The sequence below is a fragment of the Eschscholzia californica genome, unplaced genomic scaffold (genome assembly GCF_041429995.1).
Source record: "Eschscholzia californica isolate CP2 unplaced genomic scaffold, dmEscCali1.0.p SCAF_3, whole genome shotgun sequence".
NCBI classification, from domain to species: Eukaryota; Viridiplantae; Streptophyta; class Magnoliopsida; order Ranunculales; family Papaveraceae; genus Eschscholzia; species Eschscholzia californica.
In genome coordinates, this window is record NW_028238420.1 from 56,308,519 (window position 1) to 56,585,748 (window position 277,230).

General features: G+C 36.2%; 35 protein-coding genes, 3 long non-coding RNA genes, 4 other non-coding genes and 2 pseudogenes across 60 annotated transcripts; 21 read left to right on the forward strand and 23 right to left on the reverse strand.

Moving 5' to 3' along the window:
* Window positions 1-1,635: 1,635 nt before the first annotated feature.
* On the reverse strand, window positions 1,636-7,145 carry GAUT12 (galacturonosyltransferase 12). The gene is made up of 6 exons (XM_086671447.1): window positions 6,278-7,145; window positions 5,617-5,672; window positions 4,671-4,826; window positions 3,083-3,673; window positions 2,697-2,999; window positions 1,636-2,199 (listed from the first exon to the last, which is right to left on the reverse strand). Exons 1-6 carry the CDS (start codon window positions 6,486-6,488, stop codon window positions 1,915-1,917), a joined length of 1,602 nt encoding a protein of 533 aa, XP_086527573.1. The 5' UTR covers window positions 6,489-7,145; the 3' UTR covers window positions 1,636-1,914.
* Window positions 7,146-8,414: 1,269 nt separating this feature from the next.
* Window positions 8,415-16,629, reverse strand: LOC147552163 (autophagy-related protein 18f-like). Of its 2 annotated transcripts, none has more exons than XR_015238016.1 (8): window positions 15,655-16,627; window positions 13,052-13,513; window positions 12,539-12,964; window positions 11,871-12,107; window positions 10,639-11,415; window positions 10,366-10,532; window positions 9,165-9,598; window positions 8,415-9,102 (listed from the first exon to the last, which is right to left on the reverse strand). XR_015238016.1 is itself a non-coding variant. In XM_086670307.1 (8 exons), exons 1-7 carry the CDS (start codon window positions 15,841-15,843, stop codon window positions 9,244-9,246), a joined length of 2,613 nt encoding a protein of 870 aa, XP_086526433.1. In that variant the 5' UTR covers window positions 15,844-16,629; the 3' UTR covers window positions 8,415-8,696; window positions 9,212-9,243. The 2 variants fall into 2 exon arrangements, 1 of the variants encoding a protein (XP_086526433.1); XM_086670307.1 differs by having other exon boundaries at window positions 8,415-8,696; window positions 9,212-9,598; window positions 15,655-16,629.
* A 3,628-nt stretch (window positions 16,630-20,257) lies between these two features.
* LOC147552164 (uncharacterized) lies at window positions 20,258-29,039 on the reverse strand. The gene is made up of 9 exons (XR_015238909.1): window positions 28,835-29,039; window positions 28,349-28,390; window positions 27,932-28,259; window positions 27,673-27,731; window positions 26,108-26,439; window positions 24,530-25,660; window positions 22,730-22,759; window positions 21,416-21,445; window positions 20,258-20,902 (listed from the first exon to the last, which is right to left on the reverse strand). It is a non-coding gene; the product is annotated as an uncharacterized LOC147552164 (long non-coding RNA).
* A 2,238-nt stretch (window positions 29,040-31,277) lies between these two features.
* Window positions 31,278-39,484, forward strand: LOC147552165 (amino-terminal region of chorein). Its single transcript, XM_086672397.1, has 20 exons — window positions 31,278-31,820; window positions 31,928-32,016; window positions 32,125-32,234; window positions 32,336-32,387; window positions 32,967-33,055; window positions 33,171-33,237; window positions 33,327-33,389; window positions 33,565-33,735; window positions 33,860-33,953; window positions 34,085-34,161; window positions 34,280-34,355; window positions 34,499-34,542; window positions 35,059-35,126; window positions 35,971-36,056; window positions 36,194-36,351; window positions 36,455-37,766; window positions 37,870-38,153; window positions 38,364-38,567; window positions 38,654-38,810; window positions 38,964-39,484. Exons 1-20 carry the CDS (start codon window positions 31,709-31,711, stop codon window positions 39,266-39,268), a joined length of 3,618 nt encoding a protein of 1,205 aa, XP_086528523.1. The 5' UTR covers window positions 31,278-31,708; the 3' UTR covers window positions 39,269-39,484.
* A 1,498-nt stretch (window positions 39,485-40,982) lies between these two features.
* Window positions 40,983-49,410, reverse strand: LOC147552166 (Zinc finger C-x8-C-x5-C-x3-H type family protein). 2 transcript variants are annotated; one of them, XM_086670308.1, is made up of 11 exons: window positions 49,019-49,410; window positions 46,754-46,981; window positions 46,454-46,487; window positions 45,364-45,502; window positions 45,189-45,245; window positions 44,684-44,781; window positions 44,498-44,569; window positions 44,162-44,376; window positions 41,850-42,055; window positions 41,435-41,647; window positions 40,983-41,283 (listed from the first exon to the last, which is right to left on the reverse strand). In XM_086670308.1, exons 1-11 carry the CDS (start codon window positions 49,140-49,142, stop codon window positions 41,191-41,193), a joined length of 1,479 nt encoding a protein of 492 aa, XP_086526434.1. In that variant the 5' UTR covers window positions 49,143-49,410; the 3' UTR covers window positions 40,983-41,190. The 2 variants fall into 2 exon arrangements, with proteins under 2 accessions (XP_086526434.1, XP_086526435.1); XM_086670309.1 differs by having other exon boundaries at window positions 44,180-44,376; window positions 49,019-49,386.
* On the forward strand, window positions 49,254-55,086 carry LOC147552167 (uncharacterized). The gene is made up of 9 exons (XM_086670310.1): window positions 49,254-50,038; window positions 50,536-50,583; window positions 50,731-50,790; window positions 51,536-51,622; window positions 51,836-51,940; window positions 52,746-52,859; window positions 52,989-53,089; window positions 53,506-53,617; window positions 54,775-55,086. Exons 1-9 carry the CDS (start codon window positions 49,646-49,648, stop codon window positions 54,898-54,900), a joined length of 1,146 nt encoding a protein of 381 aa, XP_086526436.1. The 5' UTR covers window positions 49,254-49,645; the 3' UTR covers window positions 54,901-55,086.
* Window positions 55,087-55,494: 408 nt separating this feature from the next.
* On the forward strand, window positions 55,495-61,540 carry LOC147552168 (glycerol-3-phosphate acyltransferase 9-like). 2 transcript variants are annotated; one of them, XR_015238018.1, is made up of 13 exons: window positions 55,495-56,115; window positions 56,367-56,424; window positions 56,738-56,856; window positions 57,362-57,461; window positions 57,930-58,025; window positions 58,408-58,504; window positions 59,332-59,419; window positions 59,504-59,600; window positions 60,276-60,361; window positions 60,472-60,591; window positions 60,709-60,807; window positions 61,169-61,441; window positions 61,503-61,540. XR_015238018.1 is itself a non-coding variant. In XM_086670311.1 (12 exons), exons 1-12 carry the CDS (start codon window positions 56,000-56,002, stop codon window positions 61,215-61,217), a joined length of 1,125 nt encoding a protein of 374 aa, XP_086526437.1. In that variant the 5' UTR covers window positions 55,495-55,999; the 3' UTR covers window positions 61,218-61,519. The 2 variants fall into 2 exon arrangements, 1 of the variants encoding a protein (XP_086526437.1); XM_086670311.1 differs by having other exon boundaries at window positions 61,169-61,519.
* A 3,513-nt stretch (window positions 61,541-65,053) lies between these two features.
* On the forward strand, window positions 65,054-69,511 carry LOC147552169 (uncharacterized). The gene is made up of 2 exons (XM_086669981.1): window positions 65,054-65,162; window positions 66,627-69,511. The coding sequence occupies exon 2, from the start codon at window positions 66,638-66,640 to the stop codon at window positions 69,308-69,310; it is 2,673 nt and encodes an 890-aa protein (XP_086526107.1). The 5' UTR covers window positions 65,054-65,162; window positions 66,627-66,637; the 3' UTR covers window positions 69,311-69,511.
* A 2,299-nt stretch (window positions 69,512-71,810) lies between these two features.
* On the reverse strand, window positions 71,811-79,966 carry LOC147552170 (uncharacterized). 2 transcript variants are annotated; one of them, XR_015238199.1, is made up of 6 exons: window positions 79,589-79,966; window positions 79,349-79,491; window positions 78,801-79,128; window positions 78,549-78,641; window positions 72,438-72,539; window positions 71,811-71,931 (listed from the first exon to the last, which is right to left on the reverse strand). It is a non-coding gene; the product is annotated as an uncharacterized LOC147552170 (long non-coding RNA). The 2 variants fall into 2 exon arrangements; XR_015238198.1 differs by lacking the exon at window positions 72,438-72,539 and having other exon boundaries at window positions 78,544-78,641.
* Window positions 79,967-80,003: 37 nt separating this feature from the next.
* On the reverse strand, window positions 80,004-84,108 carry LOC147552171 (uncharacterized). The gene is made up of 10 exons (XM_086669819.1): window positions 83,785-84,108; window positions 82,136-82,859; window positions 81,865-82,014; window positions 81,504-81,770; window positions 81,347-81,412; window positions 81,208-81,273; window positions 81,028-81,135; window positions 80,654-80,934; window positions 80,473-80,563; window positions 80,004-80,366 (listed from the first exon to the last, which is right to left on the reverse strand). The coding sequence occupies exons 2-10, from the start codon at window positions 82,856-82,858 to the stop codon at window positions 80,259-80,261; spliced, it is 1,860 nt and encodes a 619-aa protein (XP_086525945.1). The 5' UTR covers window position 82,859; window positions 83,785-84,108; the 3' UTR covers window positions 80,004-80,258.
* Window positions 84,109-84,315: 207 nt separating this feature from the next.
* LOC147552172 (small nucleolar RNA snoR14) lies at window positions 84,316-84,399 on the reverse strand. The gene has a single exon (XR_015239083.1). It is a non-coding gene; the product is annotated as a small nucleolar RNA snoR14 (small nucleolar RNA).
* Window positions 84,400-84,937: 538 nt separating this feature from the next.
* On the reverse strand, window positions 84,938-85,073 carry LOC147552173 (small nucleolar RNA snoR80). Its single transcript, XR_015239038.1, has one exon. It is a non-coding gene; the product is annotated as a small nucleolar RNA snoR80 (small nucleolar RNA).
* A 45-nt stretch (window positions 85,074-85,118) lies between these two features.
* On the reverse strand, window positions 85,119-85,215 carry LOC147552174 (small nucleolar RNA Z157/R69/R10). The gene has a single exon (XR_015239055.1). It is a non-coding gene; the product is annotated as a small nucleolar RNA Z157/R69/R10 (small nucleolar RNA).
* Window positions 85,216-89,947: 4,732 nt separating this feature from the next.
* LOC147552175 (putative FBD-associated F-box protein At5g50270) lies at window positions 89,948-92,010 on the reverse strand. The gene is made up of 4 exons (XM_086669424.1): window positions 91,911-92,010; window positions 90,824-91,732; window positions 90,583-90,735; window positions 89,948-90,463 (listed from the first exon to the last, which is right to left on the reverse strand). Exons 2-4 carry the CDS (start codon window positions 91,712-91,714, stop codon window positions 90,098-90,100), a joined length of 1,410 nt encoding a protein of 469 aa, XP_086525550.1. The 5' UTR covers window positions 91,715-91,732; window positions 91,911-92,010; the 3' UTR covers window positions 89,948-90,097.
* Window positions 92,011-92,688: 678 nt separating this feature from the next.
* LOC147552176 (peroxidase 39-like) lies at window positions 92,689-94,313 on the reverse strand (annotated as a pseudogene).
* Window positions 94,314-94,425: 112 nt separating this feature from the next.
* LOC147552177 (F-box/LRR-repeat protein At4g14103-like) lies at window positions 94,426-96,252 on the reverse strand. Its single transcript, XM_086670240.1, has 3 exons — window positions 95,302-96,252; window positions 95,062-95,214; window positions 94,426-94,939 (listed from the first exon to the last, which is right to left on the reverse strand). The coding sequence occupies exons 1-3, from the start codon at window positions 96,196-96,198 to the stop codon at window positions 94,574-94,576; spliced, it is 1,416 nt and encodes a 471-aa protein (XP_086526366.1). The 5' UTR covers window positions 96,199-96,252; the 3' UTR covers window positions 94,426-94,573.
* A 418-nt stretch (window positions 96,253-96,670) lies between these two features.
* On the reverse strand, window positions 96,671-98,582 carry LOC147552178 (peroxidase 3-like). Its single transcript, XM_086666714.1, has 4 exons — window positions 98,334-98,582; window positions 97,771-97,962; window positions 97,505-97,667; window positions 96,671-97,390 (listed from the first exon to the last, which is right to left on the reverse strand). Exons 1-4 carry the CDS (start codon window positions 98,538-98,540, stop codon window positions 96,975-96,977), a joined length of 978 nt encoding a protein of 325 aa, XP_086522840.1. The 5' UTR covers window positions 98,541-98,582; the 3' UTR covers window positions 96,671-96,974.
* An 889-nt stretch (window positions 98,583-99,471) lies between these two features.
* Window positions 99,472-101,622, reverse strand: LOC147552179 (uncharacterized). Its single transcript, XM_086666715.1, has 5 exons — window positions 101,468-101,622; window positions 101,278-101,375; window positions 100,449-100,548; window positions 100,181-100,363; window positions 99,472-99,739 (listed from the first exon to the last, which is right to left on the reverse strand). The coding sequence occupies exons 1-5, from the start codon at window positions 101,522-101,524 to the stop codon at window positions 99,617-99,619; spliced, it is 561 nt and encodes a 186-aa protein (XP_086522841.1). The 5' UTR covers window positions 101,525-101,622; the 3' UTR covers window positions 99,472-99,616.
* On the forward strand, window positions 101,549-107,587 carry TDP1 (tyrosyl-DNA phosphodiesterase-like protein). Its single transcript, XM_086666713.1, has 17 exons — window positions 101,549-101,788; window positions 101,831-102,050; window positions 102,172-102,357; window positions 102,453-102,728; window positions 103,185-103,424; window positions 103,773-103,833; window positions 103,976-104,052; window positions 104,141-104,398; window positions 104,628-104,717; window positions 105,212-105,346; window positions 105,532-105,681; window positions 105,813-105,916; window positions 106,014-106,067; window positions 106,204-106,294; window positions 106,547-106,624; window positions 106,947-107,103; window positions 107,181-107,587. Exons 2-17 carry the CDS (start codon window positions 102,036-102,038, stop codon window positions 107,246-107,248), a joined length of 2,040 nt encoding a protein of 679 aa, XP_086522839.1. The 5' UTR covers window positions 101,549-101,788; window positions 101,831-102,035; the 3' UTR covers window positions 107,249-107,587.
* A 4,721-nt stretch (window positions 107,588-112,308) lies between these two features.
* On the reverse strand, window positions 112,309-113,163 carry LOC147552181 (uncharacterized; the record flags this gene model as incomplete). Its single annotated transcript, XM_086668614.1, has 2 exons — window positions 112,309-112,491; window positions 112,599-113,163. Coding segments are annotated over 2 exons (594 nt in total), but the record flags the coding sequence as incomplete, so codon positions are not given.
* A 9,975-nt stretch (window positions 113,164-123,138) lies between these two features.
* Window positions 123,139-124,996, forward strand: LOC147552182 (thiamine thiazole synthase 2, chloroplastic-like). The gene is made up of 2 exons (XM_086665688.1): window positions 123,139-124,264; window positions 124,656-124,996. Exons 1-2 carry the CDS (start codon window positions 123,359-123,361, stop codon window positions 124,821-124,823), a joined length of 1,074 nt encoding a protein of 357 aa, XP_086521814.1. The 5' UTR covers window positions 123,139-123,358; the 3' UTR covers window positions 124,824-124,996.
* A 779-nt stretch (window positions 124,997-125,775) lies between these two features.
* On the reverse strand, window positions 125,776-125,847 carry TRNAW-CCA (transfer RNA tryptophan (anticodon CCA)). Its single transcript has one exon. It is a non-coding gene; the product is annotated as a tRNA-Trp (tRNA).
* Window positions 125,848-126,760: 913 nt separating this feature from the next.
* LOC147552184 (syntaxin-132-like) lies at window positions 126,761-130,696 on the reverse strand. Its single transcript, XM_086671147.1, has 13 exons — window positions 130,565-130,696; window positions 129,652-129,768; window positions 129,475-129,531; window positions 128,906-128,954; window positions 128,325-128,413; window positions 128,153-128,226; window positions 128,014-128,056; window positions 127,878-127,938; window positions 127,734-127,759; window positions 127,572-127,649; window positions 127,374-127,454; window positions 127,219-127,284; window positions 126,761-127,131 (listed from the first exon to the last, which is right to left on the reverse strand). Exons 1-13 carry the CDS (start codon window positions 130,580-130,582, stop codon window positions 126,961-126,963), a joined length of 930 nt encoding a protein of 309 aa, XP_086527273.1. The 5' UTR covers window positions 130,583-130,696; the 3' UTR covers window positions 126,761-126,960.
* A 4,005-nt stretch (window positions 130,697-134,701) lies between these two features.
* COBL10 (COBRA-like protein 10 precursor) lies at window positions 134,702-137,403 on the forward strand. Its single transcript, XM_086669863.1, has 2 exons — window positions 134,702-135,618; window positions 135,883-137,403. The coding sequence occupies exons 1-2, from the start codon at window positions 135,045-135,047 to the stop codon at window positions 137,292-137,294; spliced, it is 1,986 nt and encodes a 661-aa protein (XP_086525989.1). The 5' UTR covers window positions 134,702-135,044; the 3' UTR covers window positions 137,295-137,403.
* A 918-nt stretch (window positions 137,404-138,321) lies between these two features.
* On the forward strand, window positions 138,322-139,956 carry LOC147552186 (early nodulin-like protein 6). The gene is made up of 2 exons (XM_086671910.1): window positions 138,322-138,831; window positions 139,223-139,956. The coding sequence occupies exons 1-2, from the start codon at window positions 138,615-138,617 to the stop codon at window positions 139,741-139,743; spliced, it is 738 nt and encodes a 245-aa protein (XP_086528036.1). The 5' UTR covers window positions 138,322-138,614; the 3' UTR covers window positions 139,744-139,956.
* Window positions 139,957-140,506: 550 nt separating this feature from the next.
* On the reverse strand, window positions 140,507-141,433 carry LOC147552187 (vascular-related unknown protein 1-like). Its single transcript, XM_086668615.1, has 3 exons — window positions 141,071-141,433; window positions 140,803-140,886; window positions 140,507-140,674 (listed from the first exon to the last, which is right to left on the reverse strand). The coding sequence occupies exons 1-3, from the start codon at window positions 141,431-141,433 to the stop codon at window positions 140,507-140,509; spliced, it is 615 nt and encodes a 204-aa protein (XP_086524741.1).
* A 1,291-nt stretch (window positions 141,434-142,724) lies between these two features.
* Window positions 142,725-144,947, reverse strand: LOC147552188 (F-box/LRR-repeat protein At4g14103-like). Of its 3 annotated transcripts, none has more exons than XM_086665690.1 (4): window positions 144,658-144,947; window positions 143,592-144,511; window positions 143,333-143,485; window positions 142,725-143,214 (listed from the first exon to the last, which is right to left on the reverse strand). In XM_086665690.1, exons 2-4 carry the CDS (start codon window positions 144,498-144,500, stop codon window positions 142,873-142,875), a joined length of 1,404 nt encoding a protein of 467 aa, XP_086521816.1. In that variant the 5' UTR covers window positions 144,501-144,511; window positions 144,658-144,947; the 3' UTR covers window positions 142,725-142,872. The 3 variants fall into 3 exon arrangements, with proteins under 3 accessions (XP_086521816.1, XP_086521817.1, XP_086521815.1); XM_086665691.1 differs by having other exon boundaries at window positions 143,592-144,514; window positions 144,658-144,848; XM_086665689.1 differs by lacking the exon at window positions 144,658-144,947 and having other exon boundaries at window positions 143,592-144,599.
* Window positions 144,948-147,001: 2,054 nt separating this feature from the next.
* LOC147552189 (F-box/LRR-repeat protein At4g14103-like) lies at window positions 147,002-148,660 on the reverse strand. The gene is made up of 4 exons (XM_086668616.1): window positions 147,716-148,660; window positions 147,461-147,610; window positions 147,255-147,379; window positions 147,002-147,164 (listed from the first exon to the last, which is right to left on the reverse strand). The coding sequence occupies exons 1-4, from the start codon at window positions 148,658-148,660 to the stop codon at window positions 147,002-147,004; spliced, it is 1,383 nt and encodes a 460-aa protein (XP_086524742.1).
* Window positions 148,661-154,681: 6,021 nt separating this feature from the next.
* Window positions 154,682-157,430, forward strand: LOC147552190 (F-box/FBD/LRR-repeat protein At5g56420-like). Of its 3 annotated transcripts, XM_086665701.1 has the most exons (5): window positions 154,779-155,045; window positions 155,560-155,644; window positions 156,398-156,519; window positions 156,625-156,774; window positions 156,856-157,430. In XM_086665701.1, the coding sequence occupies exons 1-5, from the start codon at window positions 155,043-155,045 to the stop codon at window positions 157,228-157,230; spliced, it is 735 nt and encodes a 244-aa protein (XP_086521827.1). In that variant the 5' UTR covers window positions 154,779-155,042; the 3' UTR covers window positions 157,231-157,430. The 3 variants fall into 3 exon arrangements, with proteins under 3 accessions (XP_086521825.1, XP_086521827.1, XP_086521826.1); XM_086665699.1 differs by having other exon boundaries at window positions 154,682-155,045; window positions 155,560-156,519; XM_086665700.1 differs by having other exon boundaries at window positions 154,823-155,095; window positions 155,193-156,519.
* Window positions 157,431-157,995: 565 nt separating this feature from the next.
* LOC147552191 (F-box/FBD/LRR-repeat protein At5g56420-like) lies at window positions 157,996-170,420 on the forward strand. The gene is made up of 6 exons (XM_086668617.1): window positions 157,996-158,645; window positions 165,562-165,737; window positions 168,525-168,552; window positions 168,678-169,631; window positions 169,737-169,886; window positions 169,971-170,420. The coding sequence occupies exons 1-6, from the start codon at window positions 157,998-158,000 to the stop codon at window positions 170,349-170,351; spliced, it is 2,337 nt and encodes a 778-aa protein (XP_086524743.1). The 5' UTR covers window positions 157,996-157,997; the 3' UTR covers window positions 170,352-170,420.
* Window positions 170,421-172,972: 2,552 nt separating this feature from the next.
* On the forward strand, window positions 172,973-177,825 carry LOC147552192 (F-box/LRR-repeat protein At4g14103-like). The gene is made up of 5 exons (XM_086665704.1): window positions 172,973-173,305; window positions 173,441-174,388; window positions 174,495-174,644; window positions 174,774-175,412; window positions 177,744-177,825. The coding sequence occupies exons 2-4, from the start codon at window positions 173,447-173,449 to the stop codon at window positions 175,152-175,154; spliced, it is 1,473 nt and encodes a 490-aa protein (XP_086521830.1). The 5' UTR covers window positions 172,973-173,305; window positions 173,441-173,446; the 3' UTR covers window positions 175,155-175,412; window positions 177,744-177,825.
* Window positions 177,826-182,053: 4,228 nt separating this feature from the next.
* On the forward strand, window positions 182,054-185,101 carry LOC147552193 (F-box/LRR-repeat protein At3g59200-like). Of its 2 annotated transcripts, none has more exons than XM_086665702.1 (4): window positions 182,054-182,937; window positions 183,098-184,057; window positions 184,163-184,315; window positions 184,452-185,101. In XM_086665702.1, the coding sequence occupies exons 2-4, from the start codon at window positions 183,116-183,118 to the stop codon at window positions 184,833-184,835; spliced, it is 1,479 nt and encodes a 492-aa protein (XP_086521828.1). In that variant the 5' UTR covers window positions 182,054-182,937; window positions 183,098-183,115; the 3' UTR covers window positions 184,836-185,101. The 2 variants fall into 2 exon arrangements, with proteins under 2 accessions (XP_086521828.1, XP_086521829.1); XM_086665703.1 differs by having other exon boundaries at window positions 182,429-182,937; window positions 184,474-185,101.
* A 1,277-nt stretch (window positions 185,102-186,378) lies between these two features.
* LOC147552194 (F-box/LRR-repeat protein At4g14103-like) lies at window positions 186,379-194,301 on the forward strand. 6 transcript variants are annotated; one of them, XM_086665695.1, is made up of 5 exons: window positions 186,379-186,475; window positions 187,657-187,807; window positions 187,993-188,933; window positions 193,506-193,658; window positions 193,801-194,301. In XM_086665695.1, exons 3-5 carry the CDS (start codon window positions 187,995-187,997, stop codon window positions 194,182-194,184), a joined length of 1,476 nt encoding a protein of 491 aa, XP_086521821.1. In that variant the 5' UTR covers window positions 186,379-186,475; window positions 187,657-187,807; window positions 187,993-187,994; the 3' UTR covers window positions 194,185-194,301. The 6 variants fall into 6 exon arrangements, with proteins under 6 accessions (XP_086521821.1, XP_086521819.1, XP_086521818.1 ...); XM_086665693.1 differs by having other exon boundaries at window positions 186,409-186,475; window positions 187,989-188,933; XM_086665696.1 differs by lacking the exon at window positions 186,379-186,475 and having other exon boundaries at window positions 187,649-187,807; window positions 187,989-188,052; window positions 188,803-188,933.
* On the forward strand, window positions 188,992-193,489 carry LOC147552195 (uncharacterized). The gene is made up of 7 exons (XR_015236823.1): window positions 188,992-189,300; window positions 189,843-189,887; window positions 190,508-191,362; window positions 191,457-191,571; window positions 192,538-192,580; window positions 192,901-193,086; window positions 193,188-193,489. It is a non-coding gene; the product is annotated as an uncharacterized LOC147552195 (long non-coding RNA).
* Window positions 194,302-196,718: 2,417 nt separating the features above from the next.
* On the forward strand, window positions 196,719-198,934 carry LOC147552196 (F-box/LRR-repeat protein At4g14103-like). The gene is made up of 4 exons (XM_086670524.1): window positions 196,719-196,772; window positions 196,891-197,856; window positions 197,955-198,113; window positions 198,415-198,934. Exons 2-4 carry the CDS (start codon window positions 196,897-196,899, stop codon window positions 198,796-198,798), a joined length of 1,503 nt encoding a protein of 500 aa, XP_086526650.1. The 5' UTR covers window positions 196,719-196,772; window positions 196,891-196,896; the 3' UTR covers window positions 198,799-198,934.
* Window positions 198,935-201,384: 2,450 nt separating this feature from the next.
* LOC147552197 (uncharacterized) lies at window positions 201,385-207,537 on the forward strand. Its single transcript, XM_086668618.1, has 8 exons — window positions 201,385-201,853; window positions 202,105-203,070; window positions 203,169-203,327; window positions 203,627-203,718; window positions 203,836-203,977; window positions 205,767-206,702; window positions 206,804-206,953; window positions 207,092-207,537. Exons 2-8 carry the CDS (start codon window positions 202,111-202,113, stop codon window positions 207,473-207,475), a joined length of 2,823 nt encoding a protein of 940 aa, XP_086524744.1. The 5' UTR covers window positions 201,385-201,853; window positions 202,105-202,110; the 3' UTR covers window positions 207,476-207,537.
* A 16,932-nt stretch (window positions 207,538-224,469) lies between these two features.
* LOC147552198 (F-box/FBD/LRR-repeat protein At5g53840-like) lies at window positions 224,470-225,291 on the forward strand (the record flags this gene model as incomplete). The annotated part of the gene is made up of 1 exon (XM_086668619.1): window positions 224,470-225,291. A coding segment is annotated over one exon (822 nt), but the record flags the coding sequence as incomplete, so codon positions are not given.
* Window positions 225,292-227,286: 1,995 nt separating this feature from the next.
* Window positions 227,287-233,687, reverse strand: LOC147552199 (uncharacterized). The gene is made up of 2 exons (XM_086669945.1): window positions 232,600-233,687; window positions 227,287-232,430 (listed from the first exon to the last, which is right to left on the reverse strand). The coding sequence occupies exon 2, from the start codon at window positions 232,102-232,104 to the stop codon at window positions 230,641-230,643; it is 1,464 nt and encodes a 487-aa protein (XP_086526071.1). The 5' UTR covers window positions 232,105-232,430; window positions 232,600-233,687; the 3' UTR covers window positions 227,287-230,640.
* Window positions 233,688-237,129: 3,442 nt separating this feature from the next.
* On the forward strand, window positions 237,130-237,918 carry LOC147552200 (uncharacterized). Its single transcript, XM_086668620.1, has 3 exons — window positions 237,130-237,138; window positions 237,248-237,388; window positions 237,535-237,918. Exons 1-3 carry the CDS (start codon window positions 237,130-237,132, stop codon window positions 237,916-237,918), a joined length of 534 nt encoding a protein of 177 aa, XP_086524746.1.
* Window positions 237,919-242,984: 5,066 nt separating this feature from the next.
* LOC147552201 (glucose-6-phosphate/phosphate translocator 2, chloroplastic-like) lies at window positions 242,985-246,431 on the forward strand. Its single transcript, XM_086665009.1, has 5 exons — window positions 242,985-243,976; window positions 244,059-244,284; window positions 244,584-244,803; window positions 245,186-245,399; window positions 246,017-246,431. Exons 1-5 carry the CDS (start codon window positions 243,470-243,472, stop codon window positions 246,026-246,028), a joined length of 1,179 nt encoding a protein of 392 aa, XP_086521135.1. The 5' UTR covers window positions 242,985-243,469; the 3' UTR covers window positions 246,029-246,431.
* Window positions 246,432-247,452: 1,021 nt separating this feature from the next.
* Window positions 247,453-250,433, reverse strand: LOC147552202 (tryptophan synthase beta chain 1-like). Its single transcript, XM_086665003.1, has 5 exons — window positions 250,065-250,433; window positions 249,620-249,976; window positions 248,279-248,721; window positions 248,114-248,208; window positions 247,453-247,839 (listed from the first exon to the last, which is right to left on the reverse strand). The coding sequence occupies exons 1-5, from the start codon at window positions 250,386-250,388 to the stop codon at window positions 247,664-247,666; spliced, it is 1,395 nt and encodes a 464-aa protein (XP_086521129.1). The 5' UTR covers window positions 250,389-250,433; the 3' UTR covers window positions 247,453-247,663.
* A 95-nt stretch (window positions 250,434-250,528) lies between these two features.
* On the forward strand, window positions 250,529-256,056 carry DDL (SMAD/FHA domain-containing protein). Of its 4 annotated transcripts, none has more exons than XM_086665005.1 (11): window positions 250,529-250,671; window positions 251,130-251,774; window positions 252,686-252,717; window positions 253,656-253,713; window positions 253,974-254,031; window positions 254,195-254,287; window positions 254,721-254,835; window positions 254,918-254,965; window positions 255,057-255,102; window positions 255,253-255,323; window positions 255,800-256,056. In XM_086665005.1, the coding sequence occupies exons 2-11, from the start codon at window positions 251,130-251,132 to the stop codon at window positions 255,840-255,842; spliced, it is 1,209 nt and encodes a 402-aa protein (XP_086521131.1). In that variant the 5' UTR covers window positions 250,529-250,671; the 3' UTR covers window positions 255,843-256,056. The 4 variants fall into 4 exon arrangements, with proteins under 4 accessions (XP_086521131.1, XP_086521132.1, XP_086521133.1 ...); XM_086665006.1 differs by having other exon boundaries at window positions 250,554-250,671; window positions 251,130-251,781; window positions 253,653-253,713; XM_086665007.1 differs by having other exon boundaries at window positions 250,554-250,671; window positions 251,130-251,781.
* Window positions 256,057-256,342: 286 nt separating this feature from the next.
* LOC147552204 (uncharacterized) lies at window positions 256,343-258,232 on the reverse strand. Its single transcript, XM_086665010.1, has 2 exons — window positions 257,809-258,232; window positions 256,343-256,641 (listed from the first exon to the last, which is right to left on the reverse strand). Exons 1-2 carry the CDS (start codon window positions 258,127-258,129, stop codon window positions 256,465-256,467), a joined length of 498 nt encoding a protein of 165 aa, XP_086521136.1. The 5' UTR covers window positions 258,130-258,232; the 3' UTR covers window positions 256,343-256,464.
* Window positions 258,233-269,737: 11,505 nt separating this feature from the next.
* Window positions 269,738-272,836, forward strand: LOC147552205 (SNAP25 homologous protein SNAP33-like; annotated as a pseudogene). Its single transcript, XR_015237475.1, has 5 exons — window positions 269,738-270,205; window positions 270,685-270,778; window positions 270,861-270,985; window positions 271,358-271,455; window positions 272,734-272,836. The product of XR_015237475.1 is annotated as an SNAP25 homologous protein SNAP33-like (transcript).
* The last annotated feature ends 4,394 nt before the right edge of the window (window positions 272,837-277,230 follow it).

Genomic DNA, 277,230 nt, shown 5'->3' on the forward strand with positions numbered 1-277,230 from the left:
TTCTAGGATTCAAACTCATCGAGTTATGTCTGACCAATGTAACCGATCAACCCACATTTGTATGTGGTAAATTATAATAAAGAAGTTGTTCTCCGTGGATGTAGGTCTTGAGTATTCGACCGAACCACGTTAAATTATCGTGTCTTTATTTCATGTTTATATCTCCGATTATTATATAATCGTGATTTTAACAGACAATGAAGTCTAGTATTATATTTTGTTGAAAGAAGTCTACTTTGATTCTTTCAACAAAAAAAAAGGTCATTTCTCAAATAGCACCCAACTTTGTGACCAGCTTCTCGCCTGACCCCCTAAATTAGCAAAAATACCCATATGGCTCCCTATTTCCGTTATCTTTAACTTTCCGTTACTCTCTCTCCTCCATCTCATTTTCTTTCTCTGCCACATCATTTGACCACGCCACATCATCATCTTCACCGGCAGGTCGCCGGCCGGCCAAATTTCCTTTCGGCCACATCATTTGACCACGCCACATCATCATCTTCACCGGCAGGTCGCCGTTCGGCCAAATTTTCCTTCGCCGGAGTTTAGAAAGAGAGATGAGAGAATCTAAAAAAAAAAAAATTTTTTTTTTAGAGAGAGAGAGAAAAAAAAATTTTGAAGGTTGCCGGCCGGAAATTTGGCCGGTCGACAACCTGCCGGTGAAGATGATGATGTGGCGTGGTCAAATGATGTGGCAGAGAGAGAAAATGAGATGGAGGAGAGAGAGTAACGGAAAGTTAAAGATAACTGAAAAAGGGGGGCCATATGGATATTTTTGTTAATTTAGGGGGCCAGGCGGGAAGCTGATCACAAAGTTGGGGGCCATTAGGAAAATAACCCAAAAAAAAAAGTCTATTTTGATTGGATTATCATAAATTTATCTTTTCTTTTTTACTTTTATTTTTGTATTTTTTTTATTGGGTTTTTGAGTTTACCCCCTCAATACTAATTGGTAATTGAGTTTACACCCCTCAATAATTGATAATTGAGTTTACCCTCTTAAACTTACTATTTTAAGCAAAATACTAGGGTCATGTTTGACGTAAAGGAAATGAATTAAATAGTGTACAGACAAAATAAGTCTTTACGAATCATATTCTTGACTCAATCTAACATACTAAGGTATTACAATTACTAAAATCACATTACCCAATCACTACTTTTGATAGACATATTCTTCTTCCACACGCCATCAAACATTGTCGTAGTGTTTTTAATAAAAATAGTTAGTTGAGGAGGTAAACTCAATTATCAATTATTGAAGGGGTAAACTCAATTACCAATTAGTATTTAGGGGGTAAATTCAAAACACCCTTTTTTATTTACAAATAGGTACACTTAAGGGATTATATACCTGATTTCTAGCTAGAAAAAAAAAAAGGAACACGACACAGACTCAAGATGCTACTTTCTCTGCAATAACTTTGAAAAAATTCATGCTAAAGTCTTAATGAGGGAGCCCCAAGAGCAAAAATGATCATGTAAACTTCTATACTTAGTGAAATTCAAACACCTTCTTTTTAACAATATTATCATTAAATTTCAATTTATTGTGAACTTACTGAGTTTCTTAGTTTTACTAATACACTATGTGATCAAGAACATATCCGTTCGATTTTCTCGTGCATATTCTTTGTGGTCAAGGAAATATCAATTTGAATTTCTCTTACATACTCCGGAATCACAATTTGATGGCAACAAATGATGTGAATTCTTTCAAAAGAAATTTTGACAAACTCTACAATTTAATTTGCACATAATGTTGGTTGAAAAGAAACCTTGCTCTTTAGTGGAAAAACAAAAAAAAAACAAAAGAAGCTCATTCCCAATACCATCATAGCCTTGTATATATCTCTCTATATGTATATGAACATCTTCCATGACCATCAACAATGTTCTTTCTTCATATTTCTAAGAAGCCCTAATATGGCAGCTCTTGATAAACTTATCAGAAAAATCTATATACTTGGCCCATAACGGACGGAGTTGTGGGAACGCTATATCAAGCCAAGGCTTCGCTCGGCCATTAAAATGAATAACACCAGCTTTTTTAGCTTCTGCAGTAGTTGTATTTTCTTGATATCCAAGACCTAACATATGCCAAAAGGGATCAATGGTATGGACATGACCATGGAAAGCTATTAGACCTGGTGGCAATGTCCCTAATTGCCAAAGACTCAAGTCTGATTTCAAGTTCTGCAAGTTTAGCACATCAAACCATAAATTAGATTTTGTCAAATTTACATGGAATTGAAGCAAAATAAAAGAAAAGGTGTTATGTGAGACGACTTTGCCCCACGTTGTTTGAAAAGACTTTCTAGACACGAGTTATATGATATAACATCTTGTCTTACATATCGGTCAGGCTTTTTAGGAAGTGTATATGAGTAAACAGATTTGTCGTGCACGTACTAACAGAAAACCTTGAAAGAATTTTATAGGCACCCCTGAGTGCTTTTGTTTTCGAAGTCCAGGCTCTGTAATTTGTTCATTTGGATGGGCGTTGGTACAAATCCAGTAAAGTGAACGGTCACTTCTCGTGGGTGACTAGAATTTCTCGAAACATTTCATGTTGAACAAGACGAGTGGGACTGGGTGGTGCCCCAAATTAAGGACAATATTGCTGCTATCGAGACTAACGTTACATTAGTATGTACAAATATTTGAACTCTTAAGAAGTTAAATGAGGTTACCTGTTGAAGCCAATAATGGTAAGTGCTGCTTATGTTAGTGCTCCTCCAAGCCTCTAAATCAAAAATATTCATACCATAAGCCCAAGCACATTGGTTGGGATCGAAATTCTCCTTTATCAATGGATGTGAGAAGTTCAAATAGCTCTTGAATCTCTTCGACATGACGAATTTATCATCTCCCTTGCATGTTTCTACTGCTCCGTTTACTTTGCCTCTTAAATCAATGTCAAATAGAGGTGAAAGATCGGTTTGAATAACAATATCATCATCCAAGAACACAATCTTATTAAGGCTTGGAAATAACTGCAAAAAAGAAATCAAATTCAAAAGTCTGACTCGAACTACATTTCAAATTTTGGATCCAAAAAGGTAAATTATTGTATTACCTCGGGTAAATAAATGCGGATATGATTCATGGCTGAGTTATACTTTGGACTAAGCGCTTGCAATTTAGACGCGATTATATAAGGCTTTTCAGTATTATTTGCAATAATAGCGGAAGATCCACCTCTAAACTGCGACCGGACTCTTTGATCTTTTTCCATGGCTTCTAAAACAGGCACCTTCCCTTTAGTAAACCAATCAAAATGATGCAACCCTTTAACTTCAATTATAGATGGCGTTAAAGGGTGCAAAGAGAACCAAGCATGCATAGTTGAGTACGTCTTTCGATCGGTAATCATGTGAAGAACAATTTTTTCGGGACGTAATGCGTTACGAACAAGAGATGTTGCAACAACAGAGGCAGCGAGTACGTTATCGGAGGCGAGAACGAAGTGGAAGAAAGAGTTATCGACGAGGGACGGTACAGACTCTGGTGCAGGGAGTTGGAGCCTGGCCCGGGCATTTGAGGTGTGCTCATTTGCTAGTGTTAATGAGAGGCAGTGAAGTTGCTTGGGTATGCTACTTGATGCAACATGCCTATATAGGTACTCTTGGATTTTGGCAGTTCTAGTCCTTTGTTCCATAACTGTGACCTGCAAAACACCAAATGGTTAACTTGGTAGCTGAACGGTGAGGTGCGACAGATGTCGGCCCCTTCCTTAGGGCTCACTGCTCGAGTCTGTCATTTGGTCACTAGAAACTTTATTCGTAACTAACTTCAGCACGACAACACCGCTAGATTGAACTTTATCAGGATTAGATTTGGTTTCAAATTTGTCATAGTATTAACAGTTATAACAGGGCAAGACGATAAGTCAGTGTCGATCATTATTCATTATCAAACAATTAATATTAATCGTCGTATGAAATAACACATGATAAACTAGTCAAGTCTATTTCCACTTGAGCAAATAACATAAAAGGGTGACATAAACATTTTCCTAGAAGACTACTTATCTTACTTCCTTAGTTAACTACAAGTTGGTATACCAACTCTATATGGAGTGAACATCACCCCCTTTGTTAGGTAATACATGTCATCAAGATCATTACAGGCCGATTAAAAGCGATAAATGCCGATCTTGCTCAAATTAACAATTTCCTTTGTTAGAGTTTGACAATATATATGTTTTGTCAACTAAGTTTCAGTTGGGGACTTTCAACAAAAAAAAAAAAAAGTTTCAGTTGGGGAAGTTGACATCACAACCTAAATACATAATTATACCAAGGATAAATAGAGAATTAGAAATCAAGGAAACTATTTTTAAGTTACACATCTCAATGAGACAATGACTACTCTTTCTTTATGGAAATGGTCAAAGATTTCGCAAAAGAAATTGAGTTTTTAAGTCGAATATATTCTGATAATTTTCACATAGTCTTGGGAAGGCATTTGAATCCTATGTTGTATAGGAACAAATTTGAGGATAGTAAATGGAGATAGATAAAATGGACGAGTCTTCGCCAACCGAACAAAATCATGTATCTGTCGGATTTTGACGTAAACCAAACAATATCGGTAATTGTTAGAGATGAGAATGTGACCCATCTCAAGGGATATTTATATTGAAATGTTCAAATAATTCTTACCATGGTCTTAAGCCTCATAGCAAAAGTTTTGAGGTCGGACTTATTGGTCTTCATTTCTGCAACAAAGTCCTCTAAGGTTTGTGGGACTGGCTGATTATATGTCCCTTCTCCTTGATCCCCTTTTCCTTCTAAGATCTTATAAACCTCTTCTGGTACCTTTTGTAGCATAGCAAAAAAAGGGCCAAAAAGTTTTGGTTAATAATTAGGTAATTAAAAATATAACTATGAACTATTACTAATTTTTTACATGAATTTAGTAAAACAAATTTGGATTGTATGATATGGGGAGAGCTTATTTAGGTAATGTTGCATCAGCTCAATCGGAAAGACAATTAAGAGGCTTTCAGGATATGCTGATTTTACATGTCAAAGATATTATACTTCTTACAATATAAGATAAAGTCTCCATGCATATATGAGACATCAGACATGTAAATAGATTTGTCATGTACACACTCAAACCTACAAAATCATGTTTGTAAGAGGATTCAACTAAGTGGGGTCTTTCAACAAAAAAAAAAACTGTGTGGGGGAGTTCATTTACCGGTCCAATAGTTTAGCACAAATAACTCTATAGAAATCGTCTTTTTTTGAAGTATAATAAAATGAAATTAGGTCCACCACCTTTTGGCCCAGCGGTTAGACAACCCTCTTAAGCCCATGAGGTCGTGGGATCGAGTCTCGGTGAAAGCAGTTTGTCATCAAGATTTGTCCTATGTAATTTAGACTATAAATAATGTAATAATTTGTCGGACTTTAAGTCTCTTTGTTGTCGGGTTTTAGGTCTCTTTCATTCTTGATTTAAATTAGGCAGATAACTTGCTTAATACATCTTCATGATGCATCAATGTCTTGTAACGGCTAACGTATATCGTAGTCGAATTCTAAAAAAAAAGAAAAAAAAAAGTTGAAATTAGAAATAATGCGAGTTTTTCTTAGAAATTACCATCGAGTCTATACGTCTTCCGAAGATCCTCGGTCCCAGTCTCTTTCCCACACATCCTATGGAACAAATAACTCAGTCAAACTTTTATGGCATTTCTAATACTAAAAACAATATATGTTTCAATAGAAGCCTTAAATCCATGACTAAAAAATACTCCACAGTATGAAGGATGTTTAACTAAGTCAAGTATCTAAATGATTTACTATTAATTATGTTAACGATTAAATATTAGTGGTAAGAAATTGTTTAAGATTCCCATAAAATTCTTTTCCACAACTAGTTGGGTGTGTCTGCAGAGGACTTTGTACAGTGTCACGGGTGGCGCCTCCACCACCCGTCCCTAGGAGCAACTTAATGAGTTCTTTCAACATTTTTATCGTGTCCAAGTAGACCGATAAAATATAAATTTTAGTAAAGATTCCTAAGTTCTAAGTCGAGGAAAAGAATATATTCCCTGAAACTTAAACATTTAAAAAAACATATTGGAAACATAAAGTTTATCATTATATAGTACTAACACTACTACAAGATATACTTCTTGATTTTGATGCACATTATCCTTTGACAAAAACAAGATAAATTTTCTACTAATAGAAAAATATACTACATAAATTAAATTAAGAGTAAATATATAGATGAAGATGCGATTTTCTTAACGTACCCATAGTAGAACACTTGGTTTCTCCATCAATGGTATCCATGGCAGTCAAGACGAAAATGAATCGAAGCAAAAATGTTAATATCAAAAGGAAATAAAACATCATTCGATACGAAATCCGTCTTGATCCAACTTTAACCTTAATAAATTCTCTTACTCCTTTCCCTGGAAACACTGTTACATGTTTCAAACTAGGTGATATATGAAGCTGCATTTTTTTTTTACCAAATTTCAAAATATGATCAATGGAAGTCACCAAAAGTACCAAATAACACTACCCAATCGATCAAACGATCCTTTTCCGAATCTCGTCCTCTCTAAGACCTCTCTCTGTTTGTCTCTCTCTCACTAAATGATCATAAGATGAGATGTTGAGACAAGAATGGAGATTGAATTACAAGAACACATGAAAGGGATCCCAAGATGTTATTGTGAAGTAGAGTTGTTATCTCTCACCTAACCTTGCTTAGGATTTGGGTTAGATTTGCATATTTGAAATTTAAATAGGATAGTTGTTGTAAGGGGAGAAAAAGACTTGGGACTAAGAAGGTTGTGTATTTCTTAGGCTTTTCGGATTGGTGATTGCCTGATTGGTGAATTAGAGGAGTTAGTATTTTTTATATTATTTGGCTTGATTTTGAAGAAGAAGAAGATGGTGAACTGACAAGGAAGTCTTCATGTTGATTGGAGGTGTTATTGCTTCATATTGCCTCCAATGGTTTGGAGAAAAGGAAAGTTTTGGAGGGTGGTGAGTTTAGAATGGATGGGAACAGAATTTCTACATTGAAAAAGACACTCTCTTATCTCTCTTCTCTAACTAAAGGGTATAATATATTTGAGTTGTATAAAATCAATTTGGGAGAATGTCATCAGTTGGGATTGTTGGTGTTAAGGGATGAAAGAGGAGTGAGATTACAGGAAAACCAATACATTATGGCAGTTTGGTATAAAAATTATAAGAATTGAGTAAATTGACCATATTAAAGACATTCTTTAATGTCTGTCTGCCTCATTTTAGTTGTAATAGTTTGCTCATTTGTAATATTTGAAAGGGTTAATTTTGTTTTGGCCCCAAATTTGTGACCAACTCGTTGTTTTGACCCCATGAGTGTCAGGCAGTTCGTTTCGGTCCTCAAAGTCAGAAAATATCGATTTTTTCAGAAATAACCGTACGCACCAAAATGGAATTAATGGCAAAAAATGTTAAAAGGTTAATTCTACATCGTTTCTCCTTCCCCCTTCCACTTCATCTCGTCTTTCCTCCACTTCATCTCATGCATCTTTCCTTCTCTTTACCTCACCTTTCTTATCTGGCAGAAAGTCAACGACTAGCAATCTCCGGTCGGTGATCCTTAACCCAAGGAAAAAAAAATAATTCTTTATTGTTCTTCTCTTTTTTTCCTCCCCCCTCCTTCTCTTCTCCCTTCTCTCTTCACTCCCATTTCTCCAGAATATGGGAGTGGATCTACGATTTGAAACCCTAGATCTAGAAAGCAATCTCTTTCTGTGGAATCCCAGAGGAAGAACTTCGTCAAGAAAAACTAGACTACGTTTGGGAAACCAAACCAGAAGTCCGGATCGAGGGTTACAAACCTCAAATCCAGACCATATTTCAGTGAAGGGTGAACCCCCTTCGCTAGAATAGAGGGTGGGAGAAAAGAAGAGGATGAAGGAAGATGAGGAAGAGAAATGAGGTTGAGGAGTTGGTGGAGAGATGAGGTGGAAATAGATGTTTACAGATTGTTCGAAGGTTTTTCTGATCCCTAAGGGTATATTTGTAAAAGTTGAAAAGAAATGGGCCCTTCCAAGCCAAAACGAATCGTGGGACTCTTAGAGGGACCTAAACAACGAGTTGCTTACAAATTAGGAGCCAAAACAAAATTAATCCTATTTAAAAATACAATTATGTCCCGTGTTTCTCGACCTAAATAATAATTATGAAATGTTTACTATTTTTATTGTTTTTCTTACTTATTTTCAATGTTATTTCGACTTATTTGATTAAAACGCCTTTCATATACAAATGAAGAACCTCCCTAGGCAACAAGCTTTACCGACAAATTATGAGTTCAGCAGATTCATGTACACACAAAAGAACAGGGCTTTCAGTTCTCAATCTTATCATCATTTGAACAAAATATTTAGGAACATATTACAAATTTATTTAAACATAAATAGTCATGAATATTGTTATTTACAAACTGATGAACACAATGGAACCCGAATCTAAACCAACTCCATTATGATATCATTCTTAGTTTTAGGTCATAGTAAACCTTATCTTTTTCCCTTTTTTCTGTTTACATATATGCATAAATAGTAAAACAACAGTTAATGAGCCTCCCTGAAATAGATTGAAGTTAATTAGTGTGCATCCGAGGAGAAAACGAAACCACAAAGTTGATAATCAAGCCTTCGTTACCTGAGAAAAACATAGAACTCATCACAACTTATAATATTCCTATCCGAATTTAGGAATAAGATGATGTTTGTTTCTTTATAGTCTGGTTTTTTTCTCACTTGAGATTAACTTGTCTGGATATGAGTTGTCCGAGTCTAACTTGCTCTGAGCAGGGGCGTACAGTAGTCGTTTCAGAAATAGTTCAGACAATGGGCTCTCATCTTGGACTTGTTTTATGTCCGACTCAAATGGACCACGCCTTAGTCACAGCCAGTGAGACGAGACAAAGCACAAGACAGACGAAAAAAACAAACATTTTGAAGTCTGATCCAAGTCAATTCATTTCAGGTGAGATTTACTATCTGAATTTAAAATGAGAAAAACAAACACCATCTTGGTATGAAGAAACATAGCATGTAGATGTTTCCTACGTTAAGAACAAGAAAGACTTAAGGAGCACCGTCGACTCTAGTTTCTAATGTTGTTCACACACTTATTAGACCTGAAAAAGATGGATAGGAATCGAGAGAAAGTACCTTTTCCGTGCTTCTGTAAAGAACGATTCCTATTAATCCACCTCATGATAAGCATCCTCAAAATGATTATCCATTGTCAAGCTCTCTTGGTTATATACAGATTCAAGGTGGGTTTCCATTTTTGGGTTCTCTCTACTATTTACAAGCTCATGTTGACTCCTCATTTTAGGGCTGTCAATGTTATTCACAAAACCAGCATGTGTTTGTATTGACCTCGGATGACTGTTCAGACCAGTTTCTTCCATTTCATTCTGATGTCCAGGCAAAGCAGTTCCGCCATCATATTTACATTCAGGAGAGCTAGAGCTGCATCTGTACAATTGCCTTTCATCTTCGGACAGACCTGACTTCAGTATTCCACGTCGGTTGCTATCTAAAGTAGGTATGCTGAAGAAAAAAGTAATCATCATAACAACAGTTCAATGGTACTAAAGGGTAAAATATCTCAACTTAGATCCAACTAGAGAGGTGAGAGATTTTAGAAAAGAAACACTAGTGCCCTATGCGTAAAGAACATTACTTGAATTACGCTTCTAAGCAGTTCACTTTATTCTAGATATCACATTTCACATACAAATTCTACTTGTTTATATTAGTATATACCCACATTGATCATGGCAGGTACATGGTTAGTTCATAAGTGAGACTGTGAGAGGAAAGCTCGCCTCTTGAGATAGCATTTGGGGTGAGAGAGGCCCGAGACCACCCAAACGTTGGTATTACAGACCAAGATAAGTCACAGCCAATAGTCTATTGGATTTAAAACCCGATCTGTGTGAAAGAGATTGATAGGATAATCTCAAATTGGTTGTGGAAGGGGCAGGTGGTCAGTTAATAAGCGGAGCCTCAGGTTACTAGGTCTAAGACCACACAACAGTCTACTGCTTTACGATATCAGGTTAATAATTTAACTGTACTTTTTAAAAGATGTTGGTCAAATTATTTAGATCTTATTGTAGAAAGTGAGACACCTAGAAGAAATTCGCATCAGAACAAAAAATGAGTATTTCAGTGAATGAATCGAAACGTTCAATGTTGAATGAATTTAATAATTTTTGCTACACCATATATAGCCCATTTATTTGAAAGTTGGTATAGGATAACAACATAAGAGTGAATTATAAGATTGAATCTACATGGAGAAGTTAATGCACCTCGAATGTTGGAGTTTCTGAGTTTGAAGGTAATCATGGACAGGTATCAAGTCTTTTGACCTTGCTGCAATCATACGAGTTGGAATACTTTCTATTTCAGTCTCCCCTCCTAAAGCACTCTTGTCTTGCTTCTGGTGATCATCCGTCATTATCATGTGAAAGTATATCTACAGAAATTTTAAAAGGGATTACATATTAATCAAAACAACAATAAGCAGCAACAAAGATCTAGAAGGAACAAAAGAAAGTTCTCCCTGGGTTAAAGATTGGCACCTCACGCTTCGCCCATAATGGAACTGAAGGTTGATGCATCTGGAGTTCAGCTTCAGAAATACATAAATGGTGTTTCTCGTCAGCACTTATATTTGCTTTAGTGACATGAGTAGTACCATTAGTAGCTCCCTCTTCAGGGAAAACTTTGTTGCTGTCACCGTTACCATGTTCACCATAAATATCAATATTGTCTTCTCTCTCTTTACGATTACGCCTCCGGCGAATATCCCACTTCTGAAGTGCTTCAACAACTATTCTTCCATCACTATCTGGAGATTGTTCGACAGAAGTAGATAACCCAGAAGCAACTTTTCTCGAATCTGATCCAGATGGACGCAACAAATACTGTATCACTGAACCAGGAGAGAACACCAGAAGATGATACTTTGTTCTGAATGAGGAAGTTTCTTCATATATGTCTTTCGGTTTGCAGTTATGGAAGGAAGAAGCAATAGCACCGGAAAGTGAACCACCTCGACCTGTTACAGCAGCTGCAGCACCACTCACAGTGCCTACCCAACCATTACTCCCATTCCTGATTCGGCTAACGACAGACAAAGTAACCGGAGGACCAGACGGGCAGAAACCCTGTTCATTAAGCTTTGGTAGACCTGTTGTCATACCAGACCAATTGTTGGGCTTTACAAAACTGCCATCAGTAGAGTGAAGGTGCACATTTCCACCTGATGGAGAAATTGCAAATAAGTGATTTGTTCCCCTTGAGGAACTGATCATGATCCAGTTGCTGTCCTCACTGAAACTTATGTCCTGTATAACCTGATAAGTAGGAGGAAAAGAAAAATGAGACTATCATTAAACAACAAAAATCAATACATTCCGTGAACGAGTGTAACCTATGCATCATGAACAATCCTTCCTAATATATTTGTTGTCATTATGAGAAAGGATACTAGCAGACATTTTGAAGGGTATAATGTGATATTTGGATGTAGATCTTGCGTAAACGTGCAAAAAAACATGTTAGGTCCAAAGGAAGTCATTGTGCTGATGCCATTTATATATAATTTAACTATGATCAATCCAACGAGAAAGAATGATAAATATAGATAGGAGACCTCGTAACTATGACAAGAAAGATGTATTTATTGTTATGTCACCATACTGACTTTTTTAGGTTGTCATATCTAACACCTCGTACAGGTTCGACTTATAGATTCCCGTATTTTTGTCCATGTTAATACATATAGTTCAACGAAGATGATTTATTTTACCGCATTCGTAAAGCCGCGTTGCAGTTTGTAAAGATGTATGTAGGATCCACCAGAATCAGATCCTGAAGAACTTCCAGGGCATAAAGGCATTATTCTGAATACATTTATGTTATGACCCAGAACTGAAGCAGTCACTAATAGGGTTCCACTAGGATCAAAGCATAACGCTGAAATAGGACTTGTATGTGCTCTAAACTGCGCAATGACAGATTTGCATACGAGATCTCTTACAATGACCTGCAGAAAATTAATAATCACAATTAATCAAAACATTGATAGAGACACAATAATATCAGAATCCAGTTTTCTAATAACAAACAGCCATCAGGTAAACCGCAGTCTGAATAGTAGGAGTGTTTTAACTTGATGAGCAAAAATGGTCGGGGGGCAACCACATGTGGCTTATTAGCTCCTTGCATGGGCTTGACCATAGTAGCAACCAACCCGCCAAAACCAATGACAGGAGGGGCCTAGCTGAATGAACCTGTAGGTGTTCCCTCAAGCCGGTTCCAGATATAGTTTGATCCAACCCCAACCAAGCACTACTGACTACCCAATGGTGATCAGGGTCGGAATAATCTCAAACACTTTCAGTCATGAAACTCGGGCCTAAGACCTTATAGAGAACAAAAAAAAAATACAAGTTGAAGTTGAGAAAGCAACAATACCATGCCCGCATTTTCTGCATCAGGCAAGTGAGTGTTGGCGTCACCATTGATTCTCCAGCCGTTAGATCCTGGTTTCAGAGAGTTTTCAGGTAAGAGCTCAGAACAGTACCTGGATAGCTTCTTATATCCAATATCTCCCAGGGTAACTATTCCAGCAGCAAGATGCTTGCTTGATTCTCTTGCATAGTGTGCAACAAGACTGCTATTTGAAGGAGAACCAGATAAACTTGCTGAGTGCGTCAAATGTTGTGGACTAACACGACAAGTATCTGAAACTACAACGGGATTTCCACTGTAAGCTATCCACCTTGGACCCACTGCTAGTGGTCCATAGCCTATGCCTCCATAACCAAGACTATTTGAAGTTATTGGATGTGTGAGAATAGTGTATTCTCTCTCTAATGTTGCGGCATTAAAACAGTGTATCTGCAAGAACTAAATGAGTTAAGAGAATGTGTATATGAGCTGTAAGGAAGTTACTATCGCATCAAAATAGTGCACTAGTACACGAACCTGGGTTTCTTGAGAAATAGCAACAACTCGAGGACTGCACCTTACAGTGTAAACAACTGATCGGAACTTCAGGACATGTACATAAGACTGAGTCCTTAATGAATAGAACCTGACAACTGAAGGGAGAAAATTGGCATTTCCGTTCACATGGGTACCGTTGATATTTTTATTGTAAGGGCCTATTCCATCTTGTGTATTACCAACTCCAGATGAGGACCCGTCGCCAACAACCACCAGCAGTGGCCGAAATTCCGCAAACTTGTCTATTGTATTCTTAGGTGCTATTGGTTTTGGTTGCATATGAAGAAAAGAAACAGGACCATCATGCTTTGACGCTAATTCGCGTACATTTTCTGCTTCTTCGACATCCCAGACCTGAAAACCAGATTGATAACCCAGCAAAAGGACTTGACGAACATTATCAATCTTGGATTCTAGCTTGTCAAACCCAGACCAGAGCACCTGTTTCAAAGGCATGCAGAGAAAACCAAATAATTTTGTAATCACTTTTTAATTTCCAATATCGAGCAACTTTGCATGAAAAAAATGGTATCATGAAATGTCGGGTACCTACGAGATATGTTATAGCAGAACATACATGTGTGGACAGCTAAATTGTGCAATGACTATTAGATCATTACTAGAAACTTTTATTACACTTAAAGAGTATTGGAAAGCTGCACAACAAAAATTCCGTGCAAAAGATATTATAAATGCTATCACAGATCTTTCTTTCAAAGCATTCAACTGCAAAAAAAAAATTAACTAAATACTAAGGCTTGAAATAGTGAAGATACATCTTCACCCATTAAACAAGATTTTCAATAAACCTACCTCGTTCAAGCTAGCCGGAATATCCTCTCTCGCAGCTAACTCTACTTAGTGTAGATAGAAGCCTTTTTTCCATTAATAACTCTACTTAGTATTAGCTTCAGCTAAGAATATTTCACATAGGCACATTATCTTGTCCTAGTTAATATGCCCTTCATTTTACTCTAGTTTCTTTTTAATTTGGATCAAGCATTGTTAAATTACATAAAAGATATTAACGGAGACTAGTATATCATGGTCTTACCATAACTCTGTACAAGTACAAAGGTCCGTACATAATTATTACTATGTGGAAGTACGAATGGCCCACTTTAGTCTCGGTGCGTCTGAAAGACAAAAATTACCAAAAGTGTCCTTTTAATTTGTAGATTAAACCTTAAAGTTAGTTTGAGTAATAGAATCAAACTACAATTCTTGCAAAAAAAGAGGTTATTTTAAATGTTTATGTAAATTTTTCTTAAAATATCCATTTTGGAGTTCGTAACCTTTAAGTCAACGCCAACAAAATATTTAGATAAAAAGGGTGATTAGGAAAGAATAACCTAAAAAGAGAAAAGTTCTAAGTGTCAAATGCTCATTTAACCTACAGAATTAATGTAGGTCAACATCCTATTATACTTATTACTGAATCCAGAACAGAACTAAATCTAGAGTCTAGACGTACAAATAAACCATTCTTCCCTATTAATACATTTAGGTTAAGGTAATCTGATGAATCTGGTTAAGTCAATTCCATAGGTGACCATTACAGGTATATGTTTCTTTGACAGATACCTGAATCATTTCAGCCCAGCTTATTGACTAACTTCAATCAGCATCGTCAGTTTTAAAACACCACCACGTGCATAAAGAACAATAGTCCTATTTACATCTCCACTCATGACCGTTAACTTGTGAAATCTTACAAAAATCAGCCACGTGTATGCCCCGACAAACAGGCTGACTATGTTGTATTTGCATGGTACGTGCAGAACTACACTCCATACCATCATCTTTACTCATTTGAACACGTGACTGTGTTCGACAATTACTGTCCAAAATCGAAAGACTAGTCCTGTGGACCTAATCACCAAACTTCAAACACGACAATTAAAGCAATTCTTCAATATAAATCCAGAACCAGAGCGTAAAGGTTAAAACGTTTTAAATCATTCTCTCGACGAATAATCTCAGTAGCTGCGCTGGTCCAATAAAGCTTTACCCAGTGAACCTAACAAACATCACCGGTTTCCCACTAAAGGTTAAATTTCTTTTGTTCAAGAAACACAACGAAATTTTCCGGACTACTCGTCTTTCTAAAATAATTTGACACCGACAATGCAAAATAGGTATCTTCATTGATTCAACGAGTCAAATGAACACCAAAACTTGACAAGTACAGCAACCCTTGCATGAACATGCAGAAACAATTTGCTGACACTTAGCATGGTTTTGTTACTTTTTAACCAATGCGTACCCGAATCATCAAATTACGTTTCCTGATTCCTATCAGGTTTATCCAATCAACCTAATTAGAAGACAAAGTGGAACTTCAAGTGCTTATTTAGCCAAATAAATACAATACTAATAAGGTATGGATCACATTATATGTCACTTTTAGACTCAAACCATTTCCTGCCATTAAAGTGATGGGTCACATAAAGTTCCTTAAAACAGTCTTGATTCTAAAAAAAAAACTTAACAAAAAAACACTCCATCTAAGAACATTAAACAGATAATCAGGTCTTCCCTCATTAACCCGAAATCATAAAAATCAATATGATTGAAGTTACCTGGTCAAAATTGGTATCACCATCTCTATCAACAATTGAGGAAGCAACTGAAGCTCCAGCAGACCTAACAGTTGAGGCAACACTTGAAGCACCAGAGGATACAGTCCTCAAGTAACCTGAAAGTGTCCGGAAGGAAGTAGGAAGAAACCCATTTGTGGGTTTATGTAGTTTTTGCCCATTATTCCTCATCCCCAAAACTCAAGGCAGTAGGAAAAGAAACTTAAGCACAAATTTAAACCTAATAATTCGAATTCTCCTTCAATCATAACCACAGAAGTACAGAACTGTCTCTTTCTAGCTTCTGAAGAAACAGCCCTAATTCCTAAAATTTCAAGTTACCAGTTTCTCCATTTTCCCCCTTTAAAAGATTAAAACCGAACGAGAAATCCCTCAAATAAGTCCTTGAAATCAAAACAACACCTTTGAATCTTCTTCTCCCTCTTCGATTTTCAAACTTCGTAATCAAAACAAACAAATTCGCTTTTTCAAAACTTAAAATAACATGCGAATTTTGATTTCCTTATCTATATACAATCAAATTTTACGACTTTTTGATGAAATTTTGACCTAAACTGAAATTATTTACAAGAAAATAAAACAAATCGCTGTACAAAGCTTAAATCTTTTAATCAAAATCAAAACTGAAATAAAGAAAAAAACAAAGACTTGTTTTCTTTTTTTTTTTTTTGAAGGGGCAAAGTTATTTAAGCCATATTAAGGGTCTAAAATTGAAATTATCTGAAACTTGATTTGATCAATTTTGGGAGAAAATGGAGCTGAATTGGGAGAAAAACGAAGTCATTGAAGAAGTTAGGGTAAAGAAATAGAGGATGGATCGCTTGTGATTAGATAATGAAATGACGAAGACTCTCCTTCACGTCTCTTCTCTCTTTTTTTTCACTTTCTCTCTCTAAATAAATAAATAAATCATCTCTCTCTCTCTCTCTGTTAAATCAAACAACAAAATTTTCACACGTGGTTTCCGGCTTAGGTAACGTAAAAAACAGTACGACTTCCGGGTTATCGGGTTCTGAGTTAAGAACCGAGTAAGAAGCTGTTGATAATTTACTTGTGGAACAAAATTACAGACTTACAGTGTATCATAATGTATTAAATTAGACAAAATTCAAAGAACCCATACTAATTAGTATTCTCTCTTCAATAAAATTGTCGTTTGAGAGACTTTATGAGATGTTCCGATACCTTCTCATTAAAAAAGTTTAGGATTTTTACTTATTTTATATGAGATAGACCTGTCCAATATATTTTTTTACTTGACCCTATCGCCTACCAGTCCTTACTAATTGGGGTAACAAACCATGTTGCAATAACGCGCGAGTCTTATTTGGGATTGTTTGTTCTATTAGGAAGAAGTTGATTGTTTCCTATTTCATTTAGAACCACAATCTTTTTTACAGATGCATTTACAATTCATGTAAGGACAGTGATATTGTTGGAAGTATTTACTTTATTTGTCTTTCATGTGTAATTCTCCAAGAAAAAAAAAAGAGACAAAATGAATTTCGTTTACATTCCTTTCATGGAAGGCATGAAAAAGATGAGAGTCGGAGACGTCAAGTATTCGACTAAGATCATATCTTAATGTGTCAATAAATCATTGTCCGAGGTGTTAGTAAAACTGTGACTATGAAGTACCTTTTTATCGAACCCCCAACCACAAGAAGCCACCAATTCTTTTTATTATATGCACTCAATTTTCAACTGTTTCAACCTAATGTGTCCCCTCTAATTTTCTTTAAGCATAGCAAAACGTTTACCAGTACACACACACTCAAGTTGCACCTCAACGGCTAATGGTTAGTTTCCTGACTATATGTTTTTGTCGACACCAAACTTATTGTGTAATTTGATTTCTCATTTATTTCTTTAACTGTATCTTTCTTATTCTCTCTCTAATTGTATATTTTTCAGTTGTTTTTCAACAATATAAGTTTCTGATTCATTTTGCTTCATTATATTTTTACTTAAATTTTTATTTGATTCATCAGCCAAATTTTCAGTTCTAACACTATCATATAAAGAGTGCTTCTCAAATTTTGGCGCTAGGTTCAGAAATTATGGGCCACGACACTATCGAGTAGTCACATATATATATCTCCACTCGAATAACCATAGTTGGGATCTAACTACTAAGTATATTGCAAAAAGTAAAACTGGAAAGATAGATGACATTACTGCACACAACATCATTGAGACAATGGAAAAGTGTAGTTGAAACTTGAAAGTTCTAACATGTCCCGTAAAATGATTACAAAATAGAAAAACCTTGCATTAGCGTCACTTTAATGAAAATTCCGTAAAACACTTGACCTCATTATTTCATCTTTATATAATAATTTGGAGGAGAAGTATATTCTAGAAATGGAGAAACAAAATTGAGCAAATATGAACCTAAAGTAACAAAACCTACAAACTAAAGTGAAATTGGAGACAAAACAATAAAGAAAATGATCCTATTATGGGGAAGAACCAAAAAAGTACATGAAGGAGAAAGGAGGATACCTTACTCGTTAACATGATGGTATTTTTCTTAGCCCACGGCTTTGGGGAATAAAGAAAAATCTCTGGGGCATAAAGACTTTAGTCAAGAGGATTTGACCTAGGAGACATCTTCATCTTAAGTCCAAAAATTGAATTGCTCGTTGTTTGCCCCTAATTTCCATCTCCTTCTTTCCTTTTTAGTTCTTTTCTCTCTCTCTCTCTCTTCTCGATGTCTCACTAGAGATTGCAGTAAAACTAGGGTTTCCAACAAATTATTGGCAGATCCTATTATGAAAGACCAGGGAAAGTTTTTGTTTTAGCCTAAAGTCTTAATTTGTGAACTGAATCGATCAATGCAAATGAAAAAATCCGCTCCCACACAGTTAATACTTAAAACCCATTGATGCACCTACAGAATGGATGTTAAAGGTTTATGCTTGTTGACTGTGTAATAGTATTACTTTTGGAAGATGCTACGGCAGGAAGATCAATCTTGGTAGATAGGCAAAGAAAGGTGAGGTGGAATGAATTTTAATTGGCTCCTATTTTAGAAATGGAGTTTGTGAAAATGTTTAGTTATAACAATGAAAGCCAGTGGATTCTTCCTGCTACAATAACAAACTTGCAGAATAGATAAAGAGAGAGATAGACGAGCATAAGAAAGAGAGAGATAGAGAGACAGAAGATAGAGAAAATCACGAGATGAAGATTGGTGGGTCAAAAAAAACAAAAAATTCAATTTTTGGACTCAAGGTAAAGATTCCCCCTAGGTTAAATCTTTTTTACCAAATGCCCCGGAGATTTTAGTTTATTTCCGAAGTAGCGACCTTTTTCTTTTGGTAATTTGGTGGAGTATATTCTTACAATATTTCGGGAGGTGTTTATAGGCCACTCCCAAAACTACTATAGGGGCTTCCCGTCTCTAGGCGTCTGCTATAGGGCGTCCCGCACACCCCCCTTTTCTTTGTGTTCTTTCTTTCTCTACTTTTTCTATCAATTTTAATCTAAAAATCAATCAAAGATTGAATTAATAAAAAACCCATTAGTTTATCAGTAAATATTATCATTAAACATTATGAAGAAAATGAAAACTCTATTTTTTCAAAAACCAGACCTTAAGCAAATCAAAACCAGAATTCTCAAAAACCAGATCTCAAGTTTGAAGATTAAACCATTTCGAGCTTGAAGATCGATTAATGAATTAGGTTTGGTTTAATTTTCAAGCTTAAGGTCTCTAGGTTTTGCTGATTTCCTTAGGAGAGATTGAGAGATTGGATTCCCCGAACTTGAAAAGAGGTACGGAGAGAACTTGAAGGGTCGGATTGGACCAGTCCGACACATTAAGCAAGGCCCTACACTTGTCTTATATGAACATCTAATTATCTGGATGGAACCTATATCTGAATTTCCCTTATATTTACGTGGATGTTTGCCTATGGGTATGATTCTTGTTTAGCAGTAACACCAACAAAAAAAATTACTCAAAAAAAAAACAACAAAAATATTGATCTAACTGCATTGACCAATTTTTCAAAAATTATTCTTTCCATATAGTGTTGACCTTAATTATCCTATTTTATATTATACTAGGTATAACCCGTGTCTCCGGCACGACAATTTGTTGAACGCGTTATGTAGTTACCAAGTACTGAGGCACCGAACATACTCTCCAATATGATTTGAAGTATGCCGAATCAGCAGTGTAGGTAGCGTTCGTTTTTTATTGAATCGTCTTAAAACTGATTTTGCATCGACTCAAAATCAGATTTAGTATAACTTGATGGTTGAGTGCCTGTTTTTTTTTTCATTTCAAATGCAAGCCATTCCGAGTCACATTCATCAATTTTAGAAACAAATATCACCTTAGTGATTTACCAAGTAAACACATTAACTGACTAAACGTCAATTATGTGAAATCTTTTGCCAAGAATATATGTTTGATATTCACATGTCCAAATTACAAGAGGTGGCTTAGAAGCCACTCACAAATATTAAACCATGTAAAAGCTTAACAAAACTTACATTATTTCTTCTCAAGTTTATCGACTGTACATGACTAAAATAATGGTCTTTTTATTGAAAAATAAATGTAGGAGAAGATATAACTGGAGAACTTCAATAAATTCTAACCGAGTTGTAATTCTATGAACTTCGAGGAAGTAACAACAAAAGAAAAGAAAAGAAAAGAAAAGAAAGGATATATGTGATTGAAGGAACCTAATGAGATTAAGAAAAAAATTCACTATTCTAGCATCCTTTAACTTGTTAGTCAATCTGTAATTTCCTCGTCTTGTTGTTTCTTGAGATATTGCAGAGAAGAATATGTTATAATCGTACTGTAGAAGTATAAGAGAACGAGCCATCTAGTATTCCAGATTGTAGCTACTGACAACCACCTCTTCTCGTGTTTATAAACAGAATGAACAAAAATAGATAGACTGGTATAAGCAACAAATTAATCTGCCATCTAACATTTGATCACAATACGTAATTTGGCAATGTGGCCCAAAACCAAGTAACCAAAATTTCAACTCATTCTCAATTCTATTCAAGTAGTTGATTGTTGTAAACCAATGAGAAAAGTTGTTTGAAAAATTGAAATTCTGAATATTATGTAGCACGATTATTATAGCTTTTCAGGAACAAAATATGGAGAAAAAAGGACCTTGTTCCGGGAACTCCACGTTTTCCACCTTTTGCAGGTTTATGTTCCTTCCCCTAGTAGTCTTTCATGATTCTTTCAAACCTATAAAAACACATCATCAGTATAAGTACGAGTAAACTTAAAAAAACATATCAAACCTGTTTATATTATATAAAATGAACTACAATCTAATAATCAGAGTTCCCCTAAGATAAGCATAATGACAATAACAACCCTTAACATTCATGGATACCAATATCTTGAGGATCTACGTCCCGAAAACCCAATAACATAGTGTGCTTCACAGCAAACTACTGTCAGCATGCATAACGGCAACCAAGGGGGAGCAGAGAGGTAAGTTAAACAGTTAGAGCCGCGTGGTGTGGACACTTGCATGGATATTTCCATATCGATGACACTTCCAATATGGATATATAGAATTTCAAAAAGCATCAGCAAAATACCATTCCTAACGTTGTTCAACATAATGTTGGTTAAACTCCACGAGGTATGTGTAAAGCATTGGTAAATTCTTTAAATACAACATTCCCCATATTTACAACTCAATTAAGATTAGTACAATCCTAATAATCAGAGAGGAAGTGAGGTTCTCACCTTAAAATAGCAAGGTCTTCTTCTCCAAACCTATAAAAACACATGAACACTATAAGTAAACTAAAAAAAACATATCAAACCTATAAAAACACATCAACAGTATAAGTACAAGTAAACTTAAAAAAACATATCAAACCTGTTTATATTATATAAAATGAACTACAATCTAAATTAACATTGTTACATTATATAGACAGACCTTTGGCACTTTCCATTTTTTGTTCAAACACAATATACTTACAAACTCTCGTAAAAGCTAAAGTGACTGCTACGGTCCAAACCAAAGTATGTTACTGATTGTCAAACACGAATATCTGGGTATTCACAACTACCCGGATAACCGAGTACCTAACAGGGACAAAAAAAATACTAAAATGACTATCCATGTGGGGAACTAACCTATAGACTATATATATTTAAAACTAATTAGATTAGTCTTCTTCTTCTTTGCACATGATTATCTTTAATATATATACACACACATCTATCCGTGTCTCTTGTAATTGAAATGATATAGTGAGGAATTAACCTATAGCATGATTTTCATTAATGGTAATCATATTCACACATCCATCTGTCTCTGGTATACACATCTATAGTGAGGAATTAACATATGTATACACATCTATCTTTGTCTCTTGTATATACACATCTATATGATACATACATATTACAACTATTAATAAAAACAGGACAGAGAAGAAGAACAATAATCTAATTAGTTTTAAAAAGCATCTATCCGTGTCTCTTGTAATTGAAATGATATAGTGAGGAATTAGTCTATAGCATGATTTTCATTAATGGTAATCATATTCACACATCCATCTGTCTCTTGTATACACATCTATAGATAGTGAGGAATTAACATATGTATACACATCTATCTTTGTCTCTTGTATATACACATCTATATGATACATACATATTACAACTACTAATAAAAACAGGACATAGAGGAAGTCAGGAACTCTCTTGTAATCGAATTGATATACTATATATATTTACAACTAATTAGATCATTCTTCCTCCTCTTTGCACATGATTTTCAAACCTAACAATCTATATAATAGAGCCGCGTGGTGTGGACACTTGCATGGATATTTCCATATCGATGGCACTTCCAATATGGATATATAGAATTTTAAAAAGCATCAGCAAAATACCATTCCTAACGTTGTTCAACAGAATGTTGGTTAAACTCCACAAGGTATGTGTAAAGAATTGGTAAATTCTTTAAATACAACATTCCCCATAGTTACAACTCAATTAAGATTAGTACAATCCTAATAATCAGAGAGGAAGTGAGGTTCTCACCTTAAGATAGCAAGGTCTTCTTCTCCAAACCTATAAAAACACATGAACACTATAAGTAAACTAAAAAAAATATATCAAACCTATAAAAACACATCAACAGTATAAGTACAAGTAAACTTAAAAAAACATATCAAACTTGTTTATATTATATAAAATGAATTACAATCTAAATTAACATTGTTACATTATATAGACAGACCTTTGGCACTTTCCATTTTTTGTTCAAACACAATATACTTACAAAATCTCGTAAAAACTAAAGTGACTGCTACGATCTAAACCAAAGTATGTTACTGATTGTCAAACACGAATATCTGGGTATTTACAACTACCCGGATAACCGAATACCTAACAGGGAGAAAAAAATACTAAAATGACTATCCAGGTGAGGAACTAACCTATAGGCTATATATATTTAAAACTAATTAGATTAGTCTTCTTCTTCTTTGCACATGATTATCTTTAATATATATATATATATACACACATCTATCCGTGTCTCTTGTAATTGAAATGATATAGTGAGGAATTAACCTATAACATGATTTTCATTAATGGTAATCATATTCACACATCCATCTGTCTCTTGTATACACATCTATAGATAGTGAGGAATTAACATATGTATACACATCTATCTTTGACTCTTGTATATACACATCTATATGATACATACATATTACAACTACTAATAAAAACAGGATAGAGAAGAAGAACAATAATATAATTAGTTTTAAATATATCTATCCGTGTCTCTTGTAATTGAAATGATATAGTGAGGAATTAGTCTATAGCATGATTTTCATTAATGGTAATCATATTCACACATCCATCTGTCTCTTGTATACACATCTATAGATAGTGAGGAATTGACATATGTATACACATCTATCTTTGTCTCTTGTATATACACATCTATCTTTGTCTCTTGTATATACACATCTATATGATACATACATATTACAACTACTAATAAAAACAGGATAGAGAGGAAGTCAGGAACTCTCTTGCACATGATTTTCAGACCTAACAATCTATGTTATTCAGTTTGAGCGCAACTATGAAGATGTTTAGGACTTGTTGTGGATTCTCCTCTTATAATTTCAAAAACATTTCGATTATTATTTTCTTCTTCAAACATCTTAAGGAGTACCTATTTTTCACATTCTAGTTGAGGCATTTTGTCAAACACCATGATAACTATTCTGATTTTCTTGAGTGGGTTACTTATGGTTGTCATAAACATTTTATCATCAACAGACAGATGGAAATATATGGGTTGTAAATGAAAATATATGTAAGAAATGAAAAATTATTCACAAATAAATCATAAATCATTCATAAAGAAGGAAAAAACAACATAAAGCAATCTATATAATAGAGAAACCTTTCAATCTTAATAAAAAAAGGACAGAGAGGAATTGAGGAACTCACCTTAAGATAGCATGAGGTTCTTCTTCTCCAAACATATATAAAAAACATCAACAGTATAAGTTAACTAAAAAAACATATCAAACCTGTTTAAACAATACCATAAGAAAGCAAGTGGTGTATTCTTCAAACCTAACAATCTATATAATAGAAAAAACTACCAAAGAAAAAACTATCAAACCTATCTATGTCTCTTGCACTATACATATTGCCACTACTATAGTGAGGAACTAATTAGATCACTCTCCCTCCTCTTTATACAGGAAAAACAAACTCTAGAATCTATATACAGTTGTTAAAAACAAACTCTAGAATCTATATAATAGGAAAACCTTAAGAAAAAGAACAAAGAGGAAGTGAGGAACTCACCTTAACAAAGCAGCTCTGAATTAGATTATACCAATTAGATGATGAGTGAGTTATTTATAGGGACTTGGGTGATTGAATCAAGGGATGAATAATTCCTAAATATAATTTTGTAACGATCGGATGATTGAATTAAGGGATTACTAAATTTGTAACGATCGGATGATTGAATTAAGGGATTACTAAATTTGTAACGATCGGATGATTGAATTAAGGGATTACTGTAATTGAAGGAGATATACGTTATAGATTGAGAGGAGAAGGATCGGGGGAGATGAACAGACGAAGGAGATGGAATTTGTGAGATATGTGCGTGAGGGATTTGGAGGAAATGAACAAATTAGCTACATAGTACTTTGGGCGCCCTGAAATATTGCTCTGGGCATCGTCAAATTCCACTCAAGGCGCCCTGATATGATCCAACGGTTGTTTTAACGGTTGATTTAAAACGTGATATTAATACTAACAATTACGCTGAACGGCTAATCCAACGGTTGTTATAATGGTTGATCCAACGGTTTATTTGAAAAGTGATATTAATACTAACAATAACGTTCATTATAATGGAAGTTATCTAACGGTTGATATCGGTGTTGATATGGGACGGACGGACGGATTTATCTCCAATGTTTGTCCCAGTCAGCACTTTTCAACCTGTCGACTAACTTCAGTGCTAGTGTAAAGAAGAAAACTTACATGGTTCCATCTTGTCGACTAACTTCAGTGCTAGTGGGTTTGATAGGCCACTTCCATCTCTATAATGGAGCATTTCAATTTGCATTTCCTCAAGCTTATCAGCATCTATTAATTTATGACTGGCAAGATATACACTGTTCATGACTTGATTGGTCTCAACTTTTTCCCAACCTTGACCATAATAAATTGTCGGATTCAGATAATACGCAGCTCCATGCAGTGGATGATGAATTTGATCAACCCAAGGTTCTCCTTAAGTCTACAGATTCCCCCTGACAACTTCTTCTCACATAACTTACACCATACCAAATTTTTGTCATTAACATTCCTACATTCTCCCCATTCCCATGCTATGCCTGTGGAATTTCTTTTCACCGGAGCAACACTACTAGCACCAGCAGATCCAGTACTCGCAGAATTCATCGCTTAAGGACTTTACTGTTTCAAATTAACCAAAAAAGGAACAAAATTAATCCATTAAGAGTACAATATCACCAAAAATCATATCATAAACCACAAAATAAGTTAATTATGAGTATAATATCAACCTTACACCCTAAAATAACCTCATTATGAGTATAAAACAGTACAAATCATACCCTAAACCCTAAAATATCAACCTTAAACCCTAAAATAACCCCATTATAATTATAAAACACTAAAAATCAAACCCTAAACCCTAAAATCAATCCATATTATGAGTATAAATCACTATAAATTAACCATAACAAGCCAAACCTAATTGTTATAAACATTAATGAAGTATAACAACTCAAACTTAACATTAAAATCAGTTTATATAGAAAAAAAAACTCAATTAATGATTTCTAGAGAGAGAAAGAGTTGTAAAAAGAAAAAATGGAGAAGATAAAGAGAGAAACTTACTTGGAATCAAGTTTGGAGAAGAAGATAGCTTGAAAAAGTGCTTCAATGATGGTTGATTGGTGTTTGGAGAAGAGGGAAGAAGATAAGAGGGAAGGAACCCTAGACTTTCTCGGTTTGGAGAATGAAAAAGAAAAAAAAACAGACCTGCTACTATAAAGCCCGACTAGAATTTGCTCCATTTGTGAAATGCATATCATTTGGAAAAGCTGATTAATCAAACTTCCACTATTTGTAGTTTTTTGACGGAACCAAAATCTCCAATTATGGTCACTTCATCGATCTTATCGTCTCCGCTCTCAAAGTGTTTGGTGATGTTTGTGGACGCCCAAAATCTGCATCATAAGAAATTTGTGAGGAGGAGATCATTATGTGTCAGGCCTTGACGTGTCGATATTAGTATCAACCTGAAATTCAGTTGATGGTGAGAGATTACATTAACGGGTGATGACAAAGGCCGACACTCTTCTATAGCATAAATGAAACTTAGCATTAAACAGAAACTAATCTAATCAAATTAACAAACCCAACAAATAGACATTAACATCAAGAAAGAAACATGGAGGAACACTCTGCAAGCAAGATAACCAATTGGTAAACTGAATAAAGGAAAATAATATCAAATTTGAAGATCATTTCATAAAGTTAAATTAGATCAATGAATCAAAAATTCAACCATTCTGCAAATCCTATAATACATAGAACATAAATGTAAACAACACATAAAAAATGACCAATTTAAGGAGTTATGGTTTTAGGATAAAAACTGTGATGGAAAGACATGGAATATCGAGGGTAATTGAACCATAATTGAATCAAAAACATGTTTTATAATGGAGAAACTCATCACTCCAATTTTGAGTTCACTTGTAATGAAAATGTTGACTCTATTGGTGGCATAGCCTCCTCACCCGTCTGTTTACAACAATGAAAATTTCATAATCGATAATATGATCATAAGTTAAATATGAAAAAATATTTTCAAATTGAATGGCTTATAATTCAAATTGCAGGAATTATCTCATGATTATTTAAATAGGAAAACCTCAAGATTGAAGAGAGCTTGGTACTATAAAATCATGCACTTGTGGTAATGGATTCTCCATAATCAACTCTCTTATTACCATAGCTAAAAGACTGTCCAAACCAGTTTCATTGCATTGGGGACTCAAATATGTTCTAACAAATACTCACCAAATGTTCTATTTCAGATTTTGATCAGAATTTTCTATTTCTGAGTTATTGAAATTTGGTCAAGCAAGAGTTTAGCTTCGTATGTAGATCAAGAAATCGACAGAAAGAACATCCAAGTCAAACAGTACTCAAACATAGGATATTCATCTAAAAAGATCTAACTAAAAGAATCCTCAATGCTAAATTTTCACCAAAAAAATTCTAAATCCAGCGAAAGGGGAGGCTAAACCGAGTGATTGAACATAATAGCTAAAATCTGAAATCCTAAACTTCATTAAAAACCGAGATGAAGTGAAAATTATATGCTTATGATATCACAAATAAACTCAAAATCAAATGCAAAAGAAAAAGAAAACAGAGAAGAGAGGTAGTACCCGTCAAAGTTGTCAAGAAGAATTGATTTTTTAGGCTTCAAAGTTGTCAAGAAGATATTCTAAGAAGCTAGCAGTTCAAGAGATTCAATTGGTTAACTTAGTAAAATTATGAGAAGCTAGCAGTTTAAGAGATTGGATGAGAACAACCATTAATGATTCCAAAAATGGGTTAATTTAATAAATAAAATTAAGACAGACTACAAATTATAGAGATTGAAACGATTGAAATACACTTGAATCAAATCTGAACCCACTGTACCTGATTAAATAATTTGATTTAGCTTAGGATCTTTATGGGGAGTCCGACCATTTCGTTACTCCACTGGCCAGTGATTGAGGTTGAAGATAGAAATTGATGGTGGAAGATTTTGTTGAAGGAATTAAGGAAGATTTTGGTGAAGATTCAACTTCTCTTCTCTCACGACCCCGATTTATCGTCTTCTTTACTTTGTTTTGTATAATAGATTAGGAGGGAAAGTTACCATATATATTAAATATGAGGATTAAGTATTTCTTGAGACCTATCCTTCTTGAGACTCAAGAGGGACGGGAACCAGTCAACTAATCAAGTATTTCTTCAATCTCGACTACACTAACAAATACGTAGAGTATTATATCTCGGTAAAACACTTAAAACGTAACAAAGATAAAGAGAATAAATGATATAAGCTTATACCTTGTAAACTTCCCAGGGCCTATGATCTCCCTATTCCACAGCCTGTAACAACAAAAACTATGTCATTAACTTTAAAAACCATTTAAAACCAAAATCAAACTGAACCAGTAAACTAATTGCAAAAGATCACTAATATAGATTTTTAGATTATTAGGGAAAATCTGAAGCCATATAACTGTGAAGAGGAAAATGAACAACATTTTCCGGTTTAGCTTGAGAGATAGTATGTGAAGATGAAGAAATTCAAAAAGCTGTATTATTTAACATCTGTTGTACTGAAGCAATTCAATCGTGGAGATAACAATCTTTCAATAGCAAAATAATAAGAGGAATACCTAATTTACTGCAAGATACAAATCCAGAAAAACAAAATAAAAAAATTAGAGAATCAGGGAAAACTAATTCAGTAATCTATATCAATATCAATAGGTAATACAAAAAAAGAGTAGGTAATACAAAAGAAAAGTAAGTAATACAAGAACTTACTTTGGTGAGGAAATATCCCTAAGCACAGTTTCTGCCTTTCAGAAAATGGATCGATTTGGTAACGGAAAGGAAGTTAGAGAGAGAGAATGAAATCTCATTAAGGGGTTTGGGCGTTTCAGATACAGTTAATGGGGCATTTCAGAGAGAGTTCATGAAGAGAGAGCGAATGAGAACGAAATCTCATTAAGAGGTTTGGGCGTTTCAGAGATAACTAATTGAGTGTTTCAGAGAGAGTTCATGGAGAAAGAGAGTTATTCTAATCTGAACGTTGAACCAGCCCTAACCGGGAGTTTTAGACGGTCTAGATTCAGAGTCTTGTTTACTTTCTTGCATTTAGTGGGTAAATAAACTTATATCTTTTAGAGTGGGTAATAGATCATAGGATGAAGATGTTATCAAAATTGCAATGGACGACTGGATTTGTCTTTTGGCTAGTCCCAGTCAGCAAAAAACATTCTGTTTTATATAATAGATAGATGTGAAAAATGAATTATTCAACTGGTAAAGAAGGTATTCTCTTGTTATATAGATACACATTGAACATCTTGGGTGGAGGACACCATAATGAGTTGAATTCCATTACTTGACTAGTCCTTAGAGCATCTCTAATGAGACACTGAAACTCTAAAATTTATAGTGCTACAAGGAATTTTTAGAATTCTTGCTAAAAACCACTTTTAATGAGACACTCATTGGTGAGGCAAATTTGGTCAACGTTGACCAAGTCAATAAGTTAAGAGATTGACCAAAACAAAAGAAGGACGATCCTCATTAAGGGAGGTGGATCCGAGAGAACCATGTCGTTTGAACCTTTACATTGGGGGTCGCCATGAGTCTCTTAGGTGCCTTGAACCTGCTCTGACCTATAGACAAGACAAGAGGAGAAACCGAGCTAGCTTTAATAAGTAATAATCTACTTTGGTCTCAAAACTGTAAGGGAGGTCTGTAAAAATCAAGTCGACATCTTGAGCCCCACATTGCCTCGAGGCAAGTGAGAAACTGGATCCAAAACGAAATTTGCCTAACCTGAGCCCGGTCTAGCAAAGCCCCGGAGCAAAGAGAGTAACCGAAAGGAGCTCTGTCATCCCGATCTCAGATCAAACTAAACAAAACACCAATGACGTGGGATGCCAGGTAGAGTCAACGAACTACTTTTCATACGCAAGTTGTTTTGTGTCAAATAATTTATTAGTGTCAGAAGAAACACACCCATCAGATACTATCATGACCATCAACACTTGGCTATCATCGAGGCTGGTTCCTTACCACCGCATCATCTTAGTCGTACATTGTCGCATCTCATCCAACCTATGCAAGCATACCAAGGTTTGGCATAAACGATGGACCGTGTTGTAAACTTACACTTTGAATTCCTTCTTTAAACTGCAAAAAACAACTCACTGACTTGAGCATTCATGTGTTTTTATTTCACAGAGAATTTCATTAAGTTTTTAGGATAATTCATCACCTGGTTGTGGATCTCGATCATAAACAAGATAATCGAGAAAACCACACCTCGACATGATCAGTATTGGTAAGAGACATATTGTGGTGTCATTTATAAGGGGTTAACACTCTAATTGAAGCATTTAAAAACGCGGTCTTCACTATAGCAAAAATAACTTTTATGTTTTCATAAGCGACCGTATTACTAAAATATTAAAGTACCTCATAACGTTTCATAGTTAATGGTGGGTAACGAGCAAGGTGGATCCGAAAACGAACAGGTACAAACCACTAAGGTGGCGGGTCAATACTCGTGGCATGTCGTGTTCATTCGCCACGCATTTGGCGGGACAGGTGGGTCTGAGGTTGTGGGTTCTCTTTAACACCAACCCGTTAGATTTGACAACATGACCCACCACAAAACGTGTCGTTTCTGGCCTGCCATGGGCCACAGAAGACTCGTGAGAAACGATTAATACTGAATAAAAATGAACTAATTAACACTTAAGAGTTGCACTTGACAATAACGTTAAGTAAACCTGAATAGACTCTACTCGGTCATTACTAGTAGTTGAGAAAAGACACCAACCACTTCTCAACAGAGAAAACAACTCTTTCAACAAAAAAAAGAAACAGAGAAAACAACTAGCGTGTTATGCTTAAAACAGAAACACGCCACGTTACATATATTTTTACATAAAAAGCGAACTTGATCAAAGTCGTGTTTGCCGATGCCGTGGTATGTTAGACACGTCGGGCCTCGCTAGTGTGGCGGCCTCTACTATTTGTAGTAGTAATAAAGCAAGGGTAATATGGTCCACTAAATAGCATATTGGTCTATCTTTTTTTTTTTTTTTGGAAGTCGACTATGATCTACGTAAGTCGTTACATTTGCATTGATACATCAAAGATGTGATAAGTTTGATAATCGCCCACTCAAACTCTAACTTTTATATCTGTCTATCTTAAGTATTCCGTTATTTTACAGGTAACTGCCAGGCTATCCAACTTTTGTTGAAGTTCCCAAAGCACAAGAGTACCGACAAGTTATTTCTGGCCGGATTCTGACACACACCCGAGATCCAATACACGTTTGTCTCGCACGTGCCATATCTTCACACTCGGCTCACATTAGTGCGATCGCACCCAATTCTTCCTTCCCCACAGTTTAGTCCTAGGAGGATGCTTTTTTATTACTTTCCTAAGAAATAAAATAAACGCCGACGATGCCATTATCTGGTTTTCTGATTCTCACTTTCTCTCTCTAGATTTTCAAAAGTTTCTCTTCCTCAAAGTTGAGAAATGCTTCATTGTTTTTAGATCTAGAGAGAGAAAGAATGTTTCTAGTTTTCATCTGGAGTTAAAACGAATTTGGTGAGTAACTTTTTTTCTTTTAAGTTTCACAAGGGTTTTAGAAGGAAGAAGAAGATGGAGTCGATACTCGCTAGGGCATTAGAGTATACGCTAAAGTACTGGTTAAAGTCTTTCACCAGAGATCAGTTTAAGTTACAAGGTCGTACCGTTCAGCTCTCCAATTTAGGTGAGTTTGGATGGAAAAATGTTTCATTTTTGTTTGATTACGGGAACTAAATTAGGTTAATTGAAGGAATGTTTTGATTTGTTGTGTGGAATTGGGAATTGTGATAGATATAAATGGTGAAGCTTTACATGCTAGTGTTGGATTACCGCCGGCACTCAATGTTACAACGGCGAAGGTTGGGAAACTGGAAATAAAGGTAGATCGGTAGTTGTTTTATACTGATTTAATTAATTTTGGACTCAATTTTGGTTTTTGATGTGTTTCTGCTGTGTTTCTGATGTGTTTCTGATGTGTTTTATTGTAGCTTCCATCGGTTAGTAATGTTCAAGTTGAACCAATTGTTGTTCAAATTGATAGGCTAGATTTAGTTCTGGAGGAGAATTCTAACTCCGATACTTCTCGAAGCTCAACTAGGTAATGCAATTTTCATTTAGTTAGGGTTTAGACTGTAATTCAGATTAGTTAAAGAGAAAACTTGAAGACATTCTTATTGCTTCTGATGCTATTGTTAACAGTGCACAGTCTAGTACCCCTGGGAAGGGCAGCGGTTATGGATTTGCGGATAAGGTCAGATTCTACTTCATATGGGTCTTTTCTACAAGATTTATTATAAGTATAACTGCTTGCCAGCGTGGAAGCGAAATTCCTTGCCTCTGGTGTTTTAAAGTTCACGGTTTATGTGGTTTCGATATTGATTGTGAGAGAAGTGGGTAATGTCACTCTTCTTAGTGTTAGTACTATTTTTCGTTACCGTTATTAATTTAATCTAGATAAACTGTAAATGATATGGTATCGGGTAGGCTGGTATAAATAATAGGATTGAAAGATAATGCGCTTGATGATTTATAGTGGAAGATCCATTTAATCTTCGTATTTTCACGGAGACGATGTTTCCTAGTAATTGGCATTAAAGATAATTCCAATCTCGCCTTGCAATTTGAATATGAGTATCGTATATTGATTTTAAGTTGAAAAGATGGAAATAATAGTAGTTACAATTAATTTTTCTTTTTGACCACAGTAATTACTGCTTTGTTGAGCTAGGGATGTACTTGATTCTTGAGTCTTGACATCACGAACATTGAAATTTTAGAATGTCTTATCATTGGTTTTTATGTAAAATCATGAGATTCTGTATGTTCTCAGATTGCAGATGGCATGACATTGGAAGTGGGCACTGTCAATCTTCTTATTGAAACCCGTGCTGGAGCTCAAAACCAAGGAGGTGCTACATGGTAAATTTTCAGTTTCAGTAAATAAATGGTTAGACATTTGAAGTTTGTAATTGCAGCGCTCTTCTGTGGATAACCATTTCCTGTGTTCTTAATATTCATCCTTGTTAATAACCAGGGCGTCACCTTTAGCTTCTATCACTATTCGCAACCTTTTGCTGTACACAACAAATGAAAATTGGGAGGTACTTGAATAGCTTCCAGGTTATAGTTTCTCGTTTGATGTCATTATCATGCACAGGGACATCACTTTGTTAGCCTATTTTTTTGACAGGTTGTGAATCTTAAGGAAGCCAGAGACTTCTCCAATAATAAGAAGTGCATTTACGTTTTCAAAGTAATTATTTCCCTTGAATTTACTTCCTAACTCCTAGTTTCATCTACCTTACATGACGTTAAAGCTACAAAAACAAATAACTTTTCGTGTTATTTGTGAACTAAGTGTGCCTTTAGATTTTTTTACTGTTTTTGTGGATTTATTATTTGATGATATTAATTTCATCTGATTCCAGAAATTGGAATGGGGATCACTTTCAATTGACCTGCTACCTCATCCTGATATGTTCACTGACGACAATTTGACATGCTCTAGCAATGGAGGTAGTAAGCGGGATGATGACGGTGCAAAGCGAGTGTTCTTTGGAGGTGAAAGGTTACTGGAGGGAATATCAGGACAGGCTTATGTAATGCGAACCTTGACGTTTTAAAATAATCTGAGTACTTAATTTGTTTGCTTATCGGAGAATGTTCTTGTAATTTCCGGTTATATACACTTTTAATCTTTCCTTATTTTGTAATCATGATCAGGTCACAGTGCAGAGGACAGAACTAAACAGCCCACTTGGCCTTGAGGTTCAATTACATGTCCCAGAAGCCGTTTGTCCAGCTTTAAGTGAACCTGGTAAGTAGGATGTTTTCAGTTTGCTTCTTATATGATTGTATCTATGAGTTCTTTGCTTCTTGTCTTCTGTTGTTTACTTTTGTCTCGCTCAGATATTGCACATTTAGTAAAAGAGGTCACAATTTGTGCAGGTTTGCGTGCTGTTCTCCGTTTCATGACTGGATTATACATGTGCATTAATAGGGATGTGAACCCTAATGCTCAACAGGTTTTCTTTCTTATGTTTATTTTTGAAAAGATTTTGTCGAAGGGAAAAAATATCATGCCTTTAGAGAGGTAAACAGAATCCCGATTTATGTCTCACATTTGGATGGAACACTTGGCAGCGGAGTACGGAAGCAGCTGGACGTTCTCTTGTTTCCATTGTTGTAGACCATATATTTCTTTGCATTAAGGATGCTGGTTAGTATTTTTTGCTATTCCTAGTACCTTTCAGTAAAAGTTATTACAGCTGAGACTGAGAGACTTCTCATGCGGCATAACTCTACTGCTTTATTTGAATTTTGTTTTACTTTTATTGTCACTGATATCACTTTTATTAACAGATTTTCAGCTTGAGCTTTTGATGCAGTCACTATTCTTTTCTCGAGTATGCTTCCAAGACCTATTTTTCTTCTTGAGTTTATTGATGATTGAACATCTATTCTATTAACATGGAGGCATCATGGTTATAGGTATTCGACACTGGTATGAGGTGTCGGGTGAGTGGGAATAGGCCATAGATGGGGAGATGACCGAACAATGAATGTGCACTTTTTGAGTTATGAGGTCCTTTAAATTTGCTTGCAGTTTTTTCATTTTGATTATGGAAAGCCGTTGTTACACACTTACACTATACACGAAAGACATTGATTGATTGACATAGAGTCGTCGAGTGATATTTTATGGTCTTGACATGATTTTGTGCAAGTACACACGACACAGTGTACATACTAACTCTCACATTATACAATTGAAGTGTCTAACAAGAGCATCCGTGGGCTCGACATCGAAAAATACAAAAACGAGTATCCATGTTACAAGGAATTTTATGGTACAATGTTATTTATCTACATTCTATAGACTTGAATGAATTCCAACTTCATTGGTGTTGTCTTATTCGCAGGTGAGTGTATCCGAAGGAGGAAATACCAAAAACTTGTCCAAAATTATGGTTGCTGGACTTTTCTTGAGGTATCCTTCAGTGGCATTTGGTTATAATTGCTGCCTATTTGTCCCAACTCCCAAAACTCATCAAAAGTTATGGTTGAAAACTTAGTTAATGTGCTTGTTATATTTTTGATTAATTTGAATTAATGATTGGGGAAAAGAATTTACGAAGATTTCAAAATCTCGAGGGGGAAGGAAAAAAGAAAGGAAAAATTACATCATATACAAGAAAGTATCCCAGTTTTCCACCATATCAAAGAAAGTTTTAAGCTTGGCCCATTGGTACTTCCTGCTCCAATGGAAGATGACATTTAGAGGATTGTATCCTGATTGTCTCTCTTTCCTTTGAAAATGATATCATTTCTCGCCTTCCAGATAGCCCAGACCACTGCCTTGGGGATCAATTTCAACAATTGCTTTGTTTTTGTTGCCTCTAAGTTCTGTCCAGGCCACTAAGTAAGCTTCTTTGGACATTGGAAGAACCCATGCCACTTTCACACTATTGAGGAACGAGTACCACACAGAGGAGGCTACCTCGCAAGGAGTTAAAAGATGATTAGCTGATTCTTTGTCCCTCTTGCATAAAGGGCATTGTTTTCGACTAATGGTTCCTCTTTTTCTCAGCACAGCCTTTACTGGATGCTGCTCAACCAAATGATTTTCAAAATGATCCTGTTTAGTTCTATCATCTGGACATAAAGAGTTAATGTCTTGTAATTGCCTGGATTTTACAAACATTAGCCCTTCCTGTAACTTATGGGAAAGCAAATCTTTAAGCCTGTTATCTGTATTTATATGCAGAAAATGAATGTACTCCTATGATGCTTCTCATATAACATCAACTCATAAGCTGCATCTTGAAATGTAGGGACGCATTTTCACATCCTCCGTGCACCTTGATACAGCCGTCGATGCAAGCTGTTACTCAAGATTTACTGCATGTTCCTGACTTTGGTATAACTTATCAGACTAAACATCTTCTTTAAGATTTTTTGTGATGATGTATAACTTATTATGCTTCTGGTACTGTGTTCACTTTTCTTATATAATCTCATTTTGAGTTGATCGAGTTTCACCCTTTCTTGGAGTAGGTCAAAATTTTTGCCCGCCAATCTATCCACTAGGAACTATGCGATGGCAACTAAATGAGAGTGTTCCTCTAATATGCCTTCATTCTCTCCAGATCAAGCCTACACCAGCCCCTCCACAATTTGCCTCACAAACAGTCATTGATTGCCAACCTCTTATGGTATATCAGAACAATAACTTTATTATCAATTTCGATTGCTGATGAGCAACTTCACTATCATTTTCCCTTTCTTTCTCTTATTGCTCTCTTCTTTTTTTCATAGATTAATTTGCAAGAAGACTCTTGTTTGAGGATCGCTTCCTTCTTAGCTGATGGCATTGTGGTCAATCCTGGTGCTGTTTTACCAGAATTCTCAGTTAACTCTCTTATATTTAGTCTCAGAGAGATAGAGCTCACTGTTCCTCTTGATGCTGGAAAGCTGGATATTCGTTCTTCATTTGGGAGCAACGATTTCAGAAGCTCCTTTGCTGGCGCGAAGCTTCATGTTAAAGATTTGCTCTACTCAGAGTCTCCCATCGTTAAACTGAAGCTTCTTAATCTGGACAAAGATCCAGCTTGCTTCTCTCTCTGGGAGGATCAACCTATTGATGCCAGTCAACTTAAATGGAAAGCTCAAGCTTCTCAACTTAGTTTGTCGCTTGAAACTGGCATTAGTGATTTGTCTTCGGGTTTATGGAAATGTGTTGAGCTGCTTGAAGTATGTATTGAAGCAGCAATGGCAACTGCAGATGGTAGCCCTCTAGTTACTGTTCCTCCTCCTGGAGGTGTTGTTAGAATAGGTCTTTCTTGCCAACAATACTTATCCAACACTTCAGTTGAGCAGCTGTTTTTTGTTCTCGACTTGTATAGCTATTTCGGTAGAGTTGCCGAAAAGGTATCCAAAATTGGGAGAAGTAACAAAGAGAAAAGTAGTATAACAGAATCGCTGGGAGGAAAAGTTATTGAAAAGTTTCCTGGTGATACTGCTGTTGTTTTAGCCATGAATGGCCTGCAACTTAGATTTCTTGAATCTTCTTCGGTGAATATTGAGGGTATGCCTTTAGTTTTATTCAGTGGAGCGGATCTCTTTATCAAAGTTTCTCATAGAACCCTAGGTGGTGCTGTCGCAGTATCATCCAATATACGTTGGGAAAATATTCAAGTTGACTGTGTAGACGAAGATGGGGACTTGGTTCACGAGAATGGAACTGTAGGAATTTATAGTGAAGAAGCTTCATTGGTGAATGGAAATGGATACCCACCCATGAGAACTGTCTTTTGGATTGATAACAGAGGCAGGAGCAATCAAACTGGCATTTCAGTACCGATTCCATTTTTGGAGGTCACAATGGTGCAGGTAATTCCATACAATGCCCGAGACATGGAATGCCACAGTTTAACCATGTCAGCCAAAGTCGCAGGTGTTCGTCTCGGTGGTGGAATGAATTATACTGAAGCACTTCTTCATCGGTTTGGCATACTTGGGCCAGATGGAGGTCCTAGTGAACGTCTTTCGAAAGGGTTGAAGTACTTATCGACTGGTCCACTATCAAAGCTTTTGAGGGCATCACCTCTTGAAGATGATCAGGAAGAGAGTAAGAAACCAATCGGTTTTTTTATTTAACTATTCAATGAATTGTCATCTCTTTTGTGCTTTTCACCTTAAATCTAATTTTTAACTCTTTTTTTTGTATTCAGGTGGACACTTCGAAGACAAGGAAAATGGAGGGTACCTGGATGTGGGAATCCCTGATGATGTTGATGTGTCAGTCGAATTAAAGAATTGGTTGTTTGCTCTTGAAGGTGCACAGGAGAGGGCAGAAAGGTGGTGGTTTCATGATGGGGATGTTGGCCGAGAAGATAGATGCTGGCATACTATGTTTAAGAGTTTGCTCGTGAAGGCAAAGAGTAGTCCAAAAAATATCGGAAATGGTACAGGAATACCACACCAGTCACAGAAATATCCCGTTGAATTGGTCACGGTGAGCTTTGCTTTGGTTCCTTCTCTTGAGTTACTTCTGTGTAGCTTCTCTAAACCATAAACCCTAAAAAGAACTAACTAATTAGATGTTAGCTTTACTGTTTTCCCTTGAGCTACTAAGTTTAGGTGGCTTTTTTGAGCCTTTTACATCTCCTCGCGGGGCCGCTCTCACTTTCTCTTGCAACTTATTTTCCCCGTTAATGCTTTGTAGGTTGGCGTGGAGGGCTTGCAAGCCATAAAACCTCAAACCAAGAAAGACAAACTTAAGGATGGCGTCTCTCTAGGAGGAATCAAAGACACTGGGGATTGTGGTGGGGTAAATTTCGAAGTTCACATGGTGAGCCCTGAGAGCAATGAGAGTAACGAAATGCCCACGTGGATGGTGGACAATGTAAAGTTTTCAGTTAAACAGCCGGTATGAGATCTAATCTTCAGTCTGAAGAGAATGAACTGGATTAGGATGTCAATTTAAATGAGCTTGATCATTTTTTTCTTCCTTAGATTGAGGCTGTGGCAACCAAGGAAGAACTGGAATACCTTGTTGGACTATGCACGTCAGAAGTAGATTCAATGGGTCGAATTGCTGCTGGGATTTTGCGGTTACTAAAGCTGGATGGTTCCATTGGCCAAGCTGCTATAGATCAGCTTTCAAACCTAGGTAATTCTGCAAATCTAACCCCCTCATAAATCTAATAAGCCGCGAGTAACTTACGAACATCAGATTTGTATCATCGTCTCTCTTCAATTGCTGTTTTACTTCTACAATTTTTGTTAGAGGAACAGTGTCGAAATATAAGATATTGTTTTGCAGGAAGTGATGGTTTCGAAAAGATATTCACACCAGAAAAGCTCAGCAGACGAAATAGTACCTGTAGCACCGGGTTTACACCATCTCCACATGTTATTACCGAGAGTCCCAATCGTAGCTTTGAATCTACAGTGTCCTCACTTGAGTCGGCGGTTTCAGATTCTCAATCGAAGTGCTTGGAACTCATAGCTGAGTTAGATAATCCCGAACTTTTCATGAAACAGCAACATCTAGCCGATATAAAACAGTTGAATCAAAAGCTTGAGAGTATGCAGATTCTTTTAACTCGATTAAGGACTCAAATTTAGACATCTCAATTCTGGTTGCCACCCAACTGTATCTGGTACTAAAGTTTTCCGACTACATTTGGGGCTATTCTTTTCTGTATATATATCACATTACATTATATTATATATACTATACAAATATAGGTTGAGAGAGTTTGTATTGGAAGAGGTAGAAATAAGAAGAATTGGATTTTGTTTCAGAATACAATTTTAAAAGTCGGAACAACATTTTGATCACTTGTTTAGTTGGTGAACTATTTCTTGTTATTTTTTATCCAATCACTCACTTGTTGCTGTATCTAACTATTTGTGAGACAAGTCTCAAACACAAATCTACTTGACCTGGTCAATTGTTTTTGACAAGTAATTTGTAACTTCTTAGGTAATGGGAGTATTTTTACTGACAATTTTAGGGAAAATGGTGTCGTCCAGAAAAACTATTTGTTACGGCTCTGTTATAGACAAAGTGAAAACAGTCACTAATTTCTTTCACCATTCCGCTACCATCCCTTCTTTAATCGAAGCTGGTAGAATGCCTTGAAGAAATGCTGGATTATCATTGACGATGTTGTTAAAAAGTTAAAAAGTTCGGCCCGAAACGTTGCCATGGAGGACCAGGAAATATCATTCTAGATATGAAGGAAGACTAAATTCTCTTAGGAGATTGTCCATCTTCATGTTTGAAGAGATTTCAACAAGTAAGCTCATGTTTTAGCTTCTCAAGCTTTTGTTCATCACGTTAACGATATATGCATTAATACTGATTCGACCACTATAAGATAAACTCGATCTTAATCTTACAGCTGGTAGAGCAGAGGACTGAAAATCCTCGTGTCACCAGTTCAAATCTGGTTCCTGGTATGTGGTTAATATAATAATAGCTACTCATACAAATTCGATACGGATCAGTATACAAATTGGTTAATAATCTAGATCATGATACATACTTCTCCATCCGGGAGTTTAGAGATAGACGCCTACCATATATATTTAATAGCCGAAGTGCGGTCATAGATGTTATTTTGTACGTATATCGTATATTTCCAAGACTTGTGATAAGAGAAGAGAGAAGCATTTCTTCTCCGATCCATTTGTGAAAGAGTAGAGTGAATGGGAAGCATAGCGAATTTGAAGCGCTGAGTAAAAAAGACGCTATCCACTATAAGATAAACTCGATCTTAATCTTAATCTGAAAAAAAAGAAGCCTAAATACATCCTTCCCTTCAAACATATCAAATAGCCATCCTTTCAAATACTGATACTTCTGAAAACTAGTATTAAGGCTGTAAACCTAGAAACTGTATTTAAAGATATCAAACATGCAAGAATCTCCGCATCAGCACCTTATTCTTACAACTCCTATAGAAGCCTTAATACATCGGCTTACTACTATAGTAGTTAAAGTTAGTGTTATAGAGGGAAAAGTTCCGTAATTGGCTCTAACTTCCAACTGCAATTGTGATTCAATATGATGCGAATAGATGTTTGATTGCACAAAAAATGGAGGTGGTTGTGAAGGAACTTGAAGAACAAGCGAATGGTCATTATAAATGTGCGCAACCAATGCCGTTGTCGGTCTATCAAATATATCTTCTTGAACACATAATAAACCAATGTGGATGAATCTCATCACTTCGCTTCTTGAAACCACTAAAAGATAATCTTTAGTTGGAGTCCGGAAATTTCCATACAACACAAAGCATAGATAATAAGCTAAAAAGAATTACTTTTGTACTTGAGACGAAAGAATTACTTTTGTACTTGAGAAGAAAGAAAATCCAATCGAACAGAAATTTACATCAATCTAATTCTTGTTCAAAAAACAAACACAACTAGAGAACATTATAATATCCAAGTACCAACTACCTGCAAGTTAGGACTACTAATGTCATGTTATATCACAGAACACTGAATTATGGCGATAACTCAATACTTTGTTACAATTACTCGATATCTACCTCACAATTGATATCAGTGTCTCTTGGCTTCTCATCCATTTCTAGTGCATTTATGTCCTCATCCTTCTCACGCACAACCTGCAAAACCATAACAAACACAAGTCATTTGAAATTCTGAAGAATAAGTAGCTTTTAGAAAGACAGGGAGAAATCAGCATGCTTCTATACCATAGAGAGAGAGAGAGAGAGAGAGAGAGAGAGAGAGAGAGAGAGGTGAAGGTACACGAACCTTAGTGTAAACAGTATGACCAGGTGGAACTGGAGGTGGAGGTGGTAGATGTGTAAACCTCTCACTCTCTTCTTGATCTTCCTTACCGACAGTGTCAGGAGCTTCAACTACCTCAGTCTTCTCCTCTATCTCACCTGCTTCAATGAAGTCATCAACCGCGTGAGCAGCCATACTGGTTGAGGGCAACAAATATCCTGCTTCCAAACCTTTGGCCTGCACAATCAGGAAGGAACATGTTGAAGATTACTTTCCAATCAAACATAAGCCTCTGTACTTCAAAGGAGATAAAAATAATGAACAAGAAAAGATTGAAGTCCAACAGAAGACGTTCATATATTTGAATAGAATTTTATATTGTAAAATTATATTTGAATATAATTGTAGATTGTAAAATTAAGCGCATTGACTATCTTACCTTCTCTATGGAAGCCATACCGGAAGACCCGTTCTTCCTCCGCTTATTATTTTCTTTTGCTAGAGATATGTGACCATTGTTTCCTACCATGATTTTGTTCTCTGTATCAGCTTCATTGTAGTTGTTTTCTGGTTGGATGGACATTCCATCTCGACGAGTAAGCTTCTCTGATCCAACAGACCCGACTAAAGACTTCTTTGGATTTGCTGGGATAATACGATGTTAGCATAAGTCAATAACTGCGTAGAAAAAGAAGATATCTGTTCTTTATACAACTTACCTCTCTGATAAGTTGAAGTTAATGTTGGTGTTTAACAACTAACATCGCAATTTATAGTTATACTATTGTAACGTGTAGTAGTGATGATAGAGATGAATGGCAGCAACTGTTTAAGGCATATGAGAGACGTCAAAAGAAGGATTGTCAGACCCAAATTCTGATTTGGCGTGTCTTGCATGAATGGCCCACTTAGAACCTTGAATAATGCGGGCCTGATCCACATGTCTTTGTGGAGATTCTACTAGTTTCTAAGTATTAGGATGGTTAAGTGTCTTTAATGTCATTTAGTGTCTCTTTAATGTCTTTAATGTCTTATAGTGTCTCTTTAATGTCTTAAATGTCCTTTATAATGTTTTTTAGTGCTATAGGAGTTTAGAAGTTCAATAGTCTACAAGTAAAGATAACAAAGGTGGGTTTTAGGCCTATATAAGGCATGTAATTCTGCTGTTTGGAGGACAGACAGAGAGTATTCCAGCAGCTAGTTAAGCTTTATGTGTTTGTGTGATGCAAATACCCCAAAGGCGTGATGCCTAAGGGCTCTAGGAGTGATTCCTAGTTTGTACTGGTGTGATACTAGTGCGTTATTTCTTATATCTATAATATAATCAAGTTAGTTTCTTCCTTTATTCCAGTTTCCCATTTCTGTCCTACATCAGTTTGGTATCCGAGCGAGGTTACATGATGGCAACTAGATCCGGACTTAGGAGAAGATTAACTGAGAATGAACGAGACGATATCATTTTTGAAATTACAGAACGACTCAAAGACGTGCAAACCAGACTAGCTAAGATGGAAACTCGAACACACCATCTTGCTAAACATCCTGAAACGGCAAAAGGAGATGAGCAAGCCGGAAATAATGAAGAGAAAGCTCTAGAAAATGAAACTTTATTTGATTATGGAATCTATGAGTATAATGACCTAAAGGAGGAAGAAAATAGTTCCCATGTATCTGTTGTTGGACTCGTTACCACATCTCTAACAGTGGAAAACGAAGAAACTAAAGACATTGTTGTTCATCAAAGTGTTTCTATCGAGGTGGATTACCATCAAGGATATTGGATTAATTGGAAGGGGCACCCACTTACTGACTATACAAGGATTAGATATGATGAGTTCAAAGTACTTGACGAAGACCTTCATGCATTTAACTCGCCAGAGTCGAGCTTTCTCAAACCCGGGAGAATTGATAGAGATGATGAGTCCAAAGTACTTGACCAGGACCTTGATGAGAAATTTTATGCATTTAACTCGTCGGGGTCGAGTTTTCTCAAGCCCGGGAGAATTGATAGAGATGAATGGCAGCAACTGTTTAAGGCATATGAGAGACGTCAAAAGAAGGATTGTCAGACCCAAATTCTGATTTGGCGTGTCTTGCATGAATGGCCCACTTAGAACCTTGAATAATGCGGGCCTGATCCACATGTCTTTGTGGAGATTCTACTAGTTTCTAAGTATTAGGATGGTTAAGTGTCTTTAATGTCATTTAGTGTCTCTTTAATGTCTTTAATGTCTTATAGTGTCTCTTTAATGTCTTAAATGTCCTTTATAATGTTTTTTAGTGCTATAGGAGTTTAGAAGTTCAATAGTCTACAAGTAAAGATAACAAAGGTGGGTTTTAGGCCTATATAAGGCATGTAATTCTGCTGTTTGGAGGACAGACAGAGAGTATTCCAGCAGCTAGTTAAGCTTTATGTGTTTGTGTGATGCAAATACCCCAAAGGTGTGATGCCTAAGGGCTCTAGGAGTGATTCCTAGTTTGTACTGGTGTGATACTAGTGCGTTATTTCTTATATCTATAATATAATCAAGTTAGTTTCTTCCTTTATTCCAGTTTCCCATTTCTGTCCTACATCAAGTGAATAAAGACGCGACGTAGTACAAGAGATTGTATCGAACTCTATTAGATCTATATCAATCGAGAAATCAAACCGTCCTGCTCACTAAAATTATCACACTGCAGTCGATCCATATCCTATTCTACTTATTAAGGCAGTAAGAGTAACAAATGAAAATACTTTTTGGGGCTAACCTGCCCATTGTTCCTTACGTGCTCCCAGACTAATCCATGGCCTTTTCTTGCTTGAAGAAGCCCGTTTTTGCATTTCGTTGATTGGGCTCTGTTCAGTATCATGGTTAGGTTCTCCATCACTATCAGTATTGCCACTTGAATCTTCTTCATTAGCACCGAGTCTTGATGCATCAGAAAAAATCTGATCTCCCAACTCTTGAAGTCGAGCTTGTGACCTTCTCATTGACATCCAAACAAACAAATTAGTGACGAGAGAAGAGACTATTAAGAGAAGTACAGTTTTCATCTACATTAATAGGTATATTTACAGAGCCAACAAGCACATCTATGCCTTACCTCTTAAGTTCCTCTTGAGCCCTTGAAAAGCGACTATGTGCCTTAAGGAACTTGGTAAGTCCCGAAGTTATCCTTAAAACACATTTGACAGAAAGTTTTAGACAAGGAAACAGTGGTAGCATAAGTTATGCAGATATAGCAATAAGTTACTCATGACAAGCAAAGTATGATCTAAATCATAAAAACCTTTTATACTCCTTTTGCTCCTTGCTTAATTGGGCTTCAAGATCCTCATTTCTAGAAGCAAGGACGTCAGCCTCTTGGATTCTCTCTTCCACGTATATCTTTATATGAAAATTAAAAAGGAAGAAAGTAAGTAAGTTGTTAATGTATACAAATCGTCGACGCCCTAGTTCGGAAATGAACATAAACATTCCTGAGTGGTCGAGCATCATGTCTAGTTTCCACACTTATGCTCGTTACAGCATGTAGCCCTTCTCAGTATCCAAGTTTAATTGCATAATGCATATAAACGAATATGTTTTTGTTGGCATTGTAAAAGCAGGAAATAAACAAGGGTATCCTAGCATCTCATATCTTGCGACAGTAGGATCTTTTCTAATGATTCTACAAGTATTCTTTGCCTCGCGATCTAAATTAATAAAATTTAGCACCCCGGTCCTTTCGAGGAATTTAAATAAACTAGAGCTCCACAGCGATCTACCAAATTATACTCAGTTACTGTTCTCACTTGTAGTTTCTTTTTGTGATCACGAAGCATGTCAATATCCAACTGCACTTGTTTCACCTGTACCATATTTCCACAGTAAAAAGAAAATAGGGTGAGCAAACATATACAGATAAATTGATAATTAGTCTTTCCCCATTTAAGTATTTTGAAGGCAGAATTATAAATGAACTCAGACCTGGTCTTCAAGGTTATTGTCTCCATGGAGTCCAGCTTTACCTCCTTCAGCTCGATCAGAGATCTTCAGACTTCCAGATGCATCACTGTGCCCATCCAAATGCTGTTGCTTCCTCTCTATTCTCTCGCTATAAATTGAACTGTGTTCATTACCAGTAAGAAAGGTGAATTACTTGTAGAACATACAATCTGAGCAGAAATTCAGCTATTTACATGTGATGTGACTCATTATGTTTGCTGCATAAGTTACTCATGTAGGAAAAACAGAATCTCAGATACTCTCGGCGGATAATTAATCACTTCAATGTGTATGACTTGAGTTTTTTATTACACAGTTACTTCTTGTATATCTTAGACAATCATATACTACAAAATACAATGTTTTACTGGTATCCATGTTACTTAGAACTATCTAAATAGTTAACTGAAATGATTAATGAGATAGCAGAAACAGACTAAGTTAATAAGAAAAAAATGAAAACAGTAGTAGAAAACAAAAATAGTTTTTACAAGGCTGAGTATGGACAAATTGGTAAGTAATAAGTATGCTCATACATCCCTGCACCTTCTAAGTGATCAACTAACATTTCCTGTAATTACGAGATTCTGACATTAAAGCAAGGTATAGTAGTTCCTGAGGAAACTATTCTCTTCGACAATATGAGCATATAGTTTGGACCTTATCACAAGTGAGATAGATCAATGTAGGATCTGCGTTACGTACAAAGAGTGCAATGACATATGATAGACTGGTGGAGCTTGTAAAACACTGTCCTCCAGTAGGGGCACATCATAATACCCTAATTGGATAGTAGTAACTCATCCAAATACACTGGAAATCATGTTACCAACCACAAAGTAGGCACCAGATTACCAGTTGAAATTAACAAGGCCCACCTTAGAAACGATAAATGTCAATAACCAACTCGTGAATTGAAAAGAATACCTATGCAACCCAATGAACTAACTAATTATAACAGAATGTATGAATTCCCTCAAAACTATACAACGAACTTCAAAGTAATTCAAAAAAATGAAAGCAGAAAACAAAGCATATATTTGTGAGCCCTTAAGAATTCCCACTAGCTTACCTCCTTTTCCCTGGAGATCTCAAGGGACTATATCCTGCAAAGAAATTGTAGAAGAGAAAACTATCAAACAAGGGACCGATGATTAAGAGTATCGAATTCAGAACTCGGCTTTTTAATGTGGGATTCCGATAATAAGCTTTTTATTTGAATAATTTGATTTAATTGAAAGGGGAGAGGAGAATGTACAGACAGCCAGCCTAGAAGGCTAAAAAACCAAAACCAAAAGCAAAAACAAAAAGAACAACAAAATTCCGATAATAAGCTTCGAATTAGATTAAATTAATTCTACAAGGCATTTACCCCTTTCTTGATGAAGTAGTTTCTGTCCCTGAAATGCATTCCGGCCTCTTTGATCCCTTTCAGGGGAATACCTTCGCTGAGGAGAATATCTTCGCTGTGGAGAAAATCTTCGCTGAGGTGAAAATCTTCGCTGAGGTGAAAATCTTCGCTGCGGTGAAAATCTTCGTTGAGGAGAACCTCTTCTGTCGAGCTTATCCCTCAAATCGGTGCCTTGATGTTCCCGCCGGTCTGCGACGGAGAGACAAAATTTTCCATTAATAGGAGCAATTACAATTTCTTTTTCCCAACCCAAAATCGAGGGCAGGCCTACAAATAATATAAAAAGATAAGCTTACCATAACATGGAGAAACAAGAAATACAATAACGAACAGAAATAGTGTCTCGTTGCCAGTTCCAAAGAGTCATAGGAATCACATCCTCATAAAAATATACATATCAATGATTCAATAAACCCATGTTTGAGGTTACACAACCGATATACCCTTTGAGTATCAAGGAAGCAAGTCAAGCAACTAATAGAGGATAAGTGATACTTGATACAGCTTCTTGAGAATAATAACGACAATATAAAACCTCGAGTGAAGTAACTTCACCCAACTGCCATAATTTATGATAGTAAAATTCATCTCGTGCAATAAATTTGTCTTCTTTGATCAAATTGTCCAATATAGTTAGCACTGTTAATCCAGCCAAGAAATCCCATCATGAAGGAAGAACCTATAACTGGATACCAAGACTCCATGGCTTTGAGATGTAGAACTACCGTGAAAAGCATTAAGATGTTCACTACCTTCACGCGATCTAAAATGACATGTACCACCAACAGTTTTCAGGAAAAATCTAACTCCTATAATCTTTTAAATGACCCCTATCTGTTTTGTGAGACATTATTTCAGGAATCGGTCTGCAAGGGCATTGATACCCCCACGTATAATAAGAATTAGCAATCAAGACAGTCCTTTGAACTGCGGAAGATAATCAACCAATATACTTTTGCAAGTGATGTAAAGGATATCCATGCCGTTGAGAGTGTATTAACATTGAATGCTAAGAGAGAATTAAGGCTAAAACCATTGTTCTCCCAACATATTCATCTTCGAAGGCCTCCTTCTCTACTTAACAAGAAGAAACAACATATTCACATACTTATCTGCAGAAAATGGGGTCTCAGTAGCTTAGTTATCAGTAAGACGATGAAGAATACATACATAGAGACTAGAGAGTACAACATAAAAGCACGACACTTCTATGTGCATAATTCACTCCAACATTAACAAGCGAAGATGTTCGAACCAAGCACAACATAGCGTCCAGAAGTGGATGGACCACAAATATTCTACTAGGTCTGATCTAGCATTAGAACCAGTCCGTATATACATAAAGTGATCTGAAAAAGGTGTATGCATATTTGTATTTTCTACGAATTGAATACTAACTTAAAGACCTGAACTACAATATCAGGACATTTCGAAACTATCATTCCTACAGTTTCCTGCTCAAACGAAGTAGACGAACGTACTTATACCACACCTTTTATCACCATAATGAACTTATATCTCGTACAACGATGAAAGAGATGTTTCCTATAGGAAGAAATAGATTGAAAGAGGTAAATAAGAAAAACATCTAACTTCTACAAGAGACCTATGTATCTCCTCTAGCAAAACCTTTGCATTTACAATGGCAAGATAATACTGCACCAAAACAACCCTTTACAGGGTCCTTCTCTAGATTCAAGTTAAAATCACTGATTTAATATAAAACAACTGAAGTACTTTGAAGTCTAATTGGGGCATTTGAGTACCAATCTAAACTTGGGAATCCATTTCTACTAGAAGAAAAACACCCATGTTCTCTTCTCTTCCTTCACGATGACCCTTCTTTGCTAGTTCTATATTGAAATTTTGCAAAAATGGAACACAAAAATTGTTCAGTCGAGCCCTTAGTTCATACCCCACGTTAATTTCTAAGCTGCTTAGGATCTAAGCAATTTGCTCCAAACAAAACAATTCAAAACCAAATCCTGGAATGGAGTAATAATTGCCACTCACTAATCTTTGGAGCAACCCTAAATCGACAAGATCCATACCCAATTGAACCAAATTAAATAAACTTATTATCTTTTCTTTTTGTTCACAGTAAACAAGTAAGAGAACATGAAATATTCAACTCCTACTTTATTGTCTGAACTAACATAGCCAAATTCAAAGCAAACAATGAAAGATTTCATATTTCAATTCAAAGCAAACAATGAAGTTTCTTACCATTAAACGAACCAGAGAAACGCTGAAGCTCCGCTTGACCATGAGCAAACGAGCAACTCTGACGCGTACAATTCCCTCTCTGATAAAGTACACAAAGCTTTGTCTTGTACATCTTTCGCTCCATAAACTTTGATTAAATTCAATCTCTCAAAACGAACAAAACTGGATCGTTTCGTACAGATAAGTAACTTCACCTGACGCTTATGTAATCAATAGCGAAACCCTAGATTTTTTTGTAATCAAGAGGTAGAAATCCAAATTCCAACCTCCATTTACGATTTTTCTCTTCAGTTTGGAATAGCAGCGAAGATTGAAAGATCGATGTTGTCCCTTCCAGTCGAGAGGATCCAAATAAAACCCTAGTGTTCGAGAATTCTAGCAATGGTTCCCGCGCCAGAATATATACTACTCGTCACTCTTTTCAGCTCGCCCTTTGGTATTTGCGCACGTGTGCTTTTACACGAGGAACTTTCAACTCGGGGTTGAATCATTGTCAACTGGACGAGTCGAAGCGGTTTTTGTAGGTTACGATTTAAGACGAAAGTCCGAAGAAAGCTAGTCTCTCTCTCTCTCTCTCTACATCTGACCTCCACTTCTAGACTGGAAATTCAGCTATTGAACAAAGAAATGGAATCCGATAGAGGAATTTCGCCGGAATCTGACTCACTTCCGACCGAGGATTTCGTTCACGTTGACGCTGACATCGGCGATCTCAATCCTCCAGATGCAGTTGTTGTTGAAGAAGAAGAGATTTCCAGTTCCGACCTATCTCAGAATCCTAACCCTAATCCTGAATCTAACAATGGAGGTTCTGTTGATAGGATAAGAGATGCTTCTTCTAGTGAAGAGGAAAATGAAAATTCTGAAAGTGAAGGTATTGAATCTGCTTCCGTTGAACCTGATGTGAACAGAGTTCTTCCAGAGGAGCTCTCTAGAGGTGTTGTCATATTGGAATGTGAATCTTCAGCTGAAGGAGGTTCATGTACGGTTCACTTGGTTGGTACTGCTCATGTTTCACAGGTAGTTTTTGTTCATATCAGTTCGATTTCGATCTTTATTTGTTTAGTTCTGATTATGATATTTTTAGACTGGCAATGAGATTTAGGGTTTCTTGGGTTCAACACTAGAAAAAAACCTCTTTAGGTTTGATTAGTTGAAGAAAAATTTAATGTTTAATATTCTTGGACATCAAGAAAAGGATTTCATTCTTCATCTTTTTGGTTTTAGACTTTTAGATCCTCAAATCAGTGTAAATTGCATCATATCAATTCTAACATGTCCAATTTGTTGAATTGGAAATCAAGGACATCAGTGAGGGTTCATTTGATAAGGAACCTCCCTTTTTTCGACCTTCAATTGTTTATCATTTGGTCATGCTTCTTGTTTCGGCAAAAATTTGTTTTGATTACTATGTTCTAATGGAAAACTGAGACTGCAGCTGAAATAACAAGTATAAGAAGAACATGAGATTCAGAGAATGATATTAACAATACTTAGGTCTGTCTATTTGATTTCAGGAATCCTGCAAAGAAGTTCAAGCCGTCATCAGTTACTTGAAACCGCAGGTGCTTCCCTCTTGAAACTCAAAAACCCTAGATTGATGATTTGATGGATGGATCAGTAGCAGGTTAGCTGCCTGCTTTAAGTGTTTTCCTTTACTAAGTTTTTGCTTAAAACTTGTAATGCAACTAATATGAGACTCCTAATAACAGGTTGTTTTCTTGGAGCTATGCTCAAGTCGGGTGCCTATATTGAGCCCTCAAAAGATGGAGGTTTGTACTTTGTACCTTCTGAAGTAAAGGTTTTCTTTTTCCTATTTTTGCTTCTCCCTTCTTTAGAGACTTCTATTCAGAATTCGTAGATAGTTGTGAGTTTTTATATGATGCCAAACCTGATCCAACACAACCTTGTGATCTTACGGCTTGTGAAATAAAAATAAGAGGCTATATAGACATATGGATAACAAGGGGTTTTTAACTCTATGGAGAACACTCACTCTCTAGAAAAGTTTATCAGAATTCAGAACATGTTTCAAGCAACAAAATGATTGTTTTCTTTATTGCAGAATCCTTTGAAAATCATCATAATCGTAATGAAGTTTTAGTTAGGAACTGGCTTTTGTGCTTATATGAAACGGAACAAATTTTCTCCTCTTTCATTACTAACATATTCATATTTGATATTTGGGATTCTTTTTCTGTTAATGATGCATTAAGGGTCTAACTGTCTGCATGCCTCATGTGATGATGACAAGATTATGTTTATTGTCTTTGCTCGAGTCCCAGTTTTGCTAGTATGACATATTGAACTATTATTGTATTACCCTGCGAGTTATAGACAAAAATAATACCCCTAGTGACTTTTGTTGAATTTCAGACCTAATACTTAAGTCATAGTTATTCTGGCTTATGCTTGCTGTAAACAGTGGTAAAAAAAACATTTTTGGTGGTTATACTTCTCAATTTTTTTAATCTATTTTTCATCGGCAAATGTACTCTATGTCTATTACATTAACAGGTACCTACCATGAAAGAAATGATTGATATGTGGAAGAATAAGAAAATGAACACTTTTGGTATTTTGTACAGCTGGCTTCTCGCAAAGGTATGTAGCTTATTGGCTTCTTGTAGGTATAAAATTTTGAAACTTAATAGCATCTCGAGTGCTTTCGAAATGCACGGGTGTGACTAAATTAAAACATAAATTTTAGTTCTAATTTTAATATCTTGTGTTCTAGATTTCAAGAATTCAAGTTAATTAGAACCCCGTGGAAGTGTTGTACTCTATATGTTTTCTGATGTTTCACAATATCTTTAGGTTGGTAATAAACTTGAAGTTCTTCCTGGATCTGAGTTTCGTGTGGCGTTTGAAGAAGCAATGAAATATGGTGGAAAGGTTATTTTGGGTGATCGCCCTGTCCAGGTTAGCCTCCACTTCCCAATCTGAGATTATGAATTGTTCGAGGACTAACCAAGATGTAGAAAGACTAGTTGGGGAAGCCTGACTTATATGTTCTCAAAGATTAATCTCAGCCCTCCCCTTTCAAACTGTTTCCTGTGCTCCAACAGAGTATTAAACACCAATAAAATCCCGAATTTTAAACTTGTAACTCTCGTCCTGTTTTAAAGGTATCTTTGGCGACATTTTGAGCACTTCTTCAAGCTAATTGACATACTCTCTGTGTGACAGAGTATGGGCTTGTCGGTACTTGGTAGGGTAAACCACTTTTTTCTTTCATTACTAGATTCTGAGGCCCATAGGGAGACTGGCCTGAGGGATAAAATATGTATGGCCTCCAAATATGTAGGTCATACTTTAGAAAAGTTGGATATCTAAAACACAATCTCATGAAAAACTGGTGCTAATACTAATCAAGACAGTTTGGAAATCTTAAATTTTCAAGTAGTGTTTTCTGGGGTAACAATTGCAACATACAATATTTTCTAAAGACGATTTGTCTACTAAATGTTTCCGTTTGTTTACTCTTGCTTTATTTTTTATTAACAATAATTCTGCATATTACTTGATCTCGTTTGCCATTGATTTTTGGATACTTGTGAGACGGTATATGCTCCATAATGCGTCTTTTACTATCTTATTCATTATATATATGTTCAGGTTTCACAAAAAGAAAGTAAGTTAAAGTTTATTATCTTTAGGACCATCTTAATGATGATACCTTCACATATTATGATTCATAATCGTTGCATTCTGTTAAATGGGATAGATTACGCTAAGGAGGACTTGGGCGAAAATGAAAATGTGGCACAAGGTGAAATTTGTGTACAGCATGATTTTTCAAGCTATCTTTTTGCCAAGCCCCGAGGATCTCAACAAAATGGTACTAATCCCACTTTCTGATAAAATAGTCTATGCCTCTTATTATCTTTGTCAAGTTTACTTGTTGGATGGAGAAGAACAACACATTTTCTATCTGCATATTGAGATTATTAACTTATACTGATTTCAGCTGAAGGACATGGATGATGCTGACATGATAACTCTTGTGATTCAAGAGATGAGCAAGGAATTCCCTTCTCTGATGGAGACCCTTGTTTATGAAAGAGATCTGTTAGTATTCTTTCCTTGTTGTTTCTTAAACCTGTATCCTTTCCTTGCTAAACTGACTGGCTTGATTGGTTAATGCATATTTCTGTTACATATCACAATTTGTTTGGTACTATAATGAGTCATGAACCCACAGTGTACAAACCAAGGATCTCCCCTTTGTAATGTTACGATAATTTCAGAATCAAGTGTTAGTTTTATTTCAACATTTTAAGATAATAAACCCGACAAATTTTGGCCAAAATCTTGCAAAAAGGAAAAAGAGAACTTGCGAGTGCGATGTCGTTTTCATAGCTGTGGAAACCGAAAGTTTCAACCAAAATGGTCAAAAATTGAAACCTTGGGTACTTCACACCTCATTTTCTTGTTTCCATTGGATTGTCTTTCTCATTATTTCCATTTCACAATTCGATGTTCAGGTACATGTCATCCAGTTTACTTAGAGTTGCTAGTGAACATTCTTCAGTAGTTGCAGTTGTCGGCAAAGGTCATCTTCGAGGAATTAAAAAGCATTGGAAGGAACCTATTGAGGTAACCGCCATTTTGTTTAATAGAACTAGACCTGCTTGATAGATCTTGATGACAGCTTGCAAATAGTATATACTTTCAATAGGACAGAAGAAAGATTGAACTCGTTGAACATGCTATTCCCAGCCCACCGGATTCGAATCTTAAGTAAAGTTTGATTTGTATAAGATTACGTATGTACTGTGGTCGAATCATCAATCAGTATGGTCCTATGGTATGATCAGTGTTTCAAAAAATGAATTTCCGCCTTCTCTTAAAAAAAGAGGTGTTCCCTTGAGTCTTATGCCTCGAGGCATAATAGGTGTATATATTCCTTCGTACTTTACGGTAAGAATATAAAGTTAAGTGTCTGAAGTCTGAACAAACCAAAATTGTCGGTATTTTTTTATTGTATATATCAGAGCCTGAACTAATCAAAGAAGGATGCTTTACATCAGCCCATAAGGCCTACCTACCTATGCACACAGAATCCCAATATAAAATACCAGGAACTCTAACCCGCCCCACCCCTTTACAAAACACTTCTGCAGGGTTCACCTTGGTTTAACACATTACACACCACACCAGTTGAGAAGCAGTAACAATTCTTGCTCTAGTCCTGTTGTACTTCCCTGCAGCTCATGATAAAAAAATAGATATAGGAGGTATAGCACCTTTAGCTGCTGCCTGAACCTGCCCATTATGGTCCCTAAGACCACAACCAACCCAGCTAACTCACCTGCAGACACAATTGTCGGTGTTTTTAGTGTCTCATATACTCCAATTCATAACCGAAGTAACACATTAACAATCAAAAGTGAAACATAATGTTTCTACGTTCTCCTTTTTATATTTTTGCTTTAATTGTTTCTTAAATTCAGATGAAAATAATATTACTATGACACATATTGCACAATTGTGCCCCAATATGTGAGTATACCTCACAACTGAAATGCATATGCATTGTTTGAGGCTTTGAGCCTTCAGATGCGTTCAGCTTGAGGCAGAAAATGGCTGAATCGCCTTTAGGTGCATCAAATATTTAAATGTTATGTATGAATCATGGTCCCTCTAACCTTAATTTTACCTATTGGTTTTAATTTAGGAAAAGGGCCATCTATCCGCATCGTATCTTGTTTGGCTATGATACACGTATATTTATTCGTCAAAATGTTTTGCAGGTGCGGCAACTTCTTGAAATTCCAACAAAGAAGTCATGCCTCTCCGTCAAAAAGGTCCTTACCATTAGTGTTGCTGTTGTTGGTGCTGCCATTGTTTCTAGCATTTACTTTGGGAGCAAGAAGTAACTCCCCTACCAGTTCATACACTTCAAGATTAAATCAGCTTAACCAAGAATACTAGTGTTTGAATAAACTACTGCATTATTCTTCATCTTCAAATGTTTTGTTATAACCATAAGTCAGATTGTTTCCTTGCTAACGACAATTCTAAGAATTTATGATGAACATCAATAAATCTGGTCATTCAAAACATAGTCTCGTTTTTTGATCCCAGAACTCTTTTTTTTTTCTCATTATTCATAATTCACCTTGTTTAATACTCTATATTCAGCTTTCTGTTAACTGAGGTGAAGGGCAATTGGAAGTTGATATCATATCTTGAACATCAAATCAGTTGAATTGGAAAAGGAGGCGATATGATTTGCTGAATTCTTCTATTTAACATATCTTATGTGAATGAAAAATTGATTAACCAATTGCTACTGAGAAAGTACTTGTGGTTTGTTGGCGCGGCGCACAGGTACCCAACCCTGATAGAATGATCAGGGTTGAAACCTTAGGGAACACTGATATATTCAATTATCTCAACAAAAATGTTGTGTTTTCATAGAAAATTTTGAGTTCTCCATAAAAGATCCATTCGATAGAACTAAACAAAGCAAACTTTTTTTTTTTTGATGAAATCAAACTAAGCAAACTTCAGTCATATTTTCTTAAATTCTACAATAATGTTGATGTGAGATAAAAAAAATTTACCAATCAGATCAGATTTACTTGAAATAATGTGAGGCCAATATATACACACATTGGGATATTGAATCATGTTCAACAAAAAAAAAAGTTTGAATCAATCAATAAATGTTTAGAGACGGGCTTGTCAAATTGGGAAGGACTCTTGGTTGAGCCTCTCTATAAACAAAACTCCTTTCTGTTGGTCTAGACTTTCTCCATTTGGATCATTACAGCGGAGGAAAACGACACATTGGAGAAACACTTTGATGTGCGTGACTCCCCCATTAATTTCCCCCTCCATTGCCTGCACAAGTATAAGCCAGAAGGAGGAATCCTAGTGAGAGAAACTTCCCCTCTCTCTCTCTCTCTCTTTCTTTCCTTCTTCTTCTCTCTTTTCTGAGAGTGAGAAGATACGCCATTAGTACTTAACAAAATGACTCCCAAGCTTAATTCGTCAAACTCAGAGATGGACTTGGATCGACCAAACCTTGAAGAATATTTAACTACCGATTCCATCATCCATAAACCTCATGATGAGAAGCTCCGCCTGTAAATCCCCCTTCTCTCTCTCTCTATATGAATCACTCGTTTCAGTTTTTATTTTTTCTGATTTCTGTATATGATTGTCGTTGTTATTAAGAGTTCTTGTATAAGATCGTCATTTTGGCTTCTTTTTATTCTAATTGTTCTCACTGAAGAATTAATTGTGTATAATTGACACAAAATTATGATCCTAGATGTTCTAATTTTGAATCTGGGTTTATTAATTGAAATCTAATCTCTTTTCCGAATTTGATTAGGTCTGATTTGCTTGATATTTCTCCTACTCTAACTGAAGCTGCTGGTGCAATAGTTGATGTAAGATGCTACTAATTACTTTTTGGTTCTTATTTGAATTCATTGATTTATTTATTTTTAATTATGATTCCTTTGATTTTCTTAAATCCTAGCTCTTAAAAAGAACAAAATTTGATTTTTCATAAGTCACTGGCAATTATTCAACTGACATAACTTGATTATTTTCCTATTTAGAGGGTTGGTGGGATGATGTGATGTTTGGGTAATCATTTAGTTGCCAATTGATGTATATTATTGAAATTTTTAAAAATGTTTAAACTGTATGAACAGGAATTTAATGGATCATTTTGATTTTGGTGGTGTACATGAACAGGATTCTTTTACTCGATGTTTTAAATCGATTCCTTCTGAACCTTGGAACTGGAATGTGTACTTATTTCCTCTTTGGTGCTGTGGGGTGGTAGTTAGATATGGAATACTTTTCCCAGTAAGGTGAGACAATCGATTTGAGTTTTTATTTGGTTATATCTTTTGGAAATAGAAGTTAGTTTTGAAGATCAGTTATAGTTTAAACTCATCTGGTTTTCGATCTCTCTTGTCCAAAAAGTCGAGAACAATGAAACTCATGAGTCGTGACAGAGAATTGCTAGGAATAGCTTATTAAATGAGTTGATCTTTTTTTTAACATTTGCTTGATCTTGTGCTTGTGCAGCATTTGGTATCCCATTCTACTTATCACTACATATACTTTCGACAATCAATAAATTTTGTTCTGATTAACCATTGAGAAAAAAAATGCATAGTTTATTAGTAAGGTACGAACATTAAAAAAACAAGTTTTCGGCCAAGAGATGTAAGTCTGTGAGAGTGGCAGGACGCCATATACTCTCTCTCTCTCTATCTCTATGGGTTTAGCGGAGGTCATAGGAATTAAGATGCTTGTGCACTATGTTTTGAGCATCTCCGATAATGTTACTTATCCATGATCAAATTTCAGGGTACTGGTTCTCACAATAGGATGGATAATATTCCTATCTTCATTTATCTCAGTGCACTTCCTGTTAAAAGGGCATGATAGGTGGAGGAAAAAAATGGAGGTACTATTATACTACTCTTTAACGTTGACTATTTCTGCACCAGTTTTAGGTTACTTGGGAGTGCCCTTCAATCCTCGACAGCTAATGTTCTTGCGGATAAGATAATGTAATTCACCTCTGCACCATAATCAAGTCCTCAAAATGTCCACAAGTAGTACAATAGAGAGGAAGTTAGCGGGTAGAGAATTTTTCTTAAGGACAGTTGTATTCGTAATTAAGGTGACCGATTGTTTTGGCTCCAGTCGCGGAGTCCCGTCATAAGGTCCACTAACTTCCTTGACCTTCCTCTTCACCCCCCTTACATAGTTAATGTCAACTGAGGTTTGTTTGTACTGGAAAAACTCTTAGTGATTATTACGTCGATTACTCGTACTTTTCAATTTCAAAGTACGCTGTTTACATTTGTAGTCAGACTCTATTTAAACATTGTACCCTTTTCCTAATAATCTGTTGGTGAATGTTTTCCAGAGGTATTTGGTGGAGTTAATTTGCAGCTTTTTTGTTGCATCATGGACTGGGGTTGTTAAGTATCACGGACCACGACCTAGCATACGGCCCCGGCAGGTACTATTCGTTCTCATCCTATTTTTCAGAATATCTGTGTAACATTAGAAAAAGTAAGATGACATAACAAGCAGAGGAAAATGAAAGCAAACATCGAGGTACAACCATATGACGTAGATCTCCAAATAAGGACCACGACTGTTGAATAGAATAGAGAACACAATAAATAAGATCAAATAAAAAAATGGTCAAATAGGGGGAAACCAGTTCGAGTCAATAGAGAAATGGTAAATATTACTAAATGGCCTTTCGCTGTCTGAGGGTCTTATGACCAAATCAAATGTCATTAAATTTTTAGAAAAATCATTGTAAGAAGCGAAGCCCAAGGCTTTCGCGTTCTTTCCAATATTGATTTACTTGTGATGGTTCCAACTTCCAACAGGTATTTGTGGCGAATCATACGTCTATGATCGATTTCATTGTTTTAGAACAGATGACTGCATTTGCTGTTATCATGCAGAAGCATCCTGGATGGGTTGGTAAGTTCCGAAGATCAAATATTTATTTACATGATATATTTCATGTCCGTCGTTTTGGAAGCTGTTCTTTGCCTTGCTTATTCGTTAATCCACCGGTATATTTGTGCACTTTTGGTAATTTGTATAATACTTCATGACCTATAGAGCACATGATCAGACTCGGGATTCAGGTCCCACCTCGGCTGTGAGACAGACGGTTTGCAAGGGAGTCATTCAAGAGCCACCCCAGATGTTCAAGTATTGAGGAAAAACTAAACAAAATAAATAAAAATAAAGGGGTGAGCTTGACGCGAGTTGACCAAACTCCGCTCGTGCTTGGGCTACCAGCGGATTTCAATAAATGGGATTTACTTGGGAGTTTGACACTTTGACTACTTCGCTACAGAATGACATCCTTTGTGGTGTATGTGAATATGTGATTGTTCTGGCAGTCGCTGAATATTGGTTATATCTTCAAATGCTCCTATATCCTAAATAAGGATACTTTAATGAAAACAAGTGGATCAGTTACCTTGAGGTTCACCTAGGCAAAACTGAACTACTATAATTAAACCTGGACATGTAGTTGTTATTAGCTTGGTGGTGTGTGTGGTGAATTCTAGTCAAAGTTGATCCGTTGAATGATAAAATGATAGGATTAATTTTATAACACTTACTTTTATCAAGAATAATGTCTGGAAGACTAGTCTGGAGAAATATAATTTGTACATGTGCTTCAATAGAATCGGTATAGTGAAGGCTCTAAACATCAAAAATTGAACTACCTTGTTGTCTTAATATGTAGCGTACTTATTTGTTGTCTCTTTCTGTTTACCTTTTTCTTTCAGGGCTACTGCAAAGCACAATTCTAGAGAGTGTAGGCTGTATCTGGTTCAACCGCTCAGAAGCGAAGGATCGTGAAATTCTAGCAAGGAAGTAAGTTTCTAATCCTCACATGATAATTACTTCCACAGAGGCAACACGACCTCTATTGTAGTATACTAAGCTTTTCATATGTAGGTTAAGGGAACACATTCAAGGTGTTGACAACAACCCTCTTCTCATATTCCCAGAAGGGACCTGCGTCAATAACCACTACACTGTCATGTTCAAAAAGGTTTCTTTGTTTAACTATTCTTTCCAAATTTTGCTTCAGAGTTCTACTAATCTAGTGAAAAGATGATTATATGATGTTGTGTGTGGTGTTAGCCGTTGAAATTTTGGAATCATGTTACTTTTCCGGTTTGTTATATAACTTTGTATAGCATGCCCTTATCACTTTAATAGAAAGAAATACGGAGTAAAATTCCAGCACTACCCATGTTGGCCCTCGAGGAGCAGATGCAGTACAATTCAATCGGATGATTTAGATCTATGATGCAGATTCAAGTAGTACATGATATGCCCCTAGATGGGGGAAAATGGGGGACAATGATGAAACCTTGACTAGATCTTCATCTCTCTTTTGTACTGTATTCACTCCTCAGACCAAGAAGCCCGTGATCTAAGAGTTTCCAAACCAGCCACGTCGACCTGGATTCGGCAGGGCACATCACATCCTGTTTGTAACGGGTGTGGTTTGTCCGAAGGCTGGCTTTGAAGCAAATTGCAAACGGATATAATGATATATGAATATTATTTACCAACTTAATATGCAGGTGTAAGATATCTTCGCTATGTATGATACATGGATATTATCTACAAGATACTAATTGTTATATAACTACAGTATTTTTTATAGTTCTCCCTGCTGGTTTATCTCCAATTTTCTTGTTCCTTATGGTTTTCCTAGGGTGCTTTTGAACTCGGATGCACTGTCTGCCCAATTGCAATTAAGTACAACAAAATTTTTGTGGATGCTTTTTGGAACAGTAAGAAGTAAGTAACGCTTTAAATGTTACTAATTACTATATCTTTGTTTTCCGCCATCACTGACTCTGATAGTGTTAATACCAAATTTGGCGTGTTATATTATTTTTGTTTCACAGACAATCATTTACGATGCATTTGCTGCGCCTTATGACATCTTGGGCCGTTGTTTGTGATGTGTGGTACTTAGAACCCCAAACACTAAAACCTGGAGAGACATCAATTCAATTTGCAGAGAGGTAAGTTATATGGTTTCATTATCAGTTGATGGTAATTGAACAGTCCTCTTTCTTTGTTCTATTATCTTAAGTAAGGTAGGTGAACCCTCAAATCTTATAGCTAACTTCGGTTTGCAGGGTTAGAGATATAATTTCAACTCGAGCGGGTCTCAAAAAGGTGCCTTGGGATGGATATCTCAAACACTCTCGCCCTAGTCCCAAGCTTGTCGAGCAAAAGTATGGCCGAATAATCCCCATCTCATTTTTTTTTCAAGCGTAATTTATTGTTGGTTAATGGTATTCATCATCATCATCATCTAAATATAGTAGCAAGTTACGTTCAAAATTGGTCTTTTCACATCGAGTAGTTGTACCAAGAAAAGCTAGGTTGCTTGTTAAAACTTATTCAACCAAAACTTATGATTCTCAACTGTATCCTAATAAAATCAACATATCCATTTTGTGAATGTATCTAGTTCATCGCTCACCGCATATCTTGCTTATTAGTTTGTTCTTACGACAATGTCTATTATAAGAAAGTAACCAGTTGAAATATCATTATCATTGATAAATTCACCTCAATATTTTCAACTTGCAGGCAAAGGATTTTTGCTGAGTCAGTACTTCGCCGCCTAGAAGAAAAGTGAGCATAAAGGTCCTTATGAATTCGCCAAATCGCCCAAATACTCAGAAAGAAGTAGATGTTCTTTTCTGTTGTCCGAGAATTTCACCTTGTAACCAGCTAAATAACAGCATTAAGTTATGCATTTGAATTTGTCTGTAAGAGAGAGTAGGGTATTTTTAGTACATCAGTGATCAATTTTGTTCAGTCCAACCTTTGAGTAGTGGTATTTTTCAATAAAGAGTAGGGGTATTTTCTTTTTTTTCAGCTAAATTAATAAAGAGTAGTGGTATTTTTCAATGAAGAGTAGGGGTATTTTTCAATAAAGAGTAGGGGTATTTTCTTTGAGTAGTGGAATTTTGTTCAGCTAAATTAATCAAGGCTTTAATGTCAATGAAAGGCTTACTGAAATCAAGAAATGCTATGAATGCTTCTAATTCATCCTTAAAAAAAAGGCAAACATAGTAAGAAAACAAAGAAACCCTATTCTAAAATCAAATTTAAATCTAACTAAACTTCTTGATCTAATGATAAGGCCCATTTGATTCCTCAACAATTTCATTTTTTCCCCGTTGCTTAAGATTATTAAAGAAACCGTTTTCACAAGTGACACAAACAATCACCCTAAATCTCTGATTTTGAGTTTTTTAAGAGTTAATTCCTATTTGGCCCCCTACTTTGTGACCAGTTTCCTTTATGGCTCCCTTTTTTCGTAAATTCAAATATGACTCCCTTTTCTTAACACCGTCAATCAACTTTTATAGTTAATCTTTTTGTTTTCATTATTACTCTTGTTTATAAAAGAGATTTTAAAATTCAAATTTGACCCCCTTAAAAAATGGGTTGATTCCCAAAAAAACTTAAGTTGTTTAGAAAAAAATTAGGGGTCAAAACAGAATTTCTTTTAAAAATACCAAACACACTTCTCTCACCTCCATGTCATCACCAATCTGCCCACGTCATCAATCACCTGCCACCTCACCATCTTCTCCGGCAATAGTCGCCGGCCAGCGAAAATTCCGGCGACCATTTTTTTTTTCTTCTCTTCTTCTTCTTCTTCTTCTTCTTCTCTCTTCTTCTTCTCTCTTCTTCTTCATCTTTCTCTCTCTTCTTTCTCTTTCTTCTTTATTCTCTCTCTCTCCTTCCTTTCTACTCTCTTTCTCTCTCCTCTCTAATGCTCCGGCGATGGGGAGGACCCCTTCGCCGGAGCACTGGTTTCCAGACGAAACCGACCTGGTTTCGTCTGGAAACCAGGCAAGACCAGACGAGATCTCGTTACTACCTAAGGTACAAGTTTATTGGAGCAAATTCAGAACCATCTTCATTAGTGAGAGAAAGATGGTTACTACCTGAGGTACAAGTGGTGAGTATCATTTCCTAATCTTCCCTGAAATTGTTTGACATCCATGCATGTGTTAATTGATTCCAGAATCATAAAAAAACTTTGATTTTACATATTAATCTTGTTTTGATGGTTGTTTGTTGGTCATGATAATGCAGGTTCATGTTGTGATTTCTAATAAGAAAATTTAAGAAGGTAGTAGGGATCAGATCTAATAAGAAAAGTACAGCCAAAGAGAGTAGCCCATCAATTTTACTTTGTTAATTCTTAATGGTTTATCTAACATAAACAAATTTGTTCTTTGTTTTGCATTTTTATTTGTGTGTTTAGATGATTAGAATTTTTTGTTCAATTCAAATAGATAACTTCATTCTGAATTTTGGATGGTTCAAGTGTGAGGGCAATCAAGTTAAATATTGATTGGTGCGGGATAAGATCGATTTTAGATTAGTTGACTATGAATTTCTTTTCTGTCGTCTTTCTTTATTGTTGTTACGTTTCACTTACAGGGAAGTTTATGTGGTGTCAATAGTTGGGTCTTTTCCTGCTGTTGTAACCAATCTATTCGATCTCACAAGACTGTGAGTACGTTCTACAAAATTAGTGCTTTTTCTATTGTGTTGTGGCTTGTGCAAGTTATGTTCACAGGTTTTGGTCCATTAGTTTAATTCTATATGATTTATCAATAAAAGAAATTGTTGTTCGATTTGAAAGTTTCAATCTGAATCTGTAACCAGGCCTATCAAGATAATAAAGAAGTTGGTCGACAATAAATAGGGGTGGGAAAAAGATCCGGAAGACCGCTATCCGACCCGTTCAACCGAGATAAAAAGTGTCCATGGACACCCGATGGTCATAACGGTCAGTGTCTGACCGGCCCAAAAGAATTGGCGGACGATCACGGTCAAAATTCTATGTCGAAGGACCGACCACTGACCGACCGGTACGAGTGACCGAATAAGTTGACCGACTAAACTGTCCTCATTTTTAGAAGTTGACCGTTGAATTTTATAGACATGAATATATGATGATCGTTGGCTATAGTCATATAGTCATCTGGAAGACCAAACATTAGTGCATGGCTTAATTATATCTTGCCAAATGATGATCCACTGTGTTTTTTCTTTTTTATATTTACTTTTGATTTCTTGGCTAAACATCTTCATTTGTAAGTAATTTTGTTTGTGGTAATAAAAATAAAGTTCTGAATTGAGTAAATTTATTGGAAAGTCCGGACCGAGACCGTCCGGTGTCTGACTGGACCGGTAAAATAAACGGTCTTGGACGATCAATGGACAAAGAATTCTTGAGAGTGACCGTCCGAGTCCGCCCGAGTAAATAAGTGGTCACCAACAGTTTATGTCCGAGTCGACCGATTCGATGAAGTTAGAGTCCGATACCGACCGGTCCGGACCAATTCCCACCCCTAGCAATAAAAGATGTGATAGACAAAGTGGAAAGTTACTCCATTCATATAACAAGATATTTTACTTACCTTTGTTCTTTTTTTAAATGCTAGGGATCTTCATTATTACAAGTTGATTCGGCTAATCACCCCACAACCTGGCTAAGAGTGGTTGTAGACTTCTAAAGACTGAGGAGAGATGATTTTTTGAAACCTTAGATAGAAGATTCATTAACTAAATGTTAAGAAATTATGTTTCCCAACTCTCAGGGTGTCAAAGAGACTAAGGCTCGCATGGAGGAAAGGTTCAATACCGGCAGGAACATGAGGTTCTTCACCAAGCTTAGGTATTCTAAGAACAAATAGAGAAAAAAAACTTTTGCTGAACTAGATGTCTCTTTGTTTTCTGCTTTAAATGACACCAATGGCCTATAATAAACTTGATTCAACAATTATCGGGCTTATCACATCATCTTGATATAACAATGCCTTGTAACGACATGTTTGTAGTTTACATTATGCAAACACATGTTAGCAAAACAGATTGTTGCAAACAAATGTTTGTAGAACTTGTTTGCAAACACCTATTTGCAAAATAAATTGTTGAAAACACATGTTTGGAGAACATGTTGTTGCAAACACATGTTTACAGAAAAAAAAACGTAAAGGGAAACAACGACGTTTTTTTTCTAGGAAACACATTTGCAGAACAAATTGTTGTAAACACGTTTGCATAACGTGTATTTTAATATTTGCACACTTTCTACCTAAATAATAATTTTCGACCTTTCTAGAAATTACCCCGTTTAAATAATTAATTTTTAAGAAATTCAGTAAACCATAAATTTTCTACTGGCTCCAAAATAGAGCACCAAATTAATCCCTTTAAGATGTATGGAGATAATTTTGTGAAGCACGAAAGATTGTGGGAAATTAGGTCAAATGACCTTTGACTGGGTCAAATTTGTTAAAATGACCCTCATTTTGAAGTATTGGTCAAATGACCTAATTTTAGCCTTAAACTTCCGTATTTGCCCTCGTTATAAAAGGATGTCTAGATAATCTAGACAACCGAAAATAACAAGGATATCAGCCCGAGTAAAACTCTCTCTCTCTAGTAGAACGAAAATCTTCCCATAAACTTCTTCGTTTACTTCTCATTCTCGCGCCGTTTCTTTGGATCGATAGTTGGTCTCTCACACACACTAATATCTTTGATGCAGGTATGGCTATCTCTCTCTCTGGATGTTTTTTTTTCGGTTCAACTATAGGGTTTAATGGAGCATAAGACACATCTCCTGTTTGATCATAGATCTCATTTCATGAAATCCATGATTTTATTAGTATTATATCAGTGGCATTATTTAAGTTTTATCTTCAAACTACTTCAATTAGGGTTTAATGGAGTCTAACTAGGGTTCTTACCCACATAATAAATATAGCACATCTACTGTTTGTCAAAATGCCATAGTGAAGATAAAAGTGTCTCTCCACAAGTTTCCTCCCAGATTGTTGCAGCTGTTATTGTTTTGTTACTTGTCATGGTTTCTTATCAATCTAGCTTCCATGATAGTTGGTTTAATTGATGAAGAAATACAATTAAACCATCTCTATGGTTGGTTTAATTCCATGATAGGTAAGATAGTTGGTCTTTCATACCTAGTATTCTCTATGGTTGGTTTAATACAATTAAAACATAATGATTAATCTTGATTGTCAATGGCATTGAGGTCATCTCTATGGCCGACTTATTCGAACCTGCAGCTATGGTTGGATTTTCGGATCATTTGATCGATCCCCAAAATACCAATTTTCAGACTATGTATAGATTGAATGTTGGTGGACAGTATATACCACCAACTAATGATTCTGGACTTACTCGTACTTGGTACGATGATTCTCCTTACTTATATGGAGCTGCATTTGGTGTTACTAGTGATGATTCTAATAAAGTAAACGTTCGGTTCCCAGTGGATATGCCTAAGTATGTAGCTCCTTATGATGTTTATAGTACGGCGAGATCTATGGGTCCAGATTCTAAACTCAACCAGAACTTCAACCTAACTTGGGTTTTCCATGAAGAAATACTAGGTCTTTCTTTTGTATACTAGTAATTAGATCCTGAGTTCCTAATTAAGATGATTGTGTATATTTATGTTGTGATAAAATTATTACTTGGGAATAATATTTATGTGTTTATAGAGGTGTATATTAATGTACATATTAGAAATTTAAGCATGTTTAATATTGATTTGGGATTTATTGGCTAGTTTTGTGACTTAATCATTTGAGAAGCTAGAAAAGTCATCAAGGAAGGGAATTCAGTTCAGTTAGATAGTGAAAAGGAAGAAGAGTTAGAGAAGAAGAAGGATAGTTAAGTTGAAATGCTAACCCAAGGTAGAGTAGAATGAATGAATGAGAAACATGAGTGCCTAAAGTGTTGGTCCAATGAAGAGAAAAAGTGTGTATTTATTATGTTAATCTAATTAAGAAGATAAACTGAAAAATGTATAATATTACTTATGATATTATATGAAGTATGGGTTAAAAAGAAAAAGTGCAATCATATCGAATTCATGTTATGTGTTTTCAATTTACATGTTAAATTCATGTCATGTTTGTATGTATTTTAGAAGTTGGTATTAATTTTACTACGTATACATAATGAACTTATCTTTGTTTTGTAGGGTAATCCGTAATGGAATCCGTGAGCATTTGGTTATTTCATGGTGGTAAATTAGAAAATGTGAATAACGAAATAAAGTATATTGGTGGTAAACAAGCCGGAATAGTTGTATCAGGCGGGACTACACTTAGAGAATTTCGTGAAGTTGTTAAAGATATAGTATGTGAAGATAGCACGACAAGTTTGCCAAAATTGAGTTTTATGGTTCCGGGGACGATTCAGAGTCCTTCACCTATGGAAATTCAGGTTGAGCGTGACTTCACATTTTTCTGGACACTTGTCAAAGGTAATTTCCCGAAGTGTATTCCATTGTATGTTACTATGGAAGGTGGTTCACACTCTAAAAACGTAGAAAAGGAATACCTAATACCAGAGGAAGTTCCTCAAAGAGAACAAGTGTGCTCGATAGATTTGAACATTCCATTCACTAACTATCCGACCACCTCACCAAACAGAACAGTTACAGAAGAACCTATGATCAGAAAAAGTGTTGAGGTAGGTGGAGAAGAAGAACCCGGAGATTTTAGACATGACCATTATTCTCTCGATGAAGAAGATTATGTGGTAGATTTGAGTTCTTCGGGTGTAAAGGAAGAACTCGCAGAAGAGTTAAAACCAGACATTTGTTCTAGAGAACAAGAAGACTATTTGTTTGATTTGAGTTGTTCTGAGATTTGGGAATATTCCGATGAAGTTAATTTTGATGTAGGGGGTGGATCATCTGATGATGTTGAAGTACTTAGTGAAAATCCATTTGGTAGAAGTGGTTGCGAGCAGGAAAAAGTTAAAGGTAAGGAGCCTTTAGAAGACTTAGGTACGGAAGATGTTGATGTGCCTATAATTGTTCCTTCTTTACATGATCTACCACCACTTCCGAGTAGTTTTGAATCTATGTGTAACATTTATGAAGATGAAGACGAAGGGTCAGGTTCAGGAAAGAAAGACTTGGGTGTGAAAGTGTATGAGGTATTTAAATGCAAGAGTGCATTAAAAGATAAGATGAGTTTATGGGCTGTCAGTGAAAAATTTGAGTTTCGAGTAAAGAAATCAACAAAGAGTTTATGGTCAATAGCTTGTGCAGTTGAAGGTTGCAGGTGGAGTTTACGAGCAATTAAAATCGGCGAATCTAATTTCTTTAGGGTGTCTAAGTTTGAAGACACTCATACTTGCAGCAAGATTGGCAACCTCCACCGTGTGCATAGACAAGCTACTTCTAGAGTTATTGGAGAGTTAATAAGGCACAAGTTTGTAGGAGTGAAACGAAAACACAAACCGCATGACATAATCCAGGACATACAAAACGATATTGGTATCACTATTAGTTACGATGTTGCTTGGCGGTCAAAAGAACGTGCGATTGATTTGGTGAGGGGGTCTCCTGATGAAGCGTATGCTGTATTGAGTAACTACTCAAATGAGTTGTGTCGGAGTAATCCAGGTACCATATGCCACATTGAAAAAGGTAACTCAAATCACTTCAAATTTTATTTTATGGCACTTGGTTGTTGCATACGTGGGTTTAAGGAATGCATTCGACCTGTTATTGTGATTGATGGGACCTTTTTGAAAGCTAAGTATCTTGGTACTCTATTTGTTGCTGCTGGTCTTGATGGAAACAATAACATATACCCAATTGCATTCGGCATTGGTGATTCGGAAAATGATGAGTCTTGGCCTTGGTTTCTATCTCATATACGTCGAGTTATTGGCGATGTTAACGACTTAGTCATTGTTTCAGATCGACATAGGAGTATTTTGAAAGGAGTTCGAAATGTATTTCCTAATGCAATGCACGGTACATGCATTTACCACCTTAGTAATAATTTGAAGGCAAAGTTTAAAAAAGATGATTTCCTTTCGTTATTTTTTAGAGCAAGCAAGAGTTACAAACTTTCAGAGTTTGAACGGATATTCCTTGAGTTGGATCTTGCTTTTCCAAACGTTGGTCGTTATTTGCGTGATGTTGGAGTTGAGAGATGGGCTCGTGCTTATGGGAGTAAGAGGCGGTATGATATCATGACATCAAACATAGCTGAAAGTTTTAATGGTTTGATGCGTGAAGCAAGGGAACTTCCTATCACACATGTCGTTGAATACATTAGAGCAACCATACAACAATGGTTTTTTGAACGTCGGCAACAATCTAGTACGAGGGAAACAATTCTAACCCAATGGGCAGCAGACAAGGTAACTTCACGGATGGAACAGGCAGCCCCATATTTCGTTATACCAATCAGTTCAACCGAGTTCCAGGTAAACTATGATCGTACAAGTGAAACAGTTGACATGCTTAATAAAACTTGCAGTTGTAGGGTGTTTGATCTAGAGCAACTACCATGTATACATGCTATCGCGGTTATTAAACGCGAGGACTTACACATTTACGACTATTGCAACAAATATTACTATCTTGAAACAGTGCGCAAAGCTTATGCCGAATCTGTGTTCCCCGTCACATCTCAATCGGGTTGGTCATGCCCAGACCTTCGTGATGATTCATTTATTAGACCTCCAACTACCAGACGTCGAGGAGGTAGACCAAAGATAGCAAGAAGAGAATCGCGCGGGGAGTCTTTACCAAGACAAAAGAAGACATGCAGTCGATGTCATCAATTGGGACATAATCGGAAGACTTGCCGTTCGAATGAAGCAGTTCCATCTTTTTGTCAGACCCTTCCTCTTTGATGCAATTGTAAAAACAAAATATCTTTGCTTATTAAGTTTTTTACAACCTTAGTTGTGTATTTGTAGGTGTATAACACGAGTTATTTGAACAAAAGTATGCAGGTTCAACACTTAAAGGAACTTTGGTTAAATATTTTGGAGTGATTGTAGTACAATTTTGATGTATGCCACGATGAATGAATATGTATTTTTGATTTGCAATTATTATATAATTTGACTAGTTAAAATTTGTATACGAAAAGAGTCCACGAGAAAACGTGAATCACAGACTGAGTCTAGACTCCTGCAGTCTGAGTCTAGACTCCTGCAGTCTGAGTCTAGACTCCTGCAGTCTGAGTCTAGACTCCTGCAGTCTGAGTCTAGACTCCTGCAGTCTAAGTCTAGACTCATGCAGTCTGAGTCTAGACTGTTGCAGTCTGAGTCTAGACTCCTGCAATCGTCTTGTCATCATTTTTATCGTCTAAGTTACTTACAACCATGGAAAAACATTAATTTACGCCTTGGAATACCCACATACATATCAGTATTCAAAAGTGCAACAAGTAAAAATCACATACACACAACGAGAATTCAAAGATTATTTTTCTTCATCGACACAACAATTTTTGTCACAGTAGTTGTGATCTCTAAATCTTTTTTCTCAGCAATTTGAGCTAAATTTTCAAACATATTCTCCAGCTGGGCAATTTCGTCGTCCTTCAATTTCCCGTTAATTGAGATATTTTCATTAGTCTCAATTGTTCGTGATGTCTCGCCCTCATCCCACTTAAAATATTTGCAACGTGACGAGCAATTGAAAAAATACCTACCATGATTTTCATTGTTTTTGTTGACCCTTAACCATTGCATTACACCCTCTCCACACCTCGGACACATTTTTCTTGTAGGGCATTCAACCAATTTATGCCCAGCATCTCGACAACTGAAGCAAATGCCGTCGTTAAATCCTCCCATGACTAAGTAGAAGAAGATGATAAAGAAGTAGAATAAGAAGATTGATAGACTAGTAGTAATAACAACTTTGTAATAGATGCTATCACCCATTATTATAGTCAATTGGAAAATGAGATTTATGGATTCTCCAAGCTGCCATGTGAGTAAATAGTTGTTTGATTGACGTGTAAAAAGTTGATTGATTGAAAGGCTTTAGTTGTCTTATTACTTTAACATTTAGTGTATGAATCAGTCTAGACTCGTTCAGATGCAGTCTAGACTGAGTCATATAATAGTTTTTTTTATCAAAATCTCCATCATTTTTATTCTTCACAATTGAATATCTGATTCTTATATTTAGCTTGTCATTATTCTTTTTATAAACTTACCCAAAAAGTTGATTGATTGAAAGGCTTGAGTTGTCTTATTACTTTAACATTTAGTGTATGAATCAGTCTAGACTCGTTCAGATGCAGTCTAGACTGAGTCATATAATAGTTTTTTTTTCAAAATCTCCATCATTTTTATTCTTCATAATTGAATATCTGATTCTTAGATTTAGCTTGTCATTATTCTTTTTATAAACTTACCCAAAAAGTTGATTGATTGAAAGGCTTGAGTTGTCTTATTACTTTAACATTTAGTGTATGAATCAGTCTAGACTCGTTCAGATGCAGTCTAGACTGAGTCATATAATAGTTTTTTTTCAAAATCTCCATAATTTTTATTCCTGAGATTCATTTTAGAGTTCTATATATGTTGTAATTTCATTACCCAATTCCACACTTCATCTACTTAAGTACACACTAAAACAATTTAAGGAACCTAACAATTCAAATCCATAATGAATACAGGTAATAACAACTTAAACGATTCTACCGTGTTGAATAGACGAAGATTCCAATTACGACAAATGGCTCGAAGATTGCAAGAAGAAGAAGAATTTTTTCGGAATGGTAACGGACGAAGAAATAGATTGACGGTGTTAGATTTAGAGATTCGAACCAGGATTCACCTACATGAGCAATGCATTAATTTAGGAGTTAGGGTTCCAATTTTCCGTGAAGCTGTCCATCTTCGAGACAACGCTAGAGACTATAACCGGGCTTTACTATATGTAAGAGAAGACAATGATCGAATGAGACTAAGGCTACTTCGTCATAGTCATTTGCGTAATGGTTTAGATGTCGAGCATTTGTGTTCTCCGTACTCGATGCGCAACGAGACAGACAATTATTCGGATTATGTTCGAACTATGTTGGGAACCAATATGGATATTTATACCGTTGGTTCCGACAATGAAGACGATCCTAATCTCATCGAAAATTCGTCTGATAGTGATGCTTTCTAAACCCCTATGTACTAGTTAAATAATTGTTTCTCTGTTTGGAAAAGTGTTTGGTTCATTAGTACGATTAGTAGTAATAGCGATAGGCATATGTGCCAATATGTATCTTTGCTTATGTGATCAAATGAACTTTTATTTTCAATCTACTCCAGACAAAACGTTGTGAATAAATTGTACGTATATAAAATGCAACATCAAAACATAATAAATTCCTACAAGAACACTAAGCAACATCCTTGCCCTTGCATATCTCATCGCACGTGCATTCCCATGAAGCTAATCCCGACGGACAACTGTGTAGATTATGGCCGAACTCATAACATAAACAACATATTTCATCCTACATATCATAACATGTGAAAAATTAGTAATCTTGTAAGAATATAAATTCATGAATGAAATTAAACCAACTTACTGTTGTTTCTTTCAGCGTCGCATCACATAACCATTCGAAAGTCTTACACTTATTATTTCCGCATAATAGAAAGTAACCCTTTCCTCTAACGTCAGGAGTAAACATTAATAACATGAATCCGTTGCAACCGTATTGACATACAGAATAGTTCCATCGACAATCGGTCAATAAATGTCCTTCCATTTTACAAGCTGGACATATATCTACACTTGAATTAGCCATGAAATAATTGTTGAGTAGTTGTGTTATTAGTTCATACTATTATAGAAATAAGTTCCATTCACACCACACATATTTATATAGGTATATTCTTAACTTTTTAAAGAACAAATCGGGTTTTGTTTTTATGTACTGGCACAATATATTTTAGTGTTTTCTATAAAAAGTTTTTCATTATAAAAGGGGTACAGGACTACTTTAATTTTACAAACCTTTTATATTTCTATCAAGCTTTACTTTGTCTCAAATTGTACAAAGTATGAGTAGTTCAAGTTCGATGGAGGTTTGCCAACTATGCGAAGAAACCACACACACTGCAACAAAATGCCCATGGATGTATTCAAGGTGTTCTGTTAGTACATGTATCGGCATTCAAAAGTTACATGTACTCGAAGGCCATCCGTGTCCTGGAAGAAGATATTTAGCATGTCAATTTAGTTGGTGTGAAACATTCAAGTGGCTTGATCATGCCATACACGAGTCAAAAACAACGAGTGTTAAACAAATCATTCCAAAGACTTGTTACTACTGCGACGAGGATAACCACGACATAAAAGATTGTCCATGGGATGGTTATCCATGCACAAAGCCTAACTGCGGAGGTTGGATGCGTGTTCACTCATCAGAAGATCGTGGTAGTCGTGGTCGGAAATTCGTTAGGTGTTTCAAATGCAACCAATTCGAATGGACCGAAGATGCATTGGCAAAACATGATGCTATCATGAAGAAACGCGGAATTCTCAAAGACACCAAAAAATAGGTTTGAGTACAACGATTAGGTTTCATAAAAGTTATATTTTCTTTAAAAAAAAAAATTGTACACAAAAAAAATTAAATGATTTAGATTGTGAGAAGAGAATATATTCTCTTCTATATATACCACAACAACTCCCTCTTTGTTGACACAAGATAGTTACCACAAAATCTTAGACTAGTTACCATGTCCATTACTACTCATTGTCAAATATGTAAGAGTTTAGACCATTCCGTTAACGAATGTGGTTGGAACTTTTGCTATTGTGAAATGGGTTGTTTCAGTTATATGTCGTTGATGTATGCTACTGATGCTAATAATAATGGGATAGGTTATTTCCTTCTCTGTAAGAACAAGAATTGCAATAGGTTTGAGTGGGTTTCTGACGCTAGAGAACGTTACAGAGTAGTAAGTATATTTCTGTGTTTTGTTACCAGTTACTAGTTTAGTTTACAACATTCTAAAATGTGCATTTCGATTATCTTTTGAATCACACAGGAAGCTCAACATAAACCATGTCCTGCTTGGGACGGTGATTCACACGACAGTACAATATGGCCAGCTGTATTGAATGCAGACCCAACCTCACATGTTCGACAACTATTTTAGTGCATATTAGTATTACAATAATACTATTCAAGCGCTTTAAGAGTTCTGTTACTAAGTAATGTAATAGTTATGAAGTATAATAAATGTAAGGGAAATTTTAAAAGGCCCCCCCGTTTTTGTTAAAAGGCCTCCCCGCTAAAAGAGCCCCTCATTATAACCCATTTGGTTATAGGGCCCCCTCTGCAAAGGAGCACCCCCCTCTTCTATATTTGACCTAACGGCAAAGTTAACGCCGTTAGGTCAAACTTAACCCAAGACCAAAATTGACCCTAAAAGACCATCTCCTTCCCACAACCAGTTTCATCCCCTCTCTCTTTCTATCTCCCGCCTTCTCTCTCTCTCTCTCTCTCTCTCTCTCTCGTGCTCTAGGTCTCTCTCGTGCTCTAGGTCTCTCGCCCTCTCTCTCATTCTTCACCATTACCAACGGTTAGTATATCTCTCTCTCCTTATATCTTTCTCTCTCTCTCTCTCTGTATATATGTCTCTAGATTTGAGTTCTGATTTTAGGGTTTTTATTAAAAAGGGGTTTTCGGTTTGTTGAAGGAGGGATAGTTTCATAATACATAGGGTTCTGTTATTTCTGATGTTGATTTAGGGAAAGTTTGATTTTTACATACCCAATAGTATAGTTAGTTTATATTAGTAATAGGGTTTTGATTGGATTGATTTCTGGATTGGATTGTATTAGTTGTTATAATGTTCATGATTTTTGTTTAATTTAGTTTAAGTTGGTAAATTTAATGCTTAAAAATCATAATACGGTCGTACCAGACCGTAGAGATTGAAAACACCCAATTTTATCTTCACCAAGCATAACTTCGGTCGAACCAGACCGAAAATATGACAAGATACGGCTCCAGGTCACCGTAAAAATGCACAGTAGCTACTGTGCATTTTTACGGTGGGCTGGAGCCGAATTTTGTGCACATATTCGGTTCCAGCCCACCGAAAATATGCACAGTAGCTACTGTGCATATTTTCGGTGGGCTCGAGCCGAATTTTGTGCACATTTTCGGTTCGAGCCCACCGAAAATATGCGCAGTAGCTACTGTTCATATTTTCGGTGGGCTCGAACCGAATTTTAGGCATCTCACGGCTCGTGCCCACCGTATTTTGGCCAGTAGGTCAATTTTTTAGGCATCTCTCCTCTCTCTCTCTCTCTCTTTAAAATCTCCCACTCTCTCTATATGAATCATCAACCTTGCCTCCTCAGAATGAATGAATCATCTTTTTTCTTTTTTCCAAGTTGTTTGACTTTATTTATATATCCTATTTTATCTTTAGTCATGTCTCAACGTGTCGCACAAACTGTAAGTGCGAGAAAGAGGAAGGAGGATGCTAGGAAGCAGATTGTCGACGGTTCGACAGGTGAAGCAGGTGCGGATCCTTTTCCAGGAGGGCCGACGGACCGTAGCGTTCTCAAGAACTATGAGAACCATATTGCTTACCAAATTTGGAATGGCAAGGTACGTGTATGTTTTTCTATTTTTCGCACTTATGAATGTTTAATATAATAATATATTGTTAACTTTCAATAAACGTAACTTTTATGTTTGTTTACGTAGGATCGTCCTGTTTTGAAACTACATAATCACGCAAGTGGCGTGCAAGTGGGGGCCCTTGAAAGTAAAAGTATACGGGATTCAAAGAAGGATCATGTCTGGGACATAGAACTGGAGTGTAAAGTAGTTCGTCAGAAGGTGGAAGCATCAGGACTTCTGCAAATCGCCAAATACTCTTACCAGAAACTTGACCGGGTTCTTATCACGGCTTTCACGGAGAGGTGGCATGAAGATACTAACACCTTTCACATGCCATTTGGAGAAATGACGATCACACTAGAGGATGTGCATCGTATTACAGGACTTCAGATTACAGGTCACTCAGTTCATCTTGATAATGATCATGTAAATGAATGCAATCTTCTGGTGAAAGGTTTAGGGGTGACACCTGAGGCTGCGGAAGCAGAATTGAAGACGACTAAGTGCAAGAGTGTCCGAATGTTGTGGTTGAGGGAAATCTGTTCGGGTAGCTTAGACAAAGATGACGCACGGAAGAAAGACTTTTGCGTCAGAGGGTACCTTCTCCATCTTATGGGCTCGACTCTTTTTTGTGACAAGAGTGGTTCGAAGGTGCCTGTTTGCTACCTTACATATTTGATGGACTTGACGAAGGTCCCTGAATATTCGTGGGGCACGGCTGTGCTTTCTTATCTTTATAGGCAGCTCGGTCATGCTTCCACTAAGGGTGGACAAATGGCGGGTTATCTGCCCCTCCTCCAGGTATTTCTCACATTATTATAAGTTGATTAATTTAGGAGTCTATCTTCTTGGTTACTAATTGTTTTCTTGTTTAGGCATGGATTGACGAGCACTTTAAGCTTGGTCTGTCGGATTTGAAAAAGGATTTCGACATTAGGCCCGATTTGCCTCTGATGGGTAGATGGACGGAGCATGATGCACATGGAAATCTAGATGACAGACTGGTTAACCTCCGAGAGATGATCGACGATTTAGAGGAGCGAGAGGTAAAATTCTATATACTATGGTATTTTGCATGTTAATTTGACATTGAATGAGCATCTAGTATAATAATTGTGTTATTTAGGTTATTTGGGACCCATATAGACTCATGGGCATTGGTGAGTCATCTCCCCCACTATACGCCTTCTACAGCGGTTGTATCGTATTTGATGATATTGCCGAGCCGTATCAACCCGAAAGGGTGTTGAGGCAATTTGGTGTGGTTCAACATATTCCGTCTGCCCCCATGAGAGCAACAAAGAAGAGAAGGAGTGAAGCAAAGGATTATGGAGAACATACATGGTATTGGGAGAACTGGGAACATCATGTCCTCAACGAGAAAGATAGGTCGCAACGGGTTAGTTCGGCTTGGGAGGTCGATGATAGATATGCTGAGTGGTTTAGTCGAATTTCACACCCGAAGGTCCAAAACCCAAACCATCGGAAGACGAACCAAGCACAAAGCTCACTCGGTTCGATTGCTTACTACGTAAGTACACATAAAGCATGTAATCTACTTTATTTAGTATTGATGGAAATACATGTTAACAGACTTGATTTTTTTTTTCAGAGAGAGGGTATTCGGCATGCCCTTGCTGCACTAGATTTGTCTGGGGTGGATGCAGGAAAGGAAATACTTCACCAAGTATTGAGGGAGGAGCAACTTCCAGAGGCACCCCAGAGGGTTCAGGAAGAAAATACAAGGAAGAGGACAAAAACAAAGGCCGTGGGCAGGAGGAAGACCTAGAACGGCTTTAGATACTTTTATATTTTGAGACCTATGTCGGAAACTTTTGAATGATGTCGGATACTTTTATAATTTGAACGGCTTTAGATACTTTATCTTTTGATATGTTAAAACGGTTGGTTTTTTATATGGTTGAAATGTTATATTTTGATATGTGCCAAAAGAGAGAGAGATACAAAAGAGAGAGAGAGAGAGAGATACAAAACTCCGCAAAAGAGATACAAAAGAGAGAGAGAGAGAGAGAGATACAAAACTCCGAGAGAGAGATATGCGCCAAAAGAGAGAGAGATACAAAACTCCGAGAGAGATATGTGCCAAAAGAGAGAGAGATACAAAAGAGAGAGAGATACAAAAGAAGATACAACTTTTCGGTGGGCTAGAGCCGTTTATGTTGCTAAAAACGGCTCGAGCCCACCGAAAATATGCGCAGTACCTACTGTGCAAAAAAACGGTGGGCTCGAGCCGTTTGTAGCAACAAAAACGGCTCTAGCCCACCGTATTTTTGCACAGAACCTACTGTGCAAAATTACGGTGGGCTCGAGCCGTTTATGTTGCTATAATCGGCTCTAGCCCACCGTATTTTTGCACAGTACCTACTGTGCAAAAAAACGGTGGGCTCGAGGCTCGAGCCGTTTTTAGCAACAAAAACGGCTCGAGCCCACCGTAATTTTGCACAGTAGGTACTGAAATTATCGGCTCGAGCCGTTCTTATTTTAAAAAATAAAACTTTACCTTTGATCAAAAAACTTTACGTTTAAAAAAAAACAACTTCAACTAACAGTTAGTACTAAAAAAAAAACAACTTCAACTAACAATGTGAGATTGTTGCACAACTCCGATGAACTTTCCCCGTCGATGATGGTCGCCGGTGATGTTGACAATTCCGGTGGAAGAAGAGGGAAGAAGAATATAAGAGAGGAATTTCTAGGGATTTGGGATCTAGGGATTTGGGTTTTAGGAAGTTTAATAATTAACAACTAAAATGTTAATGTGGGTTAAATACACCCTTAAAGGGGGTTTTTTTCACCCATTCAAAGAGGGGGCCCTTTAACCAAGCCAAGTCAAACGTGTTTTACCAAGTCAACGATAACATGGGGAGGCCTTTTAACAAAAACGGGGAGGCCTTTTAAAATCTTCCTAAATGTAATTCGGTTTGTTTTAACGTAATAGGCAACATCGATACAAAGTGTCTAGACAGAGTCTAGACAGAGTCTAGACAGAGTCTAGACAGAGTCTAGACAGAGTCTAGACAGAGTCTAGACTCAGTCTACATTTGTGTAGACAGAGTCCAGACTTAAACGATTCATGAAATATTTGAATGCAGGAAGAAAAACTAATTGGAATATATGATTCATAACATATAAAAGACAAGAACCGAAATACAGACTTTTCCACAACCAAAGACTTGTCCACAAAAAGCACAAGAAACGAAATTCAAACAAAAAGGCCAACTGTCTAGTAATAGACTTTTTTAGTCATCGATAGCATATTTGCCAAAATCAAAGATAAATATCAACAATATGTGATGAAGCTGACAAGGAGACAAAAGACCTCTCTATTCATGAGAGAAGGGAATCTTCTAGCGAAAACCCCCATCGAACGAATATGCCAGAAAACATATGCCAAAGGGTACGCGAAGTCCGATCAGTTGTAGTTACTCTTTGGTGTAGCAGAAATCCACTTGCCTGACCTGGATATTGTGAGTAGACTGGAACCGCCAAATTGGTTGCTTCCCTCTCTGCACTAGAGCAACCTCTTCCCCTTTCTTTACCATCCCATGCTCCTGAACAAAAGACACCACATGTTTCAGACACACAAAATAATGAAATACTTCAACCTAAGAGATTTCACATTATATATGCAGAGAGAGAGAGAGAGATGCTACAAACTCTAATACTTCAAATTAAACTTCAACGATTTAAACATAAAAAACCAACTTGACCTTTGTTTGGATCGACTCAAGCACTCCAAAATGTAGCTCATCCACGTATCATTCAGGTGGATCGGCCAATCCCAACTCTTAGGACTTAGAGCTATAAGTAGAATAGGTGAAACTCAAAAAGATCCAGCAGCTCCGAAGCAAGGGAATTTATAGAGACAAAGTTATCGAGTTTCTCTTCTGTTTATCCCACAACAGATTTATTAGTTCAATACTAGGAGTCGTAGTCCACTACACAACTCGGTCAACAGGGGAACTTGCTTAGATCTCAAGAAGGTCATGTAGAGGATTAGTGCACCAAATTAGGGCTCAAACTCCTTCACTCCTGAAACTACACATATAAGCAACACAAACTATACAACATTCATCAAGGAGCTCGGGATTCGACAAAAAAATTTAACCAACATCGAGCAGTGAGTTACGACAAAAAGAGATGCATGATTATCATGGTTATGTACCTAGTTTTAGTAATTCATTTTTTTCATGATAATGTACCTAGTTTCAGTAATATATGAAGTAATATGCTAACACACTAAGATTCCAACTCGTACCTTATCTGAGACTGTGGTAATTAAACAACTTTAAGCATAGGTTGCGTCGATATTCGGTTATATCATTCAATGACCAATCAGCTAATGGTTCTCCAGATGTTAGACAATCGAGTATCTTGAGTAAATAAAGTCCGCAGTCATCCCTGTGGTACAAATATGACAGTCCTAATTAGTAATAATACAGTTGTTAAGTGGCCTAATATAAGTTATAATAATATCAATTTGTGAGATAAACATTACGAGTTTTTTTGTTGCGGAACAAATTCAGCGTGTTCGACTGCCCATGGATTCTTCTTCACGGTTTTCTTTTCTTCTTCGTTGTCCTCCAACATTTTCATTAAAAATGGCAACATAGACTTTAAAAAACTCATACCCCTGGTCTCCCGTCGTCCCTCTCCACGATTTGAGTCGTACATTAAGATCTTTCTTTCTTTAAGGTGAACAACACCTAGGACCCAATGATTACCTTTACAATTAACCGGGAAATATATTTGGTTTAGCATCTTCCATGATTTGCTTCCTAGTGGAAGTTCTCCATTCAAATATTTCAAACATCTGGCTTCTTCGCCCGACAATGGATCTTTCCGAAAACGGGGTTTCTCGTGACGAGTTTGTAGTAGTTGATTCGACAAAAAGAGGAGAAAACACAATATAAGTCATCAATATTAAATCATGTTTATAACCAAACTACTAAGAGTAGCAATGAAGATAACCAAAACACGAAAGGGGCACACAATGAGTCTAGACTAGTTACAAGCAATACTGCTAAACTAAATAAAAAAGTTCTAAGCATTAACACTTAGTCCCTAACGCGACTGAAATCTAGGATACAAGAGATTGACAAAAGGAATGAAACAAAGGGTTATAAAAGATGACACACATGATACAAACACTTCGTAATACATAATAATCACAAACTTACAGAAAATAAGCAGTCGGTCGTTGTCCAATCCAACCCGAATCTTGAAGGGTCACAGTTTCTTCTTGTACGGTAGTAATGCAACCCAACATCAATTTGCTGCAAGATATGAATGATAGTGATAATCAAGTCTTTCACTCTCTCATTAAATTAGACTACAAATTGTATAAATATAAACAAAAACATAACTCCAATAGTCCTATACCTCGCATGTCAACCAATGGTTCTGCATCCATAGCTCTTTAAACCATTTACCTTCTACGGTTGCAACGCCAACATTTATAAGTACGTTTGTTCTGTCAAAGGTACTCATGAGTCAAATATATAGCTATTATAATTATGAAGAGAAAATACATATTATAGTAAATTCTAAAATAGGTACTTACTCGTGCTTCTTCCATGCATGTACCCACGACATAAATCTAATAGTATCGTTGACGTCAAATGTTTCACGGACGTTACATTTTTTCCTTTTCATCCCTACGTAAGGTGATTTATTAATTTGAATGCTATCTCTGGGAGGTCTTAGGGCTACAGACAGATATTTTTTTAATAAATCGTCTACTTCCTTCACTCGAGCATCGTTAACACCATTTGCATCTTCATCTACCTTAAACACCTCACTAAACACGCTATATATCGTGTCTAATGACCCTTCGGTCGCATCCTAAAATATAAATAAATTAGGTAGAGGAATCAAAAAGAACCAATTATAATACTCTCATAACATAAACTTTTAGCGTTGCGTAAGTTTTATTACCTCCATCAAATCATTTTGCAATTGGGGGCCGGATTGACCTTCTCTCATCTCAGACAAAGGAAATTTCTTCACTCCATCAACATCATCTCCCACCACATCTGTCGCAACCTACAAATTTTGTTCAATAAATACCTTCTTTGTTCAAATGATTACAAATTCTAACACACGCATATATTTTACCTTTGTAGAACATTCATTTTCCATTTCATCAAGACGATCATCTACATCATTATCGCCTTTAGTATCCTGCAGTAAACCGATATGCAAACTCCTCAATATAATGAAATAGTTATGCAACTACACTACCAAATAACGTTACCTCCAGAGACAAACGGTCATGGAACTCTGAGAGGTTCTCCTCTGCATTGGTGTCTTCTACATCATCCTACGGTAAGCAATTTTATTGTATAAATACCTTGTATGATGTAATCTAAATATAGTTCAAACAAAAAAGGAAACTACTACTAATTAAGTACCTTTCTATCCATTTCGGACATAAGCTTCTGTGATTTCTCTTCCATATCTTCTTCAGATCTCTGTAATCCACCACAAACACATATTTTTTTTGATTCCCAATTTTTTATTATCTCGTCACGTCGACGAAGATCTTCTCTTAGGTCAAAAATCTCTTTCTTAAGTAGCTCGGTTTCGCTTCGTGGCCTCTCTAACTCTGAAGTCTCTTCTCTATCTTCTCCACCTTCTCTATCTTCTCCACCTTCTCTACTATAAGGTGTCACTTCCACCTAAAATCATTGGAAGATGAACATGTTAGTATAAGTAAATATAGGGTTACAAAGAATACGTGAATTATAAGAGGATTTGAGACAAACATCTTACATTTGGATCTACAAATTTTTTCCTTAATGATTCAAAAGTGGCAGGTTTGCATTTGGATTTCCACTTAACGATGGGAGGATCGCCATTCCCTCCAGCTTTTCGGTTTGCGCATTCTTCTGCAACGGTGGGTAGGCATTCGTATGCCCAAACCTGCAATCAATTAGAACAAACACAATTTCACAAAGCTATTCTTTAATTTTAAAAACTTATTTGATTTGAACTCATTGTGTAAAACTAATAAAACTTAGAAAATAAAATCAAATAACATTACCAGAAATCCAAATGGGCAGCCACTCAAATAATAAGTTATTCCATTTTCCTTCTTCTCTTTCTTTGATTCCATTGCACGAGGCAATGCCTTCTTCAGGCAAGATAAAGTGCGTTGGAAAACCTTAGGACCCCATGGAAATTTATTGAATTTCTCTATATTATCCACCAACTCTATATGTTCTGTATCCACACTCGTCCTACGAGCATCTTTACCTAACAAAAAATAGTCTAGACACAACAATAAACAAAGCTTAACCTTATCTACATCAACTTCACAGTCTTCAATACATCTCTTTAAGACTTCCTTGTTAATGCTTGACTCTTCAGAAAAGTATTTCTCTCTCAATGATACCTCGTCAAGATCTTCCTCCATGTCTTCTACAACCGTGTCTTCTTCATCTACTTTCTCATATTTCAACCCCATAATCTCAGAGAAGTCAACAACTGAAAACTTCAATTCCTTCTTACCCACGAAAAACTTCATCGAACCATCATCCATATCCGATGATTTAGTTTCACGCAGCAACATGTTATGCACAAGTACATAACAAAACTTGAGGTCATTTACATGTAAAAGATGTCCAAAACAACTTTCTTTGAACATTTGCATTTGTCTATCATTTGTCAAGTTATCTTTAACATATATCATATCCTCGATCCTTGAGATGCACGTCACTTTCGCACGAGGTGCTTCTTTAGTCTTTAACGGTAGGTTACGTGTCATCCTGCATAACAAATAAGAAATCATATTGTCAACCTCCAATTTTAGTACTAAATATAACTTACCCAAACAAAATTTAAACAAACACCATTTTACAATCACATATTGATGTGCATTCAAACACAATAGATTCCTATGAAGAAACATGTCTAAGTGAACAATATAATAAACATGTGTTTATGGCTCGGACGTCTCATATTTCCCACTTCACTAAGACAATATCAGTTTACCTAACAAACACAATAACACCAAACATGAAAATTTCAGTTGAAAGGTAATGGAATCATACCCTTGTTTGTATAAATAAATGATGAATAACTATGCCAAAACATGAACAAGTGACCAATTTGTGGGCACATTAAAAGGCAAAATAGATATCAAACACTTGCCACGAAATCCTCAGAAATTTTCCTAGTTGTTCAATTCACTTTTCTTTAACTCCGTTCCTCAAAATTGCCAGCAAATAACATTTCTTTGTAAGCCAAAGGCAAAAGCAATCAAATTCATAGTGTTTATATGCATAATATACTTATGAGCTGAAGTATTCAAGTTCTCACAGACATTTCATCAAGCACAATGAGTGCACATTATCTAATCTTCTACCCTTATGATCTAAACCCTAACTGAATTACCTAAATGTGAAAGAACGAGTAGTTCAGATCAAAATAAAGGTTTTTCACATCAAAATCGACGGGAGAAAAAACCCTAAGTCCCCCATGTAATCATCACAACGAGTGATACATACAAACAATTCAAATTTTGCCCTAGAAACCTCCATTAACACCCACAAACAACTTCTTCTATAGTAGAAAGCTTCACCCACAAACAACTTCTTCTATAGTAGAAAACTTCTTCAAAAAAAATCTAGGGTTTTAGGAAATAAAATTTGGGGGTTAGGGTTCCTATTTTTAAGAGAGATAGAGGAATACCTGAATGAAAGAGAGTGATCGATTGAGAGTGTTGCGTCAGAGAGAGAGTTCGATTCAAAGATATTGGCCGAGAATGAGAAAGATGAGAGAGCCTTGCCCCTTTACTTTTCCGGTCGACTAGAGAGAGAGAGAGAGAGAGTAAACTCTGATTTTTACAAAGATGAGAGATTGCCCGAGAATGAGAAAGATGAGAGAGAGAGAGAGTGATCGATTGAGAGAAAAAGATGAGAGATTGCCCGAGAATAATCGAACCAGAAGGAGAAAGATGATAGAGCCTTATCCCTTCACTTTTCCGTCGACTTGAGAGAGAGAGAGTAAACTCTGATTTTGGGGGAAATTAGATAGTCTAGATTATCTAGACAATCTTTTATATTGAGGGGCAAATACGGAAGAAACAGGCTAAAATAAGGTCATTTGACCAATACTTCAAAATGAGGGTCATTTTAACAAATTTGACCCAGTCAAAGGTCATTTGACCTAATTTCCCAAAGATTGTACTAATTTGGGGGGAACATAGATAGAAAGAGAGAAACGATCAGAACCTGTCGAGATTCAAGAGTAACATCAATTATTAATCAGTGGATTGACAGACCATGAATTTTATCATCATCTCGTTTCTCCTTTCCCCAAATATCTCCAAAACTAAAATCTCCAAACATCCTTCTTATTCTACTCTTCTTCCACCACAACTGTGATTTATCGCCAACGAGTATTAGAAAGGTTGAAAAAGTTGGGAATTAGAGATTGAACTTCTATGGTCGATCTCTATCGAGAACCTAAATTTTGTGTTGATTCAATTACTAGGTCAGATCAGCCAAACTACAAAACCTAAAAAATCTTTATTGTAATAATGAAAAGACATGTTTCAATCTCCCAAATTCTTAAGTTAAGATATAAACTTTCTAACGAAAGTATAGTGGAGAGATAGAATATATGATTAGTGTAGGAACTATATTCATCCCAATGGCACTTAAATAAGCCAAAGAGTCAAACTCAAGTCCCATTTTTAACTCCCTTTCTCTTCCAAACACCAATCCCATTTTTAACTCCCTTTCTCTTCCAATCCTTAACCCTAATTAACTTTGGGGAAAAAAATCTAAAAACAAGAAACAACCCACCTAATTCCCCAACCCTAACCTTCGTATATATAGCAAAATGTTTGTGGCGTTTCCACGATCAATGAAACAGATAAAAAAATCCATGGATCAGGATATTTTCCACAATATAATTTTAATCTAGCGCCCGAGCCATTACACCGTGAAGAACTGATTTAATCTTCCGGAATTGGTAAATGGGCGCACAAATTAGATTTGAAAATCAAATATTAACTAAATCGTAAAGCTCAGACAGCCAAGGGTTTGTCTTCAATTTCTAGGGTTTAATCCAGAAATCAGAAACTCTAGTCCACTTAAGCTTCATCACTGCAACCAATTTCAGCTAATACATGATGATAAAAGAAGAAACTAAGAAATTTAAAAATGAAGAAGAAACCAAGATATTATGTGCTTAACCATATGGAGAAGAAAAACCCTAGATGAACCATTCGGAGAGATGAGTGATAGATTAGTAATGTGGGCATGTATTTATAAAGATACAAAGTTTTGTTTAGGGTTTTGATATATGCATGATTTGGCTGGGCTTAGGGGCGCCTTTTAGAACTTTTCCTTTGATAAACTAGAAACAAGATTTGTCATAGCCTATTGGGGTGGGAATAGGGCGGGCAAAGGAACCCATTGGTAGATAATATGATATACTTGGGCAGACTGGTGTGGGCTTTTTTTTGTTAATATCTCGTTGTCAAAGCCTGCCTATGTATACATGTATATACACACACACATAAATACATGATTTATAATGAGAATTATTTGTGTTTCATTATAAGATAATTCTCACTATAAATCATGTATTTACGTGTGTGAGTATATACATGTATACATATGTATGATATATATATATATATATATATATATATATATGTATAATTGTATATATGTGTGTGTGTTTGTGAAGGCCTTGTACGACATATTCCAGGAGTACTTAAAGCGCGATAAAGATTTCGACTAATAATAGTTTATGCCCCAAGATTTCGACCTAAATAAGAATTAACTATCCACAAAAGAATAAAAATAAAAACATATCAAGAGAGATAAAGAGAATTGACTTGAATTGGAAATTGTTGATTTCATGTAATAGTCCTGCATGGGAGAATGGGTATCTAGCAACCAAGAAGATAAGGTCTAAGTCTTCTCCACTTATTGTCAATTGGTTTTGAGTTAGATGACCACAAACTTAACATGGTACCAGAGCTAGGCGCACACATAATAGACTTAAAAGCCACATGTGCTCCACGTCGTCCAAAAAAATACACGTGTTACGCTCAAAGAACGCCAAACGTGAGGGGGCCTGTGAGAATATTTCTACATGGGAGAATGGGTATATAGCAACCAAGAATATAAGGTCTAGGTCCTCTCCACTCATTGTCAATTGGTTTTGAGTTGGATGACTACAAATTTAACAAGATCAACTTTCTAAGCCTCTCTGGTTTCAACTTGGAGCCCATTTGATACGTACAAAAATAAAGTGGGAAGCGCTTTTTGAAACTCGCCCCTCTATCCTCTCTTGAACTTACTCTCAACTGATCAACTCTATCTTTAAAGCAACTCACCTCTCGTGTCTCTCTCACTCTTTCTATTTTTCGTCTATGTCTCTCTCTTTCTCGTTCGACATAAAGGGGCTGGATTTTGGCGTAGATTTTGGTGCTTTCTTCCCCAAATTTAGAATTTCAAATCATGTTTGCAAACGTACCCAAACCCAACGAACAATGCGAAAAAAATCCCATCAAATACACGTAATTTCACGTTAGAAAAAGTTATTTTCTTTTCCATCCTAAAAGTTAAAAGTTGATTTTCATATCTAAATACACAGAATCAATTTAAAGGAAACCTTATTTAGCAAAATTTTAGTTGTAGACGTAACTCTTAAAAAGATACTCTAGAACTTAAGAATCACCAATCAATCCCTAATTACTCTCTTATTTTGCTACACCAATGACGTATGATTTAGCTTGGTATTCACTCCATTCAACACATTCCCATCCAAAGAAACTGGAACAACACCATTAAAATTCATCCTATGACTCTTCGTCTTCCAAAAAAATATTTGATATCTCAACTCACACCCTAAACTCACCCTCAAATCCACTGTTAGGTTTAAACCCTCCCGGAAAACCGCTTTCCAAAACTTCTCTGGTAAACCTCTAACCCTAATTTCTCTTTCTGTACTCTTCATATGACCTTGATAAAACCCTTGTATAATACCACTTCCAATACTCCCATTACCATAAAATAATTTGACACTATTATCATTGTAATAAATACCCATCCCTTTATTAGGGTTTGAGATTTGGAACTTGGTTATAAGAGTGGTATTCCGATGACTGGTATTGTTGAAAGAAGTGGTATTCCGGTGACTGGTATTGTTGAAAGAAGTGGTATTCGGTTCATGAAGGTTGAATCCGACTATGGTGAAATTAGGGTTTTTGGGAATGAAACAGAGCCAAACTAATACAGAAGCTAACCCTAATACGATTATAACTTGAAGAAACCAAAAGAAGTAATCACAACGAACCATGATGATTTAGAAGCTAAAATTTTCTGATTGATTATCTCAATTTCTTTGATGGGGTTATATTAGTATTTATAGAAATCTATTTAAGATATTTTAGGAGAGAGAAAAAAACGGAATGAAGAAAGGAAACGAAGATTAAAAGACTCCTATAGTCCTATATATAACGTAGACTTCGATTTAGGGTTCTACTATATTTGTCTAATAGAACTCTTCTTCTACTAGGCTATAAAACAAAAGGTTAATTATGTTTTCACCCCCCAATTTATGATCAACTTACTGTTTTAGTCCCATAGGTGTCCGCCAATTCGTTTACTTCGCTAGGCCTGATTTTTTAAATAATTTCTTTATTTTATCCACATCATCTTTATCTCTTTCTTACATTTCACTGCCACTCACTCACTTCATCCCTCCACCTCCACATCTTCTCTTCAGTAACGTAGCCGACAGTAAGTTATTGGCGACCTTCAAATAAAAAGAAAAAAAAGTTCTGTTGGCAACAATGTCGTAGTTGTAAGAGAAGAAGAATTATTTTTGTGAAGTTCGCTGGAAGAAGTTACCGGGCAACGACTTTAGTGAAAAGAAAGAGATGAGGTGGAAATATAGAGAGATAAAGTGGAGGAGTTAGAGAGTAAAATATTGGAGACAAATACAGATGATGTAGATAAAAAAAAAAGAATTACTTACAGAAATGTCACATTTAAGGATAGTTTTAGGAAAAAACTAAAAATTTAGCCTTTGAGAGCAAATCAAACAACTGGTGACAAATTGGGGGCTAAAACAAAATAAACTCCAAATTATTTTTTTTATGATGGGTTGTGTTACTAGGGAACCAACTGTGGTTATGGCGGCCGGGAGTAATTTTGTTAAGTCACTGGTTGTGGGCCTCGTAGCATGTCAGTGCCAGTTCTTAACAGTGTGGGTGTGTGGGGCTAACTATGTAAGAGCATCTCCAACGCAAAATTCAAAAAAAAAAAAAAAATTCAATTAGTCCTACTTCTCAAGTTTTAATTGAAATTCTCATCCTTAGGTGACAAAAATAGAGATCTTCAAATCTTATATGTCTCCACTGCAAAACTCTAAACTTATATTTTCACTTATGTGACATTGTTATTTTTGTAAAGAAATAATTAGTTATTTTAGAAATATACGAAGACTTGATTTCTATTGGTTCAAATTCAAATAAAGAAAAGAGTATGGAAACTTCGCGTGTTTACGAAAGCTACACACTCCACATTTTTATTGCTTGCTGATAGGCATGTTGTTTCTTTCTCATCTAAATACTTATTCTGAGTCATCGGAAAAGATAACCTCCTCTTTATCATATTGGTGGATTTATATATTATACGTATGCATTTTTCTAAAATTTGACTAAAGTCTGAAATAAGATCTTACCCGAATAGAGAAAACTGTTGTAAATCTTGTGTATTGGTTTATCGTCATATTTTAAACAACGATAATTCCAAATAAGAATCGTATTTTAAATAATAAAATAAGAAAAGAGGTAGAGAACAGAGAATAGTTTAATTAGAACCGAGGCAAAGGATCTCTTTCCCTAAGATAATAATTCACCTGTTTAATGTACCAACAATATAGGCGATTTGTCTCCTATGATACAACAGAATTGCCTTTTCGGATCAGAGGTACTTGGATTTGAAAATCTTTCGAACGTCATTAAGTATTTAAAACTGAATGTCTTAAACTCTCTTAATTCGAAGAGAACCTTGAAGTCTTATTTCATGGCTTATTTAAAGGTGAGAGATGACCGTTAACAAACAGTCACATTTGGAGGGAACAGTCAGAACCCTCTTGAAGAGAGAAGGTACTGATCCACAAGTTTAATCTTGTCAGTCGGATTGACTTTGGTATAAAAATAAAAACAAAGGCTTTCTATGCTCCTAACAACGTTGCAAAGTGCGTGTGGGCGCCTCTAAAGCGCCCTAAACGCCCACACGCGTGCGCAGTGCAAACCACGCAAAAGCGTTGGACGTTTATTTCATTCATACTATAGTATGAGAGAGCAGCTTATTATAAACATTTCATCTTCCTTTAGTTACCCGATATGGGACTTTCCTTAAATATTTCACATCTTTGCATATTTAAACCCAAACTTCGAAAATTAATATCTTATTCACACAGAATGGGTTTTGAACAAACCAAAACTTGAAATTCAAGATCTCGACGAGAGGAGTGCAACAATACGTCGTTTGAGTTGTTTCGACAATGGAAACTTTATGAAAAAGACAAGCAACGCTCCTGCTGGAGTGTCGATTCTTACAAAAACAACAAACACCGTATTACTCCAACTCAATGGACATATCTACTTTTCCCTTTGCAATAAAATTTCTGCTGCTTAATTTGCTTCCACTTTACCACAAAGTGATCATATGTGAATGATAAACCCTACTCTTTTTAAATGAAGCATTTCTTCCCGTTCGTTCTACTAGTGTTACAACCATTTTACTACTTTAATACGAACAAGAATATTGTCATTTTCCATAATCAAACCCACAATGTTTGAATCTGAAAAAGAAGAATATGAAGAATGAGAACCAATATTATGACTTTATTCAACACGAAAAATTCATTCCTATATCCTCATTCACTCCTATAGGTATTTCTCAAAAAAAATAACCTTATAGGTCAACATGGACTTCCTCCACTTAAAGTACATAAAATTAAAAAAAATCTACCAAGTTCCTATATATTTAATCTTAATCACACAACTTGTTGAAGCTTTAGGGAACCGTAGTTTTTCATCCAGTATTTTCATTTTCTCCTCCATAATCTTCATTTTAGACTCCATTACTTCCATTGAACCCTTCATTACTTCTACTTCAGACGGCTTTCCTGACAAGACGTAAGGACTCATATAAATCGTCATAGTCTGCAGAACTGTTGCATTTTTCAGGAAAAAATCCACCACACACATCTCCCTTTTGTGCCCTTCAAAACTATGAAATTCAACGGATTTTAAACTTAGCAACAGAGAATTAGGCACCGTATCTAGTGTTGATTCTTCACCATCACCGTTAGATAAGTACTGGGGAAAGACCTAAATAATAACATAATCCAGCCTATAAATTTATGACAAATTAAACATAACTATAACAACGATACTTGTAACTGGTGCAAAATGAATAACAAGAAACAACTATTCGAGTCGTGACTTGCCTTTTGGAAAACAAGTGATTCTAGTTTCGGCAACTTTCCGAGCAAGTTGAGTAATGACTTGTTAGTAGAACAAAGGAATTCTGCATTCACTTCCAAATGGGTCAAATTGTCAAATGTAGGTAGATTGGTTGAGGCATCTGAAAGGCAGAAGTCCTAATCAACAGGAAAAAACCAAAGCTTGTAAGAATTACATAAACAGATGTATATATATATATATATATATCAAAAAAATTCGACATACCTTAGGAGTACATGAAAGCGATAGATGCTTCACATTACTAAGCTGTCCAAGAAGCTTGATTGCAGTTATTTTTTCCCTACTCGTAAACGGTTCTTTGTTTGGGAAAATGCATATATATGCGTCAACGAGTGATGAAGGACTAGAAAGAACATTTATATGTGCAGGAGAACCTTTATACGAGAGGTACACTAAATTTGGTGCCGAAATATTGATTAAACACTGTTCCCAACATAACAAATGTTTTAAAGTAGGAGATGAAATGGTTATCTCATTGTTCCACTTGCAGCCTTTCATAATCAATTCTTCTAGGGTTGGGAAGTTGGAAAAGAGTCGTTGACATACGTCAGAATTGGTCCAACGGAGTCCACGAAGCTTAAGAATCTTGAGCCTTGGAAAATAAACAGATTCGGGAAGATTGAAATCTTTGGCATTTGTTAATTCTAACCTAGTTAGCGACTCGGAAGTAATAAGACAGCAATTCAATAAATCATTCAATGGATTTTGAATAATGAGCTCTTTAACTTTGTGCATCAACACAATAGAGATCCAAGTTTCTATCTTAGAGAAATACCTGCTTAGTCCCTCACAATCTAGATAGAATTTTTGAATATTTGATATGTCATTAAAAAACAATGTTCTATCGACAAAGTTCACGAATTTAATGGCGTATAAAGGACGTTGTTTGAACGGAGCATGCCTAAGCCAATAGCGAAAATCAAGAAGATGGATAGAGGTCCACAATTGCATCCATCTTTTCGATAATACGCAAGTACTAGCAGCAATTCTGGTTGGAAGTAAAGAGAGGATATGATGAAGGATGTGGTCTGGTAAGTCACTAATCATATCATCATCATCATCATCATGTAGTAGCTTTTGTTTTTCCAAAACCATTATTTCCAAGATAACTTCCTAACATACAAAATTTTGTTGTTAAAATAAACCCAATTAACTACTACTACTACTACTTTTTGATTGACAAAAGATGAACGAAACCCTAGATATTGATATATTAATTGACATATTCTATTTGTCACAATTGACTTCTGAAAATCAAACCCAATCAACTAACAGGAGAAAGCATGATTACCTTCAACAATGAAGAATCTGGTTTGCTGTAGAGAGAGAACACCAGAGAAGGGTAGTTTGAGAAACCTAGCTAGTGAAAGATATTCTCCTCAAATACCGTCAAAACAGATTTTCAGAAATCAGTCCTCTTAAAAGTGAACAACTGTTCTTTCACCCCATAGAAAAATCTCGTGTACCTACTTGGCCACCCTCTATTTTCTTCTCTACATTTTTTTGGCTTTACCATCTCAACACTAATTAGTAATTGTGTTTATCCCTTTACTAATTGTTAATTAAATTTACTTCCTTAAATTTAGAATTTTTGTCAAAACTACCAAGGACATGCGTTGCACGTTATAATAAAAATCATATATTAAATAATATACAGGCTTTACTTATTATACCTTTTGACCAAATTAGACAATGAAGTAGGTGTAATAACTTCAATGAATCGTATTAAAAAATTAATGTTCTTGGTAGTCACATTTCTTTGTCACACACCAAACACGAGTACACGACCTTTGTGTTTGTGTCAGAAATAGTAAATCTAAGAGGATGGACTCAATTAAAGGAGTAAACTCAATTACCAAATAGTGATGGAGGGTAAGCTCATTAAGCCTTTTCTTCTAATCTCATCATGATGGACCTCTAATGACCTCTTTCTTGATAGGTTATATGTGGAGGTTTCAATTTTTTTAGGATACCTTTTTAGTGTTGTTTCTGTTTGAGAAAAAAAATTATCTATTGAATGTAAAGAAATAGAAAATCAATTAAGCATCTTACCAAGATGATGTGATTATTTAACTTGAAACCTGCAGAACGCATAACAAGAGATCAATGATTTTTGTCTCAATCACAATTGAGTTTTCGTAGAGTTTTCTTTTGAGGTATCTGAACATTTATTGTTGACACATCATATTCAGATTCTAATTGAGTGTTGCATTGGAGAGCTTTTTTTGTTAAAAACACAATTAATTCTATGTGTCAAATTGAGTTTTTCAAGTTGAGTGTTGCATTGGAGATGCTGTTAAACCTGAAAAAAAGAAACAAACTAAACAAGAGTTGAGGGATTACGCCAACGAAACAACCCAACTGATCAGTTACTCCTAGTTTACAACAGGGTTGCTTTCTAATCTCCCCCGACAATCATGTAAGAACTCCAATTCTACCCATCTTTCCCATAAGCACACCAAACTCTGCAAAAAAATCTGATAGACTTCCTTGTAGAAGTTGTGTTATAATTGATTTCGATGACGTATGTGTAATAAGGGATGCATCTGATACAAATAATCCTCGTGTTGTATTATCAGTTGGAATTCTGCATTTTCTTGCCTTTAAAATTGCAGCATATTCACTGTCAAGAGAAGGATCTTGATCTCGTTTACCCGTGAAATTGTATAATCGATTTGAAAATGCAGGGGCACAATGAGCTATATTGATCTTATGTCCACCTAAGATGTCGAATTTTGTAAAAAGAAAAGCAGAGTTAGAATTGTCGAAAATTTAATGTTTCTTAAACGAAAAATTGATCTCTATTCAAGGGGTAGTGATTTTCGTATTTTTACCCGACTACAAAACAAGATCTTTCACATTTAATCCTTTGTTTGCGAACATGGAACGAAAAGTCGTAAAATTGTTAAATGGAGAAGATATGTTTGTTAGGACTTCTGATGCATTTGAAACTCTACCATCTCTCCGCCCGGTTGGGACGTTCCACGAGGGCCCTCCCTAAGAAAAAGAGAAAAACCAGTCAAATTTCGGAACTAACACCTCTGTCTATATTTTCGAGTAGAAAAAAAGAGTTCCAACTTTCTAGTTATAAGTTCCTTACTATAATAATGACAGAATTCCTAGCGGCCAAAGTAACAATATCTGCACAAGAAACGATACCAGGGCACACTGCCTCAATCAAGCTTTTTATTCCGTCAATGAATCCAAAAGCTCGGAGTGTAAGATTAAGCTCGGAGGTTAATCTTTCTCAGCTTTGTTCTTTGAAGTTGAATTCAACAAAGACGCATCAGATCATAACTTATCACAGAAAACCACTTAGTAATAACTAGTCACACGAAAGAGCACAAACGCTTACGTGGTTCAGTCGTAAAGACCTACTTTCTGGTCGGGTTTGAGATTAACCCAGATTTGTATTAGGGGTTGTCGTCAAAAAATTTTAAATGTACAAAAATGATTAGAAATTTGGGTAATTTGAGTTTCTTACCCCCACAAAACAGTCATGAAAATGCATTCTTAGTCATGCTGCTGCCAATGATGGTGCATTTGGAATATGTTTCTTAACATAATCTTGGACAATCTTCTCAGCTTTAGGGCAGGTTTGTTCATAAAACCCCATCTTCAATTGAGCAAGAGATGAACCTAACAAACCAAAAAGTACAAAAACTACCATGACAGTATTAGTATAACCCCTTCTTCCTATTTTAGAAATGTAAATGTCTAATACGAAAGAATATTGTCATTTTTGATAATCAAACCCACAATGTTTGAATCTGACAAAGAAGAAGATGAAGAATGAGAATCAATAATTTCAGCAAAAAAATATTATGACTTTATTTAACATGAAAATCACTCCTATATCCTCATTTACCCAATAGTTGCACATAAAAGCTTATAGGTCAACATGGACTTCCTCAACACTGGAAGTTCATAAAATTAAAAAAATCTAACAAGTGTCTATTTAATCTTAATCACACAACTTGTTGAAGCTCTAGGAAACCCTAGTATTTCTTCCATTACTTTCATTTTCTCCTTCATAATCTTCATTTCAGACTCCATTACTTCCATTGAACCTTTCAGTACTTCTACTTCAGACATCTTTCCTGACAAGACGTACTTATATGTACCATTGATCTTTTTATAAATCGTCATGGTCTGCAGAACTGTTGCATTTTTCAGGAAAATTTTTACCACACACATGTCCCTTTTGTGCCCTTCAAAACTATGAAATTCAACGGATTTTAAATTTAGCAACAGAGCGTGCCGCATCGTATCTACTGTTGATTCTCCACCATCACCGTTAGATAAATACGGGGGAAAGGCCTGAAGAAGAACATAATCCAACCTATAAATTATGACAAATTTAAACATAACTATAACGACGATACTTGTAACCCTTGCAAAATAAAAATAATGAGAAACAAAATATTCGAGCCATGACTTGCCTTTTGAAAAACAAGTGATTCTAGTTTCGGCAACTTTCGGAGCAAGTTGAGTAGTGACTTGTTAGTAGAACAAAGAAGTTCTGGATTCACTTTCAAATGGGCCAAATTGTAAAATGTAGGTAGATTGGTTGAGGCATCTGAAAGGCAGAAGTCCTAATCAATAGGAAAAGCGAAAGCTTGTAAGAATTATATAAAAACGTGAATAAATATAAATATATATGTCAAAAAAATTCGACATACCTTAGGGGTACAGTAAAAAAGTGATAGATGCTTCACATTACTAAGCTGTCCAAGAAGCTTGATTGCAGTTACTTTTTCCCTACTCGTAAACAGATCTTTGTATGGGAAAATGTATATATTTGCGTGAACAAGTGATGAAGAATTACAAATAACATTTATATGAGTAGGAGAACCTCTATAGGAGAGGTACACTAAATTTGGTGCCGAAATCTTGATTAAACAATTCTTCCAACATAACAAATGTTTTAACGTAGGAGTTGAAATGGTTATCTCATTGTTCCACTTGCAGCCTTTCATAATCAATTCTTCTAGGGTTCGGAAGTTGGAAAAGAGTCGTTGACATATGTCAGAATCGGTCCAAAGGAGTCCAAGAAGCTTAAGAATCTTGAGCCTTGGAAAATAAACAGATTCTGGAAGATTGAAATCTTTGGCATTTGTTAATTCTAACCTAGTTAGTGACTCAGAAGTAACAAGACAGCAATTCAATAAATCATTCAATGGATTTTGAATAATGAGCTCTTTAACTTTGTGCATCAACACAATAGAGATCCAAGTTTCTATCTTAAAGAAATACCTGCTTAGTCCCTCACAATCTAGATAGAATTTTTGAATATTTGATATGTCATTAAAAAACACTGTTCTATCGACAAAATTCACGAATCTAATGACGTGTAAGGGACGTTGTTCCAGCGGAATATGCGCAAGCCAACAACGAAAATCAAGAACATGGATAGATGTCCACAATTGCATCCATCTTTTCGATAATACGCAAGTACTAGCAGCAATTCTGGTTGGAAGTAAAGAGAGGATATGATGAAGGATGTGGTTTGGTAAGTCACTAATCATATCACTATCATCATCATCATCATGTAGTAGCTTTTGTTTTTCCAAAACCATTATTTCCAAGATAACTTCCTAACATACAAAATTTTGTTGTTAAAATAACCCCATTAACTACTACTACTTTTAGATTGACAAAAGATGAATGAAACCCTAGATATTGATATATAAGTGGAAAGATGATTACCTTCAAGGCTTCAACAATGAAGAATCTGGTTTGCTATAGAGAAAGAACACCAGAGAAGGGTAGTTTGAGAAACCTAGCTAGTGAAAGTAACAGAGAAAACCTACCAAATAGTAGTAGTAGGATTTAAAACTTGGAGGGTTGAGATTTATGCCCAGGCAAAAAAATTTAACCGCAAGGACTCTTTGTAAAGATATTCTCCTCAAACACCATTAAAAATAGATTTTTCAGAAATCAGTCCTCTTAAAGTCAATAATTGTTCCCCCACCCCTGAGTATCTTATCAAGAATAATAATATTATTATTTAACTTGAAACAAGTAGAACACATAACAAGAAATCAATGATTTTTGTCTCAAACACAAGTTTTTGTTGCTCTATTTTAACCTTTATTTTTTCTATCAAGTACAAGTCCAAACATTTGTCACTCTTAAGCAATTCGGAAAGAACAAAAACAATCTTAAACATGAGAAAGGAAACAAGTCAAATACGAGTTTACGAAACCAAACCAACTAGGTGGTCTTAAACGCCTCTAACCCCTAATTCTCGCTAAAGAGCTGAGGTTTTCGCCAAACTTACAAATTGATAACCCACTACTTAACAAGTAATGTGGGATTACGACAACCAAACAACCCGACCGATTAGTTACTCCTAGTTTACAACAGAGCATTGCTTTCTAATCTCCCCTGACAATCCTGTTAGAACTCCAATTCTACCCATCTTTTCCATAGACACACCAAACTCTGCAAAAAAATCCGATAGACTTCCTTGCAGAAGTTGTGTTATAATTGATTTCGATGAAGAATGTGTGATAAGAGATGCATCTGATACAAATAATCCTCGTCGTTTGACTACGTTTTTATAGTAATTCATGTCGAAAGTTTTTGAACTCCCAGGGTCCATTTCAACAATAGTTGTATTATCAGTTGGAATTCTGCATTTTCTTGCCTTCAAATTTGCAGCATATTCACTATCAAGAGCAGGATCTTGATCTCGTTTACCCGTGAAATTGTACAATCGATTTGAAAATGCAGGGGCACAATGAGCTATACCGATCGTATGCCCACCTAAGATGTCGAATTTTATAAAAAGAAAAGCAGAGTTAGAATTGTCGAAAATTTAATGTTTCTTAAAAGAAAAATTGATCTCTATTCAAGGGGTAGTGATTTTCGTATTTTTACCCGACAACAAAACAAGATCTTTTACATTTAATCCTTTGTTTGCGAACGTCGATCGAAGAGTAGTAAAATTGTTAAATGGAGAAGGGATGTTTGTTAGGACTTCTGATGCATTTGAAACTCTACCATCTCTCCGCCCGGTTGGGACTTTCCATGAGGGCCCTCCCTAAGAAAAAGAAAAAAACAAGTCAAATTTCGAATCAAACACCTTTGTCTATATTTTCGAGTAGAAAAAAGGAGTTCCAACTTTCTAGTAATAAGTTCCTTACTGTAACAACGACAGAATCCCTAGCGGCCAATGTAACAATATCCGCACAAGAAACGATACCAGGGCACTCTGCCTCAATCAATCTTTTTATTCCATCAATGAATCCAAAAGCTCGGAGCGTAAGATTAGGAGGAGAATCTTTCTCAGCTTTGTTCTTTGAAGTTGAATTCAACAACAAAGACGCATCACATCCCTATATCGATCAGAAAATGTGTTTTATAACTCATCACAGAAAACCACATAATAGTAATAGCTAGTCACACGATAGAGCACAAGAGATTACATGGTCCAATCGTAAAGACCTACTTTTCGGTTGGGTTTGAGATTAACCCACATTTGTATTAGGCGTTATCGTCAAAATTTTTAAAATGTACAAAAATTTCAAATCAAAACAGAGGAAGTTAAATGACTTCACCCTCTAAAATTGTTGGACAAAATGGTTAAAAAAGGTGAAGAGTAAAACAGAGGGAACTAAAATAGGTTTGCAAATGAATCTTGTCAGTCAAAACATGAAGAACAAAACCCTAACATAAATTAGGAAATTGGGTAGTTTAAGATTCTTACCCTCACGAAACAGTCATGAAAATGCATTCTTAGTAATGCTGCTGCCACTGATGGTGCGTTTGGAATATGTTTCTTAACATAATCTTGGACAATCTTCTCAGCTTTAGGGCAGGTTTGTTCATAAAACCCCATCTTCAATTGAGCAAGAGATGAACCTAACAAACCAAAAAGTACAAAAACTACCATGACAGTATTATTATAACCCATTCTTCCTATTTTAGATACTCTATAGAATTGAAGCTTATCTGCAGTGATGAACCATGAACATCTAGGTTTGAGATTTATAGTCCATCAGTGCTACGAACGAGAGACAATGTTGATTAGATAATTCACCTAATTAACAATCAATATTTAATTCGAGATTTGGTATTCAAAGAATTGGTGTGGCAGGCTCTTTTCTAGAGGATAATGTATTAGGAGGTGGTATTAGTTATACTCTAACTTATACTAACATATTTGCTTATATCAACTCAATTTTTCAAGAGGTAAAGAACTCTTTAACTAAAATGATTAACCGTAAGTAATCACATTTGAATGCCAAGGGAGTATAAGAAATAAACAAAAAGTCAAATAGAAGGAAGAATAAGAGTTGTTAATTAGGTCAATAATTTGCATAACAACCAAAAAGTGTTGGAACATATTTTAGGAGGTCAAACTACTTATTAAGATATTGCATGTATATTCAATATATGCAAGTTCTAAATAACTAATCTCAACATTTGTAGTGTCTTTGGTTGTTGTAGGTGTAGCTACTACTATTAATTCGAAAAAGTAAAACTTAAATACTCTTTCGTTTATTATTATATTCTCATCACAAAATAGCATCTCAAATTTTATTTCCTTCGAAGATGTATATGGAGTAAATTCTAACATAAACTCATTTAGGTATTTGACGACACGCCAAAGATCGTAACTTCCATAACTTTTGTATTCAAGTTCGATTACTGAAATCCAGAATAACTTATTTGCTAACATTCTCATGTAAAGATTTCACTTTTTGGAGGGAGTGGGTTCACCATTTCACTTCGTCGACTATTTTGACAGTGTTACAGTAAAAATGTGGGTACGAATAGAAGAGAAGGTGACTGACTGTTCAATACTGCCAAGATTCAATGACATTAGCTTCAAAATGAGGAGGTTATCAAATCAAATTACATTCAAGAAGATTTCATGAGAACTAGTTTTTGTAGAGTCATTAATAGCTTAAGTTGTAAGATTCGAATCTAAGGAAAACAAAAATCTTAAACTGCATATACATCAAGTTATCAATCCATCAGGTCAAGTTACTCATCGTCTTTGTATGGGTATTCTTCAGGAACCTGCTTTAGAAGTTTTACACGTAACTCATATGCATCGTCTCCACGCAACATATCACGAACCCATGTCACTTCAGTCTTCATTGATACCTGTACATATAAATATTCATTTCAGTCGTCGTGATACAAAAAACAGACGAAAATTTGTACTCAGAAAGCAAGTATTAAACAACAAGAGAGATAAGTGGATTATTCGAGGTTTGGGCTTTCAACAGCTACAAAAACTTCAGTTCGCAATAGATACGTTTAAGGTAGTCTTTTTTTTTTATCCCAAGTCAGATCTGTAATCTGATTCGAGCTCCGAATTTGACTCGACTTGGATTTCAAAATGTTTTTTGTCTGAGTGGCTGGTTTGGATTTTGGGTCCATTTAAATCAGACAATTCAGATTCACACAAGTCAGTCAAGTCAGATACAAACAATGAGAAAAAAAAACAAGCATCACCTAAGATAGGTGAATTTCTTGAGAGAACAGCATAACTAAAACTACAAATATGAGATTGAGAATTAATAGAAAGGTTAGAGCACTAACCATCTCTAGTGCTCCTCTGATAACTCCGCTAAGGACATTGCAATAATACAGACCTTGACATGTATCAGGAAGCTCAACAAAATCAACAAGTGGGTTTTCCTCTAACACAAGACTGCAACTTGTTCCATCGGCATCCCAGTTGGTAACAGTTGCTGTGACCCCTAAGAACATCTTGAAACCAACCTGCATATATGTACTTTCAGAGACTGAAGCAACAAAACTAGAGGTGAAAATGGTGAACTTATAAGAATAACGAAATCAAACTGACCTTGGCGATAACATCAGCAGAATCCTTGAAGTCCACGCATCTAGAGACATTAGACTTTGCTAGAAACTCATCAATTAGTCGAATCCCAATGTTATAACCCCTGAAATATTTACAATTATCAAAATCAACTTGGTTTATCCAAACATGAAAAATTCATGAATCGGAAAAAAGAATTCTGTAAGAGTTTAACTGAAAGAATATTGGTAGGAGATCAAGAAGCATCGAGAAATGAATCACATAAGCATGTTGAGAACTTGAGAATTGAGATGACCATTAACAGACATGAAATGAATCACATCGGAAGCAACTTCCTTGTGGGTACCAAAAGCCGACGGTAACATCAAAGCCAAGTATTAAGTTAATGGGAATCCAACTAAAAACCAATTTGCAATGAGTGGAGATGCCGCCAATATTGTATTTTTAGTCATGAGATTTCCCTTTGTCTATGCAGGATTAGTCTCACATGCTCCTCTTGTGTGGGGTTCTTTTGAACCTAACACATGCTTCTTTTCGTCAAATGAATACAGAGCACGCCCGCCCATTTCAAACCTATCACATGTGGGTTGTGACATGTCTCTGATACCATATTAAGTTTGTGGGGATCTAACCTAGAACAAATTGGCAATGAGCGGAGATACCCTAGATGTTATATAGTTCATAGTTGGTCCTAAGATATTTATTGTCAATGTGGGAATATTTTCACACCAAGTTTAATATAACAAAGAATGAAACTCTAAAATCATAAGACTCAAAACTCTTACTAAACACAAACATATACAGGAAGAAAAAAAGATTGAAGCTTGAAATGATATAACAAAATAGGGCATACATTAGATCAAGTTGTTTGTTGACTTCATCCACCTCTTCCAGATCTGTAAGCAATTGTCGTACCATTGCCCCATAAGTTAGGGTAAACAACTCGGCATTCTAAACACCAAATCACAAATAAACAAATTTGATTTCAAAGATTGAGTTTAAAGAAGAGTTAAAAAGAAATTGAACAATTAGGGTTTTCTTACCACACGTTCAACATTGGCAAAAATTGCATCTCCAGATCTTGGAACAAGAGGAGCCATTAAAATTTATGATTTCCTTTTCTTGAGTCCAAAATTATGTCCTGATCGAAGATGAACACTAAATGGAGTCTGGTGACACGCTCGAACTATCAAAGTTTTAGAGAGAGAGAGAGTTCTTCACTTCTTGTAAGGGCAAAGTCAGGGTTAACCCGCGGGTTGACCCGTAACCTTGACCCGCGAACTTCCTGCGCGCGAAATTCGGAACTGTTACACCTGAAGTACCTGAGCTGAGCTTCACCCCAAAATCAAAATTTTCCTTAGAAAGTAGAAACTCTCTCTCTCTCTCTCTCTCTCTCTCTCTTATAGCTTTAGTCGAATTGATGTTAACCAGTATTAGGGTTACCAAAATCCCATCTTTTCTGATATTACCCTCTTTCTCCCGCCATTTCGTTAATCATCAACTTATTACCAAAATTCTTCCATTGTCAAGTCCATTAATGGGTTTTTAAGATTCACTCATCCACCTTTGTTTATTCCTTCTTTATCTCTTCAAGCTCGTAACTATTCATCCATGGACGAGTCTCGGGTATTACTTACTTTGCCCTAATTTTATTCTACCCTATTTTATTTATGGGTAACTGGTATTAATTACTCTTTTTAGTTGTTGTTTTTTTCTTTTATATAGTCTATTACTGTTACATTTTCAGGTGAAAGTTGGGGTTTTTGTTCCTCTTAATGATAATCTAGATGAAAATGACTCAATCCCTAAATTCCCAATCTTCGAGGGCATCAATTCTGTAGGTCGAAACAATATCTCCATTACAGATAAACGAGTTAGCCGCAAACATATTAGTCTGAATGCATCAATTAATGGTTCAGTCAGTATCACAGTTGTAAGTTATTCAGAAAATCTTAAACCCTAGAGATAAACTTTTTCCTCCTTTTGCTTATATTTTTCTTAGTTTGGAATTGGGATAAGTTTTTGTAGGAGAGTGGGAATCCAGTGGTTATTAACTCTGGGGATCAAAGGAAGAAGCTTTGCTTGCGAGAAAGTGCCACGGTTGTTAATGGAGATATTGTGGAGTTGATTCCTGGGCATCACTTTTTCAAGTATGTAAGTCTGGAAGGTGAAAATATTGCATCTTCTTCAAATACCCATAAAAGGTCTTTGGCTGATGATATGAAATCAAGTGAAGAGGAGACCTTAAAATTGAAGAGGAAACGGCAAATTGATGAAGATGAAGCTTTTGCTAGAGCTTTACAGGTAATTCTTTGCTCATTACCTTGACAAAATGTTGATTTGCTTTCGGTTATGTACTTTGTTATATGTTTTTATTGTTTGGCGAACAACCCAACTTTTTCGCTTGAAGTTTGAGTTTGAAGTTACCAATTTCAAGTTTAAATCTAGTCGGAGTTCTTCAGTTATTTCAAATATGTGTAAGAAAGCAAGGCTGCACTTGACTGTATTAAAATGGAATCTTCCAAATGAACATGCTTTAGACAATGTGAAGTATTAAACTAACCTTCCATTTTCTCATCCTACGAGAACACCTTGACAACAATCTGAAATACTCGACAAGCTTTCACCCAAACTGCTTTTTAAACGCGAAATGAAATCCTGAGGCTTTTCTAACATGAGCAAGAACTTAGAGATCTTATATCAACCTCTCACTTTTTATGGTGAGCGTGCAGTGATCATTTTGTTACGTCTATTGTACAGGCTGAGCTACCAAACAATGGGGGCTCAATCCGAGGAAGAGGAATCAATGTGGAAACTGATACTTCAGGTTATTCCAGGAATCGGGTTGAGGTCAACGGTTCGTGTCATGATGGCTCCGAACCTATTCGTCATTTTGATGTCTCCGAAGATAAACTGCCTCTAACGTTTCGTCTTCTTCGAGTCAATGGGTTGCCTTCTTGGGCTAATTCCTCCTCCGTGTCTATCGGGGATGTGATAAAGGTTTTCCTGCTCATATCTATCATGCTTTCTCCTTTTCTCTAGCGAACTTCTATATTTGTATCGTAGAGGTAAAATTTTGTGCTCGCTGTTAAGATCCTGGAAAGCAATAATATTTTCTCAGTACGAGAAGCAAAACTTAGCAACACATAGTTACCATTAACCAAATAATGTGAAAACGGGAAAGTCTCCAACTTGGAGATGCTGAAACACCAAGCAATCATGATTATGGATGAACTGTCAGGGATAGGAATTCAAAACTTTAACTTTTTTATGTATAGGTATGGTGTTTCCAGTCCTAAGCTACAAGGGAGATAATGACTTCTACTAATTTTCCTGCATGTGTATCAGGGGAATGTGCTCGTAGCAATCCTTTCAAATTACATGGTAGATATGGATTGGCTAATATCTGGTGAGTTAGGTTACTAATTTTCCTCTGGTCTTGAGTCCGGTGTTACATTATTTGGATTATACTGCAGATATCTTCTTCACTCATGAGCGAAATTGCATGATTGTGTTTTGATCTAACTATAACAGTAGTTTATCTCATGTAGCTTGCCCACTTCTCACCAAAATCCCTCGTGTGCTTGTTCTTCATGGACAAAGTGATGGAACACAGTATTATTTGGAGGTCTGTTGTCTTGTCAATATAACTCCACTATATATATATAGAAATGAATATTAACCCTCTGATCTTCATTTCTTCTGACTATTTTCAGAAGAACAAGCCTGCTAACTGGGTTCTCCATAAGCCCCCATTACCCATTTCATATGGTACACACCATTCAAAGGCCATGTTTCTAGTTTATCCTCTAGGATTGCGTGTTATCGTACACACAGCAAACTTAATACATGTTGACTGGAACAACAAAAGCCAAGGCTTATGGATGCAAGATTTTCCGTGGAAGAAACAAGAAGACTACGGGAAAAGATGTGGATTTGAAAATGACCTGATTGATTATCTCAGTGCTTTGAAGGTATTTGAATCCTATTTTATGCTAATTTACGCAATGCTTTTATTGCGCTTCTGTAAGGATCAGTCCTTTTATATAATTGGATATCAGTGGGGTAAATTTAGTGGAGTTCGTCCTGTGGTTCCGTGGCTTTTAGATTGTCTTATGTAGTAGATCATTCTGATCGATTATAGAGTAGCTTTTCTGTTTGAGGCATGAATAATGTATTAATTATTTTTGTTACTATTTGCAGTGGCCTGAATTAAGTGTCAACTTACCAACCATTGGGGAGACCAAGATCAATTCATCATTTTTCAGGAAATTTGATTACAGCAGTGCGACGGTATTTTGTTCCTTAAAAGAAGTTCCTTGTTTACCGGGTTTCTTAAAATCTACTTGCATTCTGTTATGAAATACCAATTTATATTATGTTGTTTGGATGGTAAAGCAAAGAAATGAAATCTGTTACTTTACCATTGACTTTTTCTACTGAAGTTTCATATCTTTCTGATATTTCCCTTGTGTTGCATTAGCTCGTTAATGATGGATCTTATCTATATAGTTAATCTAAAGTGGCATGCCACTAAATGGAAGCTTATAGGAAAAAAAAAGTTCAAATCTGCAAACCCTCTTATGGTATTAGTATTATTGTTCCTCATGCTTTTGTTAACTTCGAATGTCAATGGACATTTTCATTTATTTCTTGTGGAATATTGAGATCTTGAACTAATAGTTCTTAATTGTCACTAATCCCGTCGCCTTCCTGTTTCAGTCTGGAACGTCTTACCACAAATATGTGGTCTTCCAATTCTTATTCTTTAGATTTTAATATCACAGGTTAGGTTAATTGCATCTGTCCCTGGGTACCACACGGGTACCAACTTGAAAAGATGGGGGCATATGAAACTACGAACTGTTCTGCAGGAGTGTGTTTTTGAAAAAGTATTTGAGAAGTCACCTCTTGTGTATCAGGTATGAGTTGCTAAATTGGCATCTATAGTATTTTTCAATCTGGACATGGAGATTCTATTGAATTTGGCTGCATAAGATCTTGCTGTAGTTTGAATTCCAAAACACAGTAGTGTTTTTATTGTACAACTTGAGAATGAGTTAATAATATTATAGTATTGAAAAATAACTTGGAGATTTTGTTTCAGTTTTCCTCTCTTGGTTCTTTGGATGAGAAATGGATGGCGGAGTTAGCGACTTCAATGTCATCGGGTGCTACGCATGACAAACGACCTCTGGGTTTGGGGAAAGAACTTATTGTTTGGCCAACTGTGGAGGATGTAAGATGCTCTTTAGAGGTAATATACCATCTCTTCAGAAATATTAGATGAGGGTTGATTACTATTCTATTCTTTTCATTCTTCGAATAGATCTTAATTCCTGGTAGATAATAGATGAAGCTTTATCTGATAGTGTGGTTCACTCTCAGGGTTATGCAGCTGGTAGTTGCATTCCTAGTCCACAAAAGAATGTGGAGAAAAATTTCTTGAATAAATATTGGGCAAAATGGAAAGCAAACCACACAGGTCGAAGGTATTTATATTTATGCTTATTCTTGAGTCTTAATGAACTTTATAACTCATGTAGATTTTTCGGCATGGTTCATAAACTAAGTTTTTATGGATTTCAGTCATGCAATGCCTCATATAAAGACGTTCACCCGCTATAATGGTCAAAACGTTGCGTAAGAACTATGCCTATTCTCTTTTCGCGTGACTGCTAATTTTGCCCCTTTTTAGTTGATTATACCCTCAAGTCATGTTCATTGGTGATTCTGTTGAAGCTAATTCTTCTTCATCTTCTTCGTTCTTCCTGAACAGTTGGTTTCTGTTGACTTCAGCAAATCTAAGTAAAGCTGCTTGGGGTGCACTCCAGAAGAAGGATTCCCAACTTATGATTCGTTCTTACGAGGTTTGCTTCTTGTAACTTGTCATTATCTTTTCACATGAATATAATCTGAGCCGGATTCCATTGACTACTTTAATACAACTACACATACTGATTTCTAATGTTTTTGGTAGTTTGAGCCAGAATTCCATTTAACTTATGTTTACGTGAATAAGAATTCTGTATGATTGTTCTGAAGTAATATATTCTTACAACTAATGATGTTTATCTTGCTTGATGCTTGTCTCTTGTTCAATTTTTCTCCAATCTTGCTAGCTTGGGGTGCTATTCTTGCCTTCATTAATGAAAGACGGCTCGGGGTTCTCTTGTACAGATAATGCTGGTTCCAGACAGGTAACAAATATTTCTGGACTTCCAAATTCTAATATATCTAAGACCCTATTATGTTAGAAAACCATCACTTGTGGAATTTTTGTTGGAACTCCAGGCCCGGTCTGGGTCTCCACCCCGAGCACCCTTCGACCTTGCGGCTCCTTGGATGTCCAACTATGGCTTGCCTGGGGTGTCCAACTTGGAACGCAGTCTTTACCTGGGCTCGCTTTATGTGTCTAACCCCGACTCTTCGGCGACATACCTCAGGAGGCTTAAAGTTTGTTTCCCATAAAAGAAAGAAGCTTATGACGAGTATTAATTTAAAACTTACCTGCTTCTACAGACTCGCAATACGTGTAGGTCTACAGGAAATAGCCCCGAACGCCACATTAAAATGGTAACTCTATGTTGGGAAGGAAACAAGAATTCAGATCCAGCATCCGAAATAGTAACATTGCCAGTGCCTTATGAACTGCCTCCAATACCATACACATCTGAAGGTGAGGGAGTTCTACTAGGTAATGCACGATTTTCTTTGCTACTGTTAACATGTTTAAATTTATCTTTTTCGTTTCAGATGTTCCTTGGTCATGGGACAAAGCGTACCACAAGAAGGATGTAAAGGGTCAAGTTTGGCCAAGATAAGTTCGACTCGTAACCAACCTTCATTTCTAAATTATAAGTCCCGGCATCAACTAGAATTGCATTATAAATCATTACAACAATTGTTTTTCTGCTTGTAAAAGTGAAGCCACATTTCGCTTTACCGTTACTCAAATGTGAGTACGAACTATTTTCACTCAAGCTCTGTCACGAAAACAAATCGAAAAGAATGCTACAAGTGGTGAAATATGTATGTGGGGCTGTGTAGTTGTTGATGTTTCAAAGAGGTGCACCAAGATGAAGTGAAATGTTAAGTATACGATCTGTGATTAGGCATATGGATATTTCATTACTTGTTTGGAAAACGAATAGTTTTTCGTATGTACTCATGGGCCATGGCCATCATGATCAATAGGTGTGAAACATAGTTGAATATGAGACCAATTTTGAACCCCACAATCCACTAATGAATATGAATCATTAATCAAAAACCATGATTCTTTCTTCATGATGATATTGTGCTCATTATTACAATTATCAGATATTTCCTTAACCAAGATGATTAAAAGTCTGTCAACTGGAATGTTCTCTTTCTTCCCAATTTCCCTCTTCAGATCTCCAATTGTTGCACTCTCTTCCACATCTATGTAAATTAGCTTCCATGCTAATATCTCCACTACCAACTTCATTAATCAGTTTTCAATTAGTGAAAGAAGAGAGGTAGAAGAGAGAGAGTAATAGAGAAAGAGAGTTTTGGTTTCTATTTTAAGAGTTTGCAGATAGAGAGAGGCTGGATCATGTTTGCTGCGTTCCTGCCGATAAGCCTGTTGTGAAAATTTTGCTTGTCTTACGATGTGGAAGGTGGGGATTCCGTTGTGTATAACTAACTTTGGAAGAAAAAAAAAGGCTTATTGAATGAGATTTGGCCATAATTTAAATTCCAAGAACTCATGCTTCATACATGTTCAAACTAATTCAAGAAAAAAAAAATGTTTCTTTCAAGAGCTTTTCGGACCAACTTTCATTATTCTTAACTGTCATATAGACGTAAGAGTTTGGCACTTTTTGTGAGCTTCGTGTTGGGATATTTCATCATTATAAACAAGAATCAAATATATTATCAAGTCTAAACAATGAAATCCAGGAGTCATATTTGATGAACAGAGAGATGAAATTTAAATGATTTACTAACCTGAATCATTAGAATCCTTCAACAAAAAAAAAAAACCTGAATCATTAGAAGCCATGATGATGATGAAGCAAAATCTTCCAAACCTAGAGAGATCTCTGTAGTAATTTTCTCTTAATGGGAAGAGAACAAAATCAGAGTTATTTCTCTCTGGTTCAGGGATTTGCCCCTTTATGAATCGGAACTCCCAACCGGTTATTGGAAGTTACCAAATTATTACTAAAGAGCCCATCATTCTTTAGTAATAACACTCAAGGGCTCTACACAATGCATATCTATAATATGCCCCCCACACAATATAACTGATATTAAATAGGTCCACATAATAATTAATTAGACCACTAAGGACCCTCAATCGAAATAGCCAACATATTATATATTATGAACCTCATATTAAGTCCACATAACCATTAGTATTGAAAAATACTAACAATCTCCCACTTGGACTTTATATGATTCTGAGTTATATAATACGAAAAACTTTAGTGCGCGCATAAAAGGCTATTTCTGAGCTTAGAAATATCACGTCCAATCTGGTTCATTAATCACATCAGCAAAGGATCAAAACGGCGTTCGTCGCATTTGTTCATGACTAGACCTTTAATGGTCACATTACTAACGTAATTAACAACATAGATCAAGTGTGGATGTGTAGCTTGGAAATTACATGTTATGTGATCTATACATGCCTATTTCCAACTAATCCGCGACTCCATAGAGTCCAACTTTCTCCAAATGATTCCTCAATAGAAAGTTGTAGTACTGAAGTTCAGAATATTGAGATGAAATATATACTTTTATTAATACTTAAAACTTGTACAAGATTAATACAAAATACAGTTATGTCCAAAGAACATAAAACTGAAGGATCCAATAAAATGACCAAATAAACTCCCACTAATCAATAATATCAAGGGGTCCTAGAATCCCCATACGGACCACATGTTCACAAAACACTTTAGGCGGTAAACCTTTAGTGAACGGGTCAGCTATATTGGAGTTTGTGTCAATGTGCTCAATGCACATTAAACCATTCTGAACTCGATCTTTTACCGCAAGATACTTTATGTCGATGTACTTAGACTTCGAAGAACTTCTGTTGTTCTTTGAGTACAACTCGGCTGCCTTATTGTCACAATAAATCTTCATTGGTCGTTCAATATTATCGACCAATTTCAAGTTAGAGACAAAATTTCGAAGCCATATAGCATGATTAGATGCTTCAAAGCAAGCTATGAACTCTGCTTCCATGGTTGAAGAGGCTATAAGAGTTTGCTTAACACTTTTCCAAGAAACAGCTCCTCCAACCATCATGTAAATGTATCCGGATGTTGATTTTCTACTATCAATACATCCAGCAAAATCTGAATCGGAGTATCCTACGATCTCTAGGTGATCGTTTCTCCTGAAGGTGAGCTTGTAATCCTTCGTCCTCTGTAAATATCTCATAACCCGCTTTACGGCCTTCCAATGATCTAGACCTGGGTTACTCAGATATCTGCCCAACATTCCTACAATAAAGGCCAAATCTGGACGTGTACAGACCTGTGCATACATAAGACTCCCAACTGCAGACGAGTATGGGATCGCCTCCATTTCCTTCTTCTCAAGATTCAATTTTGGACATTGGAGCAAACTAAATTTATCACCTTTTGCCACAGGTGTGTCTCCTGGTGAACACTTTTCCATGCCAAAGCGTTGGAGAACTTTATCGATATAAGCCTTTTGAGAAAGACTGAGGATGCCTTTTGAGCGATCTCGGTCTATCTGAATACCCAAAACAAATGAAGCATTTCCAAGGTCTTTCATTTCAAAATTATTTGAAAGAAATACCTTAGTTTCATGCAACATGCCTATATCACTGCTTGCTAGTAGAATATCATCTACATACAACACCAGGATAATGAATTTGCTCCCACTCGTCTTGAGATATATGCACTGATCAATGATATTTTCCTTAAAGCCAAAGGAGGTAATAACCTCATCAAATTTCCGGAACCATTGTCGGGACGCTTGCTTTAAGCCATAAATGGACTTCTTTAACTTACATACAAGCTGTTTTGAGCTACTCGACTCAAAATTATCAGGTTGTATCATATATATGGTTTCTTGAATGTTTCCATTAAGAAACGCTGTTTTTACGTCCATTTGGTGAAGCTCCAAATCATAATGAGCTACCAGAGCCATGATAATCCTTAGAGAATCCTTCGTAGAGACTGGCGAGAATGTCTCTTTGAAGTCGACTCCTTCCTTCTGTGTAAAGCCTTTAGCGACAAGACGTGCTTTATATCTTTCAACGTTACCTTTTGAGTCTCTTTTGGTTTTAAAAATCCATTTGCAACCAATTGGCCTCGCCCCTTTAGGTAACTCGACAAGATCCCAAACATCGTTGTCAGCCATAGACTTTAACTCTTCCTTCATGGCCTCAATCCACTTTTCGCAATTTGAGCTCGTTTTGACTTCATTAAGAGAAGTTGGATCGTTTTCCAATCCTAAGTCATATTCGTGCTCATTAAGATAGACAATGTAATCATCAGAAATTGTCTTTCTTCTTTCTCGAGTGGATCTTCTAAGTGGCTCCTCAACTTGAGGTTGTTGATTTGGGACTTCCACAGTTACTTCCTCTGTTTCCAAAGGTGCTTGTCCAGCTTGTATAGGGAAGGGTTCCTCATCTACTACAGGATTAGTCTGTATGATTGTATTTGATGAAATACCTTGATTCACAGGCTGAACAATGAGAGGTACTATGACTCGATCATTGTCAGTAGTGACTATAGGAGAAGTATTTGCATACTCCTCCTCAAATACAATTCCTTTATTTTGACTACTCCCACTGTAATCAACATCCTCAATGAACTTAGCGTTCCTTGTTTCGAAGAATGCCTTGTTTGAGGGATCATAAAATTTATAACCCCTCGATCTTTCAGAGTAACCAACAAAATAACAACTAATTGTCCTCGAGTCCAGTTTCCTTTCGTTAGGCTTGTAAGGCCTAGCCTCAGCTGGACAACCCCAAACATGCAAGTGCCTAATATTAGGTTTCTTGCCTGTCCATAACTCGTAAGGGGTTTTAGTTATTGCTTTACTTGGTACTCTATTCAATATATAAACTGCAGTTTTTAGGGCATCGCCCCATAGTGACTCTGGTAAAGAAGAATGACTAATCATGCTTCGTACCATGTCTTTGAGGGTACGGTTTCGTCTCTCAGCTACACCATTTTGACTTGGAGTTCCCGGCATGGTGTATTGAGGGACTATACCACACTCACTCAAATATTGGGCGAATGGTCCTGGACGTTGTTCTCCTGAACCGTCGTATCTGCCGTAGTATTCACCTCCACGGTCAGATTTGACAGCTTTAATCTTCTTGCCGAGTTGGTTTTCAACTTCAGCTTTGAAGATTTGAAACTTGTCCAGTGATTCTGATTTCTCCTGGATAAGGTAAAGGTATCCATAGCGCGAGTAATCATCGATGAAACTAATAAAATAACGTTGTCCATTCGATGATGCTTTAGGAAATGGACCACATATATCTGTATGTATTAGTTCCAACGGTTGAGTAGCTCTATATGCGCCTTTACCTCGTTTGTTTGTTTGCCCTTAACACATTCTATACAAATTTTATATTCAGAATCGTTAAGGGAGTCAAGAATTCCTTCAGACACAAGTCTCTTGATTCTCTCCTGAGAGATGTGACCTAATCGTTTGTGCCACAATATGCTGGAATTCTCATTAGCTAATCTCCGCTTTGTACCCAAAGTGCTAATATGTAAATTTTCATCACAATTAGACTTTATGGTGTTTAATAGATACAATTTATCAATTAAGTTACCAGTACCAACAATATCAGACTTTAGAGAAATACTAAATATAATCCATTTCCAAATGAACAAGTAAAACCAGATTTGTCCAGACAAGAAACAGAAATTAAGTTCCGTCTAAATGACGGTACAACAAAAGTATTTTCTAAATACAGATAAAAACCAGTACATAACTGAATTCTAAAAACACCAATAGCTTCCACTTTAACCATAGTTCCATCGCCCACGAAGATGTATCTTTCACCATCAGACGGCGTTCGGTAGTGGAGACAATCCTGCATAGTGACACTAATGTGAGTAGTAGCTCCTGTATCTATCCACCATGTGTCACTTGGTACAATAGCTAAATTAACTTCAGAACAAACAAAGTTCAGAAATATACCCTTCTTAGCACGCCAAGCGGCGAATTTTGAACAATCCTTCTTCACATGACCAGTCTTTTTACAAAAGAAACAGGAAGGTTCTGAGACCTGTATTTCTTTTGCTTTAGTCTGTGATGTTCCACCCACTGCAGTTGCTTTACCTTTAGTTTTGTTTCGCTTAGCAAACTTCTTGACTCCTGAGGTCGAGGCTAAGTGAGCACTTTCAGACATCTCCCGATTGATCCTCTCTTCTTCCTGAACACACTGTGCTATAAGCTCATTCAAACTCCATTTATCCTTCTGAGTATTGTATGAGATCTTCAGTGTGTTATATTGAGCAGGAAGTGAAATGAGGATCAAATGAACAAGGATGTCATCTGATAGTTCCAATCTGAGTTCCCTGAGTTTGGAAACCAGATTAGACCTCTCCATAATGTACTCTCTTATGTTCCCCTTTCCTTTGTACCGCATGGTGACAAGCTTTGTTAATGCAGTGCTTATCTCCACCTTCTCACTCGCTGTGAAGCGATCAGAAAGTTGCTTAAGGAACTCCTTAGCACTCGTCTCAGTCAAGCCACTGCTTATTGAGTCCGGAATTCAGTTTTGCATGATCATTAAGCTCATACGGTCAGACTTTTCCCATTTTTCAAAAGCGACCCTCTGTTCAGAGTTACTTAAGTCTGTCAGAGGTGCTGGACGGTCAGTCCTGAGAGCAACATCTAGATCCATACAACCAAGCACAATCATCACGTGCTTTTTCCATTTCTTGAAATTTGTGCCGTTAAGCACAGGAATGTTGTTCATGTTTGCAGATACTGCAGATACTATAAAATAAAGAATAACAAAATACATATATGCTCAATTAGAGTTCAAATTACATTAGACAAAAATTAACAACAATTGAAAACAACAAAAGTTGCAATTTGTGGGCCCATTTCAAGATATCAAGTGTAACATTACTACCTAGTCTTTGGACAGAGACAGTAACATACTAGTGATACTCTCGGATATTGGTACAAGATCTGCCAAATATTATGCCTTTCTTTGGACCGACATAATATTCGCATGACAACTAAGTATACCACATACCCTCGTCATAAGGCAATTTAAGGCTTCCCTGAGACCGGTAAAAGTGACCTTCCTTTGGGCCGATCACTTCACATGGACTAAGACATGTTTATCTGCATCAACTATGACATTTTACCCAACAGGGGTCACTTTGGTGACATGTCAGTTCAATGTCATAATCAGTGCAATAACCATCTAAGTTCTTGTCAAAATAAAATAATAATATTTTGATACAAGATTAAATTAATGGCCTAACCTTATGTACAATGGTTATCAATTTGTATCAACATATATCAATATATTTCATGCATAACAAATGTCAATTCATGATAATCAAATAAAGAATTTCAAATATATGTATAAAACAGAGACATTTTTGAAATTCCACCCAAATTTTGTTAAACATCCATAATAATCAACCAAACATATACCTAAATATTTGGAACCAAAAGTATTAAAAAATGTTACTGTATCCAGAATAATTTTGATTCATAATTCCATGAGAGAGTGATACTATATAGCGGAATCTCTATCAAAAGTTATTAACATAATATAATTTTATATTAGGGGAGACAAAAAATAATTAATCAAGTATTTATGTGTCCCTAAATCACTTAACAGAATCATTAAACCAAATTAACAGTATCTAATACTTAATTTTCTCTACAAAAGTAATAATCATCAGAGAATTTATAAGAATATTATCTACCCAAATATCTCTCAACTGCCCAAATATTCAAACAGAGAAATTATGCGAGAGGAATAGGGGAAAAATAACTACTATTTCTATTATTCCTCCCTACATCAACCGAATCACAGAAGATAACATTCAAGATCTTTATTATTTAAAATAAAGGTAGTTACTGATGTTCTATAAAATATTAGATCTCCCAAATATTCATAGAAACTAACAGATTTAGGGATAATCTAAAGGTAAAACAGTTTCTTACGAATTATCTTAAACATCACAAACATGGTGAACAGAACACATAAAATCATCTCAAAATTCATACAAATAGTGGCTCTGATACCACTTGTTGGGATATTTCATCATTATAAACAAGAATCAAATATATTATCAAGTCTAAACAATGAAATCCAGGAGTCATATTTGATGAACAGAGAGATGAAATTTAAATGATTTACTAACCTGAATCATTAGAAGCCATGATGATGATGAAGCAAAATCTTCCAAACCTAGAGAGATCTCTGTAGTAATTTTGTCTTAATGGGAAGAGAACAAAATCAGAGTTATTTCTCTCTGGTTCACGGATTTGCCCCTTTATGAATCGGAACTCCCAACCAGTTATTGGAAGTTACCAAATTATTACTAAAGAGCCCATCATTCTTTAGTAATAATACTCAAGGGCTCTACACAATGCATATCTATAATATGCCCCCCACACAATATAACTGATATTAAATAGGTCCACATAATAATTAATTAGACCACTAAGGACCCTCAATCGAAATAGCCAACATATTATATATTATGAACCTCATATTAAGTCCACATAACCATTAGTATTGAAAAATACTAACACTTCGGACTGAGCAGTTCGAGACCCACGAACTAGTAAGTGCTAGAGCACTCAAATTGCCTTTAGTCTGTGTTGTTCAAGCCCAACATTGATTAGACCCAGTCAGAGTGACCTCGAACTTGCCTAATCCGCGGGAGCGAAGGGGAGCCTGAGTGAAAATGAGGGGCGGTCATAGACTCTCCAAAAAGAATTTGGCCCAGCAGTATGACCATGCTCTCCACTACAACAGTGCATGACCACCACAATTTTTAAGTCTCTGGTTGCCAAGAGGAAAAATATTTGGTTGCTATTTGATAAGAGGATGGACCTTTTAAGGGAGAGAGAGGTTATGTTTGCTGCATTCTGGCCTGGTTGCTTCTTGTGTAAATTTTGCTTCAAAAACGTGGGGGCAATGGGAATACCATTTTGTGTCGTAACTAACTAATTAAAAGGAAAATGGTTTATATCAAATAAAGTTAGGATCGGATGAAATGTTACCATATCCACAACATGACGGCTAGTTTTGTCCTTCAAGGTTTTTCTCCTTAAAATGTTTTTTTTTTCTTATTCGTTTGTCTACTGGTTTTTACTACCTTCAAAACTAGCAGTTGACAAAGAGTGGGCAGTCAGCCTCTGACCCTCTCTCAACGACTCTCCCGTCCCTTGCCCTCTCTTTCTTTACGACCACCATCATCATCATTTAAGGCACTTCGATCCATTCTAAAACCTATGTCTAAAATTACAATCCCACTCAGAAGAATTTGAAATATGTCTGAAATCTATCATTATATGAAATTGGTCCACAATAGAGTAGGAAAGGTCCAGTCATTATCTATTTGTCTTGATATCTATACAAATGTGTGGGATATAATTGGGTGGAATACCTTTCCCAAAATATCCTTTAATTATATTACAACTTAAGTGGTATCCAGGAAAAGATAAATCAAGGCACACTCAATGACTCAAAACCTAGCACCAAGGGAATATATTCTTTCCTAAATACAAGTATATATATGACAATCCTTTCATTTTCACCCCTTTCCCATTGAATTATCACTTTCTCCTTTTTCTCAAGTGGCCCACATTTCTCCAATTATACAAACAAAAAAAAACTTGTTTGATTCTTATTCTCTTAGATTTTAGCGCTTCATTTTTTTTGTTCCATATTACTGTTAGTTTAAATTCAAATGAAAAAATAGGTGAGAGGTCCAAAAACAAGGTCCTATTAGTACAAATAGTCTACTCATCTCTCAAAATGAATCAAAAGTCCAAAAATAAATTATAAACCAACATCTAGTCAAAAAACGGATCCCAGTGCACTAAATCCCATCTCTATGGAGAATTTTTTTTTCCAACTTTACCCCTTTATACATATAATTCTGTACACATTTTTCAGAATTATGGTACATTATTCAGATATAGTTTGTGCATTTTTTAAAATGTATGTTCTAATTTCCTAGTGATTTACAATATGTACATTTTTAAGAATGTGTAAGGAATGACAATACAATGTATTTTCTTCAGCTTCTTTTATATTTTAACTATTATTGTCGCATTGTATTAGTTGTATCATACATTTCATCATGTGGGAGTTAGAATTGTATCATATATCTCTATTTAACTACAGTCAAATCATATTAGATATTCAAACTGAGTTTTGCAACTGAGAACATTTTTAAATAAAAACTAATAAAATCCTGTGTGGCACTCAGACTTAGTAGGAGTGATTGTTGCATTGGAAATTATCTAAGTAATTAAATTAATGTGATCATTTAAATCTAATTTAAGTTGAAGGATAAATCAATCTACAAATATGAAAATAGACTAAACAGTGATTTCAACAAAAAAAAAAAAGACTAAACAGTGGAGCTTGAATAGTCTAGTTCGACTAGAGAGATGTAAGTAGTGCTTATTTATTTTAAGTGTCGAATTTTGATTTGACTGAGTCTAGCTCGTTTGATATTGCGTTGTTTGAGTTTTAACTTAGTTTGGTAAATGATGTAAAAGTCATATTAGGTTGTTTTAGACATCGGAATTGAGAGTTATTTTATATTTGATTAACTACATGGGAAATATTTCATCCAAAAAAAACTACATGGGAAATCAACTATGCAGACACACAAATAAGACAAAAGAAATTTGATTTTTCTTAGAGTCAATTCAGATCACAATTACATGGTGCATGCATAAGTGATGGTTTATGATTTGTTTCCTATAAGCATCTTCAATGCAAGACTCCAGTTGAAAAACTTTAAATGTCATCTACAATTTTTAGAGTTAAGAAAAAACTCTCTCAAATGGAAAATTCAATTTGGACATTAAGATGAGGTGGCATTATTTTATTCTAAAATGTCTTAAGATGAAATTCAATATTTGAGATTCCTCTTATCTCTTGAGGACCTCAACTGTGGATATCAACATTTTCTATATTAAAAAGAAAATTACACATTGAAAAAATGTCACTCAAGTAATATTAAGTTTTTAGAGCATTGCATTGGAAATGTCTTTTGAAGTGGAGATGTCAATAGTGTCATCAAGATAAAAGAATTGAAACTTGGTATACCGGAGAATTAGAATTTTATTTTGAGTTTCCAATGGAGATGTTGTAAGTTTATTGCAGCTAGATACATGCTCATATGATGGGGCATGGGTGAAGGAGAAGCAATCACAGTTTTCCCTTGCCTGGGGTGGCAGTCGCATGGTGAGATAATTCAACTCACTTTCACGAGAGTACTAAAGGCTTCCTTCAATCACCTAACCACTATATTATAGCCTTTTATCCTGTAAATAGGAAAAGAACAAAATTGCATATCATATCGAGAAAATATACGAGAATCTACTTTCATTTCTTGAATATTTTGTACTAGAACTCAATTGTAGCATATTCTGATGCAACTTGTAAAAATGATAAAGTTTTTTCCCACCTTACGCCCTTGTACACCATCATGCCTATGTGGCAGATAAGACCAGGGGTGAACCGGGTGGTTTTAAAAGTTCGCACACCTGAAAGGTGTAAAAATATAAAAATACTCTTGTCTTATTCTAATACGGTAGACAAGGGAGTGAGTAGTGGTGTTCAAAAGGCCAGGCCTCAGTCCGGGTTGGCTATACACTGGCTCAGCCTGGGACCGGGTATATACTCAGGCCAGGTCGGGCGCCCGAGTAAATCCATTACTTTTTAAAAAGAAATCTTAAATAATGATATATAATAAAAATATATAAACTTATAGTTTATTTTGGAAGGTATTAATCCATAGTTTAGAATAATTTTCTCAAAAGATTTTTTGAGTGATTTTGGGATGATTTGATGATAATAATAAATAATTTTAGGATTAAATCTTTTGGAAAGAAATCTATGGAATTTCAGAAAAGATTTTCTCATAAACTTAAGATTTCATGATATACATAAATAACTTTAAGAATGATTTTTTTGAAAAAAATTATGAAAATAAGTTTAGGAATGGAATCATTTTGAAAGAAATCTATGGAATTATAAAAAGGGTCCGTGGGTATATAGCCCAAAATAATGTTCAAAAAGGGTTTAGGGTCCAATCTTCTCAAAATATGGATTTTTAGTCCTTTTACTCTTTGGTCAAAAAACCCTTACCATCTCTATTTTATTTCCAGTTATGTCCCAACTCTATTTACACGGGATTTCTAAATGTGGGGCCGAGCGAATCTTGGTAACGGTTAAATGAAGCGTGATTTTTGGATTATTTCTGTTTACAACAAAATCTCTTAATCGACTTTCTCTCTCATCAGTTGTACTATTTAGGCAAAAATCACAACTTTTCCAAATTGAAACGCTCCAAAATCCTAACGAGAAAATTGAATCGCCATCTTCCAGAAGGTAAGAAACCGGCTTTATTCTTCAACTTTCTTAATCTTTCAAGATTCCGATTCAGTTGAAGAGGTATCATCGCCATTAAAATGAAAAGGTTTCTCGATTCGTTTGGGTTTCGAACCATCATCACTTTCAGGTGAAAATCTATATAAAATCGAGTTTGCATGGTTATTTTTCATCATAAAGCAGTTTGTTTCAACGTTATGGTGAGATTTTGGGTTGATTTTTATGATTTTTTGTTGTGACATAGTTTCTGATGTTCAAAGCTTCGTCATAAATCAATTTTTAGAGATCTGTTTGATAAATTATGTTAATTTCTGTCTGGTATAACTTAAACTATTGTAAAGTATGTATAATTTATTCACAAGTATCCGTGATTTACCACAGGATTCGGTAATTTTTTATAAATAACCAATGATAACAACAAAAATTTAAAAGTTTTTAATTGATCAAACCTTGTAATTTCTGATAGTGGTCATTTATATGAAGGAACTTATATTGTATACTGATATACAATAAGTATTTTTACAATGGGATTTAATGATGTACAACAAATTATGATATACTAATGATAAAGTACGTATAATTTTAAACGTTATATACCTAAATTGTAAATACGGTATTATGTATAATTTACAATAAATTATGCAAACTTTGTGAAAAATAATGAGACATTTATCACAAATAATGAAATCATGTTTCATTTCCATGTCTTTCAATATGAACATAGAATCGCATTTCAATGGTGCCCATCCATTCACTATCCATTTGCAATCTTCAACAGGACACACAGCAGTAACACGCTTGGAATCATTCATTATGAATTTGAAATCATGACCGGTGTTGATGCTATATTGCCTAGGAGCATATCGAAAAGCTTTTGCACCCCCAGGAAATAACTGTCCTGGTTCTATAAATATCTTATCCCAACCATCTGATTTCAGTTTGATTTCCCTATTTTGATTTGATGATTCTGCCTGGAACTCCATCTGTGATAACAAAATGAGATAGATTAATTCAAATAAATTATATATACAAGTATATTATTTGCAGTAAATTATATTAACATTTGAATAAATTATATGTACTTTACAGAAAAGTACACAAGATTTACATATGTAAATCAAAGATGTTCTAATAAAACGAGAACTGTTTTGATATTAAATCATACATAATGTTCCATAAATTACGTATGATTTACACAAAATAATATAATGTTAATGTTATTCGTGAAAAATTTCCAGAACCAGAACATATATCATGTTCTCAATTTGATAAACATCGTAGGGAAAAGTTTATATAATTTACGTTACATTATGATAATTTATTCTAAAGTATGTATAATGTTAATTCTGTTATGAGTAACCGTGCGAAAGAATCACGTTTCATCAATCTGTACGGAAAAAAAATCAGATCTGAAGAAAATTTGAATATCATACTTTGCATAAACTCCAAATCTATTGATAACTGATATGACGATTGATTGCAAACAATAAGTAAAATCGATTTGTAAGATTTAGAAATGAAGTATTCATCTTATCAAGATCGTGATTATTAATACAAACTTTAGAGAGAGAAAGACAATAATAACTTTCTTGATCTGAAACAGAATCATCAAATAAGAAAATTGTTTACCTGATTAACAATTAAGATGATGATTTTGAATAGCTCTAATGATAATGAAAAGTTGAATGGAAGATTTTCAATCGAAACATAATCAGAAAACATAAAAATTTGATTTGAGTTTTACCTGAACTTAGAAACTTAGTTTTCTGTTTTAATGGAGGATAGTTTCAGAAGATGAAGATGTAGAGAGAGAGAAAGATAGGACGAGAAGGTTTCGGTTACAAATTTAAGAAAGATAACGATTTCTTTCTTCCTTTAGAGTTGGTAATTGGAGAGAGAAACAGGGAGATAAAAAAGGGAAACGAATATTGGTTGATTTGAGCTTAAATTAGATCTTATATATATGGAAGGTTAGTTTAGGTATTATAAATTATTTGGTATTCTAGAGATTTGTGTTTTCTCTCTAGATGACACCAGATGGACTAGATATCCATTAGTATTATTTTTTTGGTTTTAAAACCCTTTATAGGATTAGAGAGGACTAAATGTCTTATTAGGGTCCGTTTTTTGGACTATAAACCCAAAAATTCTTATAAAAAAGACTTCCTCATAAAGTTAAAGATTCATATGATTTACATAAGTAACTTTAACAAAGATTTTTTGGAAAGATTTTATAGAAATAGTTTTAGGAATGAAATTTCTTGAAAAGAAATTTATGGATTTTTAAATAAATCTATGGTATTTTAGAAAAGATTTTCCCATTAATTTAAAGATTACTATGGAATTTTAAAGAAATATATGGAATTTGAAAAAAAAAAACAAGGAAGGAAAAAAAAAGAAAAAAAACAAAGAGAAACTGGCTGAACCCGGACTTTCCTCGGGCAGGGTCGGATTTGGCACGCCGAGCTCAAAACGTAGGCCCAACCCGGACCGAAACGAAACCCGGGTCTACCTGGCTCGTTCTGTGTACAGGCCAGGCCGACCCCGGTCCCAACCCGGGTCGGTCCGACCTTTTGAACACCACTAAGTGGGAGGGTAACCTATCACGATTGTATATACACAGAGAAAATGTTTCAAACTTTTTTTGTTGCAAGAAATGTTTCAAAACTAGAAGAGAGAATTCAGATCTCTCGTGATATTAATATTTAGATTAGGTCTAATTTGATCAAAATTTTGATTATCATGTATGTTCAACCTTCAAGTTTGACCCCCTAGTGACTATGATTTTGTTTGTCTTTGCAACAAAAAAATTCTGAACTTTGGGTGAAAATATTGAATACGGCTATTTGACTAACAAAATCATGGTTTATGGTAGGGGTGGGGTATGGGCGGGTATGGGCGTCCACGGGCACTTGAAACATCGGGCCGGATGGGTCGGACACCAAATTTCAGTGGCCATTAGGGTAAGCGGGTTAATCAAGCGGGCAATTTTTTGTCCATTACCCGCCCAAGCCCATTAAGAAGCTCGGGTAATTCGGGTAGGGGCGGGCGGGTAGTGGGTAAGCTCATGACTTGAAAAACTCACTTCTTCCTCTCCTTTTATAAAGTATCCGAACACCTTTCCTAATTCTAAAGAGCCAATGTGGGATTAAAACTAGACATTATTTATGTTGTTCCTTTTAAGAATTTAATCTCACATGGAAAACTAAAGAAGAATTCTCATGAGATATAATATAAACTTATCCAACTTCTTGCTCCCTCAACCCAAACACTACTTCAGCAATCCATTGGGTGCGTGTGATTGGCCTTAAACATATTGTTTACCATCTCAACTAGGCCTAACAAAATGGACTGTTGGGCTTAATCAACCCAAAAAGTTGATGTAATTTGGTTGGTTATCATTGGGTGACGTTATGTGGGTGCGGGCATGAGCGGGTGCACGGGTGGAGGTTTTAACCCATGCCCGCCCAAAAAAAACTTGGCGGGCTGGGCAGGTGTGCCCGAGGCGGGTGTGGGCGTCCATGGTCCTCGTTGGGCGGGTTCGGGCTCATGGGCAAAATTTCCACCATAGTTTATGGGTTCAAATTTGTCACCAACTAGAAACTTTTGCAACCCATATTTGTCAACCTTCCTCATTTGGACTCCGGGACTATGATTCTGTTAATTAAACTTAACAGTTAACATCCAGTCATTTGTCTTTCTTATTCATCGGAATAAGCTGTCTGAAAGGATCACCACAATGGTAGACCGACCACTTCCGACGACCTTCAAATATAAAAAACTTAAACCTTCTTGCTCTTGAAGTCCTAGTTTCCCTTTTCTGTTCAGGGTAGAGAGAGGGATGAAGATGATGGTAGGAAAGAGACAAACACAAATAAGATACCAAAACAAATTGAAACTAGTCGTCGAGGGAGTTGTTTGTTGCCTACGACATGTTTCTAAGCAGTAGAAAGAGAAGAACAAACATGACAGAACTGTATTTTAAATAAAGGGTATATACGAGGAAAGATAATATAGACAGTCAAGTTTGACTAAAAGAAAGATGGTCTGGGGGTCAAATATTTCAGTTGGTCATAAATTAGGGACCAAATTCAAATTAACAGTAACTTTTTCACAGTTGAAGTGTGTAAACAAGAAAATGCCGAACGTGTCAACTCAGCTCTCCACTATCTCTCTGCATGCAATGTGAGTCATTCATTTTCTATCGCGACGGAGATCCCCAGATATTTCCTCCACCTTATAAATCCCCATTCATCTTCACTTCTCACTCTCATCTCCTCACTCACTCTGAAAACCCTAAGAATTTCTCTCTCTCTCTCTCTCTCTCTAAAAATCATCAACCATGGCAGCCATGGCTACATCTCTTCTATCCTCAAAACCCAAATCACCTTTCTTAGAAAAGGAATCATCTTTCCATGGAATTCAAATTCCATCAAGATCATCAATTCAACCCATCCGATCAACCACCCATCAAAACTCATCAATTTCTGCATCAAACCCACCACAACCTTATGATCTCCAATCGTTCAAATTCAACCCCATCAAAGAATCAATTGTTTCTCGTGAAATGACTCGTCGTTATATGATGGATATGATCACATACGCCGATACTGATGTTATTGTTGTTGGTGCTGGTTCAGCTGGACTTTCATGTGCTTATGAAATCAGTAAAAACCCTAACGTCCGTGTTGCCCTAATTGAACAATCAGTCAGTCCTGGTGGTGGTGCTTGGTTAGGAGGTCAACTTTTCTCAGCCATGGTTGTTAGAAAACCAGCTCACAAATTCTTAGATGAATTGGAAATCGAATATGATGAGCAAGATCATTATGTTGTTATAAAGCATGCTGCTTTATTTACATCAACAATCATGAGTAAGTTATTAGCAAGACCTAATGTGAAACTTTTTAATGCTGTAGCAGCTGAAGATTTGATTGTTAAAGAAGGTAAAGTTGCTGGTGTTGTTACAAATTGGGCATTGGTTTCAATGAATCATGATACACAATCTTGTATGGATCCAAATGTTATGGAATCAAAAATTGTTGTTAGTTCTTGTGGACATGATGGACCTTTTGGTGCTACTGGTGTTAAGAGGTTGAAGAGTATTGGGTTAATTGATAGTGTTCCTGGTATGAAAGCACTTGATATGAATACAGCTGAAGATGCCATTGTTAGGCTTACTAGAGAAATTGTTCCTGGTATGATTGTTACTGGTATGGAAGTTGCTGAAATTGATGGTGCTCCAAGGATGGTAATCTTTTATTTTGTTTAATTTCACTTTAGTTTTTATTTGAAGTTATGTTTGTGGTAGTCTTACTCAAAACTAATTGACATGTTTGAGATAGGTTCTTTGAGCCTATCATGTGTTTTTTCTATGCACGTCCGGCCTGACGTGGAGCACGTCCGGCCTGACGTGGAGCACGTCCGGCCTGACGTGGAGCACGCCCGGCCTGACGTGGAGCACGCCCGGCTTTTAAGCGTCTAATCTTAACTTTTAATACATGTTAAGTTTGCGGGCATCCAACTCAAAACTAAAGAAGGTCTAGAGTGTTTGTCCTTCGGATGTGGGACTATTCTCTGACCTAAGAATTGAAGTGGGGTGGGTTTTGATTTTGTGATTTTTTTTATTGTGAAATTGACAGGGACCAACATTTGGAGCAATGATGATATCAGGGCAGAAAGCAGCACATTTGGCATTGAAGACATTAGGACAGCCAAATGTGATTGATGGAAATTATGAAGAGTTGGGAAGCATTCAACCAGAGCTCATTCTTGCTGCAGCTGAATCTGCTGAGATAGTTGATGCTTAGATGATGATCAAGTTGAAGTTAAAGATGATGATGAGATATTGTCCATCTTTAATTCTTCATCTGATAGTGCATAAATAAGTAGTACTTTATTTGGGGTTTGGTTCTGGTTTGTTTTTTTATGTGTACTTTGGCTTGTTGAAATCTGAATAGTTGGGTGGTGTTTTGTGTTGAAATATGGATAGAGTTGGGTACTGAAATATGAAAAATGTCAAATGCCCGGAGAAAAAAAAACATGATGTTGATGTAGCCCCACCCTATTGGACGGATAGATTAAACTGACTCATGAGAGCCGATCACATCAGAGTAGTAATGCAATGCTTATTAAAAAAACCCATAGCTAGTAGTAGGGGACAATATAATCCAGTGGTATGGAACATCTTGTTTACAAACTCATAATCATCGAAACCCGAGACTTAATAGAATAATAGATGTTTGGGGTAGGAGATTGACCTTAGTCATCTCATCTCCCAGGTGTTTTTAGCCGCTTCCATCGACAAGGATGAATCATGAATGAACAGCATTTGCATGAGCTTCCTTGTAGATTTGTTACACTTTTATTTTAGCTAGCTCAAACAGAAAAAACAGGGTATTTTTTTTTTTATATAATTGAGATTTAAGACTTTTAAGTCATGGCTTCATCTTTCTTATCAGTAGTACCTCCAATGGTTAGTTCATCTCTCTCTAGATTTTCTCACTGTAATTCAATTAAACTATATAACATGAGCAAGTTGACTATAGTTATAGAATTCACGAGAATCAAGAATTCATAGTTGTTCTATCTTCAAGATTTCCCCCTAAAGAAAGATCTAAGCACGGATTCTTTGTTTGTTCGCTCCTTTGGTTTCTTTCTTCCAAAGATCCAAGATTTAAACCTCACTTTTATCAGTTGCTTTCACAAAAAGTAGAAAAGGTGTGTGATTTCCAAAACGTAAAAATTTAAAAAAAAAAAAAATGAACCTGACGTGAATCGAACACGCAACCTTCTGATCTGGAGTCAGACGCGCTACCATTGCGCCACAGATCCATTGGTGATACCCAATCAGGTACTTGTATACATGGACCTTTAGTCCTGTGTTTGTGCACCTCTTCCAAAATTTGGAGGCTGCACTAAACCCTTGCTCGTCTAGAGTTATGTTTTAATGTTTAAAATAAGTTTCTCTGCAATGGTTTGTCAAGTTTTCGATTGATGTGAAAGCTTAAGGGTTTCCCCAACCTTCGTCTGACCACTCTCTTTTGGGTTATTTTTGTGATACTATGTCTATTGACATCCTTTCTTATGTTTATCATCATCACATACAATGATGACAATTAAAATACATTCTCTTCTGTGACATTTCTAATATTTTTTTGCTCTCAAGATTTTTCGATCTTCTAAGGGTATTCTTCTTTTCCAACGAAAATAAACCTTGGACATTCTTTAGGATTCTGGACTCCTCAGTGCAAAATTTAGTTCATTTCCTATAGAACTACGTTTAAAATGATTTCATATTGATAGTACCCCTTTGGACGCTCCGACTTCTTTTCAACATCTCATTGGGCGAATTCTCTGTCTCACTTTCACACGTTTGATTATTAGTAGTTTTTCTATGAATGATCTTAATCAAATCATGCAACATCCTCACTCAATTCATATGGATGCAGCCACTCGGATCCATTGTGACTTGAAAGGAACTCTTACTTAAGGGATTTCCCTTTTCTCTACTAGTTTCCCAACTCTTTCAGCTTTCACAAACTAGACTTGGGCCAACCTGTTAAGCCTCGTTCCACCACCGATTTCTTTACCATGTTTTGTGCTAGTCTGTTCAATCCAAAAAATAAAAGATAGCTTCCCAATCTTATGCTGAAGCCCAATATCATGTTGTTGCTTCCTTAATAGTTGAGCTCCAGTCGTAATATATCTATTTCAGGATCTCAAAATAAAAAAATTTGGAAATATATTTCAAAAATAAGTTCAAGTACTTTCCTTTCACAATGAACAATAGTACAATATACCAAATGATGTTTCAATAAGAAAATCAATTTAAACAAACCCAATATCATAAAAAAGAATAACTTCTCAAAGAAAACACCCCGTATGTGAAATCCAAACGAAAAACACAGATTCAAACAAATGCAAACAGGTAGGGACCTAAGATTTTTAAGCTTTCCCATTCTGCCAAGGTTTAAGCACACTAAGTACTACTACTGTAACTATTATGAGGAGAATTATAATCGCAATGCACATCCATTTCCTCGAACTCTTCTGCAGTTTCTTTGCATTTTGTAGTGCAGTATTCCCTGATTGAACATGGTCGACTGCATTCGTTACCTGCCCAAGATCCGATTTTAGAGAGAGAGGACGAGAATGTTATATATATATGGGAGCGAAAGAGAAAGATGAAATTGAAGATTATACCTGAGTTTCAATGTTGTCTAACAAGTCTCCTTGAGCCTCAACAAGAACTGCCAAATCAAGGAAAACCTAAACAAAATTCCAAAAAGATTAACATGAGCTACAGTATTTCGCGCACGGGATCTAGAAATTTTCGAGATTGGAGAAAAATATAATGCCTGATGCAAGTCAAGAAGCTTCTTCTCAAGTTCTTTAACAGCATCATGCCTCTCATGAATTTCAGCCACGGTATCTAGCACCTACAAAACGTCGTAGAATGGGCAGATATGTATTTAGTACACAAGAATATAGCATTTTTGGAGTTCGACATTTCGAACCTAAGGGGATTTGATAAAGATGATATAACAGAGTTAGACCTGTCCTCTCCCCAGTTCCTGAACTGCTTTTTGGAAGATTTGTTCGCTATTTCCAGTCTCGATCAGTTCATCAATCGTCTAAAAGTTTATTTAAATGGGTCACTAACTTGAGTTGAAACAAATTCTACTTCTAGTTTCGCGAAGTACTACAAGCACGCTTACCTCTTCATCTGGCCTAACCCCAGTAACTGCAAAATCAGAATACAATTCAAAATTAGTACTGAGAGAAAAGCGCCAAAACAGCCTCAAGAAAGCACAAAAGTCGCACTGTTTTTGCTAATAGGAAATAAATCAAAGTATTTGCACCTGTATAGACCCTTCTCTCGACGACCTCACGATACTCATCTTGAATATTTTGCCTAAGAATCTGACAGAGAGGGTATTAGTGGAGAAAACAATTAGAAAAAGCAGAAACAAGAAGTCAAGAATTCTAAGATTATACCTGAAAATCATCCATCCTCTCTTTTAACCTTTTCTTTAGGGCACTACAATATATGAAATAACTTTTGTTTACTTACTGATCTTACACGTCGAGACTATGATGTATAAAAAATGGGGGTTTTCAGTAATTCAGAATTTACGCTGTCATAGCCGTCCTAGATCGATCGACTCCTGATCCTGCAGCACAACCAGGCTTCTTTCTGTTGGCCAAGTTCTTTAGAAGGAGAAATAGTGTCAGTACATATAATAAGGAAAACAATTTGTCAACAAACGGGTGGATAATTTGGAAAACCAGCAGGAATAGAGTCATACATCTTTGTCTATTTCGTCTAGTTTTGCTTTGAGATTGCGTGCAATCTTTCCAACTTCATCAATATCTTTTCCCATTCGACGCTTGATAGCTGAAAGAGATCTAATCATGCTTTAGAGTGCTATCAAAGAAATGACTTCATTATATCTGTAGATGCATTCATCTGGTGGTGAAGCTTGGATGAGTTTTACGTAAAGGCCTAGATATTGAGCAAGTTGTTCTAATGACCCGACTCGTGCTATTTCATGTGGGAAAGTATGTTAATCGAGTAAAATCTACCACGGTTTGGTGGTAACATGTATGGCTCTTCAATTCTAAGAGCAGAGTTCCGCTCTTGGTTGTTATGGCGGTTCATGGTCCTCTGTAAAACCATTGTGCCATTTCAAACGATAATGGAAGTATACTAACAACTCTTACATGGATTAGAATCTCGATATGGCAAAGTCGACACAAAAGATACACCCTAATTTGGGTTAAACCTCAATATTGTGATTCCTAATCCTAAACCCTAATTATGCTCGTTCAATCATGTTCCAATACTTGACGTTGCAAATATAAAAAGGTAAATCGCCAAGAACCATACCTTTCATCTCGGAGGCTTTGGTAACTGCCTTGGACTCCTCATTAGCATCCTGAGAATAATTTACACATTTGCTTTTAGAGTTCATCATGTAAAGTATTGTCTCTTTTTTCACGAATCATGGTTTTACTTAGTTATTAGCTAAGTCTACTCATGCGTCCTTGTGTCATTAAAATTCGGTATCGTGCAAAAAAGTGGTCCTCTGTGGACGAATCATAGATTCATTATGATGTAAACTTATATATAAATAAGAAGTACGAAACACTGACAAAGTCGTTGTTATCATGTATCGTGTTCTTTGAAAAAAGAACGGAGAAAATTCATACAGATTTTTCATATTCAAGGTAAAACCATTTTGGGTGTCAATTTCGTAAAGCAAGAAACTAGTCTAACATCGAATCCTTGAGTCTCGGCACCAAATTGAGGTTAAAGTAAGGATCAAGTTTTATTTATACATCAATAAGATCGTAACTTATGCATAGTTTGGTAACCAATATGTATTAATAACCCACTTTTGATTGCCAAAACTTTCTTCAATAACAAATTCAATCCTCAATGAACAACACTCATACCTGAAGTTTCTGAAGTAGCGTAGCAAGCTTTTCCATTTGTTTCTCAAGTTCCCCAACCTTTAAAAAGAATGAGACAAAAACTAACTTAAAGACATGAAGACGTTATCATGTGATTCCGAATCTTGTACAAGTAAGCTTAAGAAGCATAAACTCGTGAATATGGGGTATATTGTCTACCTGTTTAAAGAAAGTCTCCATTCCGTTCTCCAAGTTACTTGCTCCATCCCTAATTCCCATTTCAACATCTCTATCTCTTGGAGGAGGCTGATCTCTGCCTCCACTTACAAATGATTCCTGCAAAAGATCACGACAATATGAAGATGAAATCGTATCTCTATTGAAACAATGAAGTTTGGTTTTTGTGTGCAATCTAGAAATGAACCCAAGGGTATATACCCCCGAAAGCGAAAATAGAAAAAGCCATTCACTGATTTCAATAACAATGTTGTCTGTGTCGTAGTTAATTAAATTCGAAAAAAAATTCAGATTCAACATCTAATAGTACTTCAAGATTGTATCAATTTCTAAAAAGATCAAAATAAAACCTAGATTTTCAGACTCTATCCTAGTTTGAAAGTTATCGGAGAAGAAACATGGTTTTGAACTTCATGGAGAAGAATGAATCAAAACCCAACAATAGTTAGAAACTAAATATACCTCCACCATAAAATTCAATTATGACAAAGCCCAACAACAATTAGTACTTCATTCAGTATGCTAAATATCATGATGATCCACCAACACCATAAAGAAACCAGAAAACCCCCAAGTTACAGCAATATCTAGTTTTTTATGGAACTTGTTAAATCCAGGGAAGTAGTGAAGTGGGAGTATTTGAGTCAATAAAGTGATGAAATTTCAAAAATTAATAAAGGGTTTTCTCTATCTAACAGAAATATATTAAACCCAATACCCAATCATGAAATTTTGAAGTCCTAAAGAAACTACCCATCTTATGCCTGAAAAATTATTCTGAGAAAATCACCAAATTAATTCATTAAAAACAAATATGAGAAGAAACAGTTAACAACCCAGTATAGTAAAAGAAGAAGAGAGTCATAATTTAGTAAGAGAGACAAGAAGACGTTACCGTGAGCAGGTCGTTCATGGTGATCGATTCAGGAAGAGAGTAGAGAGAGAGAGAGAGAGAGAGAGAGAGAGAGAGAGAGAGAGAGAGAGAGTAAAGGGAAGAAATTTGAAAAAGGGAAGAAGATGGTCGTCGTCAAAGCTGTAAGAGCAGCTCCAACGTGCATGGGGCTGGGGCTCCCAATTTGAATTTGGGAGCCCCAGCCCCAAGCCTCACCACTCCAACCCGGGAGCCCAGGGGCTGGGCTCCCGGTGGGGCTGGGAGCCCCAAGCTCCCGGGCTCCCAAATGGGAGCCCGGGCTGGGGGGCTCCCAGCCCCAAATATAGCCGTTGGGGGTCTCCCAACGGCTATTTTGGGGTGGATCCCCTAAAAAGGGGATCCACCCCACCTTATTTTATTTTTTTTAAATTTTTTAAATTTTTTTTTTAAACTAATTTTTTTTTTAATATTCTTATTATTTTAAATACTACTTTTTTAAGTATTTTTCTCTAATTTTTATTTTTGTGTTTTTTTTTGTGTTTATCTTTTTGAAATTATCTCTCTCGAATAATATCACATTTTAATTCATAGTCGAAATCTAATAATTTATAGTCGAAATTTAAAACCAAAATTTCGCACACATACTTCGCACACGTATAATATATTGATTTGGGAGCCCCGGTTGGGAGCCCAACGTTGGAATTGAGGAAAGCCCCGGGGCTCCCAAAATTCAGGGGCTCCCAAAATTGGGAGCCCGAGCCCCACGTTGGAGTTGCTCTAACGAGGTACTTGCCTCAATATAATATTGAAGTTGATAGACACTTTTCAGGGTGTTGTTACTTATTCTTCTTGCTGGACAGCAAGAAAACAGTTATAAATACAAACATTTAAAGACAAATATCGTGAGCGTTACAAACTTAGAATCTTTCAGGTTCTCTTTCTAGGTTAGGTTTTCCCTTCTTTCTTGAGAAAACATTAAGACTCACAATTCTTCGCAACAATTTTTGTTTATTTGACTTGTTATCAAATTGGTTTCATCCTGGAGGTCAAAGATTTGACACACAGAGTCATATGCGTTGAATTATATTGACCTTTTAAGTTAAATCCTACATGTTTAGAGCTCAAGGCTAACTTGTTGTTGTGATCTAGAATCTAATGGGAAAGAAATAAAATTGGAAAGAAATCATTTTACAATCTTCTACAAAATCTATAAGATTTCCCCATCTTGTTGGTAGGATGAGAGTCCGACCCCATAATGTATTGGAAAGAAATAGAGTTAACCTCTTCTTGTTTACAAAAATCTCTTGTTTGAGGCGTTTTTGCCGCAATTTATCTAACAATCCGATGGATAATAAGGAATTGCAATCCCATTCCCGTCATTTTTCTTGTTTTGAGAGTGATTTTATCATAAGAGGGTAAATTTTCATTATGGAACTAATTCTTGGAATCAAAACAATATAGAAATACTTTCATTATGGAGTGACCGGGGCCTAGTGTTTTTACAAAAAATCTCTAGCCAGCCTTCCTACAAGTGTTGTTTTTTTTTTTGTTGAACATCCTACAAGTGTTGTTGCTAGATCGATACGGAAATTCCAACATTTTCTTTGTCCTCAATGCTCCCTATTTCAAGGAATATTAGTCACTTCAAAGGTCTTTGATGGTTCTATGGGTATCCAAAGTACGAACAAAATGGATGTTGTAAATAAATCTTTCTGACAAACTGAGCAATTTGAGAAAGTTATCTCCTTGTCACATTATCTGAATTAACTTTTCCATCATTTTCATTGAATTGAACAATTTCTAAAAGCAAACCGATACAACGTTGATTCCTTTATCAAGCCTTCTTTTTAGTTATAGCTTCCGGATCAAAGCATCAGTATAATATGAAAGAAATCAGTAGATGGAAATGAAGCATTTCTTCAAGCACATGTCTCCCACTTCATTCTTACACCTTACACCTACATATGGAATCCAATGGCTGGTTTACAATGAGGGTGATATGTGCATTATGTTGGTCAAAATCAGCCATTTCATAAGGAAGACTGCCTAATGACTTTGTCCATTTAAACGCGATTGCCGAATAACAAGATCTCCTTGTAGTCGTCCACAAGGAGAAGGCTTGTCATGTATATATGCTTTCTAGTCAAAATGAATCTGAGGTCGGATCACATCACTTATCTGAGTATCCAAGAGGAAGAGAAAACCGCAAAATAACTCCTCAAAACTCGATATTAACAAGCACTAAAAGAGTCGTATCCGGCAAGTTATTATATGGTTCTTCATATAATCATATATATGACAACTCAAAGTTAACCACATACATAGATACCTATAGATTGATTTTAAAAGTTCAGACATGATTCAAAACCCCATTGGGGCAAAGTGATGCACAACCAAAATAATGTTGTATATTAGTCAAAATTTCTCCAAGAGACCAGGAAAAGAAAATTTTGACTTATGAAGTGAACTTGAATGTGCCTAATAAGCTAACAACAAAAAAACTTCAAATTGAGTTCTATATTTTGTTGAGTCAAAAACCAATTTTTTTGGGTTATTTCCCTAATGGCCCCCAACTTTGTGACCAGCTTCCCGCCTGACCCCCTACTTTACGAGAAATACCCATATGGCCCCCTTCTGTTATAACACCGTCACTCTCTCTCCTCCATCATGTTTTCTCTCTCTGTCAACTCACGCCACATCATCTGTTACGCCACATCATCACCTTCTCCGCCAGAGGTCGCCGGCCGGCCAAATTTCCGCCGGCGACCTTCAAACTAAAAAAAAAAAAGTGACGGTGTTATAACGGAAATTTGGTCGGCCGACGACCTCTGCCGGAGAAGGTGATGAGGTGGCGTAACAGATGATGTGGCGTGAGTTGGCAGAGAGAGAAAACATGATGGAGGAGAGAGAGTGACGGTGTTATAACGGAAGGGGGCCATATGGGTATTTCTCGTAAAGTAGGGGGCCAAACGGGAAGCTGGTCACAAAGTTGGGGGCCATTAGGGAAATAACCTTTTTTTTTATTTTTTATTTTTTATTTTGTTAGGTTAAAAATTTGTATTTTGTTTAGTTAAAATCCAATATTTTTTTCAACCTTTTTTCATGTTGTTGATCTTACAAGCAGTTGCAAATTACGAGAATACCAAGAGAACTGAATGTTAGAAAAAGTTTGATTTGTGATCATTTTTCACCAAAAGTTTTGACAAAATTGATCTTCCATATATTTCTTTAGTAAAAGCAAAATAAGGAGTACTACTAAAACAAAATTATTACCTAAACAGGATAATGAGACCAAAATTTGAACCTTAATTCCAACTTGAAGGCCAATTATATCCATGAATTCCATATCCAGTCTTCCAATCATCCAAGTAAACAACTTTCTTCACCGTGGAAAACGAAACAAACAGAGCAAAACCCATAAATCCTCTCTGCGGATTCTTGTTCCTAACCCTAACAAGCAAATGAGTAGCAAAGGCCAGCAGTATTCCCCTAACAACCCCACAATAGTATAAAGAAATCCAACTGAAAAACCTTAAGCTCCAAGTTGCACACCTGAACCTTGATAAGATCATTTCGTTCAGCCAAAAACAATGCATTTTCCTACTTATATTGAACAATGCACCAGAAACACTGAAGAAATATATAAACACGGATAAAATTAACCACAATACAGGTTCATGAATAAGTGCATTTCCTACAAGACTTCTTTTTACTAGGAAAAGAGATGATACCAAAAGGGTAATAGTCAACCCTGGTTGTTTCTTAATTAAAAACAATTGGAGGGCGTTGGGTCGTTAAGAGTTACGACAGTGACCGTTCACAATACATTATTAGTGTTTATAAAAAAAGTCTGAAATAAGACTGTTTATAAAACATTATGAACAATCATAATGCATTACAGGAATTCACGAGACTTCAGAGGTGGAAGTGGCATTTTGGTATGGAGAAATTGATTTTGGACCACCAATCACATCATGATGTATCACTGTCTCGTAACGACTAACGCATAATGTAATTCTCAAAAAAAATATCAAGGTGGGCTATAAGATTCACGTCTCCAAAATTAGTCAATAAGATGGTTAGGGGCAATATGGTCATGAATGATATTTCTAACTGAATTATAAAACTTCATAAGACCGTTATTATTTCTCCTCCAAATTTGTAGGTAAATTTAGAGGACGAAATTAAATCTGACCGTTTCTTCTCTAAATTTAACAATTTCTTCACTAATCTCAAATGGGTTTTCCAGCTTAGTTCTTCATTTCTCAATCACCCACTCTGTTGCCGTGTTTGTTAACACGGTCAACAGTTTGAGATCCATTTTGATTGATTGCTGATACAATTTTACAGAGTTAGCAAACCAGAACCAGAACAAGAAGAACAAGAAGAGGAAGAAGAAGAAGAAGAAACCCTCTTGCATTTTCTCTCTCTAAAATCAAATTAAATAAATAAAAAAACATAACCCAATGTCTGAGATTACAATCTAGTTTTGAATTTGATCACAATGAGGACCATAAAAATGGGGTGGGAGGTATTCTTTCTGGTGCTTCTCTCGATCTCTTCTCGTTCTTTGATAATAAACGCGCAAGATTATGAATTCGATAGTGGTGAGAGTAAGAAAGCAGCTCCACCACCAGCAGAAAATAACTGTAATGGTGTTTATCTCTCTTATGTTTTCATTTCAAGAGAGAAAGAATTCCCACATCTGAAAAATGCAACAGCTCAACCATGGGCATTTAAATCTGTAGCAACAATTTTGAATGCTGGTGAACAAGATCTTAAAGCATGGCAGATGTTTATTGGTTTTCAACATCAAGAGATTTTAGTTTCAGCTGGTGGAGCTGTGATTATGGATGGTGAAGATCTTCCTGCATCCGTAGGAAACGGAACGTTTTTATCGGGTTACCCACAGACCGATTTAAAAACATCGATTGAAACAGCAGGGGATTTGACACAAATTTCGGCCGAAATTCAATTAGCAGGAACACAATTCGGTGTCAAGCCTCCCGGTGTACCGATGCCTAAAAATATTAAGCTTGTTAATGCAGGATTCAAGTGTCCTCCCGCAGTTCGTAAAGGTAAGTACAGTTTCCATGATCAAAATCGCTTTATATTCAATTCATTCCTTAACACTTTTTAACAAGAAGCTAGAACAAAAAGTATTTTCATGATGTTGATGTGCAAGGAATTTAGTCCCATATTGAACAGAAGGCCTCTCAACCTGAATTGTATTATAGATTTTGTCCCATATAGTTAATAAATCAAAGTTAGGATGGTCTAGATTTAGAATTTTGATCTATCGAAGTGGTATTGAACTTGTTTTTGTGTGTGATTCTCTGCAGGGAGCTCAATGTCTGTATGTTGTCTTAAGAATCCGAAATTCAAAGCAAACGTAACGAAACCAACCAAATTCTTCCCTCGTCAAAACGGAGATCTCTCCATTATTTATGATGTTCTTCAAGCCTTTGAGGGAAACTATATGGCTCAAGTAACTATCGATAACAATCACCCACTGGGACGACTTGATCATTGGAACTTAACTTGGGAGTGGATGAATGGAGAATTCATAAATACAATGAGAGGAGCATATGCCCATTTAAGAGATCCTTCAGAATGTATCTACGGGCCTGCAGGAAAATATTACCAAGATTTCGATTTCACTCCTGTCATGAACTGCCAAAAGAAACCCGTTATATCGGACTTACCTGCCGATAGAGAGAAGGACGAGAAAGTTGGGAACTTACCTTTTTGTTGCAAAAATGGTACACTTTTACCAACTACCATGGATCCAAACAAGGCAAGAGCTCTTTTCCAAATGCAAGTCTTCAAGATCCCACCAAACATGAATCGAACAGCTCTTTTTCCACCTCAAAAATGGAAAATTTACGGTGTTCTTAATCCGGATTACAAATGTGGGCCTCCAATAAGAGTTGATCCAACCCAATTTCCAGACACAACAGGATTAATGTCTGTTTCTACTGCAATAGCTAGTTGGCAAATAGTCTGCAACATTACAAAACCGAAAGAGAAAGCGTCTAGGTGTTGTGTTTCTTTCTCCGCCTTCTACAACGACTCCGTCATTCCCTGCAACACTTGTGCTTGTGGTTGTCAAAACACCGATAAATGCAACCCTAATGCCTCGCCATTACTTCTTCCTCCAGAAGCTCTTCTTGTTCCATTCGTAAATAGAAGCGAAAAAGCAAAAGCTTGGGCTAAGATTAAACATCGCCCAATACCTAAAATGTTACCTTGTGGAGATAACTGTGGAGTTAGTATAAATTGGCATATAAACTCGGATTATAGAAAAGGATGGTCTGCTCGAATTACTCTATTCAATTGGGAAGAAATTAACTTTGAAGATTGGTTTGCTGCAATTCAAATGGATGAAGCTTATCCTGGTTATGAAAACATCTACTCCTTTAATGGAACAAAACTTCCTCAAGCTAAGAACACCATTTTCTTCCAAGGGTTGAAATATTTAAGTTACTTGATGGGTGAGGTAAATGGAACGAACCCGGAAACTGATCCACGAGTACCCGGTAAGCAACAATCAGTTATCTCATTTAGGAAGAAAGCGACTCCAGGAATAAACATAGTAAGAGGAGATGGGTTTCCGACGAAAGTTTATTTCAATGGTGAAGAATGTTCATTACCTAAACATTTTCCTACAGGAAATGCACATAAATCTCATGTTAAACTTCTACCCATGATTTTTCTCACTGTTATTACCTTTCTGTTTATGTTAGATCACTAATGTTGATGATCGTTCTGATTTTTATTATTACTTCTACTAAAACTACTGATTATTTGTTCGGTTTTATTTGATTTCATGTTCAAATGTTAGATTCTTTACTTTGTAGAAATACTAGTTTTCTGTTTTTCGTTGTCCCAACACAAGTACATTATCATACATGTTTGAAGTTCAAAAAACATTTTTCTTGATTTTTATGTAACCATTAGAGGAAATTAAGCGAACTTCTTCTTCTTCTTGCTTTATTCGTGGTCTTCTCCTTCTTAAAAAGTTTAAGAGTTGCAGATAACCAAATCTCGGTCTAATTGATTACCAAATCAACTGACAACTATTATGGTACCCCACGCGACCGGAAATCAGAGGTGCCTATCACCGAATTGAGCTGCCTATAGAATTTTTCTCTGATCTTTCGGCTAGTTACTTGAGGTTGGGCATAGAGATTTGGGGCTTATAGATTTGTTCTTGGCAATGGAGATCCCTTAGGTTTGTCTAATCCAATATGTCTGGCGTAGTTATCAAGAGCCTGTATACTCGTTTGCCAGTTTAAAAGAACATTAATTCATATTTTATTAGGAGTTCCGGACAACCTTCTTTTTTTATCGTACTTTTAATAATAAAAAGAAACCAACTAAACTTCTACCATAATCAAAATCAAAACTAAACTTCAACATCAACATTGTTTGCAGTCTCCACTAAAAAAAACTAATATAATCACTACAACTATCTCTAACTAATTAAATCATTAAAACATGGAAACGATCCCTCGTTTTACTATATTCTGTTTCAACAACAATTATTAACACCTAATACATTTATGTATAAATTCAAATGTGATAGTCCCACATGGCTTGAAAGCAACCTGGAGTATAAATTCGAGCTCAAACATAGTAAATATATAAGTCTTTTGGGGTATGGGGTAACAAAAAACCGAGAAAATATTGATAACCGTTGAGGCATGTGATTTCTCGGAAAATATTTTATTAAATGTTATAATGATTATATAGAGCTTGACAGCAGTACCTTATAAATCGAAGTACAATTTATAGTCATATATACTAATATGTAAGCTTTATTTTGTAAAAAGAATAAAAAGTAAAGGCTTAAAGGAACTTTGTAACTACTAGTCAATGGTTATATGCTTTGTGACTAGAAGGTAAGGATTGAAGAACAATTAAAAGAATCAAAAGCTTGTCTGACAGTTTTAGTTTATAAAGTTCATTCAGAACTACCAACAGAAACAACCCACTACCATTATCTTCCTTCATTCTAACTTGCCTCCTATCTCTCTCTCTCTCTCTCCATCTCTACCCTTACTTTGCTTCAATGGCCAAAACCACTTTGAGGGTAGACCCTAACAAGAATGGATTAATGCAAAGTTTAGTGGTACTTAGTGTTGCATTGTTAGTGATGGAAAGATCATTACTTGTTGATGCAGTTGAGTACAGAGTTGGAGGCTCGCACGGATGGTCTATACCTTCTAATCCGCTCACCTACAAAAAATGGGCACAGATGAATAGGTTTCAAGTTGTAGATACATTGTGTAAGTTCATACACACTTTCTGGGTGGTGTTTTTCTTTTCTGTTTCAGATCTTAAATCTGACTGGAGATCTGAATTGACTTGAGTCACATTTCAAAATGTCTTTTTTTATATGACTCAATGAGGAAGTTTGATTCAGGATGATTTTTGGGTCTATTTGAGCCAGCATAGGATAAGTCTGAATTAAGAGTCATTTCTGAAATACTCTGAAACGATCGTTGTGTTCTTGACTTAAACAAGTCAGATTCAGACAAGTTAGGCTCAAGCTTGTCTGATTCGGAGAATCATAAAATTTTTGTAGATTATATACAAAAGGCATTATATTTCATTTTAGTATTTTCATAAAAATTATACATATCTTGATTCAGCTCTTCTTTTCTTCTTTCATTGCAGTATTTGTTTACGAGTCAGAGAACGACTCAGTAATGCAAGTAAGCCAAGATGACTATGAAAACTGCAACACGAAAACACCCATTGCAACGTTTAGCGACGGAAATACCTCATTTAAGTTTCAAACATCTGGTCCTTATTACTTCATTAGCGGGATTCAAGAAAACTGCGTCAAGAACGAGAAATTGGTTGTTATAGTCATGTCAGATAGAAGCAAACAGACTTCTTCTCCTCCTGCTGCTACTCCTCCTGCTGCTACCCCTCCTGCTGCTGCTACCCCTCCTGCTGCTGCTCCTCCTACTGCTGCTTCTCCTTCTCCTGCACCATCGGGTTCAGTCGATATCGTTCCTGCTCCAGTTGGCGGAATGTCTCCTTCAGTTTCATCGAACGGCACGGTTGCTTCTTCAGGTCCTACAGGACAGAAGTCTTCCGCATCATCTAACTCGGCATCTGCAGTAAATACTGCAAGTTCCTTCGTTTTCGTTGGAGCTTTTCTTGGTTCTTTGATTCTCTTAGATCTTTAACAAACTTGTTGAGTTGGTAACCTTGTTTTTTAATTTTTTTTCTTCTTGATTATTAGTGGATTTGAAATGGGTTCTAAGTGATGGGGAGGCTTGATTTGTTTTATTTGATTTCATTCTTATTTGGTGGATTGGAATGTGTTTAAATGATGGAGAGGTTTATTTGTTGTATTTGATCATTTCCTCTTTCATTTAGTGGATTGAATTGGGTCTAAATGATGGTGGGTTGATTTCCTTCTAGAACAAAAAGAAATTGTTTTTATTAATTATTGTAACTGTTACAAATAAAGTATGAGGTTCATATACACTATACTTGATGTTTGAGAGGCTCGGATGAAATGTGATTACTGATAATTACTTTGCAAAACAGTTTCTGCTACACGAGAATGAATCAGGAATCACATTTCTAAAGTGGAAATTCCAAAACTACTGGGCTTGCAACTCCCTTTGCTTCGTAATAATCAATTAAATAATCTACAAAATCAATTTCGGGTGGTCTCATTCAAGTCACGGGCTCATGGGCCGTTTTCCCAGCATTTGCTCTCGTACTAGTTACTATGTCGGCAACTTCCTCTGTATCTCGTAGTATACGACTTTTCTAAAATAAGTACATTCATATTAGGTGAGCAATCTCATACATATTTGTAGCCGATCCATATATATATGTGCATGATTTAAATCAATACAAGGACTCAGCTGATTTATACAAATTAAGGTAGAAAGAAAGAAAGAGATGAAACTTGTAATTAAGTATAAGATGATGAGTTTATCCAAGATAGTTGATAACCATGGACAAAGGAACCAAGCAAAGTCCCTTCTTCTTGAGGTCTGAACAGTCACTATTTTTCATCCCAATGAACCCCAGCTGATTAAACCCATGATCTGATTGTACTTCTGTAAAATAATGATCACCAAGCATATTTGTTTTCCTCATCTATAAAATAAAACACACTTATAAGGGGGCGCCTTTAAACTACCCTACATTAATTAATTTGGAAAGATATAAAAAAATTTAACCAAAAACGAAACCAACCATATAGACTAATAAAGAGTAAATTTTACCTGAGATGAACTGTTTTCATTATTAATATCATCACTATTCTTTCTCGGTTTCATTAGATTATGGTACTCCTCTATGATACTCACCTGCAATCAGAACATGACTCTATTTCGATTAGTAAAACCCAGTTTAGTTCGACAATAGAGTTTTTCTATTAGGAAAAATCAGAGTTTGAATCTTATTGTTTCGGAACACATAATTCATATTCATATGTATTCCGGCCCGTCCTATATAGGTGTAAGTGTAAATTAATTGATGAGATGGTCTGACCTTGGGACTGTTTACAGGAGAACTAGCAGTATCCTCTAAAGCATCTTCTCCTCTTATGACATTCTTCTTCTTATTGTTCAATATGTTGGAGCTGCTCTTTGGCACCACTACTCCTTGATCATGATAATGATGGTTGTTATTATTGGATGAGAACTTCACAGAAGCAGCATCAGAAACCAAAGATGGAGTATGACAAAAACCAGAATAATAAGTGGAAGAAGGAGATAGATGAGATTCTCCATAATTATCCGGGACGAAATCATCTAAGTAATAACTCCAACCACTCTCTTCATCTTCTTCTTCTTGAATATTATGATGCTTTTGCCCGCTCATATATGAATTAATGGAATAATCACCCTCCATTTATGAGAATATATGTGATATATTTGGAATCAAGAAAACTGACTTTTAAGTAGTTAGGACTTAGGGGAGAAGGATTGAAGAGAATGAATTAGGTTCTTTCTCTCTTTATATATATAAACAAACATATGTGATGATATTTTATCTCATTATCTATTAGGGTTATCTTGTGGATAATGATCCTACTCTGAACTAATGGAATGAAATTTCCATGTACATTCATTTGTATATTAGAAGTATAACCTATATTATTTCATACTAAGGAGTATATAAAGTGATAAGAATATTTTTAAACTTGTTTGAAACAAGGAAACTGTTGGCCCTACCAAATCTCCATCCGGATGGGTTGATCTTAGACAGAATCATTAAAAGAATGAATCTTACCCATTATTTGTCTTTAATTTGCTAGCCTTCCAGATCCTATTGTATCCAAATGATTCGACTGGTATAAAGAATCAATCATCTCAATATTTATGAAATTGACACTTAGATTCTCCCAATTATATGTTGGAATAATCAAACTCATTTTGGAGTCACAATTACAAGTTCTTCAACTACTAACAAAATTTCTAATTTGCAACAACCACTAATAAATAGGTTAAGTGCCAACCACTGGTAGCCCAGTTGGTCAGGACATATACTCTGCAATGCAGAAGTATCAGGTTCGATCCTATGGAAGTGCAAATTCAGGAATATTGAATTTCGGTATAAATAAAATAGTTTATGTAGGCTTTAGGCTATTTAACTCGTCAGACTATAGGCCATTTAATTTGTCGATCTTCAGGTCCAGTAGTAGCCATTTAATTTGTCGATCTTTAGGTCCAGTAGTATTTCGGTAATTATCGTGCTTATCATATTGTCTCGATGTATCAATGCCTTGTAACGACAATGTAGATCGTAGTCGGTTTCTCAAAAAAAAACAAAAAAAACTTTAGTGGTTGGTTATTTTTAAAAATAATTTTAGAGGCGCCCCTTCAAGCATTAGTTATGCCCCGTCAAGGCAAAGTTTAGAGAGTGAGTGTGAGGAAAAGAGGCGCCAATAACACTTCGTGGGACACCATTAAAATTACCCTCTTCTAAAAAAGAAGAGACTAGGTTCGATTTTTGGAAGCAGTGATAGTGGATGATATTACGATTTGTTTCCTTGCTTAGAATTCTATGTTTTCTTTATAATTTAAAGTTCAAAGGGGAATTCAAAGGTCAAGTTTTGATCTTGCAATGTCTCGTCCGGCAACCCAAACAGAACATCAACTTGGCAAATTATAAATCCGTACCAAGGTACAAGAACTTACGATTTTTGTAACAGAAACACTGCAATTTCATCAGGTTCATCACTGAAATTTACAGATTCAAAGTTACGAATGAAACTCGTACAGCCAAAAAAGTTACTGATCAACAAGGAGGACCTTTTCAAAACTGGAAGTTCATAACATCAAAAACTCTTACCAATTTTCTTTCAACTTAATTACACAACTTGACGAGGCTCTGGGAAGCGCAAGTACTTGTTCCATTATCTTCTTTTTCTCCTCCATTACTTCAATTTCAGACCTCTCTCTTGATGACAGGGAGTAAGGATTGAAATATGTCGAGTGGATTACTTTATGAATGATCATAGTCTGCAGAACTGTTGCATTTCTTAGAAAGAACTTTGCAACACCTATCGCCCTTCGGTGCCCTTGAAGAAATAGGAACTCAATGGATTTTAGACTCGACAACAGAGACTCATCCACTGTATCTAGTGTTGATACTCCACCATCGTCACCAGATAAATATGGAGGGAAAACCTGAATAAGAAGATAATCGACCAATATAAACATTACTATAGCTATAACAAAAGCACTTGTTAGTGATGCAAGAAAAAAGGTGTTCACTAGGGAAACAAAAATTTGAGTCATGACTTGCCGCATCAAAGATAAGTGATTCCAGCACTGGCGAATTCCGGAGCAAGTTCAGTAATGCCTTATCAGTAGAACAAAGAATATCGGCATCCACCTTCAAATGGGTCAAATAGTAAAACATAGGAAGAATGGTCGAGTCATCTGAAATGTATAATTCCTACCAAAAGGAATAATGTTTATAAAGAGTTAGACGAAATAAATATATCTATATATACAATTGGCTTAAATCTAAATATTTAATACATAAGCTAAAAAAGCATTACTTCAATAGTGCAGAGAGAAAATGATAAGTGCTTCACATTACAAAGCTCTCCAAGAAGCTTAATTGCACCAACTTTTTCCCTACTTATTCCGTGATCTTCTTCATTCTCCGTGTAACCTTGCAGACGTGCATCAACGAGTGATGAAAAGCTTTCAAGAATCTCCAAATCCGGAAGAGAACCGGTGTATGATAGAAAAACTAGATTTGGTGTCAAAATCTTGACTGACTGGGCCGGATAAAAACATGTTAAATGTTTTAGTGAAGGATTTGAGATGAGTAAAACCTCCCGATGGCAATCTCTTATAACCAACTCTTCTAAGACTGGACAGTTAGGAAAGAGTTGGTCGACGCCATTCGAGAAATAGACAGTATCAAGCTTTAAGATCTTCAGCATTGGAAAACAAATGGATTTGGGAAGATAGACGTCCGTGATATTGTTTAGCTCTAACCTAGTTAGTGACACACAAACGAAAAGACACGAGGGAACCCGTCCATTTCGAATAACAAGCTCTTCAACTTTGCGCCTCAAGACAAAAGAGATCCAAGCATTTATCCTAGAGTGATGATTACTTAGTCCAATACAATCTAGGTTGAATTTCCGAACATTAGAGTGCATATCACGAAGATGCAATGTTCTATCTACAAAATCCTTGAATTTATTAGCATATAGAGGGAATTCTTCTGGCGGTGAAAGATCAAACCAAGAACCAAAATCAAGAATGGGGATAGAAGTCCACAAGAACATCCATCTTTTAGATAAAATGCAAGTAGAAGCAGCTGTTTGGGTTGGAAGGAAAGATAGAATGTGATGAAGAACTAGTTCTGGTAAATTACTAATTCTATCATTTACATCAGAAATTGTCATATTCCCTCCCTTGAGTAGTAGCTTCTGCTTTTTTTCTACCATCATTTCGAAGAAATCTACTTAAATAACACAAAATTTCATTGTTAGGATGTTCATACAAAAACAAAAACCAAAAAATATATATAGAAGATCAAATGATCTCAAACATGTTTAGAGAAATTAGAAAATACATAGTATTCCTAGTGAGAGAAGTACTACTGACCGAGTATGAGCAAATATTACTGTGAGAGAAATGAGCAGACAGACAGACAGACTGGTGTTGCCTGGTGATTAATTAGCCCCAATTTATTAGGGTTTTGGTAAATTCCCATTTTGAAGTGAGGTTTTGGTGTTGGAAAGTTTAAGATGGTTTGTATACGGACAACATAAAGGGGGCTACCAAAAGCACTCTCTTGCCAGTTGCCACCAAGATTTGATGGTGGGGGTTTTCCAACGGACCCGAAACAACACATAAGTATGTCTATAGGAAAAAATTCAGTTCCAACCTCAACCTATCTTGAGGTCGAAAATTTGTAAATATAGAAAACGCCTGTCTGAGTTTTTTGTAAGTGTGCGAAAGACGTGTATGATCTTGTATATGCGCGAAACACGTGTTTAGACTATTTTCGAAATAATATTTTGTTTGCCAAGGTTGGGAAACTATTTTCAAAATAATTCGGACAGTTGGATATATTTTAATTGTTAATGTGTAGAGTTTAAAGAAATATTTAAACTAATTAAAATTTGTAAAAAATTAAAAAAAAAAAGGTGAAGATTTAGCCGTTGGATTTAATCCAACGGCTAGGATCAACCCCAACATGACCGTTGGGTTCAGTCGCCCTAATATTAGGATAAATCCAACGGCTAGGATCAACCCCAACATGACCGTTGGATTCAGTCGCCCTAATATTAGGGACGACTGTAACTGGATCGTCGGGCTTAGGCCAAAATTTTGCAATTTTGATCTCAGTCCGGCTACTGTTGGATTTGCTCTGATTGCACCACATTTTTACTAGCATGGTTGTGCCACCATGTTGCTGCTCATAGTGTATTAAGCACGCCAACGCCACCGTGTTGCGCACACCAACACAGCATACAACCATGTGACATCATTTCAACAAAAGAAAACCATGTGACATTAGACTTTTATCCCAAGCCACAAAATGGACTTTGACCCCATCGTATGATCTCCTATAATTGCATTTACTGCCTAATTGACTGGATAGGGTTAATAAGCTCCAGTCTCAATCCAAAACGAAAATGAGAATCCAGTTCAAAATGTCAGAAAACCTGATCAATATCTTTTCTTCTTTTTTTGCCCATGGTCGATACATTTGAGTCTCACCTCCCTTAATTATCTGACTGATTAGAAATCGACATTAAATGACAGTCATATCTTGCGAAGGATATCTTCCAAAATCGATTTTCTTCTCAAATGTTGCCGCCCCATCCTGATTAACCTCTCAGATTAATAGCTCTTCTTTCTCTCTGTACAACCAAAAGATCCCTTTTCATCCTTTGTTTGTTCATAAATAATCCTAAAATCAAAAGAAGGGGCAAACCTTTTTTTTCTTCAGTCGAAGTCTAGATTTGGAGAAATTGATGAACAAAATTATTTTCTTCTGAAATAAAGATCTATGTCTTGGAAGGAATTCTTTTGCTACAGTGGAGATTCAAGACTCTATGCCACACAAATCAAGGAAGTTGTAAAATATGTTTTTCTTCTCTCCATTTGTAGTAATAGATTTCATATTTAGGGTTTCTTAAAAATCAAATTGGATAACAACAAATCTGGGTTTTTATCAAATCACATCGAATTTTCTTTAATGTTTCTTTTTCAGGATCGATATTTTGGGTTTCTTTCTCTCTCTAAAAGAAGATCAAAGACCGACTTCATATGATTCAGAATATCGAGAATCGTTGATGATTTATGATCGACTTTTTAAATCCCTGAAATTGTTAATAAAATCAGATCTATTTCACTATGTTTTTATGATTTTTTTTAATATGGTTTATCATAATCAGTTTTCTTGAACCTGTGAATGAATTTTTTTTCTTGAAATGTAATGACAGTACTGGACATTGGATGATGTATTGTACATAGCAAAATTTCCTATACCTTCTCTTCAATAAGTGTCCAGTACATAACAAAATATCCACTACGTTTTGTAAAGAAATGGATTTTCAAAAACCGCTTTTGAAAGAAGTAATACTTCTAAAACAATTATTTTGTAGAGAACATGTCTTTTCAAAAAAAAAAATTTTTTGGGTTGATTTTAAATTTGAAATTTGAAATTTAGTCTAATAATTTAGAATCCTAACAGATCTTAAGGAGATAGTGTGGTATTAAGTCCAATACAAATTTTAGACTTCGGAATCTTCAAAATTTAAGAGTCCTAGAATTTTTTGTAGCCAAAGTACGACACAGAACACAGGAATTTTGATTTCTACCAAATCACATTTCAAATAAAAATCCCCTTCGCAATCATGTATCCTAACACACCATAAGTCAAATAATGGTACCCAAGAGACATCATATACCAACATGGGCTTCTCGACCCGAAAGTTTATAAATAGTCAAACAAAATTACACAACTTGATGAGGCTCTTGGAAGCCCAAGTATTTCTTTCATTACCTTCATTTCTTCATCCTTCATTTTCATCTCGAATTCCAATTCTTTCAGTTTGTCTTCAGTTACTTGTATTTCCGACCTATTTCTTGACATGTGACTGGGGCCAGCATAAATCAATGAGCAGACTTTAAAAATTTTCATAGTCCGCAGAACTATTGAATTTTTTAGAAAAAAATTTACAACACACATTTCTCTTCTGTGCCCTTCAAAATTAGAGAACTCGATTGATTTTAGGTTTAACAATAGAGGTTGAGGATCCGTTTCTAGTGTTGATTCTTCTCCATCGTCATCAGATAAATATGGAGGAAGAGCCTGAATAAAAACAGAACATCAAATTAAGACAAAAGAAGATTGTTATTGCTAGGGAAGCCAAATGTTTGAGTAATGACTTGCCCTAAATAAAAGTGATTCTAGGTTTGGCGAGTTTTCGAGCAACGTCAGTAGTGCCTTATCATTGTAACAAAGAAAATCTGAACATAATTTTAAATGAGTCAAATTGTAAAATGTACGTAGATTTATTGAGTCCATTGAATGGCACAAGACCTACCAAAAAAATACAAATGTTAGTAAGGAATTAGACAAAACAAATATAATGTAACATATAGTGACAAAACTATAATACTTGATACACAGCTCAAGAGCTCGTACCTTGGAGATATAGCCACCAAACTCTAGTTTCTTCACATTACAAACTTCTCCAAGAAGTCGAGTTGCACCTACTCTTTCTTTCATATTCATTTCAAAATAATCATCTTTTTTATCTAACCAACCTGTGATAGTTGCATCAACAAGTGAAAAGCTATTTGATACAAATATATTTGCAAGAGAACCCCAGTAGCAGAGAAACACTAGATTTGGAGCAGAAATCTTGATTGGCTGAAGCATATGCATAAACGTCAAAGATGTGAGTGTGGGAGTGGAGATGCATATCTTGTTCACATTGTTCCATTCGCAGTTTTGTATAAGCAAATCTTCTAAGACCGGGCAACCAGAAAAGAGTCGCTCACTTGTGTCCGTACCCAAAGAATGAACACTAACAAGCCTAAGGATCTTGAGCTTAGGAAAATGAACAGATTTAGGAAGATTGAAATCTAGGATTTCGAATAACTCTAACCTAGTTAGCCACTCAGAAGTAAAAAGACAAGAGGGTAATAACAGCTTTTGCGCGTAATGAATAATGAGTTTTTTAACTTTCCGCCTTACCAGAAAAGAGATCCAAGCATTTATCTTAGAGTCATTAGTTAGTTCCTTACAATTCAGATAGAACTTCTGAATATTTGAAACATGATGAAGCAACGTTCTGTCAACAAAATCCATCAATCTATTAACATATAAAGATTTTTCTTCTTCTGTTAGAGTAAGATGACTATCATACGGAGACCCGATATCAAGAATGGGGATAGAGGTCCACAAGTGCATCCATCTTTTAGATAAAATGCAAGTACGAGCAGAATGTTTGGTTCCAAGGAAATAGAAGATACGATTAATGACTTTTTCGGGTAAGTTACTAATTCTATCATTACCATTAGTATTACATTGTTGATCACCATTGTCGATTTCTCCATCGAGTAGCTTCTGCTTTTTCAAAACCATTATTCCGGAAATGTCTTCCTAATATACAAAATTTTGTTGTTAGAATCACCCATGAACGAATTGATATCTAAAATGGATAAATTGACATAGATATAGATACATGAGTTTAAATGATGAAACAACTCTGAGCTAGCTTTCAATAACTTCTTTGTGAAAACAAAAAAACCTAACTAACTACAATAACATTCAATATTGATCAAAACAATGGAATCTGAAACATGTTAGGAGGAATCAAAATTAACAATTGAGATTGAGAAACAAGCAAAGTGAGATTTCAATTGAATATAAAAGAAAACGAGGTTCCCGTAACGGGAAGTGCTCACCGTGTACTATTAGCAAGTGAGAAATAACGGCGACGTCAAACAATCTTCCGTTGGTGATTATAATACTCAAAATTTCTAGGGTTTTACAAATCGGTGAAGAAGATAAAAGGGTTTTGGCATTTTAAAGTTTTGGCCGTCTGTAAATCTTCGTACTTCTTTATCTCTCCAAATTTATCTATCCTCCTAACTTCTTTCGTAAATTTACGGTAAATTTATCTCTCTTTTAGGAAGGTTTTTTTTTAAATCTTAAAGTTTTTTTTGGATGAATTTCATTTTCAAATTTTAGATTTATCTCGAGATTTTCCTTCCCTCTTTATCATATTTCTCTCAATATTTTTTACCTTTTGAATCAAATACTTTATTTTCTCAAAAACTTTCATTTTATTTTACACTTTCTCAGTAAACAATAAAATTCTCAGAACACAAGAAAATTTCAAATTTTAGATTTATCTCGAGATTTTCCTTCCCTCTTTATCATATTTCTCTCTAGATTTTTTACCTTTTGAATCAAATACTTTATTTTCACAAATACTTTCATGGTGTGTTTGGTTGCAGGATTCCTAAGTAGGATTCTTGTCAAAAGTGGGATTTGGTAGGAATCATGAATCCTTGGTCTGTTTGGCTACCAAGAATCCTAGGACTCTTGAATCCTAAGGATTCCTAATTCCAAAATTTGTATTGGACCAAAATCCCACCCTACCCCCTAGGATTTGCTAGGATTTTGGATTAACGAACCTAAATTTCAAACTTAAAATCAACAAAAAAAATATTTCTTTCTACAAAATCATTATTTTTTTTCAAAATCATTATTTTTTTCAAAAATCATCTTTTTTCTAAAGACGTTAAAAATACTCAAATAATAATAAATCATAAGATTCTTAGTTACCAAACAAGCCAAAATATATTACTTGGATTCATGAATCCGTGGAATCATGAATCCCAAGGACTCATGAATCCGCGGATTCATGATTCCGCCATCCAAACACACCATCATTTTATTTTGGGTCCGTGGGTATATAGCCCAAAATAATGTTCAAAAAGGATTTAGGGTTTAATCTTCCCAAAAAATGGATTTTTAGTCCTTTTGCTCTTGAGACTAAAAACCCTTAATATATATTACATAATTCCTTCCATGTCCCAGTCGTTTTTCGCGGGATTTTAATATGTGGGGCCGGACAAAAATTTCAAACGGTTTAATGTACCTTGATTTTAGGATAAATTTAGGAAAAAACGGATAGATTCTCACGAAATTTTCTCTCTCTTCTATAATCTGTTTAGAAACAAAATCCAAACTTTTGCAAATCAATTTTCTCTCTCTTCTTTACAGATTTAATATGGAGATTTATTAGCCAAAAATATGGAGATTTATTATAAATAAATGGATAGTTACAAATCATAATTTCTCTCTCCTCTAAACAGATTTGGAAATCAAATTTTCTCTTTCCTATTATCCGAATCAATCAGAAACCAAAATCCTAACCAAAACCAAAATGTCATCACCACGGATATTTCCAAATCAATTTTCTCTCTCTTCTTTACAGATTTGGAAACCAAATCAATTTTCTCTATCTTACTATGTAAATTTTTTTTCGATTGAAAACAATTTTCTCTCACTTAACTTTCAGATTTGGAAATAGTATATAATCTAGGATCAATTTAGCGTGATTTAGGGGTTAATATACAAAACATATATGTCACTTTCTCTCAGTTAACTTTTAGTTTTGGAAATAGTATATTTTTCTGGGAACATTAAAGCAGCATTTGTTTTCGTTTTTACTCATACATAAATACTCATCGAATACAAATTATGAAATAAATACGTAAATTATGTATTATTTATGACGAATAAACCATCATTTGTCAAGTATACAACGTAATTTATCAAATGTATTTGGGTCTTGTTCAGTAAATTACACATAATTTCTTTTACATTACACATAATTTCTTTTACATAACACATCGTTTACATTCTGTTACAAAAAAAACGTACAAAATCTTCTCTGGTTCAATAATGGTGTCCATCCATGTTGCCCTATTGCTTGGAATGCTAATGGAGGGGGCCGAATATGAAGCTTTTTCAAGGAATCATGATCAAAATCCATTCAAGTGTGCATTTGTTATGAAATATTTCGAGGAGCCAATCAAAAAGTCAAGTAACAAGAACAAGGGTATTTCAAGTTTGATTTGCTTATTTTGATTTGATGATTCTGCCTGGAACTCCATCTGTGATAACAAATAGAGAGAGATTAATACATATAAATTATATAAAAAAGTATATTATTTACAATAAATTACATGAACATTTACGTAAATTATATGTAATTTATTTCAAAGTACACGGGATTTACATATATAAGCGAAGTTGTTCTAATAATGAAACGAGTACTGTTTTTGAGATTAAAGCATAATTAATTTTCCATATAATATTCATGATATTCGTGATAAAGTATATATAATTTGTCAGAAAATACATATATCAAGTTCTCATTTTGAAAAACATTGTACGGGAGATGTTTGCATAATTTACTATAAATTATGGTAATTTATGATAAAGTACATGTACTGTTAATTCTGTTATGAGGAACCGTACGAAAAAACCACGTTTCATAAATCCGTACGGATTGAAAACCAGATCTGAAGAAAAAGTACGAATATCATTAGGTTTAAATTACATATCTAAAGATATCTGATATGATGATTGATTGCAACAATAAGTATACTCAATTTTTAGGAATTAGTAATGAAAGATTATCTCATCAATATCGAAATCATTAAAGAAACTTTTAGAGAGAGAAATACAATAATAACATACTCGATTTGAAACAGAATCATTAAAGAAGAATTTTGTTTACCTGATTAACAATTAAGAAACTGATTTTGAAAAACTCTAATGAATATGAAACAATTTCTTTGTTTTAATGGAAGATTTTCAGTAGATTAAGATGTAGAGAGAGAGAATCAACTACTATAAACTGAAATAGAATCACAAAAACTTATATTGATTTATGTTTTACCTGATTAACTTGATATGAAGAGACATAAATGGAAATGGAGTTCTGAGCTTGTGTATTGGATTAGAAGACGAATGTTTGAAAAACAATCTAATGAAGATGAAACAAGATTTCTGAGTTTAATGGAGGTTTTGTTATGTGAATCGGATTTAAAGAGAGAGAATAAAGAGATTTCGGTTACTGAAAATAATGAATCACGTTTCTTTGTTTAGAAACGTGATTGGAGAGGGAATGTGGGAGATAAAAATGGAAGAAGATCTTTATGGAGTTTGAAGATAAATCAGTTATAATATATATTTCTTTGTTTAAAAACGTGATTGGAGAGAGAATGTGGGAGATAAAAATGGAAGAAGATCTTTATGGATTTTGAAGATAAATCAGTTATAATATATGAGGAAGGTTAGATTAGGAATTATGATTTATTTGGTATTATAGGGATTTGTGTTTTTTCTCTAGATGACACCAAATGGACTAGATACCCATTTATATTATTTTTTGGTTTTGAAACCCTTTATAGGATTAGAGAGGACTAAATGTCTTATTAAGGCCCGTTTTTTGGACTATAAACCCAAAAATTCTTTTATTTTACACTTTCTCTGTAAACAAGAAAATTTCCAGAACACAAGAAAATTTCCTAGTACAAAAATGTCTAGTACATGACCCAATTGGTAGTACACAAAAGTGTCTAGTACACAATACAATTCCCAGTAAATAAAACAATTCCCGGTAAACAAGAACATTTCCAGTACAAAAGTGTCTAGTACACAAGAAAATTTCTAGTAAATAAAATAATTTCCAGTACACAAGAAAATTTCCCGATACAAAAGTGTGTACACAAGAAAATTCCCAATAAATAAAGTAATTTCCGGTAAACAAAAAAATTTACCAGGAAAATTCCTAATAAATAAAATAATTTACCCGAGAAAAATTCGAAATTTGAACCAATATGAAAAAATTCGAAATTTGAACCAGTGTAGAAAAATTCGAAATCTGAACCAATCAAGAAAAATTCGAAATTTGAGATAAGAAACAAATCTTAAAAAAAAAATTTGAACCAATTTGAAAATATTTGTTGAGATTGGTTAAATTTGGAGAGAGAAAAATATAAATTAGTTAGAATTTGATTAAATTGGGAGTGAATTTAGGATTTGGTTAAATAAGTAAAGAGAAATAAATCTGGAAAGAGAATTAGAGAGAGAAAGTAAAAGAGTAGAGAGCGAAAGTAAAATGCAGAGTAGAGAGAGAAAGTAAATCCCATGATTTTTCAGAGTGACAATTTCGTAGTTTTCTGGGTGGCAGATTTCGTAAATTTGATGAAAAAACAAGGACATTACGGTACTTTCGCGTGGGGCTCTGACTATTTGGACCTCCCTTTCATTTATGGGCTACCGTGGATAGGATGCCTATAAACTCCCTCTTTTTGGACCGTGGAGAGGAATATGAAACCGTACGTTAACTACTTTATTGATATTTGACGCAAGGTCGTGTCTGGCCCAGTGCAAGCAGGGCGGCCGCACTAGGCCTCGCACCAAGTAGGGGTCCACAGGTATAAAACCACACCTAAAGGTTATTTAACGTTACAATTGAAGTTCATTTGAGGTCTTGTAATATCTTAATGGGTCAGCAGAAACATGCTTGGTTAGCATATCACAGGTCATGTGTTCGATCCCCACTAAAGTATGTTACTTTTTTAACAAAAACTTCTTTTTTGCATTGAAAGTGTTGGTGCATGGGCTTCGATCTTATTAGTTATGACCTAAGTTATGTTACCCAAACATTGAAAATGTTGGTGCATGGGCTTCGATCTTATGACCTTAGTTATGTAACCCAAGTAATCAAGCCTTTCACCATCTGAGCTAGGCAAGGATTTTGACAACAGAAATCTTACTTGGAAAATAATTGAAAGAATTATTTAGAAACTTGATACCATGAGTTTAGTTTCGTCAACGAGTTAATATCTTTTTATATCATTGAATAGTTTTAAAAATGTTATTTATTGATACATAAAGTATTTTTTTTAACATTACGTTAACATTCAAGAGGCCTCCTAAATTTTGTGGCCCAGGGCCTTCCAATTCTCAGGTACGTCTCTGATTTGACGAAAAAATTGAGAATGAGAGTCAACCCTAAACATATTTTTGTTTTGGGGAACGTATTCCTAATGTTAGTTAATAGTCGGGGGTCAATGTCTAAATAACCTAAATATTTAAGGAAGAGTATTTTTGTAATAAGTCACGCATGTGGTTGGCAAATCAACCACTTAACTGATATTTAACGAAAACAAAATTAAGAATGAAATTCGAGACGAAAATGAAGGATGAAGAAATGAAGGTGATGAAAGAAGTACATGAGCTTCCAAGAGCCTCATCAAGTTGTGTAATTTTGTTCGATGGACCTTCCTAGAGTTTTTTATTTATGAACTTTCAGTTTGACAAGTCCATGTTGGTATATAACTTCTCTTGACATATTGGTTTCTATTAATATGTTTATGGTGAAGAGACTGGAATCTGTGATCTTTTTCTGAGTATGTGAGAAAAGGCTAATAATGTCACCAAAATGTGTTTTCACTTTTTTTATCTGGCCTAATTGATGAAGTATGGCTTTGTGTTATAACGGTAACTAAAAAATGAGCCATCTGGATATTTTTGATAAAGTAGGGAGCTAAACAGGAAACTGGTTATAAAGTTGGAGACCAGTTGGGAAACAACCCAATTTTCTTTTGTTCCCTCTGAACATTACCAACTTTTGATATCTTCTTCCTCCACCTTCTTTCCCGCCACAATCACTCCGACTACTATTAAACCGGCGACCTGCCTTCGACCGTCATCGTTTTCTTCTCTCTCTCCATCCCCCTCTCTTTTTCTCTTATCTCTCTCCCTCTCTTTCTTCTCTCTTTTGTAGTTTAGGCGAAGGGCTCAACTCGGTCATCTACTCAACTCGGTCCAACTATTTCAATCACCAAGAACCTTCTTCTTCCAACATTACCATTTCTAAAACCCTATAAAATTAGGGCTTTTTAATCATCAAGTACGAGTCTGCTGCTACTACATGGTGAGTACTTCTTTTCCTCTCTCGCCTTTATTGAAATGTCATTAGGTTAAGTTTCTCACTAGGAACTGTTATTTGCATTTCTGATTTGTCTAAATTATCATAGTTGGTTTGATTATTCAGATCTCATTCGTATATTTGTACCTTAAGAAGATTTCTTCTAAATGATGGAACTCTATACCCATTCTTGATTTTGGTTCTTGGTTTCATTGTTCACCTATTCTAATACCAGAAGAATTCCCTCTATTCGCTAACAAATCCATAGGTTTTGTGGATAGAACATTGCATCTTCGTGATATATACTCTAATGTTCAGAAATTTAATCTAAAAGATGGATGTTCTTGTAGTCGGTTAGGGTTTTTCTTGTCTAAGAAGTTATTCATAGCTAACTCATAGTTATATTTTCCTGTAAATTCATGTATCTATCGATATCAATTTATCGATTCCGATATTAATTAATCAATTTCGATGTCAATTTGTTCATGGGTGATTCTAACAACAAAATTTTGTATATTAGGAAGACAATTCTGGAATAATGGTTTTGAAAAAGCAGAAGCTACTCGATGGAGAAATCGACATTGGTGATCAACTATGTAATAATGGTAATGATAGAATTAGTAACTTACCCGAAGAAGTCATTAATCGTATCTTCTATTTCCTTGGAACCAAACATTCTGCTCGTACTTGCGTTTTATCTAAAAGATGGATGCACTTGTGGACCTCTATCCCCATTCTTGATATCGGTTCTTGGTATGATCGTCCTCGTACTCTAACAGAAGAAGCAAAACCTTTATATGTTAATAGATTGATGGATTTTGTTGACAGAACGTTGCTTCATCATGTTTCAAATATTCAGACGTTCCATCTGAATTGTAGGGAACTAAGTAATGACTCTAGGATGAATGCTTGGATCTCTTTTCTGGTAAGGCGCAAAGTTGAAAAACTCGTTATTCAAGACGCACAAAAAGTGTTATTACCCTCTTGTCTTTTTACTTCTGAGTGGCTAACTAGGTTAGAGTTAGACGGAATCCTAGATTTAAATCTTCCTACATCTGTTCATTTTCCAAAGCTCAAGATCCTAAAGCTTGTTAGAGTTCATTCTTCGGGCACTAACATAAGTGAGCGATTGTTTCCTAGTTGCAATGTCCTAGAAGATTTGTTTATACTTGGCTGCAAATGGAACAATGTGAAAATGATATCCATCTCCACTCCCACACTGAAAAAGTTGGAGTTCTTTTGCAAATATCTTTGTATCAAGATTTCGGCTCCAAATCTAGTGTCTCTCTCGTACTGGGGTTCTCTTGCAAATATATTTGTATCAAATAGCTTTTCACTTGTTGATGCATCTATCACAGTTTGGTTAAATGGAAAATATAATAATCATGAAATGAGTATGGAAGAAAGAGTAAGTGCAAGTAGACTTCTTGGAGAAGTTTGTAACGTGAAGAATCTAATGTTTAATGGCTATCTCCCTAAGGTATGAGCTCTTGAGCTGTGTATTAAGTATTAGAGTTTCGTGGCTATATGTTTATATAGTATTTGTTTTGTCTAATTCCTTACTAGCATTTTTGTCTTTTGGCAGGACTTCTGCCATTCAGGCGACTCAACCTATCAACCTACATTTTGCAATTTGACCCATTTAAAATTATATTCAGATCTTCTTTGTAACACTGATAAGGCACTACTCAACTTGCTCAAAACCTCGCAGAACCTAGAATCACTTTTCTTAGAGGCAAGTCATTACTCAAACATTTTGTTTCCTTAGCAATAACAATCTTCTTTTGTCTTAATGTGATGTTCTGTTTTTATTCAGTCACTCCACCCATATTTATCTGATGACGATGGAGAAGAATCAACACTAGATGCGGAGCCTCAACCTCTATTGTTAAACCTAAAATCTGTTGAGTTCTTTTATTTTCAAGGGCACAAAAGAGAAATGGGTGTTGTAAAATTTCTTCTAAAAAATTCTATAGTTCTGAAGACTATGACCATTCGGAAAGTCCCTTCATCGTCGTGCCGCTCGTGCGTTCCCCCCAGACACATGTCAAGCAATAGGTCGGAATACAAACTGAAAAGATTGGAATTCGAGATGAAAATGAAGGATGAAAAAATTGAGGTAATGAAAGAAGTACATGAGCTTCCAAGAGCCTCATCAAGTTGTATAATTTTGTTTGATGAACCTGACTAGAGTTTTTTGTTTATGAACTTTCAGTTTGAGAAGTACATGTTGGTATATAACTTCTCTTGACATATTGGTTTCTATTAATATGTTTTTGTTAAAGAGACTGGAATCTGTAATCTTTTTGTATGTGAGAAAATCCTAATAATGTCACCAAAATGTGTTTTCACTTTTTAATCTGACCTAATTGATGAAGTATGACTTTGGTGAAATGGATCTCAACCTACTCATAGAGAAAAGGGATGGGAAGAACCTCTCCTAAAGATGAACATACAAGTAAGTGGACACAAGGAAGAGAGATCATTGAACCTCTCCTAAAGATGGATTGCCTCAACCGAATCATGGATATTTTGTTAGGTTAATGTTTCGGAGAAAAAGGAGAAGTTTGTCTCTAGGACCTGTTATTAGCATTTCTGATTTCTCTAAACTATCATAGTAGTTGGTTTGCTTATTCAAATCTCATATTTGTATCTTAAGAAGATTTCTTCGAAATGATGGTAGTGAAAAAGCAAAAGCTACTACTCAAGGGGGGGAATATGGCAATTTCTGATGTAAATGATAGAATTAGTAATTTACCAGAACTCGTTCTTCATCACATTCTATCTTTTCTTCCAACCAAAACAGCTGCTTCTACTTGCATTTTATCTAAAAGATGGATGTACTTGTGGACCTCTATTCCCGTTCTTGATTTTGATTCTTGGTTTGATTGGCCACCTATTCTAACTCAAGAAGATATTCTAACTCAAGAAGAATTCCCTCTATACGCTAATAATTTCATGGATTTTGTAGATAGAACATTGCATCTTCGTGATATGTACTCTAATATTCAGAAATTCAATCTAAATTGTAGTGGACTAAGTAATCATTCTAGGATAAATGCTTGGATCTCTTTTGCCTTGAGGGGCAAAGTCGAAGAGCTTGTTAATCGAAATGGAAGGGTGCCCTCCTGTCTTTTCGTTTGTGAGTCACTAACTAGGTTAGAGCTAAACAATATCACGGACTTCAATCTTCCCAAGTCCATTTGTTTTCCAATGCTGAAGATCTTAAAGCTTGATACTGTCCATTTCTCGGATGGCATCGACCAACTCTTTCCTAACTGCCCAGTCTTAGAAGAGTTACTTATAAGAAATTGCAACCGCGAGATGATACGCATCTCAAATCCTTCACTAAAACATTTAACATGTTCTAGTCTGGACCAGTCAGTCAAGATTTCGACCCCAAATCTAGTTTTTCTATCATACACAGGTTCTCTTCCGGATTTGGAGATTCTTCAAAGCTTTTCATCACTCGTTGATGCACGTATGCAAGGTTACACGGAGAATGAAGAAGATCACGGAATAAGTAGGGAAAAAGTTGGTGCAATTAACCTTCTTGGAGAGCTTTGTAATGTGAAGCATCTATCGTTTTCTCTCTGCACTATTGAAGTAATGTTTTTTTTTAACTTGTGTATTAAATATTTAGATTGAAGTTGATGTTGGAATCGGAGCCAATTTTGGCTTAAGCCGACTCGTCAAACTCAGAAACGGAACGCGCCATTGCGTTCGTCTCGTCGAGCTCTACAATTTAGAGCCAAGAATCACTCAAATCCGATTCCGGATGAATGAGAAATTCAAGGTTAAAGTTTGAACGAAAAACGGTTGAAATAGGTACTGAACTGTCAAAGAGGAACAGTCATGTTAGGGGGCATTTGCGCGAAGAGGACGCGCGTCAATCTGGACGGTCAGCGTTCATCGCGCGGGTTTACGCGCGATCCAACAGATGGCGTTCTTTCCGCGTTCGGGATAGATCCGGGCTAGCATCTAACGGTAGCTGCCTTCATCTGCGGGCATCTCGCGGGCACGCGTAACCGGATCTGACGGCCAGCGTTCCGTCCGCGTTTTCAAGCGCGATCCAATGGCCCAAGATCAAACCGACTATAATATTCAGTTATAGCCCCTGGTTTCGAACAGCTATGTCTTTTGAACCCAAAAGACATTATACACCTATTCAATTCCTATATAAACCCATCAAACCCACTTCATTTTTCATCAATTCAATTCATTCTCTTCTTCTCTTCCCTTCTAACAATTAGAGGTTCTGGTTGGCCTAGAATATCTAATTAAAGAAGTTTTTTCTAGAGGTTCTGGATAGACTAGAATATCTAGAAAAGGAAGAAAGAAGTCTCGAGTGAACTTGAATTTCAGAAGCGTCTAGAAGATCATCCGCATTAGTCCAAGAGCTCATAATACTGACACAGGTTCGTCCGCTTTCAGAATATAGAAGTACCATCTTAAAATTCTGAAAGGTTAGTCGTTGTATCCCGAAGGCATTCACCCCAACGTTTGGTACTGTTACGGGGGTGTAAAATGTCTTAAGGAAAGAGAATTTATTCTTGCCTCGACTAAATTAACACCTATCACGGTTAGCCCGAAAGAAGGAATATTAATTATTCTTTATTAGTTTATCTCTCTATAAGTTAGAGAAAGGAAACTCTGTCTAAATCAAGCCAAGACAGAGAGAAATCGACTTATCGATTAATAACCAGAGAACAACAATCTTAAGACATTTTATTATTATTTCTCTGGTTATAAGATATTAATTTGGTTTACTTTCTGTGTGTTTCAGAAAAGGAAATGGCACGAACAAGAACCACTCTGCGAGTTATTCCGCCTAACACAAATAATGGGGAAAAACCAGAGAAGTTCAAAGGAACTGACTTCAACCGATGGAAGTTGAAGATGATGTTCTACCTAACGACATTGGGTCTGGTTAAATACTTAACCGAGGAGAGACCCACCCATGCAGAAATAGAGGATGAGGCACAGCGTACCGCTGAAATAGAGGCATGGAAACAAGAAGACTTCTTGTGCAAGAATTATATCCTGAACAGTCTAGATGACGGACTCTATAATCTATATTCGGTTATAGAAACATCTAAACAACTGTGGGACACCCTTATCAATAAGTATAAGACTGAGAAGGCGGGTGTCAAGAAGTTCATCGTAGGACGATTCTTGGACTACAAGATGACTGATTCAAAACCAGTTATGATCCAGGTCCAAGAACTACAGAGTCTCCTACAGGAACTACAGGCAGAGAACATGATAACGAATGAACCTTTCCAGGTCCGAGCCCTAATTGAAAAATTACCCACGGGGTGGAAAGACTTCAAAAATTATCTCCGCCACAAGAATAAGGATATGAGCCTTGAAGAACTCATCCTAAAGCTTCGAATCGAAGAGGACAGTCGCATTGCCGAGAAGAACTCTGAAAGACTCTCGAATGTGAACGTCGTAGAGACCGGTCCGAGTAAGAAGCGTAAGCATCTGTCTAAAGACGGAGGAAAGCCGAAGAAAAAGACGAGGTTCGGCCTATGCTACAACTGTGGCAAACGAGGTCATATGGCAAAGGATTGTCGTTCCAAAACCGGCAACAGACAAAAGAAGCCGAATGACCAAGCCTCGCTGATAGAAGATACCGAAACTCAGAACCTGTGTGCTATGGTTACTGAAGCCGAAGAAGTGACTGAGAAACTTCAGAACTTGAACCTCTGTGCAGTGGTATCTGAAGTCAACCTGGTTAACAACCAGAGAGAGTGGTGGGTCGACACCGGAGCTACTCGTCACATTTGTGGTGACAAAGGCCTCTTCTCCTCTTATAACGAAATAAGTGAAGGAGAAACCCTGTTCATGGGAAATGACTCAACCACCCAGGTCAGAGGAAAAGGGAAGATCATTCTGAAGTTCACTTCAGGAAAGGAAGTAACTTTGAACGATGTACTTCATGCTCCAGATATCCGAAAGAATCTGGTTTCTGGTTCTCTTCTAAGTAAGAATGGGTTCAAGCTAGTCTTTGAGTCAAACAACTTCGTCTTGTCTAAGAATGGGATGTATGTTGGGAAGGGCTACTTATGTGGGGGGTTATTTAAACTAAATGTAACCTCTGTAACGCCAAAGGCGTCTATTATTAATAAAGTTAATAATTCCGTTTATATTGCTGAGTCTTTTAATATTTGGCATGAAAGACTAGGACATGTGAATAACAAGTCATTAAAGAAATTAATGAACTTAGAGTTAATTCCAAAAGTCGAAATTGATTTAAAACGAACATGTCAAACATGTGTAGAATCAAAAATGACTAAGACATCGTTCAAATCAATAGAACGAGACACAGAACCTCTAGACTTAATTCACAGTGACATTTGTGACTTAAAGATGGTTCAAACCAGAGGAGGTAAAAAGTACTTCATCACTTTTATCGATGACTCCACTCGGTTTTGCTATGTCTACTTACTAAGAAGTAAGGATGAAGCAGTCGATAAGTTCGAACTTTATAAAACCGAAGTGGAAACTCAACTTAATAAAAAGATTAAGGCTTTGAGAAGTGATCGAGGTGGAGAATATGAATCTCCTTTCGCCGAGATATGTGCGAAGAATGGCATAGTTCATCAAACAACGGCTCCTTATACACCTCAACAAAATGGTGTAGCAGAGCGGAAAAACAGAACCTTAAAGGAAATGATGAACGCTTTCTTGATAAGTTCTGGTTTACCTCAGAACTTGTGGGGGGAAGCGATATTATCGGCGAATCACTTATTAAATAAGTTACCCCATAGAAAGACCGGTAAAATTCCATATGAGTTATGGAAAGGAAGGATGCCATCCTTTAAGTACACGAAAGTGTGGGGGTGTCTGGCGAAGGTATTAGTCCCTCCTCCTAAACGGGTCAAGATAGGACCTAAAACTGTGGACTGTGTATACATAGGGCCCGCAATAAATAGTGGCGCCTATAGATTTCTAGTACAGAAGTCTGAAATCGAAGATATACACATAAACACCATTCTGGAATCGAGAGATGCTAAGTTCTTTGAACACATCTTTCCTTTCAAACAGAATTCAGAAGTCTCATCTGAAAGTAGAAAACGTGTAAGAGATGAGGAAGAGGAAAGTCTAGAAACATCTAAAGAAGATGATATGGAAATCGAGGAAACAACACTCGAACCTCGAAGAGGGAAAAGGACAAAGAAAGCTAAGACATTTGGTCCTGATTTTCTAACCTATATGGTAGAAAATGAACCTCGGACTTTCACAGAAGCAATGGCTACTCCAGAAGCTCCATTCTGGAAAGAAGCTGTTAATAGTGAAATAGAATCCATCATGGGAAATCATACATGGGAGCTAGTAGACCTCCCACCAGGTTGCAAGCCTCTAGGCTGCAAATGGATTTTCAAAAGGAAATTGAAAACAGATGGATCTATAGACAAGTATAAAGCAAGACTTGTCGCACAGGGATTCCGACAAAAAGAAGGGTTAGATTATTTCGACACCTATTCTCCAGTTAGTCGAATCACCTCAATAAGAGTGTTAGTAGCTATAGCATCCTTATATAATCTGGAAATTCATCAGATGGATGTGAAAACCGCTTTCTTAAACGGACAACTCGAAGAAGAGATATATATGAACCAACCAGAAGGGTTCATAGCTCCGGGACAAGAAAAGAAAGTGTGTAGGTTAGTGAAATCACTATACGGGCTAAAGCAAGCTCCGAAGCAGTGGCACTTAAAGTTTGATGACACATTATTATCAAACGGATTTAAGATAAACGAATGTGATAAATGTGTCTATACAAAGGTAACTGCTAAAGGATGTGTTATTCTATGTTTGTATGTAGATGACATGCTAATTATGGGAAATAATTTAGATGTCATTAATACAACTAAAAAGATGCTTTCGAAAACTTTCGATATGAAAGATTTAGGGAAAGCAGAGGTCATTCTTGGAATTAAGGTTTCCAAGACGGCTGAAGGGATAAGTCTATCTCAAACGCATTACGTTGAGAAAATCTTAGAAAAATTCAGCAAAGATGACCTCAAAGTGGCGAATACTCCGATAGATCCAAGTATTCACTTAATGAAGAATACAGGGAACGCAGTAAGACAATTAGAGTACTCTCGGATTATTGGAAGTCTGATGTACCTAATGAACTGTACTCGACCAGACATAGCCTACTCAGTTAGTAAGCTAAGTAGATTTACGAGTAACCCGAATAACACACATTGGAACGCCATAACGAGAGTGTTACGGTATCTAAGAAAGACGAAGGAGTACGGACTCCATTATACCACATATCCCGCAGTCTTAGAGGGATATGCAGATGCAAATTGGATATCAGATACCGACGACACTAAGTCAACCAGTGGATATGTGTTTACACTGGGAGGGGCTGCCATATCATGGAAATCTTCGAAGCAAACGTGCATTGCTCGATCGACAATGGATTCAGAATTCATTGCTCTAGATAAAGCAGGGGAAGAAGCAGAATGGCTGCGACAATTCCTTGAAGATATTCCAATATGGCCAAAGCCGGTGCCTGCAATCAACATACACTGCGATAACCAAGCAGCGATTGCACTGGCACAAAGCAAGATGTACAACGGTAAGTCTCGACACATTCGTCGGAGACATAATACCGTTAAGCAACTTCTCTCTGAAGGGATCATAACTATAAATTATATAAGATCCAAAGATAACCTAGCGGATCCATTTACAAAAGGGTTATCTAGAGAGTTAGTAGTTGCATCATCAAAGGGAATGGGGCTAACGCCTAAGTAAATGAGTAAAGGCATGGTGAAACCCTACCTAGATGACTGGAGATCCCACGATCTAGGTTCAAAGGGCAACTGAAGCTATATCCTGACTCGACAGTAACACTGTAAGAGATCTCTATCTCTTACCCATTCCTAGGATGACAACAGTGTTACCTGCGTTGAGAGGTTAAGCATTAAGCTTTTAATTAATCCGAAAACTTAGAACTTGATTCTAACGTGAGGTATAGCAGGATACCTTAGTACGGATAACCTATATGTGTGTGAATTGATGCCGGTTCCGTGAGAAGGTCGTCTAGGCAGACTTCTCTAAAGCACACACGAAATCGGGAATGTTCAGGGCCGAAATGAACACAACCGAGAACCTAAGTTAGTAAGGGATTAGCTGTGTGATAACTATTTTGGATTACAATTCCCAGGACCCAGTTCAAGACGTAAAGTTCACTGCCGTCCTTGTAGACCTGGTAGTTACTCACTAGGAAAGGTTCAAAGTCGAAAGACTACCTTCTTCCGATGCAGCGAAATTCCGCTTATGAGCTCTGTCAGTGTCAGTCTGTCAGTATAGTATGTCTGCATATATCATAGCATAAAAAACCTCAAATTTTCATTCATGTGGGGGATTGTTGGAATCGGAGCCAATTTTGGCTTAAGCCGACTCGTCAAACTCAGAAACGGAACGCGCCATTGCGTTCGTCTCGTCGAGCTCTACAATTTAGAGCCAAGAATCACTCAAATCCGATTCCGGATGAATGAGAAATTCAAGGTTAAAGTTTGAACGAAAAACGGTTGAAATAGGTACTGAACTGTCAAAGAGGAACAGTCATGTTAGGGGGCATTTGCGCGAAGAGGACGCGCGTCAATCTGGACGGTCAGCGTTCATCGCGCGGGTTTACGCGCGATCCAACAGATGGCGTTCTTTCCGCGTTCGGGATAGATCCGGGCTAGCATCTAACGGTAGCTGCCTTCATCTGCGGGCATCTCGCGGGCACGCGTAACCGGATCTGACGGCCAGCGTTCCGTCCGCGTTTTCAAGCGCGATCCAATGGCCCAAGATCAAACCGACTATAATATTCAGTTATAGCCCCTGGTTTCGAACAGCTATGTCTTTTGAACCCAAAAGACATTATACACCTATTCAATTCCTATATAAACCCATCAAACCCACTTCATTTTTCATCAATTCAATTCATTCTCTTCTTCTCTTCCCTTCTAACAATTAGAGGTTCTGGTTGGCCTAGAATATCTAATTAAAGAAGTTTTTTCTAGAGGTTCTGGATAGACTAGAATATCTAGAAAAGGAAGAAAGAAGTCTCGAGTGAACTTGAATTTCAGAAGCGTCTAGAAGATCATCCGCATTAGTCCAAGAGCTCATAATACTGACACAGGTTCGTCCGCTTTCAGAATATAGAAGTACCATCTTAAAATTCTGAAAGGTTAGTCGTTGTATCCCGAAGGCATTCACCCCAACGTTTGGTACTGTTACGGGGGTGTAAAATGTCTTAAGGAAAGAGAATTTATTCTTGCCTCGACTAAATTAACACCTATCACGGTTAGCCCGAAAGAAGGAATATTAATTATTCTTTATTAGTTTATCTCTCTATAAGTTAGAGAAAGGAAACTCTGTCTAAATCAAGCCAAGACAGAGAGAAATCGACTTATCGATTAATAACCAGAGAACAACAGTTGAATATATAGATATATACATTATATTTGTCTCGTCTAACTCCTTAAAAACATTCTTATACTTTTTTTGGTAGGAATTCTGCATTTTAGATCACTCAACTAATCTTCCTACATTTCACAATTTGACCCATTTGAAAGTGGACTCGGATATATTTTGTTCTACTGATGACGCACTTCTGAAATTGCTCCGGAGCTCTGCGGTGCTGGAATCACTTGTCTTTCATGGGGCAAGTCATGACTCAAATCTTTTGTTTCCCTAGCAATCACTTTTTTCTTGCATCATTTACAAGTTCCCTTGTTACAATAATATTTATATTTGTTGATTATCTTCTTATCGGGTATTTCCCCCATATTTATCTGACGACGATGATGAAGAATCAACACTAGATACTGTGCTTGAGTCTATGTTACAAAATCTCAAATCCGTCGAGTTCCTACATTTTGAAGGACACAAAAGGGAGATATGTTTGGTAAAATTCTTTCTGAAAATTGCAACAGTTTTGCAGAGTATGATCATTCGTAAAGAAACCAACTCAAGATATTTGAGTTCTTACCCCTTGTCACAGAAGCGAGAGGACGAAATACTTGGGCTTCCCAGAGTCTCGTTGACTTGCGTGATCGAGTTTGAAGAAAATTGTTAAGAGTTTGTAATGTTATGAACTTTCTCCATGTTGTTGATGGGTAACTTTTTTGCTATATGAGTTTCATAGCTTTTAATTTGTAAGTATTTAGTGGAATCTGTGATCAACCAAATGGAATGAAGTGCTTTTGTAATATGAAATTTAACCTTAATAGTGATTCATTGTTTACTAAAGTATCTACAGGCAGGGGCAGATCCCAAACTCTGTTAAGACGAGCCCACACTGAAGCTAATGAGATGTCTAAGAGATAGGCAGGGGCAGGGGCAGGGGCAGGGGCAGGGGCAGGGGCAGGACTTTTGAAATTTTAGAAGGGAGAATTTGACATACACCCCCACTATTATATGAATATTAGGACTACACCCCCACTTTTTCAAAACTTTTGATATACACCCCCACTTGGACGGAAACCGTCAACTCAGAGTTAAGTTGGGTGTGTGCGAAACACACGCGCCAACCATGACAATTTTACCCTTTTGTAGTTGTTGAAATATTTTGAGCGATTTTGACATTCACCCCACTATTATATGAATTTTTGGACCACACCCCCATTTTTTTGAAAAAAACAAAAATTTTCAATTTGCCCTCCAACGATCATCTTTTACCTTTTGTCTTATAAATTTGCCCTGCAACGATTATCTATTATATAAAACAGAAGGGAAAACGATGACTGGGACAAACATCCTTAATTATGCATATTGTCTAGAAGCCCTTCTCAAAATTTAAAATATAGTCCTCCGTAGAAATAAAGTTACCTATTTAGAAAACAATAATCTTTTCCTTCTTAGAAATAAAATAACTAATTTAAGAAAAAAAATAAACAAAATAAATTCCAAAGGTTAAAAAAGAAATTAAAATCTCTCTCTCAATAACATAATAACTATTTTAAGAGAAAAGAAACAAAAACATAATACAAAAAAATAATAACTAATAAAAATCTCTCTCTCTATATAAAATATAACAATAAATTTTCGTAACGTTTGATTGTCTAGAAGCCCTTCTCCAATATTACAGTATAGTCCTTCGTAGAAATAAAGTTACTTATTTAACAAAAATAACCGTGTCACTTTTAGAAATAAAGTATCTAATTTAATAAAAGCGAGTAAACAAAAGATATTGCAATAGTTAAAAAAGAAATTGAAATATCTTTCTCTCTCAATAAAATAACTAATTTAAGAAAAAAGAGTCAAAAGAAAATAAACAATCTTCTATATAATAAAACAGAAGGGAAAACGATGACTGGGACAAACACCCATTTTTAATAAAGGATATTGTCTAGAAGTCCTTCTCAAAATTTATGATATAGTCCTTCGTAGAGATAAAGTTACCTATTTAGAAAATAATAACCGTATCTTTCTTAGAAATAAAATAACTAATTTAAGAAAAAAAGAAACAAAATAAATTTCAAGAGTTAGAAAAATAAATTAAAATCTCTCCCTCTCGACAAAATAATAACTAATTTAAAAATAAGGAAACAAAAAAAATAATACAGTACAAAATATGAGGGTATCCACAATATAACAATAAAATTTCGTTACATTTTTTTTTTTGAAGAGGGTTACAAAAATTTCGTTACATTTGATTAGTACAACTGTCCGTGGCCTAGGACACGGGACATACACTAGTTTATCTTAAAAGAGATAGTCTAGCCCGGACAATGTTGATGTTCTATCTCGGTTGCGCATGAGATGTCTTGAGATCAAAACTCAGACTTCAACTTATTTTTTTTCGGACTGTCAGATTATCAAAAGTGACGTGGATGTACTTTTGAACCTTGCGTCCCTGCCTTGAATTTCAGATTTAAAAGATAACATGCTAAAACAGTGAGAAGTTCTCTTCTCGCTTTGTTGGTTTTGCGTGCATTGATTTACATACAAGAGATGTGAGATGAAAATAATATATAGATTACACGTTCAAAATAGTTAAGCAAATATAATCTCCCATAATGATGTTTTTCCCTACCACTAACTATGTGTTTCTTAATTTTTGTTTAGTAAAGTTTAAACTTCAGTTCAACACTCCAGCATTGGATTTTGATCTTTTTGTTTTTGTATGGGCATTTCTGAAGTCTGATTTCTCGGTTGGGTACTAATGTCTGCAATTCTATAGGCACACACACCCACAGGCCCAGTAGTTTGTTGGCCCTGACATATTTACTGTGGACAGAGCTAAAACTTTTAAAACACCAAAACCCTTGGTCTTCTTCACCAATTTCTAAAGCCCTAGAAAATTTGGTGAAATTTAGAGTTTTATGGAGTGACAATCATCAAAAAGGTGAGTACTTCTCTCTTCCCGTTAGGGGGATCCCGTTTCACTTTGCTTGTTTTTCATTTCTTATTTTTTATTTTTCCTAACATGTTTGAGATTATATATTTTGAACATTATGAATGTTATTGTAGTTGGTTAGGGTTTTTTTTGTCTAAGAAGGTATTCATAGCTAACTCATAGTTATATTTTCATGTAAAATTCATGGTATCTATCGATATCAATATATCGAATTTCGATGTGAATTTGTTAATGGGTGATTCTAACAGCAAAATTTTCTATCTTAGGAAGGCATCCCCGTTATAATGGTTTCGAAAAAGCAGAAGGCGCTCGATGGAGAAATCCGCATTGGTGATCAACAATGTAATACTGGTGATGATAGAATTAGTAACTTACCCGAAGACGTCATTAATCGTATCTTCTATTTCCTTGGAACCAAACATTCTGCTCGGACTTGCATTTTATCTAAAAGATGGATGCACTTGTGGACCTCTATCCCCATTCTTGATATCGGTTCTTCGTATGATCGTTCGCATAATCCTTTATATGTTAATAGATTGATGGATTTTGTTGAAAGAACGTTGCTTCATCATGTTTCAAATATTCAAACATTCCATCTGAATTGTAAGGAACTAAGTAATGCTGACTCCAGGATAAATGCTTGGATCTCTTTTGTGGTAAGGCGCAAAGTTGAACAACTCATTATTCAATTCAGACAAAAAGTGTTATTACCCTCTTGTCTTTTTACTTCTGAGTCTCTAACTAGGTTAGAGTTAGACGACATCCTAGATTTCAATCTTCCTAAATCTGTTTATTTTCCAAAGCTCAAGATCCTAAAGCTTGTTAAAGTTCATTCTTCGGTCACTAACATAAGTGAGCGACTCTTTTCTAGTTGCCCGGTCCTAGAAGATTTGTTTATACATGACTGCAAATGGAACAATGTGAAGATGATATGCATCTCCACTCGGACCACCCCCACACTGAAAAAATTAGAGCTTTTGCATATGCTTCAGACAATCAAGATTTCGGCTCCAAATCTAGTATCTCTCACATACGAGGGTTCTCTTGCAAATATATTTGTATCAAATAGCGTTTCACTTGTTCATGCATCTATCGAAGTTTCGTTAGTTGGAAAAGATGATATTGCTGAAATGAACACGGAAGAAAGAGTAAGTGCAAGTAGACTTCTTGGAGAAGTTTGTAATGTGAAGAATCTAACGTTTTCTGGCTATCTCCCTAAGGTATGGGCTCTTGAGCTGTATATTAAGTGTTAGAGTGTTGTGGCCATATGTTTATATAATATTTGTTTTGTCTAATTCCTTACTAGCATTTTTGTCTTTTGGTAGGACTTCTGCCATTCAGGGGACTCAATCAATCAACCTACATTTTGCAATTTGACAGATTTACAATTATATTCAGATTTTCTTTGTTACACTGATAAGGCACTACTCAACTTGCTCAAAACCTCGCCGAACCTAGAATCACTTTTATTTACGGTAAGTCATTACTCAAACATTTTGTTTCCCTAGCAATTACAAAAAAAAAAAAATTGTCTTAATTTGATGGTCTCTTTTTATTAGGCCCTTCACCCATATTTGTCTGATGAGGATGGAGAAGAATCAACACTAGATACAGAGCCTCAGCCTCTATTGTTAAACCTAAAATCTGTTGAGTTCTATCATTTCGAAGGGCACAAAAGAGACATGGGTGTTGTAAAATTTCTTCTAAAAAATTCGATAGTGTTGAAGACTATGACCATTCGTAAAGTCCACTCATCGTCATACGTTCCCCCCAGTCACACGTCAAGCAAAATGTCCAAAGTACAAGTAATGGAAGACAAACTGAAAAAATTGGAATTCGAGATGAAAGTGAAGGATGAAGAAATGAAGGTAATGAAAGAAGTAAATGAGCTTCCAAGAGCCTCATCAAGTTGTGTAGTTTTGTTTGATGAACCTGACTAGAGTTTTTTTGTTTATGAACTTTCAGTTTGAGAAGTCCATGTCGGTATATAACTTCTCTTGACATAATTGATGAAGTATGACATGGCGTCAAAAAACAATGTTTGTTATTTGTTGGATTTTATCAGCATTCAATACTAAGTCTTAGAATCCCAGATTATGCTTCTGCAATCGAAATTTGTCCCCTCACAGATGACCGTTAATGCTTTTCTTTTTCCTTCCTGAACTATAGAGTGGTTTCTTAATGGGATGATTACTTACAATCTTGACCCAAATCGATTGTGTGTTCGTCGAATTATGTTAGTTTAAGTTTGAGGAAGAACCGATTCCTCCGAGTTGTATTAAATACGGGGGTTGTCAGAGAGATTGATTTTGTAGCTATTTTTATTTAGTTTTGAGAATGAACCGATTTCGAAGGATTTTTCGAGTCAGTGGTGGAGGTGTCGCCGGAATTAGTTGTGCAGGTATTGCCAGGGTTGGTGGTGGTGGGAAGATGGAGGAAGAAGAAAATGATAAAGGTCAGATGTTTTGGGGGAATGAGAAAAAATTTCAGGAAAGAAAGTTTCGGGTGGAAAATATTTTTTGTTTCCTCCAAACATTACCGACTTTTGATATCTTCTTCCTCCATCTTCTTTCCGACCACCATCAAATCTGACGACTATTAAAGTGGCGATATGACTCCGACTGTGATCTCTCTCTTTTCTCACTCATCCCTTTCTCTATTTCTCTTCTCTCTCTTCTTACTATAGTTCCTCTATTTCTTCCGTCTTTTGTAATTCCTGCGAAGGGAAGACTCCTTTGCCGAAACCCTCGTCTGGTAGAATCTGGCTATTTCGCCGTAACCAGGCTGCTTCACCACAACTTAGAGAGAAGAGAGAGAACAGAGAAATAAGAGAGAGAAAGATTTCTTCGAAATGATGGTAGAGAAAAAACAGAAGCTGCTACTCAAGGGAGGGAATATGACAATTTGTGATGAAGTAATACTAAATGATAGAATTAGTAATTGTACCAGAACTAGTTCTTCATCACATTCTATCTTTTCTTCCAACTAAAACAGCTTCTCTTACTTGCATTTTATCTAAAAGATGGATGTACTTGTGGACCTCTACCCCATTCGTGATTCTGATTCTTGGTTTCATCGTCCACCTATTCTCTAAGCCGCGAAATTCATGGATTTTTAGATAGAAAATTGCGTCTTCGTGATATGCTGATAAAAGATTAGAATCGTTAAAAAACTTTTGGCACAGATTAAAAATTAAAAAAAGGAAGTACTAGATTAATACTTAAAGTGCACTATTTTTTTCTCAAATTTTGATTGAAAAGATATACATGGATACCATTTTTCCCATTTTACTATTTGACCCATTTGAAGGTGCAAGTTGATGTTCTCTATTCTACTGACAAGGCATTACTAAACTTGCTCCGGAACTCACCACTGCTGGAATCACTTGTCTTTGATGTGGCAAGTCATGCCTCGAATTTTTGTTTCCCTAGCGAACACTTGTGTCACGAACTATTGCCCTTGTTATAGATAATAGACTTATAGTAATGTTTATACTTGTCGATTATCTTCTTATTCAGGTTTTCCCTCCATATTTATTTGGCCAAGATGGTGGAGAATCAACACTTGATACAGTGGAAGAGTCTCTGTTGCCAAATCTAAAATCCATTGACTTCCTATTTCTTGAAGGGCACCGAAGGGCGATAAGTGTTGCAAAACTCTTTCTAAAAAATGCAACAATTCTGCAGGCTAACCATTCATAATTTAATCCACCAAATATAATTCGGTTCTTTGCGACATAAAAAAATATGTTTAAGGTCTTACTCCTTGTCATCAATAAAAAGGCCTGAAATTTGAGTTATGAAAAAGAAAATGAAGATAATGGAAGAAGTACTTGCGCTTCCGAGAGCCTCGTCAAGTTGTGTAATTAAATTTGAAGAAACTTATTAAAGAGTTTTTAATGTTATGAACTTTCAGTGTTGAGAGGTCCTTGTTGATCTATAACCTTTTTGGCTATACGAGTGTCATTGGTAACTCTCAATTTGTAAATTTCATGGATCAACCTAATGACATTGCAGTGTTTCTGTTATATGAAATTTATGCATTCAATCCGATAGTATTGTTATTTGCACCTTAGTACGGAGTTGTTATTTGCTTGGTTGATGTTCTGCATGGGTTGCCACGTGAGACATTGCAAGATCAAAACTTGACGTTCTGAACTCCGCCTTGAATTTTAAATTTTAAAGATGACAAAGTATTCTGAAGTAGTGAAAAGTCTAACTTGTGTTGGTTTGGCATTAGTACGTACAAGAAGTTGTGAGATCAAAACAATTCCATGGCCATTAAGTTGTGAGATCAAAACAATTCAATGGCCATTGGAGTGGGAGATAAAATGTCTCTTCCAAACACTAAGCTTGTGAATCTAATGTGTTTTAGATTTAGGAAGAATCAAATGCCGCTAGGAATGCTTTTTAGGTTATTATGTATTTGAGTAGCAGATATGTTCAAGGTGATACGAATTAGTCGCACTTTAACACTTTATGCATCCACTGTCATTTGGTGCAGTGGTTAATGGTTGGGCACCCCCTCTTTAGCCAATTAGGTCGTGGGATTGAGTCTCGGTAGTGCAGTAGTTGGACACTCCCTCTAATCTTCACGATGTATCAATGTCTTGTAATGACTAACGTTAATCGTAGTCGATTTCTCAAAACACTTTATGCAGTGTGCTTTGTGATCTTTATTGGTTGAGGTCGGTCTGGGCTTCGACCCATGGCCTACCAAGCACAGGATGAAATAGTGTTGCGCCAGGCCAGACAGTTGAGCTTATATCCCAGTCCGACCCGTGACTGGACTGCTATACCTGCCAAAACGCTTGGCCGAAACGATTGGGACCTGCCAAAACCTTTCCTCCAGTTTGTAAACCCTAAACGATTGCACCAGCACCTCCACTAATCAGGTAACCTTTGTAAACCCTTCCATTCATTTCTCAAACTTTGCTGATTCTATCTGTCTCTCTTAAATTGTTATCACTTGACATGTTTGAATTGATTTTTCTCTTCGTTTGTATTTCAAGGGTTTTTTTGTGAATTAGGAAGACATGTCTGAAACAAGGGTTTTGAAAAATCAGAAGCTATTCAATGGAGAGATTAACATTGGTAATCAACTCGATAATGATAGAATTAGTAATTTACCAGAACCAGTTCTTCATCACATTCTATCTTTCCTTCCAATTAAAACAGCTGCTTCTACTTGCATTTTATCTCAAAGATGGATGAGATTGTGGACTTGTATCCCATTTCTTGATTTTGGTTCTTGGTCTGATCATCTTTTTACTCGATATGATGAAGAACATTCTTCATACATTGCTAGGTTCATATATTTTGTGGAAAACACATTGCATTGTCATGATATATCAAGTATTAAGAAGTTCAATCTAAATTGTTGGGGGCTATATAATTTCCCTTCCATAAAGTGTTGGATCTCTATTTTGTTAAGGGACAAAGTTGAAGAACTCGTTATTCGAAATGCAGAAAGAGATGTCTTTCCCTCTCGTGTTTATACTTGTGAATCACTAACTAGGTTAAAGTTAAAGTTTGTCAAAGGTGTCAATCTTCCGAAATCCATTTATCTTCCGAGGCTGAAGATTCTTAAGCTTAACCGTGTCTCTTTTGTGAATAGCAACGACCAATTCTTTTCTAAGGCTTGCCCTGTCCTAGAAGAGTTATCTATAAAAGACTGTTCTTGGAAGAACAAGAACATGATAGACATCTCATCTTCTTCCCTAAAACGTTTTAGCTCTTGTGGTGATAATCGCTTCCAGTTATGGGCCCCAAATCTAGTCTTCCTATCGTACGATGGTTCTGCTGCACATTTTGATGTTCTTCATAGTTTTTCTTCACTTGTTGAAGCAAGACTAGAAATTGAGATATATGATTTTGATGATGAAGAAGGAATAAGTAGGGAAAAAGTCGGTGCGATTAAGCTTCTTAGACAGCTCTGTAATGTAAAACATCTATATGTTGGCACCTCTGGCGTCCGGGTATGAGTTCTTAAAGTTATCTAACTCTTACATTTTAAGCCAATTATATATATATACATATATGTTTGACCTGATTCCTTACAAGCATATTTATTCCATTTTGTAGGAGTTTTGCCTTCCAGATGATTCAATTAATCTACCTACATTTTCAAATTTGACCTGTTTGGAAATCCTTTCAGATTTTGTTATTCCTACAGCTAAGGCAGTAATCAACTTGCTCGAAACCTTGCCGAAGCTAGAATCACTTGTGCTTCAGGCAAGTCTCAAATATATTTTTTCTCTATCAATCACATTTTTTTTTTCATTTTGCATCACTTAAGTGCCATTGTCACAGTTGCATTTATAGTGGTCGTAACTTTATAGGTGGGATAATGTTCTTATTTAGGTCTCATCTGACGAAGATAAAGATTCAATACTAGAAATATCAGGCGACAATGATGGAGATTCAATATTAAACACAACACCTCAGTGTTTGGTGCCAAACCTAAAATCAGTAAAATATCATTATTTTAAAGGACAGAGATGGGAAATATGTTTGGTAAAGTTTTTTCTCAAAAATGCGATAGTACTGCAGACTATGACTATTGAAGAAGCAATCTGCTCATCAGATGATTTCAGAATTTACCTCTCGATGGCAAAGGAATCCAAATTCGGACAAAAACAGCTGGAGAACCAATATGAACTAATGGAGAAGAAAATGAAGGTAATGGAAGAAATACTTGAGTTTCCAAGATCTTCATCAAGTTGTGTAATTAAGTTTAAGTAGAAGCTTTTTGGAGTTCTGAAATTTATGAATCTACAGTTTTGGGTAATTAAACTGGATTCACTGGAATCTGTGTTTTCATTTGGAATGTTTATGAGGTTCAAGTGCTTGGGAACTAAAGGATAGGAATGCACAAGAACTAGTTAAGTTGGAGAACTCGATTTGAACTTAAAAAACTCTGTTTTAATTATAGCTAAGTTACCTCTAATGTATATATTCCCATTAGTTGATGTTGAAAGGTGACGAGTCTTCAAAGTGAAAGTGTAAAATTCTCCCTTGCTTTCTTAGCATCGAGAGTTGTTTATTTATAAGTTTTCAATCAGATTTACATTTTGTTATGATTTACAAAAGATCTCATACATATCTTAAACTGAAAATGAAACAACCTTTCAAATTTGAATTACATTGGACTGAGTCAATGTTTGAATTGGTCAGTACACTACCACCCTCCCTCAAGCTCAACCTTCGCATCCAGAAGGGAGAGTTTGGAACATAATATTTGATGTCGGGTCTGCACTAAACCTTTTGTAAAGATATAAGCAATTTGACTTTGTGTCCGAATATGTTGAACCTTTAAAGCTCCTCTTGTTACTCTCTCACGGACAAAGTGATAGTGAAGCTCCATATGTTTTGTTCTGGAGTGTAGAATGGGATTGTGAGCCATGTATGTGGCACTAACATTATCACAAAGTAGGAGTGGAGGATTCTTCATTCGAATTCCCAAATCACGGAGTAAAAACTGAACCCAAGCAACATCAGCCGCCCTTTTGGCCATGGCTCTATGCTCGGCCTCCGTACTTGGTCTTGACACTGTGGGTTGTTTCTTAGAAGACCAAAGAATTAAATGTGATCCAAAAAATATACAATTACCCGAAACAGATCGTCTAGTATCAGGGTCACCTGCCCAGTCAGTGTCTGAAAATGCCATGATTTGAGAATTGGAATTTTGAAGATTAGTGACATAATTTGTTTTAAAATATAATCATCGACCCAAAGTGGCCTTCAAGTAACGAAAGATACGCTTGACCGCCATAAAGTGTACATCTGTTAGAGAGTGCATATATTGACATACTTGATTTACCGAATAACTGATGTCAGGCCGATGTGAGGGGCAAGTATTGTAGACCTCCAACCAACGAACGATACAAAGTAGCATTCTCAAAGGGTTTACCGTCTCGTATTGATAGTTTCTTACCAGTCTAGGAGTATTTACTGGTTTCGAATTAATCAAGTCAATCTTATTTAAAAGTTCAAGAGTATACCTCGTCTGATTCAAGTTCAGACCTGAGGTAGAGCGGTCGATTTCCATGCCTAAGAAGTGATGGAGCTCGCCTAAATTCGTCATTGAAAAGTGGCCATGGAGACGATCAATCAAATCTGAAATAACTCTCGAATTCGAACCTGTAACTAGTATATCATCGCCGTATAACAATTATACCGTAAAAGAAGATGAGGTTCGATATACAAATAGAGAATGATCTGACTTTGAGGCAATGAAACCAAATCACGAAGATAGGATGTAAATTTATGAAACTAGACCCTAGGGGCTTGTTTTAATCCATACAACGCGTTATTTAATTTACAAATATGATCCGGATACAATGCGTCAGTAAAACAAGTCGGTTGAGTCAGATAAACGACCTTGTCAAGAACACCATGCAAAAATGCATTTTTGACATCCAATTGGGTGAGTTTTCAACCGAAGTAACTGCAAGACAAATAACCAATCGAATCGTACCAGGCTTAACGTTAGGTGAAAAAGTTTCATCGTAATCAATTCCTTGTTGCTGATTGAAACCTTTGGCTAATAGTCGAGCCTTGTAACGATCTATAGTACCATCACTCTTAGATTTAATTCGAATACCCACTTCGAACCAATGAGGTTCATGGACGGTTATCGAGGTACCAAAGTCCAAGTCTGATTTCAAATCAATGCATTAAATTCGTCTGCCATGACCTCACACCATTTTGGATCAGACTTAGCTTCACTATAGCAGCTTGGTTCATTAGGTAATGGTGGTAAAGAAGAAAGCAATGCAAAATTAACCGAATGTCTGGTAGCCATCAAAGAATTATATACCTTTGGTTTGATAATCCTAACTTTCGATCGCGTTGCCATTGGATGTAACGAGCGGACCGACTGCGAAGGAAGTGGGTCTTCAATCGGCATAGCGATCGGACTCTCTATATCAATACCCACCTCAACTGACCTGTTTGAACTTGAAGTAAGAGAAGTCTCATTGATAGGGTCCAACCGAGAACTAGAGTTCACTGGAGGAGAAGATATTATGGGTAAAGGTGAAACACTTAAATTAGGTTCTGGATGTGGTACTGGAGAAAGTGGCAAGTCAGTAGGTTCAGCCACTTGCATGGAAATTTGATGATTAAGAGGTTCATTAATTGAAGTACGCCTTTGTGATGAAGATTGGGAAGATGAGTTGGAATTTCCTGGATCTTGAGAGAATTCGTTTATTATGAACCAATTTGGAGCCTCTTTAACGGTAATTTCATTACTATGATTTTGAAACCCTTGGAGGGCAAATGGAAAAAGCTTTTCATCAAATAAAACATCTCGAGAAATAAACGTTCGAGATGATTCTGGGTCATAACACTTGTATCCCTTGTGCAATTCACTATATCCAATAAAAACACAAGGTAAACTTTTATAATCAAATTTGTTTTTGCGATAAGGAGATAAGAGTGGATAGCACCGTGAGCCAAATACTCGCAAAAATTCGTAATTTGGTTTTCGTTGAAAAATAGTCTCAAAAGGTGACTTGTTTTTCAAAACTGAGGTAGGCAATCTGTTAATAAGATATGTTGTCGTTCCAAAGGCGTCAGGCCAAAAAGACTTTGGAAGATGACTTTGGTGCAAAAGGGAGAATCCGATTTCAACGACATGTCTAATCTTCCTCTCAGACACCCCATTTTGTTGAGGAGTATGAGGACAAGACAACTGTTGTAAAATTCCATAACTTCGAAAATAAATTTTTATTTTGTTCAATGTAAATTCACCTCCTTCATCGCTCTGAAAAATTTGAAGTTTGGCTTGAATGGAAATCTTTTATACAGTCAAAAGCTTGGGATTTTTCAGTGAGAAAATAAAGCCAAGTGAATTTGGAAAAATCATCTACCAGAACCAAGAAATATCGATATCTTAGATTTGAGATAATAGGCGAAGGTCCCCACAAATCGGAATGAACTTCTGAAAATGGTTGTTGAGATCGAAAATAGGAGGGTTTATAAGGTAATCGGTGATGTTTAGCCATGATAAAACTTGAGCGTAAAGAACTTGAATCTGAACTAACTAAACTTTTATAATCAAATTGTTATGACCGTGAAGGACCTGCTTCCCCGTTACCCGATCCTGCACAAAAAATCTATTCTATCAAACACGACGAAGCAATCCAAATCTTTAGTTAGTTGAGAGACTGAAATTAATTTTTTTGTGATTGAAGGCACATGCAAAACATTTCTCAAAGTTATTGAAGATGACGGAGATTTAAGGATGACATTACCGGTATTCTTTACGGGCAAAAGAGAACCATTGCCAACGGAAACCTGATCATTACCATAGTATGGATTCCTGTTAACCATCTGACTTGAATCATGTGACATGTGATTGAAGGCTCCCGAGTCAGCATAGTAATCAGGATCATAAGCATCAACAGTTGGTTGATAAGCATTAAACGATTGAGGAATGTCATTCGGTTGATAGTTTTAATCTCCTCGGTGGTAGCAATAATAGCTTTTCTTCACTTGTTGAAGCAAGTATAGATATTGATATATATGATTTTACTGATGAAGAAGAATTAAGTAGGGAAAAAATCGGTGCGATTAAGCTTCTAAGACAGCTCTATAATGCACAACATCTGTCTGTTTGCATCTGTGGCGGTCGGGTATGAGTTCTTAAGTTATCTAACTCTTAGATTTTAAGCCAATTTATTTAATATATATATATATATACATGTAATGTTTCGCCTGATTCCTGACAAGCATATTTATTCCATTTTGTAGGAGTTTTGCCTTCCAGATGATTCAATTAATCTACCTACATTTTCCAATTTGACCCATTTGAGTATCCTTTTTGATTTTGTTATGCCTACAGCTAAGGCAGTAATCAACTTGCTCCAAAACTTGCGGAAGCTAGAATCACTTATGCTTCTGGCAAGTCTTTACTCAAATATATGTTTGTCCTACAGATAAGGCAGTAATCAACTTGCTCCGAAACTCGCCGAAGCTAGAATCACTAACGCTTCATAAGGCAAGTTATTACTCATATATGTTTTTCTCTATCAAGTAAAAGATTGAATCGGTTTCTTTATTATACCAGTTGCATTTATAGTGGTCATAGCTTTATATGTTGAATGATGTTCTTATTTAGGATTCATCTGACGATGAAGACGAAGATTCAATACTAGAAATATCTGGCGATGATGATGGAGATTCAATATTAGATACAACACCTCAGTCTTTGGTGCCAAACCTAAAATCCGTAAAATATCGTTTTTTTTTAAGGCCAGAGAAGAGAAATATACTTGGTAAAATTTTTTCTCAAAAATGCAATAGTACTGCAGACTATGACTATTGAACAAGCGATCTGCTCGTCAGATAATTTCAGATACTCCCTCTCGCTGGCAAAGAAATCCAAGTGCAAACTAGAAGATCTGGAGTACCAATGTGAACTAATGGAGAAGAAAATGAAGGTAATGTCTGAAGTACTTGTGTTTCCAAGATCTTCATCAAGTTGTGCAGTTAAGTTTGAGTAGAAGCTTTTTGGAGTTCTTACATTCACTGGAATCTGTGTTTCCATTTAGAAAATTTATGAGGTTTAACTGCGTGGGAAACTAAAGGAAAGCAATACACAAGAACTAGTTAAGTTGAATTTGATTTGAACTTAGAAAAATCTGTTTTAATTATAGTTATCTCTAATCTGAACATTCCCACTAGACATTAGTTGATGTTGAAATGTGACGAGTCTTCAACGAGCATCAAACCTTAGAGCATATCCGATGCAAAACTCAAAAAAATCTCTATTATTTCTATGTGTCAACTGTCAATTTACATTCTCATTCTTAGGGGCGAAAATTGAGATCCTCAAGTCTTTTGTGTCTACTACGTAAAACTCCAAATTTGTTGTATTTATTTATGTGGTATAATCATTTTTAAACAAACAAATTCTTTTTTAGAAAATATATGACAACAATTGATTTCTATCAGTTCAAATGTTTTGTCTCTCTCTATCTCCTCTCTCATTTTTCCTGATATCCTCATGGAAAGTTTCCACCCTTCATTTGGAACGATAATCGTCCTAGATGTAACTCTCTGCCAGCAACATAGAGAATATACATGCATAGAGGATGGTTGTGTGGAATATCAATTTCCAACCGGTTTACAAGACATTCCCTTAGATTAGGCATCTTTGGACAACTTCCTCCTTCCCTAATGCATGCGTGTAAAATTCCAAGTTCCCACTCACGACCCATGTAACAAGCTACACCAAGGGGTCCTTGTTAAATGGAAGTAGAAGATCAGAATGAGGAAATGAGGTGATCCAGATTCATCATGACTATCCAAGAACATACAAGTGCGCGGCGAGCCCATGCAAAGGGTTTGGTTAAGATATGCCAGATTCCACCAAGTATACAAATGGAACCTAACCATACATGTCCTCCAATTATATCTTCTAAGCAACGAGGACGCTGCCCTGCCCTTCTCCTGCCGTGGAAGGACTTCCGCCTGTGGTGTGGTCCAACCCAAAGAGAGGTAATATCTATCTTTAAATATTAATCCGAATCGACCATGAATCTCAATGACCAAGAATTTACAATTGACGCGGGAAGGCATTCTAGAGTGCGTACCACGTAATCCTTTAAAAAGTGTTCTGAGTGAGTTATTTCAGCTTCACGGTTTCTTTCCCGTGAATCAAAATTCAATTTCAATCAAGTAGTCAGAGGCCAAGAGGAGTAGTAGCCTCTAAGGGTTTCCACATTTGAAAGAGAGTGAATACTCTCGCGCGGCACTTGCAATGGCTTCTTTATTTCTTCATGTTCAAAAAAACAAGATTGTCTAGATCCGCGGGCGGACACTAAGATGGAAGAGTCCCGCTAATATGCCCAATGTCCCTGCTGCAATATGATGAGAGGCTATTCCTCTAAGCTTTCTTCTCAGCCCCAGGGAGTTCACCAGGTCAGGTATAGGCTCAGGGAGCTCCAGATATTTGATATCTTTCTCTTTGAATGAGATCTCAATTCCAGCTACGGAACAGTACTATAAGAATCAGTACTGAACATCCCTCCTGTAATAGTACAGGCTCCCATAGCAATGACATATTTTGGTTCAGGCATTTGCTCATATAATCTCACCAACGAAGGAGCCACCGCTGAACACGACATTCCCTTACATTCGACTTCCTTAGACAAATTCCTCCTTCCCTGATGCATGTGTGTAAAATTACAGCAAAGGGGAGGATCCCTTGGTAAAAAACGACTTCTAATTTGTGAGTCCCCAAACTCAGCGTACTGGTTTGGGGGTCCCCAAACCACTAGTAAATCCAGTTATGGGGGATTTCTCCCAAGTTATGTAGTTGGTCTTGGCCGAGGGTCTCGGTTTGGTGTCGGCCTTTTCCTTAAATGAGACTCGATCGAGATACGAGTTAGGGTTTGGACGAGAATCTCGAGTGTCTCGACCAAGACATACCGAGACGGAATATCTTCTAATCTTTTGAAACTATTTTTTTTGTTTACTTTAAATCCTACTTGTATACTACCATTTATTACCTTCTTAACTACTTATTATATTCCCAATCAGTCTAAGATAAGTAGCAATAATATTCTATAGATATTTTAGGTCTTTCGTTTTATAGAAACTTTGATATTTATAAAGTATGAACTTCATTATTTACTCTTTTTTAGGAAAATACAATCAAACTACTAAACTAAATTGATAATGAAAAGGTGGAATGTCGTCCCAAATCTTTTGTTAGCAGGGATGTAGGAGAATTTGGACTCGGTGAATTTGTCTTTCAGTTGGAGAATTTGGACTCGGTGAATTTGTCTTTCAGTTGTAGAATTTCAGATAACTGATGCTTCTTTCACCTTCTTCTCTTCTCGCCGTCAGCCGTCGACATGCAAATATATGGTACATCAGTAGAGAGAGTTGTAAGTTGATGGAGAAATTCCCAATAGTGATCTACGATCAAAGCACTCAAACCTGAATAAAAACGAAAAACAAAAGGATCCTAAAAACCAACAAAAGAGACTCTAACCAAGAAACATAACTTTTATTGTACTAAGTAAAAAAGAAAACTAGTAATTCTCTCTTCTCCATTGCTCCATATCACTTACTGGATCGATCTTAGGTTCCGATCTACCTTCTATGATGTCTAACTTCACTTCGCTGAGTCGACTGAATCAGATTCTCCCAAATTCACTTATTTTTCCTCTTTCTCTTCCACGATTAACTCAAATTCACCGGAGAAATTCTTTGTCTAGATCAAACGTAAACTGCATGGAGTCAATAAGAAATCAGAAATTGAGAATACGACATGAGCATCAATGTCCCACGGAGTTGCTCTACCCCCTCACAAATGCAAGTTCTCGGGATATCAAAAGCCTCGTCAGATAGTACCATAGCTATATATATATAATTACCAAACTCCTTCGTCCAATTTGCAAACCCTAAACAATTGGGGTTTTATGATTACCAAAACCCTCTCCACAATTTTCAAAACCCTAAACAAATTAGGGTTTTACAATCACGAGCACCACCACCGATCTTCTATCAGGTAACCTTTTTCTGTCACAATCATAATCTATTTTTCTTAATTCCATTAATTTCTCAAACTTTGCTGTATCTCTGTCTCTCTTATTTGCTATCGCTTTCCCAATTTCTTCAATAATAAAGAAACCGATTCAATCTTTTACTTTTTTTTTTCTTTGTTTTAGGAAGACGTTTCTGAAACAATGGTTTTGAAAAATCAGAAGCCATTCAATGGAAAGATCAACATCGGTGATCAACTCGATACTGATAGAATTAGTGATTTACCAGAACCAGTTCTTCATCACATTCTATCTTTCCTTCCAATTGAAACAGCTGCTACTACTTGCATTTTATCTAAAAGATGGATGTTCTTGTGGACTTGTATCCCATTTCTTGATTTTAGTTCTTGGTCTTATGATCTTTATACTCTGAACAACAAACAACAATCTTTATGCATTGCTAGATTCATACGTTTTGTGGAAAAAACGTTACATCGTCATGATACATCAAATATTAAGAAGTTCAATCTAAATTGTACGAGTCTTAGTGATTTCTCTTCAATAAAGTCTTGGATCTCTATTTTGTTAAGGCACAAAGTTGAAGAACTCGTTATTCAAAATGCAGAAGGAGATGTATTTCCCTCTTGTCTTTTTACTTGTGAATCACTAACTAGGTTAGAGCTAATCAGTGTCAAATGTGTCAATCTTCCAAAATCCATTCGTCTTCCGAGGCTAAAGATTCTTAAGCTTAACTATGTCTCTTTTGCGAATAGCAACGACCGACTCTTTTCTAAGGCTTGCCCTGTCCTAGAAGAGTTATCTATAAAAGGCTGTGATTGGAAGAAGAATAAGAACATGATAAACATCTCATCAACTTCCCTAAAACATTTTACCTGTATTGCTCAGTCCGTCCCGTTAATTAAGATTTGGGCCCCAAATCTAGTATTCCTATCGCACCAGGGTTCTGTTGCAAATTTTGATGGTGTTCATACCCTTTCTTCACTTGTTGAAGCAAGAATACACGTTGAGATATGTGATTTTACTGATGACGAAGAAATGACTGCGGAAAAAGTCGCTGCGATTAAGATTCTTAGACAGCTCTATGATGTAAAGCATCTATCTGTTTTCACCTCTGGCGCGGGTTGGGTATGAGTTCTTAAGTTATCTAACTATTAGCTTTTAAGCCAATTTCATATATATATATATATGTTTGACCTGATTCCTTACAAGCATATTTATTCCATTTTGTAGGAGTTTTGCCTTCCAGATGATTCAATTAATCTACCTACATTTTCAAATTTGACCCATATGGAATTCCATTTAGATTTTGTTTGTCCTACCGATATAGCAGTAATCAACTTGCTCCAAAATTTGCCGAAGCTAGAATCACTTATGATTCATAAGGCAAGTCTCTAGTCATATATTTTTTTCTCTATCAATCAATTATTTTTTTCATTTTTCATCACTTATAATTGCCGTAGATTTATAGTTGCATTTATAGTGGTCATAACTTTATAGGTTGAATAATGTTCTTATTTAGGTCTCATCTTACATTGAAGCAGAAGAGTTATTAATAGAAACATCCGGCGATGATGATGGAGATTCAATATTAGATACAACGCCGCAGTCTTTGGTGCCAAACCTAAAATCCGTTGGTTTTCGTTTTTTTGAAGGACAGAGAAGGGAAATACGTTTGGTTAATTTTTTTCTCAAAAATGCTTTCGTACTGCAGACTATGAGTATTGAACAAGCGTTCTGCTCGTCAAATTATTTCAGATATTTCCTCTCGGCGGCAAAGACATCCAAGTGTGAACTAGAAAATGTGGAGAACCAATATAAACTAATGGAGAGGAAAATGAAGGTAATGTCAGAAATACTCGAGTTTCCAAGATCCTCATCAAGTTGTGTAATTAGGTTTAAGTAGAAGCTCTTTGGAGTTCTTAATTTTCTGAAATCATAGTTTTGGGTAATTAGATTGGATTCACTGGAAATCTGTGTTTTGTTTTGAAAATTTTATGAGGTTAACTGCTAGGGAAACTAATGGAAAGGAATACACAATACTAGTTAAGTTTTTGAATTTTAATTGAACTTAAAAAATTCTGTTGTAATTGTAGTTAAGTTACTTCTAATCTTAACATTCCCATTTGTTGATGTTGAAAAGTAATGTGACTTTCAAAGAGCATCAAACCTTACAACATGTCCCAATGCAAAGCTCAAAAAATCTCTTTTAGATCTATATGGCAAGTCCCAATTGACATTTTCATTCAAAATTCGGATTAGATAATGAAGACGTTTAGTCTTCGAGCAATCAAATGGAGTATGTTTCAAGTTCTCTATTCTTCTCCTTTCCAAGCTATCAAATAAATGACGAACATATTCTAATTTCTAGAGAGCGTGTGAGACTTTTCATTCTTCTTGGCTGAAAAATTGTCTATTTACGTCTTCCTTTAGAATTTCAACCATTCCGTTAAGATTTTCTGTGTTTTTCGTAATCTATTTTTTAAAATCAGAAATTAATGATTATAATATTTAAATTTGAAATTTATGTCTAATAGTTATATCTTTTGATAAATTATATGGAGAGATATTTCTTTTTGTGAAAAGATTCTCTACTTGAAAAATGTCTCTTTGTTTTCTATAAATAAAGTTTTCTCTAAACAAACTAAAAATCGATGAAAAAACACGCAGAAACAATGTGGAAAAACCTTTGCCATCTTCATTATGTTCTAATGCTCCTTAAGTGAAATCTCCACAAGTTACTTGGTGTAGTTTCACAAAGACTTGTCATATCTTGGGAAGCAATTTGTCTTGTAACCTTAAAGTAATCTCGAATGAGAGGAGGCAAATAATGCTTTAAGAAAGTGTACATAGTACACGTTTCAAGCCTCTAATCTCCATCCCTCTTCTATTCATCATTATTTGTTAACGAAGACAATATTTCTAACACCATCACTAAGCCTCCACCATCACAACCACCATCAAACCACAACCACCGTCAAACCACAACCAACACTATCACTGTAAGACAAAAAAAAATGGGCTCTTTTCGCAGAGAAACATATTTTAACACTTTTTCTCGGTTAAAAAAAAATTGAAAAATCTATTGACTCGACGAATACCAAATTCGATTAACTATTTAATCGGGAGATCAAACTAAGGACCGACATGACTTTTTCGAACCCGAGCCGATTTCCGAGTAACTCAATCAAATCGTTTCATTCAGACTGCAAGCTATAAATTCAAGTTTTATGTGTTTTACCTCACATTATGTGCAAGGAAAATGTAGAAAATTTCGATATATAATTTTTTTCTTTTGAAACAAGTGTAGGCCACATTCTTAAAATTCGCTTCTGGTCTCTAAAATTTCAGGACCGACCCTGTCTGGAGCAGACATATCATGCCGAATATAGTTACTACGTTGTCCCGAAATTGAGAACAAATTTATCGAGAGAGAAAACGAAGAATAAGGACGTGGAGTTTGTTCGATGAGTCAGATATCTCTTAAAGCTATCTCATAAAAAGAAAGATATCTCTTAAGTTGCCCGGGATACCAAAAGCCTTTGGGTGCTTCTAAAGGCACCGGGACAAAAGACTGTTAGCATCCATCTCTATTAGCACCAGGCCCAACTGCTCCTTTCTCTGTTAGCACCGTACAATTATGTAGGCACCGGTCAAAAGCCAACTTAACCCTAACCCTCCATCTATCTCTACAAAATCTGAACTAAATGGGGAATTTCAAACTTTCTTTTAGGTGGAAAAAGTGGAAATTTCAATAAAAAACAAGTCTCCGAATCTAATTCAACTTATCCATTAAAACTCTTCTTCTTCTTCACCGAGCTATCAAAGTGAGGGTATTATTATTTTTTGAGGTTTCATTAATGGCGGCCGACTTTGCTGAAGCTTTGGTTAATAGTGATAGAGAAGATTAAAGCAGGAATAGATTTTAGTGAACTTAATAGTAAACAAAAGAAAATGTTAATCAATATTGATGGTATAATTGATTGTTTTGTTTCATTACTTTATTCTCAAGATTATGAATCAATTGAAGCTTCTCTTCTTGCTCTCATCTCTCTCTCTAGTGGCAGTGATAGGTAAGTCATTTACCCATTCTTTCTCTCTAGCTGTCTCTAAATTTTCTTATGGGATATCTGTTTATTTTCCACGAACAAAATTAAGATAACAAAAGTAAGATCTATACCAGTACTAATACAACTACTTGTGGATGAAATATTGGTTGAACTTGTAATAGTGGTTTTATTAACACTTTCAAGTTGCAAACAAAACAAAATGGTAATTGCAGAATGTGGGGTCATTCATATTCTACTCGAAATCTTGAGCAGAGAAGACCACAACAATGGGTATCACCAAACTAGTCTTGATGCCATTGCCATACTTCACAATCTCTCAACTTGTCAAGAGCTAATTATACCCATAATCTCGTCGGGTACAATTTCTTATGTACTCCAACTTATTTACAAATCAAATAAAAGTTCGCCAATCGTTGAGAAGTAGGTGGGATTACTTGAAACACTTGCTTCTTCATTAGAAATAGGAGTTCCCAATTTGGACAACGAGAGAAGGAAAAAAAGCTAACGAAGGTGTGAACATCACCCACATAAAAAACCGGTGCTTATAGAGAACTCAGGTCAATAATCATTGACCCGAGTCAATAAAATTTTCGGATGCTAACAGTCTTTTGGTCCGGTGCCTTTAGAAGCACCCAAAGCCTTTCCCGCGTGGGGTAGTTAGATAGCTGATATGATCACCAATCTTTCGTCCAATTTGCAAACCCTAAACAATTGGGGTTTTGTAATCACCAAAAACCCTATGTCCAATTTCCGAACCCAAACAATTAGGGTTTTATATTCACCTCCACAGCCACCAATCTTCTCTCAGGTAACCTTTTTCTGTCACAGTCATCATAATCTATTTTTTTCTATATTTCTATTCATTTCTCAACTTTGCTGTATTTCTCTCTCTTAATTGTTATGGGTTTTCTAATTTCACTCAACATGTTTGAATTGATTTTCTCATCGTTTGTGTTTCAATTTATCTATCTTTTATTTTCATGTGTTAGGAAGACATGTCTGAAACAAGGGTTTCGAAAGATCAGAAGTTATTCAATGCAGAGATTAACATTGGTAATGATAGAATTAGTAATTTACCAGAACCAGTTCTTCATCACATTTTATCTTTCCTTCCAACTAAAACAGCTGCTTCTACTTGCATTTTATCTCAAAGATGGATGAGATTGTGGACTTCAATCCCGGTTCTTGATTTTAGTTCTTGGTCTGATCATCTTTCTAATCCAAAAGACGAACAACATTCCTTGTACATTGCTAGATTCATAGATTTTGTGGAAAACACATTGCATTGTCATGATCTATCAAATACTATTAAGAAGTTCAATCTAAATTGTTGGGGGCTATATAATTTCCCTTCCATAAAGTGTTGGATCTCTATTTTGTTAAGGGACAAAGTTGAAGAACTCGTTATTCATGATGCAGGCGGAGCTGTATTTCCCTCTCGTGTTTTTACTTGTGAATCACTAACTAGGTTAGAGCTAATCAGTGTCCAATGTGTCAATCTTCCAAAATCCATTTATTTTCCGAGGCTCAAGGTCCTTAATCTTCACTGTGCCTCTTTTATGAATAGCAACGACCAACTCTTTTCTAATTGCCCCGTCCTAGAAGAGTTATCTATAAAACACTGTCATTGGAACAATGAGTACATGATAAACATCTCATCGCCTTCCCTAAAACATTTTACCTGTTGTTATGATGATCCCATTCCGTTAATTAAGATTTGGGCCCCAAATCTAGTATTCCTATCGCACAGTGGTTCTGTTGCAAATTTTGATGTTGTTCATACCTTTTCTTCACTTGTTGAAGCAAGAATAGACGTTGAGACATGTGATTTTACTGATGAAGAAATGACTGCGGAAAAAGTCGGTGCAATTAAGCTTCTTAGACAGCTCTATAATGTAAAGCATCTATCTGTTTTCACCTCTGGCGCAGATTGGGTACGAGTTCTTAAGTTATCTAACTATTAGCTTTTTAGCCAATTATATATATATATATATCTATATAATAAGGGAAGAGGGTATCTTTTTCCCTCCTCCCAATGGTCAAGATTGAGTTTCACACATATATAAAAGAGGGTTCAGATTTATCTTCTTAAATTTAATGGATGGGATTTGAGGAACAAAAGATCTAATGGTTTTAAAAGAAAGAGGGAAAGAAGGAGCATCTTTGAAAAGATGCCATCTTTTACTCTTCCCTCCCAAACACCCAGTACAACACGTCCTCTCATCTCTTAAACTTTTTTTTTCAAAAGTCCCCTTCCCGCTCTCATCTTCGTCAACTTCGATCTCATGATCCGTGATGCAGGTATCCCTCCCTCTCTATCTCTCTGTATGTTTGTTTCTTCCTCACACAGACACTTTGTTCAGCTGAAGTATTAGAGAGAGAAAGGAAACCCCTAGCCCCCAAATTAAAATCCTAAACTAGGGTTTTAATGGAGGTTCTAAGTTCTAATAAGGGTCCTGAAGTTACCTTGAAAACTAGGGTTCTTCTAATTAGGCTTCTAATTAGGGTTCAACTTTTTTGACTTTGATAAAACTAAACCCAATTTTGGCTAAATTCATTTTGGGTTCTCTGATTTTGTTGATAGGTTCTCTCGATTCATGGTTGTTGATAGGGTTCTTAGAGGTGCTAATGAGATTCCGGTGCTAATGAGATTTTGGGCTCTCTGACTTTGTTGTGTTGTCTTTTTTAGGTGAATCGGGGTTAGGGTTTGAACTATCATTTTTAGGCAAACAGCACAGACTTCTTATATCGCCTCCCCCTTTTCAGCATTCTCTCTCCGATTTGCATAATTTTCACTTTCTTCTTTCCTATTTTTCTATCCTAACAACTTCTTTATTTGCCAGCAAGGTCACGAAATCAAGCGAATATCAAAGCTATATATGTTTAAGGTGAGTATTAATGGTCATTTTGTTTATTACTCATTCTATCACTACAAAGTTTATTTTAAGAGGGATCTCAGACCAAAGGAAATAGTTTAATTCTTAGTTATTTATAGATTTAAGCCACTATGCTTAATTTTGTTTACAACTCCAATGACATTATTATTGAAGGGTAATTCGGGTTACAGTGGACTATAGTAAGTGTTTAGTATTTTATATCCAAATTTTTTCTCATTGGAATTAGATGTCTGACCAAGCTTGAAAAGTTGATCTTTACATCCCAACTTGCTTTCTTTAGAGTTCAAGTATATCCCCGAGTTATTCCACTCCTACTACTTATATGTTTCCTATATTTACATCTTTTTATGGTGTTCCAAGTATGGTTCACTGGAGTATTGACCCAAATAACAGCCCCTACAAGAGATAAAACTTAGGGTGAGGTTTTGATATATATATATATATATATCTAATAAGGTTTTGATTTGTTTAATTTAGGGTATCTTTCATTGCTTTACTTTAAGGTTTTGATTTAGGGCTTCCTGAAAGATGAGTTCTAGGCCATCTTGAACCATATATATTTAGTTTTTTCATTTGCTTATTCTACTTCATTTTGTTTTGACCTCAAACAGTTCTTTCGAATGCATTAAAGAGCTAGGCATACAACCTCAAACAGTGTGAATAGTGTGGACTAAATATGCTTCACAGTGTATTGAACCTCTGAGCTACGGTTATAAATTTCACTCCTACTCTTTTGCTCCTTAAATTTTAGGTGCTTTCATGTATTTTACAAATTCTTTTGTTTATTTAGGTTTATTTTGTTTAGCTCATTGGCTAGGATTTTACTGGTTCCTCTATTAAAGTCATCTCTATCTCACGCGAGTTCTATCTACCTCTCTCAAATTCGAGTTGATGTTTGTAATATATATCAGCCAATTTGTATCTTATACCCTAAGTCGATTTGTAGCTATGTACCACACTAAACCCACTTTCTTTGACTTCATTTTGGGTTATCTTAAATTCTATTTCTTGGTGTTTTCCTCAAATTCGGTTGCAAGGTTTGTGTATCATTCTCTCATTAATATGTTCAGAGGTTCCTTCTCTCATTAGCATGTGCAGAGGTACCGTCTTTCTTCTTTGTTTTCTTTTTGTTTTTTTTTTTGCTTCTGTATTTAAATTTGAGTTTATATTTGACATCGTAAGCATATAGTTAACATGTCATCTTACTCGGTTTAGCCTCCTCTCTTGCTGGATTAAGAAGTTCTTGGTGAAAGTTTAGAATCGCCGATTCTTTTAGCTGGATCCTTTTTGACGATATTTTAAGTTAGACTTAACTGTTCTTTATGTCGATTTCTTAGTCTGATCACCCCAAAATCTGAAATGGAACATGTCGTGACTACAATCATGGGCACATAAGAGAGTTGATTATCGAGAATCGATTACTACAAGTGCATGATTTATATGTACCAAGCTCTCTCAATCTTGAGGTATTCCTATTTCAACAATTATGAGATAATTCCTACAATTAGAATCATAAGACTTTGAATTTTATTGTTGTAAGCTGACTTTGAATTCCTACAGGTGCATGATCGCATTACAGATTATGAAAATTTCATTGTTGTAAGCAGACTTCTGAGGAGGCCATGAGACCAATTAAGTCAATATTCTCACTACAAGTGAACTCATAATTCGACTGGTGAGTTTCTCTGATTCTAAAACTTTTTGATTTTCTGGATTAAGAAATCAGCATTCACCAACAATGGAAATCAAACTTCGGTAACAAGTAACCTGGAGTGCATGTTTAAGTCAGACAAGATATCTATGATCATTTCCGATTTTGTAATTCATGTTGAGTATTTGATGATGAATCTGTTATGATTTCTATATTAAGCCAGAAAGTATGCTAAATAAAATATCCGTTAAAAATCTTAGGACATCTTCATACCTCAAAGCATTAAACCCCTGCCCATATTTCTCTTCACCGATTTTGGTTTAGGATTTGGGACTTTCAAATCCTTGAAATCTTAACAATGTTTAGTATTTTGTACTCATAAAAACAAGAGACGATATTGATAATGGTTTCTATTTTGGGTTTGTCAATTGAGGATTCCGTGTGGCTACAAACCTTCTGCTACGAATATGAGGTCTTGGATGACCAATCGCTTGGTTCATTATGGACTTTGGGTAGTTAATATGAGATGACTGTACAACATTGGTTCCTTTGTATATCGTAAATGGTAGACAAGGGCACAAGAGATTGTCAGGGAAGTTAGGATATGAGCAATTAGGGGTTGGATATCGACCAAAGAGAATTCTTTTTATAATAGGAGTCTTTGATTTTTTTTGTTGTTTTTCTCATATTACGAGTTTTTTTAAAAAATACTATTAATAGTTTATGGTGTTAGAGTTATTTCTTGCAATAAAAGATCGAAAATGTACTCGCTAAATCTTCCAATTAACTTGCATTGACTCATTTATAGCCGTGTACCTGTGAAGATCTATATTAAGCTAGAAACAGTGTTAATTCAAATATGAATCTCTTTGTTGTTGTTTCATATGGCTGTTAGCTTCGAAATCTGGTGCAATGGTTAAAACACCCTCTTCTTTTAATTAATCAAGGCATTTATTTATTTTTTCCTTTTTTTGTTAACATGGTTTGAAGAAGGTGTAAGTGACAACAACACAGGACTGATATTCCATGCTTTGTAAGCTCTCCTTTTGTTTTTCTTTTTTCATGGATTCTAATTAATTTTAAACTTTATTGATTAGTTAAGTCTATGGGCTCAAACACTTTCACCAATACGTGAACACCGTGTTGTAGTATAGCTATAGGTGATTTTCGTCCTTTGTTGTTAGAGTTTCAGTCAGGTTACCGTACACAAGTGGCTCTTAATTCAGACTCTTCGAGTCAATTGAGATCTACAATTGGATTTCAGATATGAAACTGGAAGTAAAAACATACACCATTATCTTCTACGAATGTCAGTTGTAGCAATCTTCTCGACTTTTTTTTGTTTGTTTGCAGCTTGAGACAACCATTGGGGGTATGGTATTTGTGTCGTCACACAAGGATCACCCATAAGTTCAAAAGACAAGGTTGACCTATTTGTCGAGCACATTGAAGCTTTCTGTGGGTTCCAATTTGTGTTGTCCCATTTGGGCGGTACGCATCTGCTCATCAAGACCAACCTTGGGAGAGTTGTGAAGCGTGGTAAAATGCAGTTTTTCATCGACAAAAAGACCGCCAAATTTACTGCGATCGTAATATATTGTGGCGGTACTCTTAAAATTAATATCAATATGAATGTGCAGGTTCATTCAAGGCGATAAATGATGAGGAATGTCGATGTACCAGTACGTCATTCATGAGAGGAAAGCTATACATACATTACATTGCAACCTTTTGGATTTCCTGAATCTCTGACTTAGAGTACTGCAAAGGCACCGGATAAAGTGTTTCTGCTAGGGCATCAACTCAAATGATAGACATGGAGTTGGACGAATGGAAAGAAACAACCATGTTTGATGTGAGCAATATTGTAGATTGTAAATGTAGCTCTTAAATGCATTCAAAAGAACTGTCCGTGCCCCACGGGCACGGGTTACACCCTCGTTTATTCCATATTGTAGGAGTTTTGCCTTCCAGATGATTCAATTAATCTACCTACATTTTCAAATTTGACCCATATGGAATTCCATTTAGATTTTGTTTGTCCTACAGATAAAGCAGTAATCAACTTGCTCCAAAATTTGCCAAAGCTAGAATCACTTATCCTTCATAAGGCAAGTCTTTACTCCAATATATTTTTTTCTCTATCAAGCAATTTTATTTTATTTTTATTTTTCATCACTTACAAGTGCCATAGTTTTACCGTTGCGTTTATAGTGGTCATAACTTTATAGGTTGAGTAATGTTCTTATTTAGGTCTCATCTTACGATGAACAAGAAGATTTATTAATAGAAACATCCGGCGATGATGATGGAGATTCAATATTGGATACAACGTCGCAGTCTTTGGTGCCAAACCTAAAATCCGTTAAATATCATTATTTTGAAGGACAGAGAAGGGAAATACGTTTGGTACATTATTTTCTCAAAAATGCTACACTACTGCAGATTATAACTATTGACCAAGTGATCTGCTCATCAGATGATTTCAGAAGTTACCTCTCGATGGCAAAGGAATCCAAATTCGGACAAAAACAGCTGGAGAACCAATATGAACTAATGGAGAAGAAAATGAAGGTAATGGAAGAAATACTTGAGTTTCCAAGATCTTCATCAAGTTGTGTAATTAGGTTTAAGTAGAAGCTCTTTGGAGTTCTTAATTTTCTGAAATCATAGTTTTGGGTAATTAGATTGGATTCACTGGAATCTGTGTTTTCTTTTCGCAATTTTATGAGGTTTACTTAACTGCTTGGGAAACTAGTGGAAAGGAATACACAAAAACTTGTTAAGTTGTTGAATTTGATTTGAACTTAAAAAACTCTGTTTTAATTACAGTTAAGTTACCTCTAATCTTAACATTCCCATTTGTTGATGTTGAATGGTAATGTGACTTTTCAAAGAGTATCAAACCTTACAGCATGTTCAATGCAAATATGAGAAAATCTCTATTAGTTCTATGTGGCAAGTTCCAGTTGCCATTTTCATTCAAAAATTTGGAATATTTTATATAGTCTTGTTGTTTTATTAGAAGAAAATTAGTTAGACTCATGTAAGGTAGTCAACAAAACGCCTTAAAAGGTGGGAACATTGCGGAATTGTCCAGGCCGCTCTGAAATTGGGGACAGATTATAAAGAAGTTTATGGTGCGTTTGGTTGCAGGATTCCTACAAAGAACGGAATTTAGTAAGAATCAAGATTCCTTAGTCTATTTGGATACCAAGCGTTTGGTTGCAGGATTCCTACAAAGAACGGAATTTAGTAAGAATCAAGATTCCTTAGTCTATTTGGATACCAAGAATCCGAAGATTTTCTTTTTGAGTTAAACTACAATTTCATTCATAAGTAAGAATTCAATCCAATACTTCACACGGTTTTGAGAGGTTGACTCCTTGGAGTACACATCAAGGATGTACTAAGGTAATTTACAACATTGATTTTGAGATATGGTGTCGATGGTGGTCTCCATTGTTGTTGTTGTGGTTTATCCTTGCATTTCTTAGTTATAAAGGATTCAACTTTTAGTGGCGTGGTTGAAGTGTTGTTGATGCGTGAGATCATCTGTAGAGGGGTTTGTTTATTGGCAGTAAAACAGTTTTCGCGCCTAGCTTTCCATATAAACCACAATATTTTGGCATATAAATTAGTAATATCCTCATCTAAATTTTTCGATTGTTGAATCCAAAGACTTATCGTGCTTAATTGTTCCGGTCTAACCTAAAAATTGAACCATATCGCTATAGCGTAGTTGCAGTGTAACATCACATGGTCTAGAGTTTCATTATAATTACAGTTTATACAAGTATAAGTGTTGCCAATATACCTTCCGATTTTGTCCTTTACTGGTAGACTATTCGTACAACATTTCCAAATGAATAGTTTTATACGTGATATCGTGTTCCAATTTCAAATGAAAAACCAATCATTGTGAACATGCATAGGTCCATTGCTACCTCTTTTTTTTTTGTTCAAGAGCAAAAAAAATTAAGGTTATTTCTCAAATGGACCCCAACTTTGTGACCAGCTTCCTGCCTAACCCCCTACTTTAGTAAATATTTCCATATGACCCTCTTTTTCAGTTACCGTTAACTTTTCATTACTCTCTCTTCTCCATCTCATCTCCCCTCTCTGCCAACTCACCTATCACGCCACATATCATCTTCTCCGGGAGGGGTCGTCGGCCGGCCAAATTTTCGGCCGACGACCTTCAAACCTAAAAAAGAAATTTCTCTTCTTCTTCCTCTCTCTTTCCTATTTTCTCTTCTTCTTCCTCTCCCCTATTTTCTCTCTTCTTCTTCTTCCCCCCTCTCTCTCTACTTATTCCTCTCTCCCTTCCCCTCTCTTCTCACTCTCTCTCTCTCTCTTTCTCTCTAAAATGGTCGGCGAAGGGGGGAACCCTTTGCCGACCGTCGATCTGGGAAACCAGACCTTCGAAGGTCTTGGACCGACGCCCGGCGAAGGGTTCCCCACTTCGCCGACCATTTTAGAGTGAGAAGAGAGGGGAAGAGAGAGAGAGAAGAAGAAGAAGAAAGAGAAAATAGGAGAGAGAAAACAGGAAAGAGACGAAGAAGAAGAGAAAAAAAGAAGTTTTTTTTAGGTTTGAAGGTCGCCGACCGAAATTTGGCCGACCGACGACCCCTGCCGGAGAAGATGATGATGTGGCGTGATAGGTGAGTTGGCAGAGAGAGGTTTGAGATGGAGGAGAGAGAGTAACGAAAAGTTAACGGTAACTGAAAAAGGAGATCATATGGGAATATTTGCTAAAGTAGGGGGCTAGACAGGAAGTTGATTACAAAGTTGGGGGCCATTTGGAAAATAACCAAACAAATTACTTACACTAATGAATTTGAAAGAATCGGTATAATCATGAATACCAAAGACTTAAGTGAGATTTTTCAGTCTTCTTGGGTGCAAAATTGTCTATTTCCGTCTTCTTTTACAAATTCAGGCATTCACAACAGCTGAAATTCGATTAGAAGTCATCAGAGGCAGAATTTACACATTCAGCCAGTTGACTCATCTGGGCAAAAACTTGGGGGGTTGTCCTTAGTAAATATTAGTGCTCCCGATATCAAAAGCATTTCCCGCGTCCGACGGTTACCCAGCTGATATGTATCAAAACCCAACAAAATTGACCCATTAGGACTTCATAATCACCAAAATTCTTCATCCAATTTGCAAAACCCTAGACAATTAGGGTTTTATGATAACCAGCACCAATCTACTCTCAGGTAACCTTTTTTTTCTCAACTTTGCTGAGTGTCTCTCTCCTAATTGTTTTCTATTTATCAATTTCTTCAACAAAGAAACCAATTAAATTTTCTTCCTTTTTTTTGTACGTTGTTTTAGGAAGACATGTCTGAAATAATGGTTTTGGAAAAGCAGAAGCTACTCAATGGACAAATTGGTATTGGTGATCAGCTAGATGGTGATAATGGTAATAATGATATGATTAGTAACTTACCCGAACCAATACTTCGTCACATCCTCTCATTCCTTCCGACAAAAACCGTCGTTCTTACTTGTGTTTTATCTAAAAGATGGATGCACTTTTGGACTACTATCCCTGATCTTGATTTTAGTTGTTGGTATAAACCTAATCGTATCTTAGAAGGTGAAGAATGTTCTTTATACGTCAATAGATTCATGGATTTTGTGGATAAAGCATTGCATCTTCATGATATGTCCAATATTAAGAAATTTAGCCTAAACTGTCATCGACTAAGTAATTACTCTAAGATGAATACTTGGATATGTTCTATATTAAGGTGTAAAGTTGAAGAGCTCACTATACTAGATTCATTAAAAGATTTCTTGCCTTCCTGTCTTTTTACTTGTGAGACACTGACTAAGTTAGAGCTAAACAAAATCCGTGATGTCAGTCTTCCACATTCCATCTTTTTTCCGAGACTCAAGATCCTTAAGTTTGCGAATGTTCTGTTTAATGATTCTATCGATCAACTCATTCGTAACTGCCCAGTCCTAGAAGAGTTGGATATACTAATGTGTCACTGGAAGAATGAGAAGATAGTAAACCTTTCAGGTCGTATGCTACTCCGGTTTGCATATGTTTATACTCCCCAACCAGTCAAGATTTGGGCACCCAATCTAGTGGCCCTCTTGTACAAAGGTTCGCTTGCACATATTTGTGTTCTTCCTATATTTTCTTCACTTAGGTGTGCAGCTATAGAAGTATGCTCATGTAAAAAAAATGAAGATGAAGTAATTAGGGAAAAATTAGCCGGAATGAAGCTTCTTCGACAGTTTTGCAATGTGAAACATCTATCATTTGAAGGCGATAATTACAAACATAAGGTATGTGGTTGTAGGTTCTATATTTAATTTCGAACTTTTTGCCCAATGTACGTTTGTTTTATCTAACTCTTTACGAGCTTATTATTTTGTTTGATTAGGCCTCCTCTTTTATTCATGAGTCAACAAGTCTACGTCTACCTACATTTTCCAATTTGACCGTTTTAGACGTCAATCCAAATTTACTTTGTCCTACTAATAAGGAACTACTCAACTTGCTCCAAAACTCTCTCAAACTAGAAGCACTCGTTTTTTCGGAGGTACATTTCTCAAATCTTGTGTTTTCTTAGCAATCAATATTTGTTTTTTATTTTGCATCACTCACTACTGCTTTGTTAGAATTGAGCAATTCTATTGATGGAACAATGTTACTACATATATACAATAGATTCTTTTTTGTGGTTCAGAGTGTTTCCAACAAGTTTTGGAAGTACGGAAACAATAAGTACAAATGAGGTGGAAGGACCCTGGCATAAAGTTGTTGTAATTTGGCCGTTTTTTTGGTTATGATCCTGTCCATATTTATCTCAAACTTACATGTTGGATTTTATCGTTATTCAGGTCTTTCTACCATATCCATCCGACGACGGTGATGGCGAATCTGCACTAGATACAACGCATACATCTTTGTTGCTAAATCTGAAATCCGTCAAGTTTGTACCTTTCGACGGAAACACAAGGGAGATGTGTGTGGTAAACTTTTTTCTGAAAAATGCTACAGTTCTGCAGACTATGACCATTGTTAAAAGTACCAAATTTACGTATTTCAGTCCTGCTCCAACAAAAAATATGTCTCAATTGGAATTAATGGAGGACAAACTGAATATTTTGGAGGCCATATTGAGAATTAAAGAGGAGAAACTAAAGGTAGTTGAAGAAGTAGTTGGGCTTCCAAGAGCTTCATCAAGTTGTGTAATTAAGTTTGTAGATACACATCCACTTTGATCTATACATTTTTTTTCTTCTTCTTATATGGGTTTCATTATTTTTGACAAATTGAAATTTGGTAATTAGCCTTGTGAAATACAGTACAATTTTTGTTATTACTAGGAAATTTATGAATCTAATCTCATGAGTTTATTAGTTGTTCTGAAAATTAAAGAAGATATTCTTAGGAATGAGACTTATCTTTCGGTTGCTACTGCTTTGCTATAATTATGTAGTTATAGGTCTTCTTTACAAGTACAACAGTGATAGGTGATCAAAAATTTGGGTAACAACCAGTTGAAATCTGTTATAACTAAAAGTCGCGGAAGCTATCGAACCTATCCTAGAAATTGATCCGATTATGAAGATTAATCGAAAAGCTAAGCCAAAATCAAATATGCGAACAAAATTTAACGAGGTTCGGCTTTAAAGCCTACGTCCTCGGGCGAAAAGAAATCTTTATTGAAGGATAGATGAAGACGACTAACACAACCCGCAAGTTCGTCCCAAGATGGTACCGTATAGAAATTAACCTTCTATACTAGATCTTCGACGACCGAGAAATTTAACACCGCTCAAAAACTATGAAAAATTTCTCTCACTCTTGCTCTCTCTCTAGCTCTCTAAAGAAGAGTTGTTGTTGCTTGTGTTGGTGTTGGTGATGTTGATTAACCCCCTATTTATATATTATTATAAGCCGAAATTTAGAAACCAATTCTCAAACCAAAACCGCCTCTATCCATGAAACCAAAGCAAACCGCCTATAGCCACCAAACCGCCTATATCCCAATTTTTAGAAACTGCCTCTTACAAAATCATATGTGAGCGGCTAGACTTCACCCATGACCCAACCAATCAAGGTGGAAAGTTTTAGTGGAGTCATCGTTCCCGCTATGTGTACGTGAGTATACATAGAGATGGATAGAGAAGCAATGTAGAAATGGCCAACCACATCAAGGAGCGGAGGTGGCTTGCTCTCTCTAGGACATTTCTCTCTAAATGGCCCGTCAGATAAGGGCCCGCCACATCAGCTTCGAGCCACGCTCATCCTTTCCTTCAAGCCATTTATCACTTTTCTATATAGATAGAGAGAAAGATGCTTACAGGGTCAAGAAAGTGGGTAAGAAGTCAGAAGTGCAAGAGAGTTTGAGTCATTACTCTCATCTGCAGTAGATAGGCTGAAGCCGCTGGACAACAACCTCAAAGTTGGAGAGAAGAGAAAAGATGGAGGAGACCTAACATGAGATAAAAGATAATCAATTGAGTTTCATTTGCACTCTATGTTGACAATCAACAAAATTAATCAATTCAACTGTTCCAAACGATAAGATACCGAAACCAAGTTGATAGATCCGCAGAGCAAGAGGAGAACATGCATGCATTACAGTTGTAATGAACCTATTCGTTATTGTCAGCACTCAGCGTACGGCATACCAAGAAGAAGCCAACTCGAGGAGGGGGAGCCTTTAGCCACACAATTCTGGAGACACAAGGCTCAAGAATCTGGCCATCCAAATCCAACCTTTCATAACAGTTAGAAACTGTCATGGGGTCCTTCTCCTCTGAAGCCCATACTTTGGTGTCCTCAGCCTCTGATAATACAACATCTTGAAGTAACTTTCTCTGTTGCTTCAAATTCTAAAGAAAAATAAAGTGTTTACACGTGACATTCAAACATATTCGTTTTTGCTTATGACAGAACTTTATGTGGATCGAACATTCGGTTACAGAACCAAACAAATTTTATAAAACCAGAAGACATGAAATCACAAGAAGTAAAAAGGGAACATGAAATCTGAAGAACATGAAACATAATAACAACGAAAAAATATAGAAGAACGTGAAAGTTTAATGAAAATGAAATTTCAGAAGAAAAAAAAAGTTATGATGAAATTTCAGAAGAAAAGAAAATGAAAGGATGAAGGATGAACAAAACATGGTGTTGATGAAAGGAAGGTGCAATGAAGATGTGAATCTAGAGAAGTTTTAAAAAATGGAAAAGAGATGAAGATATGGAAACACTTACATGTATCTCTAAATCCGGTCGAGTTATCTTGGAAAAAATCAGGTGGAGTTAAGTTGCTGTTAAGGAGAGAGAGAGGAGGGAGAGAATAATGGAAGGAAAGATTTGTTGCTATTAAGGAGAGAGAGAAGAATGGAAGGGGAGTTTTGGGGAGGGAAAGAAAATATATGAAATTATTTATAATTGAAATAATGAGGGAAAGAAAAGATCTGAATGTAGGATTTATATATAAAGGGTAGAATAGGGATTACCTAAGTAATGGGTTCCTAGAGATGGGAAAAGGCACCTAGGGATCCGAAATTGGGTTTGATATTGGTTTATTTACAAAAAAAAAAAAAAAAAAAAAAAAAAAAAAAGGGTTTTGTAGGTATTATTATTTCATGGTGGGCCTAATTTGGTATTTGACCCCATTTTTTGGGCTTTTAAATAAAAAATCGGTTGAAAAATTGTCTATATCAGTCTTCCTTTATAATTTCAGCCATTCAGTTAGAAGTCATCAGAATTTACACATTCGGGCAGTTGACTCATCTGGGCAAAAACTCATTAAATTGTCTTTTGCCCCCCAAATATTCATCTTCTTCACCTCAACAACCACAACTTCCAGACAGTCACCACCACAATTTTTTTCTCTTTCTCCTCCTCTCTCTCTCATTTCTTATTCTTCATCTTCTTCATTGATCTTGCTTCATCTTCTTCATTGATCTTGCTTCATCTTCTTCATTGATCTTGCTTCATCTTCTTCATTGATCTTGCTTCTTCATCTTCTTCATTGATCTTGCTTCATCTTCTTTATTGATCTTGCTTCATCTTCTTCATTGATCTTGCTTCTTCTTCTTCTTCTTCTTCATTGATCTTGCTTCTTCTTCTTTATTGATCTTGCTTCTTCTTTCTCTCTCTAAAAGCTAATCTTTTTCCACTCCGATTCATATGACTTCCAATCAAATCAAAGAAGAGAAAGAAGTTGCGACTGCTGCAACTGATGCTGGCTTAAACCTGGCTAGGTTTTATTTATGACTTTCAAAACCCTAGACAATTACCAGCACCAATCAGGTAACCTTTTGTTTTCTCAACTTCGCTCAGTGTCTCTCTCTCTCTCTCTCTCCTAATTGTTATTGCTTTTCTGATTCTACTTACATGTTTGATATCATATTACTTTGATCATTATCATAATTGATTGTTATTTTCGTTAATTTCATTCGACTAATTAAGAAGGGATTTCTCAATTTGTTTTCTATTTATAAATTTCTTCAACAATCGAAACCAATTAAATCTTCTTCTTCCTTTTCTTTACCCTGTTTTAGGAAGACATGTCTGAACCAATGGTTTTGGACAACCAGGAGCTACTCAATGGACAAAGCGACAATGGTGATCAACTAGATGACGATAATGGTGATAATGATATGATTAGTAACTTACCCGAACCATTACTTCGTCATATCCTCTCATTCCTTCCGACAAAAACCGTTGCTCTTACTTGTATTTTATCTAAAAGATGGATGCACTTGTGGACCACTATCCCTGATCTTGATTTTAACAGTTGGTATAAACCTAAACATATCTTAGAAGGTGAAGATAGTTCTTTATATGTCAATAGATTCATGGATTTTGTGGACCGAACATTGCATCTTCATGATATGTCGAATATTAAGAAATTTAGCCTAAATTGTAATCGACTGAGTAATTACTCTAGGATGAATACTTGGATATCTTCTATATTAAAGCGTAAAGTTGAAGAGCTCACTATACAAGATTCATTGAAAGATTTCTTGCCTTCCTGTCTTTTTACTTGTGAGACACTAACTAAGTTACAGCTATACAAAATCCGTGATGTTAGTCTTCCACAATCCATCTTTTTCCCGAGGCTCAAGATCCTTAGGCTTGTTCATGTTTGGTTTAATGATTCTATCGATCAACTCATTTCTAACTGCCCAGTCCTACAAGAGTTGGTTATACTATGGTGCCGCTGGAAGAATGAGAAGATAGCACACATTTCAGGTCCTACGCTGTTACGGTTTGCATGTGCTTATCCTCCCCAACCAGTCAAGATTTGGGCACCGAATCTACTGGCCCTCGTCTACAAAGGTTCGCTTGCACATATTCATGTTCTTCCTAGATTTTCTTCACTTAGGCATGCAGCTATACAAGTATGCTCATGTGAAAAAAATGAAGATGAAATAATTAGGGAAAAATTAGGTGGAATGAGGCTTCTTCAACAGTTTTGCAATGTGAAACATCTATCATTTGAAGCCGATACCTGCAAACATAAGGTATGTGGTTTTAGGTTCTATATTTAATTTCGAACCTTTTGCCCATTGTAGGTTTGTTTTATCTAACTCTTTACGAGCTTATTATTTTATTTGATTAGGCCTTCTCCTTTATACATGAGTCAAGAAGTCTACGTCTACCTACATTTTCCAATTTGACAGTTCTGGACGTCAATCCAAATTTACTTTGTCCTACTAATAAGGAACTACTCAACTTGCTCCAAAACTCCCCCAAACTAGAAGCACTCATTTTCTCGAAGGTACATTTATCAAATCTTGTGTTTCCTTATCAATCAATGTTATGTTTTCTATTTTGCAACCCTTACTAGCGCTTTGTTTGAATCGAGTAATTCTATTCGTGGAACAATGTTACTACAGTTATACAATAGATTCATTTTACTGGTTCAGAGTGTTCCCAACAAGTTTTGGAAGTACATAATCAATAAGTACAAATGGGGTGGAAAGACCCTCGCATAAAGTTGTTGTAATTTGGCGGTTTTTTTTACAATCATGTTCATATTTATCTCAAACTTATATGTTGAATTTTATTGTTATTCAGGTCTTTCTACCATATTCATCCGAGGACGGTGATGGGGAATCTGCACTAGATACAGCGGATACATCTTTGTTGCTAAATCTGAAATCTGTCAAGTTCGTACCTTTCGACGGAAATACAAGGGAGATGTGTGTGGTAAACTTTTTTCTGAAAAACGCTACAGTTCTGCAGACTATGACCATTGTTAAAAGTATCAAATTTACGTATTTCAGTCCTGCTCCGACAGAAAATATGTCTCAATTGGAATTAATGGAGGACAAACTGAAAATTTTGGAGTCAACATTGAAAATTAAAGAGGAGAAACTAAAGGTAGTTGAAGAAGTAGTTGGGCTTCCAAGAGCTTCATCGAGTTGTGTAATTAAGTTTGTAGATACACATCCACTTTGATCTATACATTTTTTTTTCTTGTTCTTATATGGGTTTCATTGTTTTTTTACAACAATTTGAGATTTGGTAATGAGCCTTATGAAATACAGTACAATTTTTGTTACTAGGAAATTTATGAATCTAATCTGATGAGTTTATCTTTTGGATGTTACTGCTTTGCTATTGGCTCCAAGGAAATATATGAATCTAATCATATGCTTAAAAATAAAAAGCTAACACTACACTAACATTCACTTTAGTTGGGGAGATTTTATAGGCAATGACCTGTATTGTTAAAGGCAATGTATTTTGCAAAATTGATTAGGTCGATTCACCGTGACTAAGTTTGGCTAAAGGAAATGCTACCTTTGAGTGTTAATTTCACCCGCCCGGCAAGAAGTCGCCGGTCGTCTCTAATATAATTGTGTAGTTATAGGTCTTCTTTACAAGTACAACAGTGATAAGTGCCCAAAAATTTGGGTAGCAACCAGTTGAAATCATATGTGAGCGGCTAGACTTCACCCAACCAATCGAGGTGGAAAGTTTTAGTGGAGTTATCGTTTCCGCTATGTGTACGTGAGTAAACATAGATGGTAGAGAAGCAATGTAGAAATGGCCAACCACATCAAGGAGCGGAGATGGCTTGCTCTCACTAGGAGATTTCTCTCTAAATGGCCCGTCAGATGAGGGTCCGCCACATCAGCTTCGGGCCACGCTCATCCTTTCCTTCTAGCCATTTATCACTTTTCTATATAGATAGAGAGAAAGATGCTTATAGTGTCAAGATTCAAGAAAGTGGGTGAGAAGTTAGAAGTGCAAGAGAGATTGAAGTCGTTACTCTTACCTGCAGTAGATAGGCTGAAGCCGCTGGACAACAACCTCAAAGTTGGAGAGAAGAGAAAAGATGGAGGAGACCTAACATGAGATAAAAGATAATCAATTGAGTTATCATTTGCACTCTATGTTGACAAGTTTCAACAAAATTAATCAATTCAACTGTTCCAAACGATAAGATACAGCAACCAAGTTGATAGATCCATCTATCATCAAAAAAAAAAGTTGATAGATCCGCAGAGCAAGAGTAGAACACGCATTACAGTTGTAATGAACCTATTCGTTATTGACTCAATAATGAAGTAGTTCTTAAATTATTTCAGAGTTGCCGCACCACTATTCATGTCTAGATTCTTCGTACTAGATAAACTTTAGAAGTGGCTATGATACAAAGATAGCTGTCGGCAAATTAATGGAACCATTTCCACCGGAATGAAAATGAACTGACACTGATGTTTAATGATCTACTTATTCTAGTAACCCACAACAAGAAAATCAAGAAATGTCAAAGACGGGATAGTTCATTCTGGATAAAATCTGAGTGAGGGAAATCTATATCTACGAATTCTACTCACTTTCTTATTACAAAAAAAAAAAAACAGAGATTGTGAAAGAGACCCGAGTCAAACAACATAGCGGCCAGTTATAAACCGGGTGAGAAACCGCTTAAACTCGGTCAGTAGTAGTAGTACTTCTCTCATGTGATCAAAGGTTATCTGATTTCTCTAAACCCTTGGCCGAAACCCCTGCCAAAACCCTTCCTTCCTCCAGTTTGTAAACCCTAAACAATTCTTCAGGGTTTCATTATCACCGGCACCGCCACTAATCAGGTAACCTTTTTCTCTCACTCATAATTTAATTTCTCACACTTTGCTGATTGTTCTTCAATAACAAAGAAACCGATTCAAACTTTTACTTTCTTTTTTTTGTGGTTGTGTTTTAGGAAGACATGTCTGAAACAAGGGTTTCGAAAGATCAGAAGCTATTCAATGGAGAGATTAACATTGGTAATGATAGAATTAGTGATTTACCAGAACCAGTTCTTCATCACATTCTATCTTTCCTTCCAATTAAAGCAGCTGCTTCTACTTCCATTTTATCTAAAAGATGGATGTTCTTGTGGACTTGTATCCCATTTCTTGATTTTAGTTCTTGGTCTGATCATCTTTCTACTCTTAAAGATGAAGAACATTCTTTATACGTTGCTAGATTCATAGATTTTGTGGAAAACACATTGCATTGTCATGATCTATCAAATACTATTAAGAAGTTCAACCTAAATTGTAAGAGTCTGTGTAATTTCTCTGCGATAAAGTGTTGGATCTCTATTTTGTTAAGGGACAAAATTGAAGAACTCGTTATTCGAAATGCAGGAAGAGATGTCTTTCCCTCTCGTCTTTTTACTTGTGAATCACTAACTAGGTTAAAGTTAGACTTTATCGAAGGTGTCAATCTTCCGAATTCCATTTATCTTCCGAGGCTAAAGATTCTTAGGCTTTACTTTGTCTCTTTTGTGAATAGCAACGACCAACTCTTTTCTAAGGCTTGCCCGGTCCTAGAAGAGTTGTCTATATTAGGCTGCCGTTGGAAGAACAAGAACATGATAAACATCTCATCTTCTTCCCTTAAACGTTTTAGCTCTTATGATCATCCCCTCCAGTTATGGGCCCCAAATCTAGTCTTCCTAGAGCACAATGGTTCTGCTGCAGAATTTCATGTTCTTCATAGCTTTTCTTCACTTGTTGAAGCAAGTATAAATATTGATATATGTGATTTTACTGATAAAGAAGAACTAAGTAGGGAAAATGTCGGTGCGATTAAGCTTCTTAGACAGCTTTATAATGTAAAACATCTATCTGTTTGCACCTCTGGCGGCCAGGTATGACTTCTTAAGTTATCTAACTCTTAGATTTTAAGCCAATTTCTTTAATATATATGTTTCGCCTGATTCCTTACAAGCATATTTATTCCATTTTGTAGGACTTTTTTCTTCCAGATGATTCAATTAATCTACCTACATTTTCCAATTTGACCCATTTGAGTATCCTTTTAGATTTTGTTATTCCTACAGCTAAGGCAGTAATCAACTTGCTCCAAAACTCGCCCAAGTTAGAATCACTTGTGCTTCTGGCAAGTCTTTACTCAAACATATTTTTTCTCTATCAATCACTTTTTTTTTTTTCATTTTTGCATCACTCAAGTGCCATTGTCACAGTTGCATTTATATTATTCATAACTTTATTGTTCATGAATAATGCTCTTACTTAGGCCTCATCTGACCCTGAAGCTGAAGATCCAATATTATCAATATCTGGCGATGATGATGGAGATTCAATATTAGATACAACGTCGCAGTGTTTGGCGCCAAACCTAAAATCCATTAAATTTCGTTTTTTTGAAGGACAGAGATGGGAAATCTGTTTGGTAAATTTTTTTCTCAAAAATGCGATAGTACTGCAAACTATGACTATTGAACAAGAGATCTGCTCATCATATAATTTCAGATATTACCTCTCGTTGGCAAAGAAATCCAAGTGCGAGCTAGAAGATCTGGAGTACCAATATGAAAAAATGGAGAAGAAAATGAAGGTAATGTCAGAAATTCTTGTGTTTCCAAGATCTTCATCAAGTTGTGTAATTAAGTTTGAGTAGAAGATTTTTGGAGTTCTTAAATTTATGAATATACAGTTTTGGGTAATTAGACTGGATTCCCATATGTTGATGTTGAAAGGTAATGAGTTTTCAAAGAGCTTTAAACCTTACAGCATCTTTAATGCAAATCTCAAAAAATCTCTATTAGTTCCAATTGATATTTTCATTATTTTATATAGTTTTATTGTTTTACTAGAAGAAACTTAGTTGATTCATGCAAGTTGTTAAACGAACTGCCTTAAATACTGCTGCAGAATTGTCCATGCGAAACTCTGAAATTTGGGATTAGATTATAAAGAAGTTCAGTCTTCTTCGAAATATAAGGGTAACAGTACACTAACATTCATTTGTGTTGGGGAGATTTTACAGGCAATGTCTTTTATTGTTAAAACAATGTATTTTGAAAGCTTGATTGGCCGATTCACCATGACTAAATTTGGCTAAAGATAATGCTACCTCTGGGTGTTAATTTCACCCGCCCAGCAAGAAGTCGCCAGTCGTCTGTAATATAATTATGTCGTTGTAGGTCTTCTTTACAAGTACAACCGTCATAGGGTGCCCCAAAACCAGTCGAAATCATAAGTGAGCTGTTAGACTTCACTCGACCAATCAAGGTGGGCGGCCAAGTTTTAGTCGAGCCATCATTTCCTCTATGTATGTGTGTATACATATATGGATAGAGAAGCAATGTAAAATGGCCTAAAAAGGGGCCAACCACATCATACAGCGGAAGTGCCTTGCTCTCACTGGGACATTTGTCTCTAAATGGCCCGTCGGATGAGGGGCCCCCACATCTCAGCTTCGGGCCATGCTCATCCTTTCGTTCAAGCCATTTATCACTTTTCTATATAGAGAGAGAAAGATGCTTATAGGGTCAAGAAAGTGGATGAGAAGTTAGAAGTGCAAGAGAGATTAAAGTCATTACTCTTAAGTCTTACCTGCAGTAGATAGGCTGAACCGCTGAAGCCGCTGGACAACAACCCCAAAGTTGGAGAGAAGAGAAAAGGTGGAGGAGACCTAACATGAGAGGAAATATACTCAAACGGAATGAAATCCTTCCATTTTTGTACCCTTACTGTGTTAGTTGGAGGCCTCTTAGTCACCTTCAAGACTCAGTCGACCAGTCTGATGACCTGCATCTAATTTCAAAATATGGTTTGAAGTTGAAGGCTAAGTTGTGTACAAAAAAAAAACACACCCTCTTCCCTTGGCTATCACCTAGGAGTTTATTTTGACATCCAAGATGAAGATGAAGACAAACATAAACATACTAACCTAAGAATATACAGGTCAACATATTTGTACGTACAAACCTCTCACATAAGAAGGCATGTCACGGGTCTCCACATACAACACCACCGTTATTAATGTCCCACATTGTAGTCAGAGTGAGCTAAACGAACCCCGTCACATGGTATCCACCACGACCACCGGGAACTTGAATTGCCGTGTCTTCTACTATTCCCACATTGAGATGTCCTACCTGCTAGCTAATCTGCAAAAGAAAAAGCAATTAACAATTAAGTGTGTTTGTAGAATTGAATCTTTGATTTCAATGATCCCAGACCTTTCTTGTTTCCATCCCAATTTAACTGGTTTGCTGCTTCTAGAGTAAACAATATGATCTTCTCTAGCTCTATTCGACACTGGAACTGCACATAAGCTGAGCAATTCAACGAAACAATTTGATCTTCTCTAGCTCTATTCGACAATCTGCTGCTTCTAGAACAAACCTTAATAAACCAGTAACTCTATTGCGCAATTCAATTAAACACAACAAATGATCTAACTTCAGTTTCATGACAGGATTTCAAAGTATTTGGCCCTCTTAGATGCTTCTTGTCAACAAAGCAGCACACAATTAGATGTGTAACGAATTTGAAACAAGGTGAAATAGTAAACTGTTTTACACTTTTACCATCTCTTCATAACGCGTGGCAATGGGAAGGCTAAAGAGAGATCTGCACGAGGGGCACTCCACCATCCAATATATTAAAACAGCTCGGTCGGTTACTCAAGGTATAAGTCTGGCCGTCCATTTTTGTTGGGAGCTTGATAGAGATCACATCCAACGGCTGGTATAAATCCCTCTTTATGTAAATAAACTATAAAGGGAAGGGTAGTAGTGTCATTAATTATTATTTTTTAGATACGGTGAGGATATCTTATTATATTAAAACAGCTCGGTCGGTTACTCAAGGTATAAGTCTGGCCGTCCATTTTTGTTGAGAGCTTGATAGAGATCACATCCAACGGCTGGTATAAATCCCTCTTTATGTAAATAAACTCTAAAGGGAAGGGTAGTAGTGTCATCAATTATTATTTTTTAAATATATCTCTAAAATAACTACTGCCCCACTTTCTTCTCATTCTACTTTTCTCTCTCACGATCTCTCCAACAAAACTTTCCACTAAATAAATTACAATATCAATAGAATTATTTTTCTGCCCAATTATATATCTCTCCGTTCTCTAAAATTATCGAAGTTTTTAATTTTTAGGAAGAATTTGAGAATGTTACAACGTTAGCCAAAAGAGACCTGTCGCGTCCGTAGGACGCGGAGGAAACCTAGTTATTAATAATTCCAAGCATCTCATCGGAATGGAAAGTGGGAGGAGGGTATGGATTTTGAGTAGCATTTCTAAAATAGTTCTCGTAAGCTTTCCACACCATCAATGCCGTCAAAAAACACCTATTTATAAAAGAATTTTTTGATGAAAGGCCCAAATTTTGGGCCCAAATACAAAAAAAAACCCAACAAGGATTAATATCCCACCCAAAACCCAATAATCAACTAATAACTCATATCAAACCCAAATACACATCCCTATGCTCCATCCCTTCCCAACTTGTATCTCTAAGACCTAAAGACTTCTTCTAATCCCTCTTTTGCCCTCCCATATATATCCAACTACTCCCTCCCTTTACAAATCAAAATTTCTCTCTCCAAAATATCTCTCTTCCTCTCATAATCTGGGTTTACTTTCTCTCTCTACCTCCCAACACCAAACCCTCTTTTCTCTCTTCCCACCCGAACCTCACCGGCCATCTCTTCATTCTATTCCACCTTCATTCATCATCTTCTTCTCTGTAGACTATAGAAGCCGACATAAACTTCATCTATTCCACCTTCATTCATCATCTTCAATCTATTCCACCTTCATTCATTCATCATCTTCTTCTCTAAAAAAACCGAGACCGAGAGAGATAACCCTTTTCACGTTTTCGTGGTTCAGTCATCACCTTCATTCATCATCTTCTTTAATGGAGGTTAAAAAAAACTTCAAATCTTGTTTTAGGGTGTTTTCATAGTTTGTAGAGAGTTAAATATATTTAGATTTGTAGATCTACTTATTTGAAGCTCCATTGGTGAGGTTGTTCTTGGTTTTAGGGTATTTTCATGGTGTTTTCATTGTTGTTCCGTACAAATTTGTTAATATTAGCAACCACTTCTCGTTTTGTAAGCAACACTTTACAGTTTGTCTAAACATTTTACGGGATGTGTTAACACTATTCCGTACAGTTATGTTAACAGTAGCAATTGGTTCTCATTTTGTTCAAAACACTTTACAATTTGTATTAACATTTTAAAGGATGTGTGAACATTTTGAAAAATGTTCACCACAATTTTGTATTAAAGATGTTCAGATCAGTCTAACGTTTTCTAAGCATTTTAAGCAGTGTCCAAACATTTGTTAAATTGCAAAGCAGAGTTCAATTTAAAATACCTACTCTTCTTCACTGATGAGAGAACTTTTGATTTTGAAACGGACATACTCCGTCGTTGTGTAACATTTCCGAATATATTCTGAAATGGATGAAGATTAGGTAACTTGCATGCTACATTATACATAATGCTCGAGGAACAATTTATGCAATTCTTAAACATTCTTGAAAATGTTCCAACATTATCGATCATGCTCCAACATTATTCGAACTGTTTGAGAAACAACTGTTGTTATTACCTTGCACCCCTAAACATTATTTACAATGCTAGAACACTGTCAATAATGCGAGATTATTTTACAAATTGTCGGGACACTACCAATAATGCGAACACATTATACTTAATGTTAGACCACAGTCAATAATGAGAGAACATTTCAAAAATCTGATGCCACTGTTTTCCCCAAATTTTATCTTTTTTCACAGAACCTTATGTCATTTCGTATGCATTCTTAAACATTATGCAAAATGTTTAGGAATGCATCTTGCCTTGGTCTGTGATTCAGTCACCTTTAATATTTTTTTGCCTTTTTTACTAGGCCCTGCAGTTGTTGTCTCTTCACTAACCCTCTTTCTAGAGCTAGCTCTTTGTACAACCTATTGTCTTGCTGCTGCTTCTCTTTTTTAAATGTTTTGCACAAAATATTTCTACACAACCCAAAATATCAAAAACATATCATTTTTTACTCATTAATAACCACAAAATCCATCAACACCCCACTAAATGTTAAAACATAAACCAAATTGTCTACCACATTGACCAATAACATTACTGTAATAATCAAGTAAAACTCCCAAAAATCATAAACAAAGTACTAAATGTCTCAACATAACCCCAATTTCTAGAACACAACTCAAATTATTAAAACAACTCATTCATTTCATCAACATTCCAGAGAACAAAAATTGGACTACAAATGCTTCCAAATTGTTCCTTGCTACCTTGTGAACTGCAATTTTTCTTCTTTTGCTCACTTGACTCTGTACGTTGAGCCTCCACCATCTGCTATTTCGATTTGGATGTCGCAGATCGATGCTTCAAACACAAAGTAATAGATATGTTAGATCATTCAGCAAAATGTTCCAACACGACTACAAATGCTACAACACTGTAAGCTGATGCCAATGATTTTCAGAACTTTTCACAAAACCCTAAGAATAAGAGTACGAATAAGTGAAGCAACATTTTACAGAATGACAACACACACGCAGTTATGCCAAAACAGTATACGAAATGCGAGACCACAAACAATACTGAGAGGACAAACTCCAAAATGTCTCGAAATTATGTAAAATGCTTAAAAATGGTTTGAATATTTATAAAATATTTAAAGTAGTTTTCTTCTTAAAACAAAGAAGAAATTGAAAATCAAAAATAGTTTTCTTCTTCTGCTCCCTAGCCTCTGTTGGTTGAGCCTCCACCATTGGCTCTCTCGTTTTCGATGTATACGATCGATGCTTCACACAAACAGTAACAGATATGTCAGGGCATTCACCAAATTGTCCAACACTACACTGAATGCTACATCACTATAAATAATGACAGATCATTTTGCAATGTGTCTACACAATAAGCCTAGACCAATGGTCTACACAATAATGACAGATCATTAAGTGAAGTAATATTTTACAGAATGACAACACACTAACAAATATGTCAAACCATTATATGAAATGTGAGAGCACAAACATTAATTAGAGGACATTCTCACAGATGTGTATAGACTAACAGACCTTAGCTTGTTTCGGACTCGCTACTTTCTTGCCTTTTTTGCTAGGCCCAGCGGATGATGGCTCTTCACTAGCCCTCTTTCTAGGGCTAGCCCTTACTGGAGTCTGTTGTCTGCTTGCTGGACCATCTCCTTTTTTGGTTGCAGCTTTAACCATCTTGGTAAATTTATCTGCAAAATTTGTTATGTTTGTATTAGACACCCACATGTTTGAAACAAGCCCAAAATGTATGTACACAACCAAAATGGCTAAACATAATACTAATTTCTTTTACACAACCCTGAATCTTAAAAAAAACCATTCATTTCATCAACAAAGCCAAACCCCCATAAATCCAAATCAAAGTACTAAATTTCTCCACAGACACCTAACTTTCGTATCAAACCCCTAAATGTTAAAACAAACCTAACCTAGAAACTTGATGAAGATTCATAAACACCCAAATTACCTTCTGTGAAGATGCATGCTTCTGAAATCACAAACAACTATCAAAATGGCTAAACATAATCCTAAATTTCTTTAACACAACCCAGAATGTTAAAACAAATTATTCATTTCATCACCAAAGACAGACCCCCAAAAATCAAAAACAAAGTACTAAATGTCTCCACAGAAACCTAACTTTCGGATCACACCCCTAAATGTTAAAACAAACCTAACCTAGAAGCTTGATGAAGAACCATAAACACCCAAATTACCTATAGTGAAGATGCATGCTTCCGAAATAACAAAACAACAACCAAAATGTTTTATCACAAACTGGAGAACAACTTAACCCTAAAACTTTTTTGAAAAACAACCCAAAATATTTTATCACAAACTCAAGATCAGAGTACTGAACTTGAAATAATAAACCCTAATTGTTTGAAAACACACCCAAATTTTCGAACACCCCTAAAACTGTACCAACAACCCTAAAATATTACCAACAAACAAGATCTGAAAGAAGAAACCCCAAAAATGTTCTAACAATCCAAATAATTTACCAACAACAGAGAGAGGATCAAGATTTAGAGGAAGATTAGAGGCGTACCTGTGTTTGAAAGAGAGAAATAGAGAGAGAAGCACCAGATTTGTTGAAAGATAGCGAAATAGAGAGAGAAATAAGTAGATCAAGTTGCTTAAACTGCTTTTCACGAGAGAGAGAGAATCGCCGGTAACGTTTCGATTCTCAGTGGTTAATGGCTGCAATGGTTTCGGTTGAAAAAAAGATAGAGAGAGAGATAGAGAGAGATGGAGAGGAAGCGTTTGAATGAAGAGTGATAGAGAGAGATGGTTTGTGTGTAATCAAGAGAGAGGGTTTGAATGAAGAGAGAGAGCGCGGAGACCGAGAGAGAAAGAGAGAGGCTGGCATGTGAGAGGGGTTGTGTCATGATGAGACATGAAAATGTCCCATCTGAATCTCTTAATTCGGGTTAGTTAGTCCAGTTCGAGCGGTTACTCTGATAAATTGTTTGATTTTCTTTCTAATAGGTGTCTTTTAAGGAGTTCGGTGAGAAAAATATTTAAGATCGAGAGAAAGACACACATGAAGGGCAGTTGGTCATTTGTTAATTTTGGAAATTTTGATACTCGGATGAAAGGAGAGTCCATGACGAACCCAACGACGAAAACGGGAGTCCAATCGGAGTTTGTATGGGAGAATTATTGCTAGTCAAAGTTTGGGTCTAAATCTGTTGACCAGAAGTCAACATAGATCTTTTCAACGACACGTGGCGCCCAAGATGGACCCAGATCAGACGGCTACAAGGGTGCGTGGGCTATTCTCTGTCATACGCGGGTGTGTATTAGGAATTCTTAGGGGTCCCGATTCAGTGCATCCGATCTCGTGGTGTCAACGTGTCTACAGTACATCGAACGGTCACCATTAATGGAGCAACACATGGCAGCATCTAAACCTGCGTCAAACCTTCCTCCACCATTCCGTGAAACACCAAATCGTGGCTTCTTGATACCAGGCAACCTAACATTCACGTGGGAGAGTTTATTGAATTTAAAATTCAAATATTCCTCTCATGACAGATTGGCCAAAAATAGTGGGATTTCCTTTATCTTTCCAAATCATGGGTATTATTTTGGAAAAGATTGCTCACTGGTTTCTCCTTCTCCAAAATTAGAGAGAGAAATTTATTTCTCTAAAACAGGGCTGGATAGAGAGAGAAATGGAAAGACAGAAGATAGAGCTGGGATTTATTTTCAAAGATGGAAAGAAGAGAGGATTTGATTGTGAACAAGATTGAGATATTCTCTCACACAAAAAGAGAAATTGAAGGAGGTGGCTGGTGATTTTTCAGAGAGATTTAGAAAGCTGGATATTTCATGGAGAGATTGCTGAATATATTCTAGATTGAGAATGATTAAGGAGGAAATCAAAGAGGATTCGGTTGATGAAGTTTTAGAGAGAGGATTCGGCTGAGATTTATATAGAGAAGACTGAACCTGGTCATCTTCTTCTTCTCTCAAAACAGGGGCTGCTACCTTCTCCTTGTTATACTTCTATATATAAAACATATTTTATAACTATAGAGGAGATGATGGAAAGAGAATGAAACAGATTTGTTGGAGAAAGAAGGAAGATTACATATATCTCTTACTGTCAATAGTGAAGATTGAAGAAGATTTAGCTGAATTTGGATTTTCTTCTTCGAATGATATAAAAGAGAAGAAACAGAACCAGGAAAATGATCTCATCTTTGGGGGGTCAAAAGCTCAACTAAAAATAGAAAAATCAGAGAAAGAGAGAGAAGGAAAAACAGATTTTTGGTTCATCATCATCTTAATCTTCTTCTTCTGTTATTTACTTTGTATTTTATTCCTTTTTGTGAGAGAAAGGAGTGATTGTATAGAGAGAAAGAAACAGAGAGAGTGAGGACAGATTCAAACAAAGAGAAACAGAAACAGAGAGAGATTATTAGAGAGAGAGATTATTTCTAATTTAATGAAGTCTTCCTCTTTTAATGTGTTTATGTTAGTTGATTTCTGGATTGAAAAGTAAAGAAAAGAGATATTTTACAGAAACAGAAAGAGTAAGAAGAGAAAGAGAGTTGGAGAAGACGAGAAAACCATTTTCCCACAGAGAATCCATTTCCGGGAAGACGAGAAAATCGTTTTCCCTTAGGGCCTGTTTGGCTGCGACAGGGAAAATCAGTAAGAAAGTTTCATTATTCTTCCATTTTCTCTCTCATTTGTCATATTTGATTTAATCTTTTATTATGGGTAGCTAATTCTCCATCTAGGGCTAGGATGAAACCCATTTTTAAGCTTTTAGAGATCAATTTTTGTGCGATTAATTCTCTTGATTGTGTTTAAAAGTTCAAGTTGTTTTAGTTAGTTAAACTTGTTTTCTTTTCATTGTCTATATTTTTAGTTTGATACACCATGCTTAGATTAAATTCTTTGATGGTGTATGCTTATCGATTAATAGTCAATAGTTTAGAGATTTGTTTTTCTAAATACAACAATTACAAGTTTGTGATTATCAATCGGGTTTTAACGAAAACATCTCCCGGAATTAGGATAGTTCATTATCCGAAATTTTGAGTTATAAAAAAGAGAGTTGATTAGATAATTATTGGGTCTGAATGTGATTTTATGTGGTGGAATCCTAAACCCTAGACTCCTCTCCCCATTTGAGTTCATTTTCATTTCCGTAATTTTATTTTAATATTTTATTTATTTTATTTTAAAACCAAAACCAAAACCATTTTCAAAACCGTCTTACTTCCAAGTCTTAGAATAGGTTTCACTTAGTCTCTGAGGAACGAACCGGTCTTACCGGAATTTATTACAACTTGACACCCGTGCACTTGCGGGTGTAGACCTATTTAGGGTAACCTTTTTAGGCCCATCAAGATTTTTGGCGCCGCTGCCGGGGACTATGTTTTAAATTTGTTCTAATCTTGGAAAGTTTTTATTTTTGGTAAGTTTTTATTTTTGGCCACTTTGACTTGCTTCTCTATTTTTTGTGTTTAGGGCATTAAGGAGCGAAAGAGAAGGCGCAAACAAGGAAGAGGAGTCAAAAAGAAGAAATTTACAGTTTTATTTTTTTTATTTTATTTTTGGTGAGAGAGAGACTTTAGACTTTCTAGTTTTTATTTTTGGATTAAAGTTTTGACCCTAAATTAAAGGGCTAAATTGTAACCGAAAAACCAAAAAGAAGCCTCGGGTTCGGACACTTAAGGGAAGAGTGGCCCGGGTCGTCTACAAAGGTCATCGCCCGTCTTGAACGGGAGGTAATTTCTCTGACCACCCACGAATCCCCTGCAAGTGGGTACTTGTATGTTTTTTGTGTGCCTCATTGATTTGACGAACTGCTTAGTTTAATCGTCTTTAGTAAGGGCACAAACCCCATTACAAGATAGGAGTCGGATTTCATCACCGATCTCTTGCCCATTTAGGAAACAACGTTGCGAATCCCAAACCTCACTTAAAATTAAAATCTGGTTTAGACATTGGCCTTAGGGTATCGAGCTCATAGGATCTTTAAAACAATCCAGGAACTCGATTTTTATTTGGGCATTCCAAAAGGGAAAGTGTCATACAATTCTTTAAAAAAGGCCGCCTCGAGAAGAGGAAACGTTGCCTCAGGTTGGACGGTTGCAATTTTTCATAGTTGGCTGTCACCTGGAGAATTGTTTGACCATAGTACTTTGACGGAGTAACCCTCATAACAATCATAGTTCAAGCTTTGTTAAGAAGTAGGAGCTGTCTTGAGTTTTAAGTGAAATTGACCAACCTGTTTGTCGTCTAGATTTTGTTTAGGTTGCTTGGTTGAGTCAGCTTGATTGTGGTTGTTTTCCTCCTAGGATCTTCGTAGTGCTTCCTCGGTTTTCGTGTTAAAAAAAAAAAAAAAAATATATATATATAATATTGATGAGAAATGGATAGATCGTGGTCCCAACATAATGGCAGAAGGGACGAAAGTTCTTCAAATCTACCATGGTGGTACTTAGCAAATGGGCAGAATAGTAGTAGTCATCCCAGAGACAATGTGCATAATGATGGTCGTAGGGATTATTATCAACCTCAAGAAGGTTATGAACCATATTATAGATATCCTGACAGATCATCTTACATGCATTATAGTAGAGAGTCTTATGCTCCAAATGTGTTCCAACCTCAATGGGAAAACATTGAAACTAATGACTCTTACATGCATTATAACGAAGAATTTTATGCTTCACACATATCTCAACCTCAATGGGATAACGGTGAAACTATTGATCCTTCATCTCCAGCATCACCTTCGTTGGCCGAAGAAATGAGTATGTTAAAAAAGGTTCATGAAGAGTCTATGAGTGCGCTAAGGAGGATTTGTGGAGAGTCTTCTGCTCCACACGTGTCTCAACCTCAATGGGATAATGGTGAAACTATTGACTCTCCATCTTTAGCATCATCTTCGTTGGCCGAAACTATGAGTATGTTAAAGAAGGTTCATGAAGAGTCTATGAGTGAGCTAAGGAGGATTTGTGGAGAGTCTTCTGCTCCACACGTGTCTCAACCTCAATGGGATAACGGTGAATCTATTGACTCTCCATCTTTAGGATCATCTTCATTGACCCAAACTGTTAGTGATCTTCAAAAGAGTACTTTCGAGTTTTGTCAGACTTTAGAAGAAAAGAATGACAATACCTATGGAACTCTACAAGAAATAACAACTAGTATTATAGAAGAAGATCACCATGAGAATGTAGAGTACGGTCCACAATGTCCTGTGTACTATGATGACGAGGATACAATTTTAGAGGAGTACAGTTCTCCCGACAACATCGTTATTGAGACTAAAGTCTCAGAAACGATGGAGCCCAATATAGAGATATCCTCTCATTGTACCGAACTTGAGATCCATTCAGACCATAATGAAGAGTTCACTAGAGTTGAAGATAATTTGAAGTCGTTTGACTCAACTGAGGATGATGAATCATGGTTGACCAAATTGCTAAATAAGAGGATTGACTCGCCTGATTTAGGTGAAGATTTAGAATTCTTTAGGGACACCGATGATAACGTGGTAAAAGAAATTATAGAAGGACTATCTAACTCGACTTCTAGGGATTGTGAGTCTGATAGTAGGGGTTCTCCATTGAAGGAACCCGAAGTACCTGTTTTAGAGAACCCTAGTTTAAGTCCGGGTGTCATTGATAGTCCTCTAGATTACTTTGCATTTTGTCCCTCAAAACCATGTGTAGATTTTGAAGCACTCACTCCCTCTGTCGATCATCCATATGAAGACCCATTCTATCCGGTCTGTGATCCCTCTAGTGCGGTGCCAAACTTAACGACCTTATTGTCGTCTAAGTTTGGGGATTGCCCTTCTTTCTTGATAGTCTCACTATCACCAAGTTACGAAAATGTGAGACTATCGTTCACTGAGCACTTTGTGTTTTGGGTGGACCCACAGATGTATCGATTATTGGTTTACAGTTAATCACATATTTGTAATCTAGTAGGTATAATTTTTTCTGTTTTTCGAACCATCTGTTTCGTCTGGCTGAAGACGTTAAACTTAGCGCTTTCTGGGAGGCAACCCACGGTTAGGACGCTGAACCGGGTAATATCTCTCCCTTCATCCTGTTATTTTTGCATAGTCTTCAGAACATTGAGGACAATGTTCGGTTTAAGTTTGGGGATAGGGGATTGAAATTTTTGCTAAGTCCTTATTTCAAAAATTCAAAAGGGTTCAAAATTTTTCAAAATTTTAAATTTTTGGATTGAAAATGTGAGTCTAGTTGTTTTTGCTTGTTAATGGTCATAGAGTCTAGTTGGTTGTACTACACTTTTGCTAAAGGTTTTTCCACGAATTTCGAGTCTTGAGGTTGTCTGTGCACTAGCCATGTGAGTGTTAGATAAGTGAAGAGTAGACTTTTCTGAGAGGACTTAATCGATCATTAGTGGAGACTTAACCTATGTGAGATTCTGAGCCTTTCTTGTTGTTTTGAGTGATCTCTTCTGAGCTAATTCCGAGTAGAGTGAAGAGCTACTCAACCTCGCAATATTGAAAGAAGAACTCGTTTGATCTCTTGAGTTCAAATTTTACAACCACTAGGGATGTCATCAGGAAGTAAACCTTTCTCTTGTAGTCTGAGAAACTTGAAAACAATGTCAACTAGAGGAAGATAGAAATCCATTTGTTAGAACCCTGAGAATAAGGCATGAAGCAAAATGAAGAGAACTATACCCAAGGAAAGAATAATGTCAAGAAAGTTCTTTGTGTATTTGAGTTTGATTACCAGAAAAGTACTATGAAAAAAAAAAAAAAAGAAAAAAAAAAAAAAAAAAAAAAAAAAAGAAATAGAAAAAGAAAGAAAAGAAAAAAAAAAAAAAAGTGTTTAGTTGTGTTTAAGTGTTTATTCCCTAAAGTAGTTCTTGAAGATTTGAAGACGTCGAGTTCTCAGGAGTTCTAGTCACATCCTTAATATCTATTGACCTCTAGGAAGCATTGTTAGAAAGTAGATCAGGTGAGAAGAATTGGTAAGCTTCCCCATTCCGTATTAGTGGTTGTTTCCTTTCTATGAGATCAGTCGTTTACGAAAAATTTAGTCCATCTTTTGTAATGTGTCGAGTTTCTTTCATACTCATACTCGCACATTGAGTAAGCCATTTCTGAGTGACTTTAATTTTTGAGTGTATGACCGTAAGGCAGTAGTCGAGGCGAAATGTATCGAGACGGTAATCAAGGTCTTGTCTGTTCGGAACTGAAATGATACTCATATTGGCTGGTCACGTGCACTTCGAGTCTTGATTATTAGTGAAGAGATTTTTAGCGTTTATATGGTTTGATTGACTTGGATTTAATTTCTATTAACTTTCGAAAGTCTACCGGATGAACATTTTTAGTCCACATCATATTTGAACCCTTCTGCATTTTTGAAATTCTTGAATTTTGTGGGTATATTCACTGGAAACCCTCACGAGACAAAACTCGTCCTCTAGGGTAACCTAGAGGTTTAACGGCTTGTTGCACGGGCTAAGTGCAATCGTGATTCCCTACGAAAGTGGTGAATTGGGTTTAGTTGTATTTTTCTGTTTTGCTCGAGGACTAGCAAAATCTAAGTTTGGGGATGTTTGATGAGACATGAAAATGTCCCATCTGAATCTCTTAATTCGGGTTAGTTAGTCCAGTTCGAGCGGTTACTCTGATAAATTGTTTGATTTTCTTTCTAATAGGTGTCTTTTAAGGAGTTCGGTGAGAAAAATATTTAAGATCGAGAGAAAGACACACATGAAGGGCAGTTGGTCATTTGTTAATTTTGGAAATTTTGATACTCGGATGAAAGGAGAGTCCATGACGAACCCAACGACGAAAACGGGAGTCCAATCGGAGTTTGTATGGGAGAATTATTGCTAGTCAAAGTTTGGGTCTAAATCTGTTGACCAGAAGTCAACATAGATCTTTTCAACGACACGTGGCGCCCAAGATGGACCCAGATCAGACGGCTACAAGGGTGCGTGGGCTATTCTCTGTCATACGCGGGTGTGTATTAGGAATTCTTAGGGGTCCCGATTCAGTGCATCCGATCTCGTGGTGTCAACGTGTCTACAGTACATCGAACGGTCACCATTAATGGAGCAACACATGGCAGCATCTAAACCTGCGTCAAACCTTCCTCCACCATTCCGTGAAACACCAAATCGTGGCTTCTTGATACCAGGCAACCTAACATTCACGTGGGAGAGTTTATTGAATTTAAAATTCAAATATTCCTCTCATGACAGATTGGCCAAAAATAGTGGGATTTCCTTTATCTTTCCAAATCATGGGTATTATTTTGGAAAAGATTGCTCACTGGTTTCTCCTTCTCCAAAATTAGAGAGAGAAATTTATTTCTCTAAAACAGGGCTGGATAGAGAGAGAAATGGAAAGACAGAAGATAGAGCTGGGATTTATTTTCAAAGATGGAAAGAAGAGAGGATTTGATTGTGAACAAGATTGAGATATTCTCTCACACAAAAAGAGAAATTGAAGGAGGTGGCTGGTGATTTTTCAGAGAGATTTAGAAAGCTGGATATTTCATGGAGAGATTGCTGAATATATTCTAGATTGAGAATGATTAAGGAGGAAATCAAAGAGGATTCGGTTGATGAAGTTTTAGAGAGAGGATTCGGCTGAGATTTATATAGAGAAGACTGAACCTGGTCATCTTCTTCTTCTCTCAAAACAGGGGCTGCTACCTTCTCCTTGTTATACTTCTATATATAAAACATATTTTATAACTATAGAGGAGATGATGGAAAGAGAATGAAACAGATTTGTTGGAGAAAGAAGGAAGATTACATATATCTCTTACTGTCAATAGTGAAGATTGAAGAAGATTTAGCTGAATTTGGATTTTCTTCTTCGAATGATATAAAAGAGAAGAAACAGAACCAGGAAAATGATCTCATCTTTGGGGGGTCAAAAGCTCAACTAAAAATAGAAAAATCAGAGAAAGAGAGAGAAGGAAAAACAGATTTTTGGTTCATCATCATCTTAATCTTCTTCTTCTGTTATTTACTTTGTATTTTATTCCTTTTTGTGATAGAAAGGAGTGATTGTATAGAGAGAAAGAAACAGAGAGAGTGAGGACAGATTCAAACAAAGAGAAACAGAAACAGAGAGAGATTATTAGAGAGAGAGATTATTTCTAATTTAATGAAGTCTTCCTCTTTTAATGTGTTTATGTTAGTTGATTTCTGGATTGAAAAGTAAAGAAAAGAGATATTTTACAGAAACAGAAAGAGTAAGAAGAGAAAGAGAGTTGGAGAAGACGAGAAAACCATTTTCCCACAGAGAATCCATTTCCGGGAAGACGAGAAAATCGTTTTCCCTTAGGGCCTGTTTGGCTGCGACAGGGAAAATCAGTAAGAAAGTTTCATTATTCTTCCATTTTCTCTCTCATTTGTCATATTTGATTTAATCTTTTATTATGGGTAGCTAATTCTCCATCTAGGGCTAGGATGAAACCCATTTTTAAGCTTTTAGAGATCAATTTTTGTGCGATTAATTCTCTTGATTGTGTTTAAAAGTTCAAGTTGTTTTAGTTAGTTAAACTTGTTTTCTTTTCATTGTCTATATTTTTAGTTTGATACACCATGCTTAGATTAAATTCTTTGATGGTGTATGCTTATCGATTAATAGTCAATAGTTTAGAGATTTGTTTTTCTAAATACAACAATTACAAGTTTGTGATTATCAATCGGGTTTTAACGAAAACATCTCCCGGAATTAGGATAGTTCATTATCCGAAATTTTGAGTTATAAAAAAGAGAGTTGATTAGATAATTATTGGGTCTGAATGTGATTTTATGTGGTGGAATCCTAAACCCTAGACTCCTCTCCCCATTTGAGTTCATTTTCATTTCCGTAATTTTATTTTAATATTTTATTTATTTTATTTTAAAACCAAAACCAAAACCATTTTCAAAACCGTCTTACTTCCAAGTCTTAGAATAGGTTTCACTTAGTCTCTGAGGAACGAACCGGTCTTACCGGAATTTATTACAACTTGACACCCGTGCACTTGCGGGTGTAGACCTATTTAGGGTAACCTTTTTAGGCCCATCATGTCAATCAAGTCAGGGATAGAAAGAGAGAGGCTGGTTGTTTGGGCGGGAAATGAGTGTGGGACAAGAGAGGTAACGTTTTCTTTAGGAGGGATAGGAAGGTAATCTAACATTTTGGGTTTTTTTTGGGATATAATTCCCTATTGGGTTGGATTTCCTATTTAGGCTCCTTTTTTGGGCCTTAGATTTATCCTCTCTTTATAAAACATGCATGGAAGCAGGGCCGTGCAGTGGGGGGTGCGGGCCGTGCGCCCGCACAGGGCCCCCCACCACAAAGGGCCATTTTCAAGTTTTTGACCATTTATTAAACCTACTAAAACGGGAAGATTATAGGATTAGCATGAGCTGTGAAGTAGCTCAGCTGGTGCTCTGTACATCTCTTGGGCTAGAGGTCTCGGGTTCGAGTGCTACTCGTAGCACTTTCTCTTAATTTTTTTGGAAGAGGTCACATTGAAACGTTAATGGTCAATGATTCAAGTGGTATAATATACATGTCAACAAAAAAAAATGGTATAATTTTCATCCCAAAGCCAATAAGGACAACAAAACTATTCTCTAACTATCACAAATCTCCTTTCTCTCCGTCTCTCTTGCGACATGATATTTCTATAATTTTTATCGCAACGCAATTTGTTCTTTGACACATAACTTTCTTTTTAATCCTTATTTTTTTTTCTCCTCCTCTCTAAAATTTCTCATTCTTTCTATCATATGAATCTCTATCCAAACTCTCATTATCATTCATACCTAAACTATAATTTAATGTGTGAGATGAAAAAGTTAGCCACAACCCTGACATACACAAAAGCAACCAAATGCGTAAAAAAATTTAGATTTTACGTTTGCTTATACAAGGGGGGCCAACTAAAAAATTTGGCACCGGGCCCCCGGATTCTCAGGCACGGCCCTGCATGGAAGTAGGCTTCCATTGCTAAATACAGCTTTTTCATTCAGTTATATATTAGAATCCCTTTTCGGCTAACTTCATAATATCCTCTGTTTCCTTCCAATTAAAACAGCTGCTTCTACTTGTATTTTATCTAAAAGATGGATGAGATTGTGGACTTGTATCCCAGTTCTTGATTTTGGTTCTTGGGATGATCATCTTTTTACTCTGAAAGATGAACAACATTCTTTATACATTGCTAGATTCATAGATTTTGTGGAAAACACATTGCATTGTCATGATCTATCAAATACTATTAAGAAGTTCAATCTAAATTGTAAGAGGCTATCTAATTTCCCTTCCATAAAGTGTTGGATCTCTATTTTGTTAAGGGACAAAATTGAAGAACTCGTTATTCGAAATGCAGGAAGAGATGTCTTTCCCTCTCGTCTTTTTACTTGTGAATCACTAACTAGGTTAGAGTTGATCTATATTGAAGGTGTCAATCTTCCGGAATCCGTTAATTTTCCGAGGCTAAAGATTCTTGAGCTTGACCATGTCTCTTTTGTGAATAGCACCGACCAACTCTTTTCTAAGGCTTGCCCTGTCCTAGAAGAGTTGTCTATATTAGGCTGTTCTTGGAAGAACAAGAACATGATAGACATCTCATCTTCTTCCCTGAAACGTTTTACCTGTTATGATCATCACTTCCAGTTATGGGCCCCAAATCTAGTCTTCCTATCGCACCATGGTTCTGCTGCACATTTTGATGTTCTTCATAGCCTTTCTTCACTTGTTGAAGCGAGCCTACATATTGATATATGTGATGATAGTGATGATAGTAGGGAAAAAGTCGGTGCGATTAAGATTCTGAGACAGCTCTATTGTGAAAAGGTTAAACCTTTGAACGATAAACACACTCGACTATAACCGAGTGGAGGTGAAGAAGATGATCGTCTCGTTGATAACCGAGAGAGATGGAGAAGGGATGATGGTCTCGGGTATAACCGAGATGATATGTGACGACTCTCGGGTGAAGCCGAGTGTTATAGTATGGATACCCGGGTATAACCGAGAGAGAGAAGAATGGAGCTCTCGGTTGTAACCGAGGATGATTGATGATGATTAGTGAACAGTTGATCGTGAGAGAGAGAGAGCTAGGTAAATACCTTGTTTATTAATACTACAACTTGATTGATTACATTGTCTATAGAGATACATATTTATAGGTTTATAACTTAGGAGTCTTATAAAAACTAAAAACTAAAACTCTATCTTTATCTAATGTAATCCTAATAGAATTAGGATTATCTAATGTAATCCTAATAGAATTAGGATTAATGAAGACCAACCCACTCGGTTGTGACCGAGTGGAATTGACTCTCTAACACTCCCCCTCAAGTTAGAGCGGGAATGGAAGTAACGCCTAACTTGCCAATAATGTTCTTGAACGGTTCTGCCCCGAGTGGTTTTGTGAAGATATCTGCTAGCTGAGTATCTGAACTTGTAAAGCGCGTGGCAATGACGTTATCTTTGATCTTCTCACGAACGATGTGGCAATCGATCTCAATGTGTTTGGTACGCTCGTGAAAAACGGGATTATCAGCAATGTGGAGAGCGGCTTTGTTGTCGCAGTAAACTGTCATCGGGTCTGAGTGATCGATTCCAAAATCAAGTAATAAATACTTGAGCCATTGTAATTCGCATGTGAGGATGGATAAAGCTCGATATTCTGCTTCTGCCGAAGATTTGGCAACGGTGGGTTGCTTCTTTGATTTCCATGAAAGTGGGCTAGATCCCAACATTGTAAAATATCCTGTAGTTGATCTACGGGTCGAAGGACAACCAGCCCAGTCTGAATCACAGTAACCTGTAATATGGAGAGAGCTGTTTGCGGATAAAAATACTCCTTTATCAAGGGTACCTTTCAAGTATCGTAGAACGCGATGAGCGGCGTCTAGGTGTACCTGACTAGGTGTTTGCATGAATTGACTAAGGTTATTCACAGCAAAAGCGATATCTGGCCGTGTAACTGTTAAGTAGAGAAGCCGGCCAATAAGGCGACGGTAAACTGACGGATCTGACAATGGTGTACCGTCAGTGGGACGAAGGCGGAGTTTTTGTTCCATAGGAAACTCCGAAGGACGTGCAGCGGTCAGTCCAGAATCTTTTAGAATGTCAAGTGCATATTTTCGTTGACATAGAAAAATGCCTTGTGAAGAACGAGATACTTCAATACCAAGAAAGTACTGGAGACGTCCTAAATCTTTTAGTGAGAAAGCATTGTTTAGGAATGATTTTAACTGGGAAATAGCATGATTATTATTTCCTGTGATAATGATATCATCCACATAGACTAAAACATAAATCTGAGTGGAGTGGGAACGAAAAGTAAAAAGCGAATAATCGCTCTTAGATTGAGAGAAACCACGTTCGATTAGAACGGAGGAAAATTTGGAAAACCACTGACGGGAAGCCTGTTTGAGACCATAAAGGGATTTATGAAGGCGGCATACTTTAGACTCCTGATGGGCCTAAAAGGTTACCCTAAAAGGTCTCCACCCGCAAGTATACGGGCGTCAAGTAATAACCCGGTAAGACCGGGATCGATCCTCAAGGATAGAGAGGTAATTCGGATATCGAGAGAGTCTAGCCACCGGTTTAAGTGTCAGTCACTAACTCAGACTAAAAACAAAAAGATAATAAGTTGGGTTTTTGGATTGATTTCAAATAAATAAACAAATAAGGCTAACTAAACTAAAGGTGAGAGATTCGGGAAGAGTCGAGCAAGAATCGAATGAGAGGGATACTTCGATCCACAAAGTCGATAGTGACTAGTACTAATGATCTATAAGCATAAAAAGTTAGTTAACTTCATCCATTTACTTGGATGGGTCAACGAACTCTTGGTTTAACTCAGATTCCAGTCCATGAACGGTCTAAAAACCCGGAAGATTTATCATTAAAAGCAATAAAACTCTTTTGTCACATCAAAAATGTTTCACGAGTATCTGACTACAAAAGCTAGCTAGACATGGCGATACAAATAATAAATGGGAAGAAGACAAAGAAAGACACGAGTTAAGGTGAGAATCTCCCTATTCCGATGAGGCGCGAGACTAAGATCGACGGGAAATATATGTGTTGAAGTGCTGCCGATCTCCCTGTAACAGAATGCAGGGGTCCTCTTAACAGTATACAATGGGTGTCCTCTCAGCAGAACTTGACCTCCCCTTATCAGCCAGTATCATCTTCTTCCTTAAGAAAAATCCACCATGAAAGCTTCACTTAAGCTTTCTCTCTCTAGATGTATTAACTCAAAAACTCAATCAAACACAAGGAGCATCAAATCAATGGAATGGACAGTAAAAACCCTAAACTTTCCGGCCAAAATAATGGCCGGAAGCACCACAAACTAATCCGGCCAGATTCAAGCTTTCCGGCCAAGCATCGACTGCCCGAGCTGCTAAGTTGTTCCAGCTAGCTGCTGTCAAACCAAGATGAGAGGCCGAGCTGCCTTCAATGATGCCCGAGCTGCTTCAATGGCTGTCCCGAGTTGATGCCTAAGAAACCCCAACTCGAGCTGCTGTCTCCTTCGTTGTTCCCTGCTGTCCCGAGTAGAAAAGCTGATGTTCCGACCTCTTCTTCTCACCCGTGAAGCTGCTGGTTGTTTTCCCGGCCGGCCAAGCTATGGCCGGCGGTTTCTCCTCCCTCTCTCTCTCTCTAGCTTTTTCTAAAATACCTAATGGAGCTCTCCCCAAAACCCTAACTCCTTGATCATTAAAACCAAAGTCAGACTTGTGAATTAGAAACTAGGACCACCTTCACTTGGTCCACTCAGTTTGACTTGGTCTTAAGTCTATTTTGATTTGGGCTTTTAAAGGGTGCTCATAAGATTTCCATTTTGTTCATTCTTCTTTGGGCTTTGGGCTTGCCTTTGAGTTTCATCTAGAACCAGAGAGTGCCTTCATCATTTTCTCTACACATCTAATTCTCAGAAAAGATTAAAATATCCTCGGTTTCTTTCTTCCATAATTTTCCGGTCCGAACTCCGATTCGACTTCCGTTTTCGCCGTCGGACTCACCATTGACTCAACTTGCCATTTAACCTCTGATTTTTCACCAAAATGACCAGAATACCCCTGGTGCTATTTCCTTACGGTTCCCACATGAGATGAAAATGTGACAAACGCTCCGTTTTATTCCGAATTAAGAGTCAAACTCCAAATGAGGTACCTACCAAGAAAAACTTATAAATAATTAGAAATAAAACACGAAAAGAACTAACTCATCAAAGTTAAAGTATCCAAATGTGGCATTTTAACGCCACATCAAACATCCCCAAACTTAGAATTTGCTAGTCCTCGAGCAAATAAACAAAACAAAACAATAAAGTAAAATCCTAACTCACTTTCGGAGGAATCCCGATTGCATTTAGCGTATGCAACAAGCCGTTAAACCCCTAGGTTACCCCTAGTGGACGAGTGTAGTCTCGTGAGGGTTTCCAGTGAATATACCCACAAAATTCAAGATTTCAAAGACATAAAAGAGTTCAACATCGATGTAAATAAGATAATGACAATTAATGACACACTCAAGCATGCTAAACAAGCGAATCAAAATCGATAAACGCATATAAATGTTAAAAGTCTCCTCACTAGTAATCTCATCCTAAAATGTAAGCGTCCAATCATAATGAGCATCATCTAAGTCTAAAGTTGCAAAACCTCGATTCCTATCTTAGTACATTTCGCCTCGACTTTAGCCTCACGGTTATACACTCTTAAACATGAAATCACTCAAAAATAGATAATACGGTTCACTCTAATGTGTGAGCATGGAATAAAGAGAAACTCAACACATACAAAACAAATGAGGATAACAAGTTTTAGAACGAAATGATCTCTAAAGAATGGAAATAACCACTAAAATGGAATGGGGAAGCTCACTCACCCTTCTCACCCAATCTACCCTCTAACAATGTTTCCTAAAGGTCAACGGATACAAGTAATAAGATGGAAGTGATGAGATCCCGAGAATGTCGACGCCTTCAATAAAAAGAACGTTCAAACAACTTCTAAACTTAGCTTTTTGCTTTGAATACTTTATTCTCACAACAATTACACATAAAAAAACACAAATAACCCATAAACTCAATTTTTTTTTTCACTTTCCTTTTTTTTTTCTTTTTTTTTCGTAACAAAACAAATACTAACACTAGTATTCTCAACAAACAACTTTTTTTTTCTTCATTCACACTTTGCTTTCACATTCTTCTTTCCATAACTATCATGCCTTCATTCTCGGGAGTAAGATGATGAATAAATGGTGGAGTATCCGTCTACCTAAAGTTGACACTATTATCGGGTTTCATGGACTACAAGAGTAAGGTCGCTATCCTGATGTCACTCCTAGTGGCTAAGAAAGTTGAGCTCATGAGATCGTCTAAGCTCTTTTAAAAGTTGCGAGGTTGAGTAGCTCTTCATTCTACTCAGAGTTAGCGCAGAAGAGTACACTCGAAAACAATATAAAGGCTCAGATATCTCACATGGGTTTAAGTCTCCACTAATGACTAGTATAGGTCCCTCAGAAATGTTTCTTCTTCCTTAGGATGTTGCTCACATGATCAGTCAACAAACGCTAAAGGACTCGACATTCATGAAAAAGACTAAGAACATGCATAACATTCACCAAAACTGAAACACATGCATCAACATACTTAAGCATACCACTAAAATCATATCAAATCTACCCAAAAATTTTCAAATTTGGTCGAATTTATCGAACCTTCTTGTCTTTTGAAACCCCATGGTCATGGCTAAAAGTCATACCCCATCCCCAAACTTAAAATTAACATTGTCCTCAATGTTTCAACCATAGGGACCTCAACCATATACTCACCAAAAGATAAGATATATTAATTTAAAGAGAAGAATGGAAAGATATTACCGTAGCCGGAGGAGATAATAGATACTACTACCGAGACTCGTGTATGAACAGGTTCCAAGTTGATGTCGAGCTCGTCGCCATTCCCAAACTTGGAACAAACCATGCCTCAGAAGCAAAGCAAGTAAGAAATGCTCCTATGATCAACAAGAAATATGAGAATGAAGCACATAAGATCATGACCATAAAAATGACCACTAACGCGGGTAAACACGATTGCATTGAGCTATGCAATTAGCCGTTGATTCTCTTGCTTTCGCAAGAGCACGAGTTCTGTCTCGTGGAGGGTTTCCAGAGATGATACCCACAAACATCAAGACCTATCTCAATCAGTCAAAGATCATACAATAAGAGACGGAAATTTTGGGGGTCAACCCAAAGAAAGCTATATGCAGGTGCTAATCGTCTCACAAAAAGATAAAGGATATGAAGTGCACATGAGACGATAGAAGAAAACAAGCCATCCCCAAACTTAGTGGGTGCACAGTCCACTAAGTAGGCATAAATAGAAGGAACGACAACAAATAAATCATCAAAAGGATCGACATACATGTGAAGAGTCAAAATATCAGTCGAAGGCAAAAAATCATCTGGAAGCTTAGTAGACAGAATATCCACTATGTCCATAGACGTCTTTGGAAAGACGTCTGAAATGTCCCAAAAGGGATCAACAACCGAGTTTGAGATCATGTGGAAAGTCGAACTAGACTCTAAGGGTAAGGCAGTTGGCTCGGGGACCAAGTCAAGGTCCATGGTTTCCTTAGGTAAATAGTCTGACAAACTATCCAACATGTCTCTAACTACTATGTCATCAACATCCTCAAAGGCATCTGGAGCCTCGCAGTCAGTTATAATATCAGGCCTTCCTAGCATTGCATCTAAGACTGACTCCTTACATGTGTCAAAAATCGGATAGTTCATAATCGTGTCATCCTCAAACTTGCTCATAGAGCCATCATCCTGAACATCAAAGTCTGGTATAGTCCTATCATAATGAGACGATAAAAGTTGAGGTAAAGACGAAACAAGGTCATCAATATTTTCGGGATCTTGGGTCCTCTCAGTAGATTTATCGACATTTAACTTAGTACTAGGGTTAGACGTATTACCCTCGTCATCGTACCTAGTACCCTCTTGAGTTTGGGGTGGTGAAACCCCTTCCTCGTCGACAAATGACTGTGACTCGAGCGTCTCTATCTTTTGAGTTAAGGACTCAACCCTCTGCTTCGTTTGAGTAGCAAATTGTGACATCATCTCAATAAGACGACTCTCGGACTCTGATCGAGATCTATCTTCAAGAGTCTCCTCATAACAAGGCTCACCAGTGTAATAAAATGAAGACTCTTGATAATAACTCCCTCCGTGTATACTAGGATCATACCTGCCTCTAAAGTCATTGGTCTCAGAATAGTGTGGACTATAAGGTCTCTCATACATATTTGGTGTCAGACGATATCCATCACTAATCTGACCATCTCTATACATCTGTCGGTATTCTGCTAGTGTCATACGAGATCGATCAGGTTCAGATGGTCTATTCCTCTCACTAATCGGATCATCTCTACACATTCGTTGATAATCTCCGAAGGTCATACCAGGTCGATTAGGCTCAATTGACCTATTCCCCTCATTAACCCGTCGGTGTTCTCCTGGGGTCATACCACGTTGGTTAAGCTCAGCTCTACGCAACTGTTGGTATTCTCTTAAGGTCATATCAGGTCGGGTAATGATGGAACTCTTCAGATCAAGGTCATCATCATCATCATGGAATGACCAATCGTTAGAATAACGTGCCATGATCTCACAATGTTCAAGGAACAACACACAAGCTATAAATGTAAACTACCAACCAATTACACACAAGTAGAAAGAAAGAGATAGAATACGATACTAGCGAATGCTCCTCTCGTTTCGTTCTTCCTTCCGATTCCTTTCTTTTCCTTCGCTCCTATGTTCTTTTTTTTTCGGCTTTTTCCTTAGAGTAGTTCCTGAAAATAAGAAAGAGTCAGAAACTACGAAAATAAACAAAAACGTCTAAGTTAACAAATAACACTAAACTGATGAACAAAACGAATAAACAATATCCAAACTACTAAACCTATCCCCGGCAGCGGCGCCAAAAACTTGATGGGCCTAAAAGGTTACCCTAAAAGGTCTCCACCCGCAAGTATACGGGCGTCAAGTAATAACCCGGTAAGACCGGGATCGATCCTCAAGGATAGAGAGGTAATTCGGATATCGAGAGAGTCTAGCCACCGGTTTAAGTGTCAGTCACTAACTCAGACTAAAAACAAAAAGATAATAAGTTGGGTTTTTGGATTGATTTCAAATAAATAAACAAATAAGGCTAACTAAACTAAAGGTGAGAGATTCGGGAAGAGTCGAGCAAGAATCGAATGAGAGGGATACTTCGATCCACAAAGTCGATAGTGACTAGTACTAATGATCTATAAGCATAAAAAGTTAGTTAACTTCATCCATTTACTTGGATGGGTCAACGAACTCTTGGTTTAACTCAGATTCCAGTCCATGAACGGTCTAAAAACCCGGAAGATTTATCATTAAAAGCAATAAAACTCTTTTGTCACATCAAAAATGTTTCACGAGTATCTGACTACAAAAGCTAGCTAGACATGGCGATACAAATAATAAATGGGAAGAAGACAAAGAAAGACACGAGTTAAGGTGAGAATCTCCCTATTCCGATGAGGCGCGAGACTAAGATCGACGGGAAATATATGTGTTGAAGTGCTGCCGATCTCCCTGTAACAGAATGCAGGGGTCCTCTTAACAGTATACAATGGGTGTCCTCTCAGCAGAACTTGACCTCCCCTTATCAGCCAGTATCATCTTCTTCCTTAAGAAAAATCCACCATGAAAGCTTCACTTAAGCTTTCTCTCTCTAGATGTATTAACTCAAAAACTCAATCAAACACAAGGAGCATCAAATCAATGGAATGGACAGTAAAAACCCTAAATTTTCCGGCCAAAATAATGGCCGGAAGCACCACAAACTAATCCGGCCAGATTCAAGCTTTCCGGCCAAGCATCGACTGCCCGAGCTGCTAAGTTGTTCCAGCTAGCTGCTGTCAAACCAAGATGAGAGGCCGAGCTGCCTTCAATGATGCCCGAGCTGCTTCAATGGCTGTCCCGAGTTGATGCCTAAGAAACCCCAACTCGAGCTGCTGTCTCCTTCGTTGTTCCCTGCTGTCCCGAGTAGAAAAGCTGATGTTCCGACCTCTTCTTCTCACCCGTGAAGCTGCTGGTTGTTTTCCCGGCCGGCCAAGCTATGGCCGGCGGTTTCTCCTCCCTCTCTCTCTCTCTAGCTTTTTCTAAAATACCTAATGGAGCTCTCCCCAAAACCCTAACTCCTTGATCATTAAAACCAAAGTCAGACTTGTGAATTAGAAACTAGGACCACCTTCACTTGGTCCACTCAGTTTGACTTGGTCTTAAGTCTATTTTGATTTGGGCTTTTAAAGGGTGCTCATAAGATTTCCATTTTGTTCATTCTTCTTTGGGCTTTGGGCTTGCCTTTGAGTTTCATCTAGAACCAGAGAGTGCCTTCATCATTTTCTCTACACATCTAATTCTCAGAAAAGATTAAAATATCCTCGGTTTCTTTCTTCCATAATTTTCCGGTCCGAACTCCGATTCGACTTCCGTTTTCGCCGTCGGACTCACCATTGACTCAACTTGCCATTTAACCTCTGATTTTTCACCAAAATGACCAGAATACCCCTGGTGCTATTTCCTTACGGTTCCCACATGAGATGAAAATGTGACAAACGCTCCGTTTTATTCCGAATTAAGAGTCAAACTCCAAATGAGGTACCTACCAAGAAAAACTTATAAATAATTAGAAATAAAACACGAAAAGAACTAACTCATCAAAGTTAAAGTATCCAAATGTGGCATTTTAACGCCACATCAACTCCCCCTTAGACGAAAATCCGGGGGGAAGTTTCATGTAAACCTCCTCATGTAGGTCGCCTTGGAGGAAGGCATTATTAACATCCAACTGATGGAGAGACCAGCCTTTAATGGCGGCGAGAGAAAGAAGAACTCGAACGGTTACTAGTTTAGCAACTGGAGCAAAAGTGTCATTGTAATCTAACCCCTCTATTTGGGTGTAGCCTTTAGCCACTAAGCGAGCTTTATAGCGCTCTATGGAGCCATCGGGCTTGAATTTTATTTTATACACCCATTTACAACCGATAGGCTTCTTGCCGGGTGGTAAGTTAGTAAGAGTCCATGTTTTGTTTTCTTCCAAGGCAGAAATTTCCTTGGCCATTGCATCCTTCCAATGAGAAGATTTCATTGCCTGGGTGAAAGAAGTGGGTTCGGTTGAGGACAAGACCGAGGAAAGAAATTGTTGATGAGAAGTAGAAAAAGAGTTGATGGAAAAGTAGTTTTCAAGTGGGTACTTGACGGTGGTGGTATTGGAGCAAACATAGTCTTTGAGGTGACTAGGTGGATGGCGTGACCGAACCGGTCTGCCGGAATCAACGACGGAAGAGTCGGAAGCGGGAACATCGGTCACGGGCAGGGGCAGCGAAGGGACCGAGCTGGGATTGATGACAGGAGGTTCTGACGGCACCCCTGAAGTGGGGAGTCCGTCAGAATTTTCTGTCGGCACCCCCGAAGGGGAATTAAGAGGCCGGGCTTCCGAAGACGGGTCAGCAGGGGTGTCTGGAGGCACCCCTGAAACAGAGTCGGTAGCAGGGACGACAGGAACAGTAAGTTCATCGGTGAACCTGCTGCTGTCGGACAGTGAGTTGGGAGCAGACTCGTTAATCACCGGAAAATTAAAACTACCGTCGTCATCGATAGAGAGGGACGGGGATGGATCGGTGAGAGGAGGTTGTGCCGGAGGCGGAGAGGCCATCGGAAAGCGGTTCTCGAAGAATGACACATCTCGTGAGATAAAGATACGTTGAGTAGAGATATCGTAGATACGGTAACCCTTCTGTCCACTTGGATAGCCAAGAAAGATGCCGGCGGAGGACCGGGCGTCCATCTTGGTTTTTACCAAAGGGATACGGGCATAGCAAAGGCATCCGAATACACGTAAGTGTGAAAGATTCGGAGGAGCACCCATGAGAATTTCATGAGGGGATTTCCCATCAAGAATTGGTGTGGGTAATTTATTTATGAGATAGACGGCGGTTAAAACGCATTCTCCCCAAAAGGAAAGAGGGAGGTGAGCTTGAAGTCGTAAAGATCTAGCGACTTCAAGAATGTGGCGATGTTTTCGCTCAACAACACCGTTTTGTTGAGGCGTATAAGTGCAACTACGTTGGTGGGTAATCCCTTTTTCAAGAAACCAACTTTGGAGAGAATGATTCATGAACTCAGAACCATTGTCCGATCTAATTGTTTTTATCACACAATTAAATTGTGTATGAACGTAATTAGAAAAATTCCTAATTAGCATAGTAGAATCCGATTTAGAACTTAGAAGGAATATCCAAGTACAACGAGAAAAATCGTCAACAAGGGTCAAAAAATAACGACACCCGGAGGTGGAGGGAACCGGAAAAGGACCCCATATATCGGCATGAACTAACTCAAATATATGAGTGGAAGAAGTAGTGCTAGTAGGAAAAGGCAATCGACATTGCTTAGAAAGCGGGCATATATCGCACGACACTTTTTTCGATAAGAATTTAAAATTCATACATGGAAGTCTAGAATTAAAAAACTGAAAACGAGAAAAAGATGGATGGCCTAAACGGCAATGCCATAAAGAAAAAGACTCATGACTAGATGTATCTCGAACTAAATTGGAAACGGAAAGAATTTGACGCTCCGTGCGAAGGAAGTAAAGGTCGTCATGAAGACTACCATGCCCAATCTCCATCTTCGTTGTTCGGTCCCGAAAAAGACATAAGTCATTGTCAAATAAGACGGTACAACGAAGAGATTTAGAAATTTGAGATATAGATATGAGATTAAATTGAAAAGATGGAATATGAAGCACATCTTGTAAATAAAATCTATTGGAAAAATAGACCGAACCAATATGGAGAACCTTAACTCTTGATCCATCGGGTAATCTAACAAATAAATCCGGAGGAGCAAGAGAATAGGAAGAAAACCGTGATAAAACGGAACATATGTGTTTAGCGGCACCGGAATCAATAACCCAAGGAGGGTGAAAAGAAGAATAGTACTTACTTGTAAGATTGACGTGGGGGTCTTTAGTGGTATCGTGAACTTGAGAAGTTTCGGAAGCTTCGGGAGTAGTCATGATCAAAAAAAAAATAATGGCTCTTATACCATGTGAAAAGGTTAAACCTTTGAACGATAAACACACTCGAATATAACCGAGTGGAGGTGAAGAAGATGATCGTCTCGTTGATAACCGAGAGAGATGGAGAAGGGATGATGGTCTCGGGTATAACCGAGATGATATGTGACGACTCTCGGGTGAAGCCGAGTGTGATAGTATGGATACCCGGGTATAACCGAGAGAGAGAAGAATGGAGCTCTCGGTTGTAACCGAGGATGATTGATGATGATTAGTGAACAGTTGATCGTGAGAGAGAGAGAGCTAGGTAAATACCTTGTTTATTAATACTACAACTTGATTGATTACATTGTCTATGGAGATACATATTTATAGGTTTATAACTTAGGAGTCTTATAAAAACTAAAAACTAAAACTCTATCTTTATCTAATGTAATCCTAATAGAATTAGGATTATCTAATGTAATCCTAATAGAATTAGGATTAATGAAGACCAACCCACTCGGTTGTGACCGAGTGGAATTGACTCTCTAACATCTATAATGTAAAACATCTATCTGTTTTCGCCTATGGCGCGGGTTGGGTATGAGTTCTTAAGTTATCTAACTCTTAGATTTTAAGCCAATTTATTTAATATATATAATGTTTGACCTGATTCCTTACAAGCATATTTATTCCATTTTGTAGGAGTTTTGCCTTCCAGATGATTCAATTAATCTACCGACATTTTCAAATTTGACCCATTTGGAAATCCATTTAGATTTTGTTATTCCTACAGCTAAGGCAGTAATCAACTTGCTCCAAAACTCGCCCAAGCTAGAATCGCTTGTGCTTATGACCGCAAGTCTTTACTCCAATATATTTTTTCTCTATCAATCACATTTTTTTTTTCATTTTGCATCACGTAAGTGCCATTGTAACAGTTGCATTTATAGTGGTCATAACTTTATATGTTGAATAATGCTCTTATTTAGGCCTCATCTGACCCTGAAGCTGAAGATCCAATAATATCAATATCTGGCGATGATGATGGAGATTCAATATTAGATACAACGTCGCAGTGTTTGGTGCCAAACCTAAAATCCGTTAAATATCGTTTTTTTGAAGGACAGAGATGCGAAATGTGTTTGGTAAATTTTTTTCTCAAAAATGCGATAGTACTGCAAACTATGACTATTGAACAAGCGATCTGCTCATCATATAATTTCAGATATTGCCTCTCGTTGGCAAATATACCCAAGTGGCAGCTAAAAGATCTGGAGAACCAATATGAACTAATGGAGAAGAAAATGAAGGTAATGTCAGAAATTCTTGCGTTTCCAAGATCTTCATCAAGTTGTGTAATTAAGTTTGAGTAGAAGATTTTTGGAGTTCTTAAATTTATGAATCTACAGTTTTGGGAAATTAGACTGGATTCAGTGGAATCTGTGTTTTCATTTGGAAAATTTATAAGGTTTAATTAACTGCTTGGAAACTAGTTAAGTTGTTGAATTTGATTTGAACTTAAAAAACTCTGTTTTAATTATAGTTAGATTACCTCTAATCTGAACATTCCCATTAGTTGATGTTGAAATGTGATGAGTCTTCAAAGAGCATCAAACCTTAGAACATCTCCTATCCAAAACTCAAAATAATCTATATTATTTCGATGTGTCAACTGTCAATTTACATTCTCCCAGGGGGCGAAAATTGAGATCCTCAAGTCTTTTGCGTCTACAACGTAAAACTCCAAATTTGTAGTATTTATTTAGAGTTAATTCCTATTTGGCCCCTTATTTTGTGACCAGTTTCTTTTATGGCTCCTTATTTTTTGTAAATTCAAATATAACCCCTTTTTTTATGTAAAATTGTAAATGTCCTAACTACTCTTCCTATAAATATTTTTTAAAATAAAATTAAAAATAAAACATGAATTTCACCTCACTTCCATCTCCACCACACATCTCTCTCCACATCACCTCTCTCTCCAACTCACCACTCACTTTTCCGACGAAGGTCGCTGGTACAAAAAATTTTCGGCTGGCGACCTTCAAAAAAAAAATTTCTCTCATCTCTCTCTCTCCTAATCACCTATCTCTTCTTCGACAGACCAGAACAGGTCGTCGGTCTGTTCTTCAACAGAATTGATTTCCGACGAAGGGAAACCCCTTCGCCGGAGTGTTTAGAGAGAGAGATGAGAGTTTTTTTTAAGTTTGAAGGTTGGCGGCCGGAAAACTTTCCGGCCGACGACCTTCGTCGAAGAAGAGATAGGTGACTAGATGAGAGAGAAATTTTTTTTAAAAGGTCGTCAGGCGGAAAATTTCCGACCGGCGACCTTCGTCGGAGAAGAGAGTGGTGAGTTGGAGAGAGAGAGAGAGAGAGGTGAGTTGGAGAGTGAGGTGAGTTGGAGAGAGAGATGAGTTGGAGAGAGAGGTGAGATGGAGAGAGAAAGGGGTGAGCTGGAGAGATAGAGGTGACGTGGAGAGAGATGTGTGGTGGAGATGGAAGTGAGGTGGAATTCCTGTTTTATTTTTAATTCTATTTAAATAAAATTATTTATAGGAGGGGTAGTTAGGACATTTACATAAAAAAGGGTTATATTTGAATTTACAGAAAATAGGGGGCCATAAAGGAAGTTGATCACAAAGTAGGGGGCCAAATAGGAATTAACTCATTTATTTATGTGGTATAATTATCTTTTTTTTTTTTTTTTTAATCCAAGGGAAACATATCTATTAATAAGTGATAAAATCATAGTGATACAAGGATGATAATTGTTAGTTCTCTCCTCTGAAGACTTCATGAGAGTTACATACCTTCAAATACAAAGTGCCTCATGAAGGGAAAGAAATTGGACTAGACACAGACACAAGGGATCCTAAAGATCCGAGAAAAGAGACCCTAAAGGTCTGACAAAAGGATCCTAAAGATCCGAGAAAGGAGACCCTAAAGGTGACAATAACGAAATTATTATACTATTACTACAAATAAACTCAAAAGGCGACAAAATAATTGGAAGAACCACCGCCGCTGTCACCGAAAACCGCCGCCGTCACTGGAAACCGCCACCGGAAAACCGTCGCCATCACCAGAAAACCGTCACCGGGAAACCGCCGCCATCACCGGAAAACCACCACCATCATAGAAGAACTGCCGACACTGAATCCCAGAACCCCCATCAGCACGCCATCACCGTAATCACAATCATTTTCTATTGTTCATCTTTTGCGAGTTATATGATAATCTTTTCAGTCCACAGGATGCTTGTACTTCCATTTCCATAAACATTAGTCTGAAATCTCCATTCTTTTCCTTCAATATTCCCCAAAAATGTAATATCTAATTCAACAAGTATCTTGTTAAGCATTCAATTGAATCATCAAATACAAATCTCCTTGATTGCATCTTCTTCTTTAATTATTTCAGTTGTTCATCGTTTATTTATCATTTAATCGTTATTTCCTCAGCTTTATTTCATTAGTTTGGTTTAATAACAATGATGGATCCCATTAATTTTACGCTTCCGCAACAATCTACATCAATCTCTCTCTCACCAAAGTTTAGATTGAAGCAAGGGTTTCAAATTAAAACCTAGCTTTGACTAGAGCCACAATTGAAGCTTCATCTTTTGATTAAAGCTTTAGTCAAAGAAAAAAAGATAGATAAAAAAGGTTGAAACTGGTGACGACGAAGAGACATTGGTGGTTGTCGGAGGAAGAGAACAAAGTTTTTTCTTTGCTCGGAAATCAATTTCGCCTGACGGTCGGGTGGTCGTCGCCAGCGACTAGTTTTCGATCTAAGAATTAAGAAAGATGAAAGGTATAGTAGGTTAATACTTTCAAAATTAGAGGTGAAAAGAGAAATGAAATATTGACTATTAAGTTATAATTAACGTACCCATGTTCTTGGGCCCAAATCGGAGCGCTAGACAAATATAATGGCCAAAATTTCTTTAACTGGTTACGAATTAGGGCCCATATTGAAATCAACCCTAAAAAGGAAAAAGATAATTTCGATCTTTCTCGTGCACTTTCTCTGTATAACTTATGGTTGGGCATTGCACTATTTCCTTTAGAAAATTATCTGATGCATAAAGAACTAAAAGAACACGTACACCACTTTTCAGAATGCAAAGAACAATTACAAAAAAGTAAAGAACCGTTAACAAATGCTACAAAAATGTTTCAAATTTTTTTAGATATTTCGTGAGCGAGTGCATACTTCTCGTGTTTTCAAAATAAACTTCTAAGGCACAAAAAGGTTGATTTTTTTTATCAGATACCAATGTATATAACTTTTTTAACATGCACCAAAAATTTACTTTAAAATTTCATAATTTGTTGCATATTTGTAAAAACATCATTGGAGAGAGGGCGTTAGTAGGAGATATGTGGTGGTCGTAAGTAGTGGTGAGCAAAAGGGGTGGGTGTGGGAGTGGGTGTAGGGGCAGGGTTTTGGCTCGCGACCCGAAACCCCCCATGCACACCTGAAAGGTCCATGGACGGGCAAGGATCGAGCTGGTAAAAACTCGTCCCCCGATATATTTTTAGACGACAAAAGCTAACAAGGGGGCCTACCGGAACCCCCACATGTCCTTCCGTTTAGGGTGTTTGTTTACCCGTCCAATATACCCCTTTAAGTTCGCATTGATACGAATCAATAGATGTTTAGTATATGATGGTAGTGTGAGATCAGATTAGACCATGCCATGTAACCGTAATCAAAAGAAGCTCAACCCTTTTCTCCCCTCTTTTGTAGACTCTTTTCCACTTTTGTCTTTCTTGATTCTCGATGGCAAAATCCTAACCCTTTAATCAGAATTGATGCTTGCCTCTTTTCTCCAAGGAACTTCTCTCGTTGGAAGTGTTGAATCATTTGCTTATTTGACTCTCTACTTAGAGAAACCCACAGTCCCCAACTTTGAAATCGACAACATTTGTCATCATCAATTTCTTTTTCTAATTAATGATATTTTGGTGTTTTTAATTTTTGTTGTTATTGCTCACTAAGTTAATGAAATTAATGATTTTTCTTTCATTATATTTTTCTAATTACGATGTATATTCGGTGTTCGACCTGGTTAGTCCACTGGTCTAGATGGACAGGTCCGAATTGCATCTATTCCTCCCAAACCGTTTAGGTAGTTGTTCGTAGACTGCCCCGTATGAATCACTTCCCGCCCCTAGGTGGATGGTTATTGAAAGTTGTGGCAGTAGTTAGAGCTGATAGTTGAAGATAAAAAATTAGGAGTAAAAACAAAAAAACAATTTAATTTTTCAGTGCGTCTAGACGGCCCGCATTTGTGGACCGTCTGTTGGACCGTCTGTCCATGTGGACAAGACGGCCAACAAACTTTCCACATGGTCATCTTCTTCAAAGCGATAAGTGAGAGAGGAAGGGTCTAGAGAGAGAAAGATATTTTTAGATGGAAATAGTCTAAAATTTCTTATCCTAACTCTCTTTCTCAATCTTCTTCTCACTGGAGGTCTGTTTTTTTATGCCTTCTGGATGCATTTGGATGTCTTTTTATATGGCTGAACAAATTTGAAATCTCCTAATTCATGACATCTTCAATTTGGATGGCTTTTGGATGGATAAAAATTAGGGCAAATTTGTTGTCCTCTTGAAGAACATGACTCCAAACCTAAGTTTTCTTTCCAGTCTCTAAAATCAAACCATATGCAGTCATCACTTGAAGTGGATTTGTAAGATCCAACAAACCATCTTAGGCCCTGCTTGTTACAAATTGAAGTTTTTTTTCTCAATTTCTAAATCAATAATCTCCTACAAGTGGGTTTGTAAGATCCAACAAAAAAAAGAGATCTTCCTTTTCCCCTTCCCTAATTGAAACAAGAGATTTCTGGTGAAAGAAATAAAGATAAGTTATGTAAAAGTAGGTCTCTGAAATTCTCTAACATCTGATTTGTTAAATATATGAGTGTTCACTACTTGATATCTTCATCTGCTTGGGATCCTTAGGTTGAGTGAAGGATGAAGATGGTGAATTGTCTTCATCCAAAACCCCTAGTGTGAGAGACTAGTTAGAGAGAGAAAGGAGAAGCTATCAGAGAAGGAGAGAGTGATAACTTTTAGTTTCTCTCTCCGGACCCTTTCTCTCTCCGGTCACGTATTGTTTTGAGAAAAATGACTTGGAAAGTCTGTTGGCGTCTTGTCCACGTGGACAGGACGGTCCAACAGACGGTTCACCAAAGACGGGTCATTTAGACTTTTCCTTAATTTTTTATTCAAAACAAAATTGTCTCCTAAATTAATTCAGATTGGCTAATGGATGCCCCCTTGTTGGCCCCTTTAGAATTTGGGTCTTCCGGTATAGAGATGTTGTACTAGTACAGTAGTACTTGGTCAAATAAGTTGGGCGGAAATATCCAAACCCTTATCTCGTGTCTAGTGAAGTCCAAATAAAAAGTCAAGGGGTATAATCGGCACATAAAACTAATAGTAACAAAAACTCTCCCTTTCCTTGCCTATTTTCTCTCTCTAATCTAATTCTCCCTTTATAAAATTTGATTTCTCAAAAGTGTAAAGTAATTCAATTTCCTTCTCCTTTTGTTTCATAAATAGCGAAGATTATAAAACCCTAATTCTCTATTTCTTTGTATCCTCCAGTTTTGGTAGGTTTATGATCAACAAAATCTCATAAAATCACCTAAAAATCTGCTTCTTATTATTTTTGGTTACTTGTTTGTTGAAGAAAAGAAGATCACGAGTTCAAAGTTTTGATTTTTGATTATTCGTCGACTACCCAGTAAAGATCTCTTGTTTGTTCTTACCCTGAAAGATCGAGAAATCAAGTAGAACTTTTCTCGATCTTCAGGTAATCATCTCTCTCTCTCTCTTCAGTGGTGGATCAACTTTTAGTTCTTATCAATCTTTACTGATTTTCACAAGTTTTTAAGATCTAAGTTCAAGATGATCTGTTCGGTTAAGCAATCATCATCATCTCTGATCGTCTCCGATGTTAATCTTCGACAAAGATCGGTAACTCCAAAACCAAGAATTTCACTTCCCTCTTTATCTAGAGAGAGAAACCAAAATTTTGGTACTATAACCAATAAGTCTCTTCTGATCTCTACTCAGAAACCCTTGTTTATTTCATCTATTGAAAGATTTGGATCTAAAAAGTCATTAATAGAATGTAAGGCGGCTGAAACTGATCAACCACAACCAATTGACGATCAAGCAGCAAAATCAGCAGCAGCTCAAAAGTTGAAAATCAGTATTTATTTTGCTACTTGGTGGGCTTTGAATGTTGTCTTCAATATTTATAACAAAAAAGTTCTTAATGCTTTTCCATTTCCATGGCTTACTTCTACTTTATCTCTTGCTGCTGGATCATTAATAATGTTGATCTCTTGGGCTACAAGAATTGCTGAAGCTCCCAAAACTGATCTTGATTTCTGGAAGTCTCTCCTTCCGGTATGATAAATAAGGTTATTTTCTAGGTTTATGATCTTTGATGAGTGAAAGTTTCTAACTTTGTTGTTCAAATTTTTTTCAGGTTGCTGTTGCTCATACAATTGGACATGTAGCAGCAACTGTAAGTATGTCAAAAGTTGCTGTTTCATTCACTCATATCATCAAGAGTGGTGAACCAGCTTTCAGTGTTTTGGTTTCGAGGTTTTTGTTGGGTGAGACTTTTCCAGTGCCGGTTTATCTCTCTTTGATTCCTATTATTGGTGGTTGTTCACTTGCCGCTGTGACCGAGCTCAACTTTAACATGATTGGTAAGAATGTTGCTTCCTCTGAGAAGCTAAATCTTTTTTTGTAAACCCTTATTTTGTTCAGTAGTGCTTCAATTCTGCAACAAAAAGTATCTTACTATCTGGGTTGTTCTTAGAATTCTCTACAAGCAAGTCACGGGTGTTTAATTTTATTGTTTGTTAGTGCAAGGGTATATAGACTATAGTGTATTTGTAACAAATTCTTTGTGATGTCTGTCTTTATGCGTTGAGGGAAGAAGTGTTCCTATCAGAATTTGTCTTTGTTTTGTTTCTGAATATGATCGATGTTTACAATATTTTAGGTTTTATGGGAGCTATGATATCGAATTTGGCTTTCGTATTTCGGAACATATTCTCAAAGAAAGGAATGAGCAAATCAGTTAGCGGAATGAACTACTACGCTTGTTTGTCTATCTTATCTCTTGTGCTTCTTACCCCCTTTGCAATTGCTGTGGAGGGCCCCCAGATGTGGGCAGTTGGCTGGCAAAATGCCCTCACTCAGATTGGACCTAATTTCGTTTGGTAATAACTAAACCCATGCCTCTCATTCGTTTGGCAAAATTTTAATTTATGCATAAACCTATTTCTTAAAGCGGTAACTTGAATACAGTAGGGAATTCTGTAGAGCAAGAAAAGTATGACTATTTGTTTATACAGCATTCAAGAAACTGTAAGAAGTTCATAATGTTTTACTCAGAGAGAGTTTAGCTCTTTTTTAGATTCATCTAATTGTTTGAAAATTGCGTTTGAGCTAATATTTGTTCATATTTTGATTGAATTCAAAATTTTCATCCAAATGCCTCCTGTTACTCAAATTGCAAAAATGCTTAAGATTATTTTCTATTTAATGAGTGATTTTTAGTGTCCATGTTTTGATGAAATGTTTTTAATTTGTATATCATAGGTGGGTGGCAGCCCAAAGTGTGTTTTACCACCTATACAATCAAGTATCATATATGTCGCTGGACGAGATCTCTCCCTTGACATTTAGCATTGGAAACACGATGAAACGTATATCTGTCATTGTCTCATCCATCATCATCTTTCACACACCAGTCCAACCTGTCAATGCCCTTGGAGCTGCTATCGCAGTTCTCGGAACTTTTCTGTACTCCCAGGTAAGAAAAAAGTCTTCTATTTTGTTTTAATATTTATAGTCTCGTACTCTTTTTATTGAATATGACTGCACAAATCATTTGTTACGAATCTATTTCTCTCCAAATGACTCCAGTACCCTTATAATTTCTTTGGTCCAAATTAGGATGTCCTGATATACAGACAAAAACCCTTATCTTGTAGTCTTGGTTTTATTATAACTCTATGTGGTGGTGTAAATTAGACCCTCAGGCCTCATCTCTTTGAACCCATGTATCAAATCTAAAATCGTGTTTCAGTTGAATGTTAGAGAAACCTCCCCAAATTTGGCATTTGAAGACATAGAAATTGTTGTCGAACTCAATAAGTTCCAAATCAAACTCTACGTGGGTAGTCCATTGAAGCTGAAACCAAATATCCCGAGGTTTTAAACCAAAGAACAGCTAGAAAAGCCAAAAAGGACCATTTATCTACAATTGGTCCATCATTCGATGGTCTACTTATTTCATCACTTGCTAGTACTTTCTACTCCCCATAGCTATGAACTGCCGTGTGAATTAGTTTTGCAATTTGTAATTATTGAACAGCTTTTCGAAGTGGAGGTGAACTGATGATTAATATCCATGACTTGAATATGCAGGCTAAGCAGTAAGGAACTTTTCATACGGAGAGAGTTAACTTTATCAAGTAGTGTAATATATAATTAAAGGCAGCAGAGAGACAATCTTCAAGCTGAGGGTGTTAAAAGAGATGCCCCTTCTTTCATGGTTGTGAAGGGAGCATTGGTTTATGGTCGGTTTCAAGAAGCTGACCATCGATTGTTTATAGATATAATAATCAATCATCTATAGTGAGGTAAATAATGGGTTTTCATCCTTTTATGTTTTTTTTTCCTCGCTTTGCTTTTTGTGGTGATCGGTATTTTAGTGAATAAAAATAACATTTCCAAATAGTTTTGTTTGGAGTCTGATCATCAAAACGGTTGTAAAGCTAAGAATTCAGTTTTTTTTTTATGGTTTATTTCGATATGAATTGTTTCGTATCTTTGGCTGTCACCATTTTTCTGCCCAAGTGTAATGAGGAGTGTTTTTTTCCTAGTGACGGTTTCTTCAATAATTGACTTGTAGAACCTCGTTACTTACTAAATCTGAGTCTGCACTTATAGTCTTATAGCTTGACGGCACTGGGTGCCTGCTGGGCTAGGTGAGGGCTCGGGAAATGCAACATTTTGGACTATTTGTTTGAGAGTTTAACAAAAAAACTGCTAGCAATTGAGCTTTTTAAATCTTTCAAGGTCTATTGTAGCACAAAACTGTGTGGAAGGACTAAGGAGAGAGAGAGAGTTCTGTAGCACAAAACTTTGGGTGGAAATAGAGAGAATGTTTTGTAGCACAAAATTTTGGGTGGAAATAGAGAGAGATCGAGAGGCGGTGGAAGAAGATGAAGATAAAAGAAAGAAAAATTGTTTCCCAAAGCGGCGGCCCACCAACAGCGGGGAAGGAACCTGGTGGTGTATTTTAACCCAAAGCAACCACTAAATTCAACCCTAACCAACCACTTAGACTTGCCATCACCTAAAATCAACCGAAAACAACCATTCAAACTCAGGCATTGTGAACAAGTAGAGAACAAACAATTTGAATTCTAGATCCAAGTTAACTGGATCTGGAGCCAATTTTCTGACTTAAAAAAACAAACTTTGCGACCTAAAACCATCTCCTACTCAACTTGTTGACTAGATATTCGTAGCGGAGATTATTATACTCGACTCAAAGTTAAAACAGAATATGAAAGAGCATATTCCCACCAACCCACATCTTTATGAGTGCAGTTCGTATGGTGGTTGAATTGAATGATCATATTTTTTTTCTATAAAAACGATTTCTTAGTGGGAAATCTAGCAGCCATGACTTTGTTTATAGGCTAACTAAAGTCACTTTCACAAAGTTATAAGAATAAAGAAAGTTTGATTGATTCTTGTTTGCTCCTCAACTACTCTTATCTTCATGTAGGACCAGACCATTTTAATGGCTGAAACCATCACCAAAGGCCAAGGATGTACCAGTAAACAGTTAATAGTCTCAACAAATATAATTCTGTTTCTGCAATTCCGTTCTACAAACAATCAACCATTCAAGAACTTGCGAGAACCCTAAAGGCCTAAACTATTTTTTGACAACATTAAAAAACAAGAATTCTCACTTACCATGAAGTTTTAGCTCGAAATTAACCAAAAAAAAGAAACTGAAAATGTTCCTGTTGGTTTTGTATGTTCTTACACCAAGAATCAAACCTCTAAGTATTTGATGGCAGTTTGAACGTCCTTGTCCCCTCTGCCGCTAAAGTTAAGCACCACTTTGGTTCCATTTGGAAGAGTTGGGCATAGCTTTTCCAAGTAAGCGAGAGCATGAGATGTTTCTAGAGCCGGGATGATCCCCTCTAGTCGAGAGACTTTCTTAAAAGCTGCAATATACCGAGACAAGATGAGAAAATCAAACGTAAAAAGAGATAAATTACCTTTTGAATTTTTCTTTAGGACGAGAGAATTATTTTTGAAAAAAGAAAAACAAAAAAAGGAATTAAGAAATCCTTAAAATAAAATCCGACATAGCTACTTGTAGGCTTGTAGGACCTAGGTACTTCACTTATCAATGATATATCAAGAGCCAAATCAAAATGTTCGAAAAGCTAGACCGAAAAGGGTCTTTCTTTTTTTTTGGATTTTATATTTCCTTACCGGCTAATGCTTCCTCATCGGTGATGCTGTAATACTCGGCTCGTCCTATATCTTTTAGATAGCTGTGCTCAGGTCCAACTCCAGGGTAATCCAATCTATATGTAATATAGGAAATGAGTAAGAGAGATAAAATGAAGAAAAAGTAACTTGGGGCAAGATAAATACCCGGCACTAATAGAGTGAGGTTCAATAATTTGTCCATCCTCGTCCTGTAATAAATAACTCATAGCCCCATGTAAAACTCCGACCTCGCCTTTAGTCAAAGTGGCAGCATGCTTTCCACTCTCAACGCCAAAACCTGCAGCCTCGACCCCGATTAATCTGACATCTACGTCGTCGACAAACTCATGAAAGAGTCCCATTGCATTTGAACCTCCTCCAACACAAGCGACTAGAACGTCTGGTTTTCCACCCCATTTCTCCATTGCTTGCTTCCTTGTTTCTTTGCCAATGACTGCATGAAATTCTCTTACCATCATAGGATATGGATGTGGCCCAGCAACAGAGCCCAAGATGTAATGGGTCGATTCGACATTGGTTACCCAATCTCGTATAGCTTCTGATGTGGCATCCTTTAATGTGGCTGTCCCAGAATGGACTGGTCGCACCTGCAAGAGAACAAGTTCTACTGAAACACTAATATCCAATCAGTAAACCATAGCACTTTCTTTCCCATGTTGGGTAAATCCTCTTTACTCATACAAGGTACTCCAGTGGAATATATCTAATTATTAGCACATTCTGGTGTTCACTATAAACATGAGAAAATGTAAGATGATGAACACGTTTCAGCGAGTATATGTTATCTAATTGAAGAAACAAATTCAAGATACAGTTAGCAGAAATTGAAAGCTCCAAAAATAAGATAAAAAAGTAACTGGAACATATAATACACTATTGACTCTAGAAAGCCAAAGAGACACCTTCTACCTTCTTCACAAGCACACTCACAAACTACTTGGAGTACACTACAGCGTATTAGCGTCCATCCTGGTTAGATATTTTGGGTTCTCTCCAAGTTAATGTTTGTCTCGAATTTTGTTTCAACCGGTCAATTGACAAGTAAAAACACAAGATGTTTCTAACGGTATGTTTAGGTGGATTATGAATGGTTATACTAGTATTCAACCCGTATCTCTGAGACTCTGAAAGAACTACCAATTTGACATTTGGTCGTTCTAATCAACTCTAAACCCAGATTGCGAAACTGGGATGATTAAAGGCATCTGCATGCTTCCACAAGACTGCCTTAGATAGCCATGGTTTGAGTTGTTTGGATTGATCATGAACGAACTCAATGAGAATCAACAACATCCATTACAATGAGTACATATGCATTGCCTAAAAAGGTTTCCAAATCTCAGAAGGTTGGAAAAGTAAATCAAGATCTCAATTGTTCGCATTTCAAATAACTCTATTCAGCGGGATTTACAAGTCAGACATAACAAAATCTACATGTTTTTAAGTTCACAAATTGCTGTAAATGAAGAAAAATTAAGAACAAACCTCAGCACCGAGAAGTCGCATCCGAAAAACATTAAGAGCTTGTCGTTCCATATCTTGAGCACCCATATAAATAATACATTCTAAACCAAACCTAGCACATACAGTAGCAGTAGCAACTCCATGTTGACCAGCACCTGTCTCAGCAATTATTCTCTTCTTCCCTAAACGTTTAGCAAGCAATGCTTGAGCAACTGCATTATTAATCTTATGAGCTCCAGTATGATTCAAATCTTCCCTTTTCAAGTATATATCAGGACCTTCCCCATTAGGGTTTTTATAGTGCTCTGTTAATCTTTCAGCAAAGTAAAGAGGACTCTCTCTACCCACATAATCTTTCAATATCCCACTCAGTTCTCTCTACAGTTTAAAAAAACAAAACTTTTCTTTAGAGAGAGAAAGTAAGCAAAGCTTAAAGATAAAAATGAAATAGTATAATTGAATATACCTGGAAATCTTCGTCTGAAGCTAGTAATTTGAAAGCTGATTCAAGTTCAGTGAGAGCGTACATTAGGGTTTCTGGTACGTATTTACCCCCAAATTTACCAAATCTACCGAATGAATCTGGCCTTTGTGAAATCGTTGATTTGGGATCTTTTTCCTCTACTTGAAGAGGTGAATCTCTTAAGAGAGTACAGGAAATTGAAGAAGGTTTCATGGTGGAAGGACTTAACTTTAAACTCGGAAGGGGATAAAATGAATAAGAAGAAGGTAATTTGGATAACAATGAAGAATTAGGGTTTCTGCAACTGCTGATTGTGGAGATGTCCATTGAAAAACCAGAAACTTGAAAAATTGAGAGATTTTGTTTGGTAAGAGATTCGGTTTAATTTTGTTGTTCAAAGCCGAAAATGACGTGGTTGATTTATTGCCACGTCAGGATAAATAGTACAGGTCTGTTACGGGCTAATTGAAACCCGAAAACCAAAGAACGGGTTGTAATCTTAACAAAGACATACTACATCTTTTTATCAGGGTTTTACAGTATGGTGTTCTTTGAAGCAAAAATCCTCTTCTAGGGTTTTCCTCTTGTTCAATTCTAAAATCTTTTCTCGGTAAGTTTGTTGTCAACTTTCTCTTCTTAATTCAATACCCATTAATGTTGTTTTCCATCTTTTGGTTTTTGCCCTAATCATATCATCATTTTGATTTGCCGTATAACCTAATTTACGCAGTTCATAAATTTTAGGGTTCTTAAGTTCACTTACGCACATTTTCCTCCTGATGATTTGTTCTGCTTGTTAATTAGCATCCTGAATCTAGCTTAAGAATCTTACTAGTTCGAGTTCTTACAATTTAGGTTATTTCGTTTTATGAGTTTCCTGATAATGGTTATAACTAATGGATAATAGTGTGCAAACTATTGAAAAAGTTGTGAGGATTTGACTTCCTTATTGCTCATCATTCTGCTTGCTGATCTGTAGTAGCTTTGTTCAGTCGAAATTTTTTCTTCTTTGTTTATGATGCTGTTAAATCTAAAAGTTGGAATTTACACTATTTTGTTTATCCTCAGATGAGTCCTTCAGTGCATCAGAGATCACCAAGGCGACATGAGTCATCTGATTCAGACTCTCCAGTGAGGGTACGCGGTTCTCCTCGCAGAAGAAGCCCACCTCGAAGAGAAAGATCACCTGCTAGAAGGAGGAGCTCTCCTAGAACTAGGTCTCCGGTCAGAACTTCTTCTTCTCAGAGAGCTAGGTCACCAGCTAGAGATAAAGGGAAGTCCTCTAGTCGTGGAAAATCTCCCCAGCATGTGAGAGAGAGGTCCCACGATTCACGTTCTCCGTCTCCACGTACAAAGCGGTTAAGGCGAGCTCAAGCAGAGCAAGAGGGCAATAGAGTAGGTGAAAGAGAGAGCAGGCGGGATAAAAGTAGAAATGGTGATAGAGAGAGGCATAGAGAAAAAGGTGGAGACCGTGAAGATCAAAGTGACAGAAGTGGGAGGAGATCATCAAGAGATGGTGATGGAGAGAGGCGTAGGGAAAATGGTGGAGACCGGGAAGGTCAAACTGATAGAAGCGGGAGGAGATCATCAAGAGATGGTGGCTCTTCTAGATCAAGACATATGCAGTCGACCTCACCAGTGGACCGAAACAACAGGAACACGCATAGTTCTCGCTCACCTACTAGAGAAACAAGGAACAGAGCACACGACGAGGTGTCCGGTGATATCCTCCCCTAGCTATTGTCTCTTATTTGTTTTTACTAATGTAACATTGATATGGTCTCCAACATCACTATGTGATGTCAAGCACCATGAGTTGGAAGAAGGAAAAATGGGAATGAAGCCAAAATGTTGACACGAGTACATGACGAAACACATATACAGCACTGTTACATATTGCACACAAGGATTACTATTGAATGAGATTTTATGATCTAACAAAATTATGTTCAAGTGGGCGCGTTACACTTTAGAACATTTTCAAAAAATTATGTCGAACTTCCCACTGAGTTTTCTGTAAGTAGGGCACTAGTCTATGTTTATCCATACCACATGGCATGATACCGACAAAACAGTGTGTTCGTCCACATGCCAGATTTGATATTATGGCATTTTTTGTGATTTAATTTGAATATTAGTAGCATCATGCATGTCTTCATTCTCGAACAGGAATATGGATCATATTCCATGTCTTCACAGATTTGCGTGTCTATGTCATTCCTATTTTATTTTTCTTCCAGCTTTTTGTCTCCCTTTATAATCATTGAACTTTTACACAAAGGTTTTCTTATTGGTGTATCTTTGGGTTTTTGTTATACCAGCCCGTAGCGTTTGTTGTTTTTGGTGACTTTGAAAAACCAAATGCAGCTAATATTACTGTCTGATTTTAAATCTTGTTCTTTCATATTTTTTCTTCTATGTCGTGATAATTTTGCAGTTTGTTACCTGACCTTGAGAGTAATTTCCTGGCCACATCTTTATAGAAAACTTAAACATAGTAACAACTAACACTTTTAAATGTTCTTTTACTACTTAAGGATGGAGATATAATTGTTAGATCTTTCCTCTGCTTTTGATACTTGGACAGTTGAACATTGACCTAATATCATCTTATTTTGTTATAGGTACAAAATCCAAGGGAGGCTGATCGTAGTGGGTGAGTATCTCCCTCAGCAAACCTTCCCTAATTTTTATTTAGTTTAAAGTGGAAACATCATACATTTATACTTGAGGTGCTGAGGTGCAAAAATATTCTAAGCTGGCGTCCACTTTTTTGAGAAGGAGCTAACTTGCACTTTTTAAGTTTTAGTTCGTCTGGAGAAACTTTTGAAGTCCTGGTTAGTTCAGATTGTAAATGTAACTTAATCAATTATGATGCTTGAAAACTAGACCACATCGTCGTAATTTTTTCCCTTTTACTGCAATTTTAACCCATTACCTCTTCATGTGGAATCACTATAAGATGTGCCCAGGAATTTAGAGCTTATACACTGAAGTTTAAGTTGAGTTTTGGGTTTTGTTTCACCGATGAATATCTATCAAACTTCAGCTTCCAGAAGATGTTTAAGTGGAAGTACCGTCGCTTGATTCCGTGATGCAAGACCGTGAATAAAGTAAGAAAAGCACATGAAGCTTTAAGGGTTGAACATTTGGAGGCCCAGGAATTGTTTACAGTTCGCAGCAAGTGATAAATAGGTCACGTGTGGCATTTCAATGTACATAAAACTAAAGATATTGGGGTACCTTTGAAGGGACTATCAAGAAGTACACTGTTGCAACTTTGAAAAGTGGATGGTAAAAACAATAGTTGCATTTCAAACATCAATAATGACGTATTGAATTATAGATAGTCCGAGGCATTGGATAAGTTGCAGTGAAACTAGATTTTTGTATTGCTGTCTTAGGTAGTTAGGACAGCGGTTACTATATATGATGATGAATTAGCATGATACCATATGTATGTATGCAGCAGTTAACGTGATATTTAAAATGTATGAAATATTGATTGTTTTAATGTACGTTCCTTCGAATGAACAAATATGATATGATGCTATTGCTTAGGATGTCCGAACTGATGGTTCTTTACTGAAGCAGGGATGCAGATAATGATGCGGTAGCAAAGATGAAAGCCACTGAAGAAGCATTGGAAAAGGTAATACTAATAGCTTCTCAATGTTTTCTATTTTGCTTCTAATAGTTATCAAAATATTTTGTCTTGTTTCTCTTGTAAATAGAACACAAAATTAAGTTTAGTTTGCGTGAGAGCATCATGGGATGTACTAACTAGCTTGGTTTAGTTGCTAGTTTTTTTTATCTTTCATGTGGTTGGTTAGGCTGTTATGTTCTTGGAACCTAGGTGGCTGTACCGTTTTCACTTTTTATAATCTTACCAGTTGGTTCTATGAACTGCAGCAAAAGCCCTCATTTGAGCTATCCGGGAAACTTGCTGCAGAGACAAATCGTGTAAAGGGTAAGCATTTGTAGTTTGCTTGGTAAGTTGGTTCAGTGGTTGGAGCTGATATTATTTGTTACAATTCCATGGAATGTGCTTAATCTTATGCAATTTCTCTCGCTGATATTATAAAAATTAAGATTATTGTCACATTTTCTAACTGAAAGTCTCTACATTTCAGGAGTGACACTGCTCTTTACTGAACCTTCAGATGCTCGAAAACCATCTGTAAGATGGAGACTCTATGTTTTCAAGGGTGGTGAGGTTCTCAATGGTAAGGATCTTTTTTGGCATTATTACTTGAATTATCCTCAGGTTAACGGCATCCAGTATTTTATATTCATGTGGTCTTTATTTTCCTGCATAACTTTCATGTGCGCAGAGTCGCTGACAGATGTATATATATATATATATATATATATATATATATATATTAAGCTGTGGTCTATATAATTACCATGCAACAATATGTGTTGAATGATACATTACTTTAGTGAAATTTATGGGGCAGTCCAGGAAATTCCTCAATATAGCGATACCATGGCTAAAGATGTAATTCCTATTCACAAAATTAAGTGCTCATTCGTTTCAGAGTGGTTAGCTTATAAACCACAGCTTCATATATATATAATTAATCCTGCTAGATTCCCTTAGTTCACATCCTGTTTTTGCTGAGTTATGGTTCTAAAAGAGCATGTAATAAACAGAGCCCCTATACATTCACCGGCAGAGCTGTTATCTTTTCGGAAGAGAGAGGAGAGTTGCTGATGTTCCTACAGATCATCCCTCTTGTAGCAAGCAACACGCGGTCATTCAGTTTCGGTAAAATTCACACTTCAACAGTTTTTCTCTTTGCGCACAGTTTCTGAGCTCGTTAATTATTGTTTTCTTCTTAAAATTTCAGGGTAGTAGAAAAAGAAAAATCTGATGGCATGACAACAAAGCAAGTGGGGTAAGACTCGTGCAATATGTCATTCATATATCCACTTTGTACTACCTTTACGATTAGTAAGCTCAATTGGTTTGTTTGTTTTCCACTTCAGGCCCTACTTAATGGACCTTGGGAGCACTAATGGGACATTCCTTAACGTAAGTAATCCTTATTAATCTTTCGGCTCGGTCAACTGGTTAGTGATGGTTCTTTCTCTTTGCATAAGGTATTAAGTTGTGCAAGAAGTAACGTACATTTTCTAGATTTGGCGTCAACTTCCTTTTAACAGTTGCTTCTTTCTGGTGCAGGAGAATCGCATCGAACCTCAGCGTTACTATGAACTTTTTGAAAAGGACACTATTAAGTTCGGCAATAGTAGGTAAGCAATAGCATATTAGGAACCTGTTATGGTCATGTAGGATTTAGTGACCCTTCCCAACGTTTCCGCTGGTACGGCATTTACAAAATGTAACTGTAAACATATCAGTAGCCCAATGTATAGTTGGATTTGGTCTCGTAGTCCTGAAACTAGTGAAACTACAAATCCTTCTGTCATTGAAAGTTAGTTAGGTGGTATTTGTCTTTTTTCAAATTCAGATACGAAATTTGACTTGGGATCTACCCGAGTCAGATAGCAGGATGTATGTTTCTAAATCCCATTATCTGAAATAAACCTGAACTGATTATCTTTTATCCTTATTAAAACAAGTCAGAATCAGGCAAGTCAGATTCAGAGTCTGAAAAGTAACAAACACCACCTTTCTCATAAGAGTTGTTTTATACTATTTGCAGGTTTTAATCTTGGTAAACATTTTGAATTTTGATAAAGTTTTGTTCCTCATTATTTTTTTGCAGCCGTGAATATGTAATTTTGCATGAGAACTCAGCAGCGGAGTAACCGGCGCAATTCTCAACCTTTAACCACACCCCGTGACAGTTTCATATCTGCAACTTGTCTTATGGATAAATCAAAAGGGCGGAACTCTATGTGACTGTAATGGTTACTTCAACTTATACATTTTGTTCTCTTTCTCTTACCTAAAGTACTCGGACAGAAGGATTTTTTTTGTAGAACATCAATTATTTTTGTATCAGATGAGTTTTTAGTTACTTATTCTGTTTCTGGGCTTCCATAGTTTTTTTTTTACTTCAATAGCGGGACGGCATTTGTCATTTGTGTTTTTGTGTTGATTCCTGATACATTTATCTGTTGCTGTTTTGCTCTTCGTCTTTCGTGGATATCGAGACGGACCAACCTAGGCTGATAATTCGAGTGGTGGGTCGGTTCAAGATTGACGTTGACCCGGTAGCAAAAGAGTTATTACAACTTACAACACAGGGTTACAACTTACAACTGTATAATGCTCGTTTCGAAGATATGTTTAATCAGTTGTACAATTTTAAACAATAATCTAGAGAAAAATTCAATTAACCTTTGTCAAATTCAAATTCAATACATTGATTGATTGATGTCTGGAAGTAGACTACAACATAAAAAAAAGGAGAAACAAGTAGGTACTTCAAGCCCTCTTTTTCCTAGCCAATGAAACTTTGGTGACATTACTAACTGGTGAGTTTGATTGTGAAGTTAGCCCATAGATAATAGAGATGAGTGCAAATCCCATGAAAGGTGAATAAATGCTCAGCAATATACCAGATGCTCTTTGGGATCTTATCATTTCCGACAAAATAGCAACCTGAAGTCATACAAAAGAAACACCCATCAAGATCAATGATTTCTTCTGATAGGGTATGTTTGTACATATAGTCCTGTAATGTGAGAGAGTTAGCTGTGGGTTGACTCTACCACAACCCACAACAAACTACAACAGTAGTAAAAAGGAAAGAAGTCCAAGGACTCGGAACCACCATGGACACCAAAGTCCGTCGGAGCTAATGGATACCCAAAACCCGAAGCTAGTCACACTCGACCGGCCCGATGAAATACACGGGTTCGGGTTTTAAAGTGTTACTGATATTCCCGTCGAATATATACTCTCCCCGCTTTCTCTTTGACTCTATCCTCATTGTTCCAACGACGGGAAGGGTTCCCTTCGCCAGAACCCTCTTCGTCTGAGACGAAGGCGAAGGTTTTCAGGCAGAACCCTCTTGCCTGAAACCCTTGAACCTTGAGGGTTTTGTGGTCAGTCGACCATGAGACCGACCACAAGAATCTCGAGGTCAACTAACCACAAGATGTGTAAGCTATACCTCGTTGGCGACCGACCACGAAACATGTTGTGGCCAGGCAGCCGACCACGAAATTTTTGTGGGCGATCTCGTGATCGACCAACTAGAAAAACCTTCTGAAACTCTCCTCGAGGGTAATATGGTTTTGAAGAAGGTGAGAGAGGGGAGAGAATTGTGATGGTGGTGACCGGATGTGGTGGTGAGAAGGAATTGTATTGCTTTAGAAAATTTAACAAAACTCAAAATTTTGACAAAATCCACAATTACATTCTATTTGCTCATACATCCTGGATCAAGTATGGCAGTTCCGTCTATCGCTTTATTGTGAAAGACCAGAACGGGCCTTACTAATTGATGTACTTGATATGCATTTCCTCTCTCTCCGGAAAAAGACATTATATGGACTGGATTTTAAAGGGTTGGTCATCCAGAAATTTGGATTCATTTGTTGTGGCATTCCTATCAAAACATGAGAGATTGATATTCATGGAAATGTGGGTCCCTTAGAATTGAAGAAAGTTTAACCTAGCAATATTTGAATCTACCATAAAGTCGACTGAATTATTAAATGTCAATTAAAGATCTCAATCCCCCATTTTGGTAGAATGACGAATGACCCACACACATTTATACGTAAAGAGAGAGAGTCAGAGAGAGAGGAAGTTTCTGTTTACCATGGAAGTTGCAGTGGAGACACCATAAATCAAGCAAGTCTTTTTTATCCACGATTTATTAGTAAGGATACCGTATAGATTGGCGATGCAGAGAGGCCATTGGACGAGGAGTTCAACCCAGATGAGTCCAACGAAGAAATGAGGCTTCTCAACAGACAAATAATCGCCGTTTTCCTTTGAGTGCCAGGCGTTGAGATTGACGAGGAAATCTGGGAAGAAACTAGTTGGTAAACCACTCTGAGCATCAAAGAGAGGAGTTATAATAACCATAAACAAGAAATAGATCACAAGTAATCCATTTATCAATTTCTCCACAAACATCTCTCCCTTTCTTTCCCTCTCTCTCTCTCTTCTTTCTTTCTCTCCTTCAGATGCAACTTTATTGATTATTGCTGTTAGATTCCACAGTCCAGACTCACTAATTTCTATAGTAGTAGTTTAATCCTTTGATTCTTGTCTACTCTGTTTAATATAATAAGCTTCCACTTGCAAAAGAAAAACACAAAACAAGGTTTTAGAGAAACAAAAATGATTTGAGGGGCTTCTCCCTATCCTCCATGGCATACTTCGTTGCTGAGGTGGCTAATAAGACAATCACTATTTTAATCTTTCTGGTCTTTTCATACTGTGAAAAGACTAACCTCCTGTCCTGTTAAGGGTAGTACACCAGGGAGTATACCAGAGGATCTCTCATTTGATTTAGAAAAGTGGCAAGTTTTGTCGATCTTTTTAGGGTGCACAATTTTAAAGTAAAATTTTGAATTTTGTATGATTTCCAGAAACAACAAAACTTCATCTTTGGCTATCTATTTTCGACCACCACTACCATTTCTCTCCTTCATCTCCCCCTCTCTGTCTCTCGCTCTCTCCTTCCACCATCACTTATCTTTTCTCACTCCCTCCTCTCTATATATATCTTTTGCCACGAAAGAAAGGATCCTCTCGTCGGAACTCCAGTCGGAACTCCAATCTGATTAGAGGGAAGTTCTCCAAACTAGTAACTATGAACTAGTGTAGGGCAAATCTCCCAAACTGGCTTGTGCTTATTGGTTTTGGCTTACTTCGTCAAATTCGATCAGAATTCCCGCAAAGGGGAGAGTAAAGGAGGAGGGAGAAAGAAGAAAGTTAAAATATTAGTAAGACATAAAAGTGAAGAGAGATAAATATTAGGGACCAAAACAGAAATAAGAGAAAAAAAATGAAACAAGGGCAATTTTGGAAAGTTAAAATCTGACTTCTTAGTCAACGTATTGAAAGACACAAAAGGGGGTCATCTCAATATTTCTCACACTTTAGGGGGAGACGTGGGAATCCGGTAACACTTTAAGGGGCCAATCGTGAAATAACTCAAAAATCTAGACCAGAATTTTTAAGTGTCTAATAGATACTCTAAAATCTTAGTTGTTAATTGTGAATTATAATTCTCTTTCCTAAATGTCGAGATAGAGACACTTCAATTTTTTTTGTCTCCAATGGAGATCTTCAAAACATCTCTACTTAGTACACATGTCACTCTTGAATTCAATAGGAAAAAAATAGTTAAAAAACAAAATTTTCTATTGGTTAAAATTTTAGAGTGACACTTAGAGAGTTTCAAGAAGACAATCTAATTTTAGAGTATCTCTCTTAAGAGTCTCCATAATAAATGCATCCACATAACATGGAGTGTCAATTCGAGTGTCTCATTGGAGAAGATATTTTGACAAAATCTCTAAAGATCCTAAGTGACACTCTAAATTTTAGAGTTTGAGTGTCCCATTAGAGATACTAGTGTCCCATTGGAGATGCTCTGAAACATGTACAACTATAAGGTCATGTGACTGGTGATCCCAAACTTTTTATAGATAAACACCTGATAAAATGCAAATAAGTGTTCCTCCTCTTCTTAGATGTGAAATGTGATATATCGTTTTCGGAAATTCGCAAGTGTTTAATGTACACCAATCACCAAAAGCTCCAAAATCACTTATCGATATAACGTCTTTACGATACCTCATTAATACGGAATCAAAACTGATTACATCGTTACTAACACAATATTTTACACAAGTTAACGCTCCCAACATTAAACAAAGAAAAACCCATAAAATCATAAAACTCGCCCCGAAATATTTTAAAAGCATTGCTTTAATGGCGGACAAATCTGAAATGTTAACAATTAGAAAGACAGACTTTTTCTTTCTAAAGAACGCAAAAAGGCTTTCACAAATTTTTAGTTTCAGTTCTTTTAAGCGATAGATCTGCTTATTTAAAGTGCAAATGCTCTAAAATTATAAACTTTAGTAGCAGAAAATATTACTTTAACTCTGGACCAACACATTCTAGTGCTCTCTATTTTTTTTTTGAATCTCTCTCTTTTGAATCATCAATCATGAAATTTTTATTATGATATATGTGACACTAATGTAAAATATTGACAGTATTTCATGATAATAGTGCCATACCTATGCAAAAAGATTATGGCAGCTTTAAGCTAGCCAAATTTGAATTCAAATTCTGGCACAGCCTTTGAGTGTGGGTATGGATATAAGAAGGGATTTTAACATGGACTTGGTCCAAATCAATATAGCACGTCAAAAATGTGTGTGTGTGTGGAGTTGTAATACCACGTGTGCACTAATATCTTCCCCTCATACTCTGAAAATTAGAGAACTAAAATGGAAGGAAAGGGGAGAGAATAATGTGAGAATAAACTATTCCTTGGTCAATGAAATGACAACTTCCCCTTTCAAAATTTGGAAACCCAAAAGCATGAGCCAAAGAATATTCCCTTTAGTGAGGGTATTTTTGTAAAACATTTCAAAATTACTTAATATGCAATTTACTTGTGTTTTAAACAATATAAATATCTACTTAAGCACCTAACAAGAATCAAACAAATACTAATAAACATCAACAAAATGGGGTCTATTAAGTGTCATAGTAAAAACAGTGCTTTTCTTATTGCTTTGGTGGTGGTGATAGTTTATGCCATGTTGATGGAGTGCTCATCTGGTTTTGTTTTTCCGACACTTGTGGTACATCACGTTTATCTACAAAATGGTTTATCAGACACTACAATACTAAGAGTTCATTGCCAATCAAAAGACGACGACTTTGGTGAACATCAACTTGCATACAATGAATTTTTGGAATATAAGTTCAGAATAAACTTTATCGGGACAACATTGATTTGGTGTAGAACTTGGTGGACAAACTCGACTGGGAATCAAATTGATTATAGCTTTGACCTCTTTGAAGCAAAACGGGATTATGATGTTTGTGTTAAACAATGTAGATGGTTGGCTCGTCAAGATGGTTTGTATCAATACAAAGAGGAGGGTTCTCAGACATTTGAGTTGATGTATCACTGGGGAGATTGATTGTTTTTAGCACAACTACATTAATTGCAATTTTATGTTTTCCGGTTGTAATTTCTGTATTAGAAGGAAATGAAGTATACCGAGTAATATATAGATTATGAATTTGTTTTGTTATTATCACTATTTCATTGATTTGCAAATTAGTTTTCTGCAACTTGAAAGGGTGACTTGAGTTACAAAATTATATCCCCACTAAAGATATGGGTTGAGTGTTACTACATATCCAAACTCCAACCGAATAGTCAGCCCAGAGGGGGTTCAAACCTGCATGAAAAGTCCTTTTGCCAACATCAAATACTATTGGCCCAGTCTCAAACTTTTTACACAATAGCTTTTTCTCTAATTTTGACTGAAATTTCTTGGAAAATCCATCTCCTCTCTCTATGTATCTTTCCCGACAAAAGAGTGGATCCCCTTAGCCCGAACTCCAATTTGATTTGAGGGAAATTCTCCAAACCAATGAGCGTGAACGTGTTTGGGAAAATCTCTCAAAACGGTTAGTGCTTATTGGTTTGGGCGTAATTCTACAAATTTGATCAGGATTTCCGCGAACTCGTTTGGAAAAATCTCCCCAACCGGTTAGTGCTTATTGGTTTGGTCGTAATTCTCCAAATTAGGTCAGGATTCACACGGTCTGGTTTGGGGAAAATCTCCCAACCGGTTAGTGCTTATTACTTTGGGCGTAATTTTCCAAATTAGATCATGATTCCCGTGAACTGGTTCGGGGTCCCTAACCGATTAGTGCTTATTGGTTTGGGCGTAATTATCCAAATTAGATCTGGATTTCCGCGAAGGGGGAGTGAAGGAGGAGGGAGAGAGAAGAAAGTTAAAATATTAGTCAAGCATAGAAAGTGAAGAGAGATAAACAATACAGACTAAAACAGAAATAAGAGAAGAAAAATACAAAAATACAATTTTGGAGAGTTAAAATTTGAATTAGAAAAACACAAAATGGGGTCATCTCAGTATTTCTCGCACTTTAAGGGGAGATGCGGGTATCCGGTCACACTTTAAGGGGCCAATAGGGAAATAAACCTAAAATCTAGACAAAAAAATCTGAAGTGTCTAAAAGAGGATCGGTTGAGTAGGATTTTTTTTTTTTAATTCTAAAAGTCCTATGTGGCCCTCTAAATTTTGGAGTTTTAGAGCATCTCCAATGCAAAACTCAATCTTAGAAATTCGGAGTGCCACGTAGGATTTTTTGAGTTTTTCTTTAAAAATCATCTCCAATGCAAAACTCAACTAAGATCTCAAAGATGATGTGTCGAAGGTGGAATAGAGATATCTCTAATTGTCCAACTCATCAATATTTAAATTTCAACCAATAGAAATCAAATTTTCGTATATTTTCAAAATAACTAATTATTCTTTTACAAAAATAACCATGCCATATAAGTAGATAAAAAAGTTAGAGTTTTGCATGGGAGACATACAAGAGTTGATGATCTCTATTTTTGCCACCTATGAGTGAGAATCTCAATAGGAACTTGACACATAGGTTAACTAGAGATTTTTTTGAGTTTAGAGCATCTCTAAGATGATGTGTCGAGGGTGGAATAGAGATATCTCTAATTGTCCAACTCATCAATATTTAAATTTCAACCAATAGAAATCAAGTTTTTGTATATTTCCAAAATAACTAATTATTCTTTTACAAAAATAACCATGCCATATAAGTAGATAAAAAAGTTAGAGTTTTGCATGGTAGACATACAAGAGTTGATGATCTCTATTTTTGTCACCTATGAGTGAGAATCTCAATAGGAACTTGACACATAGGTTAACTAGAGATTTTTTTGAGTTTAGAGCATCTCCAATGCAACAACAGAAACTCATTTAATCCAATGTGTCAAGTATGAATTGAGATTCTCTTTCATAAGTGACACTATTGAGATACTCAATTCTAAATACTTCTTCAATACAACACTCAAAAAACTCAACATTTACTTTAGATTTACTTTTGCTTCTTATTTTAATATATAACATGATGATGTGGCCTAATTGAGATACTCAAAAGAAAACTCAACAATTAAGTTCTTTTAAGTATCTCAACATTTATTGTTGCCATAGCATAGTGAGATTCAAGTTTAGTGTTGCACTGGAGAGTGTTTTTTGCTAAAAACTCAAGTAATCTTCGGTGTCAACTTGAGTTTTGCAAGTTAAGTAAGTTAAGTGTTTCATTGGAGATGCTCTTAGTGTCTCACTGGAAATGCTCTTAAACATGTACAACTCTGATAATAACCTGCCAACAACGGGTACCACTTGGTAAGTAAATATACTTTGCAATGCGAAGGTCCAGGTTCGATCTCATGAAAGTGCAAATACAGGAATATCGAACTTGGGTATAAATAAAATAGTTTATGTGAGCGCCATTTAATTCGTCAGATTTTAGGACATTTAATTTCGTAGGGCTTTAGGCCAGTAGTATTTGACAATTATCGTGCTTATCATATCGTACGATGTACATTTGTAATGACCATTGCAGTCAATAATAAAAAAAAAATTCTACAAATAACCACTTTTGCCAAGTGTTAAATATAAGGTTATGTGACTGGCCCGACGGAAACTTTCTATAGCTAAACACTTGATAAATGTAAAGAAGAGCTCCTCTTGTTTTTTTTTTTTTTGTTGAACTGCTCTCTTGTTAGATGTGAAACCCGATATGTCGCTTCTAGAAATTCTCGAGTGTTTTATGTACAGCCATCACCAAAAGCTCCAAAATCGATTATCGATATAACGTCTTTATGATACCTCATTAATATGGAATCAAAACAGGCTACGTTGGCACGACACAATATTTTACACTTTCCCAATATTAAACAAAGAAAAACCGATAGAAGCATTAAACTTGGCTGAAGATCTTTTAAAAACATTGCTTTAATGGCGGACTAATCTGAAATGTTTGAAATTAGAAAGATTTTTTATCTTTTTAAAGAGGCAAAATACCTTCACAAATTTTCAAATTTCAGTTCTTTTATGTGGTAGATCTACTTGTTTAAAGAAAATGCTTCAAAAACTTCAAAATAAAGTTTACTAGTGGAAAATTTTACTATAATTTTGCTCGGACACATCCAAGTGCTCCATATATTGTTAATTTTTTTACTATCTACAATCATGAAATTTTTATTAAGATAACTACGCTATATATGGTGTGACAATAATATAAAAATATTGACAGTATTTAATTGTGATATTACCATTTATACAGGCAGTAAGCAAAAAAATTTGCTTTATAGCAATTTTAGGCTAGCTAGGACATTCAAATGAAATCATCTACGGGGTTTAGAGAAAACTTGAAATATTCGATAAAGACGATGTTAGAGACAATAAAAATCATCTGATGTTGATAAGAGAAAGGGCGAAAGATGAGTGGAGAGATATGAGGTGTGGATAAAGAGATTATGGGATGATGGTAGGAGGTAGTTGTGGTTGATGGTGAGAATTGATGATGGTGAAGATGAAGATGAAGATGGAAAAATGAAAGATGAAAATGGATATGGAAATAAGAAAGGAATTAAACATTGACTTGGTCCAAATAATATACCACGTCAGAAATGTGGGTCTGTGGAGTTGTAATACCACGTGTGCTCTAATATCTTCCCTCTATACTCTTTTTTTTTTTGATGAGGTAATTTTCCCTCGTACTCTGAAAATTGAAAATGAGAGAATGAAAATGGAAAGAAAGGGGAGAGAATAATGTGAGAATGATTGGTCAATGAAATGGCAATTTCCCCTTCCAAAATTTGGAAACACAAAAGCATGATCCAAAGAATATCCCCTTTCCTGAGGGTATTATTGTAAAACATTCCAAAATTACTTAATATGCAATTTACTTGTGTTTTACACAATACAACTATCTATTTAAGCACCCTAACAAGAATCAAACAAATATTCATAAACATCAACAAAATGGGGTCTATTAAGTGTGATAGTAAAAACAGTTCTTTTCTTATTGCTTTGGTGGTGGTACTAGTTTCTGCCATGCTAAGGGACTGTTCATCTGATTATATTGATCCATCATTTGTGTTACATCATGTTTACCTACAAAATTATTTATCAGACACTACAATACTAAGAGTTCATTGTCAATCAAAAGACGACGACTTTGGTGAACACCAACTTGCATACAATGAGTTTTTGGAATATAAGTTCAGGCCTAACTTTTTTGGGAGAACATTGATTTGGTGTAGAACTTGGTGGACGGACTCGACTTGGAATCAAATTGATTATAGCTTTGACTTATTTAAAGCAAAACGGGATTATGGTGTTTGTGTTAAACAATGTAAATGGTTGGCTCGTCAAGATGGTTTATATCAATACAAAGAGGAGGGTTCTAAGACATTTGAGTTAATGTATCATTGGGGAGATTGATTTGCTTCTCGCACAACTACAAGCTCCTAGAAAGAGATTTAATCATAAGTTTATGTTTTTCGTTGTTATTTCTACTATAGAAGAAATGAAATATACGGAGTAATATATAGATTGTGAATCTGTCTAAGTGTCTAGTTATTATTACTAGTATTTCACTGATTGGCAAATAAGTTTTTCTGCAACTTGACGGCATCAAATTCTCCTTTACGCCAAGACAAACCAACAAACAAACAGATGTTATTGCTAAATGGAGTAGGAAGAATAACCGTAAACGTATTTGGACTGATGTTCTAGAGATGCAGAGCCTTGTTTAGCTCCTGGTTTCTCCTTCAAAAAAAAACTTGAAAAGGTCACTTGAATTCCAAAATTATAGCTCCACTTAAAATATGCATGGAGTGTTACTACTTATGCAAACTCCAACCGAACTGTCACTTTAGAGTGGGTTTCAAACCTGCATGAAAAGCCCATTTGCCCACATCAAATACTTTTGGCCTAGTCTCATAGTTTTTTTTTTATTAAACCGTAATTTCATTCATAAGGGATAACTATCACAAGATTACATGGTAGATAATTCTTATTCCTCTAAGAACTACACGAGAGTTACATAAGTAAAAGTTCAAAAAACTTTTGAATGTAACGTGCCTCATGAAGGGAAAGGAATAAAAAAGACACAGACTCAAACAAAAGACCCTAGAGGTCGACAAAAAGAAAAGATCATTAAGATCGAGAATGAAAAGACCCTACAGGTCGACAAAATAAAAGAACTAATACTAAAATTGCCCCCAACCGAGAGAACCGCCACCGCAGATGAAGGTCTCGCAAGGCCATCCACCACCATCACTGCCGAACAAGTCTTTGAGTCCTTCTGTTTAGGCTTGTTATTTGATAGATCCAAAGATTCAATAAGCTTCAATCTGCAAACTGTTGTTGTTTCAATTCCTGTAACTGTGTTTGAACCCTAGAAATCCCAAATCTTCATTCATGGAGAAAAGACTACGATTTTCTCTTATCTGCAACCAAATCGGTTTAAAGACAGTCAACCCCTCACTCAAAACCCTAATTTGGAGTATCACTTCATCTTCAGACCTCTCTTCTTCTCGTTCTCTCTTACTCCATCAATCTGTTACTAAATCTTTCGAATCTTTTAGCAAATTGAAAGAATCGAAGAGTCGTGAGTCCAGAAAACAGCCCTAGAAACTCAATCTCTGGTAGAAAACAACCCTAGAAACTATTAATGGATGGAAAAAAAACTACAAAGGAAAAATAAAAGGGTTCCGGCTTAGGGAGGACCCTTCGCCGGTGGAAAGCGACGCTGATCTGTGAACGGTTTAAGAGAGAGAGAAGACGGTTATTTATTTTTCTTTCTTTGAGAGTAGAGTAGAGAGAGAGAGATCTGGTTTTAGTCTCATAGTTTATACACACGATACCTTTCTCACCTATTTTGGCTCAATTTTATTTGTTGGAAATCCATCACTCTAACCGAACACCACCGCCGTTACCGAACACACAACGATCACTGAACAGACCACCTTCTCTCTCTATCTCTCTCTCTATTTTGGTAGTTGACTATCCAGCGGTGGTGCTCAGTGTGAGATAAAGGAACTTTTCCACGACAAAATCCCGATCAAATATGTAGACAAATGTGCTGTTTGTAATGCGGAAGTACCCTTTGAACTGCTGGTGGTGTACATAAAACTTAGGGTGCATCTACAGGCACCCTAAATTTTAATCTTCAGCCTCCTTCACTCTTCGCGCCCCACAGATTGGGGTTGTCTTCGGACTGATCCTTATCCGTGTTGGCTTAAAGAGTACAGACAGCCGTCAGCCTGAGTTTCTGCCATGCTAAAGGAGTGTTCATGTGATTATCTTGATCCAACATTTGTGGTACATCACGTTTATCTACAAAATGATTTATCACACACTACAAACTATATGTTAATTGCAAATCAAAAGACGAAGACTTTGGTGAACATCAACTTGCATACAATGAGTTTTTGGAATATAAATTCAAACTGAAATTCTTTGGGACCACATTGATTTGGTGTAATATTCGGTGGACGACGAGACTTGGAATCTAATTGATTATAACTTTGACCTATTTGAATCAAAACGGGGTTATCGTGTTTGTGTTAAACAATGTAATGGTCGGCTCGTCAAAACAGGGCGTGGCCGAGAATTTGGAGACCCGGTGTGAAATTTTGATAGGGGCCCTCGGTATTAAGTCTTCAATTGAAGTACGTTGTTCCGTTAAATGAACTTACCAAAAAAACTATATGCAGTGTTCGTATTCTATATCAACAAGGCTACACACCCCGCCTCCTGGGACTCCCACTCGAATCGCATGTGAGAGAAACAAGGGTTTCTCTCTCATCTCACATTTCCAGTCACGTGGAGAGGGAAACCCTTATTTATCTCACATGCGGTCCGAGTGGGAGGCTCAGGAGGCGGGTTTTTTTGTTAACGGAGGCTATTGCCGATTTTATTAGCTACTCGAGCTTACTGAAATATTGACTTTACCTACCGTCAATTGGCTTACAGTGCAAGCGGGAGTCTCAATGATCTCTTTTCTTAAAAATAAATTCAATTGAGTCGAATTCTTTGCTAAAAGATGTGCTACTTGGTTTGCATTACGGTATCAAAATGTAAAGGTGCAACCATGTAGCCGTATACTTTCTCTTCGAATTCTCATTAATGTGGATCTTATTTTCCATGGAATGTCCTTTTCTTCTTCTGTGCATGCTTTAATAATAGTTAAGGCATCTCCTTCAATAACACATTCATACTCTGGTAGTTGTAGTGCCATTTCAATTGCCAAGTAGGCAACTCTAGCTTCGGCTTCCATCGCCGAGGAAGTACTAACAGTGTCTGTAGCAGCCCATACAAATTCTCCATACTCGTTTCTACACACAGGCCAAATCAGCTCTTCCTTGCGAGAACGCTGCATCTAAGTTGATTTTTAATTTCCCTCTCTCTGGTGGAGCCCAAACTGTGACCCTATCGATGTCCTTCCTTTGTTCTTACCGAGGCAGGTTGAGTATACGTTTTGATTTTATATTCAGTGTTATAACTTGTAATGGGTTAACAAACCTTATAGTAAATTGCCAATTAAAAATACTTGTGGATATAAAATCAATAATGAATTAAATATATAAAGTCAAATTGTTAAGCTAATACCTTTGTGATGACTCATAAATCGTAATTTGTAAAGAAGTAAGAAAGTTATCAATCTAATATTGTATTTTATACTGCTGTAAAACAGTACTAACAATACCAATCTCAATTGTGTTGGCTATAATTAGAAACTTAAAGAGGTAAAGAAAAGAATTCAAGATCTATATAACAAAACACAAAAGTTGTGACTAGGACAAGCTGAGTAGGACCAAAAAAGAGGAAACTTGCCAACTAGATGGGAAGATTATGTGAAATCTAACGGTGTCCCTACCGTCCCTCCAAACGTTTCTGCCAACTCAGACTGGAAGATTGTGAAATCTTACGGTGTCCCTGCCGTCTATGTGAACGTTTCAACTACTTCAATCTAACTGTGTCTCTGCCTTCTCTCCAAACGTTTCATTTACGCTCTCATATTTCTATCTATCTCTCCACCCGCTCTCTCTCTGCAAATCAAACGGTTTATTCTTCAGCCACTTCCAAAACCAAAATCATCTTATTATGGTACCGTTCATTCTTCCCCCACTTCTACAACCAAATTCATTTTTAGGGTTTGATTTTTCATTATAATCCTCAGCTAAATCAACAAAAGAAGATAAATCCAAATGAAGATAGTGAATTCAACCTACAATAAATCCAACTAAAGATAATGAATTCAACCTAGAAGTCCTGAACTGAAACCTAACATTGATTTCTCTCCCTTCATCTCTTTCTCCTCTTCTTCATTCACTTTATCTTGGCTTCTTCTTGGTCGGCATCAAGGTTTGTCTTTTTCTTTTCCCTAAATGAATATCTATTTGGTTGACTATTCACAATTTATGTTTTTCACTTTAAAGATCCTAAACTTATTCATTTTCCTTTATTTGTTTCATTGATAGTTCTCCATTGTTGATCGACCAATTTAGTGAGTTTCACCTGTAGTTCAATTTATCAATGATTTAACTCATACCTCTTCCCCTATCTTCCCTTTCTTATTATCTCCGCCTCCTTGCACCCATGGAAATAGAACCATTTGATTCTGATTCTGAATCAGACACCCCTATCTCCTCCTTTTTTATTATCTCCGCCTCCTTGCACCCGTGGAAATATACCCATTTGATTCTGATTCTGAATCAGACACTAAACCAAAAATTACACCAGCAAGAAGGACTTCTTCTGAACCTGCACTTTTAACACCAGATTTGAATTCCAACCCTTTCGACGACGATGGAAGAAAACCCTCTTCTTCCTCTTACGCATCTAACAAGGCGGGAAAACACAACTACCAGAATGACTTTCGTGACTAGGGTGGGTTAGAAAACCAGAGTGTGCAGTAACTAGAAAACTATGAAGTTTACAAGGCTGAGGAAACTACCAAGTCGGTTAACAATTGCTTGAAGATTGCCGAGGATATTAGGGAAGATGCTACTAATACCTTGGTCACCTTGCACAAACAAGGTGAGCAAATCACATGGACTCACATGATGGCTCAAGATATTGACCAGGATCTAAGTCGAGTAAGCCCTTCTTGATTTTTTTTGTCGTGTTTATTTCAATGAGTAAATTCTTTAGGTTAGTATGGGTTATAGCTTATCAATCTGAATGGAGAAAGTGAATATTATAACTTGAATGACATTTTTTATCTACTTATGTTGCCGATATCAACGATTCAACATTGTGTTTTTTACTTAGTAGTCAACCTAACCAGACAGATGTTATCAATCAGTATGAACTCTGATAGAGAGTTTTCGCTTGCATCAATCATTAGTAATTTAAGACATCAACACTGAGTTTGTTCTTTCTAAAAATGCTTGAGTTGATCCATTTAGTGGTGTTTTCGCAACTGAGGAAAGGGAATAATATGTCTATAAATACATAGAAGATCGGCCTCTATATTTTTTAATCATCTTACCCGTATTTGAGTGGTCATTCTCTGTTGATCTGCTAGATTTTCCGGCATGGACTTTTAGTTGTAATCATATTGGTTTGATATCAGGGTGAAAAGCTTCTAGGGAGTCTTGGTGGTATGTTCTCTCAAACATGAAATCCAAAGAAGACTCATGCCATAACTGGACCTCTCATCGCGAGCGGTAATGATCTAAAACCACGTGGTTTTTGGTTTTCTTTTCTGAATTCATGTGTTTGTGTTTTATTAGTGAGATTTGTTTGCAGATAAATCATCAAAAAGAAAGGCAAGTCACTTGGAGCAAAAGGAGAAGTTGGGTATAGTCCCTGTTCCCAAGGGACCGAAGAACTCTCGTGCTTCTGAACCCACAGATGCAATCCAGAAGGTTGAGGTGTGTATCTGCTTCCTTTACAAATTACAACACATCACTTACAATTTACAACTCAAAAGTAGTCCGTCAGACAGTCGTAGCTCTGAATCCAAGCCTAACTTGTGTGAGAAGGATTTTCGCTGCTCCATCTATTTCAACGAGAAAGAATTCAACCTATTCACTATTTTTTTAACTTGAGTTCGAAATTGTAGAATTAACATAGAATATGGGCTTTTGAATTCTACCTTAGGTACTTAATATAATCAATATTTGAATTGACACTAGAAATGGTTTGGGCATTACTCCCTGACTCTGATTAGTTCAAGTCACAATGGCTTGCTCCTGTATATTTGAATTATACTGTATATTTATTTGGGGTTTGTGTTATATCAGGTGGAGAAGGACAAACAAGACGATGCGCTTAATGACTTAGGCAACATTTTGGGTGATCTAAAGTCCATGGCTGTTGATATGGGAACCAAGCTTGAAAGGTTAGGAATTACCTCTTTTAACGAACTACCGAATTTTTTCTGCACTCACTTCTTACCAAATGGCCGATGTTTCTCGTGCTCCATTAGTACGATTGAAACAGTAATCTTCCATAATCAATCAATATCCACCACTAAGTTGTGACTAAGACAAGCTGATTAGTACTAATTGTGCTAACCAGTTCGCAGCCAACATGTTTTTATAGAATTGGATGGTTTTATGGAATTTGATAGAGTTAGTTGGTACTAAATTCCTCAAGAAACTAGACACACTTTACAAACACAACTGCATAAGTTATACTATGTAGTTCAAAATTTTATAATTACAATTTATTTTCCTGAATACAAACTAATTTACTCCATGATGTTTTTAGTAGTATAGATACCACCAATATTGATACGTCTCATTCATGAACTACATTAATTGTCAAAACATCAAGATAACAGTTAACAAGATCCCAGGGATAACAAAAATATGCCTTTGTAATTTGCTATCCAAAATCTATTGCAATTACATATATTCTACGTAAGACAATTGTTGAGGGTTTACAATTTGTTTTAGGGGTGGCAATGGGTACCCGTTTACCCGAGAACCGAACCGACCCCGAGTCTTAATGGGTAGGTACTGGGTATAGGTTTTAGATCCATTAAGGAAATCGGGTCTTAAATGGGTATACCCGAAAGGACCCGACTAGGAGGCGGGTCCTTATCGGGTATATCCGCCGGGTACCCGACGGGTAATGGGTACCCGAGATAATACGAAAAAATACCCTAGATTATATAGTATTCTTGTGCGTCAGGGTTTTTCTCACCAAGTTACCAACTCACCAAGTTATGAAATTTCTCAAATCCTCTTTTCCTTGGTTGAAAACTAATTTATAAAACACAAAAGTGAGCGAGTTAATATAACATAAAGGTTCATTTCTTCTTTCTTGATTCCCCTAATCTCTAATCTCTTATACTTATCAACTATTGTACCCGAGATATTTGCTTATTTAAGGATCTATGTCGTTTATGATATTTCTTTTCACTAGATTCATGCAAATTCTTCTACTTTAAGAAATATTTGATATACTTTTGTGAATACCCAATGGGTACCCGATACCCGATGGGTACCCGAGAATTTTAAAGGTTCCGGTTCTGGATCCTTTGATTGAGGTACCGGTACCGGAACCGTCAAGAACCGAAACCGTTACGATTTATAGGTTCCGGTTCTGGATAGTTAAATACCCGAACCGGAACCGACCCGTTGACACCCCTAATTTGTTTGATGTGATTCAGATCGAGGAGTTTTGGCACAAACTAAAAGAAGAAGGGAAATTGGAGTCTTCACACTAACATAAGGTTTCTGCTAAGGGTTTATGTTTGGATGAAATATTATCGCAGCCGGAAAATTGGTTAATCGGTTCTTAGGTTTCATTTTTGTTGGAAATTTTACCTTCAATTTGATTTTTTCCCATTCTCTTGCATGTTTCCATAAAATCATTTAGACATTGAATATTTGATCTTTTACTTCATTGAAACAAATGTAAATAACACTGTAACAAACTGTATATATTTAATTTCGTGGTACATTGATGATAATATTTGGAGTTAATCGACGTAGTTTAAAACAAAATCAAATTCTCTGTCACATGAGGTGATATACATATTATAGGATACTTTTGTTGTCCGTGCCGAAGGCACGGGTCGTGCCTAGTAAATATAAATTTCACATTAGATAATGAATAATACTAAGACATAGAATATTAGTGTTGTCATTTAAATACAAAAATAAACAAAATCATCCTAAAATAAATTGCAATTAATGTCCACCCTTGATATACTAAGGGGGGTAGTGGTTCAGGACATTGGAGGACACTCAGAGACAAAATGTTCCAGATACATTTTAAGACATTTCGGGACATTTGTCCGTAGACAAAATGTCTTTATGGACATTTCAGGACATTTGATTCATAGACAAAATGTCTCAGAGACATTTCAAGACATTTGGTTCATGGACAAAATGTCCTGGGGACATTTCAACATATTGAATCCATGGACAAAATGTGTAGTGGATATTATTATTATTATTATTATTATTATTACTATTATTATTATTATTATTATTATTATTATTATTATTATTATTATTATTATTATTATCTCATCATTGAAGGATAATTGGTAGACATTTATTATTTTAATATTATCATTATTGTCAAACCATATGAAATAATATATTTGTACTCATGTTTCAATAATATATTTTTCGACTTTTGTGGACATCTGTGGATATCTGAGGACATTGATGGCAGTTGGTAGACATTTATTATTAATGTAATCATTATTGTCTAATCATACGAAATAAATTTGCCCTACTACTTTGAAAATATATTTTTCGACTTTCGTAGACATCCGTGAATATCTGTGGACATTGATAGATATTTAGTTGATATTTATTATTTTTAATATTATTACTGTCTTACCATATGAAATAAAAAAAATTAATTAATATTTCCAAATATATATTTTTCGACTTTCGTAGACATCTGTAGATATCTGTGGACATTGATGGACAATTGGTAAATATTTATTATTTAATATAGTTAAATATTAATATAATAATAATAATATAATATAATATAATATAATATAATAATAATATAATATAATATAATATAATATAATATAATATAATATAATATAATATAATATAATATAATATAATATAATAATAATATAATAATAATATAATATAATATAATATAATATAATATAATATAATATAATATAATATAATATAATATAATATAATAATATAATATAATATAATATAATATAATATAATATAAAGTAATATAATATAATAATAATACAATAATATAGTAATATAATAATAAGATAATATTATAATAATATGATTTGATAATAATAATTATTTTTATTACCTTCTTTACTCAAATGTATAATAATAAAAATAATATAATAATAATAATAATAATAATAATAATAATAATAATAATAATACAATAATGTAGTAATATAATAATAAATAATATTATTATAATATGATTTGGTAATAATAATTATTTTTATTATCTTCCTTACTCAAATGTCCCCAAGTGTCTTCCATATTTTGAGAGACATTTTCTCTCCAAAAGCTCTCCAAATTTACACTAAAATGTCTCCAAATGTCCCCAAAAACAATTTGTCTTGAAATGTCCCTAATTTCGTGTCCCGAACGAATAACACAGACATTTGGGGACATTTGAAATGTCTCCAACCAATAACACGGACATTTAGGAACATTTGGAGACATTTGAAATGTCCCCAATCAATAACACGGACATTTGGGGACATTTCAAATGTCCCCAACCAATAACACGGACATTGGGGGACATGAAAATGTCCCCCAATGTCCCCGACCACTACCCCCCCCCATAATTTTAAGGACAAAAGTTATTACTAATTTTTAAGACAAAAACTAGAAAGAGAGAATACAAAGTTTAACAGAGGAAGAAAGAAAAAGTTAGAGAGAGAAACACACAAAGCGAGTACAATGGTACTTTTATGGAGAGAGAGAAAGTTAGGGAGAAAGGAAAAAGTTAGAGAAAAGTAACAAATACTTGCCTTCCTTTAATATAACTCAACTTTTTATGTTTTAGTTATCATTAAATAAGGCCAGAAAGCAAAATAGTTTCCGGGGTGTGAAGACTTGGTCAAAAGTTTGTCAGTTTTGTTTGACAATTTTATTTTGTGAGTTGTTAGAGGGAAAAATAAAAAACCCCCAACTCACCTCTCTCTCTCTCCACCTCATCTTCTCTATCCACTTCATCTTCTCTTTCCCTACCATTCTCTCTCTCTTCTCCGATTAGGTCGCCGGCCGGAAAATTTTCCGGCCGGCGACCATGAAAAAAAAATAAATTTCACTCTCTCTCTCTCTAGAAACTCCGGCGAAGGGGTTTCCCTTCGCCGGAGTTTCGGTCTGTTGAAGAACAGACCGATCAGTGGGGTTTCCCTTCACCTAACAAAAGAACAGAGAGAGAGAGAGGATGTCAACAAAGAACAATAACAATTCTCATCTGTTTCCTTTCACAATCCAAACTCTCTTAAAAATTCTTGCTATCTTCTGTATAACCCCTCTCTATCTTTTCTTTCTCTTCCAACAACATCAACAACAAAATTCATCTTCACCATCCCTCTCATTTTCCAACAATATCTCTCCAAACCCTAACCAAATTTCCATCAAAGTTTACCTTGCTGATCTCCCCAGATCACTAAACTACGGGTTATTAGATAAATACTGGTCTTCCTTCACAACTGATTCAAGATTAGGCTCTAATGCCGATAGTCCCGATCTACCCACTGATCATTCTTCTCTAAAAACAAATCCCAATTTCCCTCCTTACCCAGAGAACCCATTGATTAAACAGTACAGTGCTGAGTATTGGATCTTGGGTGATCTCATGACACCTAAGAATCATAGAGGAAATTCATTTGCAGAGAGGGTTTACAGTTTTGATGATGCTGATGTGATTTTTGTTCCTTTCTTTGCTACCCTAAGTGCTGAAATGGCAGTTAGGAGTTGAAAAGGGATTGTTTAGAAAGAAGGTTGATGGTAATGAAGATCATAAGAGGCAGAAAGAGGTTGTGGATTTTATTAAGGGTTTGAATGCTTGGAAGCGTTCCGGTGGTCGGGATCACGTTTTCGTCCTCACTGGTTTGTTCTTCTTTTTTCTTGCTCTATTCGTCGGGGTTTCTAGAGAGAGAGAATGAATTTTCCGGGCGGCGACCTAATCGGAGAAGAGAAAGAGAGAATGGTAGGGAGAGAGAAGATGAGGTGGAGAGAAAGAGGTGAGGTGGAGGGAGGTGAGGTGGAGAGTTTTTTATTGTGAACAATATTCCCCATAAAATATGTTTCCTCGGAAACTTTTCAAAATTTTGCATATTCCCTTTAAAATTTCACACCCCGGAAACTATTTAGCTTTCCCCAAAGCGCTGGCCTTAAATAATTCTATTAACCATTGGATACTTAAAAGGGGGCCTGGACAAAGAGGGGTCCTGTGCGACCGCACCGGATGCACCTCTTTACTCACGCCCATGTTCGTCAAGATGGTTTATATCATATAAAGATGAGGGTTCTAAGTCATTTGAGTTAATGTATCACTGGGGAGACTGATTGTTTTGAGCACAACTACAATTTTTTTTTTAACCAACAACTACAAGCTCTAGAAAGAGATTTAATTGTAACTTTAGATGTTTTTCGTTGTTATTTCTATTGTGAACATTATGTAGTTGCACAAGAATACTTGAGATCAAGAACAATGGAGATCAAAAGGTAAAAACTTTATTGACAGGATGATATGTATTTATAGATCTTTATAAGAGAAGAAATTTATATAAAAAAGGAGAAACAAAAATAGAAATTCCAGTTACAAAGAAAGGAAGGATAATTCTATTTACTAAACAATCTAATCCTATTTAGAAGGAAGTATTCTCTTCAATCAGATGAGTTTGGGAGGTGCCGCATGCTACATGTACCTCCAAGATTACTCTATTACCCCCGCAAGTTGGAGCTAGAGAAAAAATCTGAGTCAAGCCTAACTTGGAAGTTAACTGATGGAATTGGTCAGAACCGAGAGGCTTTGCGAATATATCAACGACCTTATCGGCAGAGCGAACATGAGATAGTTGAATAAGACCACTTTCAAGTTTCTCACGAACAAAAGGCCAATCGAGTTCGATGTGCTTTGTACGTTCGTGGAAAACTGGATTAGCAGCTATAAGCAAAGAAAG

Bases quoted from the DNA above. Each gene is read 5' to 3' on its own strand.
- LOC147552189 (XM_086668616.1), bottom strand. From the start codon at position 148,660: ATGGTTTTGAAAAAGCAGAAGCTACTCGATGGAGAAATCGACAATGGT. The intron at 147,611-147,715 runs GTACGAGCTCTT...TTTTTTTGGTAG, and splicing joins TTGGTGGCTATATCTCCAAG to GTCTTGTGCCATTCAATGGA. The intron at 147,165-147,254 runs GTGTGTTGTAAA...TGCTGGCCCCAG, and splicing joins GAAGGGCACAGAAGAGAAAT to TCACATGTCAAGAAATAGGT.
- LOC147552197 (XM_086668618.1), top strand. From the start codon at position 202,111: ATGTCTGAACCAATGGTTTTGGACAACCAGGAGCTACTCAATGGACAA. The intron at 203,719-203,835 runs GTTCGTACCTTT...TACGTATTTCAG, and splicing joins CTAAATCTGAAATCTGTCAA to TCCTGCTCCGACAGAAAATA. The intron at 203,978-205,766 runs GTAATTAAGTTT...GTTGTGTTTTAG, and splicing joins CAAGAGCTTCATCGAGTTGT to GAAGACATGTCTGAAACAAG.
- LOC147552179 (XM_086666715.1), bottom strand. From the start codon at position 101,524: ATGGCTCCTCTTGTTCCAAGATCTGGAGATGCAATTTTTGCCAATGTT. The intron at 101,376-101,467 runs GTAAGAAAACCC...TTTGGTGTTTAG, and splicing joins TTGCCAATGTTGAACGTGTG to AATGCCGAGTTGTTTACCCT. The intron at 100,549-101,277 runs GTATGCCCTATT...TAAATATTTCAG, and splicing joins AACAAACAACTTGATCTAAT to GGGTTATAACATTGGGATTC.
- GAUT12 (XM_086671447.1), bottom strand. From the start codon at position 6,488: ATGCAGCTTCATATATCACCTAGTTTGAAACATGTAACAGTGTTTCCA. The intron at 3,000-3,082 runs GTAATACAATAA...TCTTTTTTGCAG, and splicing joins TCCGCATTTATTTACCCGAG to TTATTTCCAAGCCTTAATAA. The intron at 2,200-2,696 runs GTAACCTCATTT...CTAAACTTGCAG, and splicing joins ACCATTATTGGCTTCAACAG to AACTTGAAATCAGACTTGAG.
- LOC147552201 (XM_086665009.1), top strand. From the start codon at position 243,470: ATGATCTGTTCGGTTAAGCAATCATCATCATCTCTGATCGTCTCCGAT. The intron at 244,285-244,583 runs GTAAGAATGTTG...ACAATATTTTAG, and splicing joins GCTCAACTTTAACATGATTG to GTTTTATGGGAGCTATGATA. The intron at 244,804-245,185 runs GTAATAACTAAA...TGTATATCATAG, and splicing joins ATTGGACCTAATTTCGTTTG to GTGGGTGGCAGCCCAAAGTG.
- LOC147552163 (XM_086670307.1), bottom strand. From the start codon at position 15,843: ATGAGGAATAATGGGCAAAAACTACATAAACCCACAAATGGGTTTCTT. The intron at 11,416-11,870 runs GTAAAATAAATC...CCTACTTATCAG, and splicing joins AACGCGGCTTTACGAATGCG to GTTATACAGGACATAAGTTT. The intron at 9,599-10,365 runs GTGCATTAACTT...TTTTTTCTTCAG, and splicing joins CAGAAACTCCAACATTCGAG to CATACCTACTTTAGATAGCA.
- LOC147552167 (XM_086670310.1), top strand. From the start codon at position 49,646: ATGGAATCCGATAGAGGAATTTCGCCGGAATCTGACTCACTTCCGACC. The intron at 51,941-52,745 runs GTTAGCCTCCAC...TAAATGGGATAG, and splicing joins TGGGTGATCGCCCTGTCCAG to ATTACGCTAAGGAGGACTTG. The intron at 52,860-52,988 runs GTACTAATCCCA...TACTGATTTCAG, and splicing joins CCGAGGATCTCAACAAAATG to CTGAAGGACATGGATGATGC.
- LOC147552182 (XM_086665688.1), top strand. From the start codon at position 123,359: ATGGCAGCCATGGCTACATCTCTTCTATCCTCAAAACCCAAATCACCT. The intron at 124,265-124,655 runs GTAATCTTTTAT...TGAAATTGACAG, and splicing joins TTGATGGTGCTCCAAGGATG to GGACCAACATTTGGAGCAAT.
- LOC147552192 (XM_086665704.1), top strand. From the start codon at position 173,447: ATGTCTGAAACAAGGGTTTTGAAAAATCAGAAGCTATTCAATGGAGAG. The intron at 174,389-174,494 runs GTATGAGTTCTT...TCCATTTTGTAG, and splicing joins TTGGCACCTCTGGCGTCCGG to GAGTTTTGCCTTCCAGATGA. The intron at 174,645-174,773 runs GCAAGTCTCAAA...GTTCTTATTTAG, and splicing joins TAGAATCACTTGTGCTTCAG to GTCTCATCTGACGAAGATAA.
- LOC147552194 (XM_086665693.1), top strand. From the start codon at position 187,670: ATGATCACCAATCTTTCGTCCAATTTGCAAACCCTAAACAATTGGGGT. The intron at 187,808-187,988 runs GTAACCTTTTTC...TTCATGTGTTAG, and splicing joins AGCCACCAATCTTCTCTCAG to GAAGACATGTCTGAAACAAG. The intron at 193,659-193,800 runs GCAAGTCTTTAC...GTTCTTATTTAG, and splicing joins AATCACTTATCCTTCATAAG to GTCTCATCTTACGATGAACA.
- LOC147552175 (XM_086669424.1), bottom strand. From the start codon at position 91,714: ATGGTTTTGGAAAAACAAAAGCTACTACATGATGATGATGATGATGAT. The intron at 90,736-90,823 runs GTATGTCGAATT...CCTGTTGATTAG, and splicing joins CGCTTTCATGTACTCCTAAG to GACTTCTGCCTTTCAGATGC. The intron at 90,464-90,582 runs GCAAGTCACGAC...GTTATTATTTAG, and splicing joins AATCACTTGTTTTCCAAAAG to GTCTTTCCCCAGTACTTATC.
- LOC147552204 (XM_086665010.1), bottom strand. From the start codon at position 258,129: ATGTTTGTGGAGAAATTGATAAATGGATTACTTGTGATCTATTTCTTG. The intron at 256,642-257,808 runs GTAAACAGAAAC...GTATGACTTCAG, and splicing joins TCTCCACTGCAACTTCCATG to GTTGCTATTTTGTCGGAAAT.
- LOC147552171 (XM_086669819.1), bottom strand. From the start codon at position 82,858: ATGACACGTAACCTACCGTTAAAGACTAAAGAAGCACCTCGTGCGAAA. The intron at 81,136-81,207 runs GTAAAATATATG...CAAAATTTGTAG, and splicing joins AAAATGAATGTTCTACAAAG to GTTGCGACAGATGTGGTGGG. The intron at 80,564-80,653 runs GTAAGTACCTAT...TACCTTTGACAG, and splicing joins CATGCATGGAAGAAGCACGA to AACAAACGTACTTATAAATG.
- LOC147552196 (XM_086670524.1), top strand. From the start codon at position 196,897: ATGTCTGAAATAATGGTTTTGGAAAAGCAGAAGCTACTCAATGGACAA. The intron at 197,857-197,954 runs GTATGTGGTTGT...TTGTTTGATTAG, and splicing joins GCGATAATTACAAACATAAG to GCCTCCTCTTTTATTCATGA. The intron at 198,114-198,414 runs GTACATTTCTCA...ATCGTTATTCAG, and splicing joins AAGCACTCGTTTTTTCGGAG to GTCTTTCTACCATATCCATC.
- LOC147552202 (XM_086665003.1), bottom strand. From the start codon at position 250,388: ATGGACATCTCCACAATCAGCAGTTGCAGAAACCCTAATTCTTCATTG. The intron at 248,722-249,619 runs GTTTGTTCTTAA...GTTCTCTTGCAG, and splicing joins TGCGACTTCTCGGTGCTGAG to GTGCGACCAGTCCATTCTGG. The intron at 247,840-248,113 runs GTAAGGAAATAT...GGTATATTGCAG, and splicing joins CGATGAGGAAGCATTAGCCG to CTTTTAAGAAAGTCTCTCGA.
- COBL10 (XM_086669863.1), top strand. From the start codon at position 135,045: ATGAGGACCATAAAAATGGGGTGGGAGGTATTCTTTCTGGTGCTTCTC. The intron at 135,619-135,882 runs GTAAGTACAGTT...GATTCTCTGCAG, and splicing joins TCCTCCCGCAGTTCGTAAAG to GGAGCTCAATGTCTGTATGT.
- LOC147552187 (XM_086668615.1), bottom strand. From the start codon at position 141,433: ATGGAGGGTGATTATTCCATTAATTCATATATGAGCGGGCAAAAGCAT. The intron at 140,887-141,070 runs GTCAGACCATCT...TTCTGATTGCAG, and splicing joins CTCCTGTAAACAGTCCCAAG to GTGAGTATCATAGAGGAGTA. The intron at 140,675-140,802 runs GTAAAATTTACT...TTTATTTTATAG, and splicing joins ATGAAAACAGTTCATCTCAG to ATGAGGAAAACAAATATGCT.
- LOC147552169 (XM_086669981.1), top strand. From the start codon at position 66,638: ATGGAATCCGTGAGCATTTGGTTATTTCATGGTGGTAAATTAGAAAAT.
- LOC147552166 (XM_086670308.1), bottom strand. From the start codon at position 49,142: ATGGAGCGAAAGATGTACAAGACAAAGCTTTGTGTACTTTATCAGAGA. The intron at 46,488-46,753 runs GTAAATGCCTTG...ATTTCTTTGCAG, and splicing joins ACTACTTCATCAAGAAAGGG to GATATAGTCCCTTGAGATCT. The intron at 45,503-46,453 runs GTAAGCTAGTGG...TAATGAACACAG, and splicing joins AGATCTCCAGGGAAAAGGAG to TTCAATTTATAGCGAGAGAA.
- LOC147552178 (XM_086666714.1), bottom strand. From the start codon at position 98,540: ATGGGTTATAATAATACTGTCATGGTAGTTTTTGTACTTTTTGGTTTG. The intron at 97,963-98,333 runs GTAAGAATCTTA...TGATCGATATAG, and splicing joins TTCATGACTGTTTCGTGAGG to GGATGTGATGCGTCTTTGTT. The intron at 97,668-97,770 runs GTAAGGAACTTA...TCTTTTTCTTAG, and splicing joins GGGATTCTGTCGTTGTTACA to GGAGGGCCCTCATGGAAAGT.
- LOC147552177 (XM_086670240.1), bottom strand. From the start codon at position 96,198: ATGGTTTTGGAAAAACAAAAGCTACTACATGATGATGATGATGATAGT. The intron at 95,215-95,301 runs GTATGTCGAATT...CCTATTGATTAG, and splicing joins TTTTTTACTGTACCCCTAAG to GACTTCTGCCTTTCAGATGC. The intron at 94,940-95,061 runs GCAAGTCATGGC...GTTCTTCTTCAG, and splicing joins AATCACTTGTTTTTCAAAAG to GCCTTTCCCCCGTATTTATC.
- LOC147552168 (XM_086670311.1), top strand. From the start codon at position 56,000: ATGACTCCCAAGCTTAATTCGTCAAACTCAGAGATGGACTTGGATCGA. The intron at 56,857-57,361 runs GTGAGACAATCG...ATCAAATTTCAG, and splicing joins GGAATACTTTTCCCAGTAAG to GGTACTGGTTCTCACAATAG. The intron at 59,420-59,503 runs GTAAGTTTCTAA...TTTCATATGTAG, and splicing joins CGTGAAATTCTAGCAAGGAA to GTTAAGGGAACACATTCAAG.
- TDP1 (XM_086666713.1), top strand. The intron at 104,053-104,140 runs GTCTGTTGTCTT...GACTATTTTCAG, and splicing joins GAACACAGTATTATTTGGAG to AAGAACAAGCCTGCTAACTG. The intron at 106,068-106,203 runs GTAAGAACTATG...CTTCCTGAACAG, and splicing joins TATAATGGTCAAAACGTTGC to TTGGTTTCTGTTGACTTCAG.
- DDL (XM_086665004.1), top strand. From the start codon at position 251,130: ATGAGTCCTTCAGTGCATCAGAGATCACCAAGGCGACATGAGTCATCT. The intron at 252,718-253,652 runs GTGAGTATCTCC...TCTTTACTGAAG, and splicing joins AGGGAGGCTGATCGTAGTGG to CAGGGATGCAGATAATGATG. The intron at 254,836-254,917 runs GTAAAATTCACA...TTAAAATTTCAG, and splicing joins CACGCGGTCATTCAGTTTCG to GGTAGTAGAAAAAGAAAAAT.
- LOC147552199 (XM_086669945.1), bottom strand. From the start codon at position 232,104: ATGGCACGTTATTCTAACGATTGGTCATTCCATGATGATGATGATGAC.
- LOC147552193 (XM_086665702.1), top strand. From the start codon at position 183,116: ATGGTTTTGAAAAATCAGAAGCCATTCAATGGAAAGATCAACATCGGT. The intron at 184,058-184,162 runs GTATGAGTTCTT...TCCATTTTGTAG, and splicing joins TCACCTCTGGCGCGGGTTGG to GAGTTTTGCCTTCCAGATGA. The intron at 184,316-184,451 runs GCAAGTCTCTAG...GTTCTTATTTAG, and splicing joins AATCACTTATGATTCATAAG to GTCTCATCTTACATTGAAGC.
- LOC147552200 (XM_086668620.1), top strand. The intron at 237,389-237,534 runs GTGCTTATGACC...GCTCTTATTTAG, and splicing joins CGCCCAAGCTAGAATCGCTT to GCCTCATCTGACCCTGAAGC.
- LOC147552188 (XM_086665690.1), bottom strand. From the start codon at position 144,500: ATGATGGTAGAAAAAAAGCAGAAGCTACTACTCAAGGGAGGGAATATG. The intron at 143,486-143,591 runs GTAATGCTTTTT...TCCTTTTGGTAG, and splicing joins TTTCTCTCTGCACTATTGAA to GAATTATACATTTCAGATGA. The intron at 143,215-143,332 runs GCAAGTCATGAC...CTTCTTATTCAG, and splicing joins AATCACTTATCTTTGATGCG to GTTTTCCCTCCATATTTATC.
- LOC147552165 (XM_086672397.1), top strand. From the start codon at position 31,709: ATGGAGTCGATACTCGCTAGGGCATTAGAGTATACGCTAAAGTACTGG. The intron at 33,390-33,564 runs GTAATTATTTCC...ATCTGATTCCAG, and splicing joins AGTGCATTTACGTTTTCAAA to AAATTGGAATGGGGATCACT. The intron at 34,543-35,058 runs GTATGCTTCCAA...TCTTATTCGCAG, and splicing joins AGTCACTATTCTTTTCTCGA to GTGAGTGTATCCGAAGGAGG.
- LOC147552191 (XM_086668617.1), top strand. From the start codon at position 157,998: ATGGATTTTGTAGATAGAACATTGCATCTTCGTGATATGTACTCTAAT. The intron at 158,646-165,561 runs GTAATGTTTTTT...TTTTTTTGGTAG, and splicing joins TTTCTCTCTGCACTATTGAA to GAATTCTGCATTTTAGATCA. The intron at 169,632-169,736 runs GTATGGGCTCTT...GTCTTTTGGTAG, and splicing joins TTTCTGGCTATCTCCCTAAG to GACTTCTGCCATTCAGGGGA.
- LOC147552186 (XM_086671910.1), top strand. From the start codon at position 138,615: ATGGCCAAAACCACTTTGAGGGTAGACCCTAACAAGAATGGATTAATG. The intron at 138,832-139,222 runs GTAAGTTCATAC...CTTTCATTGCAG, and splicing joins TCAAGTTGTAGATACATTGT to TATTTGTTTACGAGTCAGAG.
- LOC147552184 (XM_086671147.1), bottom strand. The intron at 127,650-127,733 runs GTAAGCGTGCTT...ATAAACTTTTAG, and splicing joins GGGTTAGGCCAGATGAAGAG to ACGATTGATGAACTGATCGA. The intron at 127,285-127,373 runs GCATTATATTTT...AATTTTGTTTAG, and splicing joins AGCTTCTTGACTTGCATCAG to GTTTTCCTTGATTTGGCAGT.
- LOC147552190 (XM_086665699.1), top strand. The intron at 156,520-156,624 runs GTATGAGCTCTT...GTCTTTTGGCAG, and splicing joins TTAATGGCTATCTCCCTAAG to GACTTCTGCCATTCAGGCGA. The intron at 156,775-156,855 runs GCAAGTCATTAC...GTTTTTATTCAG, and splicing joins TAGAATCACTTTTCTTAGAG to TCACTCCACCCATATTTATC.